Source organism: Letharia columbiana (assembly GCF_014066305.1).
Source record: "Letharia columbiana isolate WasteWater2 chromosome Unknown Sc0000000_s0, whole genome shotgun sequence".
Lineage (NCBI taxonomy): Eukaryota > Fungi > Ascomycota > Lecanoromycetes > Lecanorales > Parmeliaceae > Letharia > Letharia columbiana.
The window spans coordinates 682150-959440 of record NW_023501036.1 but is presented as its reverse complement, the minus strand read 5'-3'; the positions used below and the strand labels follow the sequence as shown (position 1 = coordinate 959440).

The following is a 277291-nucleotide window of genomic DNA, read 5'->3' as shown; positions in this document are numbered from 1 at the left end:
AATTTAAATAATAGAGAAAAGTTTAAAAATATTACGTTATAGCTTCGAATTAGCTACGCCGAGAAACTAAAGTAATTTATTATTAATAGATTTTCTATTTATATTATTATCGATATTATTAATAATATTATTAAAAAGAAATTTCTTCTTTATTATAGAACTTTTATAATTTTATTTAATTTTTAAAAGTTTTATATAATAAGATTATATATTAAAAATAGATTTAAATTTTAAAAGCTTAATTTTAACTCGAAAGAATAGTTAGTCTAAAACTTTATATCTTATAATATATTAATTATATAAAAAAATAAGAATAACGTTAAACGCTTTATTATATAAAATATATATTAATTATATAAAAATCTTAAAGAGCGTATAGAGCTTATATATAAGCTCTCTATTAGCGCTTAAAAGAGTATAAAAAATAGAATATACTCTAATAAACTAATAAAAGATATTAAAAAAAAATACAATACTATTATCTAGAAGACGTCTATTTAAATAATTATAAAATCTTAGAAAACTAAAATATTCTAGAGAATATTCTATTAAATAAATAATAGAGATTTAAGAAGTCGTAATCTCTCTTAACTCTATATCTTAATTAAATATTAATCTTAATATTAAGCTCTCTTAGATAAGCTCTATTAAAAACTTTATTAATTAATATCTTATTTTTAACTACGTAGTCGATTTTACTTTTAAGCTTTATCTCGATATTATTAATAATAGACTCTTCGAGAATTAGATATTTAAAGAATAAGATATCGATAGAGTTAAAAAGTGTAGAGGCTAGATTATCTAGATATGTCAGGACTAGCATAGGTGCGATACCAGTATGGGTGAGGTAGATCAAGGATAATAAGGCTACCGAACTATGTAGGTGGGAAGGAGGCATGATATAGTAGGGGATGCCTCCGCCAAGGCCCGCTAGCCATAGGGCTGAGGGGTGTGTCAAGGGTACGCTCGTAACACTACCCCCCCCTCTCAAATAGCCATGGCCCCCATGGCTGGTAGACCGGAGATGCACGCCCATTGCTTGCCCTGTGTCTCCAAACATCCATAGTCCGTGTAGGCCTCGACCGGAGACGATTTGCCGAGGTGTAGTGGTAGTAGTCGAAAACATCGGATCGCATGCTGGTCTTGACTGTGCCATCCATGCCTGCCATACCCACATTGTCCTGTAGAGATCCTGGAGATATTGGCCATATCTTGCCTGCGTGCCAGTAAGATTCTCCTAGTTCTACCTCACCCATACTGGTATCGCACCTATGCTGGTCCTTGGTAGCAGGCTTCACTATGTGTGTTGTCGACATGCTCAGTGAAGAGGTCGAATCGTAGCCGTTTCGGGGCTGTTCCCGTCGCCATTGTAGCAGGCTCACTATGAGTGTGTTGTCGATATGCTTAGTGAAGAGGTCGAACGTTTGCTGTAGGGAGGAAGGAAGGAAGGAAGGAAGGAAGGAAGAAGTATCTTGGTGTCGATGTAGGTGGGTTTAAGTCGGAATTCGTGATGTGTTGAATGTAGGTAAGAACGGAGCGGTGAGTTATGGCGATTTCAATGTGGGTGATGTGGAGCGGAGAAGGATTTCTTGTATTCGATGTAGGGGACTCGTTTTTTGATGGATTGGACTATCGTTGATAATGTAGGTTGTTTGATGTAGGTTCTTTCGAATGATGTAGGTATCTGATGATTTGGATGTGTGGTGGGGTTTCTGTATGGTAGAAATACCCAGCGTTTTCTTTATTAGGCTCGGTCGCTTGCTTCGAGCAGAAAGTGAAATATTTGGTAGCTGTTTAGACTCTGCTATCCTCGAGTATGTTCGTTTAAGTTTCTCTTCGCCGGGGGGGTACGAAGGAGTCTTATTATAATGTCAGGACCAGCATAGGTGCGATACCAGTATGGGTGAGGTAGATCAAGGATAATAAGGCTACCGAACTATGTAGGTGGGAAGGAGGCATGATATAGTAGGGGATGCCTCCGCCAAGGCCCGCTAGCCATAGGGCTGAGGGGTGTGTCAAGGGTACGCTCGTAACAAGATAAGTCGCTAAGCTATCTATTATTATTATCTTTACTAATTAAAAAATTTAAATCTTAATTATCTTTAATTTATATTAGAATAATATAATAGTAATTCTAGCGAATAAATTTTTAATATTAAAGATAGTAATAGCTATAATAGATAGAAAGTAGATTAAATAAGATATTAACGTTATTTTATAAAAAAGCGATAACGCTATAAAGACTCTCGCGGCGGAGTTTTTAAATATAGAATCTCTAGTCGCTTAATATAAGGATTAAGACTTTAGAATCTCCTTAGCACTCGGCAAATAAATAAACCTAAAAGATTATATTTAAATTGACGAAATTCTTAGCACTATTATCAAGCATCTATCTTAAACTTATTCTTTTTATTTACTTTAACGCTTAAAACGAGCTTTTTCTTAAGAGAGGAAGATATTATAGTTATAGCTATATCTATTAATATTATAGCTTAATATAACTTAGTACGACTTAGCGCTTAATATAGCTTAGCACTCGATATCTTAGCAGTAGCTTTCCTTAGAAGAATTATTATAACTTTTATTATTAAAATCTTATACTTGTGCTTGTAATATAATAAAGCTCATCTTCTATCTAAGCCTTCTTTATCTTTTTCTTTATTAATAATTAAGAAAAGCTAAGGATATTAACTCGCCTTTATTTAAAGATTAATATTTTAAACGACGAAAATAAAAGAATTATTTTTTCTATTAATCTATCGCAGTCTTATAATTAATAGTTCTACTTATAGAATTTATAGAGTTAAAAAAAGTCTTCTTCTCTTAACCTTAACTCCTCTACTATCCTCTATCTCTTCTCACGCTATCTATTCTTCTTAACTCTTCTTTATCTCTTTCTCTTCTACTTCTCTAGCGCGTATTAATTAATATTTATTTTATTAATAATTTACCCCTCTAAAGAGTCTAAATTAAAATATTTCTTATAATAAGAGAGAAAAAATTAATAAAATTTAATAGATATTAAGTCTACTTTACTATTAGATTATAGCTTATTTAAAAATAAACTACGCTCTAATAATATACTTTTTTTTTATATTACTTCATTATTTAGCTAATTCTTAATAAATTATTTATTAATAATTTTAAATTATTAATTTAGAGAAAACTTTTTATAATAATCTTAATAGAGTTAGATATTAATATTATAGCGTTATATTAATAATTAATATAATATATTAATTATTTATATTATATTTTAATTTAGATTTTTTAAAATATATTTTTTAATAAGACTCTTAACTCTTAAGTCTTAATCGTTACTTCTTTTAACTACTTCGTTTTAATAGAAAAGTTTTTTATATTACAATATATATACGCTTTAAAGAATAATATAATAATAATAAAATATTAAGTAAAGTAGCTTATTAGAGTAATAAAAAGACTTCGTCTATTATATAATTATTTTATTTTCTTTAAATATTTAATAGAAATATAAAGATACTTCGTTAGAAAATAATTAAGAGCCTATAATTAAATTCCTCAGGTACTAAGCCCTTAGAGTTATTACGTTAAGACACTATATATAAACTTAAGCACTATCAGTAAGACGCCGCTACCAGCGCCCCTAGAACGTATTACCGTTACCAGCGACACCCCTAAAAGAATAATTAGATAATTACTTTTCTATTAGATAATTACTTTTCTAAAAGCTTTAAATTAGCTAGAGCTATTAGTTAAGCCCTTTTAAAAACTTAAATAAAATTAAATAAATTATTAATTTTATCTTTAATGAAAGTTACTTATCTTTTTTAGCGATTTTCCTTTAAAATTATAAATAAAGAGAGAAGATAATCCTCGAGATAATTAATAATTTTAATAAGCCGGCGGTCGTTGCGGTAGACTATTGTTTTAATATTATCGTATATATTCTCTTCTAAAATAAAGAATATAGACTTAGAAGAGATATTATTAAATTACTTAATATTAAAAATAAAAATAATCTTATTATTATTTAAGAGTATATAATAGAAATAATCTTAATAGCTTATAAGTTATCCCTTAATTATATAGTTTTAATACTTCTTTTAATTAGTAACTTTAAATATAATCGAATAGAAATTTATTTACTTAATAATATATAGATAAGAAATATTAAGAAAAAAATTAATATAGATTTTAAAAGAAGTAATATCTCGCTTAATTATAAGTTAATAATTATATAAATAGTTTTTAATATAAATAAATTTAGTTTAATATTTTTACGATAGATTACTTTTTTTTAAATATTATATTAATTTTATACTAAATAATAGCGCTTAATTATTTAAATTTATTATTTATTTAAGAATTTTTCGATATAATATCTTTTTAGATAATTTCTCTAGATAAATAAAAGGCTTTTATTTTATAATTTTAATATTTTATATTATAATTAAAGCGAAAGCGAGTATAATAATAATTATTATATTTTATATTATTAAGGAATAACTTAAATATAATAAAAATAAACTTATTAGATTTATTTGATAGAAGATAGATATCGAAGCGTAGAGTGAAATTATTTAGAAAGATAATTATAAATATATAATCGTTATAAAAAATATTAAACGATTTCTAGAGATCGATATAAATTAAGTTATTCTTCTATCTCTTAAGAATAATATAGCGTTTATAAAGCTTTATTTTAAGGCTAATTATAAAATATAACTTATAAATATTATTAGAAGAAAGTTTAAAAAGATTTATTTTAGTATATATTTTAATTATCTTCTTAATATTCTAAATATCTAAATAATTTATATAGATATATTATATATATAATATATCCTTATTAATTTAAGATTTTTATTTATTAGAGAGCTTTATAGACTTAATAAGAGATTTATTATAAGTAGAAATTTTTTTATTAATAATAATTAAGGTTAGAAGAGTATTCTTTTAAATATTAAGTATATAGAGATGACTTTAAATACGTTTAAAAAAAAACTATTATTTTTTTATAAAAAGATTATTAAGAATAAAAAAAAGCGAGTATTATTACTTTTTTAATTATTTCTTAGAAATTAAATTAAAATTATATTCTAATATATATTAGATATTATTAAGAGTCTAAATACGCTTAATACTCTTTATTTTATATTTAAGATTAATATTATTAAAGTTAATAGTTATATAGCTATCGCCGATAAATTTATTAATAAAATAAAATTTTTAAAATTTAGAGAAAATCTTAAAGATTAAGAAATTATAAATAATATATTAAGTATATATATAATTACGAAGTTAGAGAGAGAATATTATTATTATAATAGAAAGTATAGTAGTAAAGACTCTATTTAAGAGTTTAATTTTAAAAGATTTATAGATTTTATTACTTAATATTTAGAAGTTAGCGATAAATATAATAGTAATATAAGCGATAAAATAGCGCGCTATTATAGATTAAATAGTTATAATAATTATCTTAATACTAGAAGATTAATTCTTCTCCTTCTTAAGCTTCTTGAATTTAGATTTAATATTAATATTATTATTATTTTAACTATCTTTTTTACCTTAAATAATTACTATAATCTCTATTTCTAGAAATTTAAGATTCTTTATAGACGCGTTTATATTTTAACTATTCGAGGTGCTTTTTAATAGAATAAAAGTTCTTATTATAAATAATATAGAATTTATAGATCTATATTCAAATATAAAATTTAATAAAATTAATATTATTTTAAATATAATATTTAATTAATATAGGCGTTATAGAAATAAAAGTATAAATATCTATTTCGATATAGATAGCTATTATATAAGTATTAAAGAACTTAATAAAGATAATAGAATTAGAGATAATATTAAATTATTATATTCTAATATAAATTAGCGTAAATTTAAAAAATTCGTCTTTATTATAAGAGTTATAATTTTAATTATAGATTTTATAATACTAAATATATTAACTATCTAAGCTTTTATAAAAATAATAAATCTTTTAATTCTTATTAATAATAAAGGGATTTTTTTAAGTAGACTATTAATCTTATATAATAGATTAATAGATTAATTAATATAGATCTATAGCTTATTTTTATAGATAATAAAATTAAGAGACTTTAGCCTTTAAATAATAAAGTTAAAAATATTTAATTTATAAAATTTATATTTTTCTAAATTCTTTTAAACGATTATAGTGTTAATATAGCTCTTAATAAAATCGCGCGGGTTATTTTTATAGCGAGTTTTTATTATAATATAGAGTTTATAATATACTTTAATCTATATTATAATATCTATATCGATAATAGCCTTAAGAGTATTTTTTATAAATTACTATTTAATTATAGCTTTTATAATAATTATTAAATAAGAAATTAATTAAATTATATCGATTTTAATATAATATTAGAGATCTAATAAAATAAAGAAATCTTATATATTTCGCTTTTATTTATAATAATTAGAAGTATTTTTAAATATAGAAATTTAATAAAGTTAACTTAAATTAGTTGAAAGCTTAATATCGATATATTTAGATATAATATTATTTATAAAGAATTAGTTTAATTTTTAAGGCTTAATAAGATAAAGTTTTAATAAGAGTTTAAATTTAAAAATAAGATTTATAATATAATAGGGTTTAATAGAATAAATAAGATAAGCGATATCGATAAAACTAGCTTTATTATAAATTCGAAAAGCTTTTTATCTAAGATTAGCTTTAGTAATAATTTAGAGATAAATTAATTTAATATAATAATAAAATTAATATAAGAAATTAAAGTATACTCGCTATTGATACTATTTATATTCGAAATATTTATAATTATTTAAAGTATATAAAGAAAGTTCTATAAAGCTCTAAGATTAGCTCGATATAATTTAAAGTATTATTTAAAAAGGAATTTTATATTATAATCTATAATATAATTAATAATATTTTAAAAAGATAGGCTTTAATTTATAAATACTAGAGGGAAATATAATATAAATATATAATAACTTAATAAAAGATCGTTTTTCTTTATATTTAAGGGGAAGTTTAATTAAATTTTATTTTTTATATTATTATCGCGATTATCTTAATTATTCTCTATTATATTTATAATATAATATTATCTATTAATTAGCTCTTCTATTAAAAAAATTAATTAAAATCAAATATAAGATTACTTATAATTTCGCTTTATTTACTTATTAGATTTAATTAAAACTTCTTCGCGAAATTATCTTATTTTTATAAATATAAAAAGTAATTATTCTTTAATCGCTACGTTAGAGAATAATTCTTCTTTACATATTAATATACTTAATATATAAGATATAGATTATTTTCTCTTTTAGCGTTACGCCGTTATCTTAGATTAGATTTTAACCTCTATTATAGAAATTATATAATAAGATATTAGAGTCTAATCGCTTATTATTAATTTTTAATATAATAAAATATAAGAATAAGAATATATCGTCTTTTATCTTTAGTATATTCTATTTAATATAAAGAAACTAGTAATATTCTAGTAATTATAGCGACTATATAATAAAAAGATATAGATATATAATATTCTATTACGGCGTATAATAGCTTTAATATTATATAATTAAATACGGTATACTTTAACTCGCCTAAAATTATCTTATATTAAAGACGATATAAGAGTTTATATATTAAATTATTAATATAATATATTAATATATTAATAATTTCGATATAGCCCCCCTTACTCGCGATCTTTATTCTTTCTATTAAAAATATATTTAACATATATTATCTAGCTAGAATAACTATCTTAAAGTAGAAAATACCTATATTATAAAGATTAATAAAAAAAATTCTCCGCGATTATAACTACTATTATTTAATAAATATTAATATAATAAATACGCTAAAAGTAGTTATAGTTATAATAGATAATAGATAGATTATAAAATAACTAAAATAGTTATTAGATAAAGCTCGGGTTTATAATCTATTAAAATATAAGATAGAATACTTAGTTATATTAACTAGAGAGTTCTATAGAAGAAAAGAGCGACTAAATATAAACACACTAAGGCGTATCACGTAATCATATCACGTGATCGCCAAGACGCCAAGAGTCACGTGATCCGAATTCCAACAATTATTAATATTATCTAGAGTTACCTTAATAATAATTTACTATTAAATCTAAAAAGCGAAATTAATATCTATCTTCTATAGAAGACTATTATTATTAATAATAAGCTTAAAGATTTTAATATTTTTAATATTTTTTATTATTAGCTACTTAAGCTAAACCTTAATTAATATAAAGATATATTAGATTTCGCGATTTATCTTAAAAATATCTATATTAATATTATTAATATATTATCTAAATTAAAGTTAGAAACCAAATTTTTTATTTTTCTCTTTTATATCGAGTTAAATAAGACCTATAATATCTATTTTATCTATTATATTTAAAACTATAAATCGATAAACGAGATAAATATAGAGTCTATCTTCTCGCTAAAGTATATTATTATTTAATTTATTTAGATAATTATTAATTTATCTTCTAAGCGTATTAAATTTAACTATATCTTTACTATTTAGTATCTTCATTATTTTATTCTAAATAATTTAAATTCTATTATTATTATTAAGTTATAAAAGAAAGCTATATTTAATCTTAATAGTTATATAATTTAAAAGTAAGTTAAATATTACACTTATTATAAGAAGTATTATTATATTAAAATGAAATATAACTAACTTAATAAAAAAAGTCGGAATAAAGATATTAACGATAATAATAATAGGGGGAATATTTAAAATAATAACTTTAAGTTTAATAATAAAAAGAATAAGAATAGAAATTATAAGTTTAGTAGAAAGTGTTATTATAATTCTATCGATATTAAAAGAGAAATATATATTATATATACCGCTAAATTCGATAGCTCTTCTATATAATAGACTCTAAATTATATTTACTTATAATACTTCACTCTCTATTAAAACGCTTTTATTAAATATTATTCTCTCGATTTTAAGATTAATAATATTTATTTAATTAAGGGTATTAAGAACTCTTTTATTTTTATTAATATTAGTAAAGTATATCTTAATATTATTATCGATAGTAAAAAGAAGAAGTTAATTCTTATTAATATTCTTTATCTTCTTAAATTATCTCTTAATCTAATTTCTTAAAAGCAATTAATATATAATAGTCTATCTATAAAATTCGTTTTAAATAATATTAAAATTAATTATCGTAATATTATCGCTTAACTATAGAAAAATAATCTATATATCTTTTATATATAAAAATTAAAATCTATATTAATATCGTTTAAAGTTAAATTAATATTTATATTAATACTTAAATAATATAATATAAAATTTATTATACTTTAGATTACTTCGAAATATAAAAAAAAAAAAAATTTAATAAATAAAGATATTTCTATTTCCGCTAAGTCTAATATCTCTAACTTTAATTTTAATTTCGATTTTAATAAAATATCTTATAAAATTAATAAAGAAATTTTTAATCTTTAGTATATTTATATAAGTTATTTAAAGTATTAAAATATTTAAAAGCTCGCTAAGTTATTTAAGGGTATAGATCTTATTAAAAAGATTATAGAAATAAAGTCTTACGCTTTATATACTATTAAAAAAATAAAGAATACGTTATATAAATCCTATATTCGCTTAAGAAAAAGATTAAATAATTTAATTTATATCGATATTTATAATTCTATTACCTCGCGCGGCTTCGATAAAAAAAAATATTTTATTATCTTTCTAAATAACTATAATAAATACTTTAAGATTAAGATTATCGAATAAAAGAGCGATATCTTTATCGCTTTTAAGCGTTTTTAGCTTTATAATAAATATAGTAATTATACTATTAGATATTTATAAAGTAATTATAAGAGCGAGTATAAGAATTATAATTTTAATATTTATTATATTAATTATAATATTACTTAAAAATTAATTTAATTAGAGAATCTTAAATAAAATAAGATCGTTAAATAACTTAGTTAAATCCTCTTTAGTATTATTAATATTATTATAAAGAATATTAATATTAATTAAAAGTTTTAGTTAAAGCTTATAATAGTAATAAATTATCTTTATAATTATAGTTTTATTATAAATTATAAATTTATTTTATATAAGATTTATATTAGATATAAGTCTTATCTAATATATATTAGATATATTAAAATTAAGAGCTTCGCTATAATAAAAAAATTAGTTATTAAATAAAAGAAAGAATAATATTAATTTAAGAAGATATTCTTATAGATTATAATAATAATTATATTTATTAAATATTACTATTAGATAATAATATTATATACTTATTAAAAATTATATAAAATAGAGAAAAGAATAAACTCTTACTTAATTTAATATCTTTTTAATTACTAAATAATCTAGCTATAAAGAAAAATACGTTTAAATCTATAACGTCTTTCTTAATTAGAAATTTTTTTTTCTATAAATATAATAAATATAAATAAACTTATTTAATTATTTAAATTTATTTTAAGATCTTTAAAGTTTATAATAACTCCTTTCGATTTTAATATAGATATTTCTATTATTATACTTTCGTCTATCTCTATAATATAAAATAATATATCTTTATATTCTAATTATCCTTACTTAATTCTACGAAATCTCTCTTCTAAATTCTTTTATATTTTATATTATAGTTATTTAAGTTATAAATATAAAGCTATATAAATCGAAGATCTATAAAGAGATTATAATAAATAATTCTTTTTATAAATAATAAAAAGGTAGTATAATTGAAGAATTTGTATCGCTAAAAGAGAATAATATTTAGACTCTTATTAATCTATTTTATAAGCGTATTATACTTTATAATAGATAGATTTATATTTTAAAATATAAATTTAATAATAAAGTTATTCGCTATAAAACTCGCTAAATAATATATAATTTTAAATAATACAAAGATTTAAATTATAATAAAATCTTTGTTTTAATAATTAAGTTTATATTCTATAAGACTATCTTTATCTTAATCACTATTAAAAATTAAAATCTAAAATAAATAAATATTAAAATTATTTTTCTCTATAAGAATATTAAAGAGAAGATCTATATAAAATAATTTATTGATTTTATCTTAAAAAAATATTCTTAATAAGTTTATAAGCTTAATAAGATACTCTATAATTTAAAGTAATCTTTAGTATATATAATATAATATCTTTATTAACTATATATAAGAAATTAATTTTATTTTTATTAATATTAATTATAATATATTTATTAATCTCGATATTAATATTATTATTATTCTTTATATAAATAATATTTTTATTATTAACTCTTTTTAATCTAATATTTAATAAATTAAAAATATATTTAATATTAAGTTTAAAATAAGTAATTTAGATTTTTATAATTATTATTTAAATATAATTATAATTTATAATTATATTAATTAAATATTATATTTAAATTAATTAATCTATATTAAATAATTTCTTAGATATTATAAAATATAAGAGTTTAAATTATAATTTACTTCTATAAAAACTAACGCGTAATTATTTTTTATTAAGAATAATTATATAATATTTATTAAGTTATTAAAAACTTATTAATTAATTATTAAATCTCTTATATATACTATATTAGATATAAAGATTAAATATTATATTTACTATATTAATAATTTTATAATATTCTTTAAACTTTATTAAAGTCTATTATATAATTATTAAGTATATCTTTTAATATCTTAAAATAACTATTTACTAATATCTTATTTATAAAGATTTATTTTAAGATTTAATTAATTATATTAATTTCGATTAAATTAATAATTATAATATTTATAAATTAATTTTAAATTATATTTATAATTTAGAGAGTAAAATAATTAATTAATCTTTTAAGCGATAAGTTATTATTATATTATTTATTTATAAAATTAAATATATTAATTAAATTTAGATTATAAAGAAAGTTATTTAACTTTAAAAATTACTTAATTAAATTTATCTTAATAAATTATTTTAAATAATTATTATCTTTTAGATAATAATTAAGATATAATTATCTTTAATAAAGAATTTTTAATATTATAATTATATTAAATATATTAATATTTAATATTATTAAATATATAATTAAATTATTAATAATAATATAAATTTTAAATATATTTTTATTAATAAATAGATAGTTAATAGACTTATTAAGGCCCTATATAGAAATAAATTTAAGCTCTTTTAAGAATTTATTAATCTAAAACCTCGCCTATAGAATAATTATTTCTTATATTCTTAGTGATATGCTTATTATTAAGAAAGAGTTAACTTTAATACCTTAAGAGGTAGATAGATTATTATTAAAAAGAGTTAACTATAGCACTTAAGAGGTGAATAAATAATTATATCTTAGCGATACGCTTATTATTAAGAAAGAGTTAACTTTAATATCTTAAGAGATAAATAAATTATTATTAAGAAAGAGTTAACTTTAATATCTTAAGGGGTAAATAAATTTCGAGTAAATTAAGTCTTTCGATATTATTACTTATATAAAAGCTTATTTCTAATTAATCTCTATATCTTAAATAATCTATTTAAGTCGTTTATCGAGTCGCTATATTAAGCTTAATACTCTATAAACTTATTATTTTATATCGAAATAGCTATTTCTTTAGCGCTATTATTACTATCGCTATTAAATCTTTAAAACTCTTTTAAAATATCTTTATCTATATCTTATTTTATTAACGTATACTTATATATAGAGCGTATATTACTATTATATCGCTAAGAACTAGATATCTAAAATATAATATAGTTATTTTTAGATTTTAACTTTTTATATTATCTACTCTATTATAAATGTTATAAACTTTCGATCTTCTAATTAATCGATCTTTAATATATACTAAGTAAACTAGAAATAAAATTTTCAAAAAACCGCTTTTTGATAAAAAAAAAAAAAAAAAAAAGGGATTTTTGTATGGGGTGGATGGAATTTTCCTATGCATATACCCTCTTCACCTTTACCACCCGGCGTTCGGATATAGTTATTTACTCGAATAGGGGGGTAGGAGAGTGAAGGTATTTTTTTGTTTTTTCTACTTATTTGATTTAAGCTATATTTCGAGTATATAGAAGTATCGAAATATATTACCTAACTGAATTAGAAGGTTAGCCGAGGCGAGAAAGGTTTGCCGAGGCTTGGCGATATATGTATTTGTAATACTCTCTGCAGTTAGATCTAATCAACCAAGTATTCCACCTACTACTATTAAAATTTTTTTTTTTTTTTTTTTTTTTTTTTTTTTTTTTTTTTATATTAATTTTATTTTTTTTTTTAAAAAAAAAAAAAAATTTTTAAAAAAAATTTTTTTAAAAAATTTTTTTTAAAAAATTTTTTTTTTTTTTTTTTTTTTTTTTTTTTTTAAAAAAAATTATATTTTTTTTTTTTTTTTAAAAAAAAATTTTAAAAAAAAAAAAAAAAAAAAAAATAATATATAAAAAAAAAAGGGTAAAAATTATTAAAATATTTTTAAATTCGCTTAGTCGAGTAACGAAAGCGTATAAAGAAATTTATTTAATAAATTATAATTATATTAAGTAGTAAAGTATCATAATAAATTACTTAATAATTTCATATTCTATTTAGATATTTCATTATATTATTATACTTTAAAACTACTATACGATATATTATCGAATATATAAATATTATAAAAAGCTATTTTAATCTCAATAAAGATTTACTTCAAAAAAAAAGTAGCGCTACAATTACTACTATAAATTAATTATTTTAAGCGTATATCTACTAAATATAGTACTATTTTTCCTTTAGACAGATTAGTTATATTTATTTATATTATATAATACTTATTTAATATATAGGCGAATATATAGTTAAAGCTTAAAGAAGAGGTAGTATTATATAATAATATTATAGATTAATAATATAGCGTAGCGTTTATCTTAGCTATTTAGATAATAAATATAATAACTATTAAGTAAATTAAGTAGATATTTATTATCTAGATATACTAGTATAAATATATAATTAAAGGAACTAAATATAGTTTATATAGAGTTACTAATAGTATATTAAGATATAATAAATTACTAATATAGAATTACTACTATATTATTCTACTATCGATTTTCTATTAACTATTTATTAACTCTCTATTAACTATTTATTAACTTCATATTAATACGCAAATTCAAATAAATAATAGATTTTATAAAACTTATTATAAGCAAGAACGGTAGGTATTTCGTATTAATATATTATAAAGAATGTAAATTGCTTAAAATAAGCCATTTTGTTTAATCCGGTATACAGTCTTTATTATACAGTTCACACCATTCGTTAAAATAGTCAATCTATATAAAGTAGACCTAAAATTCCCATCATTACTAGAGCCTATAAGATAGGCTCTCTAAGATAGAAAAAACCCTAATTATATCTAAATTCTTTATTAATACTTCTTCTATAAATAAATCTTTAGTAAAAAACTAAGATAATTTATCGATATTACTATAAGTTTATTTAATTTTATATATAATTTTTATTCTAAATTAAAAAGTTAATAAGTATAGAGTTTATTTATTTAATCGAGTAGATTAATAAATATTAATTTTATTTTAAAAAATAGATTATAAAATAATATAATTAATAATTATCGTAAAATCTCTATTATTAAAAAATTAAGAAAGTTTAATTAGAATTTAAATTAAGATATTAATTTTTAACTTTATAGCTTAATATTAAGTCTTAGCGTTATTAAAATGACGCGATAAAAATAAAAATAATTATTTAATTTTATTAATATTAATTTAATATAATACTACTTTATAATCTTTCTTCTTATTATTATTAATATATAATATAAATAAATAATTAAAAGTTTAAAAAAGCGAGAGTCGATACGTTATATAGTTTATTTTTTAAAAAATTTTAAATTTTATAATATTCTAAATTAGCTTATAGATCTAATATTTTAATAATAAATTCGTTTAATTTAGAAGTTTTAGCTATCTTTATAAAACCTAGATTAATATTAATTAAAAATTATTTCTTTTTTATATAATTTTATCGAGATCTCTTCTTATTAAAACTTCTTTTAAAATTTTTAATTTTTAATTTAATTAAAAGCCTAATAATAGTTATATAATATTCTATAAACTTATAATAATAATTAAAAAAATCTAATTCGATTTTTAATTATTTAAGATTTCTCGAAAGATTTACTTTTAAATCGCTTTAATCTTTTCTTTTATAATATTAAGATTAAATTTAGAAATATAATATTTAAACGTAATAATACTTAGATAAATAAAATAATATTTAAAGAATAAAAGAGTTATTTTATTTTTTTCTAGTAAATCTAATATCTAATTAAAATATTTAATATAATTATTAAGAGATATCGAAAAAATAATTATATTATTAATATAGATTAGAATAAATTACTAAAGATATAAAGCGAGAAATCGTTTTATTCGATATTAAAAAAATCTAAGATATTTATAAGACCTATAATAGAGATCTTTAATTATTATCTTATAATCTCTTCTATAACTTAATTACTCTTATATTATATTCTTTTATAATCTTATATATTATATATATTTATATAAGAACCTCTAAGAAGATAAATAAAGTATTTACTTATATAAAGTCTTATATAACTATTTATATAAGTATATTAGATTTATAAATATAATACTTTTTAAATATACTTTAATATATAAAAATCTTAATCTTTATTCTTAAGTTAGCTTTTATTAATATATTTATTATATATAAACCTTAATACTTTAATCTAGAAAGTCTAAATATTTATTATTTAATTTAATAAAAATAGATTAATAGTATTAATACTAAATTAAGTATATCTTTATTCTTACTCTATAATTACTTTAATTTATAAATAATTAGAAAAGCGTATTTTCTTTATCGATAGATATACGCGAAATACTATATTAATCGTCTTTTAATATTTATAATATTAAGATAGTTATTAATATTATAGATATAGCGGCGATTAATTCTATTAAAGACTTTATTAGCTATTTATAAATCGAGTATTTAAGAAATAAGATAGCGTTATCTACGAGTTAGTATAGGCTATTCTTTAATATTACTTTAGTAACTTTAGATTAAAATTTATTATCTAAATATTATAATCTTATTAATATATCGCTATTAGATATTAAATAAAGTTATATTATAAAGAAAGTCTTATTAAGTTTATTATAGTCGTTATCTTAAAATTTATTTAAAATAAACTTAATTAAAAAGAGCTTTTTAGTCTTATATTAATTATCTATAAGAATACTATAATAGTCTTTAATAATATTATTTATTCTCTACTATCGTTAATTAATAAAAAGCTTTTTATAAAAATTAAATATTATATATTTAGAAGAATTAAGATATTTATTAATTTCGAATATTTATAATTTTATATACCCGCTAATTCTAGTTATAGAGATTATTATATTATATCTTTAGCGAAAAGATAGATTATTAAGTTTAAAGGTATTATAATATTAATTATATTTTTAAAAATTCTAAAATAATAATTAGTTATAATAATTTAAGCTTTATAAAATATATTTATACTTTAATTCGTCTATTAGAATATTTAAGTTTATTATTATTATATATTTAATTATATTATTAATTAGATATAAGTTAGCGTATATATTAAAAAAGCTTAAAAAGCTTCTTAAACTTACTATTCTCTTTTTTTTTTTTTTTTTTTCCTTTAATTAATTTTTCTTTAGCTTTATATTCTAATAGTATCTAAAAAATAACTTTGAAGTTAGAGTAATTCTTATTTAATATTATCTTCTTTAATATTTTATTTAATAATTCTCTATTATAATTAGAATTTAAATTTAATTTATTAAAGTTTATTATAATAGAAGTTTTATAGATAATAAGATCTTAATAAATTTTATACGCTTTTAATATATATTAATAAAGAAGATTAAGTTTAATATAGCGCTAAGTATTAATTAATATATTAGAATAAGTAATTATATTAAATATCTTTATTATTATTTAAAGCGAAGAAGACTTAATAATTATAATATTTATTATTATCTATAAAAATAAAAGATAAAATTAATTTATTTTTATTTAACTTTGAAAGTATTAATAGCGCTAGAATTATAATTTTTTTTATTTTAAAAAGTAATTATAATTAGATATAGAATATTAAACTCTAAATTCGCTTTTACTCTAAAGAGAATTAAAAGTTTTAAAAGATTTTTAGATATATCGATATATCGCGCTTATTAAGAATTAAAGTTATAAAAAAATCTTATAAAATTTTATCTAAATCTCTTTATTTAGAGTAAGATATATTATAAAAATATAATTATATAAGATTAAGAGTTAAAGTAAATTTCGTAATTAATAAAATCTTTAATCGAATATCTATATCGCGAATAAATATCTTTAAATCTATATTATTTAAGCTATTCGCGTACTTTCTTTACTAAATAATCTTTTAATAATATCTTTTATTATCTATAATATTAAAGTTTAGATTTTCTCTCTCTTTTTTAAATAGAAATAGCTTTTAATAATTTATTCTTACGCTATATCTTATAAAGTCTATATTATTAATCTATTATAATATATCTTTTAGAAATATAATAGCGAATATTTAAATAGTAATTATCTCTTTATTAATATCTAATTATATCCCTTAATTTAATTTCTAAATAAACCTATTAAAGGCTTTTATTATATCTTCTATTTTTATATTATAAAAATCTAATAATAGTATAAATATATTTATAAGCTTTCTTCGCTTATTATATTCTAAATAAATAAAAATTAAATAAAAAGCTTTTAAGGCGCGATATATATTTTTATATATATCGAAATTATCGATAAATAAGAAATATAATAGAGATTTATATAGATTAATAATAAGTAATTTAAGTTTTAAATGATTAAAGTAAGCTATTTTAAGTTCGCTATAAGTTTAATAAAGCTAATAAAAAGATTATATGCTTAAAGATTTAAGATTAAAAACTCTTCTAATATATCTTTATTTATCAAAAAAAACTATTTCTTCTTTATTATCTTCGCTATATTCTTAATTAAGATATATAAATAGATATCTATTAATTATATTCGAAGATTATTTAATAAAAAGATCTTTTAATAAAAAAAGCTTATATATTTAATATCTAAATCTAATTTAAATATTTTTAAAATAGATTATTACTTTATAATTATTTATAATATAATTATAATCTTATTTAATATAATTATATTTATATAATAATCTTAATTTATAAAGATTATATAATTTATTTTATAAAGTAATATTATTTTAATATAAATAATATTATTAAAAATAATTAAGTTATTAATTTAAGTATAATAAATATTCTCTAATATTATTTATATAAAAGATTTCTAGATCTAAGATTTTTATAGCTCTATAGATTTATTTATATAATATATTATTTCGAAAAATATCTTCTTCTATAACGTTATAGCTAAAAGAATAATTTAAATTAAATTAAATAAATTATATTAATACTATTATATTATATACTTAATTATCTATTATTAAACTTTCTTTTAACGTTATAAAAGTAATAGTTATTTCTTAATTATAATTAATAAAGACTTTTATATTAATTATAATAGTAATATATATTAGTAAATTTATTATTTTAGTATATTGAGCTTAAATAAAAGTATTTATATAAGATTTAAATAATTATTCTTATTATTATTATCTATAAAAGATTATAATAATTAAAGAATTTCTCTTAATCTAATATACTTCGCTTTTATATCTTTTAATTTCTTAAATTATAATTTAAATATTAGATATAAAAAAGAAGAAAGTACTTCTTTATTTATTAATTAATAAATAATTTTATAGAAGAAAGTAAATAATAGCGGAGAGGTCTCGAATAAAGAGGTATAAGATAAAGAGTATCTTAATAAAGATAAAGATAAAGATAAAGATAGAGATAAAGATAAAGATAGACGTTACTTATTTTTAGCCTTACTCTTATTATTAGACTTAAGATCTTTAAGATATTAAAGAAGTATAAGAGATTATAAATCTTAAGATATATAAAATATCTTATTAGATAATTACTATATAATTAGAATTAATAATATATATAATAGAGATATATACTATAAATAAGTTCTTATTATCGTTATTATCGCTTTATTTATAACTCTTTATTATATTCTTTATTATTCTTATTTAAATTTATATTACTTTTCGCTTCTCTAGAATAATATAACTCGCCTTTCTTTATATTATTTATAAATATATTCTCACTAAAGTCTTTAATTAACTCTATATCTATCTTTAAAAATAAAAAATTAATAATAATATTCTTATTAATATTATTATTCTAAAATTATAAAGATTTTGAAATTAATTTAGATAAAGTAATATTTAAAGTAAAGATAAGATTTAATAGAGTAAGATCTAGATTAGAATCTTTATTATAATTAAGATTTTAGATAAAAATATATAATTTATCTATTCTTAATTAAAAAGTTATTATAAAAGAGAATAATTAATTATAGATATTAAACTAGTATTTATATAAGCTTAAAAAAACTACTTATTTTAATTAGAAGATATATTTTATAATAATATTGATAAAAGTTAGTAGATCGAAGAAGCTCTCTAAATTTATTATTAAATATTTAAAAAGTTAGAAATTTATAATTATATCTTATATTAAGAGTACTAATTATTATAAAGTATTATTAAATATTATTAAGTATTTATTAAAAAGTAGACTATAGTAATTTTAGAAATTTATATTTAATAATTAATAGACTAATAATTAATATATTTTATAGCTTTTAAAAGAGATTAATTATTATATAGATATTTTTATAATATATTATATATTAAGTAATAGTATTAAGAGAAGATTATAAGAGGCTATAAGAGGCTATAATTAATCTTATTTATAATAATATCTTAAAACGCTCTCTATAAAATAAGATAGTCTTTTTATTAAAGGCTATATATATAAAGTAGCTTCTTTATAAAAGTCTTTTTTAGCGCTATATATAGTAGTATTAGATTATATAATTATATTATTAAAGATATTATTAAAAATATTTATTTATAGAGGGCGAGAGTATTATAATATAATAAAAATAAGGCTATAAAAGGCAAAGAAGAGAGAAGACTATAAAGAAGATAGAAGACTATTATTTAGATTATTAATTAGATTAAAAGCTTTTTATAATAGAATATATATACTTATAGCTTAATCTTCTTTTTCTTTATTATTATTAGAATATAACGTAGTAATTTATATACTATTAGAGGTTTTATAATCTTATTATTCTTATTAATATTTATATTTAAATCTTTTAATCTTATTAATTCTCTATTCTTAATTACTTAATCTTCGATATCGAATTCTTCTTTACTATTATTATCTTTATAAAAGATTTAAAAATTAAAATAAGCTATAGCCTTCGAAATCGTATTTTTTAATATTCTTTTATACTATATAATTATTAAAAGTATTCTTTATAAAGTACTTATATAGATAAATAATATTAAAAGAATTTTTAAGTTGATAAGTATAATTAAGAGCTTATTATAAAATATTAAGATTATATATAAATTTAATTATATAAACTCGATAATAACGCTTTTATATATTTAGTTTAATAGATTTAATAATATAAGTTATAATATAGATTATAGTCTTCTTATTATAATTATTAAACGTATTAATAATATAATCTCTCTTATCTCTTTTTTAAAATATTATTAATATAATAACTTTAATTTAAAGTATTTTAAAAATAATATAGAGTAGAATAATTATTACAAGTAATTAATATTATATTAAAATCTTCTCTTAATTTTATATTATCTATATAATAAAAGTAATTAATATTTGCTTAAGATTATATATATAATTTACTTCTATAATAAACTTTTATAATAAATTATTTTATATAAAAGAAGTCTTTTATAGAAGATTATAGAGATATATAGAGATAAAGTAAATATTAATATTTACTTAACTACGGATATTTTATAATAAAGTTTTAATCTTTAATACTTTTTTTAATAGCTATTAAAGATAAAAAGCTAAATTTAATAGATTTATATTTATAATATTAAATTAATTTATAAAGAAAAATCTATTTTTAAGCGTTAATTTAAGATTTATAGCTTTTAGATTAACTTTATTATTTAAATCTAAAAGCTTTAGTTATATAATTAATATTATAAACTTATAATATATAATTAAAAATTATTAAGACTTTTTTTATTTCTTTAAATTAGATTTTATAATAATATTAATTTTAATAATCTTATTTTCTATTATCTTATAGCGCTTAATCTTATTATTATTATAGCTATAATTAATTATAATAACTTTAATTCTTAATAGATATTCTTTAATATAAAAGTCTTTTTTAAAAAAAATATAATTTAAATAAATTTATTAAAGAAGAATACGCTTTTAGATTTAAGTAAGATATCTATCTTTAATTATTAAATTTATATCTACTTATTAAATTTAATCTTTATAAACTTATTATATTAGATATAGTTTTATAGCTAAATAATTATTTAAAATATTAAATAAATTTAAATTTATAGTAAAATATATATTATATAGAGAATTCTCTTTTTATTAATTATTTATATTAGAATATTTAATAAATATTATATAGTCGATTTAGTCGATAATTTTATTTAATATTAATATTATTAATATTATAATATATATTTATACTTTTAATTATTATAGCGTAAGAGTATTTTAAATAATTAAAGACTTTAATAATTACGCTTTATTTATAATAATAGTCTTAAAATATTTCTTAAGATTATATATTTAATTAGATTATAATACTATATTAATCTTATTAATTTATCTTTTAATTATTTTAAGATTATTTTTTAATTAAATTCGCTATCTTCTTTAAGCTATATTTATCTAATTATATATTTAAAATAATTATTATAATAATATTAATATTAGCTTTTAAGTTTTAAAAGATTAAATATTACTTTCTAAGTTATTCTTTCGAAATTTATATTATATATAATAAGTATATAGCGATAATAGTCTTTATAATATTTATATATCTTAAAGAATTTAAATATAATAAGATAAAATATATATATTTATTAATTTAGAAGATATATAAATATTATAATTAGAAAAGACTTTACGCGCTAGCGATTATTTAAGTTTATATTTTTAAATATATATATAATCTAATATAATTAGTAAGAGGCTTTATAAAAGACTTTAATAGTAGAACTTTAAATAGTCTAATAAGGCGAATATAGAATAAAAAATATATATCTTTATTAAGTAATAGATTATTATTTAGATTTTATCTAGATCTATAATATTCACTAAAATATATTTTTAAATATATTTATCTAGATAAAAGTTAATTAGCGCTTTTATATTAATAAATTATTAGAATATAAATTTAGAGAATAAGAATATTTCTAATATATAAAGAATAGTATTATCTTTATTTTAAGGGATATTAAATATATTATAAAAGACTTTAAGATTCTCTCTCTAATAGTTAATCTTATTAAAGTATTATTACTTTAGATTAAAGGCTTTAATAATTTTATCTATAAAGAACTAATAAATAATTATATCTTTCTTAAAATTATTTATAATCTATATTATTTATATTTAAGATTTTATATTTATTTAATAATTAAGATTAATTATATAATTTATAATCTTTTATAATATTATAATATTACTATTATTTTTAATTAGCTAATTAATTAACTAGGTCTATTAAAAACGCTTACTTAAAATTAAATATTATTAAATTATTCTTTTTCGCTATATATTTAATATTAATAAATATCTTTGATTAAGTTAAAATAGAAGTTAATATCTTTATTTTTAAAATTAATTATAGATAATCTATTAGCTTCGTTATTTAAGTCTTTATTAAATTTAACTTTAATATTATAAGATCGAATTATCTCGCTCTTATTAGAGTTATTAAATAAGTTATTAAATAAATTATTAAATAAGTTATTAGATAAATTATTAAATAAATAATTCTTTAAATTAATAATATTATTAGATTAAGTAATTATCTAAATTATTAAAGTAGTTATTAATAAAATAATTATTAATAAAATAATTAATAATTAAATAATTATTAATATTTAATTAATCTATTTAGATTAAATACTCTATTTAGATTAAATACTTTATTTACTATTTAACTTATTTTTAATTAGCTTATTTTTAATTAGCTTAATTTAATTAATAATAATAAAAATCTTTTATAAGATAGATATTTATAAGAATTCTTCTTTTTAAAAGATATCTAATTATACTTGATATATCGTATTAAAGTCTTAAAGATAATTATATATCTAACTCTTATTTAAATCTTTATTATAGAAGATTCTCTAGATATTATTATAATTACTCTTTTAAAGATTATATATTATATACGCGTAGTAATTAATATTATTTTATTTAATCTTATTAGAAATTAAATAAAAGAACTTATTATTATTAAATTACTTTTTTTAAAGTAAATATTATTTAACTATCTATAGACTAAGAGCCTCTTATTTATAAATTATTACTTTTAAAAGCTCGAGCTTATTAGAAATAGATATATACTTCTATATACTAATTAAAGTAAGATTTAAAAAATTAATTATTAATAAAGTTTTTTAACTTCGCTATATTAACGAAGTTAAGATTATTTTATAATTTATTATTAACTTATAATTATATAATCTTAAAATTTATATCTATTATAGATATTATAATAAATAATTAATAATCTATATAAGATTTTAAGTATATAAGATAAAGTAGAGATATTATTGTAATAGCCTTTAATAGATAAATACTTTTAATTAATACTCTATATAAAAATTTAAATATATAAAATAAGATAATAATCTAATTATAAAAGTCTTTAATAGATAAATAATAATAAGATTTAATATATATAGATAATTAAGATAGCTAAAGTAAAAGTAAGATAAATAATATAATAAAGAAAGTAAAGTAAGTATTTTAAAAGAGAGTAAATAAAGCTATTGTCGAAATTTATTTATCTTCTTTATAATCTAAGAATTTTTTTATAGATAATTATAATATAGAAGATTTATATATTCTTATATAGATTAAAATAAATATTAAGATATCTTAATAGTCTTTAAGATAGCTTCTTTTTAAATGTAGTTAGCTAAAATAAAAAGACTAATATTATTTACTTTAATCTCTAAATTATATCTTTATAATTTCTATATTCTCTAATTTATATTAATATTAATTATTTAAACTTATATATAATAACTAAATAATCTTTATAGTAAATCTTTTAATAGACTTTGATAATTAATAATAAGTTTAAAGTTTAGAAAATTAGATAAATTATTTTAAATAGAAAGCTCTATATAGAATAAAGATAGTTTCTAAAATAAATTAATAAAAATTATATTATCTTATAATATATAACGATATAAGAGATCGCTAGATAAAGATTTTAAAAGTAAAAATAATTAGTCTATAGCTTTTAATAGTTTATATAAAATTAATATTTTTATATTTTTTTTAAATTTAATTTATTTAATATAGATTATAATTAAATCTAAGTTTTTAAAGAAGTTTATTATAAATAGTATAAAGATAATAACTTTATAACCTCTATCTCGTAAAGTCTTTCTTAAAGTCTATTATAAAGTAAATCTCGATATCTATCTTATAATTTATCTTATAATTTATCTTATAATCTATCTTATAGTCTATCTCGAGATCTATCTCTATAAACTATTTCTATAAAATATATTCTCGATATAACGCGTATATATTAAATCTTTTATCTATAAAAATTATAGCTTTTTATATATTAGAGAATATATTAAAGACTTTAATAGATAATATAAAAAATAGAAATAATAATAATAAGAAGGTTAATATAAAGAAGAGAAGTTATAATAATTTTATTATTACTCTAATATCGAGTAATAATAAAGCTAATTAATTTTATGATAAAAGCTAATTATAAATATTAAAGCTAAAGAAAGATTAGTTTTAATAAAAAAAGCTAAAAAAGATAAAAAAAGATAAAGAAGAATAAGAGTATAGTAATAATAGAATTAAATATACTCTATAGATGATACTTTCTAATCTATCTATTTAATATATATATAAATAAATCTATTTAAATAGTATTTTTAGATATAAAGATTAATTATTTAATATATAAGAATGTTAAATAATATATATAAAGTTTATATAAAATTTAAAAGAAATAGATTTTAATAGTAGCGCTTAAATAAATATAATAATAAATTAATTCGATAAGAGATATATAATTAATATATCTATCGAATTTATATATATTCGCGAATATTAAAAAAAGATTTATATTAACTTTAATAACTTATAATTTAAAACTATCTTTAAATTTAATATTAACGCTATAGATTTCGAGGATATTAATCTAATAAAACTACGTTTTTCTAAAATATAAGAGATAAATCTATTATTATTTATTAAAGGCTTTTATATATATTAATATAATTCTTATCTAAACGCTTTTCTTTAACTTACTATCTATTAATATTTAATTTATCTTTATTATTAAGATATATATAACTTTTAATTTATTTAAATATACGCGATAGTATCTTTTAAATATCTTTAATACTCTATATTAGCGTATAGAATTTAAAGATTAAAGTATAGATAGCTATTCTAAAAGACTTATATCTTATTTAATATAGAAAAAATAATTCTAAAAGATCGATATTAATAAAGACTTAAATATCTTTATATTAAAGATGAAATTAATAGAAGAGATAGGCGAAGTATTAAATAATATAGAGAATAAGATAACTAATAAGTAATAAGAGGCTTTAAAGAATATTTTTATATAGAGAGTAAGTATAATATAAGATTATATATACTATATTCTATAAGTAGATTTCTATCTATTTATATTTACTTTATAATACTTTATATTATAACTAATATTAAACTATATAACTATATATAAAAAACTTTAATAAATTATAAATATCGATATTTATAGCGATATATACTTTCGAGATATTCTTATATAGTATTAAAGATAGACTACTCTATTAATAACTTTCTTCTTCTCTTTAATTATATAAATACTTCTAGCTTATAATAAGAGAGTTAATATATAATAACGTATATAATTATAGTATAATTTAGATTAAATTAATATAGCTAGTATATAATCGTTATATATTTTTTTTTTTTTTTTTTTTTTTTTTTTTTTTTTTTTTTTTAAATTTTTTTTTTTTTTTTTTTTTTTTTTTTTTTTTTTTTTTTTTTTTTTATTTTTTTTTTTTTTTTTTTTTTTTTTTTTTTTTTTTTTTTTTTTTTTTTTTTTTTTTTTTTTTTTTTATTTTTTAAATTTTTTTTATTTTTTTTTTTTTTTTTTTTTTTTTTTTTTTTTTTATTTTTTTTAATTTTTTTTTTTTTTTTTTTTTTTTTTTTTTTTTTTTTTTTTTTTTTTTTTTTTTTTTATATTTTTAAAAATTTTTAATTTTAATTTATATTAAATATTAATAATTTAACTTTATAATAAAACTTATTTATATTATAAACGCGTTTCGTCGTTATCTTATTATTATAAATTTATTTATTAAAATTCTTAATTATATCTTTTTTTTATATAAATATAATAAGAGCTAAATTTATATCTAGCCCTTATTAGAGATATCTAATAATTATATTTTTATTAATAATCTTAATATTATATAAATAATTTTTTTTATTAAATATTAATTTAGCGTAATAAGAGAATCGTCGAATTAAAATTTTAACTTTTTTATCTTTTTTAGAAATTCGAAATAATTTAATCGATATTTTTAAAGAAGTTTATCTTTCTATATTATTAAATTATAATTTATCTTCTAGCGAACTCTTATAAAGAGATCGTTATACTATTTTAAGATATCTCTTTTTAAATATATTAAGAGTACTTAAAGAATAAAAGTATTATCTTTTAGCTTCGCGATATATTAAAAATAACGAATAAAAAAAATCGCGAAGTATTTTTAAGAATTAAATATTATAATATTTCTCGAATAAGGCTTTAGAGTTTTTTATTAATTCGAAGATTTTTAATAGTTAAAATACTTATATAATTAAAAATTATTTTAAGAATTTTTATATTTTTAAGAGGAATAATTATTTCGAGTATATAAGTAATTATATTCTCGAGATAGACGAATATTTTAATCTTAATAAAACTAATTTTAAATAATAATTTTCTCTAAAAATAAATTTAGATTTAGAATTAAGATTATAATTTTAATAAAGCTTTATATCTTATTAAATAACTCTTATTTATAAGTAAATTAACTTATTCTTAATTACTAAATAATTAGACTTTTTTAATTACTAATAAAATTCTTAAATAAATCTTTAAGACTTCGAATTTTAACGAATTTCTAAAAAAAGATTTAGATAAATTTCTAGATTTTTCGATTTTATATTCTAGCGAGATAAAAAGATAGTAATTTAGGAAATTAGTTAATATTAAAATAAAGAATTAATAATTAGAGAGTCTATTAAATTTATAAATCTTTTGAATATATATTTAATTAAATCTTTTTTAATTTCTTAATTATATAGATCTAAGTAATTTATTTCTTAATTTTAATAATTTTTAATAATTTCTATCTTTTAAGCGCGAAGTATTAGAGTATATATTTTATTAAGAAAAGCTAATATTTATAGAAATAGCCTTAAATATCGCTATAAAAAGTTTTAAAATTAAGAATAATTATTTAATATTAATAACGAATAGCGATTAGTAAATTTATTTATAAATTTAAAGAATAAATTAAGAGTACTTAATTCTCTTAATTCTTTTTTTATTATATTAAATTAAATTTAAAGATCTTTTTAGTCGCTTAATATATACTAAATTAATTCTTAATTAAAAAGCTATTAATCGACTTTAGATTAATAAAATTTCTTTTTAATTTTTAATAGAAATCGATAAATAATTTAAATAATATTTATATTTATATTAATTAGAGATTTATAAAGAAAAGATAGCTTATAGCCTAGCTTCTTTTTAAATTAATCTATTAATAATTATTAAAATAACTATATAATCTCATTAATAAGTACTTTTAAAATATTATAAGTTTCTTAAATTTTTATAATTTTCGATTAACTCTTTAATTTAATTAGTTATATATTTTATAATATCTAATTATATTATTAAACGTTTTTCTATAACTTTAAAAGATTTAATAAATATAAAATCGTTAAGATTTATATTAAAACGATTTCTATAATTAAAAGAATTATTTCTTTTAATTTTAATAGATTCTCTTATTTTTATTAAGAATAAAGTCGAGACTAATAAAACTTTTAAGATTACTCTTATAATAAGAGTAATCTTAAAAAACTTTAAATCTAATTAGTATCTTATTTAAAGAAATATAAAATTAGTTAAAAATCTTTTAAATTTTTTATCTAGAATATAAGCTAGCTAGAATATTAATAATCTATATATAATCGAGTAAGTCTAAAATTATTTATAATAAGATATCTAATAATATAAGTATTAGCGAGATTAATAAAGTTCGAGTTTTTTTAAAATAATTTTATACTTAGAAATTTATATAGCTAAAATAATAATTCTAGAATCTTATTAATTATCTATATATTTAAAATTAACTTACTTAAAAAGTTAATAAATTAATATATATTTTCTTAAGCTTCTTAATATAATATAATTATAATTAAAAGTTAATAAGTAATAATTTTAAAAGATAATAAAGTTTAAAGTAATAGAATAAATATAAGCGAAAGCGATTAATATACTTCGAAATTCCTTAAGATTTTTATTAGTTAATTTACTATTAAAATAATCTCGATTCTAGATAATAGCTAGATAAATTATCTTCGAATTAAATACTAATATTACTATTAGTTATTATATTATAAATATAAATATAAAATTCTAATAGTAAAAGTTATAATAATTCTTTTAAGGAAAGCTATTACTAAAATATCGAGTATTAAGCTATATTAAGCGCTAAGTTATACTAAGTCGTATTAAGTCGTAATATCGATAGATATAGCTATAGTTATAATATTCTTCTTTAGAAACTTTTATAAATCTAATATTTATTTAAATATTAGATTTTTTTTTAACTAACTCTATAAGAGCTTAAGTTTTTTAAATATTATTATAAATTATAATTTTATTAAATAGCTTTATTTTCTATTTAATAAAGATTAAAAATATTAATTTTAAATAATTAATAGATATTAAGATTAAAAATTTTAGCGAGCTAGAAATAATTAATTTTTTTTTAAATAAGTTATCGCGAAGTTAGATTTAATTATAATCTAAAAATAATTCTTATAATTTATTTTAAATACGCTTTTAAATCTTAATTTCTTTAAAATTTAAATAAAATTACTTATTTTATTTTTAGTAAAATTATTAATTATTAAATAATTTATTATATAAATAAAAAAAGTAAAATATATCTAGATAATAAGTTTAAATAAAAAATTATAATAAATAAATAGATTAATATTTTTATAAATAGTATTATTTTACTATATAGAGAAATTATTATTATTAACTTTATATAAATCTTTTTTTTTATAAATTCTTTTTATAGATAAATAGAATCTTTAATTATAATTTTATAACTTCTTATATAAATCATCTGCAAATCTGAAAAGTTCCTTTCCGTACGATTTCCGCCAGGTCCGCACCATAAGCACGATTTAGCACGATTTAGTCTATTAAGCAGACTTTACCTATGTCTAACTCTTTCTATTAATTCTACCAGTTTAGCAACTTTAAAAAATTTTTAGTAACTTTAAAAATTTTGCGTAATGCACTCTAATACACTCTAAGTACTATTCTATATATAGTATTAATATATATTATCATCAATATGCGTATCATTATGCGCTATATCAGAGTATTACCTATACGACTAATTTCATTAAATCATCTAATTCCGTAGTTAAATTTAAGTTGACGTTGATACTTATTATCGTAGAACCTTACCATCGTAACGTCAATTATTAGAACTTTTCTTTTTTATGCGTATTGCTACTAAACTAGTAGAACTGGCGGAAAAGATTAAGATAGTTGCTAAACCGACGGAATTTTGGCTGATTTTTAAGATAGTTGCTAAACCGACGGAATTCTTAATTTCAGCCCTATTCGCAAGATCAGCAATTTGAAATTTAGCAGGAACTTTTCAGATTTGCAGATGATACTTTTATTAATAATATTAATAATAATATCTTTAAAGTTAATAATATCGTTATTAGTTAATATTCTAATATAAAAGTTATTAATAATATCAACTTCTTTTCGAAGATAAATAAGAGCTTTTTTATTTTAAAAATTAATTTTTAAAAAATAAAGCTTTATAATTATATATTTTATTGAAATTCGAATTACATAACTCTTAGCGTCTTAGCGATCACGTGACTACGTCACGTGATACGCCTTAACGCGCTTATATTAAGTCGCTCTTTTCTTTTATAGAACTCTATAGTTAATATAACTAAGTATTCTATCTTTATATTTTAATAGATTATAAGTCTAGACTATACTTAATAACTATTTTAATAATAATATAATCTATTACTATAGCTACGATTATTTTTAAATATTTATATCTATTATAATAAAGATAACTATAATTATAGAAAGCTTTATTAATCTTCTTAATATAGGAAATTCTTATTTTAAAATAGTTATTCTAGATTTAAATAGCTATAATTTATCTATAATTTAAGGGCTAGAAGCTATCACTTAGACGCTTTTATTTTCTAACTAAAATAATATAAAGCGAGCTAAGATATATTATATTTAGTCGAGATTATCGAAATCGTTATACGATTAATTAAATTATATTATTATTAAGATCTCTAGAATATTACTAGCTTTTCTATATAGAATACGCTAAATAAAGAGATAATACGCTCTTATTTATATATTATAAATATTAAAGAATTAGATAGCGAGTATTTAAACTTCGTATTTATTTAATTATAAAATATTCGTAATAAAGACTAGAAATTAGTTATCTTAGCTACTACTAGAAGAAATATAATTTAAAAAAAAAAATTATAGCTTTAGCGCTAATTATATAATTTCTAATTATCGCTAATAAAGATATATTAATTAAAAAAATAAAAATTCTAACCTCGGAAGCGAAAGGAGAAAGAAATCTCTATTATTATAAAGAAGCCTCGATATAAGTATTTATTTTAGAGGTAAAATATTCTAATAGTAAGTAAATAATCTTATAATCGGTCTTAATCTCGATCTCGAACTTTAATTAAATTAATTTTAGAGAAGATAATTAAAGCTTTTAGCTATTAAGATAGCTAATATAATTCTAATAATATAGTATTATATCTATATATAAGAGATAAATCTATATTATTATAACGTTCTTAGACTACTCTAATATCTCTAAAATTTATTAATTACTTAATTTCTTAATAGAATACTATTCGCTATTTTAAGTATTAATAAATAATAAATCTTTATAAATAAAGATTTAAGCTATATCGAGCTAATTTTAAAACTTAGCGAGACTTTTTTTATATATTTAAATCTCTAATATACTATAAGAGATATTTTAATAGCGAGAATAAATATATATTAAGCTTTCTTATTAATTCTAACTTAATATTAAGATAATTAACCTCTAAATCTCTATTAGAGTTAATCTTTAACGAAAATCTCTTTAATCTCTAAGCGCGTTTAATTTTATCGATATTATTTACTTTAATTATTTCTTTAAGCCTTATTAATATATAAACTTTATTTTTAAGCTTAAACTTTAATAAAGTAAGCTTATTTAATTTATTTAGCTTATTTAGCTTATTCTCTAATAAAGAGAGCTTATTAAGCTTCTAAATATTATATCTTTCGAGAAGCTTAAAATCTTAACCTCTTTAAGTTATCTCGATAATATCGATAAGTTTAAAGATATCTTTAATTATTAAATCTAAAAATAATAATTTAAGAATAAATTAAAGCTATTTAGATTATAACGCTATATTAAAAAAGATTATATAAAGTTAATTATTAATACTATTATTATTAAAATTTAAATTAATAACTAGCTATAGATATAAGATTAAATCTATATTATACTAAAATCGCGCTATAAAAAAAACTTATATTCTAAGATTAAAAATAAGATTAACGTTAAAAAAGTTTAGAAAACTCTAAATAAATTTAAGTCTTAAGGCTTAAGTATTCTTAATTTTATATTTAAAAAGATAAATAATATTACTTTTATAAGATGTAATAATAACTCTTAATTCTACGCTAATAGATTTATAGAGATTTTAAATAAATTCGATAATTTATTCTTAAAGCTAAAGTTCGATAAGAATTAAAAGATTTATCGCTTTTATTTAGACTTAAATTTTTTATATAATTTATATTATAAATAATATAATTAAAATTACGATGTCTTTAAGAATAATAATATTATAAAATTCGATCTAAATTACGCGATTACTTAATTTATTAATATTATAATTAATCTTATTAACTTAATTAGCATTAAAACTTATATACTAATTATATTAATTAATAAATTCTTTATATATAACTCGTAGAGCGTTATTGCGTTAATTATCGCTAACGAAATTATCGAATATAAGATTTAATAAAAGGTCTATATTAGAAACTTTTATATTTATATTTAAATTTATAAATATTATAATTATTATAAAAAAGACTAATATAATAATATCGAATATATTACTCTATATCTCGAGTTTAAGAAATAAAATAATAATAATAATAGGAGAGATTATAGCGATCGCGAAGATCGCGATAATTATAATAATAAAGATAATAATAAGAGAAGTAATAATAATAATTTCTCTAGCTCGAGTAATAAAGATAAAAATAAAAATAATTAAATTAATAAGTTTATTATTAATTATTAGTTTAATAGTATTAAGGCTACTATAGCGTATATCTAGCTAATAATAATATATAGTTTTATAATATATATTAACTCTAATTTAGAGAATATTATATATCTTATTATTAATTCTTAATTCTTATAAAATTAAGTCTATTATTTTTTTATTAAAAAGAATTTAAAGATTATAGCTTAAACTTCTTCGGTATTTATAATTATTATATTATTATATCTATAATTTATTAATAATATCTATACTTAATATATTAATTATAACTTCTTAATCTTTTAAATCTTTATTCTATTTAAATTATATTATCTAATTAATAGAGTTAATAGCTTAACTATAGCTATAGATTTTAAATGTATTAAATTTAAATATAAAGATTTTAAAAGTAAATAAATTTTATATATAGAAGATATTTAATATATTTCTAATAGTAGCTTTAATCTAATTTCTTAAAGATAACTTAAAAATTAAAATTATTCGCTATAGTTTATACTCGAAGATATTAAAGTAGAAGAATATAATATTATTTTTAAACGTTAATATAATTATTTTTATATATTAGATATATAAATAGAGACTCTTATATATTTAATAATTATTAATAAAAATATCTCTATCTATAATAAATCTATTATATTTATATCTATATCTAAATTCTTATTCTTATTCTTATTCGCTAATACTCTAGATTCTTAAATTAATAAAAAAATCTTATATATATAATACGCTCGTTATAATTACTTAAGGGTCTAAAATCTTAAAAAATTAATTAAAATATATATTAAAATAAACTTATTTATTTTACTCTTTAAGAATATATACGAATTATATAGTATTATTAATATAAAAATTAAATTATATAAGCGTTATATAACGTTAAATTATTAAGAGAATAATCTAATCTATAATAATCTTTAAGAGTCTTTCTCTATTTTTTATAATAGTTATAAATAAATAGCAATCTTTCTAAACGATAAAATATTTCGTTTTACTATATTCTTATTTTCTAATAAAAATAATCTTATAATCTTTACGATATTTAAGTTTTTTCTAAATTAAATTAAATATAGAAATTATATTTATATTAGATTTCGTAATAACTATAATTTCGAGTATAATAATTATAATATATATATCTTTCGACTTATTAAAGGAATTATCTAAAAAAATATTATATCTAATAACCTCTAAATAAATAATAAATTCGAATATTTTAATTAAATGATATAAAGTAAGGCTAGCGCTATACTTAAAGAGAGTAAGCTATTATAAAAGTATTAATCGAAATTCGCGTAAGCTTCTAATTATCTACGCAATCTATAATCGATATTAAAAAGAAATATTATCTCTTATAAGGCCTTTATAAATTATTTATCTAATATTTCATATTTTCGAATTATTGAATAAATTAGTTTCTATTAAATATATCTATTAAATATCGATTAAATTAAATATAAAAATTATATCTATAAAAAGCGCTTAATTAATTATAAAGCTAATTAATTTTATTATATATTAATACTAAATAATAAAATTTAGATTTATTTAAATATAATTTAGATTAATAATATTTTTTTAAATCTATTTTATTTAAATTTAATCTCGCTAAAAAAGAGAGATTAATAATTAAAATCTATTTAAAAATAAAAATAAGCGTTATATAAATACGCTAGAAAAGATTATATATAAGCTATTAATTATCTCTTTAATATTAATTTTAGAGAAGAGAGTCTTAAAAAGAATAAGATAAGAAATATTTATCGAAGTGATAATTACTCTAACTAAAGCCGTTAGAAAAAAAATTATTATTATTATATAAATCTTCGTTAGAGAAGTATCTTTATAGATACCTCTATTATAGATATCGCTATAAATATCTTTATAGATATATCTAAAGGGAATAGAATTAGAATTATTTAAAATTTTAAGTGAAAATATGCTTATAAGATTTATCTTAATAGCTTTATAAGCCTTAATAAGGCCTATAATTAAGTCTATAATTAATTAATAATCTCTCTTAAAGTAATCTAAGCGATATAAAATTCTTAAAATTTATTATAATCTTTTATTAGATTTACTTACTTTTTTAGCTAAAGCTAATACTTTTAAACTATTTAAGTCTTAAATCTATTAAAAGATAATAATAAATAGATATTAAAAAATAAAATAGAAATTTATTATATAAAAAGAAGTTAACTTTCTTATAGTTAATAATATTTAAATTTTAATAGATTTATTTTTAAATATATATACTCTAGATAATAAATAGATTTATAAACTTAAGCGAGGTTTTATAGAGGAGATTATACGATATAAAGCTCGATAAATAATTCGTAATTTTAAATAACGCGAAGATATAAATTTTAATAAGACTTTCGTCTTTATAGTTAAGTCTAGAATTATAAAGCGATCTTTACTTTAATAATAGCTCTTAATTAAAAATTAAAATAAATAAATATTAAAATCGTTTTTCTCTATAATAATATAAAGGAAATTATTTATATAATATAATTTATAAACTTTAAAACGAGTAATAAGTATAAGATATATAAATTAAAGAAAACGCTATATAGTCTAAAGTAATCCTCGAGAATCTAATATAATATCCTCTCTATATATCTAAAAGAATTAGACTTTAAATCTATTATAGCTAATTTCTTAATCTTTACTAATAATATTATAATTATTATAATTTATATAAATAATATTTTTTTAGTTAACTTCGATAAAGTAGAAATTTAAGATATTAAAGATAAGCTTAATAATTACTTCGAAATAACTAATTTAAAATTATATACTTATTATCTAGATATAACTATTATTAAAAATTATATTAACTATATTATTTAACTTAATTAAATAAAATATATTAAAAAGTTTCTTACTAAATATAGTATATGAGAATTTAAAGATATATTTACTCTTATAAATATCGAAAGATATTAGATATTCGAAGAGGACTTTTAGATCTTCGAAGTCTCTTATATTAAGTATTAATTAGTAATAAGATTATTAATATATATAATACTTAATATAAGATTAAATATTATATTCGCGATCTCGATAATATTTCGATATAATTTAAATCCTAACGAAGTCTATTAAAAAGCGATTAAGCGGATTTTTCGCTATTTTAGATAAATCGTTAACTATTAACTCGTTTTTAGAGAAGACCTAAAACTTTTAAATAATTATACTAATATCGATTAGATTAGTAATTAAGATATTTATCGCTTAATATCTAAGTATATATTTAATATTAGTAATAAGATTATTAATTAATTATCGAAGCGATAACTTATTATAGCGCTTTCGATTTATAAAACTAAATATATCGATTAAATATAAGTTATTAAGAAAGTAGTTTAATTATATAATTTATTAAATTAGCTTAATTCTAATAATAAATAAGCGTAAGCGATAGTTATCTTTTATAATAATTAAGGCGTTATAATACTAGCTAAAAACCTCTAATTCTATACTTATATTAAATATATTAATATTTAATATTACTATATATGAAAATAAGTTATTACTAAAAACGTCACTCTAAAATATATTTTTATCGATCGATAGATAGTTAACGATCTTATTAAGACCCTCTATAAGAATAAATTTAAAAGTTTTTATTAATTTATCGAGTTAAAATATTATCTATAATTATAGCTTAATAGTTTTAATATAAGAAAATTACTTTCTTTAGAGGAGCTATTTTATTAATTCTCGTATTATAAATAATTAATTTAAATCGTTTATTAAGTCGCTATATTAAGCTTAATACTCTATAAACTCGCTATTTTATATCGAAATAGCTATTTCTTTAGCGCTATTACCGCTATTATTACTAAAACTTCTAAAATTCTTTTAAAGAACTTATATCTACTCGTTATTAATATCTCAAATATTATATCTTTAAATTACTACTATTATAACCACTATTACTAAGAATTAATTATCTAAAATAATCTCTATAGGAATTTTATAGCCGGCGATATATAGCTAGAAGAATTTCTTCTAATTATTTTATTTAGCTATTCTTATATATATTCTCCAGTCTTAAATTAATCGATTTTTGATATACACTAAATGGCTTAAAAATAAAATTTTCAAAAAACCGTTTTTTGATAAAAAAGTAAAATTTAAGTTATATTTAAATAGGGGCTATAGTTTAATATAGTCGTTTTCAGATTTCGACTTTTTACTTTACTTATTCTATTTTAAACGTCGCGAACTTTAAACCTTATACTTTTTAATTTAATTCGTAAGGGAGGGGTAGAGATATAAGGGGTGTGTTTTTACGCTAATTACCCGGTACTAACTCACCTTAATTATTCGATATTGATTTACTCTTACTATCCGGCGCTAGTCTTATCTTACCTACTCAGTTTTAATATTATTAATATTAAACTTCGTATTCACTAGGTTTCGCTTATAAAAGGATATGTGCGAAGGGGAGTGTTGAAATTCGGATTATGTGATTCTTAGCGTCTTGGCGGTCACGTGACTACGTCACATGACACGCCTTAGCGTATCCGTGTTAAGTCGCTCTTTTCTTTTATAGAACTCTATAGTTAATACAACTAAGTGTCCTACCTTCATATTTTAATATATTTATCGATTTTATACTTATTAATATCTACTTTATAAATTTTTAAAAATAAAACTATTTTAATAATCTTAATTTTGAATAAGAAGCTTTTAAACTATAATCTATATTTAAATATAAATTATTAATTTCTTTTTTTAATATTAGATAAAATTCTACGTAGATATAATTCTAATTATAAAATATAAATCTTAAATTAAGATTCTTACTCGAAATGTCGAATTTACCTATTTTTAAGATTTTCTTTAAAGAATCTTTTAGCGACGCTTTTAATAATAATATTTCATTATTATTAATTTAGATAATATTAAACTTCCTTAAATAATCTATATAAAGATATTTATAAAGCTTTATTTTAAATAAAAAGATATCTTTATAAAAATAATAATAAGTTTTAAATTCTATAAAACTCGCGAATTCTTTATTATAAAAATTTAGCGAGTAATTAATAGTACTATAATATATTTTATTTTATTATTAATCTTTATTCGCGAAGTATAATAACTTAATTTTAATATGTTCTTTTTAAATATTATTTTCTTTATACTAATAAAATTTTTTATTCTTATTAATAAAAGCTTAATAAGTGAATACTTTTAGATATTACTATTATTAAAATCTTTAAAAACCTTAATTTAAAAAAGCTTAATTATCGCGATTTTTCTTTTTTAGAAAACTTTTTTCTAATAAAGATTAAGAATTTAAAAACTTATTTAATAAAGTAATAATTTAAAAAGATTATCGAGTCTCAAATAAATAAAATTAATATTGTAAATTTAATTACTAATTATATTAATTAAAATTCTACTACTATTAATTTAAATAAATATTTATATTATTAAAATAATAAGAAAAAGATAAATAATAAGATTAATAAAATTAGCGATTATAAAAAAATTACTAATTAAATCTAGAATTTTATTATTATTAAGATTATAATTAATTATAATTATCTCTATTACTATTAATAAATTAAAATAATTTATTTATTTAAGATTTAGAAGTATTTTTAATATCTATACTTCTTTCTACTCTATATCTATTTGTATATATTTATTAATTATATTTAAAATTATTAAGTTTAATAAGAAATTTCTATAATTTTATACTTTTTTTAGAATATCTAATGTTTTATCTAAAATTGAAATTAAGATTATTATAAATAATATTAATTTAATTACTAATATTTATAAACTTAATATCTTTTACTACTTATAAAATTTATTAAATATATTTTTAAGATTCTCTATAATTGTCGAAATGTGTTACCTAACTGAATTAAAAGGTTAGCCGAGGCGAGGAAGGTTTGCCGAGGCTTGGCGACACATGTATTCGTGATGCTCTCTGCAGTTAGATCTAATCAATCAAGTGTTCCACCTACTACTTTCAACAATAATTACTAATATTACGAAGTATATAATATTTCTTAAAAATCGATTTAATAGCTATATTAATAAATATCTTAAATTATTTAATAAATAATTATTTTTATTTATAAAATTTATTATTAAGCTTAATAAAACGCTTATTATTATTAATAAGTTTATTAAATTATTATTTTAAGATAAAGTCTTTTAAATAAATTTAAAAATTTATATATATAAGATTATTATCTTTAATATTAGTTATATTATAGATATACTTAATAAAAAATTTTTTTTTTTAATATATATTTTATTAGCGAGATTTTAGACGCTATCGATTTTATTAAAATATGAAAATAGAATACTTAGTTATATTAACTATAGAGTTCTATAAAAGAAAAGAGCGACTTATTATAAGCGCGTTAAGATATATTATATAACGCAGTTATATAACTATTAAGACGTTAAGAGTTACTATTAAAAGTAGTAGATAAAATACTTAATTAATTAGATCTAACTGCAGAGAGTATTACGAATATATATGTCGCTAAGTCTTAGTAAACCTTTCTCGCCTCGACCAACCTTTTAATTTAATTAGATAATATATTTCGATACTCTTATATATTTAAAATATAGCTCGAATTAAATAAGTAGAAAAACGAAAAAATATTCTTACTCTTCTATCTCTTCTATTTAAGTAAATAACTATATCCGAACGCTAAGTAATAAAGGTGAAGAGAGCATATGTATGGGAAAATTCCTTCCACCCTATACAAAAAATTCCATTTTTTTTTTTTTTTTGTTAAAAAGCGGTTTTTTGAAAATTTTATTTCCAGTTTACTTAGTATATATTAAAGATCGATTAATTAAAGACTAAAAGTTTATAACGTCTATAATAGAGTAGATAATATAAAAAGTTGAAATCTAAAAACGACTATATCATATTTTGAATATCTAATTCTTAGCGATATAGTAGTAATATATATTTTATATATAGTATATTAATGGGATAAGGTATAGGTAAAGACGTTTTAAAAGAGTTTTAAAGATTTAATAGCGGTAGTAGTAATAGCGTTAAAGAAATAGCTATTTCGATATAAAATAATAAATTCGCAGAGTATTAAGTTTAATATAGCGGCTCGATGAATAATTTAAGTAGATTATTTGAGGTATAGAGATTAATTAGAAGTAGGCTTCTATATAAATAGTAATATCGAAAGACTTAATTCATCTAAAATTCATCCACCTCTTAAGGTATTAAAATTAACTCTTTCTTGATAATAATTTATTTACCCCTTAAGGTGTTGAAGTTAACTCTTTCTTAATAATAATTTATTTATCTCTTAAGATATTAAAGTTAACTTTTTCTTAATAATAAGTATATCGCTAAGATATAAGAAATAATTATTCTATAGACGAGGTTTTAGATTAATAAATTTTTAAAAGAGCTTAAATTTATCTCTATATAGGGCTTTAATAAGTCTATTAATTATTTATTTATTAGTGAAAATATATTTAAAATCTATATTATCGTTAGTAATTTAATTATATATTTAATAATATTAGATATTAATATACTTAATACGATTATAATATTAAAAATTCTTTATTAGAATAATTATATCTTAGTTATTATTAAAGATAATAATTATTTAGAGTAATTCGTTAAGACGAGTTTAACTAAGTAATTCTCGAAGTTAAATAACTTTTTTTATAATTTAAATTTAATTAATAAATTTAGTCTTATAGATAAATAATATAATAATATTTTATCGCTTAAAAGATTAATTAATTATCTTACTCTTTAGATTATAAATATAATTTAAAATTAATTTACGAGTATTATAATTATTAATTTAATTAAAATTAATATAATTAATTAGATCTTAAAGCGAATCTTTATAAATAAGATATTAATAAATAATTATTAAAAGATATTAAAAGATACGCTTAATAGCCGCGTAATAAGCTTCGATAAGATTTATAAAATATTATAAGATTACTAATATAGCGAATATAATATTTAGCTTTATATCTAGTATAGCGTATATAAGAGATTTAATAGTTAATTAATAAGTTTTTAGTAACTTAGTAAATATTATATAATTATTTTTAATAGAAAGTAATTACGCGCTAGTCTTTATAGAAGTAAATTATAACTTAAATTTTTATATTTTATAATATTTAAAGAATTATTCGATATAGACTAATTAATTTAAATATAATATTTAATTAATATAATTATAAATTATAATTATATCTAAATAGTAGTTATAGAGATCTAAATCGCTTATTTTAAACTTAATATTAAATATATTCTTAATTTATTAAATATTAGATTAGAAAGGATTAGTAATAAGAATATTATTTATATAAACGATGATAATAGTATTAATATTAAGATTAGTAAATATATTATAATTAATATTAATAAGAATAAAATCGATTTCTTATATATAGTTAATAAAGGTATTATATTATATATATAAGGACTACTTTAAATTATAGAGTATCTTATTAAGCTTATAAATTTATCGAAGATATTTCTCTAAGATAAAATCGATAGATTATTCTATATAGATCTTCTCTTCGATATCTTTATAGAGAAAAATAATTTTAATATTTATTTATTTTAGATTTTAATCTTTAATAGTAATTAAGATAAAGATAGTCTTATAGAATATAAACTTAATTATTAAGATAAAGATTTTATTATAATCTAAGTCTTCGCGTTATTTAAAATTATATATTATTTAGCGAGTTTTATAGCGAGTAATTTTATCGTTAGATTTTTATTTTAAAGTATAAACTTATCTATTATAAAGTGTAGTATATTTATAGAATAAGTTAATAAGAGTTTAGATATTATTCTCTTCCAGCGATACGAATTCTTCGATTATATTATCTTTTTATTATTTATAAAAAGAATTATTTATCGTAATCTTTTTATAGGTCTTCGATTTATATAGCTTTATATTTACGACTTAAATAACTATAGTATAAAGTATAAGAGAGTTTAAAAAGAGATTTCGCGGGATTAAGTAAGGATAATTAAAATATAAAGATATATTATCTTATATTATAGGGGTAGATAAAGATATAATAATAGAAATATTTATATCGAAATCGAAAGAAGTTATTATAGACTTCGAAGGTCTTAAAATAAGTCTAAATAACTAAATAAGTTTATTTATATTTATTATATTTATAGAAAAAAAAATTCTAGCTAAGGAAGATATTATAGATTTAGGTATATTTCTCTTTATAACTAGATTATTTAATAATTAGAGAGATTTTAAATCGAGTAAGAGTTTATTCTTTTCTTTACTCTATATAACTTTCGATAAATATATAATATTATCGTTTAATAGTAGTATTTGATAGATATAATCGCCGTTATAGTCTATAAGAATATCTTCTTAAGCGCGATATTATTCTTTCTTTTATTTAAGGAATATAATATACGTATATCTTCTTTTTATACATATACACCCCCTTTTAATACATGTATACCCCTTCAAATCCGATTAGCTTCCGCGCGGCCGCTAGTCGTATAAGATATAAACCCCGCACATAGCCGGAGTAGGGCCGAAAGAGGTGGGGCTATACGAGGCGAATAGCGAGGTAGTTGATAGCGAGGTAGTCGACAGCGAGGTAGTCGACAGCGAGGTAGTCGACAGCGAGGTGAATGTGGTACGCCAGCCTATATGCAGGGTAACGAGACCATATTTGGTACTTTTCAGCTACAGGAAGGCCAGGTGGCCAATAGATAGTGGATATTCGAGTACGATAGGCGTATTTCTAGTAGCAACGAGAGAGGGTAGCCAGCTAATCAGCTATCGCCATAGAAGGACAATCCAAAGACCTCATCATTCGACGATTTGAAATCGTCTGATCTTTTAGATTTTATCAGAAGAGATCTAAGAAAGCTTACCTTGCTACCATCAAGAGTCTCGGCAATATTCCCCAGAAAGCTATGTGCGAGGTTTATATCTTATGCGGCTAGCGGCCGCGCGGAAGCTAATCGGATTTGAAGGGGTATACATGTATTAAAAGAGGGTGTATATGTATAAAAAGGGGGTGTACGTATATTACTTCTCTTATTTAATAATTAATCTTCTTATTATAGCGAAGCTCTTAGTTTTAATACGTTTAATATATATTAGACGAAGCTTATACTTAATATAAGTCTTATATAGAGTAAGTTTACGATCTATAATAGAGCTATAATTACGAAGATAATTTACTACTATTATAAGCTTTAGCTAAAACTTCTAGTTAATGCTAGTATCCTCTATAATAATACTAATAATACTAAAGAGAGTTTAATTAAGTTATTCGACGACTCTATTTTATTCGAGATTCTCTAATTAAATTAACTTTTATTTAATATAGACTCTATATCTACTTAATTACCTTTAAATTTAATTATATCTAAAGAAAATTCTTTACTTAATTACATTAATTAAGATAATATTATATATTCTAGATATAATTATATATTAACGCTTTCTCTTAGTTAAGATAATATTAAACGCTTTAGATATAATTATCTATTGACGCTTCTATTAGTTTAAGATAAGTCTAAAAGCTATTATAGATTATATACATCTATTATACCTTTAGATATCTCTTAAAAATAATTCTATATATTATATAATAAAGTATACGCGAATAGACGTATTTTTAAATGCGACTTTTCTCGATATAATTAAGTATTAAATAAAGTCTAATATTAATTTAAAAGCGTTTAAAAAGTTAAGAATATAATTATATATCTATCTATCTCTTTAATAGCTCTATAATTTCTAATAATTTAATCTACGAGTTATCTCTTAAATTAATTAATAGCGAGAATCTTTTTAATATTATTATATAGTCTATTAAGTTTAATCCCTTTATAAACTCTTAATCTCTTTACGCTCTAAATAATATATCGAAATTAAAGTTATATTAGAAGAAACTAGCTTAGATATAAAGTCTAACGAGCTATCTCTTTATATCGTTAAACTTAAAGAATTTAAAGATCTTTAAATATAATAGCGAGATATACGTTAATATCTTATAACGTAACGCCTTATTAAGTTTACTAAAGTCGAATAAAAAAATTATTCTATCGTTTTTATTTTGGCTAAAAATACGTCTAAATTTAAGTTATAAGGCTTATTAATACCGCCGAAGATAAAGTCGCTAAATAAAAGTTAAGATATAAACTAGCTATTAATACTATCTAAAGTTATCTCGATAATAATTTATTATTAGATTTAAAAAGCGAAATTAATATCTATCTTTTATAAGAGACTATTATCATCGATAATAAGTCTAAAAATTTAATACTCTTAATAATCTCTATTATTAATTACTTAAGCTAAACCTTAGCTAATATAAAGATATATTAAATTTTATAGCTCGCCTTAAAGATATTTACATCGATATTATTAATATATTATTTAAATTAAAATTAAAAATTAACTTTTTTATTTTCCTCTTTTATATCGAGTTAGATAAAATCTATAATATCTATTTTACTTATTATATTTAAAATTATAAGTCGATAAATAAGATAAATATAAAGCCTACCTTCTCGCTAAAGTATATTATTATTTAATTTATTTAGATAATTATTAACTTATCTTCTAAGCGTATTAAATTCAACTATATCTTTACTAATTAGCGCTCTCACCGTCTTATTCTAAATAACTCGAGTTCTATTACTATTATCGAGTCGTAGAAGAAAGCTATATCTAATCTCGATAATTATATAATTTAAAAGCGAGTTAAGTACTACACCTACTATAAGAAGTACTATTATATTAAAACGAAGTTAATTTTAATACTTCTCTTCGCACGTATTCTTTTATAAGCGAAACTTAGTAAATATGAAGTTTAATACTAACGATATTAAAATCGAATAGATAAGATAAAATAACTTAGTCGTTTTTTATCGAGTTATCGAGATAAGACTAGCGTCGAATAATAAGAGTAAATTAGTATTAAGTAGTTAAGGTAAGTTATATTAAAAGTAGAATATTAAATATATTAGAAAGAATAATTGTAACTAAAAGACTAATTATTAATTTATGAAATATATGAATATTTATATTTATAAAATAGATGGCTAATAGTAACTAATAATTATTAGTTTTAATAATATGCGATATATTATATAATAGCTAAAGGGGTTAATATTATAATACTTCTCGATAGCTTTAGAAGCTAGATTCCCTAAATCTTAGTATATCATATTTTATATATATTAGTTTTTAAATCCACGCTTTATATTCGAGATTAATTATTTACTTAATCTCGTTAAATCTATAAAAAACCTCGATAAGGAAAATAGAAAGAGTGCCGGGGCTTTTGAATACCCGTTTCGGGACCTCGGAATGATATAAGGGTTTTTGATGGTTTACCTGTATTGCTTGCTTCGGGACCTCGGAATGATCTAAGTATTTTTGATGTTTTGCCCGTATTGTTTCGGGACCTCGAAATGATCTGAGGGTTTTTGATGTTTTGCCCATATTGTTTCGAGACCTCGAAATGATCTAAGGGTTTTGTTGGTTTGCCCGTATTGTTTCGAGACCTCGGAATAATGTGAGATTAATTCGAATCCTCGTATGATATAAGGATTTTTTATTTATATTGATTAAGGATTTTAGTTCGATATTTTTTATATAGAAATTAAATAGCGATAGCCCTCTCGTCGATAGATATAAGTTAAAAAAATGGGCTATCGCTATGAGGTATATCTATTTATAAACGATTATCGAAGACTTAGTTTAATATCTATATTAGAAAGTATAAGAATATTCGATACTATCTTACTCGCTTTTAGGCTTATAATCTATTAAAAGTAGAATATTAGATATATTAGAAAGAATAATTATAACTAAAAGACTAATTATTAATTTATGAAATATATAGATATTTATATATATAAAATAGATGACTAATAATAGCTAATAATTACTAGCTCTAGTAATACGCGATATGTTATACGATAGTCGAAGGGGCTAATATTATAATAAGTTAGTACTAAGTTATTAGCGTGAAAATATATTTCTTATATCTATATCTCTATATAAACGAAATTAATTCGCGACGTCTAAAATAGAATAGATAAAGTGAAAAGTCGAAATCTAAAAATAACGATATTAAACTATGGCCCCCATCTAAATATAACTTAAATTTCATCTTTTATCAAAAAGCGGTTTTTTAAAAGATTTATTTTTAGATTATCTAGTATATACTAAAAATCGATTAATTTAAGATTAAAGAATATATATAAGATTAGCTAAATAAAATAATTAAAAGAAATTCTTCTAGCTATATATCGCTAATTATAAGATCTTCGCGAAGGTTATTTTAGATATCTAATTTTTAATAATAAGGTAGTAGTTAATAGTAGTAATTTAAGAATATAATATTTAAGATATTAATAATAAATAATTTTTTTTTTAAAAGAGTTTTAAAAGATTAATAATAATAGTAATAATAGCGTTAAAGAAATAGTTATTTTAATATAGAATAGTAAGTTTATAGAGTATTTTAATATAGCGGCTTAATAAGCGGCTTAAGTCGATTACCTTACTTATAATATAAGAATTAATAAAATAGCTTCTCTAAAATAAATAGCTCTTTTATATTAAGATTATTAAATTATAATAAAATTATAAATAATAATCTAACTTAATAAGTTAATAAAAACTCTTAAATTTATTCTTATAGAGAGCTTTAATAAGATTATTAACTATCTATTAATCGATAAAAATATAATTTAAAATAATATTTTTAATAGTAATTTATTTTTATATATAGTAATATTAAATATTAATATATCTAATATAAATATAAAATTAAAAGTTTTTAACTAATATTATAGCGCCTTAATTATTATAAAAAATAATTATTACTTATATTTATTTATTATTAAAATTAATTTAATTTAATAGATTATATAGTTAAATTACTTTTTTAATAACTTATATTTAATTAATATATTTGATTTTATAGATTAAGAGCGTTATAGTAAATTATTATTTTAATAATTAATTAATAATTTTATTATTAATATTAAATATATACTTAGATATAAAGTAATAGATATCTTAATTATTAATTTAATCGATATTAATATAATCGTTTAAAGATTTTAAATCTTCTCTAAAAACAAGTTAATAATTAATAATTTATTTAAAATAGTAAAAAATTCGCTTAATCGCTTTTTAATAAGCTTCGTTAGAGTTTAAATTATATTAAAATATTATTAAAGTTATAAATATAATATCTAATCTCGTATTAAGTATTATATATATATTAATAATCTTATTATTAATTAATACTCGATATAAGAGACTTAAAAGATTTAAAAGTTCTCTTTAAATATCTAATATCTTTCGATATTTATAAAAATAAATATATCTTTAAATTCTTATATATTATATTTAATAAGAAACTTTTTAATATATTCTATTTAATTAAGTTAAATAATATAAATAATATAATTTTTAATAATAGTTATATCTAGATAATAAATATATAATTTTAAATTAATTATTTCGAAGTAATTATTAAATTTATTTTTAATATCTTAAATTTCTATTTTATCGAGATTAATTAAAAGAATATTATTTATATAGATTATAATAATTATAATATTATTAATAAAAATTAAGAAATTAATTATAATAGATTTAAAGCTTAATTCTTTTAGATATATAGAAAAAATATTATATTAGATTTTTAAAGATTATTTTAAATTATATAACGCCTTCTTTAGCTTATATATCTTATATTTATTATTTATCTTAAAATTTATAAACTATATTATATAGATAATTTTCTCTATATTATTATAGAGAAAAGCGATTTTAATATCTATTTACTCTAATTTTTAATTAAGAATTATTATTAAAATAAAAATCGCTTTATAGTTTATAGACTTAATTATAAAAATAAAATTTTTATTAAATTTTTTATCTTCGCGTTATTTAAAATTATAAATTATTTATTAAGCTTTATATTATATAATCTTCTCTATAAGATCTTACTTAAATTTATAAATCTATTTATTATTTAGAGTATATATATTTAAGAATAAATTTATTAAGATTTAAGTATTATTAGCTATAAAAGAATTAATTTCTTTTTAATTAATTTAAATTATATCTAAATAAATTTAAATTTTATTATTTAATATTAATATATAATAAAATTAATTAGCTTTATAATTAATTAAGCGTCTTATATAAATATAATTCTTATATTTAATCTAATTAATATTTAATAAATATATTTAATAGAAATTAGTTTATTTAATAATTTAGAAATATAAAATATTAGATAAATAGTTTATAAAGATTTTATAAAAGATAATTTTTTTAATATTAATTATAAATTATATAAGTAATTAGAAGTTCGCGTAAATTTTAACTAATACTTTTATAATAGTTTCCTCTCTTTAAATATAGCGATAATCTTATATTATATTATCTACTTAAAATATTTAAATTTATTATTTATTTAGAAATTATTAGATATAATAATATATTTATTTTAATCTCTTTAATAAGTCAAAAAGTATATATATTATAATTATTATATTTAATATTATAGTTATTATAAAATCTAATATAAATATATTTTTTATATTTAACTTAATTTAGAAAAGACTTAAATATTATCAGAATTATAAAATTATTTTTATTATAAAATAAGAATATAGCGAAATAAAGCGTTTTATTATCTAAAAAGATTATTATTTATTTATAATTATTATAAAAAATAAAGAAAGTTTTTTAAAGATTATTATAGATTAGATTTTTTTAGCGATTTAACGTTATATAATATTTATATAATTTAATTATTATACTAATAATATTATATAATTTATATATATCGCTAAAAAGTAAAATAAATAAGTTTATTTTAATATATATCTTAATAATTAATTTTTTAAGATTTTAAAATTTTAAGTTGTCGTAATAAGCGTATTATATATAGTTTTTTTTTTATTAATTTAAAAATCTAAGATATTAATAAATAAGAATAAAAACTTAGATTTAGATTTAGAATTTATATAATAAACTTATTATAGATAAAAATATTTTTATTAATAACTATTAAGTATATAGAGATTTTTATTAATATATTTAGCGTATAAAGATAATTACGCTAGCGTTTAAAAATATTATTATATTCTTTTACTTTAATATCTTTAAGTATAAATTAAAAAAAAATCAAGTTATTTTTAAGAAATTAAATTTAAATTACTATTAAAGATATATTAGATATCTTTTATATATAAAATTTATTTACTTTTAAAACTTTTATATTTAAATTTAATACGCTTAAAGTTTATAGCTATAATTAAATTATTAATTTTATTAATAAGATAATATAATTTATATAGAATAAAGATTTAAAAGATTAAGAAGTTATAGATAATATATTAAGTATAACTATTATTAATAAATTATTAATATAATAATATAATAGTTATAGATATCGAAGAAGTTTAAATTATTAATCTTTAAACTCTTTTTAATAAAGAAATAATAGATTTAATTTTATAAGAATTAAGAATTCACGATAAAATATAAAATATTTTTAAATTAGAATTAATATATATTATAAAACTATATATTCTCGCTAGCTAAATATATATTATAATAATTTTAATATTACTAAATTAGCGATTAATAATAAATTTATTATATAAAATATTTTTATTTTTATCTTTATCACTGAAGCTATAAATAACTTATTTTTTATTATTTTTATTATTATAATTATTATATTCTTTATAATTATTATAATTTTCTTCTATAATTATTATAATATTATTTTTTTTAAATTCGAAATATAAAGTAATATATTTAACGTTATTATATTAATTCTTTTTATATTAATTATAATATTTATAAATCTAAGTATAAATATAAAAGTTATTAATATAAGCTTTTATATAAATTCTATACTTAATAACTTTATTAATAATAATTAATATAATAATATTTTATAAATAATATATAAAAAATTATTAACTAGCGTAATTATCATATAGATTTTAATATTAATCAAATTAATAAAATTAATTATAATATTAATAAATCAAGTAATTATATAGTTTAGATTCAAATTTTATAATATTGTTATTTTTAGAAGATATTATAATTTTAATTATACTATTTATAGTATAAATTATATAAAGAATCTAAAGTTTAAATAAAAGCGATAGATCTTTTAATTTTTATCAAATTTTAATTTTAAAAATAAATTATTATAATTTATTTAGAATCTTTATAAATCTATTAACGTAAAATTAGAAGTTATTATTATATCTTATAAGAGTAATATTATTTATCTTTCTAAATATAAAATTAAGAATATCTAAGTCTTAGAGATTTAAACTTATTTAAAAAAATTTAAACTTCTTTAATATTAATTTTATTCTTAATTTTAAAATGTAAGTTTTTTTTATAGCGCAATTTTAATATAATATAGATTTAATTTTATATTTATAATTAGTTATCGATCTAAACTTTAATAATAATAATAATATTAATAATTAATTTTATATAATTTTTTTTTATAATATAGCGTTATAATCTAAATAGCTTTAATTTATTTTTAAATTATTACTTCTAAATTTAATAATTAAAAATACTCTTAAACTTATTAATATTATTAAGACGACTTAAAAAAATTAAAATTTTAAATTTCTAAAAGATATAATATTTAGAGACTCGATAAACTTTTTTTATTAGAGAATAAATTAAATAAGCTCGCTTTATTAAAGTTTAAGTTTAAGAATAGAGTTTATATATTAATAAGGCTTAAAGAAGTAATAAACTTAAAGAAGTAATTAAGATAGACGATATTAGCGAAATTAGATACACTTAAAAATTAAAGAGATCTTCGATTAGAAATTAGCTTTAATAGAGATTTAGAAATTAATTATCTTAACTATCGAGTTAAAATTAATAAAAGAACTTAATATATATTTACTCTCGCTATTAAAATATCTCTTTATAATATATTAAAGATTTAAGTGTATAAAAGAAATCTTATTAAATTTTAAAATTAACTCGATATAGCTTAAATCTTTATTTATAAAGATTTATTATTGATTAATACTAGAAATAGCAAATAGTATTTTATTAAAAAGTTAAATAATTAACAAATTTTAAAGATATTAAGATAGTTTAAAAACGTTATAATAGTAAAGATCTATCTTTTATATATAGATATAATATTATATTATTAAGATTATATTAATTATTTTAATAATTAAAAGCTTTAATTATCTTCTCTAAAATTAATTTAATTAAAGTTTAAGATCGAGATTAATTATAAGATTATTTATTTACTATTAAAGTATTTTATTTTTAAGATAAATATTCGCGTTAAGGTCTTCTTTATAACGATAAAAATTTCTTTTCTCTTTCGCTTTTAAGATTAAAGTTTTTATTTTTTTAATTAATATATCTTTATTAGTAATAGCTAAAAATTATATAATTAGCGTTGAAATTAAAGTTATTTTCTTTTAAATTATATTTCTTTTAGCGATAACTAAAGTAATTAATTTTTAATCTTTATTATAAATATTTTGTAATTAGATAAATATAAAGTCTAAATACTTATTATTTAATTTTTTAATATTTATAATATATAAATAAACGCGTATATTATTTATTTATTTAACGTATTTTATATAGAGAAGCTAGTAATATTTTAGAGATCTTAGTAATAATATAATTTAATTAATTATATAGCGGTTTTAATAGTTTTAATTAAATATAATATATTTTAACTCGCTTTATATTATTTTAATTAAAAAGTAAAAGCGCTTAAGTAATAACTTTTAGCTCTTAAATTATAGAGAGAATTATAATTATTTAGAATCTAGAATAATTATTTTAAAATAAGAATTTTTTATATTAAGAAGATTAATAAAGTCTTTTATAATTATAATTATCTTTATTATAATAGATATAAATATTTAAAGATAATCGTAATGCTATAGCGATAGATTATATTATTATTAAAATAATTATTAAGTATAACTTAAGCTTATAATCTATTAAAATATAAAGATAGAAATACTTAGTTATATTAACTATAGAGTTCTATAGAAGAAAAGAGCGATTTAATATAGATATACGTAAGATATATTATATAACGTAGTTACGTAATTATTAAGACGTTAAGAGTTACGTAATTCGAATTTTAATAGATTTATCTTTATATATAAAATAAATAAAATTAATATTACTTAGATTTTATCTCGATTATAGAAAATCTTTATTATTTTTTAAAGTATTAATAATATCTAGCGAGCTTAATAATTCTAATATTCTCTATTATAATAGATTATTATATATATATTAAATTATTATTATAAAAGTAGCTATCGCGATAATAACTTATACTTATAAATTATTAAAATTTATTTTATTTAATAAATTAATTAGATAAAAATAGATTACTTTATTAGCGAAAATTACTCTTATTATAATTTTTAAAATTATTAAAAAAAGTATAATAGTTTTTAAAGATAAGATTAAGCTTTTTGAAGAAAATATAATAATTCTTAAAGTTAAGAAACTTAATAAGTTTTATAAAGTAATTTTTATAAATAAAAAATTCTTAAATCTTCGTAGTAGCTTTACTTTTTTATCAAATATTCTAAATATTATATAAAAATATAATTTATTAATAACTTAATTAAGAGGCTAGTGTTGAAAGTAGAATATTAGACATATTAGAAATTAAATAATTGTGACTGAAAGACTAATTATTAATTTATGGAATATACGAATATTTATATATATAAAATAGATAGCTAATAGTAACTAGTAATTATTAGCTCTAGTAATATGCGATATATTATACGATAGTCGAAGGGGCTAATATTATAACACTCTCCGATAGCTCTAGAAGCTAGATTCTCTAAACCCTAGTATATCGTATTTTATATATATTAGTTTCTAAATTCACGCTTTATATTTAAGATTAATAAGTTATTTACCCGATCTTATTAAATTTATAAAAAACCCCGATAAGGAAAATAGAAAGAGTGCCGAGGCTTTTGAATACCCGTTTCGAAACCTCGAAATAATATGAGGGTTTTTTGATGTTTTGCCTATATTGCTTCAGAACCTCGAAATAATCTAAGGGTTTTTGATATTTTACCCGTATTATTTCGAAACCTCGAAATAATCTAAGAGTTTTATTGATTTGCCCGTATTATTTCGAAACCTCGAAATAATATAAGGGTTTTTAATTGGTTCGGGTCCTCGTATAATATAAGGGTTTTTTATTCGTATTGATTTCGAGACCTCGAATAATATTATCGAAATATATTACCTAACTGAATTGAAAGGTTAATTAAGGCGAGAAAGATTTATCGAGACTTAACGATATATATATTTATAATACTCTCTACAGTTAGATCTAATTAATTAAGTATTTTATCTACTACTTTTAATAGATTATAAATTTAAATCGTAGAATATTTATTTAGTATATTATTTATAAGCTAGCTAACTTATTAACTAAGTATTTGAAAAATAGAGAAAAGCTTTATTATAATATTATATCGCTTAATAATACTATCGTAATATTAAATACTTAATTAATTTACTTCGAGATAACTCGATAGTATTTTTTAAGCTTTATCGATCTCTAAATAATAAGTTATACTTATTACGTAATAATTATAACCCTTATAAAGACCTCGCTACTATTATTTTTAGTTACTATATTAAAAAATAAAGAATTAAAATAAAGAAGCTTAAGTATTAAGTTAATTAAAAATTTTATCGCGCTAATTAATTAACTAAGCGCTTTAAACGATATTAATTTCGTCTATAAAACGCTAAATCTATAAATAAAAATAATATAGTTATAAAAGAGATAATATATAAAAAAGTACTCTTATTTTTTAATCGAAATATAACTATATTAGTTAGATAGATTATAGCGAAGTATTATTATACTAATACTATTAATTACTTAATTAACGAGTTATTAGATTAATAATTAGATACTTAATTAATAAAGAATATAATTATCGCGTAAAATAAAGAGTATAAAAAGCTTTTAGATTTTCTATCTAATATAGACTCTATATCTACTTAATTACCTTTAAATTTAATTATATCTTAAAAAAATCCTTTATCTAATTATATTAATTAAGATAATACTATATACTCTAAATATAATTATATATTAACGCTTTCTCTTAGTTAAGATAATATTAAACGCTCTAAATATAATTATTTATTAATACTCTCCGCAGTTTAAAATAAATTTAAAAGTTACTATAGACTATACGCGCCTATTATATCTCTAAATATTTTTTAAAAATAATTTTATATATTATATAATAAAGTATACGCGGATAAATATATCTTTAAATGCGACTTTTCTTAATATAATTAAATATTAAATAAAGTCTAATATTAATTTAGAAAGCGTTTAAAAAGTTAAGAATACGATTATATATCTATTTATCTCTTTAATAACTTTATAACTCTTAATAATTTAACCCGCGAGTTATTTCTTAAACTAATCGATAGCGAGGATCTCTTTAATATTATTATATAGTCTATTAAATTTAATTCCCTTATAAGCTCTTAATCTCTTTACGCTTTAAATAATATACTAAAGCTAAAGCTATATTAAAAGAAATTAATTTAAATATAAAGTTTAATAAGCTACCTCTTTATATCGCTAAGCTTAAAAAATCTAAAGATCTTTAAATATAATAGTAAGATATACGTTAATGTCTTATAATATAACGCTTTATCAAATTCATTAAAGTTAAATAAAAAGATTATCTTATTATTTCTATTTTAGCTAAAAATACGTCTAACGCTAAAATTATAGAGTTTATTAATATTACTAAAAATAAAGTCGCTAAATAAAAGCTAAAGTATAAATTAGCTATTAATATTATTTAGAATCGCCTTAATAATAATCTACTATTAAATCTAGAAAGTGAAATTAATATCTATCTTCTATAAAAAGTAATTATAATTAATAATAAGCTTAAAGATTTTAATACTCTTAATAATCTTTATTATTAGTTACTTAAGCTAAATCTTAGCTAATATAAAGATATATCGAATTTTATAACCCGCCTTAAAGGTATTTATATCGATATTATTAATATATCGCTTAAATTAAAATTAAAAATTAATTTTCTTAATTTTCTCTTTTATATCGAGTTAAATAAGGCCTATAATATCTATTTTATCTATTATATTTAAAATTATAAGCCAATAAACGAGATAAATATAGAGTTTATCTTCTCGCTAAAGTACGTTATTACTTAATTTATTTAAATAATTATTAATCTATTTTTTAAGCGTATTAAATTTAGCTATATCTTTACTACTTAATATTCTTATTATCTTATTCTAAATAATTTAAATCTTATTATTACTATTAAGTTATAGAAGAAAGTTATATCTAATCTCGATAGTTATATAATTTAAAAGCGAGTTAAATACTATACTTATTATAAAAAATATTATTATATTAAAATAAAGTATAATTAATTTAATAAAAGAGTTAAAATAAAGATAATAATAATAATAATAATAGAGATAATATTTAAGATAATAACTTTAAATTTAATAATAAAAATAATAAAAATAAGAATTATAAGTTTAATAAAAAGCGTTATCGTAATTCCACTAATATCGAAAAAGAAATATATATTATATATATCGCTGAATTCGATAGCTCCCCTATATAATAAGCTCTAAATTATATTAGTATATATAAAAGAATAAGATAGGGCTGAGCTTAAAAACCTTGAATTTGTATGTGCAGTCAATTATAAATTCGGGTCCTGTACGCTTTTTGATTAGACCGGCTGAGTTAGCCCGATAGCCCTCCCGCGCCTCCCTCATTAAAAATTTATATATAGAAGTTTTACACTTTGAAGTACTGAGCTTGCGATATATATAGTTACTTCATAATTCCTCAAATTGTATAGCTCGCTTTACGCTTTCTAACGCTGTAAAAATTATGAAGTTTGGCCTACTATTCGTGGATTAAATGGACATTTAAATATGATAGTCATGGTATACTAGACGCGTCCGGGATCGGATAATAATCCTTTCACCTATTTGTTATTCTTTTATTATTCTATTAATTCTATTAATTCTATTAATTCTATTAATTTCACTAATATGAACATAATCGTCTTCGGTACCCCTCGCTTAATTAGAGCCCCTTACTGACGCCCTTAGACTACTTCTCGGCGAATTCGCTATTGCTGGCAATCGAGGTCGTAAGTGAGTCTAATAGCTATCTACTACTACTTATAAACGCGTTGAAAGGCTCTTAAAAAGAGCTCGAATGAATACGTCCTCTTCTATATACTTCTCTTAAGTTAGCGATAGATAGATTAAACTAATATTCAAATATTATAGTTATATCAAACGCGTCTAGAATCGAATAATAATTCTTTCACCTATTTATGTAATTATTCTTCTTTTACTATTCTATTAATTCTACTAATTCTATCAATTCTACTAATATAAATATATTTACCCTCGATACTCTCGCACTTAATTAAATAAGAGAAGAATCTATAATAGACGAATGCGAAGAATATTACGAAGAATATTATAAAGATAGTTATTAGCAGCAGTAACACAATAGATCTACTCTTTACGATCTTATATTAATCCACTTAGTTAGTATAAGAGAAGTTACTATAGTAGACGAATACGGAGAATATTACGAAGAAATTAAGCGATAATAAAACTCTTAGTATCAAGAATACATCTGCAAATCTAAAAAGTTCCTTTCCGTACGATTTCCGTCGAGTCCGTATTATAAGCACGATTTAGCACGATTTAGCCTATTAAGTAGACTTTATCTATATTTAATCTTTTCCGCCAGTTCTATTAGTTTAGTAACTTCAAAAAATTTTAGTAACTTTAAAAATTTTGCGTAATGCACTTTAATACACTCTAAGTACTATTCTATATATATATGATATCAATATATATTATCATTAATATGCGTATTATTATATATGCGTATTATTATACGCTATATTAGAGTATTATCTACGCGACTAATTTTATTAAATCGTTTAATTCTATAGTTAAATTTGAGTTGATATTAATACTCGTTATCGTAGAACCTTGCCGTTATAACGTCGATTATTAGAACTTTTCTTTTTTCATACGTATTGCTATTAAACTGATAGAACTGGCGGAAAAGATTAGAATAGTTGCTGAACCGGCGGAATTTAGGCGGATTCTAATCAGATTTACTAATCCGGCAGATTTTGTAATTTCCGCGACAAACGCGCGATCAGCAATTTCAAATTTTGTAGGAACTTTTCAGATTTGCAGATGTAGGCTTAGCTCTCCAAGATCCCACGTTATATACTCTCTACGATTTCATATCAAATCATTACTTAGTAAGCGGAGAATACTATTATAACTTGGTTTATTATCCCCACTACATTGAGGAGTAAGAGGAGGAACTATAATAGGCAAATGCGGAGAATACTGCGGAGAAACTAAGCGGTAATAAGGCCACCATCGTTAAGAACACGGCTCAGCTCTCCAAGATCCCACGTTATATGCTCTTCACGGTTTCATATCAAATCATCACTTAGTAAGCGGAGAACACCACTGCAACTTAGTCTATTATCCCTACTATATTAAGGAGTAAGAGGATAAACTATAATAGGCAAATGCGGAGAATACTACGGAGAAATTAAGCGGCAATAAGGCCCCCAGCATTAAGAACACGGCTCAGCTCTCCAAGATCTCATATCATATGCTCTCCACGGTTCCATATCAAATTATCACTTAGTAAGCGGAGAACACCACTGCAACTTAGCCTGTTATTCTTACTGCATTAAGGAGTAAGAGGAGGAACTACAATAGGCAAATGCGGAGAATACTGCGGAGAAACCAAGCGGCAATAAGGCCCTCAGCACCAAGAACACGGCTCAGCTCTCCAAGATCCCACATCATATGCTCTCCACGGTTTCATATTAAATCATCACTCAGTAAGCGGAGAATATCACTGTAACTTAGCCTGTCATTCCCACTGTATTAAGGAGTAAGAGGAGGAACTACAATAGGCAAATGCGGAGAATACTGCGGAGAAACCAAGCGGCAACAAGGTCATTATCGTCAAGAACACGGCTCAGCCCTCCAAGATCCCACGTTATATCAGTTATTCATTTAGTCAGCCACTCAGCTAGCCACTCAGTCTGATACTCTACAAGAGAAGGAGTAAGAGAAGGAACTATAACAGGCAAATGCGGAGAATACTGCGGAGAAATTAAGCGGTAACAAGGCCCTCAGCACCAAGAACACGGCTCAGCTCTCCAAGATCCCACGTCATATGCTCTCCAATGCATATTTGAACGAATTGAAACCATCCGATGTCTACAGCTATTTCATTATTCGAAAAATTTCACTGCGGCAGGAGATATTGTGAGATTCACACCACTAATTAGCACGTTGTCTCCATTTCTTTCCGGTATTTCGATACTTCTTGCCATAAGAACATGGCCTTTCTCTATTTTTTGTAGGCAATTATTACGGATCAATCTTCTTAATTAGGCCTTAGCGCGCCTCTCTCCGCATATATATACCTGTATATCATATAGATCAAATCAATTTTGTAGTGGTGGAAGTAGGTCAAAAACGCACAGCAAGCGATCAGAGTTCGATTTGACTTAGGGCTAGGGCTAAAATTTCATTTAACTTAGAAAAATCCAACTTCATTTGACTTAGAAAAATGAAAAATCCAACTCCATGAATTTAATTCATGGGCCTTTACTTGTTTACTTATAATACTTCACTCTCTATTAAAACGTCTTTATTAAATATTATTTTCTTAATTTTAAAATCGATAATATCTATTTAATTAAGAGTATTAAGAACTTTCTTATCTCTATCGATATTAGTAAAATATATCTTAGCACTATTATCGATAATAAGAAGAAAAAATTAATTCTTATTAATATTCTTTATCTTTTCGAGCTATCTCTTACTTTAATCTAATTTCTTAAAAATAATTAATATATAATAATCTATCTATAAAATTCATTTTAAATAATATTAAAATTAATTATCGTGATATTACCGCTTAGCTATAGAAAAATAATCTATATATCTTTTATATATAAGAGTTAAAATTTATATTAATATCGTTTAAAGTCGAATTAATATTTATATCGATATTTCAATAATATAATATAAAGTTCGCTATACTTTAAACTACTTCGAAATATAAGAAGAAGACTAATTCGATAAATAAAGGTATTTCTACTCTCGCTAAATCTAATACCTCTAACTCTAATTTCGATTTCGACTTCGATAAAATACCTCATAAAATTAACGAAAAAACTCTTAATCTTTAATATACTTATATAGATTATTTAAAGTATTAAAATATTTAAAAGCTTATTAAATTATCTAGAGATATAGATTTTATTAAAAAAATTATAAAAATAAAGTCTTACGCTTTATATACTATTAAAAAAAAGAGAATATATTATATAAATCCTATATTCGCCTCGAGAAAAGATTAAATAATTTAATTTATATCGATATCTATAGCTCTATCACCCCGCGCGGTTTCGATAGAGAAAAATACTTTATTATCTTTCTAGATAACTACAATAAACGCTTCGAGGTTAAGATTATCAAATAAAAAAGCGATATCTTTATCACTTTTAAGCGCTTTCAGCTTTATAATAAATATAGCGATTATACTATTAAATATCTACGAAGTAATTATAGAAGTAAATATAAGAATTATAGTTTTAATATCTATTATATTAATTATAATATTACTTAAAAGCTAGTTTAATTAGAGAATCTTAAATAAAATAAAGCTATTAAATAACTCGATTAAACTCTCTTTAGCACTATTAATACTATTATAAAGAATATTAATATTAATTAAAATTTTTAACTAAAGCTTATAATAGTAATAAATTATTTTTATAATCGCAGTTCTATTATAGACTATAAATTTATTCTATATAAGATTTATATTAAATATAAGTCTTATCTAGTATATATTAAGCGTATTAAAATTAAGAGCTTCGCTATAATAAGAAGATTAGCTATTAAATAAAAGAAAGAATAATATTACACTTAAAAAGATATTCTTATAGACTATAATAATGATTATATCTATCAAATACTACTATTAGACGATAATATTATATACTTATTAAAGGTTATATAAAGTAGAGAAAAGAACGAACTTTTACTTAATCTAATATTTCTTTAGTTACTAAATAATCTAGCTATAGAAGAGAATATATCTAGATTTATAACGCCTTCTTTAACTAGAAATTTTCTCTCTATAGATATAATAAATATAAATAAACTTATTTAGTTATTTAGATTTATTTTAAGACCTTCGAAGTCTATAGTAACTTCTTCCGACTTTAACGTAGATATTTCTATTATTACACCTTCGTCTACCTCTATAATATAAAGCGATATACTTTTATATTCTAATTATTCTTATTTAATCCCACGAAATCTCTCTTTAAACTTTTTTATACTCTATATTATAATTACTTAAGTTATAAATATAAAGTTATATAAATTAAAGATCTATAAAGAGACTATAGTAAATAATTCTTTTTATAAATAATAAAAAGATAATATAATCGAAGAATTCGTATCGCTAAAAGAGAATAATATTTAAACTCTTATTAATCTACTCTATAGATATATTACACTTTATAATAGATAAGTCTATATTTTAAAATATAGATTTAATAATAAAATTACTCGCTATAAGACTCGCTAAATAATATATAATTTCGAATAATACGAAGGCTTAGATTATAATAAAACCTTTATCTTAGTAATTAAATTTATATTCTATAAGACTATCTTTATTTTAACTACTATTAAAAATTAAGATTTAAAATAAATAAATATTAAAATCGCTTTTCTCTATAGAAATATTAAAAAGAAGATCTATATAGAATAGTCTATCGATTTTACCTCGAAAAAGTATTCTCGATAAATCTATAAGCTTAATAAGGTACTTTATAGTTTAAAGTAATTCTCGTATATATAATATAATATCTTTACTAATTATATATAAGAAATTAATTTTATTTCTATTAATATCGATTATAATATATTTATTAATCTCGATATTAATACTATTATCGCCTTCTATATAAATAATATTCTTATTATTAACCCTTCTTAATCTAATATTTAATAAATTAAAAATACGCTTAATATTAAATTTAAAATAATTAATTTAAGTCTTTATAGCTATTATTTAAATATAATTATAATTTATAATTATATTAATTAAATATTACGTTTAGATTAATTAATCTATATTAAATAACTTCTTAGATATTATAAAATATAAGAGTCTAAGCTATAATTTACTCTTATAAAAACTAGTATATAATTACTTCTCATCGAGAATAATTATACGATATTTATTAAGTTACTAAAAACTTATTAATTAGCTATCGAATCTCTTATATATACTATATTAGATATAAGATTAAATATTATATTCGCCGTATTAATAATCTTATAATATTCTTTAAATTCTATTAAAGTCTATTACGCGGCTATTAAGCGTATCTTTTAATATCTTAAAATAATTATTTATTAATATCTTATCTATAAAGGTTTACTCTAAGATCTAATTAATTATATCGATTTTAATTAAATTAATAATTATAATACTTATAGATTAATCTTAGATTATATTTATAATCTAAGAAATAAAATAATTAGCTAGTCTTTTAAGCGATAAGCTATTATCGTATTATCTATTTATAAAATTAAATATATTAATTAGATTTAGATTATAAAGAAAGCTATTTAACTTTAAAGATTACTTAATTAAATCTACTCTAATAAATCGCTTTAAATAGTTATTATTTTCGATAATAATTAAAATATAATCGCCTTAGCAAAAAACCCTTAGCATTATAATTATATTAAGTATATCGATATTTAATACTATTAGATATACGACTAAATTACTAATAATAATATAGATCTTAAATATATTTCTATTAATAAATAGATAGTTAATAGATTTATTAAGGCCCTATATAGAGATAAATTTAAGCTCTTTTAAGAACTTATTAGTCTAGAACCTCGTCTATAGAATAATTATTCTTCGTATTCTAGCGATACGCTTATTATTAAGAAAGAGTTAATTTCAGCACCTTAAGAGATAAATGAATTGTTATTAAGAATAAGTTAATATTAGCATCTTAAGAGGTAAATAGATTTTAGATAAATTAAGTCTTTTAATATTACTACTTATATAGGAGTCTACTTTTAATTAATTCTTATATCTCGAGTAATTTACTCGGGCTACTCGCCGAGTCGCTATATCTAATACTCTATAAACTTATTATTTCATATCGAAACAGCTATTTCTTTAGTGCTACTACTACTATCGCTATTAAATCTTTAAAGCTCTTTTAAAACGCCCTTATCTATATCTTATCCTATTAACGCATTATATATAGAACGTATATTACTATTATATCGCTAAAAACCAGATATCTAAAACGTGATATAGTCGTTTTTAGATTTCAACTTTTCACATTATCTACTCTATTATAAACGTTATAAACTTTCGACCTTCAATTAATCGATCTTTAATATATATTAAGTGAACTGAAAATAAAATTTTCAAAAAACCGCTTTTTAACAAAAAATGGACTTTTTTATATGAGGTGAATGGAATTTTTCCTATGCATATGCCCTCTTTACCTTTACTACTCGATATTCGAATATGACTATTTACTTAAATAGGGGGGTAGAGGAGTAGAGATATTTCGTTTTTCTACTTATTTGATTCGAGCTGTATTTCGAGCATATTTGATTGATTAATTAATTACATTATACTACTCTAAAGTCTTATTCTAGTAGCCGACTATACGAGTTACGTAATCTATCTAATTCTTTTAACTAATTATATAATCTCAAATAAATAAGACTATATAAGTTATCGTTATGATTCTACGTCTTATTATACTTAATTCTTAAGAAGAGATATATTCTATATCGCTAAAGCCCTTTCGTCTTAACTGTATTCTTCTTTTTAATCGTCTATTCTAGTAAATTCTTATTATTAATTTTTATTAAGGGCTTAATATTATCTAATAAGCTCTATACTTCTTATAAAGTTCGCCGCTATAGAGGCGTAATATAGCTTTATTAGTATATTCTTATAAGTAATAACCCCCTCTTTTACCTTCCTTCTCTCTTCGATTTATTATATTTCTCGCTTCTTACTAAATAGCCTATATTCGTAAAGAATATATCGAGCTATCTACTTCGCTCTACACTCGTATTCTTTATTCTCTATATTCGATACTTATCGATTATAAAGAAAGGCCTTAAAACCTATTTTCTCGATTCTTATTTATATTATTAATAACGTCTTAACGCGCTTAACTCTCGAATATAGAAGTTATATTTATTTTGACGATATTAATTAAATTCTTCTAAGAATACTACCTCGCTTCTTATTAGCTTATTTAATAATTTATTATTCTATTATATAATCTCTAATAGCTATCTTAATCATCGATATTATTCTTATCTATATAATTAATAATTAAGCTATTTCGTTAATATTTATCTTTACTCTTTTATTATAGATTACTTACTCTCGCTAACTAGTAATCTTCTTCGCCTTTCTATTCGCTTATTTATTATTATTAATATTAATATATATCGAAATTTAATATAATTCTATTACTACCTCGAGATATCTTAGCGAATTAATAATTTATACTATTTATATTATATAAATCTATCTTAAATATTTATCTAAGTCTTCGATAGTCTAAATTAATACTTAATTATTTATATTTATTATAACTCTATTAAGTTATAATTTTATTTAATATATAGCTATTATAGTTAGAGCTTAAAGAATACTATATAATTTTATTAAGTATATTATATATTAATCGCTTAAGCTTAAATAAATATTAAAAATAGAATTAATATTTAATAATATAGTTAAAGCTCTTATCTTTTTATTAATCCCGCTATCGTCTATATATATTATTATATAACTCTTATTAATTAATCTTTTAATCAGTTCTTTAGCGACTTTCTTAATCTTATAAATTATTATTTTAAAAGACTTTTAGTCGAAAGCGGCGCTGAAAAGACGTAGTTTCTTAATCTTATTAATATCGTCGTATTGTTCTTTAAATCTATTAATATATCGCTCTAGTAAATTTAGTTTTCTATTCTTTTTAGATTTTCTTTTAGATTTTAATTACTCGAATTATAGCTTAATAATCTCGCTATATATTAGACTAATAGCGATTTATAAGATAGCTTTCGAGATAATCTTATCTAGCTATTATTTAATTAATAGAAGATATACTTTTATATTAAGTATTAGAATAAATATAGCCTTAAATATTTTAATTATCTTTTTTTTTATCTAAGATTAAATTCTTTATAGCGATAAGAGATAAGTTTTATTATAACTAATAGTATTTTTAAGCTAATATTATATTAAGTAGTAATATATTATTTATAAAATAATTACTATCTAATAAAGCTATCTTATACTCTTATAATTATTATCTTATATTAATTTAATAATTCTTATTAATATATCGATACTTTTAATAGCCTTAGATCGAATCTTCTTATTATAATAACTTTATAGAAGTTTAAAGTCGATTTTAATCTCTAAATAGCGAATAAAGCGTTTCGCCTTAATATATTATCTCTTATTAAGTTATAGAAGATAATCTAAGCTAAATCTCTATTTTCTACTAAGATATAATAGTTAATATTTACTGGAATTAAACTTCGATTCATATTATAACATCTATTTTATATAAACTTTATCGTAGATTTTATAAAGAATATTATAGTTTTTCTCGATAGAGTCTTCTACTATTAGAAGGCCTATATCGTCTATAAAGTCGATAGCTACTATTTCTAAATTAACGCGATTATTATATTTATTAATAAGATCTAAGTTATAAAAGAGATAAAGTATAGATAATAGTAGTAATTCTTAAGGAATTTCGATTACTATAAGAGTCTTTAATATAGAATATTCGCTTATTTTTAATACTATTATTCTATTAAATAAGAATAATTCTATTTAATTAACTACTTTTATATTAATTTTTTACTTTTAAAAATTATAAAGTAGTTGAGAATAAGAGACTTTATTATATATACTTAAAACGTCTAATAGTAATATTATAACTACTTTATTAGAGTTTTAGATTTAATATATTCTTTTTAGAAGATAGTAAATATCGTATTTATATAATTATAATCTACGATCTCTTATATATATAACTAATAGAAGTCTATATATCTTTATAAAATACGCTATTCTTCTAGTAAGAATAAATTTTATTATTTTTTCTATAGTATTAAGTAGAGCTATTAGTCGATATCCTTTAGAAATTAAATAGTTTTTACTTAACTTTAAAAGAATAATTATTATCGATATTCTAAAGTGCTTTAGATAATAGTTATTTATTAAGTATATATTAAATATTCTATATAGATAAGAAAGTAACGGCTTTAAGATCTTCTTAAGAATTAGATTAAAGATCGTATTTCTTCTTAAGACTCTCTTTAACGATACTTACATTATAGTCTTTCTTATTTTATTTATAATAATCGTATTTATTAGATAAATTTATAAGTACGCTATATTAATATTAATATTATCTAACTCTATCTATATAATAATAGAAAGAATATTCTTATAAAAAGATCTACCTTTAGATTTAATTCGTTATATTCTTATTTATCTTTATTAAATAATAGAGAGAAATACGCTTATATTATAAGTTATTTTCTAGTCTATTTAGTCTTTTTCTACATTATTTATAGCGACTTATATATCTCTATTATAAACTCTCTAAACGCCTTTTTAATAATTCTCTTAATTAGATTATTTTTAAAGTTCTTAGCGACTTTATATTTATTCTATATTTTCTTTAAAAGCGTTATTCTCTAACTTCTTTTTAGCGATTTATAATATCTTTATACTTTCTTATATTCTAATATAAATCTTAATCTAGATTATAGTAATAATCTAATAATTAAAGTAGACTTCTTTATAGCTATTTAGATAGAGTTAATAATAGCTATTACTTAATAATCGATATCGTTATTAATAAGATTTCTATTATTTCCTAAGAAATTAGCTAGATACTCTTTCGATATTATAACTTTAACGAGTATCTCTCTTAAAACCTCGATATTTAATTTATTAAAGTTTTAATATATTATTAATACTAACTCTATTATAATTAGCTTAAACTTTATAAGAATTAAAAGATAATTAGATTCGCTTTCGAAATCGTTTTTAATATTATAATTAATAATATTTGCTATTAATACTAGAGTAGCGAATAATAAATCTATTATTATTTAATAGTTTTCTTTATATATTATCATTTCTACTAGTAATACTTATTTTATAGCGAATTCTTTCGCTATAAATATTAATTCTTCTACTCTCTTATTAATACGAGTATTCGATCTCTCTTATATTATATAATAAAGATTAAAGTCGCCTAATATAATCTATTTATTCTTTTTAAACTTTATAAGTATCTTATATAGTTCGTTAAATTCGTCTATTTATTAATCGCCGAGATTATAGATATTATATATATATATAATTCTATTATTTTCGAATTTAATATTAAGAGTATAGAGATTTAATAAATAATATAATAGATACTATTACTTTAATAATATTCTCTTATTAATATAAAAATATATTTATATATTATTATAATAGGAGTAGATTAAATTAAATCTATTCTTTAGAAAATAATATAATATATTTATATTAATATTTCTTTAGAGCTTCTAAATTACTACTATATTAATATTATAAATCTTTTTATTATCGAAGAGTTCTATTATAACTATTTTAGATTTTTTTATATTATATTATAGTATTAATAGCTAACTAAGATATACTACTATTTCTTAATATTATTATTAATATTACTTACTCGCTTCGCTTAATTTATAAAATCTATATTTTCTTTCTAAATATTCTTCTTTTCTTAATCGTTAATAGACTAGATATATCTCTTTTTATTCTTATTAATAAAGATCGTAATTTTCTTATTATTACTCTTTTAACTTAGAAATTATCTATTATCCTCGAGATTATTAATTTTCTTTATCGCTATATTATTCTTATATTATTTAGCTTTATCTATTACTTTAGAGAGCGATTTATTTCTAAATAAAGTCTTTATTAATAATATAGAAGTATATCTTCTTCTACTTAACTAAAGATTTAATATAATAGTTTTTTCGAGATTTAGCGCTCTAATTTCTTCTCTACTAACTATTCTATCTTTACTTATTAGCTTATTACGCGTAGATACTAATCTTAAAAAAAATTTCTTATTTTATCTATAATTAAATATATTCTAAAAGTAGTTATTTAATTAATTACTTATTTAATAGCTAGTCGATATCTTCTTTATTATTATAAATCGTAAAGAAATTTATTATCTCGCTATTCTTATTCTCGCTATCTCTCTCTTCTTTACTATATATATCTTATTTTAAGTCTTATATAATCCCTCATAAATCGAATATTTACGAGTATCGGTCGTATATTCTTTATAATAATACTTCTCTAAGCATTTTTCGTATACTAAGTAATTCTTTTTAGAGTATATAATTAATAGATAATTATATTTCTAGTATATAAAGTATTACTTCGATTTATACTACTTATTATAAATATAATAATTATATAATTTTAAACCGATAATTAAATCTTCTTCTAGTACTCTATTTTCTTTCTCTAGAGATACTAATTTAATAATTAATAAACTCTTATTATAATATTTTTTATTCGCGCCGAATTAGCTTAGCTATACTATATCGAGACTTAGCGTATTAATATTCTTCATCTGCAAATCTGAAAAGTTTCTATAAAATTTGAAATTGCTAATCGCGCGTTTATCGCGGAAATTACAAAATTCGTCGGATTAGTAAATCTGATTAGAATTTACTTAAATTCCGCCGATTCAATAACTATTCTAATCTTTTCTATTAGTTCTATCAATTTAGCAGTAATATATATAAAAAAAGAAAAGTTTTAATAATCGACGTTACGATGATAAGATTCTATAACGATAAGTATTAACGTTAACTTAAATTTAGCTACAAAATTAGATAATTTAATAAAATTAATCGTATAGATAATACTCTAATATAGCGTATAATAATACGTATATTAATAATAATATATATTAATATTATATATATATAGAATAGTACTTAGAGTATATTAGAGTGCATTACATAAAATTTTTAAAGTTACTAAATTTTTTTTAAAGTTACTAAACTAGTAGAATTAATGAAAAGAGTTAAATATAGATAAAGTTTACTTAATAGACTAAATCGTACTAAATCGTACTTATAGTACGAACCCGACGGAAATCGTACGGAAATTTACTTTTCAGATTTGTAGATGTTATTTTAAATTCTTTTAATTATCGCGATTATATCTTTAATATTAAATATATTAATTCTTACTCTATAGAGTAGAAGGCTATACGTTTTAATAATTACTCTTATACTATCACTTATCTTAAAAATTTAATTCTTACTTTCTCTTAATTTATTCGCCTTCTTCTTATTTATAACTATAATATATATATTATTACTCGCTAGCCTTCTAGCCGTTTTAATAGATTTTCTTATAATATTTATACTCTTTATATATTTATTAATTATTATAATTATCTCGCTCGATATCTTTTTCTTTAATATCTTATTTACTATTTTATCTTATAACTTTATAATAATCTTATTTAGCTTATTATATAATACTTAATTTTATTTTAATATTACTAGTAATATAATAGAGATTTCTTTAATAATAGAGAAGAATATCGAGGATTAGCTTAATACGCTAATATAGCTAGTTATTAATATATTACTTTTTAGACTAGCTATCTAATATTTAATATATATAATCTTTTTCTTTATATTACTATCTCGATTACTTAAGTTAATAGCTAGTTTATATACTTTATCTAAGATTATCTAGATTTTAAATTTATTATTCGCTCTTTTTATAAATATTATTATTATCTTAAGAGTAGTAACTACTTCGTTTATTAATTATTTCTAGTCTTTATCTATTATTTTTAATATAATATTTATCGATAACTTTAATATAAATGCGTACTTCTTAAAATCGTAATTATTATAATTCTATTAAGATTAGCTAGTCTTATTCGATATAGTTATAAAGATATAAATGTTCTCTAAAGCTAATTAAAGAGATACTAGCCTTATTAAGTACTTTAAATACGTATATCTACTTTCTATAGCTTAATAATATAGTATAAGCGTTATATGAAAGTTCTTATATAATAGTTATATAATTCTATTTCGAGTATATAAGAGTATCGAAATGTATTATCTAACTGAATTGGAAGGTTAGTCGAGGCGAGGAAGGTTTGTCGAGGCTTGGCGACATATGTATTTGTGATGCTCTCTGCAGTTAATCGTAGTTCGACTATTCGCTTCGCTTATAGTAGTTCTCAACTCAAAGACGTATTAGTTTCAAAGACGCGAAAATTTATTATTCCTTTCTAATTCTATATAGATCTCGTTCTATAACTCGAATTCTAATAAATATATTCTAATATATATATACTAGCTTTTATAAACTATAATTCAGCTTTCGAATATAAGCCTTAATGATCTTATCGGCTTTTTTTTACTAAATTTTCTTAGCTCGAGTAGCTCGCTTTAGAGCCTTCTCCGCCTTTTCTATAGCTGTTTCTTTTATTATAGTTAGAGATTTACGTATTTAATCTATTAATATTTATTCTCTCTTCTAGATAATCGTTCTAGAAAGTATCTTACGTGCTCGCTTAACTACGGCCTCTTTATAAATAGTCTTAATATCTCGCTCGATAATTTATCTCGAGTAGCTATTAGTAATAGATCCTTTTATAAATTAAGCTAATAACTATTATATATTCTTTAAAATAATAAAAGCCTAAGTAGTAAGTAATTCTTTAAACTATTAATCGTATTTAATAACGTCTTCGGCTTTATAAGAGATTCTAATAAGTATAAGAGATATAGACTCGTCTAGAGTTATAACGCGAGGTATTAGATTTCTAATTTTTTTGTACATTACGCGTATACTCTTAATATTATATATATTCTTACGCTCAGCACTAAGAGGTTTTTACTTTTATTTATAGTATTTAGAATATCGTTTTATAAATTATATAGCTTAATCTTTATCGAGTAATTTAAGAGAATAATACGAATTTAAAGCGATTTTTAGAATATACTTAGTAGTACTCTAAATATAATTTAGTCGAAGTAAATACTTAATATTATTTAGAGGATTAATATAGTTATATAGCGACTATTTTTAAGTTATAGTTAGATATATATAGGTGAATATTCGAGTACTTCTAAAAGCTTATCTCTAAAGTCGTCTTTATATTCATCGCGGTTTAAGACTATAATACTCTACGACCGCTATAGCGCTGCGAAAATAATCGTCCTTATACTTATTAATAGCCTTCTAAACGAGTTTCTCTTACTTAGAATAAGATATAGATATAATGTAATAAAATAATAATAGATTATAATATAGAGTGTTAAATCGCGAAAAAAGGCGTCTTTAAGACTAGTACGTCTTTGAGTTACGAACTACTATAAGCGAAGCGAATAGTTAAACTACGATTAGATCTAATTAATTAAGTATTTTATCTACTACTTTTAATAGAAATAAGAATTTTAATTCGATATTTTTTATATAGAAATTAAATGACGACAGCTCTCTCGTCGATAGATACGAGTTAAAAAAATGAGCTATCGCTATAAGATATATCTATTTATAAATAATTATCGAAGACTTAGTTTAATATCCATATTAGAAAGTATAAGAATATTCGATATTATTCTACTCGCTTCCAGACTCATAACCTATTAAAAGTAGAATATTAGATATATTAGAAATTGAATAATTATAACTGAAAGACTAATTATTAATTTATAAAATATACGAATATTTATATATATAAAATAGATGACTAATAGTAGCTAGTAATTACTAGCTCTAATAATACGCGATATATTATACGATAGTCGAAGGGGCTAGTATTATAATAGCTAGAATAATATTTTAATTAAATTAAATCTAATACGCGAATAATCGTTTCTTATTAAGAGTTTTTAAATTATCGAGAATAAATAGAAATTACTTTTAACGATATTCTTAATAAATTAATAATTCTTTTTATTAAATAGATTTATAAATATATAATTATTTTTAAAAAACTCTTATAATTAAAATATAAAAATAACGATATTATAAGCGATTAGATTAAATATTAAATAATTTAAGAAAGTTAGCTTAGCTATTAATTAATAATATTAATAATTCTTAAAAGAAAGTAGAGAAAGATTAAGAAATCTTATAAGAAATTAAAATTTCTAAAAAAAAGATTTTTATCTCTTATAAATTCTTAGCTAAAATTATAATAGATATAAGAAATTCGCTATTAAAAATAATTTTAGATAGTAATAATATACTCGAAGAATTTACGTAGTAAAAGTTTAAGATAAAATTTAAAGAATAAGCTTTTTTTAAGAATAAGCTTTTTTAAAAAATAAGCTTTTTTAAAGAATAAGCTTTTTTTAAGAATAAGCTTTCTTTAATTAGTCTAATAGAAAAACTTTTAAAATTTCTTAATAATTAATTAATATTAAGAAATAATATTATTACTATATTATAATAATAATAAAAATCTATAATTATAATATATAATAAGCTTAATTATTTCTATTTAGAAATCTACTATTTATAATAGTAAGCTAGTAAACTTAGCGAGATATCTACTTAATAGATCTATTTACTTAATAAAGTAAGTATCTTATTAAGACTATTTATATTTTCGAGGCTATCTATATTTCCGTAATATTCTTAAATAATAAAAGAATAATTTCTTATTCTATAAGATCTAGTTATTTAAATATATTCGATATATTAAGCTATTAAATATATATTATATTAAGCTATTAATTATTAGCTTCTATCTACTAAGTATAATTTATAATAGAAAATTTATTAATTAGATTTATTAGAATTTAGATATTATATTTATTATTATAAATTATAATATCGCTTAATAATTTAATCTTTTTAATAAGATTTAATTAAGATATAATAGCGTTATAAATAAGTTATAAAAGACTATTAATTATACTTATTAATACTATTATAATAAAAATAATTATTTTCTTAATTTAATTACTTATAATAGATTTATCTATAAAAGACTTCGACGAAAACTCTATAAAGAAGATATTTTTATAATTAATTTTATTAATATATATAAAAGAATAAGATAGAGTTAATTTTAAAAATCTTAAATTTATATATATAGCTAATTATAAATTTAGAGTTACTACGCTCTTTAATTAAATTAATTAAATTATCGCGAGTAAATAAATTAGCGTCTATAATTATTAAAATCTCTTATTCTACTTTTAATCATCTAATAACTTTATTATTTTCTATTAAAATTTTAAGATTTTTTTTTAAATTATAGAACGTAGATTGCGCTTTTAAATGCTTTAATTTTTTTAAAATTTAGTCTTATAATTATTAAAAGACAAGATACTCAAATATCGCTTATTAAAGATCGCTTATTAAAAACTATTATAATAGATTAGAATAGTAGATTATTAATTTAGTAATAGTAATAGCTATAATAGTAATAGCTATCTATATCGAATTTATCGGATTTAAGATGGCGCAAATAAGGGTAGATACGATTATGAAAAATGGTATGAAAAATAAAGGGTCCGAATTTCTCATACTCACCAAGACACCTTTGGAAAGTTCATCAGATTGCATGGGAAACATTGCAATTAGATGGCTTCAGCGTTATGATGCTGTAAACCAGTCTTTGACTATTTTCCTAGCACTGCCTGTCGCCTTATATTTAGCCATGGATAGCGCTACTTCTCAGCAAACTGCAGAGGCTCTACGCTACTTGCAAGTCAAGGTACCCCCCCCTCTTACATCAGCCTGTCATTGGTATAATATGTGGATCTGGTCTGAAGGGTCTGGCCGATGTTGTGTTGCCGGAGCCACGATTTGAAATCCCATATGCGGATATTCCCCACTTTCCACAAAGTACTGGTATGCGCTGAACTTAGAAGGAAATACGATTTTGCACAACGTGCTGATTGGGATAGTCCATGGCCATGCTAGCAAGCTCTTGTTCGGGATACTCGAGCCTGGTGCTTTACCGGTTGTTTTGATGGTTGGCAGGGTTCAGTTCGTCATTACCTGTTCCGACCCTCGCTCTGTAAAGTCCGCTCATTTTGATGTTTGCGTAGTTTCTATGAAGGGCACTCAATTCAGAGTATTACATTTCCTATCCGGCTCATGAAACGTCTGGGCGTAGACACGATCATTGGTAAAGCAGCTCATCAAAGTGTGTTTGTCATTATTGATAGGTTGTCCAAGTCACGAACGCCGCTGGTGGTTTGAATGAAGACTATGCAGTAGGAGACCTCGTGGTCTTGAACGACGTGAGGCTCAAGCATCTTCTTTACACCGCCATCTAACCCATGTAAGCATATCAACCTTGCTGGCCTTGCTGGCATACACCCGCTGCGTGGGCCAAACGCGGACGACTTTGGAGTTCGTTTTCCGGCTTTATCGGATGCTTATGACCTTGATCTGAGAAGACGCGCACACCATTTGTGGAAGGAACTGAATCGCGACGCAGGGAGCACTAGGCGCCTACAGGAGGGTACCTATGCTTTCGTCGGAGGTCCCAGGTAAGATTGACTTCCCACTAATGATACCACTCCATGGTTAATTGGCACCAGTTATGAGACAAGATCTGAATGCCGCATGTTGCGTAGCTTGGGCGCCGATGTAGTCGGGATGTCGACCGTTCCAGAGGTCATTGTTGCACGGCACTGCGATATGAGAGTACTAGCAATCAGTCTTGTAACCAACAAGGCATTGCTCGAAGCCGGACCACGAGGGGATAATGTTCACATCCAGGGCTCTAGTCGTCAATACTTGAGAGAAGCCATAGAGAAGGGTAAAGCAAATCATGATGAGGTGCTAGATGCCGGTGAGAAAGCAGCAAGAGAAGTTCAGGTGAGGAGAAGATCTTTCAACCAAGGCGTCATAAGCTAAGGATGGTGCACCACAGCAACTGGTGAGCCTGCTGGTGCGAGACATACTACACGCATACCATGCGCACTGAACACAGAACCCCAGCGCTTTGACTTGAAGGTCTTTGCCTTGATCAGGGTGCTAGATCGCCCAGAAGCACCCGTTCACCCATCAGCTGAAATTTTCTCAATGTGATCTTTGAGTCCCTGAGTACAGTCACCCTCAGAGTTTGCGTATGCCCCCAGATCTCTTCTCCTTCAACTTCTTGTAGTACGCTCTTTTCCCACTCGTCTTCGATGCTTGAATCTCATTGTACTTTTTCTTGAAGCGACCCGTGTATTTCTCATTGGCCAGTATCTCCCCAACAAGTGTCCTCTTACGCTCCTTGTTGGGTAGCCGCGAGCTGTAGTATTCGGTTGGACCTTCGATGATTTGACCTATTTGGGAGAATTCTGGCGCCAAAGCCCTGATATTGTCAGAACGATAGTGCCGATGTGGATCTAGCACATTGCGTAGCTTGAGGAGTTTCATATCGGATTTCAATTCTGAGCTTAATCTTGTCCGCGGCATGTCGAACCAGCCTGGTCCCGCGGTTGGCAGCTCCTGGAAAATGCGTTAACCATGCTTTCCACCCCGAGTGTACATAACGAGATTTTTGAGTAGAAGGCCATCCGAGTAACTATGAAAAGACTCTCAGGAGTGCAGAGCAGGTACCCAAGACGGGACTGATGATTCTGCGTCAAGAAAATTTGGAAATATACTTTTTCGTCATAGGCGGAAAAAGGGAAGACACGCATGGCTGCCCACCTTCTTGGTTCTCTCTTTCACCTTGACGAGATCTTCAACTTGGCGGGCGGTAATCTGCCTGTCTTTGTCATTAACGAGTCGGGTCCGGTCTGCTCGAGCAATGCCATCGTTCGAGGTTGTGTATGGTTGCGCTATGGGGCCTGGAATCAACTTGGGTAATCTAGGCGGAAGATTAGATTTGTAGCATGGGAAGATGAGCCGCAGTAGCATACCTGTACGAGTTTGTAGCTTTCATAGTATGCTTGCCGGCTGGATCTAGCTTTCTCATGCGTCGTTCCGCTCGCTGAAGCAAACCCTTCATTTCGGAGAGCTCGTCTTGATCCCAGCCATCGCTTTCGAGTACACCTTCAGCTGCGAGAGCAGCCATGACGTGTTGGATCAGACCACGTTGCTCCGCCTTGGGTAGAGTCAGTCAATCAAGTAGGTACCTGGTCACTTTCTGAAATATTTGCGCACTGTTTTGCTTGGCACGCTACTTAACGAGCTAGAATACGCGCGTGGCTTCGCGATTAAAGTACCTCGAGTACGTGGCTACGTGCCTACTCTCTCTCGAAAATTTGACTCCGTTGGTGCCACAGAGACATCCTATTCATACGCCAGAATGAAATCACTAGGAGTAGAATTAATGATTTACTTTAGTATCTGTGGGTCAACAACACGTCGCCACGTCGCTTGCTCCTCGGAAGCGGATGAACCGGCGCCATCAGGATAGGGGACTCGAAACAAGAGACGTTGAGTAATATGTGCTGGGGCGCGGGGCTACCCAGTAGTGGAAAACTTGCCGAGGAGGTGAGAAGACTGAGAAGACTGAGAAGATTACTACTGCATAATACCAATTCTATTAAGGGGAGACCCCCTAAACCCCCCTACTCTCCGGGGGCTCTCCGAGGGCCCTCCGGGGGCTCCTGCCGGAGGGGCCGTCCTCGCAAGCTCGAAATTATTTACATAAAGCCCATTTTGAGATCGATATAAGGTCGTCCGCTTCGTCAAGATCATAACTATAATCCCCCTGAAGAAATTCCTTACAACGATCATCAATTATAAATCCGAAGTTGCTTATAAATAGCCTTAAGATCTCTATATCGAATCGCCGTACATAACAAAGTCTCGAAGTGTTAGGAGCGACGTCCCTACGGGGGCCCTACGGGGCCCTATTTAGGTCCAAATAGAGGTGTCTAACTGTCAAGCGCAGACACCCCCGGAACCAGCTTTTTTAGCTGAGTTGCTAATACGAAGTTAAGTTGATCCTTAATTTGAGGCTAACCGACCGCCATACACTAATCTTCCACAACGTGAAATACGTAATCTAAGACGTCTTATAATTCGATACTAATAGGCCCTTATAAGAATCGCTCTTCTTGAAGACGTATTTAATATACGAGATCACCATATAAATCCTCGGCAACCTCTCGTTAAAGATGAAAATAACTTATTTCGGCTTTTCTGTAAGCGCGTTTTAGAGCGTCGAGACCTTAATTTTTCCGTAGATATATATTGTAAACATCGAATGTAGGGTGTTTGATATCGGGGTCTGGAGTACCGGGCTTGAAGATATCCATTTACGTCTCGATAATATGTAGAGAATTAATACCTTCGAGAGTAGTTTAAGAAAGATTTTAAGGTGTCGTAGGCTAAGATTGAGATTATAATGCGATATCGCACGAAGGTAATTGACGTTGCTATCGACTTTAGGCTTTTCTCTAAGATCGTAGTTAATTTTGAGAGTGTAACTGTGAGAGAGCGCGCTCGGTATTTTGTTTTTGATGATTCTTTTAATGTCGATTTGCAGTACGTCGAGCTGCAGAGGATGCGAGGCCAAAGTTAAGAATTAATTAAGACATGTTAGGGATAGAGACAGAGAGAAATGGAGAAAATCAGAGAAAAATTTGATGTTCTTGATCATTCTTAGTTACTTCCTAATAAGGTAAGAGTTTCCCAGAATGGTCTCACAGCGAGGCTTGGCACAGAAGTGATTTTATTCTCGAGCCAGGGAGAAAGCAAGCTTTCCAATTACGAAGTCGAAGTCTCATTGGATTCGATAGACTAGGGAAGAATAAGAAGGCTTCTCATCATGCCCAAAAGAATCGAGTGTCAGTGATGATAAAGTAGAGTCCGGATAAGTGACAATAGTACCGTAGGTAGGTAGTATCAATGGTTGGGTACACTCACATGCGCTTCTAGAATAATCAACGAATGACTTCAACGTGCAGCGGGGGGTTACCTTAAATATATTACCTACCTACTTTACCTTATTGTCATTGTCTGCCCCCTAAAGGCTGAAACCTTAAAAACCTTACCCCGCCTGTCTCTTCTAGCCGCCAACAGGGATACGTACATCTACGGTTCAACCTTTTAGTCGTTGAGAAGCTACAGCATAGGTAAGCACCTTACTAAGTAGGTAGAGTAAGGTAGAGCCTAGAAATTAGAAAGCTTAGAGTATACTTACGCTTGATCGGTTGATCCTCGAGCGTCTATTTGCTGTCTCCGACTGACTTGTTTAAAAGACAAAACGCCTCATCCACTCCAAAAGATTCGCTCACACAGATCCTAATAAACAACACTCATACCTCCGGCCGCTCGTTGTCCGCCTCGACAGCGCAAGCGCGACTTTGTGCCCGCTGCTCAGTGCTCACGTCGTGCTCGCTTGCTCTCCGAGTCTCTACCTATCTAAAAACACGTTCCAATTACTCGTGAAAGATAACCCCCAGCATTCGGCCTTCTACCAATCAGGCTTGCGCAGCGATTGCGCGCCCATCACAGCTCCTCTCACAATTTCTTCACTACTTCCCGACAATCGGAGTCAACCATGGATCAGAACCCACCGGGCTCCGGGCAGCAACAGCAGCACCAGCCACCACTTCCACGGTATGATCCCGCCAATGGGGGACATTACGGTATGTGACCTACCTCTCGTGCTGTCCACAGGCACACATCATTCTCTGTGTGCAAGTAGGAACGGAAAATCCATTCACTAGACTCGAATCTCCAAGCTAATCCTGTCATTTTACAATAGGCGCGAGTGCTTCGGTACGTACAACGAAATCTGCCAGATGAGCTCTCGTCACATGGCTCATCGTTGCTACAGGTGGCAGCGCAAACAGGCTTCACATCCCCAGAATTCTATACGGGGACGTGGGCGAATGTGAACGATCTGGGAGAGTAAAATGGCTAGCAAATCAAAAGCTGACAAGCTTCTAGGTCAGCCAAGGCCTCAGTGGCAACTACCGCGATATTTTGACAACCTACTGGCAGCAAACCATCAACAGCCTCGAGAATGAGAGCCATGACTACAAGCTCCATCAGCTTCCATTAGCCAGAATCAAGAAGGTCATGAAGGCTGATCCGGACGTAAAAATGATTTCAGCTGAAGCGCCGATATTGTTCGCTAAAGGATGCGACATCTTCATTACCGAGCTCACGATGCGCGCATGGATTCACGCTGAAGAAAACAAGCGTAGAACGCTGCAGCGTTCAGATATTGCTTCAGCACTGGCAAAATCCGACATGTTTGACTTTCTTATCGATATCGTTCCCCGAGAAGAAGCCGCAAGTCACGCCAAAAGATCTGGAGGTCAGGGAGGCGCAGGGGGAAGCGCGGCCTCTGCTGCAGCGCAAGCCTCTTCAGGCGGCCAAATCATTCCCCCCCCGAACAACGTTCAACAGCAACCTCCACCCGGCCACCCTCAGCAAGCGTCACAGCAAATGGGCCATGCGGACTATTCTTCGCTAGGGAACGCCCAGATGGCACAGGAGCAGGAGTATAGGCCACAGCCCGGAATATACGCTCCTCAAGTACCACCTGATCCTACCAACGCTTATGGCCACCCACCACAACAGATGTTCGAGGGTTTGTACAGTTACTCTCTTCCTACACAGCCAGTAAGTCAACTGCTGCCTAGCCCTTGATCTAGATAATTGCTGACCGTCTGAAAGATGTATCCAGTTAATCAGAGGGGCCAGGACCCTTCAGGTGGACAGAATACGAGCCATCAATATCAAAGACACGAGGGAGGCGAAGGGGATGCAGATGCAGAAGGTGAACGAGATTACGAAGTCGGTTAATCGCCTTTTCGGGGCAGGCCATGTATCTCCGTGTCTTTGGCAAACTGATTTCACTGGGAATGAAAAGAGAGTCAAATCACTGTAGCGACGGTGTGGAAGGGCGTAGCGATCATATTGTGCCAGCATGAAATACTAAATGTGAGCATCTAAAGACGGTCAGGTCTCAAAGTCTGCCTAGATGTACCATGTAATGAAAACATCACTGAAGCAAGGCCTGCGCTCCTGAATCTTATGGACTATGGTGCGGCTATGTGCATGGAGTTCTATTTTGAGTCGGGGTGAGTCCAAACTTGTTTTTGGTACAGCTATTGTAGCCTCTTGGAAACTCGTTTAGGCTTTTCCGGATGCAGCTTGATGAATCCGGGGGGTTCGAAAACAGTCACAAGAGCCCTGTGAAATCGATTGTAGTTGGCGTGGATCCTTCACCTCGTATGTGGCAAAAGCTGGCTAGCATTAGACTTTGAAGTCTTCAGCCTGGCCTTACTCGCTATCAAGACTTCATGCCAAAGCGCGAGGACAGGGCCTGGAATTTGTCTGTTTTCAGAAGAGCTGGACTCTGCACCGTGTGGGTGAGTCTATCGAATATTAGCATATTGCGCGACCATCGGCCCATTGTCGTAGCTCTGCCGACACTTACTTCTCGAGTAGAATGGGGCCGTTCATTGCATCGACTCTTCCATATTTCTTATTTCTCGTGGCAATGTCGTAAAATTCATCGGAGTTCTCGGCTTGCATCAACATGATAGTTTGCTGAAGCTCGTCCAGATTCTCTCGCAATATTGGATTTCCAAGCGTATCCACGAATTCAGTAAGATACTGAACGTCTTTCGCGAGCGCAGCCACGCCGTTAGGATTGATCCGCCTTACTTCCGTTGACAGAGGAAGAGACAGTATCATAGTTGCTGCGTGGCTCAGTGCATCGAAGTAGATCAATTCTTTGATCTCTGTAGGTAGTCCTAAGAGCACGGAGTTCATGATGTTCGACAAATATCTCGTCAATGTTTGCATGTAATTGCTGGGCTCCTTCTCGAGCGTGGGTGCCATCCAGTCATATTCTGCCGTACCGATAAGATCATCGATCTTTGAATTGACGAGCTCGAATATTCGTTTTTCTGCGGTTTTCTTGTTGCCACGGAACTCTTCTGTAGCACTAAGGCTAACGCTTCCCTCAACAGAAGCGTTAGACCTAGCAGCAGCAAGCAATGGCTCGAGTTCACGGCAAGCAATCTCGAAATGCTCTAAGTTGATCAGGATTTGGACGATTTGTCCAAGATACTGCGAATTGAGCCTTTCCACCAGTAGTCGACAGACGCTTTCCGAGAGAAGCTCATCTAGAGAAGTCTTGAGAGTCTCGTCGATAACCCTTGGATGCTGAAAGTGATCGTCGGAGAAGAAGTAGAATTGATTTAGAAAATTTCGGATGTCGATGCAGCACAGGGGATACATCTGAGAGAAGGGAAGAACGCACGGGAAGCGTATGTCTTCGCGTGGCTTGTCCGGTGTGTACCAGCTTACGTTGACAACCTTGTCATACTCATCTAGTTTGCTTATTGGCATTGGCATGTAGTCATCCGTCGAGACAATCTCTTGAAAGTCATCACTGAAACGTCTTTTCAGGAGTTCGGCATACTTCTCGAAGAGCTTTAGAAGAAAAGCATCAAGAGCGGCCACAGGGTAACTCCAAGACTATGCCTCATCAGCAACGTGACAAGAAAAAGAATTGCGGCCCAAGTTTTCACGTACTTCCATAGTCTGGATGAAGAGCGCGATGACGCCTTTAATCTTAAGTAGCACCTCAGCATTGGTGACCTCGTGCAATGCCTTGGAGATAAGCGTGATGGCTGTTTGGCACATCGAGTCCCAAAGTTCGTCAACATCAACAGCAGAGCGCAATTCCGGCGTCTTTTTCATCGTCGCCTTCTCGACGATCGCGAAGCCGGCAATGCCTTCCAACAGCTCGCTCAGGCTTGCGCTTTCTGCGTCGATCAAGGTCACGGAAGAAGGCATTAGCAGCTCTTTCTGCTGCTTTCGAGTGGCAGCGTATTCGGCGCGGAACCTGTCAATCTGGCCAAGGGCATTGTGAATATGAAGGCACTCAAACAAAGGCGTGAAGTCAACTTGGACATCTTCATTGTCTAGGATGTCAAACTCCTCGGTCTCATCAGAAACTAGCTCGATGGCAAAGTTCAGCTTGAAATTGCTGAGGTCGGGTAGTGCCTCCGCTCGGTCCTTCTGCCGGGTCCTTCTCTGTTCAGTATGGTAAAAGGCCACCTCACCCAGGAATTGCGAGGTCTCTCTGATCCGGAAGAGCCATGTGTTCAAATCCGTCATCACAGCCTCCGCGATGAGCTTCTTGGTGGCAGGAACTGATTTCTGGATCATCTCCGCAATTTTGTACTGCGTTATCTCCTTGAGATGGACACTCTGAAGCTCATCAAGAGCTCTCAATGCCGAATAACGACTTTTTCTACTCAGAAGATCGTGAACCTGATTGGCTAATCGAAGGACATCCAAGCAATCACGCAGAGCTTGGGTAGCTTCGTCTATATTTTGTCGCACCCCGCGCGAGTCAACAAGAGCCTTCTTCTGCTCAGCCAGCTTCTCGGTGCTTGATTGAATGGAATGGTTAAGAGCGAGGATCTCGGAGGTTAGGCCGATGGTCCCCTCGCGTACGTGGAGCAACTGATTGACTGAGCTGACGAAGCCTTGGTGGTTCGTGTTGCATATTCGTTCAATTTCCGACTCGCGGTTTGCGGAGTATTGTGTCAAGGATCGCAGAAGCTGATGACTTTGGCCGCCTTTGCTTGCGTCCTTGATTGCGGGAAGAAGCTGGTTGAAGTATTCGTTGTCGGAGGGTGCTTGCACAATCTGTAAGGCGTAGGTGTTAGTCAGGCTACAACATTCATCAATGATATAGCATGTCTACTTACCTGCTGCACAGCATAATCCAGCTCCATTCGAGGATCAATTACAGACGGCATTTTAATGAACGTTGGATGCATTACATCGGCTTGCTTTCAGCCACCAAGGGGTGCTAGGTTGACACTGGCAGGGATAGGAAATGGGGCATATCGTTGTCAATGTGATCATGAATTCTCATCACCAATATTTTTGAAGGACTCCGCGAATGGAGTCCTTCACTGTCTAAGAAGCGCAGGCGGCCCTCGGTCTCAACTAACTATCAAGCTGGTGAAGTAGGTAAGTAAAGTACAGTAGCCTAACAATGTAGGTACCTAAGGTACAGAGTACGCGGACATCGATTCGGCACGAATTGCCCGGGCTGCCCTAAGGTACTTACTTTACTTTAGCGATCCCGATGATGGCGGGCGCAGCGCTTAGAAAAAGCTAGTATCCTAGCCGAAGTTCCCTGCGTCCTTTAGTACTTTCCTCCGTCCGTACATATACGCAACCAAGCCTGCCTCTCTCTTCTCAATCTCCGATTGATGTCACTACTCGTAGTCTTTAACCAACGCATCTGATACTCATCCGAAACCAAGCTATGCGTTCACTTCAACGCTTTGCTTTTGACTTGATTCCGGCATTCTAAAACTCCAACTGCAGGTAAACACTACACATGCCTTCTCCTGTGTCACCTGAGAGCAGGCTTCCGTCGGTGCAGTGAATGCAATACTGAACGCGACGCTTGCCCTCATGGTCGGTGGAAAATGGGCTTCCGACTGAATTGAGGCTGCTAAAGCATCAAAGCGTTCCAGTGATGCGGATCTTTCCTGAATCTTGTAGACTGTCCTGGGGCAATGAGAGAGCCCAGACGCAGCAGGGTCTTGCTTGTGCACCTCAACCAGAACCCCTCTTCAGTGATGGCCCGAGACTCGGATTTGTTCGATGACAAGTAAGACGACAAGGTATCTTAGCTACCTTATTTGTCATGCTTTAACTCGATGGCTCTCCGAATGGAGATTGTCACCATCCCGTATCAGCCTTCTTTAGTACCGTATCGTATCGATGAACAACCTTCCTTCCCCCTTGGCCCCTCTTCTGCCATACATCTTTGTGTCCCCTAATGCACATTCTTGCACACTCTTCGTCTGCCAACTGAATGCTTGCAACTATTGTTGCCTTCTCCCTTGGACATATCCAAAAACGACTCCAGCTGTGAGAAGCTTCTCTTAGCACACCTTTGTCTCTGTCATCGTTCAAACGACCACGACGGTTTATACCTCCTTCTTTCCTGTCCTGGCGTTGCTGCCATTTGCCAGACAGATACTGTTCCTGCCCTCAAACAGGCCCACTTTACAATCATGGCATGCACTCATGACCGTAATGCCCCCTCTGCTAGCCCAAATTCGTCCGAAGAGGTCGAGTCACACCACGGTACCCCAGCAACGAAGCTTTCTCCTTTCTCCCCAGATCAGGTCCTTGAGGATCTCAAGCACGTTAACCAGGGTATCGTGAGAGCGAGGGTACCACCACCCTTTGTTCTTGCTCGTGAACAGTCCAATTTCGGCCCGAATGGCAAAGCTGGCAACTCCACGTTGCCTGGATCGCAAGATCCCTTCCTCTCGGTTCCAAGTTTGAGCTCAAACACTCAAAGCTCTGGCGATGGGTCCAAGCTATCGCCCAATGCTTCCACGTTCACTCCTACGAGCTTGATCGAGAGTGTCTCTAGCAATGGCACCTCAAGCTCTAGCACATTCCAGTATCCCCTCTCGGCTCCAATCTGCGGTATCGGTATACAAGGTCTGGATTTCCTTTCGCCCATGTCTCGCTCAAACAACCTCCAATACGGTCCGATTGGCAAGAAGAGTTTCTTATCTGGTTCAAATAACACTACCATTTCCCCCACAACTCAGCCGGCAGGCTCTGCTTTCGGCACTCTGGTCACCAATGTGGGATCCATCAGGCTGGGGCAATTCTCTACCGATGTCCCAAAATCGAGGTCGTTGATGGCGGGCCCAGTGAGTAAGGCTACTTCCGCGAAGGAGATCGAAAAGCTTTTGGGTGTAAGTTTTTGTCGAAATCCCATTCCTGTGAGACGACTGACAGGGGCATAGCACAATGTCACCTCACCCCCGAATGATGTCGTGTTTGCTGAGTTGGCTGTCACTGGCCTATTCTACGTCAAATTTGCGGATATTCGTGACAGTGACAAAGCGTTTTCAACCATCAAAACATACCGCCGTGAATGGGACGTTCAGTACATCTTACCAAAGCATTTTGCCCTGAAATTTCATCCAGAGAAGTTCCGGCTCTCTCCTGTTTCAGAGTACGAGGGACAAGTCCTGGTGAAGGCCGAGTACGCAGGACTGCCTCAAAACTTTGATGTCGTGGCGATTGGACATCGCATCAAAGAGGCGCTTGAAAAGTATGGCTCTATAATAGCCTTCGAACTAGGCATAGTAAAGGCCTCGGTAGCGGCTTATCGAGCAGAGTACTCTAACGTCAACACAATCGACAACGCTTTGTTGCGTATGAATGGTTCGAATTTCGCCGTGAGATTTGCCCCCAAAACCGGGTACTTGCAGATGGCTGACTCACGCAGATGTGTACCTTGAGCATAGCTCCCTACCAGCCTGACCTGGAAGAACTAACACAAAGCCTGTCAAAGTCACCTGGTCCTCTTATTATAGGACAGGAGACGAGCTTGGAGAGTGATTTTGCTAGCATGAGCCCGTTTGATCGCCTGGACACCTATGGTCCAGAGACCTCAAGCTCTTCATCGAATTCTCAGCATCCTCACTCGGCCCCCGCTAGTCGGCCTCTTGCATATCGCAAAGACTTCAATGAGCAGCATACACCATCGTCTCACCACAGTCACGGCCAAGGCTACGTGGGCGGAACCTCTAATCAGAGTCCTATTTGGAGTCCAAATCCAAACTACAGCCCTTTCTTGAACTCAGGGTTTCAATCGCCGATCTGGTCCCCGTTCAACCCCGGTGCTATTGGACAAGAGCGTGGAACACCCACACTTCTACGAGTACATCAGCGTCAAGGATACTATCCCCCACAAAATAGGGGCCAAAGCAAGATTGGTGGGCGTCAATCCCACGACTATGGGTCAGGGCACCATAACATCGTAGATATTGATCGTATTCGCCGGGGAATCGATGTTCGCACAACCGTATAATACTTACTCCTTCCTTACTCGATCTCCAAGACAAGCTGACCATCAATGGCAGATCATGCTGAGAAATATCCCCAACAAGATTGATCAAGTACATCGTGGAACAGCTCTATACTCGCGCTTGAACTTACATTACTTAGGCTCTGCTCAAGGACATCGTGGATGAAAGCAGCTTCGGCAAGTACGACTTCATGTATCTACGGATTGGTATGCTCTCTTGCTCGTCCTTCGACGCTTGCCGCTAATCAAATTAACGTAGATTTTGCAAACAACTGCAAGTAAGTTTTCTATAATCTGCTGGGGCAGTCAATGTTATTAAATGGTCTAATCTTTGGCCTTTGCAGTGTTGGCTATGCTTTCATCAATTTTGAGGACGTAAGTAGAAATTTTAGGAAATCAACTTCCAGAACGCTAATTGTTGAACAGCCTTACTCCATCATCGATGTTAGTAGTTGTTACAACCACATGAAAGATAGAAGGCTCACCCAAATACAGTTCGTGAATGCTAGAGCCGGCCACCGTTGGTGAGAGAACGATCTATCAACATCTTTTTAACCGGCACAATCACTGATATGGGCTTAGGAATTGCTACAATAGTGACAAGGTCGCCGAGGTCTCCTATGCCAGTACGCTCGCTCTACAAGTATGCTTTCCTAGGTTTCATTCTGACATGTAGCAGCTATCCAAGGCAGAGACTGCCTAGTTCAGAAATTCCGCAATAGCTCCGTCATGCTCGAGCTTCCGTCTTTTCGCCCAAAGGTACACTCACCCTGTTGCGATCGAGAGACCAGTTTGACTAAGTCTTGAAAGATCTACCACACTGGCACTGGTCCCAAGGCTGGCACCGAAGACAAATTTCCAGGCCCAGACAATCCATCAAAGATGCGTCGGAGTGTTGAAAATGCAGAGCATGTTGGTCAGTTGCATGAAACCTGTTCAGCCTCTTCTGCAAACTGACTGCTCGATTGCAGGGCTTTTCGCGCCCAGAGCCGGTCAAAACTTTCGCGACGAGCAACGACGACGTCGGTCCCAGTATGATCGCGGCACTCGGCTTGCCGAGATGGAGGATTCATACGAAACCCATCATCACGACTATAGAACCGAGCCAAATGCTTTTTATGCCGTTGGTCCCTATGGGAGCTCCAGAGGTCCGTGCTACCCAGACTATGGAGGGACTCCATTGTAGCTGGGAGAGGAGAAGCGTCTGGCGCAGATCCGCTTAGCTCGAGAATATCGCCCGATGCCAAGGATCATGTTATCGGACTTGCATCATCCGTAGCTTCCTTGAACGCCGTCAGAGACAGTCACAGCTAGCGTTGCCGTCATCACCAGTCGCTTCATTTTGCCCTAGAATAATGGCCTGTTGGTGTCGTCGAACAAGAAAGAAAGAAATCTCAATTGTATAAGGGATCGAATTGGAGGCCTTGATGTGTTTGAGAGGGGCTGTATACACGAGTGTGCAGCTATCGGTGATGTGGTATTAAATTTCGCTTCTTTCGCTGGTTCTATTTTGTTCTAGGGGGATTTTTTCGTGATGTTCGATGGCTTGTGGCTGGAGGGGAGAGACATAGAGGCATCTCGTCGCTTGAGTAGCTTCGTCACTATATTTTACTCGTAGCTGTTCAACACCTCAGAGCAGCCAGTCACATTATGACTCCTGACGGAGTTCCTGAATTGCCTGTTCCATCAAAGCGTAGGTAGCTCGCCATAGTCGGATTGGAAGCACGTGACCTAACCAGAATAATCAGAATTTTTAAAGGACAGGCGAGACAGTTTTCTCGACCTGCTGTCCATCATCTCTGTCAGCGCCATAATTAGAATAATGAGGGAATCGGGCATCGGCTTACGCAAATGATATCATTGTGACGGCCATCTCTGAAAAAATGGACTTGGAAATTACCCAAATGCAGGTAGCGACTCATACCTTCCATCTGCTACATCATCGAAACAAGAACCAGCATCGGCACTCCAAGTGGTGGAAATGGTTTTCCATGCTGAAGCACTGCTTGAGCAAGTTGATACACGAAATTCAAGCGAGAGACATTTTGCGTGCTCAAGCCCGCGTGAAACACATGTATCAAGTCTTGCTGCCGAGGTGCTACGCGTAAGTTAGAAGGGGTTAATGTGGTTGCCTCTTTGACTCCGGTCTAATCTCTCCTCAGGTGTTTCACTCAACTAATCCAAGATAGTCAATTTTCATCGCTTGGCCTGACACTTGTTGCAGAGCTTTCTAGAATTCGGAGACTTGTGGCCCCTTATACTGACCAAGCCGAAGACCGAATGGATCCTGCAATGGAGCTTGTGGACAGCAAAGACAATTTTCCTTTGAATCTGTCTGAGGATTTTGGTGAAGCTGTGCGGAGAACTACTTCGAGCCACGCGACTGATGTGGGGGTATATTCCGCCCTTGCGTTCGACATTCTCACCGGACCAGAACGCGGTAGGGGTGCGGAAAAGCGCCTTCGTGAAAGGGAAGGAGCTGGCCCAGGAGTTAAAAAAACAGCAAACGGTGAGATTGAATCACCGCAACCAGAACCCGGCAACGCCATTGCTGGCTTCAAGCCGTGTGCATCGTCAGCGCCTACTAAGAGGCAGAGGCAGAGGAAGCCAGTCAATGCTATTGATGACCTTTTCCAAGGTTTGAACTGAACTTTGAGAGCCCATCTCTGAATTCTGAGCTATCCAAGACTTGCAATGATTGATTATACATGTGGTCTATTATTGAGCTCCAATCTGCCAGGAGCTTATCCAGAAAAGCAGGCTACCATAGCCAATATTAATACAGAGATGTTGCCCCATGCTCCACGCTATGCTGTAGAGATACTTGGGCGAAAAGACCGTCCAGATGAACAAATGCGCTCGCAAAGCTGTACATGCAAGCATTACAAACAGAAGGCTACTCGAGACAAAAGTAGAGAGCAAGGACAGATGCCGAATCCATTTCTGATGCTGCTTATCTCGCCTGGACAAAAGCAGCGCTGTTGCGGACGTCCACCACAAGGGACCCGCCCAATTACCGCAGAAAGTCAACACACCCACAGCCACTACGTTGTATCCATCGATACCGTTGTAAGCGTTGGAAAGATCAATCGAGGAGATGGCGTTCGAGCCGCCAAAGGCAAAGAATGATACGTGTTGAAAAAGCAGAGATGTCAATGTCAAATCGATACCCGAGAGTCGAAGGGAATCCAGCGCTTGGTATTGAACTTCGAACAAAAGAAAAAGGGGGACGTTGGTGGCTCGGGATTGGGTGAGGAAAAAAAGTGTGAAGAGGTCGTGGACAGGCCGCGAGATATCTGGAGTGATTTCAGTGAGCGGACTTCCCAATGGGCTTGAGTTGACCTCTACCTTTGCTTTCTCGCCCTCCCCGTACCCTTTGGTATACCGCAGGAAAGCTGGTCAGCACCGTCATGATAGCAATACCTGTGAATATGGCTCTTGCCTGAGCTACTAACGATGCCTGTTCGAAAGGTCTTACACAAAGATATCCGAGGCCTTCGAGGAGTTCTGGAGCATCAGCTTTCGTAAACGCAACTTTGAATCCCAGTGCTGCAATGCCTAAAGCTAGGGAAGCTGCTGTAGCGAGGTGGCGAGAGGCCCATGGTAAGGCCCTCCTCGAGAGGCGTTGGATAACATCAAGATATGTTACGAGCACAAGAAGCCACAGTAATATGTTGTGTGCTGGGAGGAAAGTTCTTGCGATGTCTGGCTCCCCGGCATGCTTTTGACCTGTCTGATTCCAGGCGCGAACGATTCGCAATAGTACCAGCAGCGAAGCTGCAAACCAGAGCTCCCACGAGCCTGGCAGCGTCGCAGCATTGCGCCTGTACGACATTAACAAGTCACACTTTACGATCGAATGCAAGTCCTACCGTTTCAAAAGCAGCCATCCAAGCCAGCTGGAAGAAGCCCAGTACCAGAAGTGCTGTTCTTCTTCAACGTAGCTGGTTGCAAACATCATGATTCCATATGCAGTGAAAACGAGTGAGATCCACAGTCCGGTCGCTTGGGTTTCGAGCAAGGCTGTAGAGACAGTCGCTGTCCCTGCAACCGTTGCCAGTGCGGCTAGACCAATACCAATACCGAGTCTCGACAGATTGTAGTTACTCGCAGTGCTGCTCATGACATCTTGAGCGTGTTTGGAGAACTGCGATCATTCAGCAGTCGAATAGATGAAGGCCCACCCTGTTACTGACCCTTGTCAACGCATGCAGCGCTGCAGCCGTGTCGATGTGACTGGGAACATCTACTAGGCTTGCTGCGTCGAACCAAAGACAGCTCAGCGTCTCTCCAGCGGACATTGCCAAAGTACAGTCATCCAGCGTTTCGGCTTCGCTGAATGATAGTCTGGGGAAAGCGCCGCGGACAATATTTAAGATTTGTCGAGCGTTCTGCAAGAGAAGGCCTACTCTTACGTCTACAAGGGTCATCAGCCGAAGTCCCCTTGCGGACATTGCTCTTTAGATCTCACCAACCTTTTTCCCAAAAGCCCAGGAGATCTGGTATGAACACGCCCAAGTTATTGAGCGGTATTGGAAAGCCCAGTAAGCCAGCAAGAGTGGGGGCGATATCGGACTGTTCTACCGTGTTGTAGTAGCTGAACGTGGCTTCGGGCAAGGCGACCGGGGATTCGGAGCCTTGGGAAATGGTTTGAAGCTTCGGGGACATGAATACCAGTGCTGGAGAGGTCTCGCCTTCTGCCGAGCCCCCATGGTTCCCAGCGTCGTTCATGCCATGATCGCCGCACAGGACAAAGAGCGTGGAGTGGAGATGTTCCTCCGTCTCAATTGCTCTGTATATCTGTTCGACAATGCCATCCATTTCTGACTGCTTCGGAACCATGTGAGGACTGGGTGAATTAGTGCTCCTGGTCAAACATGATCTCGTATGAGGGCTACCTTCGTGGTCCGGATTTATGCCCAATGTGATCAAGGCCTAGATAATGCATGATCATGCCATTCCAGTCGCTCCGCTTCAACTCTGACGGAATGTTCCTCGTCACATTATGATCTACTTCGGTAAAATCCTGGCAATTGACTCTTAGTACTGCTATTTCTACTGTACATTTCCTTAAAAGAACAACCACTGACCGATACGAAAAAGCTTGAAGTACCATCGACACGAAGAAAGGTATCGGGAAACAACTTCAGCCAGGTATCGTCCCCATACATGACCAGCTTTCCTCCTTGCTTGTCCTTCAATTGAGCGAGCCAAGTATCCTGACTTGCAAGATTGGAAGTCGTGTCCGACTCGGCAAAGTTGAGAATTACATCAAGGAAGGAGGGGATGGATCCGGTGGTGATTGCTTTGACTCTGGGCATGGTAATGGTAGGCGAAGTTGCATGGGCGGTGAAAGGCATGGCAGCGCCGGATCTTATGAGGCTGGGAAAGTAAATTAGCGTCTAGAGACACTAGATGCACCACACTGATAGCTCACGCTTGAGTAAATTTGAAGCCCGACTCGGGAGAGTAGACGAAGTCACTAGGAGAATTAGTGTGATTGATTGACGCTGATGTAGAATGGGAGGCAACCTTCTGAGCGCATCGACCACCATGAATATGACCTTGTCGAACGGTGCTGATGCAAGTTGGCCGCCATTGTTCGGGTCCTGGAAGGTGGCCCTGCCTGGTATAAAAGGTTTGTAAGGAAAGAAACCGGTTGCAAAGATAAAGATAGATATGGGTATCAGTAGATTTGCGAGGGTCAAGAGCAGTAAGGAAAGGCTTCGCGACATGACAGAAGCATGCTTGATGACCTTGATCATTTTGTGGCTGCTGACCAAAGAAGGCATATACTTCTTACGGGCATTGCCAGTAGACAAGGTTAAGTAATGCTGACCACTTTTAGTGATTTCCCAAGCATAAGTTTGTATCTTCTCAATGTTTCGAGTCTGCTATTATGCGGTCCGGGAAGCCTCATGGCGCTCATGCACCTCTACGCCGGCGAAGATCTCCCGTCAGCCTTAGCCAGAGCCCCAGTTACTCTACTTGTATCGCTTTAAAGCTTTTCGCTTTATCGCTTGATCGCTTGGTCGTGCTTGATCGTGCTTGGTCGTGCTTGGTCGTATCTCGCTCGGTCTGGCTCTACAGTCTGGGTGAAAGACGAAATACTCCGACAGGGCACGCTTCCAGAACATTGAGACAGAACAGCAACCTTCATAGTTTGTGCTACTCATCTGTGCTACTCATCTATGGGGCGCCGGTGCACAAGTCATAGCATACAGTCCAACTGGGGCAAACCCACACAATTCAAGGTCTTAGACTTTTCTTTCTGTCCCTCGCGCTCAAGCGTGGTCCAACCCTCTTTCCTTTTTTGTAGATAGGAAAAACCATCGAAGCTCTTGCTTTGCCTCGTCCTCGTTTCTGTACCCGGCTAGTGCTTCTGGATACCAACTCCGTTGTAGAGCTGGGTTGTTTTGCTTGATCGTTATCCATCTCTGTAGATGTAATGAGATGCGTTAGCACGTCGAGCTACAAGTGAAGGCTCCGGAAAGGGAAGCCTACCCTCTTCGCTTGCAGGGACGTGTGCCTCTGGTTCCTTAGCGATCTCCTGCTCTGTCACTAGGCGTCCACAAAGTCAGAGAACTCTTGGGTCCGTAGCGACTGTTCATGGAGACGCCAACCTTTTTCTCTATCCACCATCTTCAGGTCCTCCTCAGGATTTGACTGGATCTTTGAGGCGAGCTCAATCAGTTTGGCTGACAACCGCTCCTTCCTTGCACTTTCCGCGGGTCCAAAGACATTGGATCGCAGCTTTGATTTGTTTGCCTTGTTTCGGCTTGATCTTAGACCCTTAGCCATGCCCGTGGAAAGTGTAGATCTCGGTATTCAAAGTGGCGTTGTATGCTCTGTGTGGGACGACTCTGTTCTGCTGCAGCAGTGAAGGAGTGGAGTGGGCGATGCTGTAATGCCTGGGTGGAAAGATTGTTTTCTTCCGTGTGCAGTTGGCGAAGAATCTAAACCATTATTTGGAATATTAGGGAAGTCCGAGCTATCTGCGCGTTGACGGTTCTGGCATGAAGTAGACGTTTGAAAGGAAGGCTGTTTTGGGGGGTTGTGGAGTAAGTGAAGTGTTTTTTTATGCGCGGAATTTCCACCGCACTTTCACATCACTCTCTCAACCTCTACACTACAGAACCGTCTCAGCGTCATTGTCTCAGCACTTAGCCCAAACCTGCAGCAATTGGAGTTCAAGAAGATTTGGTATTCCCTCTTAAATCCTCTCTCTTCCTACATGTCAAAATTGGGTTACAACACCCCACGTCTTCGCCTTCTCAGGCCGAGAAGCCCTTCTTACTGATCATTTCCAAAACGCTCACGTCGCTCCAAGATGGCTTCCGCAGGCGCCCTCAACCCCGATATTGTGTCTGCCAAGGTGAAGACACTGATGAACAATCAACTGAAGACAATATTGAAAAAGGAAAGCCTTCCAGTCTCAGGCGCCAAAGCTGCTATGCAAACGCGGATCATCAATAGTGAGTCTCATACAGCACGGCTTCACAATCAAATTGGTCTATCCAAAAAAGCACTGTGGATATGAGACTTCTGTGGCCAGTACTTTAAACAACGTTATAGGCCATCCGATAAGCTGACCGTGCCTACTCCATTTCCAGAACTCTACAGCTACGGAAACAATAACGACATAGAAGGCTTCAGTCGTCTCCGGAGCCTCGTTAACAACCCGGATCTAGATCCAATCCGCCTATCCCCCTCGCCGTCTGCTGCTCGCACGTATCCGAATAATTCGGTACCAACACCAAACCATTACCAGCACTCTTTCAGCAGCTCTATCAGACCTGGATCGCACAATATGGCACCAAGCATAAATGGAACAGGGCCGAGTATGTACGGCCTTGATGCGTTTTTACAGTCACAGTGCTCACATAAGTTTAGGACCTCCCCAATTCAAAGCCAGTCCTTTCTACTCGATACTGGAACCTCTGTCGCCAGTATTAGATTGTAAAGGTGCGTTAGGTTAGGTTCCCGATGCTCATATTCAGTGGTCCGTGTTTTTTTGACGTCTGTGATTAATCACAAAGTTCCAGCCCGAGAGCAGACAAGAGATACAGTCAATTTGATAATCAATCTTCGTGCCGACATTGCGGAGAGACTCAGTGAGGATGGTTCTACAAGAGCCATGATATACTCTGCTTCAGAACCCATGTCGCCATTCTCAAAAGTCGACATTGAGTTCCCCTATCAGCTTGAGATTAAGATCAATCAAGATGAAGTAAAAGCCAATTTCAGGGGCCTCAAAAACAAGCCGGGGACAACGAGACCTGTGGATGTCACCACAATGCTGCGGCCCAAACCAGGTTACGATAACCACATGATAGTTACATACGCACTCACCAAGAAGGTGAGTCTTTTTGGACGACGATGAGATGCAGTCCCGTAATGAAATCCTAAGAGTCAAGAGTACTAGCTAATGGTCACTTACAGAGATTTCTGATAGTGGTCAATCTTGTTAAGCGTCATCCCGTGGAAGAACTGGTTGCGAAGCTCAAGTCTGGTAAAACAATAGCGAAAGAGCAAGTCGTACGTGAGAGTAGGTAGTCTCAACTCCAGGAATCAACCTTGACAATATTGACCATCGATTTTCAGTGATAAGCAGATCGGAAGACACGGAAATCGTAGCAACATCCTCAATAATGTCATTGAAATGTCCATTGTCGACGCTGAGGATCGATGTGCCCTGCCGTTCATCGGTCTGCAGTCACAATCAGTGTTTCGATGCCTCGTCTTTCCTTCAACTCCAAGAGCAAGCCCCCACTTGGACCTGCCCTGTCTGTAATAAAGCCGCTGCTTACGAACATCTACAAGTCGACCAGTCAGTGACCCTTTCTGGACTTGTCGATGGATTGTGGCTAACACGAATATGCAGGTATGTAGCCGATATCTTGAAATCGACACCGAAGTCGGTCGACCAAGTTACCATTGAGCCCAATGGTACATGGTCCCCAAACTGCAGGGGGCGCCCCGTCACCGAGAACCAGCAACGGACGCACCAGTAGCGATGGTGAAGAGGACCTCGTAGAAATTCGAGATCTGCCGCGACTTGCTTCCGTGAAAACGGAGGTCTCTCGGGAGCCAGGACTCATGCGAACGCCTCCGATCTCATCGAGAGAACATTCGACTTCTTCAGCACCACTACCGCCGCCCAGTAATAAGCGATCTGCAGGTCAGGTAGTCGACCTGACTCTGAGCAGTGATGAGGACGACGATCCACCAAGAGGCCCCAAAAGGCAGCAACTGGTCCATAAATCCTCGAGTGGCTTCGGCAAACTCCCTGGACTGGAAAACGTGCCTTTAAGGACAAATGGAGAGAATGGAGGTGTTCCAAGACAACCATCTTCGAACCCTTTCACCACCCCAAATCATACGCCGAAAGAGTACACGCAGCCACGATGAGTCTGATGTGTCCAGGTCTTGGGGCCAGGAACCCCCTGGGTCTCTTTCCTTTAAATTCGGCACAAGCTCGTTTCTTTCTCGCGACGGGTATGTGCACCATTATTGTCAGGGTGATGTAGGGCGCATGAGATAGGAGCGGCATTTGCAAGGGGTTCTGGAGTCTTCCAAACAGCGGAGGAGCTGCTCAAATTACTGGTTTCGAGGCTTGGAAGGAAATGCACGGACAGCTTTTTCGCATACATACCCCAACTGCGTTGGCTTGAGCGTCTTAGATAGTATTGACGAACAATCCTTTACATGATATCCAAGCTCAATGAGGCTCTTTGGAGACGAAATTTTTCGTTCGACTCGTTTCATTTTCTTGGCATTTGAAACGTATTCAACCTCCCACCTAAACGGTACGCACATAACGTATCTCTGCCGCAATTCCTTCACGCCGAAAATGATCATTGACGTATCGAGGTCTCACAATCCCATATGACGCGGAAAAGTCCTTCTTCTCCCAGCCCGCCGTCCCGATGTCCTTCGAGACACCACTTCCCCCATACAATGCCTCGGATCCTTACGCAACCTTTCTCAACGCATCTTGCATGGATCTGCTTCTAATCGAAATGGTCCCGATGGCTTACAGACTAGCCAGCGAGCTTGCAAACCCGGAACAAGATGGCTTGAAGGCCTTGGACGAAGATGGACAGAAGGAGGCTGCTTGTCGGAGGTTGGAGACGCTAGGTTATAGAGTTGGGCAAGGGCTTGTTGAGAGGTGAGGCGGCGTCTTTGCTGTGTGTGCTGAGCGAGCAAGATGGGAGAGGCTTACAGGAAACCACGATCAAGAAATCTTGCTTGCTCATGATTGGGTGTTGCGGACAGGTTCTCGAGAGATCGGCCACGATTCACAGATACATTGGACGTGATTAAGTTCTTGTGCAAGGACATGTGGACGCTGGTATTCAGGAAGCAGATCGACAACCTGAAGACGAACCACCGAGTATGGATTGTCTACACTTTACTTTCAGGAACCGAACATGTAGGGTTTGCTGATCAACGGGTATGCAGGGTGTCTACGTTCTCACCGACAACAGCTTCAAACCATTCTCACGCATGAGCATGGTGTCGTCGTCGGAAGCAGTACACCGCGCGCAACCGGTACAGCCCAGATTGCTATGGAGCCCAGATTGCTAGCATGCTAACGCTCCTTGAAGTTTCTCTGGTTTCCATGTGGTATTATTCGAGGGACATTGGCAAGCATGGGGATCAACGCGATGGTGCAAGCGGAGACTTCAGAACTTCCAGCTGCAACATTTCAGATCAAGACTATCACTGCTAAATCTTGATACCCATCATCTGCATTGCTTTTCACTGATGCTTAGCGGCATGGTTGGTGTTCGATTTGCTAGCGATGACGACCAAAAGCATTTGATAGACATGTGGAAAAGATGTCCGTGAATTCATGTCTAAAAGCCTTGCTTATAGTCTCTATCGTGAGCTTGCAGACTTCTAGAAGCTAAGAAATATAACCCTGCTGCCCGCTGATGCCTGCGCAATTGTTTGAGCGGGATCTCATAGCCTACTTGGAAATGCTTCGATCAGTGAGATGATCTTAGCCAAACTTTGCTACCTATAATGCTTTTGGGGTAGACACTTGAGGGATCGTGAATGTGGGAGACATGAAATAAAGTATCAAAGAAGTGGGGAAGCCGAGACAAACGAGAAGCCGACATATGGGTGAATCACTTTGGCGGTGGGTTGTGCACGAATTCGACACCTTTCTCGATGCTGCCCTTCAACCCGGTTTTGCAAGCCTCGAGAAGATTCTTCTCGTCATCATTTACTTGTGGGAGGATATTGTTGGCCTTCTCCGCTCCAGAGGGCTAAAGCACAATTAATACACATCAGTTTGGGAGGAAGGTCGTTGCAGACGTACCCCGAGCTCGACAGGTACAGAGAAATAATCAACACCAGTTTCTTTGGCGATTGCATCGCCGCCAGTGACACCTGGTAGGTAGATGAACGTCGGCTCAACGATTCCTTTCTCGCCTTTAGCAGCCTTGATCACCTTCTCCGCAAAGCTAGGTGCAGAAAGTTTAGCAAGTCATGCGCCTGACGAGGGACCATGAACGTCCTTACCGGAAACCGGCGTATGCCATGGAGAGAGTTGCGGATCCTGCGCCCCCTTTAGCCTCGACGACCTCATCTCCGCCGAATTGGACACCTAACCTCTGGTTAGTAAGATGACTACCTTCAGGAAGCTAGTGACGAACGCTTGATTAGAGGCGCGAGCTTCTCTGCCGGAATTTTAACTGCAGGCTTTGCGAGACTGAAAAGAGGTACGATGGTTTCGCCAGAGTGACCACCAATGACAGGGATGACGGTCTTGGAAGGGTCCTTCTCGCCAGTGATGTCCTGAACAAAAGTCTCGGCGCGGACGACATCCAGAGTGGTGACACCGAACAGACGCTTTGGGTCAAATTTGCCGGCCTGCTTCATGACTTCGGCAGCAATGGGAACAGTAGAGTTTACTGGGTTAGAGATGACCAAGATGAAGGCTTCTGGGCTGTACTCTCCAATGCCTTTGACGAGGTCGCGAACGATGCCAGCATTAATCTTGAAGAGATCATCACGGGTCATGCCAGGCTTTCCTGTTTCTCCGTCAGCTCTTGAATGCGTGGCTTGAAGCTCGAATTACGGACTAGGAATGCCAGCAGGGATGAGTACGACGTCTGCTCCAGTCAAGGCCTTCTTCAAGCCATCATCAGCAGGTAGATATCCCGTGATTTTCTGTTGTCTCTTAGTTACCAGACCTTAAATGACTCTCTTTAGGGGCACATACGGCTATTGAGGAGATGTGAGAGAGATCGGCTGTGACGCCAGGAGTATTGACAACATCGTAGAGTGAGAGCTCATCGACCAATGGGCTGGCTTTCAGGAGAAGGGAGAGGGGCTGGGCGAAGCAACGTCAGCACTGATCTAGTTGCTTGACATGTTTCAGCAAAGAGCTCCCTACCTGGCCAATGCCACCAGAGGCCCCAAGAACGACTGGACAGCTGTCAGAAAAGGGAACGCCAACGTTGTGCTAACGGCAATGCCTACCTGCTTTGACCATCTTGACTGAGTGAGATGAGGTACGAGATGTTCTGCAATTGCCCGTCAGTAATTTGAGGACTTGAAGAAAACGTATTTGACTTCGCTACCAGCAACGGGTAGATTGGATTAAGAGGAAAGAGGTTTTGTCGGACAGTCGGTGAGGTTGATCGAATGCGTTGGTTGGAGGTTGGCCGGAGAAACCCCCCCTAAAGCCCCTAAAACCCCACCAAAGTAAGAAAGCTGAATGTTTTTGGCGGGGCTCGCGGGGTCATGAACGGCCGACTGGCACTAAGGCGCTTTGAGTTTGACCGTTGACAGACTTCAGAATCTGCTTTTTGGGTTATCGACTTATGGAGCTACTACCTACCTGTCTACGATGCCTACCTTAACTTTCACATTTCTAACGTTATGCCAATACGTCGTCCATCTGAGCAAAGACTCTCATATCATGTTGGTATTTTGTGCGGCTTTACAAGGTCTCTAGCACAACACCATCTCCCCAACGCTCAGCATACCTCTCATACAAAGCAGAGCGGTCGCAAGAAATGCATCGACTCCATATTGTATTGCGTGTGGGCTAAGATCGAGCTGGGTACTGCCTCGCAATGTGGCAGCATGGTAGAGCCCTGTCACATCTCCCTTCAAGACTCATCACGTAGACTTCTCTTCCGCCTTCTTTGCTTTTGAGCCGCGAATTTTCGGTTCAGGATCTTCCTTCTTTGGTCTCTGTGATTCGCGGATAGCACTGGCGCGAGCAACGGCCTCTTGACGAAGATCTGCTCGGTAGCCTTGCTTCGCTGTGTAATTGACGATACCTTTGTAAATTCTGCCAGCTGGTCAGCAGATTTGAACTCCAAACTTCGGGATCGTACAGCGGTGACTGACTTTGGTCCCGACTTCTGCCCGCTCCACGAGACCTCGTTCTTGTTGACTGCGGGTCGATTGAGATGCTTTGTCTTTTTGGTAGCCAACGTCACGCCGCCTTTCTCTGCAGGATGAATGCCAACGGCCTACTCCAAGGAGAGCAATCAGCTTCCATTCTCGAGCGATCTAGGCATTCATTTTTTGGTGCGAGAGCACTAGTATTGCGTACCTTGTTATTGACGAAGCCGGCATACTAGGGTTATCGTCAGTCGTTGAATAAGTGAGCTTGGGAGTTGCAGCCTACCTTCCTAGAGTGCTTGTTCATCAAGTTGAGAGGATCTCTCGAGAATTGGGAACCCCCTCCGCTTTTGCGCTTCACCAAGAATGCGTTGTTCGGACCTGGCATTGATTCATTAGGACTGAGGTCCATACGAAGTGATGGCATACCGAAACATACGGCATATCTCCCAGACGAGGTCCTGAGACACGTTCGATTGCAGGTGTTCGGTCATCTTGGAATGTAGTTCTGCAATGGATATCAAATCAAATCTTAGTACGACTTTTGTGGGAGAAGGCTCGGTTGAGAATAGGAGCGCGCCAACCGCGCTTACTGTAGGCTCAAGTAGCCATTGCACCGTAAAGTCGTAGAGCGTCAAGAAATAATCTAGCTGGTCATGCATTGGCGGTACATTTTGGCAGGCAAAGAGCCAGCTTTAGTCATTCATTTTTCTTCAATAACTGTGAGACACATTTTTTAATCGCCCGAAAATTGCTTTTTATAAGGCCAGGAGTCGATAGGGCAGGGTTTCGCAACGATACGATTACTGGGATACTAATCCATTGGACAATTCACCTATTCCTGGTATCTAACGAAGACCGCCTCCATTGAAATTTGCTGAGAAAACGATCGTCTGAATTCTGCGAGTACAGTCCACCCAGTCCCTCTAACACCGGCCCTCTTCTTGACTAATGTCTAAGTGCCCCGGTAAGCTCCATATCTGTAGTGGTTCGGAATTAGTACGCTGGTGCCATGCAAGGACGAGATGCAGAGGCAACTTACTTCCAAATCCTAGCACGCATATCTCCACTACCTGTTGCAAACAACTCACCCTGAGGACTTGGAGCAACGGAGATGACTGGGTAGTGGACAGCTGTTAGCAAAAGTCTTAGTCCGCTAAGGACAAACATCGTACCTGAATTCTTGTGGCCCTGAAGCATCAATTGTGTGTCGCCAGTGCGTGGGTTCCAAAATTGGACCCCACGGTCCTTCGAACCACTCAGTACCCACTCGCCATCTGGAGTAAGTGCCACACTGAGAACGAAGTCCTGCGGGGTTTGTATTAGGATCCGCCTTCGATCGTTCGCGCGAGCGGAGGGCCTCGCTTACCTTATGACCTTCGAAGGTCCTCACCAACCTCCCACCTCTTATCATTCCACCTCCCATCATGCCTCCTCTATTGTCAGGAGAGAGTTGCCACATCTTGATGGTCTTGTCCAGACTGCCACTAACTAAGGTTTCGCCATCCGGTCCAAAGGCCACAGAGTAAACACTATCTTTGTGGCCATCCATACCATCCAGTCTGGCAATGAGGTGGCCATTGCGTACGTCCCAGACCCTAACGCTCTTGTCAAGGGAGCCCGCTGCGACATAGTCGCCTGAAGGGGAGATCGCTACGGTTGTGACGCCATCTTCGATCATAAGATTGAGAGACTCGCGGTTGTACTCCATGTCCCAAACGCGGACTGAATGGTCGCCACTTCCAGAAGCGATGTGTCTGCCGTTGCTAGCGAAGTCTAGAGAGTAGATATCCTGCTCATGGCCCGCAAAGGTGGTCTTGATAGTACGACTTTGAATATCCCAAACCTTATAGTAGAGGATTAGTCAGACCTTTGACATCAACACAAGGCATTGAGAGACCTACTCTAATCTGCTTGTCCTCTGCACCAGTCGCGAGGTACAATCCGTCAGGACTGAAGCATACGCTTCGAATGTACAGGTCGCCGTCCTTGTCGACTGAATCGTCCTGTAGTTTAGTAACCTGGTTGCCAGTCGAGACTTCGAAGATCTGCGCCGAGCGATTGCAGCCAGTGGCCACATATCTTCCGTCGCGGCTGAAACGTACGCAGCAAACAACACTCTCGTGGAGAAGATTATGAACGAGGTCAACATCCAACACCCGTCGCACATTGGGGTTGAAGATTGCGAACCAATCGTTCCCATCACGTTTCTGTTCTGGCCTCATTTGATCAGGATCCAGGTCTGCAAGCATGTTGCCAACGTTGTGGAACGGCGGAGGAGGGCTTGGTCTTCCCATTTGAGGGGAAGCTCCCGAATAAGACATAGGTTGAGACTGCTGCGGGGTATTCGTATGGCCCAAAGGCCCGCGGTTGTTGCGTGGCTTGCCAGGACCTGGGGAAGCAATCTGCGCTTGCGATCCGTAACCTGTATACATACGTCAGCATTGGACGGGCTACCAACGACGATCCTAATCCCATAAACGTTTGCGTCTTACCGTTCACTACTGGCGGCTGAGGATAGTTTCCCTGATAAGGACCGGACTGCAATCCTTGCTGAGGTTGAGGCATCTGGTGGGGAGGTGGACCTTGCTGCTGCTGCTGATCCTGCGAGGGTGGCACCAAGCCAGGGTTACCCTGCCCCGGAGGGTTTGCCATGATGCCACCAAACAAGTTGCTTGGACCGTGACCAATTGCTGGAGGCGCAGGCTGTGCCACTCCACCGTGGGGCGGTAAACCACTGACGCCTACATGCGAAGGGGGCCCCCACGAGCTTCAATCTCGTGGCGTAGACGGGCAATGTCTTCATCGTATCTGGTTCAAATCATTAGCGATTACGGTGTCATGCCGCTAGCGCGACGGCGTACCTTTGCTTGATCTGCATCTGATTACGCTCTAATTCGTACACCTTCTGTCTAACCAGCTCCATCTCTTGCATCTGAGCCGCCACTATATTTTCCGCTTGTGTCAGCGTTCTCTTCGAAAGTGCTCGCTCTCTTTGTGCTCTCATGCTTCTTCCTGATCATGTGGGCTTGTGAGGAGCTAGCATTCAGGAAGAACAACAACGTTTGAGGATCTCTTGCAACTTTGATAGTAACGAAGCAGCGACCAACTGCAGCTTTAGGCAGTGGCTACGCCTTCGCGAATCACTCAGGAAACGTAACCAACGTACTATTTTGATCATGTTCACCAGCTCTGTCCTGTGCATGGACATCGAACTCCCTTCGGATCTGATCAAACAACTCTGACAAACGATTGTTGCTGTTGTTGGCGGATGTCGGCCCCATCCCACCACGATGCGCGTTGTACATGTTGATTGAGATTCGCTCCAAGCGTGGTCTTGGCGACGGCAGCTGGCAGATCTTCCAACAATTCAGACGTGGGATTGCGATTTGAGGAGGAAGGTAGTGCTGCTCCAGCGATCGGAAGTTATGGTATATTTGCGAGGGTATGAAAAAGCCGCACGTGGAACGCACGGACAGTGGACGATCTCGGCCTCTCGATGCCTGTAGAGAGCGCGTAGGTGCTTGAATGGTGTTGGCAATCGAATATTTGCCCAAATACGCTGTTGGAGCACGTCGATGGGAGCCAGGCACGAAGGAGGTAGGGAAAGAGAGCTAGACCGTATGACGAAAGCCAAATTCCACGGGTCAAACTGCAGTATGGCTGTTGAGGATTGGTGACGTATGGGAGGTGTTGGTGGCAAGTAAAGCAATGAGAAATGGATCAGAAGCAAAAGAGTTGAGGCGTCTGCTCCTGAGGTAATGTTAAGGAGGAGTAAAGATGATGAGAATTGGAAGAAAGGTGGTGGAGCGAGCGACACAGAAGGAGGAACTACTCGGCGCACCAGGGCGGAGACACCTCTAATTTTTAGCCTTCTGGGCCGCTGGAGGTGCCATGCAGCAGCTCGGGACCTAAAGTAAAAATGAACGGGCCCTAATTTAGCGCTTGATGAACGAGGGTCTCGGTCTCGATCCAAGCATGCATAATCGATTCCACTCAGACAGGTCACAGGCGATGATTATTATCCCATCATAATAATAACAATAATAATAATAATAATAATAAATAATAATAATAATAATAATAGTAATGATAGTAATAATAATAATAATAATAATAATAATAATAATAATAATAATAATAATAAAAAATAACACCTTGTCACCTTACTTACCTACCTTACCCTCACCAGTGTACCAATCTGGCATCTGCATCGAAGAGCAGTGACTGGCAAGCACATGCCATGTGCAGAGATAATCTGCATACCCTTCTGGTGTGCAGACATCAAGGAGAGTCTTTGTCTCGTTTTATGCAACATTGAATCAGAGCTTTCGTGCAACGTATCATATTTGACTTCTCTGATCCAGCATCCGCGGAAGCAGCACTTTGGTTTTCTCGTACACCAGGAAGGTCACCCAAGTACTAGGCATCACCCTGAGCAGGTTCGGCCCCAGCCCTTTGTAGAACCCTGCCAACCCCTCCTTCCTCCACACCTGGGCAACGACATCCCTCGCACTTTTGTATGTGCGGTCTGCATCGTACATTTGCAGCCGTGCACGTACAACCTGATACGGATATGTTGCGCTTCCCGCAAACATCTTTGCGAGCCCACTGAGCACTAAAAAATCTGCCGCTCCCAGATCCTTCTGCCCCCCGTCCAAGCTGTGACCTCTGTAGATCTTGAGCTGTTCGTACGCCATAAACTGTAGAGCCCCGTGCGAGACGCCGACGAGTGAGGGGACCAAGCCACGGTAGAATCCTAGCAGACCTTCTGATCGGTAGATTTGTCGCGTGCCGTCAGATATGGACTTGTATGCTCCCGGATGGCTGCTAGATGTAGACAACATCCGTGTCTTGATAACCCAGATTGGGTTCGTCGCAACGGCAGTCAGGACACCTAGATCAGATGTCAGTATGGCGATAGGTACGTATCAAGGTGATGGCGTACCTGCAGTACCAGACGCGATAAAAAAATCGTAGTACGATAGTCCACCGTTCTCGAATCCTCGATATGATCGAATCCCTTCTTTGGTTCTGTCATACCACACAAAGTACAAGGCCCAGCTTAACGAATTGCCTACGAGGTTAGGCGTAAGGCCCCGGTAGAGGGCGCTGATGGTCCCCTCATTGCGGACAATTCTTTTTACCAGTCGCAGCGAGCCCCCAAACTGTGAAGGAGAGTCTCGGTCAACTGGCCAGGATATTCACCTTTCAGTATCGGTACGTGGCAGAAAAGTACTCTTAGATTTTACCTTGTAGCCGTGTCTTGATCACATCTAGCGGGTGGGCAACTAAAGTCTGACATGTTAGGACAGGCATTGAATTCTATGACAACATCGTACCGACGCAATCCCAGCCGCAAAGCCCGCGAATGCTTCTATGAGCCCTCGAGGGAGCTGTCGGTATTCTTTACTCATGGCGTGGTGGATAGGGAAACCCAACTTGCAGGAATGAGGTGAAATATGATCTATTTACAAAAGCTCGACACGGAGAAGAAACCTTAAGGTCACTTGCCCATAATTTGGCTTTTATTTCCACTCCGCCATTATTGCTTGATCGCGGGACCCAATGCCCACAGCCATAGGGCATTCTGTCGATTGATGCCTTCCCTTCACTAGCCCATTCCCTAGATTTTTGTGCATCGTGAGCTATGGTCCCTGCGCTCCGCATCCATTTTCCCCGAAACCAGCTACTCCGCCAAGGGCGATATAAGTCTGCTCTCATGTTAGATACGTCCCAGACACTTCCCCGATACATCTGCGCTTGCGATGCCTACCTTATGAGGGTTGGCTTAGGATTACTCATGGTGTAGCCTGCCAAAAATGAGCGTTTGCCTCCATGCTTCGTGCCTAAATTAGGTCGCACCAAGATACAAGATCAACGGAAGATATCCACTGAGCCTTGTTAGCTTAGGAAGCCTTCAAGGGAAGTAAGAGGTTGTACTAATGAATGGCAACTCTGGAGATATCGATCATCTTGGTGATCCTCTCCTATGTTCAATAATGAGCAATCTGCATTACCTGCCGTATGTGATAGAATGCGGGCATACCTTTGTCTCTTCAGAAGGCTGCCACATCATTGCGGAAGCGCACTGTTTGTTTGTGCGAGCAGGTGTTGCTTGATGCTGGGTTGTCACTGTGACGAGCGTTTGAGATCGAAAAGATTGGCAACTTGTCCGAAAACACGCTAGAAATGAAATACATAGACTAGAGAGTTTAAAATACGGGGAATACTTTCGACCGCTCAGGCTCAATCTCATCCAGATTAAAGCATCAGCTTGCTAGGCTTCGAAGAACTTAGAACTGGCCAGCATGTCTGGCGCTAGGCACTGGTACGTTATGACTCTCGTGGTGATTGGCGCGACTGACACTCGGCTCAGGGAACAAGATAAGGAAGCTACAGTATACATTGGGAATCTAGATGAACGAGTATCGGATAGCCTGGTGTGGGAATTGATGCTACAAGCTGGGCGGATAGTCAACGTGCATCTACCAAAGGATCGGGTCACCCAGACTCATCAGGGATATGGCTTCGTGGAGTTCATCAGCGAGGAAGATGCAGAGTATGCAGCAAGAATCATGAACCAAGTCAGACTTTACGGCAAGCCTATAAGAGTCAATAAGGCTTCAGCGGACAAACAGAAGACTGTAGAGGTTGGAGCAGAGTTATTCGTTGGCAATTTAGATCCCATGGTTACCGAACAAACGTTGTATGACACATTTGGCCGGTTTGGCAGTCTGATCTCTGCCCCAAAGGTACGACATTCCATTACCAGGCCCCTCGCTAGAACAAGCTAATCGTTGACAGGTCGCTCGAGATGACGCCAATCTTTCCAAAGGCTACGGATTTATATCTTTCTCAAACTTCGAAGCTTCGGACGAAGCCATTGCCAACATGAACGGCCAGTACCTGATGAACAAAGAGATATCCGTCCAATATGCATACAAGAAAGATGGAAAGGGCGAACGTCACGGTGACCAAGCTGAGAGAATGCTGGCAGCCCAGGCAAGGAAACACAACGTTCAACCAACAGCTCAGCCGTTGCCAGCAGGCCTCTTTTCGGGAGGGGCACCCAATGCTCCTGCTGCAATGATTGACGGTGATGGGGGACGTCCAGGCAGTGTCGCAGGATTCATGAATGGGCGCGCAGTCATGTCCAATGGGAATTATCAAAACGTACCTCCACCGCAGCAGCAGCGCCCCGCACCTCCTTCGCAGCCTCTACCTGCACCTCCATCTGGCTTGCCCGCGCGGCCACCACCTTCTCAGGCTGGATATGGCGGTCCCCAAGGCTTTCTGCCTCCAGGTTTCAACCCTTCTCAGCAGCAAGGCTTCCCCCAATCGGGTGCTCCGCCACCTCCAGGTTTTGGTCCTCCACCTGGATTTGGACCGCCTCCTGGCCAAGGCCCTCCACCCGGGATGCCCCCGGGATTTCAACAGCCAGGATTTGGAAGGGCTAGATAGTAGAGAACGTTCGGGGAGCACCGTAGCAGGCAAAGAACGAGAAACGAAGGGACCCGAGAGAAAGGATTAGCTGCCGTCACGACATATAAGATTATAGGAGGCCTGTCTTCCCAATGAATGAGGTGAGTGGATACATGCCGCTTAGCCGGCACGTTCAGTGACAAGCAAACCAGCGATGTTTATCAGTTGAGGGGAAGATATTCAAGCCTTTCGCAAGTCTCCGAACAGACTCTCACCAGCCTCGGACATGATATTACACCGAGGCTGTAGGCACGATCATATCGACAATAATAGTATGTAAAGTAATGGCAAACAGACTGATTTTGCATCTGAATGATTCCAATCAACATGACCTGCCCTGAAAGCTAGTTGTATTCCATTGATTATTCTCATACTCCTCATCGAACTCCTGGCAATCCCGAGCCCAGTGACTGACGAGCGTTCATTGCCCACGCAAACCAGCGCTAAATCGCTAAAGGAAGCTCAAGCCATACATAATGATATTACACGAGAAGGCTGGCATATCATCCCCATAGCGTGTTTTGAAGGTTTTACTCCCGAGGGACGCTTGTGAATCCCCAAAGCGCTCAAATTATCGACGCCAAACCGCTAGATATATTCCCAGTCAAATTCGACGAAATTAGTAGTCACAGCCCAAGTGATCTGCTTTGACAAGTCCACGGCCACCCAGTGCTACCATAGCCCTAAAACACTCATGAAAATGACACGAACTTTGGGTCTCTCGGCAACCCATCTGGCCCGATATTGTTCTTCGCGAATCTTGACTCAGTGTACATCCTCCTTGCCTCGTCGAATCCTATCCTCCTGCTCTTCATAATCTTTTGGACTTCCCGCTTTGCCTGCCGGTCAAGTCCGGCGCGAGAGTCGCCAGCGGCGACATTGGTCGAAAGGTCAAAATCAGTAGAAGTGAAGCCGGACTCGATATCACTTGCGAAGGAGGAAGGAAGGCGAGTGTAGATGTAGTCGGGAAGAGGTACGAGGTGGTTCCACCGGTTTCGAGTGAGGTAGAGAGCTGGGAGGTGGTTAGCTGACAGTTTGATATTGTAGGGCTTGATGGTGTTTACCAGTTGCAAGGACAAAGGAAGAAAAGGTGAGAGAGTAGAGGATGTAGCCCATATCTACAGGTCTTCCAGGAGGGCTATCATTCGAAGTTTGGGATGCCGATGATGATTCGTGTGCAGCTCATAGGCGCGCGGTGATTCAGCTTGACAGCTTCCCCCGACTTTCCTCGGAGCCTCCACCGCTCCCTTGGCCCACGCCAAGGCGCTAGTGAAGGCTTAGTGCTTTGGTAAGAGGAACAGCCAGTCAACGGAACAGGACTTTACAGGGGAACTATGTCTCGGGAGTATTTACTTTGCCCGAGTGTAGTCAAGTAAGCACCGAGACTCGAGAGTCGGATGAACTCATGAACAATGGCGATGATGTATTATTTTTGGTTGGAACTCGGTTAGAGTATTCCTATCTGCTCAGGTCCTGAAAAAGAACAAGGATGACCAGGCTCGTGTGGGTAGAAGAGGATGTAGAATCTATGAAGGAAGGATCCGAAGGATTCCCTAAGGATCTAGCCAAGCAAACTATACTATATAAAGCTAGAAAGAACAACTCCGCAGGAAGCACCTTCCGACTACTACGGAACAAACAAGACAGAGCCCCAGCGATTATAAAGCTATACACAAATATAAGTAAAAGAAACAAAGCCGTAGCATAGTATAGTATCTGAAGCAAGAATAAAACCAAACCACTATTCCTGTAACCATTTCCATGTAATGCTACAGAAAGCAAGGACGCTGAAGCCTTCCGCAAGTGCATGAATCTCTAAGGAAGCATGAACTTCGGGAAAGCATAAACTTCGGGAAAGCTTCTAGCGGGGATATCTGGTAGTTTACTGTTGTGGTAATGAGGGGGTAATAGAATCCAGGAGATAGCCTGTACGAGTAACGAAGTTCTTAAGATGATCTCCATAAAATACGTATCTAATCTTTCGGCCATTGAGTTATATAAGTGTGAAGGATCTTCCATAAGATCCACTATATCCACTTATTCAAAATAAACCTCTCTAGCGGGTCTTTAGCTTTTTTATATTCTTCTAATATAATATAACTAGATCGCCAATATAATATATGATTTACTTGATTTCCTTATTATATCGAGAAGCTATATCCTTCTTCTACTAATTCGAACGCTATCTAATCATATTATAAAGATTCGCTCGATAAATAAGATATTATTATATAATCTGAGTATAGCTAATAGAATCCTCTAACTCAGCTATTTAAGTAGAAATATTATATTTAAGAAGTATATATAAGATAGATATACTAGTAGAAGCTTTTGGCAGCGATTTAAAAAGAATATTAATAGAAGAGATTTTCAAGTATTCAATAACTCGTATATTAATCGAACTTTTAGTCTTTAGTAGACATTAATCTCATTTTAATTTAATATAAAAAGAATTCTTATAAAGCACCGCTTTTAATAGTTTATTATAAATCTTAACTATTCTTATACTTTTAAAAGTATTAGAAGGGCTATATAATACGATAATATCTTTAGATCTTAAGAATTCTTTCAACTTATTATTAAAGAAATATTAATTATAATCGAGGTAGTAGATATAAGACTTTCTATATATAATAAAGAATAACTTAAAATACTAGATAATATTCTTTATATTAGTAGATATAGTAGTAAAGAGAATTATAAATCTACTTATATAGTAGACTTTTACGAGTATAAAAGTAGATTCTACTTTAATAATTTTAAGTAGGCCTATAAAATCCATTTTTATAAGCTAAAAAGAGTATATGACTTTAATAGAATATAAAGGCTAAGATCTGATAGTAAATCTATACTTAGTACACTTAAGACACCTAGCAATATACTTCTCGATATCTTATACTTTTCTAAGCTAATAGTAATTATATAATCTTATTAGAGTATTAATCTTAGCCTAGTATTCGCTTTCATTATAAACTTCTCAGAGTATTATAAATATCTTTTCTTCCGACACATAAGGTAAATATACATCTTCTCGAAAGATCTATAGGATATATTATATTACTTAATACTTAAAAGCTTTTTAAAGTAGCGTAATAGTAAGAGTCGAAGATTCTATAATAAGAAATTCGTAGATTTTGTTAAATCAAATATTACTGCGATAAGCTTTAATCTAAATCTTAATATTCTTATTAATCTTATCGAAAACTTTTACAAATAATTTTATAGTTTTCATAGTAGAAATAGCTTTTAATAAGAAAGAAGAAATATTATATAGCGTACCTCTATTAACGACTTTAAGTTACTTCGATTTAATAAGTATTACTAAGAATAAATCGAATTTATTCTTATTATCTTTTTAGATTTATTTTAGACTATAATTCTTTAATTTCTATCGTACTCATATAACTATAATATTCTCTAAGTATTTAATATCGAATAAAGTTCTCGATAAGTTATTAATAGCTTTATTTCGAGGCCTCGATATATATTAAATAGTAAGATTTAAGCGATAAAGTTCATTAGCCTAATACTCGTAGATTCTTTTATAAAGATCTAAGTTAAGAAAGTATATAAGAGGCTTATAATTAGTGTATATTATAGTAAACTAGTATAAGTGCTTATATAAGTAGTTATACTTTTTATAGAACGTAATAATAATATAGAGTTCTCGCTTATAAGTAGGATACTTCTTTTAAGTGAAATTAAAGATAAACGAATCGTATAAGATAAATATTTTCTTATTCTTTTCTATTATAGTAGGCTTTTAAGATTATAAAGCTTCTAATAGAGTAGCTTCTTATAATATAAGAATATAATACTATATAATAGCATACTCAGCTATAAAATCGAAAGTATTAGTATATATATAAACAATTTAATTTAAGTTAATATCATATATGCTTATTCTCGTAATATATTTAATATATAAGATCTCGAAGAATAGCTATTCTACTTGAGTTTATCGCTATTTCATCTTTTCTATAAGTCTAGAAAAGATCTTATAATTTCCGCGAAGTTCTTTACCTATCGACGCGTAATATTAACAGTTCTTAAAAAAACCTTAAACTTTCGACTAATCTAAAGAAATAAATTACTTAACTACTTTAATAACTCGTTCTTTAAAAATATAAATATATTCTTTAATAATATAAGTTACGCTAAAGGCCTTAATTAATAATATAAATAATTGTAGTTTCTTAAAGAATAAGAGTAACTTAGTTTACTTAATTTTAGAAAAGAAGTAATACTATAGAAAGGAAAATAGATTCTTAAAGTCGTGAAAGTTATTAAAGAAGTCGTTTATATAGAATATGAGAGATAATGAAATCTTAGAATTCGGCGAATATAGTAAAAAAGGTTTCGAAGAAATAGAATTAAATACTTTATAAGCTAGCTCTATTATAGTAAAGTCTATAAATTATAATTTCTACTATATTCTTATAGACTATATCTAATCGATATCTAAAATAGTAAAAGTAAAGTAGTATCTATTATTAGGATATAGAGGTATCGTAAGATATATATACTTTAAATTAGCTAAGAATAAGCATTTATAATATAAATTAAATAGATAATTATAAACTTTCGAGCTTAGCTCGAGATAAGCTTCTAGAAGAAGCTTCATAATATAAGAATAATTAAAAGTTATTCGAGGCTCGTTAGTAGATTTTAGATTCTCAACTTTATCTATTATAATAGTCTGTATATTTTATAGAGATAAGTATTCATTCGCAGGTTTAGTGAGTTTATAGATATTATCTTCGAGGCCGTCTTAAATAAGCTTTTTTAGTTATTACTTCGTGTAAGTAGGTTAGTATTTTTAAGATTTCGAGAAAATAGACTTTATACTAGATATAATACGTACTTAATATATAATAAGATTCGTATAAGATAAGTCTCTTAAATCTTCTCTATTAAGATACTTATATTAATATAGTAGTTATAATACTTATAGTCTCTACTCTACTATAGTAATAAGCGATCTAAGAATTAATTCCAATTCTAGCTTACTAGCCTATTCTTTAAGTTTTAATAATAAGGAATATTATAAAAGGCTTTGGCGAATTATTCTTCTAGTAGAAATACTTGCTTAAGAGACACCTATAGAAATAATGGTACTAGCGTTCTTAAAACACTAAAGACTTCGATAGATTAATTTGAAAAGCTTATAATAATTACTTACTTTGATAAGGAAAAAGAATTAAAGACTTTGAAGATAACGATAGAAGTACTTAAGAGGCTTAAATCCTTAAGATAGACTTCTATAAACTCTAATAATTTAACGTCTTACTTAAGATAGACTTAATTTACTAAAAAATCCTAACGCTTAATTTCTTTAATATCTAATAAGTTATTTCTAGAATTAGAAGAATTATTAGATTCTAAAAAATTAATTTCCTTAATAAAAGCCTTTAATATGTTTTACTTAATAGCTTTCGGAGTTTTTATAGCGAACTTAAAATATATTAACAAATTGTGATCTTTATAGAAAATCATTTCCAAATCTATAATTCTTTAAACTTTCTTATCTTTCAATCTATCTCCTAGGAAAATAATAGAAAAACGAATTAAAATGAAAGCATTCATAGTCTAAAGCCACGAAATCTCGAGGATTAAACTAAGATATTTAGATCTCTTTAATTTTATAATGAATATAACTTCCGAAGCTATAAAGTATCGAATGTTTCTTTAGATTTCTTTTATATTAATTATAAGCTACATCTAATATTCTAGCACGATATTACGATAATCCGCCATATATATAAAAAAACCTTTAAATTTAATCTTCGAAAGTAGATAGAAATATAAGTCTAGAAGGCGTGTTAGTTTAGAAAATATTACATTTATATCGGAATCTTAATTTATCTAAGTATAAGATTTCTCGAGACTAATATTGAATCTATCCTATTTCCTTATAATAATGGAAATATAAAACGCCTTATTTACACCTATAAGAGAGCTTAAAAAGCGTATATACTTCTTAGCTTTTATAGTAGAAATATTAATTTGGAATATGGATATTAACGTAGTAGGATTTCTTAAAGTCTATTGAGAAGACTAAGATATAGATACTTGAGATATAGATATAGAAGGAAATACTAGTATAGGTTAATAGGCTTACGAATACTCTAAAGGTAGTATAGATATCTATAAAATTTGTTAAATAAAAAGTAGGCTAGAAGCTAATTGAAGGAGCTTGCGTAGCATTTATAATAGACTTCGAAGTTTGTTTCTTAAAAACTTAGATATAAAGGCGCTTTAATTTTTTATATATAGTAGATGATTATGCTATAAAATCTATTATATTTATATTAATTTTAATATTCTTAAGTATATATTAAATCGATATGAAAGAATTATATTTAAATCTATTAAATAGGTCTATTAAAGGCTAAGATTCTACTTTCTTATTAACTCGCTTCTTATCTTTATATTTAAGACGCTCTTCTTTCGAAGTAGCTTGAAATAGATATGGCTGATTTTAAAAGAAGATTCTTAATCTATAACTATCGAAGGCTGCTACGAACCTACTTAGATAGAAACTTACGATGGATAGAAAGAAGTATTAGAATTTAGATTAATATTAGACTGCTTTTGCTAATATTAAGGTATCTGAAACTGCTATAATATAAATTACTGTAATTAAATAAGTATTGATTAAGGTCTCTTAAATTGCTTTTCTTATTATCGCTGAGATATTGATATTAATGTTAATGCTTCTTCTACGTAAGCTCGTTTATTAAGCCTTAATCCTTTATCGAGAAAAGCTTTAGCGATTTTTATATTAGCGAAATGAGATCGATTTAGCCTTACTACTTTAAACTATATTAAATTAGAATAAAGAGAAATATAAGAATCTATAAAACTTAAAGGTGTTACTTAATCTAATTTAATAGAAGAAGAAGAAGAAGAAGAAGTTGTAAAAGGCTTCGGCGAAGGGGTAATTTTATAGGGTCTAGAAGATTCATTAAACTCTCTGAACTTAATGAAAGTAAAGTTTAACTATAGATTATTCTCGAAAATAAGCATTTTTAAGTATAACTATTCTTAAGTAAATAGTAAAGTATTCTTATAATAAGAAGAGATATAATTCTTAATATTATACTTAATATATAGCTAATTATCTTTTCTATAAGACTAATAAATTATATTATTAATATAAGGGTTTTTCGAAGTGCTACGCTCGAGTATATCTTTTAGAATAGATTAATAGTTACGAAAGCGACTATCAGCTATAGAATTCGAGAGTTTACTTCTATTAGCATTTTCTTTATTAGAATTCTAAGCTAAGATTAAGATCGGAGTTAAAGTAGAAGTAGAAGCTGAAACTTTATATAAAGAACGACGATACTCTAGAGATTGGAATTATATGAAATATTGAGGTCTCGCGAAAGCCTTTAATAGTTACTTTAGTGAATCTATATGAAAGGACTAAGACTGATAATATAAAGGCCTTAGAGCTTTAGTAACTTAATAAGAAGTAAGTAAGAAAGCTATCTGCTATTTCGGTAAGTTTTATTCCACGAGAAATTTATAGAACTACAGCTAATTAGATCTCGATTCTTTATTTAAGAGCTTCTGAATTTCGGTATTAATATACTATACTTCTTCTACGAGATTATAGATTATATATAGAGATCTATTAGAAGATACTATATCTCTTATTACTTCCTTTTAAATCTCTTAATTATTTAATTCTCTAATAAAGATATAAAGAATAATATTAAGTATAGTAGATTTAAGAAGACTAAAGGTAGTATTAGAGATAGTAGTAGGTTTATTCTTAATTTTAACTCTTTATATTAAGTTAATAACACGCTTAAAGTAGAAAATAAGAAATTCTTTAAGACGTTAATATAGGTCTGTAATCTCGATATCAAATGGGATCGCACTTACTTCCACAGCTTTTGAGAAAAACTTCTTATAGAATATAGCCTGAAACTGCTGGATTGTTTATTAGAAACCGAAGTACTCTACTTCGATAAGAAGTCGAATAACTTCTAAATGACTTTCTAATTACTCGGAAGTATTATTAATAAGAAGTATATTAAGATATTCTAGATACTTAACTAAGAAGAAACGATCTTCTTTATCTTAATAATCCTTTATATCGAAGTTAAACTTTCGAAACCACTTTAATACTAATATACTAATAATTTTCGAGAAATTATTATATATAGTAAACGTAGAGCGAGGCATAATTACTTTTATAGTATTACTAGACTATATAAAAGCTTTAGACTAATCTAAAGAAGGCGTGCTCTAATGAAATTCTGACGACAAGACTGTGAAATTTATAAAACTATTATTAAGAGGAATTCTTAAGAAGTCTAAAGCGTTAAGATAATAGTGATAAATCAATTCTTCGAGGAGATTTCTAATACTCGCTAGAATGATAATATTATAACTTACTTACTTTCGTAGTAATAAGAGAGTCTAATAAATAATAGCGACGGCTAAGAAATTAAGTTAAATAATAGTAACTTCTTAAAGTACTTATTAAAGACTTTTTAAGTCTTAAGAAAAAGTTTAAAAAAAAAAAGAGGCTTTCTAAACTAAATAACTTAAGAAAATACTTTTATAGTAAGGTTTTTAGTAAGAAATTTAGTGAAAAAACGAATAACGATAGATTATAGCTAAATAGGTCAAATAACGATTCTAAAGATACATAAGAATAATAATAAAGGAGATTTTACTTTAAGGCCACAAAAAGATTTAGATAAAACCTCCAAAGAATAAGAATAATCAGGCTCGTATGGGTAGAAGAGGATGTAGAATCTATGGAGGAAGAATTCGAAGGATTCCCTAAGGATCTAGCCAAGCAAACTATACTATATAAAGCTAGAAAGAACGACCCCGCAGGAAGCACCTTCCGACTCTGAAGCGAAGCGCCTCCGGGCCTCCGCCTTTTGAAGGTTTCATGCACCTCCAGCCCAGGGCACCATGCATGATGATGATGATGCGTCCGAAGAGCTTCTCCTCCCTTTCTCCCTTCTCTTTTCTTGGCGCCTGGCCCCACTGAACCTCTGACGCAATACTTGTGAGATCCCCCCCCCCCCCCAAGCTGATCTGAGGTGGTTTTGAGTTTACGCAAGAGCAACATGAAAATACTGATAGATAAGGGAAAAAACCTCCCATTTCCCATTATCCATTATCCATTGTCCATTATCCATTATTTCCATTATCCATTATCCATTATCCCATGGAAACCCCGCCCCGGCACTACTGGTGCAACAGATCCCATCTGCCGGAAAAACTTTGTCTTCTTCCCCCACTCTACAACTTCACCATGTGCATCAAAATCCTCCAAAATAAAAGCCAATTCTTATGTTGCTACCAGAAATTGACCGGAGGTAAAGCCGAGGATCTCCGTTGGTCTTTCACAATCTCCATGGAGCTACCAGCAGTGGCGAGCGCTATTGTGACTTTTGACTCTTGACTCTCGCTCCCTCCCGCACCAGACGGAAACTTTCTTCGTCTGATCCTGCTCATCTTCTATTCAAAAATGACCCCGTCTCTGTGATAGCTTCCGGAATATTGTTCCTGACACGTCTTGCTCGACCTTCTCCATACCCTCTAAGGGTCTAGCGAGTCGACTATGTTCCGCATCCTGATGCCAAACATATGGCTGCATAACGTATCTATAACGGCCTAAGCCTTTGGCGAAATGACATGTTATCTTGTCCACGCTGTCCCTTCACTTTCAACCCATTGTTCATTGCTTGACCCTGTGCAGTCTTGCCCGTACTGCCAACTCAGATCAGTCCTCATTGACCAAGGCATTGATGTTCTCACCATACCCTCAAGACATTGCAGCGAGTGACTCTATACAACTGATTGTTTGATAAACATCCTGTCCCGCCGGATCAACTCCATCCTCTCCTCAAAGTAGTGAACGTCCAGGCTTGACGTGGAAACCCCTTGGACCCTATCTTAAACAGACCCAGGATCAATGGCAATACCAAATCCTCGGCGACTGACGCATACGCCTCTAGGCACCATGTCCTTGCCTCAGTTGGATTTGAGCCTATCGTTGTTCTCGAACCCATCCTGTCATCAGCCAACGTTCTTTGATTCCATGAACCTGTCTTATGGTTTGGGTTTTGACACTAGTGGGTGCAGGAGTGAAGCGTTTGGCACAAATGCGTCTCCACAGGAAATCTTTGGCCACCAAGATCTTGCTTACATGGAGAATGGACTTCACGGTGTAGAAGCGCAACCAATGTCACTTGGCAGAGACACTCCAAACAGCCCACCGATCAAGATCGAGAGCGTGTCTCAAATGCTGGATGATGACGATCGTTACCGTGAGCAGGTGCGAGGAGGACAGCTTCCGGTCTCTCAAAAGGAGAAGGACATTGGCACGGATGTCGATACTCTCATGCGAGCTATACAGACGAAGGCAACATTGCCAGTGCATAAAATACAACCACCAAGGGTCTATGATCACAACATTCGAGATTCCAGTGACGATTCGGTCTCGTCCGCTGTGAACCACGGCATTCCCAACGAATCCAAGTCGAAAAGAAGGTACCCCTGCAGGATTTCATCGTGTGCTAAAGTCTTTACCCAAAAGACCCATCTTGAGATCCATATGCGAGCACATACTGGGCACAAGCCATATGTAAGGCCATCGAGAGTGACTTGAAATCTTGGCATACTAACAAGGAGTCTGAACTAGATCTGCAAAGAAACGACGTGTAGACAACGCTTTTCGCAACTAGGCAACCTCAAGGTCTTTCGCTATGCCAACGTCATTGCTGGGGCATGAGCTGATTTATTGCAGACTCATGAACGCCGTCACACTGGGGAGCGCCCGTACTCTTGTGATCTCTGCGGCAGAAGATTTGCCCAGCGTGGCAATGTCCAGGCGCATAGGATAGTGCATGAAAGAGTCAAGCCCTACAGCTGTAGGCTTGAAGGCTGCGCGAAGAGGTTTACGCAGTTGGGAAATCTGAAGGTATGCCCCACCAGCCACATGGATCATGCTTCATGACTAACGGGTGAATAGTCTCATCAGAACAAATTTCATGCCGACACGCTACGCATCCTTACGTTAAGGTTTGCATCGATTGATATGGAAGACGAAGTCTCCGAGTCGGATAGAGAGCTGTGGGACTACTTCTCTACCCTCTACAAGAACAGTAACAAGGGTATCAAGGGCCGTGGTAAGGACCGTCGGATCAAACCTCTATCTGGTGACAGCAAAGGCTTGAAGGTTGAAAGAGTGAAGCGCAATGGAGAACGATGAGAGGTATGGAGGCAAGATTGTGAGGATGAACGCGATACGAGGAGCGCATGAGAGAGGCTGCAACGGCCAGGGGAGCAATCGTGTGACAGAAGGAAGGGAGTGATAGCACTTGCGACGCGGGCATGCATTCGATGGTGGGCACTCAACCGGGTAAGGGCTCTCTCATGCGAGGAAGGATAACGATCTGAAGCGGGTAGCAGGCCTTTTGGGTTTTGATTCATTGAAAATAATCAAGTGCGGTTGCAAGCAAAATGATGTGGTTCCGAACTACCTAGGTACTTGTTATGTATACACGAGCTTGCTCTCGGACAATTTGCTCTTGGATGTATATACGCTGTGCAAAGAAAGAATGACAATTTTGTTTGTACTGTAGGAAGATAGATTTTGATATATGAATTGGCCATCAAGTACTTACTACAGATTCCGGTGGAGGAAGAAGAAAAGAGGATCAATCTGAGTAAAAATGGTCAGACAGGTGACCGGGAATTCAACTATCCGGACGATTTGCTGACAAAGCGGAAGACCCTGAATGCGAGCCCTCGAAGCATTTTTGGTTGAAAAATGTTCAAGTAGGAGTGAGTACCTCAGGACTTCGGTAGTCTTTCAATCATTGTGACCGTTCTCTTTTTTCTTCTCTTTCTCCTCCTTCTCTCCTCATCATTATCATCCATCCATCAATCAATCAATCCTTCCTTTTCCCTTTCTCCTTTTCCCTTTTTCCTTTTATCTTCTGATCTGCAATCATCATTTGCCCGAGCTTTTTCTTTCCAATTGGCATCCATCCTATTTGGTCACCAAAGCCTTGTGGTCTTTTCTAATCGACAATGGATATCGTCCTCGAAATCGCTGATACCTTTCTCTTTGACCGTTTCTGGTCCACCGTCTACCCAGCATCTACCTTGAATTATCCAAAATATGCCGTCCAAGATGCTACTACAACCTTCTCCAGTATGCGTGAGCTGCCCACCGCCATACATTCATCCACCCAATTCTTCCAGCTCGCCCCATCTCAATACGCATATATGAGTGAGTGGCCGCGGGACAACATATGGAGACAATTCTTTAGCCTCTACTTGATCACATGGTACCAACACCTCTCCGTCCGTGTCGAGTCATAACCTGCAAACTTTTCTGACATCTTCTCTAGGCTTTTCGGTCTCGTACTCTACCTCGTCTTTGCCTCTCTCTCATACCTCTTCATCTTCGACCACGCCACCTTCACTCATCCGAAGTACCTCAAGCATCAAGTCAAGCTTGAGATTCGCCAAACCATGATCTCAATGCCGCTAATGGCAATTTTCACCGCGCCCTTCTTCCTGCTTGAAGTCCGTGGATATGGAAAACTCTACGATGCTCCGTCAGATGCTCCATTTGCTCTCTACAACTTTCTTCAGTTCCCATTGTTCATCGCCTTCACAGATCTATGCATCTACTGGATCCACAGGGGTTTGCATCATCCCAAGATCTACAAGACGTTGCATAAACCGCATCACAAATGGATTATGCCTACACCTTACGCAAGCCACGCCTTCCACCCCATGGATGGCTTCGCGCAGAGTATACCATACCACGTCTTTCCGTTTATCTTCCCGCTCCAGAAGTTCGCATATATCGCCCTTTTCGCCTTTATCAACTTCTGGACTATCTTCATTCGTAAGCGCTTCTGTCTTTCCGTTAGGCATCGCATGTCGCTAATCGATTGTTTACAGATGACGGCGAATACGTAGCCAACTCCTACATCCTTAATGGCGCTGCATGCCACACAATGCACCACCTGTATTTCAACTACAATTATGGGCAATTCACCACGCTGTGGGACAGACTGGGTGGTAGCTATCGACAACCGAACGATGAATTGTTCAGCCGAGAGTCGAAGATGAGCAAGGCAGAATGGGAGCGGCAAACGAAGGAGATGGAAAAGCTTCAGAAAGAGGTCGAGGGAGACGATGACAGGGATTATGGGCAAGAGTCTAGGAGACTGCAGAAAAAGGTTATGTGAAAGTAATGTTGCTTTCAACGTCACCATGAATATGAAAGCAATAGCAGAAGTTGAGGAACCCTTCTTTGGACATCTGAATGGGAGAAAGTGATAGGATTGCCAAAAGAAGCCCCAATGCCGCGGCCCAATTGACAAGCTTCGGGCTGTCATGAACATCACCAAAGGTGCATCACGGGTCTCGAGGACTCGCTCCACAAACTGGGACACCAAGGGGCGTGTGGAAATTTGGGTCTATAGGAGGTTAGAGGGTATCTAATCCGTAATAGATTCGACTCCTATTGGCGCTGGTACAATGGTGTAGTGGTTTTTGATTTTGTATAGGCATATATATGGATGGGAGTTGACGTCTAGTCTCGACTGTTCCGAAGTCAACTCCTCACTCTATCGATTCGTGAATCATGTTCAATCTATTCGTGCGGTGGCAACATTTGTACGCCTGATTTCACGTTTGGATGGAGCAGCAATCATGCGTGCCTGTTTCAACTTCCCTGTGGCAAGAGATCCTCGATGCTATACCATGTCAATGCGAGCCTACTTTCACACCCCAATTTTGGCTGCCTCCCTATGCTTGGGAATCCAGCCCAGGCAGCTTCCCGAACCAACAATAGAGTAACACCCAAGAAAGGAGCCTCACAGAATCCCAGCGAGCGCCTCGTCTTCAGACATCTCCTCTCCAGCTCCATCGCCAACTGCCTCCCCGTTGCCGTTCTGCTCCACAGCAATCTCCAACCCAGAAGCATCGACGACTTGCACAACAAAACTCATCGTCTCCTGCACCCATGCTTCTTCGACAGCCATCTTCCTCCTGAACACCCTTAACCACCGTCCTCCCCAACCTCTTAACATCGCCTCCCCTTTCAAATCTTGATCCGCGCTCTCAGCCATGTCATCCACGCTGCCACCAGCAACACCAACCAAGCCATCTTCGATGACAGCGAAGAGCTTTCCCATCTCGTCCCTCTCTTTGCTTAAAGTCTCATCGAGGATCGCAACCTGGTCGCCAGGAAGGCCAGGCTGATTGCGGGCGACCACGATTTGACGTACTCGGTTGGTAACTTTTGTCACCGTGCTGCTAACCATCTCGAAAACATGGCTCAGAACAAGCCCTTCCCCTTTCCCTAGCTGATCACTTAAGGCCCACAAGACTACACTGATCGGCGTTAGTATGGTATAATTTAGAAGCTTGTCCACCACATTGACGCCTATCCCTGGCTTTTCGTGCCAATAGTCCATAACAGATGTAATAATCTGCCTTCGGGCGAGTTCGCTTTTAGCTCCAATTGACAAGAGGCGGTCTTTACAGCGCTCAATCTGCGAGAGTACGTGGGACAGAGACTTGCTGCCAAGGAAGCAAATTGCCGTTACGTAGGCGTCTGTGGATGGGACGAGTGGATCTGTCACGCCAAGAGACTCTGCGGTCTCTTCAATGGTGCTGAGTGGACTTTGTAAATCCGTGTCGGGAGCTTTGGCACGGAGAAGGCGAAGGATCTCTTTGGCGGGTTCGGAGTAGGGCATTTCTTTGGAAATTAGCTTCGTGGGTTCCAAGCCAACGAGGATTGAATGCTTACGATCAGAACTGTACTTGAAATCGGGGGTGTCTTTTTCCTTGGCTTCCGATATGAGTGGTTGATATGGCTCTGGAAGGGTCCCTCTGATCCGCGCAGCGAAGCTGAGACGGATTTCCTTCTCCAGTGCTCCCATCATGAAAGCCTTTTTGGGATGTATCAATGGCAGTTGTACATCGTCAACCCTGAGCATCTATTAGCGATGAGCCCATGAAATGCGAATTACTTACCATTCAGTCCATTTCCAGGTGAAGCCAAAATTGCTCAGGTGATGGGAGAACCAGTCCATGAAACGATACACCAACTCAAGGTCCATCCCATCCACATTCTTATACAACCATCGAATGGCACGGCCCAGACTAGGTGCAATTGCCGCCGGCGCAATTTTGCAGGCCTCAGTCAGGACAGAATGATAGTAGACAAGCTTGTGCTCCGCCATAGGTAGCTGCAGGAGTTGGGAAAACACAGCGTCAACAGCGACATCCTCCGGCTTCCAAGTCGAGCGACCCTCTTCTACGTTCCGTAGCTTGTCGAACTGTGTCGCTCTTTTGACAAAAGTCTCAGCGGAGAAGTAACAATCGAGATCGATTAGAAATTTGGCAGTTGCATTGCGGTTGCAGTCGAGGATGTTGATGGTATCAACTAGGGAATCTCGGAGGATTGATGATGCTACATCAGACGTTGATGGGACTGTCTCAATGTCTTGATCCGCATAGACTGAGAAGTATATCTCGGGAAGCATTGGCCGTGGACCTGGTGCCACGGGCGATGGGATGTTGATTTCAGGCAAAGCATGCTTCTTTGATGCAACGGCTGTATCCGTTGTATCTTCTTCCTTTCTGACGTTCCAAGGACGGGGAATGCACGCCAGCTTCCAAGATTGCCCAGCCTCTCCCTGCAGTTGCTTTTGCAGCAAATTGATGATGCTTTGTGGTTCCTGAGCATCTCCTTCATCGTTCCCTGGATAAGGATTTACGAGAGCTTCTAAGGCGTGAGGCGTAGATGCAATGATATCCGTCTTATCCAACAGTGCCAATGCACGCTCTTCAAAGCCAGTTGCGGAGGAGGCCATAGCATACGGTATCGTAAGCAAGATAATCTTGACGAGTTCCAGGCCCAGGCTCTGCAGCTCTTCTGATTAGCTTCGACTGAAGCACTAGCACTACTAGCATGGTACTCACATCTTCGGAAGATGCAGTCTGCAAGTCGACGGCTCTCGAAAAGAGCTCCTCCAATAATGGAAATACGCCATCCTCTTCAAGCAGACCCTGCAAGCAGGCCAAGAACCGCAAGACCAGCTTGACTTCACGCCAGTGTCCAGCCTCGAGGTATTCCTGTATTGCCTTTGCTGCCCTCGTCAATATCTCTTGCGCTACTTCTGGTTTCTGTGGATTGATGACGATAAGTATTGCAGCAACAAAAGGGATCTTGAAGGGTTGTTCGACAACACTAGGGTCAACATCAGTCATGTGCCGATGACTATGTTCGCGATATCTCACATCTGTAGTGACAAATCAAAGAACTGTCTTCGGATACCCTCATCGTCATAGTTGTCCACGACGAGTTTCGCGATACTGCTGATCTCTTCGTCGGTTCTCTTCAGCGGCTACGATGCCATTAGCTCAAAGGGCCAGGGCTGGGCCATCGGTGACATAATGGACATACGGATTCTGCGACCCCAAGAAGCTGCTTCCGCACTTTGAGATGCAAGGGTTCCTCATATCTTCTGCGCTGCGGTCGGCGGTCGTGTTCATCATCGTCTGCATGCAAAGGTCAGCTCGAGGCAGGTTCAACGGGGTCGGGGGTTGTGCCTCGATAACGCCGCTTGCGGTTATTGTTGTAGCCCCCTCGTGGTCCACCGTTTCTCCTATCGTAGTCTGCCATGCTTGCTGGGAGAGTTTTGTTGGAGCAAAGTTGTCTTGAATGGGGCTATGCTTCTAGGTTGGCGCTGGCAGACGCTCGGCGCGCCAAATCCAATTGGCCATGGCCTTAGTCCCTGTCGCTTCAATATAGGGCTGAGACGCTCCACTTGCATGAAATCCGGGTGAGGTGAGCCTGGCGAATTGAGGTCCTACATCGTCTATCCGCTTGATGCTGTTATAAATGTCTAGGAATATCACGGAGAGGAGTGACAGATTTATGACTAAGAGTGTGTGGCGAAAGGAGGTGGAAAAAGGACGCACTGCGGCTATTCAGGAGCATTCGTAAACACCACAACTAGCGTGTAGACCTCAGATTTTTGGTGGTAATGGGATGGGACTCCACCATCCACCGTCTCTTCAATTGCACAGCAGGAGAAATTCGAGAATATTTGGTCAATTGTTTGAATAGTTGATGGTGCTAGCAATCATGAAACTTATGTAGGTGCGTCATCTAAGGTGTGATCATCTTAGAAAGTGCCCATGCAGCCTTCACCAAACCCTTGCTTCTTCCTGCGCCTGGCCTCATTCCCAGCTGATCATTCACCACATGAAAAATTCCGCCTATCGCACAAATTGGAACCCTCATCCATGCATGCCGCGCTTTTGCCAGGGAATTGTGAATTGATAAAATATTCGAGGCATTGCCGTTTTGAATTAAGCCATGCCATGCTTTTGGTCCACACAATCTGTCAGTGATCTTGCTATCACTGACCTGGCGAGAACATACGGGAACGACTGTTTGGCCAACGCCACGCTAGGTAAGTGCTGACACGCTGATACCGTGACTTCGTTACGCATGATTCGTAGCCAGTATCTATCTCACTCAAGCTGAGCCTTCATATCGTCCTGAGACATTGGATCGAGGGTTTCAAGGTCAATGCCGCGTGAGAGAAGCTCCTTACGCGCGTGGGTCGGGACGAGACGCGCGTTTTGCTCCGGAGCAATTGAGAGCTCTGAGTACGAGTCAGCGAGGAAAACAATATCGACATGGCAAGCAAGACCTACCGTGACGCGAGAAGTCGAACAGTTTTGGCATCTCTTTAGTACCACCAGCGGCATGCCGAGAGTCGGGGAATCGACAATCCGAAGCACGAAGCTCGTCGAAGAATGGGTGAACCATGGCCTCGATGGCCGAGAGACGCTTAGTAGGGGTATACTCGAGAAGAGCCGAGATCAACTCAATCGCATCTGGGGTCGCTTTGCGGAATACCTAGACACAGAATTAGTATCTGGGCTTTCGTTCGAAAAGGAAAAACTCATTAGGTTAGTACGTAAAAGAAAATTCCAGGTTCACTGACTTTGTTGAATGGGTGAGGCTTAATCTGAGGGAACTTGTGTTCCATATAGTTTGGATTCATGGTGCGGATCTGCTCGCGGGTTGGAGTCCCCAGCACCTTAATGATCTCAACAAGCTGATCAATGCCAGACTCTCCGGGGAACAGAGGTTGACCAAGCATCAACTCAGCCATCACGCAGCCGGTGGACCAGACATCTATCAAACAAGCGTGAGCGAGCGATACTGCCACTGACAGAGTGGAAGATTACCGATTTTGGTGGTGTAGTTGGTAGCACCAAAGATGAGCTCAGGGGCACGGTAGTAGCGAGAGCAGATGTATGAGACGTTGGGCTCATTTGCGACCAGGATTTTGGCGCTACCGAAATCACAGAGCTTGAGTACGCCGGTATTCGGATCAAGCAGAAGATTCTGCGGTTTGATATCCCGATGACAGATGCCCTGGGAGTGGATATACGCAAGGGAGCGGAAAAGCTGGTAGATGTATATCTTGATCTCGAGAATGGGCATGGTAGTTTTCATCTTGTTGAAAAAACGTGAGGCACGGTATACAGTCTCCGGCACGAATTCAAGGACAAGGTTGAGGTAGACTTCTTCTTTCTGAGGCGGGCGTCAGCTACTTTCTTCATGGTACCATGAGCAATTCCTCGATTCAATAAAATACTTTCTTGCTTACACGCTCTCCATTCGAGTAGTAGAACGCTTTTAGTTCTACGATGTTGGGGTGACGGACGATACGCATGATCTGCAATTCACGATTCTGCTTCCATCAGTACTTCGAACGTAATGTTATGGCATATTTTCCACGCTTGCCTTAAAGCGCTTGTCCTGAAGAACACGCTTGATAGCTGCATCCTCTCCGTTTGGAGCCAGCTTGGTCTGGAAAACCACTCCAAAAGAGCCGTTTCCCACGATCTTGCACTGGGTGTACTGCATTTCTCTGGTCTCGCCAGTCACACCGTCTTGCACTTTCTCACGGATGACTTCTACATTGTATCAACCATCAGTCTCTGCCAGAGTGTAGAAGTAAGCATGGCTCATCCCTACCTCCCATGCGCAAGCTGGTGAAACCTGCTGGACGGTTTTGCGTAGACATCTTAGCAGGGCAAGATGGCGCTGTTTCTCTCTGGTTATCGAGAGTACGGTGGACTCGAAGTATCGAGCCGATGATGGAGCAACGGAAGGGTTGTAGATGAGTCCGTGTTGGGCGGACCTGAGGAGGTGGAGGGTGGAGGGTGGAGGTACTGTAGGTAGGAAGAAGGAGAATGAGGAGAGTGAGGTGAGGCGACTGAAATTACACAGGATATCAATCACACCAATTTGGTGCTTTGGGTCAACGCGCAAGGATACCCTCGATGGCGTTTTGTGTGGGTAGCGAGGATGCCTCTTCTCCGTCGCTAGAATGTGGTAAGGTGGCTGCGCAACAAACGGTGCTCTATCTGCAATTGCTCAAGGTGAGGGGACCATGTCGCAGAATGAGGAGTGGATTATCTCTGTTGAAGTTGATGCAATCTCAGGCTTCACTTTTTAGGACAAGATTGCCTTGGTGTTGTGAACGAGTGTTGTAGAGAGCGAAGCAAAAGCCGAGTGTCGCCTGACACATGAGTTGAATAGAGTTCCCTTTCCCGCGGCTGTTTGTTCCGTTGTCGCTACAAGGAGGATTGCATAGGAGAGGGGAGGAGGTAGATAATGAAGCTGGCTATGTTCAAGAAGGGAAGGATATTGCGGTGTTAATGTTAGGATTGATGATTGAGATCTCGCTCGGAGGCTTAGCCGTCCCAGCGCGGGAACCGTGCGATTATTTCCCAGAAAGCTGGTAACTAACTAAGCGATCTCTACAAGAGTGCGAGAACAAGAGGGGAAGGCTACGCGGACAGGAGCGGCAGTCACAGCGAAGCAGGTCGCCTTATTTCGATTGATTGATTGATTGGTTGATTGACTGACTGATGGATTTTGATTGATTGATTAATGGTTCTTCTAATGGACCGAAGCTGTGGCTCAAACCCTGGGGGAAAGTGTTCGTTTTTCCTCAGGGGGAAAGAGGATGATGATAGTGGGCAATTCTTGCGGAAAGGGGACTGCTTACTTCTACGGAGTACTGCTCTCAGGCTCAGGGGAAGTCCCAGAGCAATGTCCAATAATGATATGGGCAGTGAAGAAGGTTTGAGGGGAAGTGAGCGTTCTCGGTTGGGTGGTCACATGGACATACTTGGACTCGATGTTACTTGGCCACCATTGGACTAGAGGCATTCTAGCTGGCGCAGGAACAGGCGAGGGCAACGTGGGACTGATCTACTAGAACGAGGACAGACCTACCTATCTATCTACCTACCTTACATTCGACTGCCTTCAAGGGAGAAGGATGGAAGCTACGAAAGGCATGATCGAGTTAGATCGTTTGGATACTTTGGATAGCCTACTTATGCGCCCAAGGTACGGCAATCGACCCAGCCTTTGCGACCTTTGATTGTTTTGAACAATGTCCCATATTTCGAACGTCATGGGGAATGAGGACTCTAGAGTCTGTGAAGGAAGGAATGAGGATTCCTCGGATGCCTTAATATCTAAGCGTACGGAGCATAGGTAGAGTGCTGCAGAAGGTCCAATGATCGTTTGGCTACCGGACGACGGAGAGAAGGGAGGTGGGAGAGAGAGAGAGGGAGAGAGAGGGAGAGATACTTTCTATATGTCATGCATCCGCCGCCCGAGGGCCCTGTCCAAGTGTACAAAGTTAAAAGCAGCCGTACAGCTTTGCCTCTACCGTACGCCGGCCGTGGACCAGATGGGTACTTATTTCTGAAACAAAGCATCTGGAAAAGTCAGAGTGAAAAATAATGCCTGGTTTTGCTGAAGTGGGCAGACCATCCGACATTATTGACGTGTTCGCCTGCAGATTGATCGCCATCTTGCATGATGGAGTGACGCATGATTGCCCACTGGATTATGCAAGCCTAACTCATCTTGGTCCAATCGTACCCACGTTAAAAGGCCGAAGAATCGTTGGGTCCACGCCTGGCTTGGCATCGAGCAGTATAGTACTGTAAAAGATCCTTACTCGTGGACCTATGTAATATGTAGATATCCTTCTGCCTGCTTTAGCATCCATTATTGACCTCTAGCATGAGGCAAGGGCAAAATTTCCATGCTGGACGATGCAGGCGTTGAAGAAGCTACAATTTTGCAAGCAGCACATGACGATGGGAACCATGGTAAGCACAGGCGCCCAGAGAAGTGAAAAGTATGAAATCAAAAGGCAGGTACCATCCAATTGGCTATTCTGAAGCACCGGCACCACCGGTATCCACCTCCTCCTCCGCACCCGCAGCGAGCGGCAAAAGATCTACCGCTCACGAGACCTCTCCATATTTTATTTTCTCGCCGTACAACACTCTGACCTCGGAAATCGAAATGTTCTTTAGCTGGTGATTGGAGTACTCGAGTAGAACATTCATAAGCATGGCGATGATTAGTTTAGCCGACCATGATGGAGCGAGGGAGTAATTAAGTACTAGTACCTTCCCAAAAATCATGTGCACAGTGTCAACGGGCAATGTCCCCCAAAACAAATTCTTTGGTAAATATATACGGACGAATCCATTTGGGTGAGGATTGCTTTCACGACATTCATTTGTACGGGAGAGAGTATTAGGAATTCAACTGCGTCTAATGACCATCTGCTGCATTCTCGGCAATGCGTAACCTATGCAGCTTACTTCACTCCATCACCAGACTTGTGTGCCCCGACTGAAATGCATCGAGAAACTTAGCCAGGGCTCGAATCCTACTGAATGTCTTGAAGATTGAATGGCATAATTTCCTTGTGCTTGAAGCTTACTTTGTTTGAGGAGCAAATTGAGAGGAGGGAGCTAGCATGTATTGGGGGTCATGAGAGCGTGTAGTTTGAGGAAGCTGCTGTTGGCGGTAAACGTTCCTCGTTCATTGAAGATACTGCCACTCAAAGGCAGCAATTCTCGCCTATGAAATCACTATTCCTGAACTTTCTTCGAATATCAGCTCCCCCCATTCAGTCGTGTCGATACCGGCTGCAGACGTGCGAAAAGGTTTAGCCTCTCATTAAATGCACGTTCGTCGCGTCCGTGACCCAGATTTCGAGTTTCTCACTTTCCCCTTTTTAGATTGCTTGAACGTAAGCTGTTCCATGGAGCATGATGAAGAGTCTGGAACGTCTTCAGCATCGTCTCTCAATTAAGCTTTTGTACATGAGGTGACAACTGTTTGCTAATCAGAATGCCTGCCTATCGCTTGCTTGGCCGTATATGTGCAACGGGGCCGCAATACTAAATTTACATTCCTACACCGTTCGATGATACGGTAAACAACGCTCAGACAATACAACGAGTCGGGCCTAGAAGACTCTCACCAAATAGAGAGCCTCACCAGATACAGTCAGTTGTTGAGACACAATGAGAAGGTCGAGAGGAGTGAGACGGAGTAATCTGCGAATAGGCGGGGGGAGCTGTTGGGAGCCCCAGGACAAGGCGGAAGGCGTCTAGAACGGTACGGATGGTGCGGAGGCTGATGTGGATTGAGCAGCATTCATAAGTTCTTCAGGAGCAGTCTCGATGGATACAGCTAATCCGACCTTGGCTTGTTGCTGAACGGATTTCACATTAGCAACGGCCCACACAATTGCATCGGTCAACTCGATATAGCAAATTCAAACACCGCTCGCAAGTCTTTGCGTACCTTGAAATGGTCCATTTCTCCAGCAAAGGTGATTTGCACCGGCGGAAGCACTCTTTTCTCCACGAGACAGCTGAGGCGGCCCGAGCTGTCAAGTTGGGCCTTGAACGTTGATGTCCTGAAATCGTATTTCGCACCAGCGGTCGCAGTACCCTCTTTGCGCGATCCATTGCCCATCAATCCGCCCCCACCTAGACCTGGCGCAAATTGTAGATTCAGATCCACACCTGCTTCCACCTTTTCCGTCAACCTTCGCCAGTAAGATGCGCTGACTGCGCCTTGGGCTTGTATCTGCGCACTGGCAATCCAATTGGAACCCTTGTATTTCGCACAGTAAGATAGCATAGACTCTGGACCGGCGTTGAGTGCTGCCCTCTGCCACATGGCCTCGAGTCCAAGGGCAAGGCTTGGCGTTATGGACTGAAGATAGCTGCCAATGAAGATACCGGTCAAGCCGCCCTCTAACATGGATGGGTTGATGGATTTCAGAGAAGCGGTGAAGTCTTTGCCGGTGAAATCGTTGTTTACTTGGATCATGGCTTGGCCAGGTCCTGGAGCCATTTGCACGTTGAATTTTGTAATGAAAGCATTAGTCCATCGGTAATTCCCCTGAGCTGATAGCTGACCGTCGTTTTCGAGGTTGGCCTGCATAAAGACCTGTGTACAGCGTTAGCTAGAAAACATAGTCACTCGCTCCAAAGTCAGGGATGGTGTACCTTTGGCGTTCCGAAAATGGTTGAGAAGCCGTATGGAGGCAAGCCTGGAGAGCCCATGGCGAAGGAATGAGTATATTGGAATAAAGGCGACACACTGAGTGGTCTAGTCCAATCCGCACGAAGTCCAGTGAACATATAGTTGGTAAGGAAGACATCCTTTTGCACCTCTCGAGCAATGTTCTCCACCGTCCCTGGATTAGAAAGACCTAACGCTTCGCGCCGCTCGGAGAACGAACTCCATGTATCACCAATCGCCCTGACCACCGCATTGCCCTCTATGTAGGGAGGCAGGAAATCCTCCATCTTCGCGTCCCCCATAATGTCAGGGGATGCAGCCTTTGCCCCCAAGATCAGCAGAAATTCAGAAATGGGGAAAGGTTGTCACCAGCAGGGCAGAGTGCTTGGAGGGACCAGAGATGGGCGGATAAATGCCGGAAGGTGGATAGGTATGTGTTTGGGAGCTGGGAGAATAGGTGCTTGATTATTGTTGCAGCTTGGCTACTCTCCGTAACGCAGTAAGACGAACCGTAATTTTTGTCAAATAAGCTTTTCACTCTAGCTTCTTTGACCCTAGCGCTATGGAGCTGGGAGGTCGGCTATCGATAAGATGCGATATGCTGTATTTTTGTTCCTCGGGCTTTTTCCTTTTCCTTACCATTTCTTATTCTCACATCCGAGATGTATGGGAATGCTTTCATTCATGAATTCTATTTGATTATTGTTTTTTGGGGTCTAATACCGTGATACGCAGCTCAATCGGACTCATGGATACGCTACTGTAAGTGACACTGTTCCTGAAGGCTCAGCTCTTGTTCAGTACCTGTCTATAGAACTGCCGATGTCGCGACAAACTCTCGGAGATTCAGGCGAAAGTCTAGCACTTTTGTCGATGCCATTCACGAAATGCCAGAGACTGGAGAGTTGGCGCCAGCCCAACTGTATAGCACCGAGTCAGGGCGTCTCTTCCATTCAGGCCGAATAATTATAGCCACAGTAGGCTTGCCAGCAAGGGGCAAGACCCATCTTTCTGTTGCTCTAGCAAGGTATCTGCGCTGGCTTGGAGTCAAGACGCGGGTCTTTCACCTAGGAGACTATAGAAGAGAGCATGTTGGTGATGGAAAGGATGTGCCGGAAGATTACTTTTTTGTGAATGCTTCGGCAAGCACAGTCCTCCTTCGCCAAAAGATCCTCAAGAAATGTCGAGATGAGATCTACCGTATGTATAGTTCTGACTAATTCCTCCCAAGTTTGTACCAGTGCGTATCAACCTATTTTGCACTGACAAAATGCTACTTTACCCCCCAGACCAGTTTTTGACTCGGGTTCGTGCCGTGAAGTAACCATTCTAAATACGTGCGTAGAATTCTTGAACCACGAGAACGGGCAGATTGCAATTTACGACGCAGTTAATCCGCTCTCCGAGGGCCGGAGATCCCTGGCGAAAGAATTTTCCAAGCACGAAGTGGAGACTCTGTTTATTGAAAGTGCTTGCGATGATGAGAAAATTATAGAGGAAAATGTGCGAAGTGTGAAGATTTCTTCGCCCGACTATATTGGTTGGTCATCAGACGCTGCCGTCAAGCACTACCTTGCAAGAATGAGCGCCAAAATACCACATTTCGAGACAATGGAGGAACCTGACCTAAACTATATCAAAATGATCAATGCTGGCGAGAGGATCAATGTTAACAACTGTAGCTTTGGCTACCTTTCTCACAGGTACGTAAGGTATTTCTCAGGCTGTTTGATCTTCCATAAATGCCCATCTCGGGAACAAGCAAGTCCAGTGGGAGGATGCCGGTGAATGGCTTCTGTTCAGTGTGTCTTCTGCTTCACCGATACTTATCTCAGGAGCAAGCCAGGGGTAATGTGAGCCAATCAAACAGGAGAACGCCGTTTGACTGGCTTGTTTGTCAGCGTGTCTTATACTTCATAGATATCGATCTTGGGAGCAAAGCAAGAGCCATTGCAGCGACTCAAACAGGAAATTGTTGTTGGATTTGTTTCTGCATGCCGTTGGCACAGTTTATGTCAAATATTGTCTGAAGAAGGGGAGCTTACCTCTCAATACATGCAGGATCGTCTTTTTCCTACTAAATTTGCACATCAAATCAAGACATACATACTTTGCGAGAGCCGGCACATCCCGAGAAGAAGATTCCTACAAGACAGACGCCTCTCTTTCGGGACAAGGAATGGAGTATGCAAAGAAGATGTCAGAAACTCTCATTCATCACCGAGAGGGAGAAAGGCGTGAGTAATATCGCAGTGTCTTTCCCTTGTTAGCACAGTTGGAGTCGCAAGACGTTTTGGGGAACGAAATGATCCTGTCCTACCCTGGAGATTTTCGTCTAGCCCATGTCTCTTACCTTGAAGAGCAGTGCTAATTGTGAATATAGAAGCTATGATCGATCGCGGTGGACCAGACATTCCATTGAAAATGCTGACGATATGGACTTCGACCAGGAAAAGAACGATAGAGACGGGTCACTTTCTTGAGGAAAAAGGCTACAGAGTACGTCAGAGGTCTCAGCTGAGTCAACTCAATCCAGGGGTTTGTGAGAAAAAGTCCGAGAGGCGGATCAGGCTTGAGTATCCCGATGAGATAGCGAAACATGAAGCGGACCCATATCATCATCGATATCCGCGGGCTGAGGTTAGTGACCCACCACATCGATGCTTGCTCTGTGCTGATTCTTCCAGTCGTACCACGATCTTGCAGTCAGGCTCGAGCCCGTCATACTCGAACTCGAAAGGGAGCAGAACGATCTGCTCATCATTGCACATGAGAGCGTCCTAAGGGTGCTCTACGGGTATATAATGGCATGCAATGCTATAGATATCCCAAACCTTCAATTCCCTAGGAACGAAATCATCGAAATCATCCCCGCTAGTTACAACAATGAAGCTACGAGAATCAAGATACCTGGACTCCCTGAAAATTTCGTCCCAAGCTCTCCCGAAGACATCAGAATTCCCGTTCCTCCTAGCGGCTCTGTGACGCCGATGGGCTTAGACACTCCAAGGACTGGCACAAGCTCCCCACGTATGGCAACTGGCTCGCCACGTAATGGCCTCTCGACACCCTCTGAACCCGGCGAGGGAAAGCAATTGCTAGTCGAGAGAGCACTTCGAGATTGATGTTGGAGTCAGGATTGAGGCGACGTTGCAACCTGGAACTCCTACCTTTCCCCAGGCATAAAGGGCTTAGGACGGTCGGTACTGCATGTCTACCAGCGCTTCGGGTGTGCCGGATCAGCGAGCAAAGATCACTGCACTCCTTGAGACGTCCATCCCAGCTGCCAGCCGCCACGTTTCCGTGCCTAACAACGTTCAGGTAGACGAGCTGCATAAATCATAGAAGCTGCATTTTGTTTACGCGAGAAGGAGACCATTGAGGGTTGTGCGTCGCTTATCAGCGACCATTGTTCCTCGGGTACAATGTTTTCCTGTCAATCTTTGGCCTCACTGAAGCACGGTGACCTTTGCCCTTTAGGTGATTGATCCATTGACTATGGAACATGAGCGTTTTGTCACAAGCCTCGCAGTATCTTGCAGATTTAGCCTCCTCTTCAGGTGATACAAGCAATTTCATCGCAGCATCTGATAGCGAGTCAGGCCTAGGGAGCGCAAAATTGTTGATAAATGCTGCCGTAATGTCTTGAGCTTTTGCATCTACAGCTTCCGACCACCGCAAAGAGTCAGTTGCATCGAGCAAGAACATGTTATGCGTGAGATCCGCGGCATTGACAGCGCGCTGCAGCCGAAGCCTGATCCACCGAACTTGGCGTTTGGCGTATTGTCTTGTTGCGATTTTTGTACGCTCAATGCCTTCCTGCCTCAGCTTCTCCGGGCGGTTTCCGTCCAGGATATACGGCAGGAATTCTTTGAAACCAATGGCAACCCATATACCACGACTCTGATCGATACTATCACCTTTCCGTTCCTGATCCTGATGGAAGTTTTGCATGGAAGTGACCTCTTCAAACAAGCCATGCGAGACCATGCTATCCACACGGTGCTCCAGCCTCAAGTTGAGCGAATCTGAGGGCGCATGAACCCAAAAGATAAGCGTGTCGTATCGGACATGAGATTGTGCTGAGGCATCAGACCCGATTGGCACAGCACTCCTATCCCACCCACCAGACTCGATATCAAGACTTTGGGTCTTCTGCTGCTCGTATATTTCAGAGGCTCTCTTACCGGTTTTCAACCATATCTCAAGACTGCGCCTAATTTTCCTTCGGTCACTAGGGTGCCATCGCATGGCCATTTCTGGGTCCAGCTTCCGGAGTTCCTTCAGCATCTCCTCTGTGCTTGCATCGAGCAATTGCCATTTCTGGGCCTGATTCTCAAGTGTAGCATCGCCTGTCTCCTCCTCTTCGACTAATGCATCGCTAAATAGAAGAGATTGTGTGTAGTAATGCGTTCCGCCAACCAGAATAGGGAGCCGTCCCCTTGATCGAATCTCTTTAATGACACCAGTAGCTAGCTCTACAAATTGTTTGACCGTCCACGGTTCTTCCCCTAGTTTGATACAACCCAGTAGATGGTGTGGTACGCCTTTCCTCTCTTCTAATGGCAGCTTATTCGTAGTGATTGGCAAACCCTCATACATCTGCAGAGCATCTCCGTTGATAATCTCTCCATTGAATCGTTGAGCTAATGATACAGCAAGCTGAGAAATGACTCATTATCAAAGATGAGAACACAGCGGGGAGGACTGACTTGAGATTTGCCTGTGCCTGTAGCTCCCACTACAGCGACCAGACGAGGTCGTGGTAGAGCTGACGACATTGTGATCCACCGTTGCGTCGCTCGTAGCATGGAGTTGGTGAAGATCCTGGTAGTAATAGCATGGCTTGGTCAAGTGCTCAAGGGCAATTCAGTGGTGGAAAACAGAATGAGTATCGAGGCATCGAGGCATCGAAAGGGATTTGGCTCCTTATCTCAGCGTCCTAGCGATGAGGGCAAACCCTTAGGCTGGTGGTCAAAATAAGTGGCAGTCCTGGCGCTTCGAACTGTCAACGAGAACCTGACAACAAGACGTTTTGAGAAGATTATTCTGGCTACGAAGTTGCTTATTTCAATATTAACTACATTTGATTGCGCAGAAGGAAGTTTTCAAATCCTCGCGTTGTTGACTTAGCCCTTGATGTTCTCGTAGCCCACCTTGGCGGGACTGCCATTTATTTTGACTCATCCTCACTCCAAAACTTACCACCACGCCCCCCCCCAAACATTGCTCTCTCTCTTGATTTCAGCGGATACCACATTCTTGACTCATCATTCAGAGTGTCTGTGTCTTGAGATCTTCTCCATTGACTCTCTATCTCATTCAATGGGAACCTACAATGGTATACCGAAAGAGCAAGCGCCTTCCATAGAAGTCAAGTCGCTCTCCTATGCATTCCAAGATGGTTCCTCTGGCCTCCGGGACGTAGTTCTTAGCCTTCCGCCCGGCAGTCGAACATTACTAATCGGCGGTATACGGTCCTTCTCTTGTCTCCTCATCCTGTCTCTTACCTGATCTTTGACCTCTTCTAGCGAATGGCGCTGGTAAGACAACACTACTCCGCCTGCTCTCTGGCAAACGGATGGCCCCAACCGGCACAGTCAGCATCGCTGGAATCGATCCATTTACCTCTGGCCTCGAAGGCGTCACCTATCTCGGTCTCGAGTGGGTGCTCAACCCCATTGTACGCACCGATATTGACGTACCCACTCTCCTCGCCTCCGTAGGCGGCGATTACTACACCGAGCGAAGGGACGAGTTGGTGGAAATTCTTGACATTGACCTGGCATGGCGGATGCACGCTGTCAGTGATGGGGAAAGGAGAAGGGTGCAGCTCGCCATGGGACTTCTGAGGCCGTGGCGGGTGCTGTTGCTGGACGAGATCACAGTTGACTTGGATCTGTTGAGTAGGAGTAATTTCCTGGGATTTTTGAAGAGGGAGACGGTGAGCAGGCCTTGCACGATCGTGTATGCAACGCATATCCTGGACAATTTGGCCGACTGGCCAACGCACCTAGTGCACATGCACATTGGAAGAGTCAAGGAATGGGGTGGCGTCGGGAAATTCAACGTTGGTGGAATAAAAAAGAGTGGGAACAGTCAATTGGGAGAACTGGTGCTGGAGTGGTTGAAAGATGATTTGAGAGAAAGAGGCCCACGGGGAGGACGACCGAGTGAGGGGAAGACTTACGAGAGTCTGGAAGGTAAAGGTGGTTATGGGAATGAGAAGAGGACCTGAGCTGCTATACCCTTGGGAGGCAATTTCAACATGCCTAAACATCCAATTCCGGCGCAAAATGCATTTTTGATTGAAGTTTTCCAGATTTGATCTACGCAAATCCAGACATCGAGAAGAGCCTCAACGAGCTGTCATCGCTTGCTACTGCCAATTGCCGTTTGTCCTGATTTGTCTCGTCCGCAGAAATATTCTTGAGGGTGGGTCGCCATGCAAGATGAGTAACCGATCTCGAGGGTTGTAGACTGTCCAATTTGTTATTCAAAATGTCGAAACAGCCGCAGCAAATGCCACAAGTTGCTTACGAGTTATCAAGCTCGAACTTTTGCTTCACCGTCCAATTAGGAAGCTTCAATATGTGGAGAGTGATGTTACCCGTCTCGGTCCCAATTGCTATCACCATGTTGTTTTGCGAAAACCGAGAAGATATGTCGACCGCCGTTACAGAAGAAGCTGCTGTTATCGTTGTCGTGCATTCTGTACCCGTTACGCTTATACTCCATATCTTGACCGTTCTGTCTCTACCAGCCGTAGCGAACACCCTCCCAGCTTCTAGAGGAGCCCAACAAGCATCAAGTATCATCCTTGAATGGCCTTTGGGATTTGAATGCTTCAACAAGTACTCTTCAGGTCGGACACAATCTCTCTCGAATACCGCCCACTGCCTGTCTCGGCCAACGCTGATGAGATACCGGTCGTCGCTTGAGAAGCACAAAGCAGTAACCGTTAGCGAATGAGCAGTCAATGATGGCCTTACCTCACGCCAGTCTTTGGTCGTGTAAAGGCGTATTACTGCATGTTCTAATGAGCTTGCTCGACAAGACGTAGCAACCACCGTGCCATCATGACTGGATGCGACAGCAGAAATCTCATAGCCGTGTCCATAAAGCTTCTCTTTCTCTGGCCAGAGCGTATGTCTTGCCAGCTGATCCTCCAGAGGTGGATGATCTTCGTTGAGCGTCTGGCCATGTGCTGTAGATGTTAGATTCTCTGCGTCGGCATGCCCATTGGTATTAGGCACTTCATCTGCGGCACTTTCAATTGCCTTGTTCGACAGTCCCAGGACCGGAATGTTTGCAGCATCTGGCAAAGTTTGCTCAACGTTGGTGTGGATACCGCACAGAACGTCAAGTAGATCGGCTGTCGCTCTAGGTTCTTCGAATACGCGAAGGAGCTTTTCATCAGCTCCAGAGATGAACTCGATTTGACCGTTTGAATCTATGCAGTTCAAGCAGTAGCCGTGAATTTGTGGCCTTGCCATCTCATGCCAAGAACATTTCCTTCCACGCTTCCACGCCGCATGCAGTCGTGTAGTCTGATCCGATCCAGTGGAAAAGAGATAGGAGCCATCCTTCGACCAGGCCACGTCCGCTACCGCTTTTGTGTGTCCACTAATGCCAATTCCTTGCAGCCAGCGATCCTGGTCCAAAACGTAGTTCCACAGCCTCCAACTCCCCGTCCGTCCAAGGCTTATTAGCTTATCTCCTTTCGGTGACCAGAGGCCGATGTAGAAGCCACCCGTACTTCCAGTTGCTGTGGTAGATCCTTTCTGCGCACTTATCTCACCCAGTCGAGTAGTACACACCCACACTCCTGAACTCTGTTCGGATTCCCAGATTGCTAGAGAGTTATCCGCAGACGCAGAAAGCAGCTGAAGACGCTCTTCACCAAGACGCCAGGAGATAGTGTATATCCAGTCTTCGTGACCCAAGAGTAAAGCCTCAAATGAGACTGAGTATGAATTCTGTGAAGTTTTGAGTTTGTGTGCCTTGTTAGACAGGAATTTTTCGAGATTCCCGGAAGCTGATACGCTTTCAAAATTGTCTTTCGGTCTCTCTTGTATTATACGCCACAGCCTGATATACTTGTCTTGACTTGCGGACGCCAGAAGGAGATCGCTGTCCGCCACGTCGCTCTCCTGTGTGATACTCAAAGATCGTATCCAGCCTTCATGGCCGGGCAGGGTGACTTGATGGAAAAATTGGCTATCGGTCGACGCCACGTAGATCTGCACAATGCTCTTGGTACCGGCGGCAGCAAGTACGAGGTCTTCTGCCGCACCTAACGAGTGCAGTGCCAGTGCAAGTGGAAAAAATCGGGGCTTTGTTTGGATTGTCTGCAGTTTTTTCACACTCATTCCATACCCTAGGCTTTCAATACGCCAGATTCTGATTGTTGCATCAGCAGATCCTGAAGCGAAGATATCTGTTCCTTTGAAGACTGCAAGGCAGTTTATAGAGCTCTCATGGCCCTCTAAAGTAGCTGCTAGATCAAATCCGGTAGGAGATGCTGTTTTAGCTTGCCACACCCGGATAGTCTTGTCTACAGAACCACTAAGTATTGTTTGAGAAAATGCTTCCTGGGCTGGGAAGAATCTGACTACGTTCACGATATCGGTGTGACCATGCAACAATGCCTTGACGCCTTGGTAGCCATCATCCTGTCTGCATAGTGAGCAATTTTGATTTGCCGATTAGAGATCAACCATACCAACGGTGACCAAACTGCTACATTCCTATCTGCGCCGAAGGCAAGTAGTCCACTTGCCAGATCCCAATCAGCAGCCGACGGATGGCGATTACCGCCAGCAGCAAGGTAGTCAGTGGTCCAGTCCACCATTAGGTTTCGAAAGGAAAAAAAGGGGAAGTGTATACTTATCGAAAAGACACAGAATGACTGGCTCTTCTCTTTGATACATCTCCAGACGCTCGCTTGCCGCGCTTAGCAATAGAAGGCAAAAAAGGCCGCTGCGACCTTTGTAAAATATAAATGTTTCCCATCAGTGTCGAACGGTCAACACGTCGTGCTATTTGTACTCCGCCTACGGCGATGGATACTAAGTCGTGTGATGGAGCAAAGGTCCCGGTCATCGTAGAGTTTACGTCAGTCACATTAGATCTCTAAAGCTTGCCCTCAAATTAACCATTTTTAATCAACCGTAGAGGTGGCCTTGAATCACTTTTCTCGGATCAGCGAAAGCACCTGGTGTCCCTACCAAGCACCGATGAGAATGGCCAATCAGCAAATCTGGCCTTCCTTGTACGATATCTGTGCGAGAATCTGATGGCGGATAAAAGAAAAGAGATGTTTGTCATGGACGGCACAGTGTCAGTGGATTCGTGTCTTGCAGTGATGCGGGTGAGAGTTAGTTGAGCTGACGAGTGAAGACGGCCTGGAATCCTCGTTTTGATCAACGACGCCGACTGGGAACTAGAAGGCGAGGATCAGTACGAATTGAAGAGGAATGACAACATCCTCTTCGTTTCTACGCTTCACGGTGGCTGAGAGATACCTCTTGTGGACAGAACTAATCGGCTAAATGTCTACTGAATACGACAGCTTCTGATTGCAAGATTCGAGGCCAGGTCACTCATATACATTTCCACCGATCAGTGACATGGAGCAAGATCGGAAAATTCGACTCTTATGCCGCCCAAGGAAAAGCAGAATAGCCCTTTCAAAAAGTAAAAGAGCTGAAAGGGCTATTTTGCAATGGGATCTTGCACTGACGTTTGACTGCATCAAGGGGATTTTTAAGGATGGGTTGGGTTACAGTTTGACATAATTGTGATTTAACTGAGACCGTCGAAGTACCGTCTCTTACGATGGGAACGATCTCTCGGAGTGTGTATCCAACCTTCTTGACACTCCGTGACTGCTCGACACTCCTGGATCGAGCGGTGATACGGCCATCCGGAAAACCTGTCATTGTCAGTATCTTGTAGTACAGAATACCTAGCAATGGCTATAATTGACAGGTCTCTTGGTTGATTGACTCTATCAGCCTGGTTTTTGCTGCTTCTACGTCTGCCTCATTCGCTTCCCTACTGTTTCGCCATTCAATGAATTCTGGGGAGAGAATATCGCCACAACCGGATTCCTCATTCCTGAATATCTCAATCACTGGGGACCTCTCCCTTCGCCTTATTCGCCAAACACCATCAGTTGTGATTGTTTGTTTTAGCCCTGAGCAAGCATTAGTTGGTACCAAATCGCAGGCCGTAAAGCTCTCACAGTCGAGAAATGCGGCTGTGAAGTTGATGCAAAGATTACCATCCCATATTCCTTTGCCTCGTTTGACCATTCCCGGAATGTTCTTGGTTTCTAGCTCTTCAAATCTTTGCAAGATCCCATTTTGACTGCGGAAACCCACAATAATCTTGGGAACTCCAAGTAAGAACGACTGTATCCAAAATTTTAGTAGTTTGCGTTCGTATTTGAGCGTATCCTTGTCGTTTGCGATCTCTGCCGAGGTCTTCAATTCTACCCAGTTGATGGGATCATCCCTGTTGTCCGGCTTGCAGTCCCATACTGAGCAGCTGTAAGCAAGTGGTTACGATGGCTGTAGGCCTGGGAAATAACGCAACGTACAGGCATCAACCTCGCCTCCGATGAGCATCCTTGCTTTGCCAATGCCGGTTTTCACCACAGAGCAGTATTGGGCGTAATTATTTACTACCATGTTTTCGCGGGTTTCAATGACTTCTCGCGAAGTCGAATCCCACTGATCAGGAATCAATGACAAAGTTTCAAACTTATAGCCTTCAAGGACAGAAGATCAGCAAGCTAAGATCTTCGGGAAAGCGGCCAACATACCCCAAAAACTCATGAGATCCTGTGAAGGAGCACCACGTCGCGAGGGCTGAGCGTGCTGCTGCTTCCTCGATTCGAGCTTGTGCTCGTGGTTCTCCTCGATGAAGCTGCAATGGTTGGTACTAGAGCATTGCTAGCGCCTGGCTCTGGGCAACTTACATGCTGTCCTTCATTAGCCAAAAAGTCAGCCAGTACAGTTCAAGCTACAGCTGCCTAGGCTTGCCCACTTGGAATCTGGTCGCGTTCATCTCGAAACTTTAGGTAGTCAGACCAGGCCCTTCATATTGGACCACGACAAGTGTCTCACCCGCTCATGTTGTCAAAGGGCGCCGCCATGATCTGTCAATGTTTAATGCGTTCTGGATTACCGAGCCAACACATTCGAACCTTGGTCATCATTCCTCTTCAGCATGGTAGGAGTCAGCGTAATGTTTTGGGCAGAGACATGAACTAAAAGACAGTTCTAGGCTTTGCGGCCCAAATTATGGTACCGACTAAAAGAAAGATTGTTCTAGAGTAAACATACCTCCATGTCACAACTTCAGCAGTGCATTTGGTGCCAGTCCGTTGTTCAAGATCTATTATGGTCTTAAGGAGACCGTCTAAATGATCGTCTGCCGTATCATCGAGCTGTTGAAAGGTATCAAACCCTTTCGAAAGGTCCACTCCGAGGTTTGGGGGATAATAGTATCTCAGCGACCGCTCATCCAAATGGAAGACGTGGTCGTCATCGTAGGAAAAATAGGCAATTTCCTTAGATGCTTTCAGCCATGTACATTAATTGTAAGACATTCAACGCACTTTGGGCCTCCGAATTGCTGCGCTGGAACCCGCGAACCTGCTCACGGGCTGAATAGCAAAGTTGCTCATGGTTGTTGGTGGTCAAGCGATTTGTCAGATTGACAGGCAATTTCGTTGGGTGATAAGTTTCCTTCATCCACAGTCGAGGGGTTCGAGTCGAGATATATGATAAGTGTTCAGCAAAAGGCCCAGAAAATTGTTCGAGCCCCCAGAATCTCTTATTAATTATAGTTGCTCTAGGTGTTCAGTAGTCAAAATGGTTGGACTGCTGCAGGTACTCTACCACTTATTTTGAAAGCCCACCTTTCATAAGGTGACTCTGGTAGAAACTTGAGAAGGGAATAACATCAGTACTCAGTAGCACAACTAAGCACTTCTGCGCGTCTCAGGCGTCTACTAGCTCAGCCCTATTTGAGGCTCGTTTGATAGTTCCTCAATACCTAAGTACCACGTCGGACAATCAAGTAAGATGGCTTCGAAGTCGACAGCATCACGCTCAGCAGCGACTGGCACTTCAAGTGTTTGTCGAAGTCTATTCCATCACACTCTCAGCAGGCGGCCAACAAGCGCTTCAACGTCTACATCCGCGACAACGCTGCAAGAAGGCTCTCAAGACGAGAGCTCAGACATTGTAGTCAAAGATCGCAATGGCAATTACCAAGTCCAGGTTCCGCTTCTACCGCCTCTAGATGAAGACCAAGCACAAGAGGAGGACTCCGGCAATGAGAAAGAGAGTACGGTCGGTCCCCTTTGGTATCAGGGAAGCGATGGCTAACGCCCGCACAGAACTCGATGCCAGACTACTAGAGATGTATAGGGATAGGAGTCTACAGCCTCACGATCCCGCAGGTCAGTCCCCAATCATCAGTCTACATTTGAAGCAAGATTTATCTGAACGGGTAACAGAGCTCTTGAACGCGGTGCATGCAAGCCTGAGGCGCAAGGTAGCTTCACTAGACGAGGACAACTGGATCTTCGAAGCTGAACAGGAATCAACAGGCGGCTGAAGAGATGTAACAAGATACTTTGCGTACATCACGGCGTTCTGGCATATCATTCTGCAAGTCATATACAAAATCGCTCTTTCAAAAGCCCACAATACGCTCTATTTACATCAGTCCACGGCTGGTGGCACTGGAGCATCCACCTTCCTAGGCTTTGGTTTCGGGCTTCCCCCGAATCCCATCAAGCTCCCCATTACGTCCATTAAAGGATTCCCCGGCCTCGGTATCCGTATCCCAAAATACATCTCGCCTATCTGCGCCAATGCATCATCCCAAGTGCCAACCTCCTTCACATACGGCGCATAGTGCTTAGCCAACTGCTTATACAGATCTGAGCTACCCCTCTGAACCGCCAGCAAGAGAAGACCAAGGAAATTGAGGAGAGGCAATGAGGGATAGACGCGCATGTCGGAAGAGGTGCTGCTGACTTCCTGTACGCTGAGTGATCTGTTGGAGGAGCTGAGGCGGGAGGTGAATATGAGATACGCCTTATTGGCGGAGCGGAGGTTGCTAGTCAGGAGATAGGGGAAGACGGCTCTTGCAGCGTAGAGAGCGGCGGTGTGGGATTCGTCCTGGGTGTACCATTCATACTCAACTTTGGCAAGCTGCTCAGCGGAGTCTTTGGTACCGAGGGCGAGATGGCGCTCTGCGTCGTATGGCTCGCCTTCTGCAGACACGTATGAGTTACTATAGACCCAAAAAGTACGTAGAGATCATGCAGGCACTCTATACCTTCTGCAAACAAAGTCCCAGCTACATGGTGCAGTTCTGGATCTCCATTTGGGTAGTCTCCAGCCTTTCCACTCCATGCAACCATCTCCGACACGAATCTCTTCTTCGTAGGTTCATTGGGTGGGAACGCTCTCAACAGCGTTAACAGCTTCCCTGTATCACGCCCGTAAATCAGCACTCCATAGTCCTTGTAAGAGGTTCTCTAATCTTCCAACCGCCGGACTCCCCGTCTTTCTTGCTTCGTTGCCTCTAGAACATCAAACTCGCACGCACCTTTCTCGCCAGTGCCGCATCCCTTCTCTGCCTTCCCTAGCACCTCAACGAGGAAACATCCCAGGTCCCCGCCGCTGCCACCTTGTCCCGCCTTCAGCAAAGCCAATGCGCCACCATAGAGGATATCGGTAGCTGAGTCCCAGTCGGAAGACTTGACGTAACGGGAAGCAACTACTCGCAGTTGCTGATGTGCTTCATAGTAATTGCCTTCTGAGATCCTGTGATAGCAAGAACGTCAGCATGGAAATGAGAGGCCTGACGTAGGACAACGGCATCGGTGCTTTAGGAGATTGGTGGATTACTTCTCCTCTTGTCTAGCAATCGTTTTTTGAATTTTTGATGAGCGCGACATGGTCAGCAGGCAGGAGTTTGACAACTTTCTTGTCTGAATGGAGAGGACTTGGGTTGGTGGGATTCCTTGGCAATACAAGACATGACAGAACCTAGCAAGTGAGATAGGGCGGCGGTTACTCTAGACCTGCTAGGGGGTGATTTCGGGGTCTCGTACGGTCGTACCTTTTCCCACGTCTTGGCAGAATGCGCAATGAGGACAGAAAGTCCGCTAAGACCGGGGACTTTTGGTAATCTTAATGGTTGGAGTTTGTGTTCTTGTTCGCATGATTTCATTCTATGTACATCTCCTAATGGCTTAAACGATGTGCCCAAGTCCCGTGTAAATGCTGGAGTCCGACGCCTTCTTGATGTCACTGTGAACTAAACTGGTCATGCTCCGTCACATGGACGACTTGACGCAATAAAGGAAAGATCATGTACAGGCAAGAGCTGCCCAAAGGCCAGCAGCCCCACCAAGAATCTTGTACGGTACATGCGAAGAAACAGCGCCACTCCTCCCAGTCGGTATCGACCCTCCCGTCACTGTGCCAGACACACCCGCGATTCTGGCACCTCCAGATTGCGAAACGGACGCTTCGATAGCGCTGGTTACTGGCGTGGCGTCTGGTACGCTGGCGGTACCTGTACCAATCTCCAAAACGTGGCTAGTCGTCGAGTTGAAATCAGTCTGCGCAAGGGATATCTCATTATTCGCAAGATCATAAACTACGTAAGCCGAGCGGAGGAAAGTGTCGCCTAGAACGGATGTTGACCCTTGGGATGGAGCAACACCGAAGAGGCCTATATTATAGTTTCCGAGTCAGCATTGCCTATCCGAGAGGGTACGTTGAGCCTTGGAAAATGTCTACAGAGTAGACATTCTCAAGACCTGTCTCAAGGCTCAAGATCTGGTCTAGAAGAGGAAATATGAACTCCGAAAACACGTACAGATGTTTTCGTCGCTGCCACTGAAACCATACGAGCCCTCACCATTGTCGCCAGAGTTTGGGGTTTCCCGGCTCTCTTCGGCACTGGAAACGCTCAGGGACCAGCTCCCTGACGGGAATTGAGATTATTGGGGACGTGAATGTAAAGTCCAGGGTGACATTCTCGCTGGCAAGGTCGCAGCTCACAAATGCAGCCCCGTCTTGTTGACTATATTGGACATCCAAAGCAGTGTAGATTGCACTCGTAAGGTCATTTGGTAGGTATGTCAAACTGCTCCCACTGTCCAGAATGACGGCAGTGGGAAGGTCGGTGTTCAAGTTCTGGGTTCTACCTCCATTGATAATGCTCACGCCGCTCAAAGTGATGATGATTTCCGCATACTCGTCGAATTCTTTCTGTATGGGCAGTGTCTGGAGTTGACCTGTGTACTTGTCTGTGTCCACACCACCAAAAATGATTGACCCGGTATTGGCTTCGAGATCATCTAGGTACAAAGAATATGCGTTCGATTTGATCAGACCAGCGTTAGCCATGGCTTGAGGGAGGTTTGGGTAGGACTTCAGGTTGGCCGCATTGACTTGTGCTTCGTCTGCGGTATATCCAACTCCCAGAATACCATCCGTTGATGTTGACTGATAGCCAATGCCAAATTGTAGGCTAGTCAAAGTCTGTCCTCCAATGCTAATTGTATCGGTAGCGTAATCGCCTGCGGCTCCAGAGCCATCGACATAAGAGACATTAAAGTCGCTGTTCACGAATTTGTAGGTACTTGACGAGTTGGCATCATAAGTTCCTCCTGCGGAACAAGGACTCCCTCGGTCTGTGCAAATCTCAGACGATTTTACATTCGCCCACAAGTCGCTGCTCCCAGTGTCGATATGTAGCCTTAAACTCTGGGCTGGCGTCCCTAGGCTGACGTTGGCGTAGTAAAGTGTTTCCTAATTCAACGAAGTCAGCCAACAAACATCTGAAATACGAGCAGGCAAGCGGTGAGAAGAAGTGGAAGCTGTAGCGGTATGCGCCCCTAAGATACTGAATTACCAGCGTGGAAGAGAAGTCATCCAGCGCCTGGCTTGGGCTTCCAACCCGACTATGCCACAGGACGGGCGATACCAGCGCTGAAGACTGCCACTCTCCCTGACAGCATGCATGCGAGAATGCGAGCTTACCCCATTGTCAAGTGTCTCGGTAAGCGTCTGTCTTCGGCGTAGCCCATCTCTTTTAACAGGATCCTGTACTGCCTTCCTGTATGTACCCAGTCTTACAACCGCCGGTGACGCATCCCGTTGGAAGAGATGAATGGCTGCTGAGCTGCTAGCTAAGAATCCTACCGCCAGAGCAGTAAAGAAACAGCTTCTCATGGTCTGACTGTGGGATGGTAATGTAATTTAGGACTGTGTGTCAAAGAAAGAAGAGCAATCAATCATTTTCAAAGGAAGGATTAGTGGGCAAGGAGGGAGAAGAAAAGTGTTTTGGTTTATTGAAATGAAGACATAGCCTTAGACATGCCCACGCTGACGCGGCAAATATTGTGAAATGTGAGAAATCAAGTACCTACTTTACTCAGCGGGGACTGCGGGACTGCATGCAAGAGAGTGACCGAGCAGATGGGAATATCGTTCATTGGTTCATTGCGGCGTCACTGTGGCGAAGGGCAGCATCCATCGACCATCATCTCGAAGTGCCTTACGTATTAGATGACGACGCGCTTTCTTCCTTTCTTCCCTACTTTCCTTTCTTCCCTCCGAGACCGAAACCAAGAAGATGTCAAATCATTTGGAGAGGCAAGACTAATAGACCAAGCAGGGGAAATCCCCGATAATCTTGACCAGCAGCCGAAACATTGTACACGTTCTACTTGTACTTCTGAGCTCTCGAGAAGCCAAACCGACCGGCGACACGCAACTGAAGCCACTTGATTGAACGAGCGGCAAAATGCTTGTTCTTCGGGAGTGGCTGAAAATTCCCGCCTTGGCAACCGAGAGATCTAACTACTTACGTCCCCTATTCTAGATTCCTTTCAAGCGCGTTCAAAGCGCGTCCTCACAAAGCCGCAATGGCAAAGGCAGAGTCATCAGCTGCTGCTGCGAAGAATGGCATCAAAGCCAATGTTAACGGTGTCGGTGGTGCATCATATGATCTGCCATGGTATTCTCCATCGCCATTTCTTCCGCCCGTGCTAATTCCGAGTCAGGGTTGAGAAATACAGACCGGTATACTTAGACGACATAGTGGGCAACACGGAAACTATTGAGCGTCTCAAGATCATTGCCAAGGATGGAAACATGCCGCACGTTATCATTTCTGGCATGCCCGGTATTGGCAAAACCACCTCGATCCTCTGTCTTGCCCGGCAATTGCTCGGAGACTCGTACAAAGAAGCAGTCCTAGAGTTGAATGCCAGTGACGAGCGCGGTATGCGGCCAAGGTCTATCTAAACTAAATTATCCCTCAAGCTGACACTGACATCGACATCAAGGTATCGACGTCGTCCGTAATCGCATTAAAGGCTTCGCTCAGAAGAAAGTGACTCTACCGCTAGGCCGACAAAAACTGGTCATCCTCGATGAAGCCGACAGCATGACATCTGGCGCCCAGCAAGCTCTTCGCCGTACGATGGAAATCTACTCCTCGACCACCCGCTTCGCGTTCGCGTGCAATGCCTCCAACAAGATCATCGAGCCCCTTCAATCCCGCTGTGCCATCCTCCGCTACGCCCGCTTGACAGATGCACAAGTCGTCTCTCGCCTGGTGCAGATTTGTGAAGCTGAAAAGGTAGAATATTCTGACGATGGAATCGCTGCGCTCATTTTTTCGGCCGAGGGTGACATGCGACAAGCTATCAACAACCTCCAGTCTACTTTTGCAGGCTTCGGATTTGTGTCGGGCGAGAACGTCTTCCGTGTTGTCGACGCTCCACATCCAGTCAAAGTGCAAGCGGTTATCAAAGCGTGTTGGGAGACGCGCATCGAATCAGCGGTGGAAGGTTTAAAAGAGCTGTGGGACCTGGGATATTCCAGTCATGACATTGTGAGCAGTATGTTTAGAGTTACGAAGACGATGCCTGGCTTGAGTGAGCATGCTAGGTTGGAGTTTATACGGGAAATTGGATTCTGTCATATGAGGGTGCTGGAGGGCATGCAAACGTTGGTACAGCTGTGGGGTTGTGTCGCGAAGCTATGTAAGATTAACATGAAGCCGGGCTTGTTTGTGCCACCGTAAAGGGCGCCGGGCCAAAGTCGGCGAGAGATGCATAGGGCCGAGGTTGCCGGACTTCATGCGGAAGATACTGAAGCAGAGCGGGCGTCTGGCGCGAAATATTTGCTGAAGGCAATATCTACCAACTATGATGTGTTACAGCACAACTTGTTCCAGGCCGCAATCAGGGTTGATCACCCAATCTTCATCAGCTCTCGCTCCGACTCCGACAGAACCCATAGAGCCTTCCACCATGCCACCACTCCTGCAACTAAGATGATGTAATACGCCGCTGTCCACGCAGGTCCCAGCTTCTGCGCACCCTCATCTCTTCGATCCTCATCCTCCTTTCCTCGGACCGGGCCTCCTACAACCCCACCGTCGATGACTACACCGCCTACCCTTCCCCACACCCGTGGCAGACCCACCCAATTGCAAAAGCCGTGCACGACCACGACACCCCATAGGTTGCCGGTTCTCAGCAACAAAAACGCGGCATACCACCCAAACACAGTCGTATACCCAAACTGCACAATGCTTCTCAACAGCGCCGGTGGCAGCGGAGTGAAAGGGTGTGTGAGGGTGTACTCATAGAAATGGTGGATGTGCGCTATGCCAAAGTATAGTGGGGTCACGAATATGAGAATGGTTTGGGAAGAAGGGGGCCGAATCAGTAGGTGCAGAGACAGTAAAAGAGAGCGAAACAGCACTTCCTCTGTGAACGGACCGGCGATGTAATTGCGCCATCCGATCCAACTGCTCAAGGTTTCGTGTAAGTCTCGTCCTTTGGCCCAATGTCGCCACCCGGATTCGATGACGCCCTTTTCGAAGAGGGGCCCAGCGAAGAGAAGTGCGGTGAGAGATAAGACTTTGGGGATATCGAGGGGAGAGAAAGGATACCAGCCGAGTAGGTGAATTATTTCCGAGTATGACACCTCTGCTCGCGTAGAGATGACGTAAATTGTGAGGGCGGAGCAGATGAAGACGGATCCTGTGACAAAGCGGATGCGCGCTCGAATGACGGAAGGAGCATCGCGAGAGAGGGTAGGTGACGGGCGGGTGGTTGAAGAGAGATAGAAAGGCAAGACGTAGAGGACGGTGTAGGCTACCTATCCGAAGGAACACAAATCATTAGATTGAATTAATGTCCCCAGGGAAGTAACGCCTTCTAAATACATGAGACAATATACAAATCGCAGCGAAAAGTGCTCAGACGGCAACGCAACCTACAGAAAGCGCAGCAGCAGCACTGGCGGAGAGCATTGGCGGCTCAACTTTGTCTAGTCTCTAAGGTCAGTTCTAATACAGTCAAGTACGAGTAGCCGACATTGAAACCAAGTCCCAGATTTGCATGACTGTAACACTGATCTACGTACCTGATTCTCTAACGTAGTTTGAGAGCCTTTGGTAGAAAGATGTAGGCGCCATGTCAGCGTCTAACAGAGTGGAAAAAGCATCACCGTTTCGTCTGGAGACCTTGACTATGGTCTGAGAGGATGGTGCTTTGCGTCGTCAGAATGGCCTGCGTAATTTTTCTTCGGAATTTCTAGATACACTTATCATGAGACGACTTTCCAAGCCAAGGCTCGTAAGCCGCGTGACGGAGAGGGAGATGCAATTATCAATTATCCCACACAGAAAGAGAAAGAATTTTGCCGAAATTTAGCCGGTTGGCAGGCATACTCGGCATATGGGGGGCGTCAGTGGCAGGAGATTTTAAAATTGAAACAAGCTAAGAATAGAAAGGGGAAGAAAAGCACTTAACGCGTCGCACCTTTTAGACGTGACAGATTTATCTTACTTTTACCTTTTACGTGTAGAGTACTTTACTTTATTTTAATCCATAAGATTGAGCCTGAGCCAACCGAGGGAAGGTGGGAAATTGATCATCAAGCATGTTCAGCTTCGCTGTCGCTTAAAAATGCTAACCTGACGGAATAATATAGACCCAGTTGCTTCCCTTTTCTCTTCCAACGTTGCTAATCTGCCTATTCATTTCATATTCTCCTGTCCTTTTTTTTCTTCCTTTTTTTCTGCCTTTTTCCCTCTGTATTCGGAGAGCAAAAGCATCGATTTCTGGCTTCAAAGTGGGCCAAACGAACGGTTCCATAGGTACCCAAGTACTATTCCTGAAATCCTACGTCGTACCTGACGCCGGACGCTAAGGAGCATCCCACCGAGGCTCGACCCCTGAAGCAACAAGACATAACGACCTCCCCCAGCATCATCTTCATTTTCATCTTCCTCTTCATCTTTTACACCAACTTCACCCTTGTCCTTTTCCTTCCTTTCATTCATTATGTATATCATTTGATTTTTACACCACATTCATTTTCGTCGTCTTCTTTTCTCTCTTGCCCAGTCACTCCTTTTCCTCCATTTCGATCCGCTACTATTCATCTACTTTCCTCGGACTTACCAACCCATCATTTCCCACCATCTGTAACGAGTCGAATTCACCAGCGATCAGTCTATAAAAGGCGAATCCGTCATCAAAGTACCGACGTTATGCAATCTGTCATCCAGCATGAATCTCCCTCTACGCCCTTCCAAGGGCTCTCCGCCCCGACGGGCAGCACTCCACGAGCGATCCGATTCCCATACCAATGAAAGAGCATCACCCACACTTCGCATCATTGGGGACCCTCAGGCGCAAATATATGCAAGCAGTCCCTTTCCGACCAAGCCTTCCCACATCCTCTCGCCTAAAGTGTACGACGGACCGGGATCGACGTTTGCACCTGGAGTCTATGTTCCGAATGACCGGAAACCTCAAAGAGAAACAAAAGATAATGTTGAGGACCCATTGGACACGACAACATCATATTTACAGCGTCGAAGCGGAAGCGCTGATACCAAAGATCCCTTCTATACTGCCGCGCAGGGGACTACACCAGGGCCCGATACAAGTACAAGCTTCCTTGCAATGGATGAGGGTATGGACAGTAGTACTGGTCGAGTGTCCGACGACATTGTGCAGCTCCCTAGCATTTCTCCCGCACTCGAGAGCTCCGAATTGTATGGGACGGCGAACCTAATGGATGCTCCCCACCAACCTGTTTCAAAGGACTCTGATGCGTCCCTCTCGTCTTCGAATTCCACCGGGACTGTCATTGTGAAAAGGACCCGAGATGGACGTGGACGTGCCTCTTATTCCGCGTTCCCGAACACGGCTCGACCAGGTTCCTCGAAATCTAATCTATCTATATCAACCCCACAGAAGCCAGTCACCAGGGACACGGGTGGTAGTAGTTCACCAGTTTCTCCGATATCACCGAGCTCGCCAGTCTCACCCAATTACGCAATGCCTCATGAACGGCGGATTTCTTCTGTCCCCTTGTACGCAAATCTGCATGCATCTGGCCAAAACTCGTTGAATCTCCAATATCCTGTCATAAGGCCACCATCGGCTTCTGCGTCGTGGTATGTACATTTGTGAATTATCTCTTTTTGGTTGATTGTCGTGATTTGGGTTGCGAAAATGGTTCTTAGGAGCATCTTGCTCCATAGATATCTGTCACAAACCAGGTTTCTGTCTGATCGAATCCATGTTTTGGGGGGATTTTAGGCTTCCAGCATAGAGTCTGATAGACTCCGGGGCGTTCCAACCATGGTTTTTTGACATTTTAGGCTTGCGTAGCATGAGAATTGGCACATACCTCAAAGTTAAGGCAAAAGTTTATGGCATTGTAGGCTCGAGCAGCTTAAAAGTGTAGCGGCTTGTTGATCAAAGAGACACGCTGACTTCGATGTTTTATAGGGTCGAGCCGCCAAATTCTACAGCTCGACGACCATCGCGGACATTGGAGCGCAACCAAGACCGTTGGAACCCGCATCTCTCTACTGTCCCATCCGAAGGGACTGGCTCACAGTCAGAGGGAAGGAGCAGTCATACACCATGGATTTCAGAATCCTCTCGCGTGAGCAAGTCTTCCTTCACGACTATGAATCCTCGAGGAGGCTCAGACATGCCTCCATTGCCGAGTCAGCCGTCAACGCGAGAGAGCTCCAATCTGCCTTCTTTAGCAAACCCACCTGCTGTTCTCCAAAGAGACGTTACCGGCTCGACTATTCGCGTGGTGAAGGATTTAGAGGACGACCTGCCGACCCCGCTACCGCCAATACCAGGGTCAAGGGGCTCGGAGTACTTGGGCGTTGCGTCGGGAGACAATCGATACAGCGTAGTTACCAAGCGTGGATCTAAAGCCAGTTTCTTTCGAGATAGCATCCCAGCTTGGGCCAAGTAAGACTTTGCACAAAGGTCTGAGTCTGCGCCTGAACATCTGCTAACTTTGACGGACAGAGCTTACTATGCCCGGCCCTTATCTGCTACTTCGACATCGAAGGATCGCTCCGACAGACGTCCTTCGACATCGACAGAGAATATTTCGCTAAACATGTTCCGGCCTCGGACCCGCGCTAAGGATGCGGATGATCAACGACGACGAAGTTCCTTAATGATTGGACGGGTACGACACGGAGGACTCGATCTGGCCGAGGTCAGAGGTCCTTCGCGGCAAAGACCATCATCAAACTGGTCTCCGCATCTGTGGCATAACAGAGCTTCTCTTAGCACACGGCGAACCATATTCCAGGCCCCAAGTTTGGATGAACAAGCTGAGGGAAATGCGCCGAGTAAAAGGACGGCCCAAATATTACTCTTTGCCGTTGGCTTTATCTTTCCGCCAGGTAAGTCGGACCGTTCCCGTGAACAAATATATAGATTGCTGACCCTTCCAAAAGCATGGTTCATAGCAGCCTTCCTACCGCTGCCTCCAAGGCCGGCGGTTATCAGCGCAAAAGGAAAAGATGTAAATCGCCAACCCCAGATGCTTCAAGATCTTGAGAAGCAGCTGGGAGCTGTTGATGAGGCGCGGTACGAGAATGCGAGATGGTGGCGGAACATTAATCGTGTCATGTCCGGATTCGGAGTGCTAATCATCGTTGCTATTATCGCTCTCGTAGCGGTTGCTGCCAATTAAGCGGACGGAGATGACGCGCCAACGACCTATTTACGACTTTCAAAAACTTACGAACGGATAATTTGACGCCAGCTTAGCTTGTATGGTTGCACACATAGAGCTTTCCTCATGCTAATATTCATCATGAGATCTGTATAGGTGCCGTTGCATCTAGCACGGAGTATACGCAGCGATGAGCGAGCGTGTGGATATGAATTGCACTCTTCACTTCAGGGTGATCACTTTCTAGCGTTTCAGCGACACGTGCCATGTAGCTAATAGATTATTAATGTCTTCCACCTACGTTCCAGCTTACCTAGTGCCTGTGCTTGCGCGGACTCTGTGCCAAGAATGGGTGCTCTGTCGACTGCAAGTGGCAATGTCCCCATTCCCTTCGCTAGATGTATATCTCGCCAGCAAAGCAGCCAGTGAGTATCTCTCATCTACCAGACGTGGTAGCTACCGTGACCGATACCTGGGAATTCGCGAGACAGTGACTTCCAGTGCAAGTTCAACGATCAATCGTTTCTAGCCAGAAGTTTGGCCTTCAACCTGTATGCTACCCTGATGTCAACAATGTTCACAGTCTAGGTTCATGTGATCTACGCATGTCCTCTAACACGTGGACAGGCCGGATCGGGTTGTCAGGGGTGCACGATCTAGAGGGAGCAAGAGGGTTCAGGATTCTCAAATCCTAGTGTTTTCATAAACGTAGAAATACCATGATAGTATCGGCTGGGGTGTAAGGCTATTGAGGGGCTGAAAATTCCATCACACAACTGTATGAAGACAAGAGGCGATACGTGGGCCACCTTCATTGTAGCCCAATCGCACAAGCATCGGGACAGTATCTCAAGACGCATCTACCCAGACGCTGAGATTGGATTCTGCCAGGCCCGGCGAAGACACCTTCGGATCAACCCCATATATCCAAACCTTGAGCTGCTCGTTCTCCCCCACCAACCCTCTTCCTCCCAAATGCGGCGGTTTCACAACGCACTCAACCGCAATGTCGAACGCCCTCTTGAAGATAGCCGCGAAAGTTGACTTCTCCTTGTCGGCCTCTCGCAAAACGTCGATTTCCACGGCGCAACTGCCGTAATCCCAAGTGTGTGGTACTGTGAAGCCTGTTCCAGGGTCTCTGCCGAATGAAACTGGTGCGAGGGCTTTTTCGCCCATCGGTATGCCACGGATAGCCTGTTTGCATTCTACGTATGTAATCGGCGTCATCTGGGGTTCGTGGGGTGGACTTTGCTCCCAACACCCAAGCGTGACGGAGAGGGAGGCATTGCTGGCGAGAGAGGGAATTGATACGGAGTTGGCCATGGTTGAGAAGTGAAAGGACGACAAGAAGTGAGGGATGGGTGTCAAAATGAACGCAGACTCGAAAGCTGAACAGATGATCTTAATGTAAGTTTTGCATGCGCAGGCGCATAGTCTCTGCGCGGCGACGTCGCGGGTATAGCATAGTTCTCCTCGCTAATTTTATTGGCGTGGCGACTTCAACGAAGACGCAGCGAGATTGTGTGAGCTCGTGGTCCCTGCATGTCTCCGCTCGCCAAGAACCAAGAAGAACCAAAGAGGGACAGCGCGGCATTGAATTATAGACATTGATTCTATATCTTCTGTCCAAGCCTATCCTCTACAGCAACTTTCATGTCTCCGCCAGTAGGCATGCTGATGCTTTGCCCTCTTCTTCTCCTCGCTTCAACTTCTTCTTTGATTTCACTAACAGCCTCGTCGATGTCTCCTGCTGGATCACTTGGCAAGCCCATTAGTGGATGCTCGATCTTTTCTTTCGGTTGCAGCGCGTTTTGATTCCTCATCCTCAGCTTTTTGATAAGCCACGGCTTAGTGGGGGAGGCAAAGAAGGCCATCGACACAGCCGCTCCGAGGACGGTATATAAATAGACGCGGATCCAGACGAGGAGGGAGTCCGGAAGGGTGAGGAGAACGAACGGCACCGTGGTAAAGCAAAAGGCCGTTTGAGTAGCAAGATAGGAGAGGACATCGTAATATATCTTGTATGGCGTCGGACGTTGCCCGTCAGGAGTGAGAAAGAATGGCCGAATGTGGCGCCGAAAATCTAGGTACAGGGTTAGCAGACCGTGAAAGCTCATGGTTGACGAAAGGACAGATCAAGCAGGTATCCATGGCGGCCAGAAGCATGAAACTTGAGAAATAGATGATAACCATGGATAGAATGTGCATGGCGCTGGCTCCGAAACTTACTTTTAGCAATCGTCTGCAGAAACGCCGCCAGAATGAATGTTAGGTAGTATCCTGGGTAGAAGCCGTGCCAGAAAGCGCTGGTTACGAATGTGGCCAGACTGGCTCGAAAACCCGGCTTTTTCCCTTTGGGAGTCACCCTCAGATACATATAATTTCGTAGCCAGTGATTGGTGTTCATGTTCCAGTTTTCGAGGTAGGCGCGCGAGTTTTGTGCTGACTCGATCCCCCAAGGGTTCACATTTTGTAAACGATTCCAGTCTACTTTGTTCGTTTTTGGGTTCACGCCGTTGTAGCCCAAACCCGAGAGAATGCATGCGCCTTCGGTAAGATACCACACACCGTAGTATTTCATGCGAGTGGAGAAGCCTAGCATCTCCAAAATCCAGACCCGTCTCAAGAAGCCATACTCCATGTACTGGTCTCCAAGGACAAGATTGCTATTGTACCAAACAGCAAACTTGAGGAACAAGAGGATCCACACGAGCCCAATCACGGCTTTGATGGTAGCTGGAGTACTACTGCTAGGGATCTTTCGCTTCTTGTGTGTTTTCGGTGCTGCTGATGGATCTGTCCCTGCTGGTATCTCAAACATGGTAGTTTCAATCCATCGTCGATAGTCGACAAAATCGAACGAAGGACCGGCGAATAGGGAGGGAAAGAAGAGCTTGATTTGATTAGAGATATACCCATATTCCCTTGCACAGAAGTTGTGAACGTACGACATAGCCAGCGAAGTCGAGGAGATTTGGAAGCTGAGGTAGGGCTCTTTCGAGCTGAAAGTCTGCAAGATCGTTCTGCGGCAGCCGGCCATCTTGTACATTCCAGCAAAAGGCCGTGAGCTATTCGTGGTAAGTATTTGGCATACTAAGCATTTTGTAAGGCACTCCAGGGCCCACCTTCATGGCCAACACCATTTGCGCCCCTAATTCTGCGGTGAGCAGGATTCAGTCCTAGGTGTCATCCTCGCAAACGTACCAGTGATGTCAACTTTGTCAGGCGCATTGGCAAATTGACGAGAAATATGGTTGACCGACATATGGCCCATGACGAATACAAATCCTATCCATGGCATGAAAGGACCATCCACGTACGAAGCAATAAGGTATGCCCCAGCTGAACTTATGAATAGCGTGCGGATTCCAGACCAGAGATCGAATAGCCCGACTAGGTAGAACAGCGAGACCCTAGGCACTTGTCAGAGACAGTGAGGATAACTGGACACTCTGGCGTACGCAATGATAAAGGAGTTCTTCTGGTAGGGTTTTGCATCTGGTATACGCTTGAGGACTCCAGCAAGTGGATAGGAGAGGAGGAAGGAGGTGATGAGCTTCACTGCAATCATTTAGCCAACAGGAACTGTGAACTTAAGAAGGCAGCATATGGCAATATTCTCACGTTCATCGACTGAAGCACCCGTTGCAGAGCTAGCATACTGGAACGCTGTTCTGCCATTAGCCTACTACCTCTATCTATAGAAGACTTGGACAGCAACTCACGAAGGTTGATATACGGCAACATTTTGGGCAGCGCAGAGGAAAAAGATAAAAGGCGGAGGAGTTGTTTGCCTCATCTGAGGAGGTGCACATAAGATTATGGTCTGTTCAAGGAGTCACACAAATGATTGTATCAAAATTGGCAGAGTCCCATCGTGCAGTAACAAGCTACCCCAGTGACCCCACGAGCGGCCCTCGGAAAAAAGAGGTCGACGCGCCGAGCCTTAGCGGCGCAGCGGGATGCAGGGGTTTCAAGTGCCGTAGCGCGGACAGGTGTACCGCGAGCCGGCAACTGCAAGGCATCCCAATTCCCCAGGCACCCAAGCTGGAAAGCTCGATGGCGCAAATTCCTCCTCACGCTCTCTCAGCGACGATTTCATCACTGCACTCAGCATCTACTTGCAGGCTATAGCGGACACATAGCTTAAGCCAAGTAGCCCAATGACTTTGAACCCACCGCTCCCTTCTTCCACCATCCACTGCGACCATGGACGTAGTCTCAGCAGTCTCAGGCTATATTTCAAAGATGGTGTCAGCTGGGGACATGGCTTTGGCATCTTCGTCCGCCAAGATGAAGATTCTCTTGCTCGACAGTGAGACAGTGCGAGTCGAGGGCTATAGATGTTTGACGGATTTGAGCTGACATCCTTACAGATCTCCTTTGTCTCCACCGCCATAACCCAATCTGCCCTACTCAACCACCAAGTATATCTTGTCGAGTAGGTTCTCTAAGTAGTGGTTAAGAGCTCTGGCTAACAAATCTCCAAAGTCGCCTTGATAATGCTTCTCGAGAGAAGATGCGCCATCTGCGCTGCATATGCTTCGTTCGGCCGTCGCCGGACTCAATACAACACTTGATTGACGAATTTCGGAATCCAAAGTACGGCGAATACGCAATATGTAAGGACATCAAGATTCAGAGCAACTCTCCCTAGAATCTGACGTTGTTCTGCAGACTTTAGCAACGTTATCCGCAAATCTTCTTTGGAGAGACTAGCCGAAGCAGACAACAACGAAGTAGTCAAGGCTGTTCAAGAATACTTTGCGGACTACATCGTTGTGAATCCCGACCTACTCAATCTTGATCTCGGTTTTCCAAAGCAGCGCATCTGGGGCAATAGTCCCGACATTTGGAACCCCGATTCACTCCAAAGATGTACCGAGGGAGTGATAGCCCTCCTGTTATCATTAAAGAAGAAGCCATTGATACGGTACGAGAAGAACAGCTTGATGGCAAAGAAGCTAGCCACGGAAGTGAGATATCAGATGACGCAGGAAGAGCAACTCTTCGACTTCAGGAAAACAGACACCCCTCCAATATTGCTCATACTGGACCGGAGAGACGACCCTATTACCCCTCTCTTGACCCAGTGGACATATCAAGCTATGGTACACGAACTACTCGGAATATACAATGGCAAAATTGACTTGAGTGACGTGCCGGACGTCCGACCAGAACTCAAAGAAATAGTACTGTCGCAAGACCAGGATCCCTTCTTCAAGAAAAACATGTACCTCAACTTTGGGGACCTTGGTGGAAACATCAAAGAGTATGTGGAACAGTACCAGTCGAAGACGAAAAGCAATGCTGCAATTGAGTCTATTGCGGACATGAAGAGATTCGTTGAGGATTTTCCCGAGTTCAGGAAATTGTCTGGTAACGTCAGTAAACATGTGACATTGGTTGGAGAGCTTAGCAGGCGTGTTGGAGCGGACGGCTTGCTGGATGTAAGCGAGCTGGAGCAAAGTCTTGCTTGCAATGATAGTCATGCGAACGACGTCAAGGTGGCCCATTAACTCTTTCCCACCAAGTGTCACCCTTGACTGACAATCTTTCAGAGCGTACAACGGCTTATCTCATCACCACAAATCCCCACGGACAGCAAGCTTCGCCTTGTAGCGTTATACTCCCTTCGCTACGAGAAGCATCCGTCAAATGCCCTACCGATGCTATTAGATCTCCTCACTGCTGCTGGCAATGTTCCCGTACGCCGAGTGGATTTGGTATCGAGATTGCTTGCATACCATCAATCTCTTCAACCGGCTCCCACCGCTGGAGGTTTCTCGGATCTGTTTGAATCTTCCTCGATCTTTTCTGGAGCTCGCGATAGATTCAAAGGGCTCAAAGGAGTTGAAAATGTCTACACCCAACATTCCCCCCGCTTAGAAGCAACATTACAGAACATGATCAAAGCCCGGCTGAAAGAGCAGCAATACCCCTTCGTAGAGGGTGGAGGAACAACGAGAGACAAGCCACAAGATATTATAGTCTTCATCGTTGGAGGAGCAACGTACGAAGAGGCCAAGATGGTGGCACAGGTCAATGCTAGTTCACCCGGCGTGAGGGTTGTCCTCGGTGCTACGAGCATCCATAATAGTACAACATTTCTTGAAGAAGTTGAGGATGCTGTCTCCAGCTGGCCAGATGCTGGGCTTTCATCGGCAGCGGCGAGACTAAAGAGGGAAGCGGGTCGAAGGTAGCATTGAATTGATATCTGACGCAATAAGAATTTCCAAACAATGGAACATGTGCAGCTTGACGAGATTTCATGCACACTTGGTCTCTGATGCGGCTCTTCTTCATTCATTAAGCTCCATTCCCTTGATCCTGTCGCCATACTCATCTCCATACAGCGCCATCCAATCGTCTTTAGACAGATAAGCCAAGATGTCATAATCACTCGCGGCGGTCATTGATTCGTCCCTCTCCGTATGGTTTCTTCCCCTTGTGACTTGCCGAACACCAGCCTTCTCCAAGTCGCTATAGAGGCGCTGCTTACTGCTGACATGAATTTCTTTGGCGTAAAAAGATGTTTGAATACGAGACGCTGAGCTCACAGGGAATCGAGAGCGAGGGCATCAATTTCCCGAGAGCTTCCTAGGACGAAGATTCCCAGCAGCAGTTGCCACAAGGAACCTAGAGGTGTACTGAAGTTCGAAAAAATTGGGTTCTGGGGCGAGAGGGTCTGAGAATGCGGTTCGGGGAACTTGTGTGGGCGAAGGTGAAGAGGGATTTTCGGTCGATGTGAGTTCCAGAGATGAAGAACATGTATTGGTAGTTTGGTAGTGAGACAGGTTGCTTGAAGCACTGGTGCTGGGGGTGTCGCATGTACGAGATTTTGTCAAAGATGATTCTTAATACTTCTGAACTAACTTATAACAGAAAGCAATGGACAGTAGACTAGACCTGTTTTATATCCGTAGTGGTTAATACTAATTTTGGCCAATGTTGATATTTTGTACGGCAAGGTCATCTGGAGTATGGCCTATGATTAGAATGCAAAGGAGAGTCTGTTTGCTTCAGCTACAAAAATTGCTGGGAGCAAGCAGATTGTTGAGGAAGAAGCGAGTTGAGAGTTGTGTACGCGGAGGCCCAGTTGAGTGTAGCGGCACCAACGGTACCTCGAAAAGTTTAAAGGTTAAAATATTGGTTTGTCATTTGTCGCCCTTTTCATTCTTCTGTCGCTTCAACGAATTGTCGCCTTCTATGATGAGCGCTCCATTTCGACCCATGGCGCTCCTGCGCTGGGGTCACAGTCCCCGTGTGCGGTCAATGCTCATGTCGTCCACACGGGACTTTGCCACCATCAGCGAACGTACCAGGTACGCCGTATGATCTGGCTGCACTTCACACCCGCTTCGCAACGTGATACTGATCTCCTCTAGTACATACGATGTAGTAGTCATAGGAGGTGGTCATGCTGGTACGGAAGCATCCGCCGCCGCAGCTCGATCAGGCGCACGAACGGCCCTGGTGACTCCGTCCTTGTCAAACTTGGGTGTCTGCTCCTGCAATCCTTCATTTGGTGGTATTGGAAAGGGTACGATGATACGCGAGATCGACGCATTGGATGGACTATGCGGCCGTATTGTCGACAAGGCAGGGGTTCACTTCAGAGTCCTCAACAGAAAAAAGGGCCCGGCTGTCTGGGGACCGAGGGCACAAATTGATCGAGAGATCTACAAGAGAGAGATGAAGGCGGAGATACTGGCCACGCCGGGCTTGGGTGTCTTGGAGGGAAAGGTGGCGGACATCGTGACTGCGCCATCTGCGGATGGCGCTAACCAGAGGATCGTGGGCGTCAGGCTCGAATCTGGTGACGTGCTCGATTGCCAGAAAGTTGTCATCACGACAGGCACTTTTCTTGGAGGAGAGATTCATATCGGTTTGGAAGTGTTCCCCAGTGGACGGATGGGCGAGGCAGCTACGTTTGGGCTCAGCAAATCTTTGCGAGACGCAGGGTTCCAATTGGGCAGACTGAAAACAGGCACACCCCCTCGACTCGACAAAAAAACCATAGACTTCTCCCGACTGGATGTTCAGCCTGGCGAGGATCCCCCTGTACCATTCTCATACCTCAATGATGCAGTCACCGTTCAAGATCAACTCCATTGTTACGGAACACAGACTAACACGGCGACTCACAAGATCATTCAAGACAACCTGGACCAGAGTATCCATATACGAGAAACTGTCAAGGGACCCCGATATTGCCCATCTCTTGAGTCAAAAGTCATCCGGTTTGGGAACAGAGATAGTCACAAGATATGGCTCGAGCCCGAAGGATTTGATACTGATGTTATATATCCCAATGGTATCTCTATGACTGTACCTGCGGCTGCACAGGATGCAATGCTCCACACCATAATTGGCCTCGAAGACGTCAAGATGCTACAACCAGGCTACGGGGTCGAGTACGACTATGTTGATCCTCGTAACCTTCGATCAACCCTTGAGACAAAGTTGATCTCCGGTCTTTACTTGGCCGGTCAAATTAACGGTACTACCGGCTACGAAGAGGCGGCTTCTCAAGGCATCATTGCGGGCATCAACGCTGGCCTTGCATCACAGGGCAAGGCTCAAATGACCATGGGCCGAGGCGATGGCTACATTGGAATCATGATCGATGACCTCATTACTAAAGGCGTTAGTGAGCCTTACCGCATGTTTACATCTCGGAGCGAGTATCGAATGAGTGCTCGCGCTGATAATGCTGATTTGCGGCTTACTGCTAAAGGACGGATTGCCGGAGTCGTTGGCGATGAACGATGGGATCATTTCTCTACTCTCGCCGCGGAAATGCAAGAAATGCAGACAGTGCTTCAAAATGTTCGTATGAGCTCATCTGCGTGGGCCGCGAAAGGGTTCCAAATCCATCAAAACGCAACAGCACGCTCAGCCTCTGAGCTCTTACGCGTCAATGGGGTTACCGTCGATTCTCTAGTACCGCACGTGCCTCAGATTGCGTCTTATTCTCCAAGTGTTCGGGCTCGTGTGGGTATTGAGAGTGTGTATGCGCCTTACGTCGAGCAGCAGAAGGCAGCAATCAGGGTTCTGGAGAGAGATGAGCAGCTAAAGTTGCCAATTGACTTGGAATACTCGAAAATACATGGTCTTAGCACGGAAGAGCTACGCGCGCTCGAGATTGCGAGGCCTGAGAGTGTGGGTTTGGCCAGAAGATGTGAGGGAGTTACGCCTGCAGGCGCCTTGAGGCTGCTAGCTTTCGTCAGAGGAGTTAAAAAACAAGACCGACAAAGAGTAGTCTATGAAGAGGTGCAATTAAGGAAGCAACAACATGCTGGCCTGTGAGAAGAATGATTTGCGGCAACTCTCCCGGACAAACTGCATGAACCACAGGTCCACGCCGCTTAATTTGGCCTACAGCCGGGTCTACCTCTTTCAATGTTCCGTTGAGCATTGATAGCTACGTACAGGCTGTTCTCCAATTGGATATCGAAAGAGGTTGAGCGGGTTCCCGGAGAATAGTGATCTCTTCGCTCTGGCTTGGGCGGATGGCGCGGTGGTGGAGCACGGATACTAAGAAATCAATGTGACTGTCTTTTCAATATTTGCTAATACTTCGTGTCATGACTCCAGTCTAGGGTCCATTAGCCCAGGGATGTGTGGACGAGTAGGATCTCTCTACCTAGGCACACCTAGACATGTTTCGAAGGATGTACGGGAAGTACCCTATGCATCAATCTTGGAGGAAGGGGGAATATGTATATACCCGTGCGGCCGAGAAGTCTATATTTGATTCTTCCAAACTTTTAAGCGGTCCGGCACGGATATAGCTACCAATCAAAGTATTCATGCGTGATTGATGGTTGCATGACCGACGTTGATTGGATCGTTGGTGGGTAGTCTACTTCCGTACCAAGAGGATGCCTATAGAGTATCATGATTAAAGAAAGTACTCTACCTCTGTACCTCCGTATGTACTTGTACGGAGTACATACAGTACGGCCGTACGAGTAAATAGCTTCATCATTTCATGCACCCCGCAGCGCTTGTCGCAAGCATCCGATGGGGCGCTATTGCCTTCGGGCCGCTTTCAATTTTGCCGCTCCTCTTAAATGCATTTGCCATTCAGCGTCTCCATTATTACTGTCATTTAAATTTTAAAGTAAAGTAAATTAATTGATCACGAATGATACTTTTAAGCCTAGGTACTTTATTTGATATTCATTATGTAAGGAGCCACAGCTTCTGCACTCTCCCGCCGATATGGTCCGACTTAGTCTCGTAAAGTACTTTAGACTCAGGTGCTCCGTTGGAAGGTCAAATATTGGGGAAGACATGGTTTTTCTATTAATCATACTTAATCGCCTCCGATTGGTCAGTCGACATGTTGTTGGACTTTGGATTCTTTAGTGACCTTTTTTCAATCTGGTGGTGGAGCTCCGAAACTTACATAGGCATAGTGGCTGAGATGGTGGTGGGAAATCGAACGGAAGAATTGAATCTACGCCATGCCTTTGCCCGCGCCCCGTGAGCAAGATAGAAAAGACTTGCGCTTTCATTTTTGCTGATGAAATGATATTATCATTGAACTCAACTACTCGTCTCTGTCACCACCCGCTCCACATATATTGGGCATATCCTTCAGCGTGCATCTCACTTTCACAATTACCCATTATTCATTACCCATTCTCCCTCTTGCATTTCCCATACACGCGCTCCACTCTTTCACTTGGGTCCATGCTTTGACCTTCTGCAGGGGAGATTCTCCCCAGATTTCCTTACGATGGAGGCAAGAAAGCCCAAGTATTCCCTCTTTCCAGCCCCTCCCCTCTCCAAACCCCTCTCTTCAACTCCAGACCTTCCTCCTGCACCGCAAGAATCGTTGACCTTGAATCCCGAAGACCCCACAACGCGTCAAGAGCGCTCCCCTCCACCACCGGCCGAACCACTGCCTTCAAAAACCCATGACCCGCCGAATTCTCCAGAGCCGTCGCATCCAAACCACCAAGTTGCTCCACGTTCTCAAGAACAGCCACCTCCCGAGCCAGACTCCCCAATATCTCCAAGCGAAATGACGACATCTTCATTTTCCACCACTTCAGTATCCTCCCTGAAACCCGCACCCCTATCCCTACCTGCGCCCCCCAGCAACCGAGGAACCGCCATAGAAGAGCTTTCGTTCGTCATGGTCTCGGTGGTGCAGGGAATTATCACAAACGACCAGACTCATCACCCAACTCCGACTATTCTGGATTTCTTTCTTCCCTGTTGGGGACTTTCAGTAATAAGAAGAGAAAGACGCGACAGTATCCCGAGAGTGACTCAACAGGGTGCTCGCAGTATAGCGACCAGGCTCTGCCACTTGGGGCGGCGGAGGTCTTGAAGCGGAAGATATTGGGGCAGGCTTCCGCTGGGAAAAGCAGTACGAGCAGGGATCGGAATTGAAGTCTTGCACTATTTCCGGCAAGGATCTAAGTGGTACACATGTGAGAAGTCATCGGAGCTGAAAACTTGTACTTTCTTCAGAGGGTGATCCATTGGCATTGTACAAAAAGACGTGGAGTCGTTATACAAAAGTGGTTGTAATGACCCCCGGAACATAGTCCGGTCGGGGAAAAGCGATCCGTTTGCTTTTATGCGTGGGATGTTGATTCCGGCAGTCTCGTCTGCGGTCTGCATTCTCATGGCCAATTCATTTGTTATTCCATGGTCTGTGGTATTTAGGATCGGGGTTTGTCTTGAAGCACGATCTTTTTCACGTTTCGAGGTACAATCCCCGGGGAGGTATTCGTTCCCTCCGCACTTCACGCCGGCAATTGCCCATCCGGCCTCAAGCCTCTTCTCTCCTTCCACTTCTGTTCTATTCTCCAATAATATACTCGCATCCCTCGTCACTCATCCAAACCTCGTGTACCCTGCCGGCCTCAACATCTACTCTAGAGCCCACGCCAAACGTCTCTTTGGTCGGCGTCTCATCTTTGGGATACGTAATTGTAAGTGTACCTCGGCGGATCAGATGGGTCGTAAGGCAGTGATGGGAGTGGGGAGGGTAATGTGCGTTTCTGCGCCAGTGCTTATCAGCTATGATTTCAGGGAGGGGGGAAAGATGAGAGTTGATGAGAAAAGGAATAGAGAAGCATACGGGCCATCAGCCCATGAAAAGACGTGAGAGAAGCCCCAGGATCGTACCTGAGCTTCGGATTCTTTGCGAGAGGGAGGCGCCATCGTGGGGGTGGGAGGTGTGATCGATAATTATCCACCAAAAAGGTGAAATTAGCGGGGGCAACTTTCGGTCCAAGTTGTACGCCCTCTGACCCTCTGAAAGTGATCTTTCTCAACAACAGGGATAGGAAATACTTCGAACGGCGAGAAGAAAATCTAAGAAGGAAAAAGGTGAAAAAATACAAAAATATGGCCAGTATGAATAAATATGTTTTTTACAAGATGATTTATTGCAATGACGGGGACTCGAACCCCGACCTCGAGCATGGGAAGCTCGAATTCTACCCTTGAACTATCATTGCATATTGAAAATGATCTTTATTTGTTTATATATTTTCTTCTTACCCTGGGTTTGATCTCGCACATCCTTCGAAGTCCTGAAGGCGCAGCGGAGCCACTTATCCCCAATATCACTTGTTTGAGATATTGTGGATGTTGGAATTTATAGCTTCATGAAAGTATCCCATTCTAAGACGCCATATCACATGCAAAACCTCCTGAACTCGCTCAGATCACAAATGCACTTTCCCAATTTCCCGTAATCAGAACGCCCTGGCTATGCCACTTCACAGTCCTTGCACCTTCCTATAGCTCGGCGGCTTCAGCGTCCTCCTCAGTACTTTTATACAGTACGGCGGTATGAGACTGATGGCAGATATCGCCGCCACCCTCCATGCAAATCCCCAACTCCAAACATAACCTAAATCAAAGTATCCACCCAAGAAGGGCACGCTTCCCACATATATAGCGGCAGTGCCCACTATACTCACGGCCATGATCCAGTGCCACGTGACTATTTCGAAGGCCACCATGATCAATTCATTGATGACTAGTACCGTAAAGCTTACGCTGACCATCCGGTGCGAGTCCAAATTGACGAGGATTTGGCTGAGCCCCTGGATTATGCCACCTTGATAGATGCTGACCGCCACCCAGACGAAGAAGGTACGGTAGCTCAGACTGCTGCCCGTGGTGAGCTCTTTGTACAATTCCGGATAGAGATTGGCTAGCCCTTCGTCAACGTCTTTGTCGAGCACTAAACTGAACACAGGAGCCATCGTATACACAGTTGCGTAGCCAACAAGCAGCCAGTCGCGATACAGAGCGTGCGGTTGGAGCTGGGTTGCAATACTGTAGAACGTCTGGCAGACTGAGATGATCAGACCGCGGTGGATGACGAATTGTGCGAGCTTGGCCGATCGTTTATAGGAATTGCGGCCATGCCAAACGAGAAGCTTAGTGAGGTGGTGAAAGGTGGTTATAGAAAAGTCCGCTGCGAGAGAAGCTTGTCTCCCTTCTTTGCCCACGATACCAACACCAACATCAGCAGCTTGAATCATTGAGACATCGTTACCTCCGTCGCCGATACAAAGAACTCTCTTTCGAGTGAATTGTCGAATGAGACTGGCAATGTCAGCTTTTTGGGTCGGAGAGCAACGACAAGCGATAACGGCCGGCAGGAGAACGGCGACGGAGATGAAGTCATGACGATGGTAAGTCAGGAAATAAGACAATGACTCGCCGTCGATAAGAAGGGCCGTGGTTTCAGGTTTGGAGCGAAGAAGGGATAGGGAATCAAGTGCAGCAGTGGAGCCAGAAGCAGTTGAAAGGTGAGTGATGGTATGAATAAATTGAGTTCGTGAAACGAGCTTTGCAGAAACGGCGACACATCGGGCAGTCTCTACTTTGTCGCCCGTCAACATCCAGATCTTGATACCAGCGTTTCTGAGGAGCTCGAGGGAGGACTTGACGTCCTTCTGGAGCTTGTCTTCAACACCGGTGACGCCAAGGAGCTCCAGGTTATGCTCGAGATAGTCTTTCACAATTTTTGCCATGCTCGAATCCCGGTTTTGTAGAGACACTGAAGCCTGCTTGTATCGCATTGAAAACTCGTTGTACTGCTGCATTGACAGCTTCCTCCTTCCAACGACCAAAGTACGAAGGCCTTCTCGAGCCATATTTGCCGTCTCTTCGTCTAGCCAGTCATTTGCAGCGACGATCGAGGTCATAACCGTATCAGCGCCTTTCTGGTAGAACCAGACTTCTGCCGGACTTTCTACTGAGGAAACGGCAGACTCCGCCCCTTGAGAGAATTGCAGAATTATGCCCATGCGCTTTCCGGCTGATGTGAACGGAAAGACCTCGAGAATCTTGACTCGAACCACAACTCGAGAGGTATCAACAGACTGAAGAGTGATAGTGTGTCGGTCCCGATGCATGAGTCGAAGCCCTACATTCTCCGCCCATCGGACGATTGCGATCTCGTCTGGCGACGAAGCTTGGTAAGTGGTAACACTCTGGCCTTCATGGTCTTCCGTAGATGGTGTAACATTGTGACAAAGTGCAAGCGCCAAGACAAGATCTCGAACCCGGGAGCCAATTTCTCGTCGTGTCCTTGTCGTCGAAGCCCCTGCGGAAGTAGAAGCGTATGTAGACGAAGGTGTGACCAAAGACGCTGCTTGTGTAGCATCGTTTGTTACACCTGTTGAGAATCCCTGGCGAATATAGGTCCGGACTTCATCCATGGCTTCGTTAGCGTATGAGACCGTGCCAACATGAATCTTCTTGAGATCCATCTCGTTCTGTGTGAGAGTACCTGTTTTGTCGCTCAGAAGATACTCGATTCGTCCAAGTTCCTCAGGAATCGTGCTTGTCCTGACTACTGTTCCAGGCATGTCTTGGTCCCGTTCAATGAAACGGGCGTATACTGATTTGCCCATGTCCAGGTTGACTCGAAGACTGATGGGAACAATAGTCGAGAAGAGAATGAGAAACCTTGTTACAGCTACATACCATTGCTGGCCTGGACGGCCTTCGATGCCTCTGATTGCAACGAGAGCGATGGAAAGTGTCAGAGTCAGGGCGCACAGTATCTTGGTGAGATTGTTGATCTCATATTCTAGGAGACCTGCTTTTGATCGTGACGGAGACGTTGACAGAGCTTGCCGCGTTTGTGCACCCGTGTATACCACTACTGCTAGAACAGTGGCATTAGATGCAAGTACCGTATTAGCCCAAGCCGTATTATCTATCGTCAATGGTGCCGTCTTGACAGTGATTTCGGAGTCGTTCACACTTCTTTTGGCTACCCATTGTGCCTTTTGTGGGCGGTACTGAACTGTACCAACGAAATCGTTGACTTCTTTAGAGGGCTTCCCAGCCACAATCTTCAGTCGCGTAAAGTCGCGTGGATCCAGAGACTGTGTCAGAGGTGAAGCAAGACGTAGCTTCCAATCAGTCTCACCGTCAAGCTGATCTGTCCGGATGAAAGTCTCGCCAACTCCACCGGCATCGGCAGAGGGTGTGGAGGCGTCAAGAGAGGTTGACTGGTTTGAATGCTTCCCTGCATTCAAAGTCCTGGCAATGGGAGGCTCTTCGAGAGGTTCTACAAGGGGGCCGGTTTCCTCGGACGACACCAGTGAAGCAGCTGGGATCGAAGGGACGGTGATCGACGATTCAGTGGTATAGCTTTTGAGTATGACAAGGTCCGCGGGTACTCTTTGGTCCTTTCCAAGCTTCAAAATGTCTCCAACTTTAAGGTCTCGGGATTTGATGTCAATCTCATCGACCTCACTATTCGATATGACATTCTGGCTCTCTTCTCCAAGGTTCTCTTCTTCCTCCTCGATGGCGTCAAGACGAGAACCTTTGGAAACACCGCGGGCCCAATTCTTGTTAGACGGAAGCCTCGAGCGGCGCTTGCGTTTTCCTTTGAACCCTGCTGTTTCTGAACTATCTCGTAGTCTAAGCACGGTGTATTCTTCCTTGTTCGCTTCAGCGTCCCTTCTTCTGCGCGCGATATCATCCAACGCCTCTTTACCCAGTGTAACTGCAAGAACAAACGCCAATGGTGCAACATATGTTGAAAGATATCCAATTCGCAAAGGGGGTATAGCTTGAGACAGAGCGACCATGAGGAAATACATATTAAAGAAGAAAGAGAATTCGTTATACAACGTTCGGGGCAGGAAACTCCAGGCCGTGTATTTAGCGTTTGATACAGCATTTGGCGGAAATTTTGGTGGGGGATATTGCCCTATGCTGATATTGCGTGACGTTCCGCCAGCTTGCGTTGCGCCTATCTGTTCAGTAGGAGTGCTCTCGAGATCGGGCTGACCAGATGCAAAGCTGGGCAACCGTAAGTGAGAGGACAAGAACCCTCGGCGCCCTTCAGTCGTATAAGCTTTCGACACCGGTCGACCATTTGGTTGGAGAAGAGGAGCATCGTCGTCGACAACACCTAGGCTTCCAGTGGAGTCTCCGTGATCGTTACTATCGTGTAGTAAACCCTGAAGATCTTCTTCATCACCAGACACATCAATGCCATGCTTTTGGCGACCAAATCCGCGCGCTCGCCCAACCCGCAGATTTCTTAGAGGTATCTGACTCTCCGCCCGCTGATGCACCTTATATGGATCAGTGTAGATACCGGATCCATGTTCGGCAGTGGCGTGGTCTAGCTCCTGCAAATCAATTTCAATATCTGAGTCTGATTCATCGCTGAGTGGGTCTGGAGCATTGGGCTGATGGTACTGATGGGGTCTCGACATGGTTTCATGTATGCCGTTAACTTGGCCTGAATGGCAGTTGTCACTTGGGTCGAGACCGGGACTCAGATTATCAAAAGAAAGTGGTTTCTAGAACTTGGCATAAGACGGATCATTCTCGGCATCATGTCAGTACCAATACCACAGAGTAGCGGAGTTCGATTAGATAGATCACACACAGAGCTCTCGAAACCACTCCTCTGGTGCTCTAGGCCACTTCTTCTCCGAAAAGCCGAGGTTAATCCGGCACGCTAGCATCTGTCTTCATGGACCATTGGACTTGAGCTTGGATTGGATTTCCAAGATAATCTCATCTTTGCTGCTTGTGCATGGCTGACGTGTTTCCGGGAAGGTTAATATGTACGTTGCATCTCTCCCACGTCAAGGAGAGTCTTTCCTGCTTTGTTGACTCGCCGATGACCCAGAACCTGACAACTGACGGATCCCAGTGTCCTATGTCTACATGCACTCTAGAGAATGATGGATGTGGCGCCGTCGGCCCAAAACCACGAAAATGCACCTGGTTCCTGGCATCCTGCGATGAGGCCCAATTCACATCAACTGGACGAGGCAAATGGGGAGCAGACGGATCAAAGTCCTCCAACGCCATTGCCTTCTGCGGACAACAAGTATGAAGGGGAACCGTTGGATAAGCCACCTGGCGGTTTGAAAGATACCGGACAACCAGAGGATGAAGTGCTTCTACCTGTCGAAGAGGATGACCAGAATACCACAAGCGTGGACAGGACGGCTCAATCAGACATTCGGGTTGACCGTGATCCAAATGACCTGCCAGATGATGTGGATGGGCAAACAGAGTACGCTGAGAAGCAAAAAGCTGGCCTTTCTGAGGGAGCGCTGGGCAACCTCTGGGAAGGTGCAGGAGCTGGCACCAGCTTGTCAGACTCTCACTCTCAATTTGGACCATCCGGAGACAGTCTATCGCACGACTTGTGGCAAGAAGGCAATGGTGCTCAAACAGAATTGGCAACACTCACAGGATTTGCCACGGAGCCAACTGATATTGGGAATGCTCTAGGAGGCAAAGAAGAGATGGCCAAGGCTTGGGACTCGGAGCCTAGCTATGCAGAAGACCTCAGACCAGGCGAAATCAGTCGGACCAATTCATTTCCGCGAGTGCCACCCTTACGGCAGACCGAAATCATCCCATCGCATTCTCTGTCGCATTCGCAAGCAGAGGATATTATGGAAGCCGATAACAGTGCGGAGTCAATCGATCGTCAATCTTCGTTGGACACCTTAACTGCCTCGACTCCGAATGCTGGCACCCTGCTGCGGCCTTTCGATTCAACTGGAGACGAGGATGAGAGCTTTTTCGCCAATCCAAACGCTGTCCACGCGGTCGATCCAATTGTGCAGGCCGACGAACAGTCCAGATTCGAAGAGGGTCTACCGCTGATGCCATCACATTCACCCAAGCATTCTGCTATGAAAGGTTCAACTCGTAGTCCGGATGCACGAAGATACAGTAATGCTGAAGGCGACGACGATAACGACTTCTTCGACAAAACGTCTCTATCACCGTCAGACGAGACATCATCATTCAGGCCGCAAGCCTTGGATCGCAAGTCTACAATACAAGTTCTTGACTCATTACATTACGCGCCCCACAGCGCCACTCATGGAGAACCCCAGAGCACTGAAGAAAGGCTATCGTTGGCTAATTTGACAGGTGGAGGGATTGCGGTCTCTGCGACCACGGTCAAGTCTCAAATTTTTGCCGAACAGCAGATGGATACTACCGAGGCACAGCCAAAGGACGAAGATCTTGCAGAATTGTGGAAGGCTGCTTTGGGTGATGATGACCTCCTTGAAGACAATGAGGAACCCCTGGATCCATCCTCGTTCTTTGAAGATGATGGGGAGGGTTTCCTCGAAGGCAGTGAAAACCAGACAGAAACCCGGATGCAAGCAATACCATCACCCCCAACTCTTGAGCCGGTTCATGGTTCAGATGGTAGGCTGCAGGGGTTTGGCCAGATCAGTACTAGACACTCTTCATCACGTGACAAGTATCTGCCAGTCTCAACTTCTCAATCTTTCACGGTCTCCCCCACGTATGGTTCCGGTCTTAGCAACGGTGCACCGGCCCATCAACCGTCGCGCATAACATCCGACCTTAATCACTCGGTCTCTGCACCGAACGGATTTGCAGACACAAATAGGGAGCATACTTATGCTGCTCAGACGTCTTCTTCAAGACCTCAAATGCCGCCTTCAACGCAGAGCTTTGCAGATAAGTCCAAGGGCGGTTATACATCGCCATACGACCTCCCCATGGATGTAAATCGCCCAAAGAAGCGCACTCCTTACCAGCAGTTGCGTCCGAACTCTGATGCTCAAGTCGCAGCGGCTCGACCTCCGCCGCCAAGAAGTAGCAGCATGTTCACCGGCGCACTGCCACCCCTTCATGCTGAACCCCCAGTCCCGCGTCTCCCCAGCGTAGTGTCATCTGTACCCACAGGTAACGGTTTGCCTCCGCTCAAAGCTTCGCCTAGCATGGGTACCTTTTTCGAAGAATTGCCCTCCAGTAAACCTCGTCCATCAAGTAGCATGGGCCGAGTAGCACATCCGAGTTCTCAGCCAAGTCCACCTCCAACGATGTCACTTCAACGTGATCCCCCGCGGCAAGTCTCAATGACAAAACAGCCATCTTCAGGGATTTCCAGCTCCTCCCAACAATATCAGCTTCTGCCACCTGAAAGGATGAGCCCTTATGCAAACGTCTCGCAGTCAGAGCCTGTAAGCCAAATTCTGCCAGTAGTCAACGCGAGATACTCTCCTGCTCCGTTACAGCAATCGAACGTTCCGCCGCCTCGGAATCGATATGCTGCATCACCATCACTTGTTGGTCGTCCAGTCCCTTCACAAAACTTGTCTTTCCAACCTCGTACTTCAAGCCCACTTGCACAGAATAGCGCGTTGCCGCAAGGCAACCATCGAACATCCGTTTCTGACCCTTCGTTGCACCGGCCAATGTCGAGCGGAAGACAAGCCGTATTAGCCCAAGACTCAGTGTCTCTAAGCTCTGACCCGAGCCACCAGAATGCCAGCATCAAGGAACCGAACGCAAAGCAGAATGAGAGCACTGGCAGGCTCGAGAACAACTCACAACTCAGAGACCTGCCTCCGCCTTTGGCCCCTACCCACTATGCACCTCTCAGCAATTTTCCTTCGGACTCATCCTATGTTATGAACACACCAGACGCCGATCGTACGTCGTCGGATGGGTCTGCATCCTTTCAACAGCCTCAAGAATCGCCAACGAATGCCTCTGGAACTTCTGCTCGTGGGCCATCACCTCGAAGATCCCAATCGCAGTCACCAGGCACTGGCAAGTACAACCCAGAGCTGCCTCAAAGCATGCAAAATCAATATCAGCGGCCAGCCTCTGTCAACAACCACGTGTCATTACCATCTGCAGAGAGTAGACCGATACCGAATCAAATGCGACCACGCGAAAGGACCTTTTCCAAGGATCTTACTTACATCAAACCGTCTGATGGTCGGGAAACGGACCATCTCGAGCGCTGGAAAGGATGCCCAATCATTTCTTTTGGTTTTGGTGGTACAATTGTAACAAGCTTTCCGAAGCAGGTTCCTCGCTACGCGGCAGGCCAAAACACACCGATGATCAAGTGTAGCCCTGGGGAGGTTAAAATCTTAGATGGCAAGATTCTTCCTCTCGATGAAGATGTTGCGACCTTTCCCGGGCCTCTGAGGTCCAAAAGCAAAAAAAAGGACGTCCTGGACTGGCTGCAAAGACGAATTGCTCACCTAGAAAGCAGCGGGGCCGGCCAAATCAGAAGCGCAACTCTCCCAGATCCAAGAAAGCGTCATGAGGAAAAGATGTTGTTGTGGAAAATTGTGCGAGTTGTGGTTGAGCATGATGGTGCGGTCGATGGCAACGCTTCCGCCGAAAATGCCATCAGACCAATACTTTCTCCAGAACTGACGGTGGGAGACACTGCGTCCCTTCCTCCCCGATATATCAATTCACCACTTCTGGGCATCTCACGGAACAGTGGCTCTCGTATTATTCCGGATCCCGTGAAGCCAGAGACGATGGAAGGTCTGCGCAAGCTCCTATTGCACGGCGAGCGAGAGAAAGCCGTCTGGCATGCTGTTGACAATCGATTATGGGCTCATGCAATGTTACTAGCCTCTACGCTGGAAAAAAATGTGTGGAAACAAGTATCCCAAGAGTTTGTGCGCCAGGAAGTCAAGACCTCTGGAGACAACACCGAGTCACTAGCTGCGCTCTATCAAATCTTCGCTGGGAATTGGGATGAGAGTATGGACGAGCTTGTGCCACCATCTGCTCGCGCTGGTCTTCAGATGGTAAGTAAGACTGCCACCACTGGACCTACGAAGAATGCACTCGATGGCTTGGACCGGTGGCGAGAAACCTTGACATTGATTCTGAGCAATCGCAGCGTTGATGATGGAAGAGCTTTGGTGTCACTGGGACAGTTACTTGCCGGCTATGGGAGAACTGAAGCAGCGCACATCTGTTATATCTTCGCCAAGTCGCCTGGACTCTTCGGCGGACCTGATGATTCCCAAGTGAGCATTGCTCTTCTCGGGGCCGACCATTTGCAGCGGCCCTTCGACTATGGCAGAGATTTGGACAGCATACTCCTTACAGAAGTCTACGACTTTGCCCGTACAGTGCTTGCACCGTCTTCTGCTGCGACGGTATCACCGCACCTACAGTCATATAAGCTATATCATGCGATGATCTTAGCTGAGAATGGGTACAAATCAGAAGCACAACAATATTGTGAGGTTATCACGAGCGCACTGAATTCGACCACCAAGCGATCACCGTACTACCATAGTCTCTTGTTTGGAGCCTTAGAATGCCTAGTGGATAGGCTTCGTCAAGCACCACGAGATAGTTCTGGATCATGGATATCGAAACCCAGCATCGATAAAGTTTCAGGTTCTATATGGGCGAAGTTCAATCAATACGTGGCTGGGGACGAAAGCGATGCTGCATCCACAGGATCTGGCAAAGCACTCGAACAAGATGTAGGGCCATTCGCGAGAGTTGCTGGCGACTCGCCCAACCTTAGTCGGACTCCATCTTCAAGCGACATGTACACCACTTATGCTCCAGGGATTGGAGTCAGCCCACCAGCCCATATAGGCAATCTTTCGAATTCTCGATATGCGCCAGCTGGTCCTTATATCCCCCGGCCTTCTCTAGAACAATCGGGTAATTCTTCACAGGATCATCAAAGATCAACACAGGCACAGAACGACTCTCTTCGACCAGGGTTTGCCCCACAGCAATACCAATCTAGACCTGTGTCATCTACTGGCTCTTACCCTGAGTCGTATAAACCATCATCTCAGCCATCGAGCTATCCTCCACGTACTGAAAGCTATCTACCAACACCGCCTTCACAGCCGGAGCACATGCGTATCGCTCCGCCCGAAGATCCGTTATTGTCTCTCTACCAACAAGATTCTTATCGGCCGACTCCGCCTTTGAAGCCGGAGCCATCTCGCGAACAGTTTCAGTCCCTACTCCAATCTGAATCGGCTGGGGATTATCAGCCGTCTTCGACGACTTATGAACCTCCATCATACACATACGAGCCCCCTTCGACGAGCGGCTATGAGCCACCGCCTATAGACAGCTACAATCCGCCCGTGTACGACCCTTATGTTCCACAGGCTGGAGATTCCCCAGTTGAAGAAAACCCAAAGAAAAAATCTTCCATGGACGATAACGATGGCGATGACTTCAATGCGCGGGCAGCTGCTCTTCGGAAAGAAGAGAAGGCGCGAAAGGATGGAGAGGCTGACGAGGCCTTCAGAAGAGCCGCCGAAGCGGATGGTATGTATCAACATACCTTCGTCTTCTAGTTCATCTAGCTAACCCTGACACAGCGCAGAAGGACAAGGCGCCCAAGCTTAAGAGCAAAAAGTCTGGATGGTTCGGTGGCTGGCTCGGCAGCAAGAAAGAGGGCGATGCTACTGAAGCCCACGGCACGCCCAATGCACCTATCAAAGCTAAGCTCGGCGAACAAAACTCCTTTTACTACGATTCCGAAAAGAAGAGATGGATCAACAAGAAGGACCCTGATGGAACCGCTGCAGCCGCCCCTGCACCACCACCACCCAAAGGTCCGCCTTCCAGAGTGGTCAGCGCAGCTGGACCTCCTCGGCCGAGTAGTACCGCACCTCCAGCAGTGCCTCCACTTCCCACGGCGATGGCTACTCCGCCTATCAATGTCACTAGGCCGATGACTTCGAATCCGCTATTATCTAACCCTGCATCTCAGTATCCGTCACGAAGTCCGTCGCCGGCCGTGAACGCCCCAACCACTACTGAGGAGGCATCAACCGACCCAGGCGCGGCATCAATGCTCTCGGCTACAGGTCCATCGTCCGGACCGCCTTCGGCTCCCCCATCAAGACCAGCGACGGGAATGAGCGGTGCGAGTAGTATTGATGATTTGATTGGAGTACCGCAGGCCAGGAAGGGCGGAACGGTCAGGAAGGGGAAGAAAGGCAGGGGGTATGTCGATGTAATGGCGAAATAGAGGGCGGAAGACGTTCTGAGCTTGGCTCCACCAAGTGGCAGGAGTAAATGGGCGACGCGTCGTCATTGATGGCTGCTATCCGCTGGAGTATATTATTCGTGGGCAACGGAGTTATGTGGAGTAAGTACCATGTTCTTCAATGTACTTTGCGGGCATCTAAACCCACGGCATTAGGATGCCGTTTGACTTGTGCCTAAACTTCTTATCTGTTCCGTTAAAGTAGATGTGTAAGTGATTATGCTACAGGGTGGCGCAAAGCCAAAATTATGTGACATTGGTGATTATGTTCTGCCATGAAGAAAGAAGTCGTAAGAGCGAATATGCAACGGGTATCTTAGAACATGGATCAATATGAAACGACTTCCGCGCCATGAGTCTAAGCGTATTGAAGAGTATTGGCGCTGTACGTTCACAGTACAGTACCGTTCAGAACATTCTGACTCGGAGGACGCTGGAAGTGACTATCAGCCTAGTCGTCCGTGAGGTCGATGGTCTCGATTGGACGGGAGTTTCGAGAACGTTTTCTGGAGCCTGCGTTTTCTGTGTCTTCCAACTCGCGCTTTACTGTTGCCCGTGAGACTGAGCCTTCAGCTTTGACGTTCCCGGCGCCTTCCAGAAGGGCAAGTTGAGCCTGTTTTAGTATCAGCCTGACTGGTGGTAGCCTCGCTCGATAGGAATGACTGACTCGCAGCTCTCGCACTTTCTGTTCTCGACTAGCGACATCGCTGATGGTTGCGGCAGTCTCGTGCTCAGGGGATGGGGTTCGAGGAATACATCCTAGCATTTGGAGATTGTCTGGACAGGCAATTGATTAGCGCACAGCATAGCAATAGTACGAGTTCCACGGCTCACGCTTCGAACGGTATAGAATGTTAAACGTCAAGGGCGCACCCTCCACTCCATTCATAGATCTGATGTCATAGGTCGTGGGAGGCGGTCCACTTGAAGGCAAATGGTTGGCTGTGCTGCAGAGACGTCAGGTTAGAATGTAGACGGATAACACGGTAGACACGTAATACAGGACTGTGTTGACAATAGCTCTGCCCTTCAGTATCTTCTCGGATACCTCAACAATCGGCTTCCCTATCTTATCCTTCGGGGTATGCAGAGGTAGTGCTCGTTTGGTCCTGTGCACGCGGCGGATTGACACTTGTATCTTGCCGAGATCTTTCACTTCGGCCACTGAAGGACCTGAATCAACAGTGTCTCCTGATACGCGATCAGATATCAATCGCCAAATGTAGGGAGCCAAGAGAACCCACTTGTGCTCAAGGCGCCGAAAGTGGTCTCGCCTATGGTCCATTGCTGAGAGTGATTGCAGTAACGTGAGAGGTGTGAGAAGACGTGCTCTGCTGGCTGTCCCTTGCTCCATCGTTGTGAGAGTTCCCAGGTGGAGAAGTCTTTGTACCACTCGAGCTGTTGACCGTCGTAAATGATGGAAAGACGTACACCGTCATCAGGCTGGAGCCGGTACAACGAGAACTTGTCACTCAAGGTAATTCTGACCTTGAAGATGGCATCAGTGACAGCCTCGATGTATCGTTGTGGTGTCCTTGGACTGGGATCCCCATCCGGATCATCGTAGAGCTTGAGAGGTTTTCCCTGGGAGATGACCTCGACAGTGACGCCTTTGAAGAGATGATGCATTCCGTGGTACTTTGAAGTTAGGGATAAGTTATGGTGACGATGGACGGAAGCCTACCTCAAGGAAAGTGGCTTTTGCCCTGGCCCTCCAAAACTGACTTTCTTCGCGCGACTTCCTTGGCTCGCCTGCGCACGTGACTCCTGTACAAAATGGACCTCCACTAACTCCCTACCAGACATTTCTTACATTTCAAAGGCAGGGCACCATTTCAAGGACATTATAAGGACGTTTGAAAGTATCCTTTTGTCACTGTCTTTGTCACCTTCAAGCACTTGAGCATCTGGTTCTGTTATTACACTTTGGAATCCAACAGAGTAAAGGAGAACACCCATCAATTTCTGCGTCTTCAATACCGACTGCCAATTTCGGACCACCATCGGCATACTCACAACCATCCTCGTATGCACATCATTCCCTAGTTCCTCCCTATATGCTGCTGATTGAATTGGACTCGTCTCCCCTCCCAAGGACTCCGCCAATGTATACCTCCATTTGATACCCCTTGATGAATGGAAAAAGAGATAAAGCAAAACCTTTGGCGTGGCATCCTGTTATCTATCATGAACACATTCGTCTCTCCCCATCAACCCTAAGGATTTTCCACGGCTATCCTTGTCTACCACCACTATGCTAACCAACGCCTTCCAATCAACTCCATATGTACTCATGTCCACCTCGTAAAGTCCAGACTCATATGAAAATAATTTGGCTCTGCAATGCCGCCCACTGAAACAACGCCCGTATAGCTGTCACCGTCGTATATAGGAGGCGGACCTGGACCCAGTGGGTATGCCACGTTGGCAGATACATTAGTGTTCGCGTACTCCTTCCTGAGTCTGATAATTTCCTTTAGCCGTACCCGCCAGCTCGAGTAGTATTCGCCATGGCCAAGTACGACAGACCAAATTTGGCAGAACAGAGAGGCGCTCAAGGCCAAGTTGCGGACAAAAGTGGGTAGAGCCTCAGCCGAAACGACTTTTAGGCTGGCCGCTGGAGAGAGCTGTGGAAATTTCAAGGAGCATAGTGTCTGCACTTTGTAGTAACCATAGACCTCCGTGGCTGATGACTCCGGCTCGTCTTCTCCCGTCGCTCTTCTCCGCAGCTTTCTCGCTGTTATCAAACGTCCACCACCGGTATGCGCCTCTGGGGTAACTACGATGTTCACAAAGTTCATCTCCGAAGGGAAGGTATTAAAATTGAATGTTCGACCCGAATTGTTGTATACAATCTTCACACGATCGTTTCCAACATGCGCCTTCTTCTTCACACCTTGAGGGTCGTTCTCGGGATCTGTCGGCATCATCGTGGGGACATGAAAGACGATTTCAGTGACTCTATCGCGCCAAGCATAGGTATCTGTGCCGTCAATGTTAGATACACGGTCAAGCCCTTGAGTGTTGAATTTGGCATCCTGAAGCTTGACTTTCGTTCCCAGTCCCGAAAGGAAAGCCTCGTAAGCATCCGTTCCTCGTGAGTTTGCCAGGATTTCTGCTTCGGAAGATTGACCTTCGCCAATGTAGATTACGCCCGCTTTATGGCCATCCACCGTATCAGTCCGATCAAAGTTCCGCAGCGCACGCTGTATAACATCATTGTCCGGTAGAACGATTGGCTGTAAGGGAATAGGTAGCGGTGCAATTGTAGAAGATATTTGAAGGAACATGTGATTTGGATAGACATCGGGAAGCCCTTGGGAATGGGAACTTGAATCGCTCCTGTGTCCTTTGACGTGATGCTCAGGCATCTTGGCGGTATTGTGATAGTAAGACGCGTGCGTTGTGCCCGATGCTTGCCTCTTCGTGAATTGACCACTGTTACTGCTTGGCAAGATCTCCAATGTGAGGATACTCATGCCATCCAACCAGGTCTTTCTTATTGCTGTTTCGTCTGGGTCAACGAAGCGTTCGTCTGGCTGTGTTTCCCCCAGGTCTGAGAATACAGTGCGATGCATCATGTCAAGTATTACTTGGCTTTGCTCTTCCACCATTGGATTTCCTGAATTGTCTTTGCAGGCAAGGCCCTTTGTTATCCATCCAACGTGCCGCGCTCGCCGACTTACTTCAATCGTCAAGAACCAAGAGGTGATGACATGATATGCTAAAGCGGAGACGTATTCCGAGAGACTCGTCTGCGCATCAGAGGCTTGGCTCGCCTCAGCACTTTGGGCAACTTCGCTTGCACTTCCACTTTGACGGCTTGTCTGGAGGCTGGATCGTGTTCCAGCGTTGCCAGTCTGTCCCTGACGCTGGTCCCTCGCGTAGTCTAAGTAACGTATACAGATCCCGAAAACCGTCATGTAAAAGCCTCCATCCTCCGCAACGGCGCCTGAGTGGGCGTCGGGTACCTTTGCGGTAGCGGTAGAGCAGGCATCCGGCAGCCCAGAGAGGCCGCTTAAAAATTCGAGTATATCGATCGCCAAATCGGATTGAGTGATCTTCTGTTGCATTTTCTGGATAATGTTGAACATCCATTTGTCAATGACAGAGGGGATCTCGTGACAGCACAAAGCCAGGGCATGTATACAACACTTTCCAGCGCCGTCCCACCTGTCAAGGCCGTTTGCAAAAGCTCGCACAGTGCTCTCCAATTCGCGTCTACCAAAGTGGTCGTTAAAAGGCAAGAGCATTGTCAGGGTATGATGCAAGCAAAGAACAATGTCACGCGGCTTTATACCTGTCTCTTGTGGTGGCGTAGTGAAAGGCTTATTACCTGTCCTCTCAACCTGGGCGACCACAAGGTTGAGCATTGTCTGAAGTTGCTTGACGTGGCGTGCAAACAGCGAGCGATTACTCAATTGAGAAGGCAAATGTACCAGAATGTAGCTATAGACCTCCCAGTCGCTACCCTCTTCTAGGATGCCAATCACGACGTCGAGCCAAGAACTCAGGTCCAAAACGTTGGGATTTTCTTTACTTGAAAGTTTTGAGTAAACGACCTGACTTGGCCCATGTTGTGGGTCTTCTGGAAGGCCCCTGAACGGCCCATCGTACATCCACAAAGGCTGATTGGGCTGCAGGAAACGCTCCCTAAAGCTGGCAGACCTTGTGGTTGATCTCGACCGTACAGTCTTGAAGCTGTCCACAACGCTGGACCGACCAGTGCGCATCACATGAGGTTGTTCGTATGTCGACGTTCGATTCGACGGGGTGGGCACGGAGTCCTGTGATATGGCCGTGGCCTCTGTCCTGCAAAGGATTGATGCTAATCCTAGACTATCAGGGAATGATACAACCTCGATTGCCTCCTTTGCATCGCATCTCAACCGCGTAAGTAATTTGATGACACTCAGCCTCACGGTAGTCAAATTTGTAGGTGCTGCAAGTGATAGAACAAGGTTGTATAACCTCTTTGTCTTCAGAGAGGATTGCGGTAAAGATCTGAGAAACATCTTAATGAGGCAGTCTACGGTACGGTCAAGCGCTTCAACAGGCGCCGCATGGTCTGACAAGGAACTTTGCAACGCCTTTTCAATCACATGCAGTAAAGGTTGGAAGGTGTCGTTCTCGATGTCGGGACCGCACTGCGCTGCAACCTCGGCCAGGCACGCGACTACTGAGATTGGAAGGTTCGTGTTCCCGCTCAGCATGTGGCAGGCATTGCGGAGACAATGCTCATACATCGTTTTTTTCTTAGCGTCCAGCTTCAATGTTGGAAATAGTTGTTCGAATAACCGAAGGACCAGACAACTTGCGTCTTCGGATTGAGAGGCATCCATAAAAACCTTACTGAACACCATTCGAAAGTGGGGCATCCAATTTTCGTTGCTTAGATCCAGTAGGCCCTGGATTCGCATGGCATTTATGGCGTCCTTCCAGACGGAGGGCACACGTAACGCCATGAGGACAAGAATATTCGTAACAGCCGCCAGCTTTCGCTGATCCAAGGACTCCCAGTCTGTTTGTAGAAGGAACATGATGCGCTTTGCCATATCTTGTAGCTCTGTGGATATCTCGCTTGTGATCTCGCGTTTCAATGTTTGATCGCTTAGCATCAACTTGAAGAGCGGTGAGGAGGAGCCGACGTCCTCACGTGTCGTAAGCGTTGATGGCACTCGGACGCTCTCCTCAAGCTTCTCCCCCAGAATACTCCAGTCTTCTCCGCCAAGGGCATCGGCAACATGCTCATTGAAAATGAGTGAGTTGATGGTTCTCAGGGCATCAATATCCAGCTGTGCATCCAGTGTATGTGCATTCTTGAGTCCTTGTGCGAGCGACTGGATTTCGTCGATGAGTAGGCCCCCAAGACTACTGTCCCCAGCGACGCGCCTTATTGTAAGCAATGCTCCACGAACAACTGCGATCGTCCTCTCGATACTACTATCCTTTGGCGGATCGATCAACACTTTCAACAGTATGCTTTTCGTAGCGGCTTGATGACTCGAATTTAGAAGATGGGAGAGACAGCCCCACACTCCTTTCTCAAATTTGGTCTCTTCAATACCATATACGTTGCAGAGCACGTGGATACAGGGCTCTAACGCTGATGCTGGAAGCTGCCCATTTGCTATGATGGCTAAGAATATCTTGAGAGTACCCCGAATGTCTTTACGCGATCTGGCTGCGAGGGCAATTGACGTAAGTCGCTCGATCAAAAAATTCAATTGATCGTCGTAGAAGACTTCTGGGTGGTGTACAAGGATGTCGGCAATTAGGTAAAACGCGCGTAATAGACCTGTCTCCTCACCGCGTGTTGACTGCTTCAGGCTATCTTTGCTGGAAAGCTCTCTGCCAGAATCATCATCACCACTCCGACCCGTGCCTCTTGCTAGACTTGGGATTTTTCTGTTCGGCTCAGCTTTTATTGGCCCATTTCCGGCACGAGACTCCCTTGCACGTTCCGCAGCCAGAAACCACCCTTCTAGCGACTGATTGAGAAAAATAACAAGCTTAGCTTCAAAAGGATGGAGCTCTTGACCGTCTTTTGTCAATCGTTGCAAGGCTGATATCTGTAGACTCGCCTGGGATGGATCCACCGGTGTAATTATCATAGAATAGAATCTCTCCCTCTCCTTCAAAATCCCTGAATGAGATACGGAAGCTTTCAAAAGGGCAAACCCAGCTTTGCGGGCTTCCAGAGGAGCTTTCTCCGTGGTCAAGTCTTCTGCGACGGTCCATATGTCCAAGAGAGCATCGGCGGAATACAGCTTGATCTTTTTGGAAATCTCATAAGCTGCCGCGTTCCTCTTCTCGGCTGGCAGCGTCGGGCCGAGTTCATGTAAGCACCTCGCTTTGAAAGCATCCTCGGCATTGACATATCTACTCTGCTTATTGCTTGATGGGCTTCCTTGGGTTGTGTCAGGACTACCACTGTGCGCCCTTCCCACTGGGCTTGGACTTCCGGGCCCAATGGTTAAAGATTTGATTCTCTCATTCAGCGAAGGAGAAGAGCCATTGTTCTGGCCTCCATCAACGCTTTCTGGGTTCATGGACACAACTGGTCTTGGTTGTAAATGTTCGTCCGAGAACAGTAGTGGCAGTACCAGGCCCGAACAGCTCCCCTAAAGCTTTCTTCAGTGTTAGCTGGTATACGATATGACAGGCATGGTATCTAAAACACGAATAGAATGTTGGCAGTATGGGGTGAACGAGGAAGCTCGAGAGAGCATTGGGGCATTTTTGTAGATGGAGGGCTGCTAAGGGGGTAGATATGAGATACGCAGCGCGAACCGTCCTTTTTGAACAGAGTGACCTACCACAAAATCATCTGGCTCAACACCAAACAAAGAGAATGTTCAAGTAAAACGGCTTGAGACACTGTGTATTCAATACATTATCATTCAGCATTGGCCAGTCTTGTTACATATTCCACAATATATGTCCATCTCCAAAAAACTCTCAATCTCTTATTCACGGTTGTTCGTACCAACCAGTCGAGACTCCGATCACTTGTCAGAACAATGAAGTTTATTGCCCTTTTTCATGAATGACTACTGATCGAAGATACTTTAAAATTAGTTTTAGGTACCCTCGGTACTGTACTCTCAAGTATAGTAAGTAGCACAGAGGTACATTGAGTAAAGTAGCTATTGGCGCGTATCGCGCCTATATACGGTGACCATAAGCTACATCAGACGCAGCTTTCAATAAGTTTGTTTGTTACAGCTGAACTGAGCTTCTTGAAAACCAGGTCCAACACACTGAAGCCGTTGGACCATGGCTGTGGACCTTCCGGGCCTTGCCCAAATTCTCGAAGCAAGCTTAGATCCCACGCAAAACAAACAAGGTCCGGTACTGTCCCTTCAGCAGTTGTATTGCCAGGCTAACTCGCTTGTGTAGCGGAGCTTGCTATCCTGCACGAAGAGAAGAAGCTGAACTTCTCCCTGTCTTTGCTGCAAATCGTAGCCACACAAACCTACGGACCTACTGCTCGCCTAGCCGGTGCTTTATACTTCAAGAATTATATCAAGAGAAGTTGGACGGTGAGCACCTAGTTTAGTGCTACGGATCTGAGATTTCGTTCGGCTTATGCGGTGACTAGGACGAAGATGGCAATCATAAGCTGCCTCAGAATGAGGTTACAGCCATCAAGCGCGAGCTCATTGGGCTCATGATCTCAGTGCCCCCAAATATCCAGTATCAATTGGGAGACGCGATTGGTGTCATAGCGGACAGTGACTTTTGGGAGAGATGGGACTCACTGGTGGATGTACGTTGTTGAGCTACTTAAGTCTAGACCCGCGTAATGCTGAAGCTCGCCCAGGACCTTGTATCCCGTCTGACGCCTAATAATACTGCGGCCAATAATGGAGTGCTGCAAGTCGCCCATTCAATTTTCAAGAGATGGCGGCCTCTGTACCGGTCAGACCCCTTATTCACTGAAATTAATCATGTATTGGGCAAGTTCGGGAATCCGTTTCTAAGTCTGGTTCAGGTGAGTCAATCTACGTTCACCAAAGGTACACCGTGTAGGAGATTGGACTAATATTGAGGTTTTAGAGCACAGACGCACTCATCGATCAAAATCAGTCAAACAAAGCGATGCTCTTGCAGCTATTCGCAACCCTAAATCTCATTGTTAAGCTGTTCTACGACCTCTCAGTCCAGGATCTACCACCAGTCTTCGAAGATAGCCTCCCCGCAGTGACCTCACTGCTTCACAAGTATCTCACATACGAGAACAATCTGCTACAAACAGACGACGATGGTGAAGCAGGTCCTCTGGAGCACGTCAAGTCGGGTATCTTCGAGGTCTTGGAGCTGTGGATCAAGAAGTACGAGGACGCCGTTGGCGTACATGTTGGACAATTCATATCAAGCTCCTGGAATCTGCTCACCACCGTGGGTCGGCAAACTAAAAACGACATTCTGGTCAGCAAAGCGCTACAATTTCTGACTGCTGTAACAAGCAGTACCGAGCATGCGCAGGCTTTCAATGACGATTCCACTTTGTCCCAAGTCGTTGAGCGAGTGATTCTACCTAACCTGACATTGCGAGACTCGGATATGGAACTCTTCGAAGATGAACCAATCGAGTTCATCAGAAGAGACCTTGAAGGTTCTGATAGCGACACTCGGCGACGGGCAGCGACGGATTTCCTCCGACAGTTGATGGCAAAGTTTGAGGGTATGGTCTCGACGGTTGTCCTTCGATACATTGACCACTACTTGTCCGACTATGCTCAAAACCCTGCTAGTAATTGGAAGTCGAAAGACACTGCCGTGTATCTGTACTCATCAATAGCTGCCAGAGGCACTATCACGGCCAGCCAAGGGGTCACAAGCGTCAACTCCTTTGCGAACGTCATTGAATTCTTTCAAAACAACATCGCTGGGGATCTGGTCTCGGACACTGGCGTTGAGCCTATTCTCCAAGTTGACGCCATCAAGTACCTTTACATGTTCAGGAGTCAGATCACGGCAGCACAATGGCAAGATGCCTTTCCTCTTGTCGTTAAGCACTTAGGTTCCTCGGATTATGTTGTGTACACTTATGCTGCGATCGCTCTAGAACGCACCATGGCCCTCACCAACGCTTCCAAACAACCAATAGTCAGCAGGGTAAGCGTCGAAGCTCTTTCAGCGCAACTCTTGCGGCATTTGTTCGGCTTGATCGAGAAAGATCCTGAGCCTGCGAAGCTGCAAGAGAACGAGTTCTTGATGCGGTGTGTTATGCGAGTCCTTATTGTCATCAGAGAAGCTGTCGTGCCTATAGTGGACGAAATCTTGACACATTTTGTGAAGATTACGCAGGTCAGTAGTCAAAACCCGAGCAACCCCAGGTTTTGTTACTACCTTTTTGAGGCTCTCGGAGCTTTCATTCGGTAAGACCTCGGCAGAATGCCCGAATTCAATGCAGTGCTAATGACTTGTATAGATTTAGCGCTCCTTCGCAACCCGACAAACTCGAAAATGGTCTATATGTATCATTCATTGCTGTGATACAGGATGATGTGCAAGGTGAGCTTCGTTACATCCTTGACCAACATCGATGTGCTGATTCAGACCAGAGTTCATACCATACATCTTCCAACTCTTCGCTGCTCTTCTCGAAGCCAACCCATCTGGATCGTTATCAGACTACTACAAGAATCTGATACCTCCACTACTCACACCCGCATTATGGGCACCAAAAGGCAATGTGCCAGCCCTCGTCCGTCTCTTAACCTCTATCATCTCGCGAGGTTCGTCCGTCATTGCGCAAGACAATCAGATAGAAACTGTACTGGGTATATTTCAAAGCCTAGCATCTACCAAAATCAATGAAACCTACGGGTTCGAGCTTCTAGAGAGCACAATTGCCAATTTTCCTCCGTAAGATGTTTTACGCGCGGCGAGACTTTCGTGCACCTACTGACCAGTTTCCTAGGTCAACGTTGGAGCAATACTATCCTTCCATACTGAATGTTCTCCTCAACAGATTACAGAATACGAAGACGGAACCTTTCGCATCGAGATTCGTTCGACTATACCATTTCATCTCCGCAAAGGACGACAAAGGCCTTGGTGCAGACTTTTTCATAAGCAAGCTAGATCAAGTCCAGGATGGGTATGTATTTATCGAACATTATTCATTGACTGATTTTTTCTTCGACGCTGACTTGAACGATTTAGTCTTTTTGCTCCCCTGTACCTCAACATCATCCTTCCAGACACACAGAAACTGTTACGACCCCTTGATCGAAAGACTGCAGTCATCTCTTTCACAAAGACTTTGACCGATTCTGTCGCCTTTGCAGAGAAATACAAGAAAGGCTGGGCGTACACTTGTGAGGCTTTGCTCAAGCTCCTTGAAAATCCCCCAATACCCGCGGCTACGGAAGAGACAATTGTGGAGCAAGATCCTGACGACATGAGCTTTGGTGTGGGTTTCACGCAGCTTACGACCATCAAGCGACCAATCCGAGACCAGTGGCCTAAAGTTACAGACGTGAAGAGATGGGTGAGCGAGTATGTTCGAGCAGCGGATGCAAGGCAGAATGGAACGATAGCTTCGTTTGCACATGAGCGACTATCAGCTGAGGTGGCTCCTCTATTTGCAGCTTATATGCAAAGATGAGCAGGGTCGCGAGAGTTTGTTGTGCATGCTGGCAGCAGGACGAAGGATATGATGTATCTCATTCATTGTGTGAAACGTGAATCTTGCATAGAAAGATCAAACGCGATCAAAAGCGCTGGCCTTTACGAGGCCCCTTTAGATAGATTACATACCCCTGCTTGCGTGAAAGTGATCAAGTCAATGATAGCCAAGTGAGCGAGTTGAGATTCCAAAGCGATCCCCCTGGTCCTTCAATCACTTTGAAGTTTGAGGGATCTGGCGGTTAGGATGTCTCAATTCCGGGAGCCGTTGTGTATCTCCTGGTCCTTCAATCACTTTGAAATTTGAGGGATCTAGCCGTTGTGTATAATACGTATGACTTTGAAATTTTCGATTTGATTGACATGTTTGATCACCTACTTGTCGTCAAATTGGTGTAGAGCGCGTGTGCTGATAAGCGCCTGGATAAAGTCTTTCAGGGCCAGACACGTTTCATTTAATTAACAAGTTGATCTTCCCGTCCCACACCAATGGGCCAATAGCTATACTCACCATGTTACCGCATGATATTGGTCTGGGACACCCTTTGTCGACTCCCACGTATTGGAGGGCATTAGGGATGGATTCTGACTTCTGACATTTGTGCCGTGACCTCTGAACATTCTCGACCAACCATATACCGCGTGTGCTCGGAAACCCTGGCCAAGCTACTGAGTCCCGAGATTCCCCAAGGTTCATACGCCTTATCGGCGGCTGTACTCGTAAAGGCTGCAGACTGTGCTCCCGTAGGAAACCCCTGCTCATGTTGAAAGGAGTCTCATTCTCTTAGCGCGCGGTATGGACTTTGGACCGGCATAGGGAGATTGAAAGGAGCCTCCACTATGGGAATTGGCATAAAGCCTGCATTTCCTGAGAGCTTTCTTCACAATCTCGGCATCCCATTATCATGTGCAGCAGGCTCTACGTATAATCAGGGTACGTTGGAGCTAGTCCATGAGGAAAACCCAGTGCGTGCTGAGTAGCTGATCACTTCCAGATATATATTCTGTGAGAGTCGACTAGTCTCTCACCCCACGTTCATTAACCACATTCGTTCAATATCAGTCATTTCGAAAATGTATCGTCTACCCAGTCTGGTTATTGTGCTTTCCCTCGTTCTATTTTCTTGGAGCTGCTGGTCAGCTCCATTGAGCGCTGCTGTTGTTGAAAGAAGCGGTGTTCTTCCCATTCTGGCAGGTAGTCCAGTAATCTTTGGTCAAGGCACATATCCTCGGGCAAACGATCTTTCTGGTCCGTCCTTGCCCGCTGGTAGTATCATTGGCGCCTACACTGCCTTCAATGATGGTGATAACGTACTCAAGATTGTCATGAGCACCGACAACGGCACTTCATGGCAAGGTATTGGAGAAGTCACGAGAGGGTCATCGACCGCAAACGACATCGACAATCCATACGTCCTCCAACTTCCATCAGGCCGCGTTCTCTGCACGTTCAGGAACCACTCCAAAGACCCCAATACTGGAGTCTATTTATTCTTTCGCATTACCGTGGCCTACTCAGACGACTTGGGCAAGACGTGGACATTTCTAAGTACCCCATCCTCGGATCCTGGACCTGTCAACGGAAACTGGGAGCCTTTTCTCCGTAATGCTCAAGACGGCTCGCTACAGCTTTACTACTCTCGTGAGAATTCCGCTGCAGATCAAGACACACTGGAGAAATTCTCCACTGATGGCGGTCAAACATGGACAGAGGCCCAAACTATTTCCGGGGCTGGCATAACTTCACGTGACGGTACGTACATTTCGCGGAACATCCTCGATTGGCACCAATCTCTGAGCCGCGTGCCATGTTTGGGAAGCAAAAGATTTTTGTTGTACCTCTCCAGATTGTTTTGTGACCTAACCTCATCGCATGGATCAGGAACGTGCTGACCTCCAATTCTGTGCAGGTATGACAGGGGTGACAACTGTTAGCGGGACGGACTTGAGGGCAGTCTTTGAGAGCGAGGTAGAAGGAACCTTCAGTGTCCAATCCATCACTTCTTCCGATGACGGCAAGACCTGGGGCAACCGCAGTACTATCTATACACCAGACAGCCCCAACACCTCCGCCGGCGCACCACAAATCGTCAACACGGGCGGTACACTCTGTGTTAGCTTCATGACGAATGAAGATTCCACTCTAGCTGCTCCTTCAGATGGCTATACCACGAACACGGCAGCAAAATTAATTACAAGCGGAGACGGGGGGCTGACTTGGGGTAATAAGATTACTGTCGGTCAGGTTTTGAGTGTGTGGCCAGGTCTGTATGCTCTGGAAGGAGCAAGCTTCCTGATGTTGTTCGACAACGGAGGGGCAAAAGCCCAAACTATTGCTCTGAATTAAGCGCAGGTCTCCTCGAGGGACGGGCGTAGTCTGATCGCAATTCCACGTTATATAGCCCATTAATGCCATGCAGAACATCGATTCGATCACGAAGCTGGCTTTCCTGAAACCGTCCTTGCCTCTCGTTCCAGATCTGTGCATCACAATGGAGCATGACATCGGTTCCAAACCATTAGAATGCTGACCAATTCGACCTCTCCAGAGCTCTTCGATTCGTCATAAAGCTTCCTCTTTGACCTATATGTCTTATATCTCGCAGCAATGCCACCCGTGACTTGAGAATCACGTCGGTCTCGAGCTCCGAATTCCGGAAGACCGAAAGAAAGACTTTGTACAGTTCATGAAGGTTTCGTAAGCCGAAAATTCCCATTGTCGCAATCGCAGCACCTCAAATCTCGTGGAGTTTTCAAGACGGTAGCGAAAATACTGGGGGTTGCTTTGTGTTGGTATCCAATCAGAAAATCCGAATAGAAGCTTCGCATGCCCAGAAGCGCGAAAATTTGCTCTCAATATGAGTAATTTTTTAAAACATGATTATCCCATTCTCTCTCAACTATGCATCGGCATACTCTCGGATTGTACTTCTTTCTGCGAGAGAACAAGAACCATTCTCCGACTCTACTGATCGAAAAACCGTCTCTAGAGCTGCCACATTTCCTGCCAACATGTTCATATCAAACTTGCCCTTCTACGTCCTCAAGCTCCGTTGCAAAGGGCGCCGAATCTTCTCGAAGAAGGTGCCACGATGCCCGAAGTATGCTACGTACTGAACCGACTCTCCTCTGGAAATCCGCCTCATCATTTACGAAGGCTTCTATCCTTGACATCATGCTCGCTCATCGGTCTCTCGGAACAGAACATTCATACCACACAGCCACGGTGATTCCGATACTGTCAACCGCAAGTCCCACGTTCTTGGCCCCACCTGTCCGGCTCCACCAAATCACGCCACGAAGCTTTGCACCTCTACCCGGGACGCAACACCTTCGTCCTTACCCCTGGCCGGCTGACTTACAACCGGGACTTTGTCAAGTCACTGACTTTGGAGCAACTCGCCTTGATCCGAAATGTCGATATAGGCAGCTCTTAGCCCACGCTACGTGGTAGACTCGTGTTACCCTCCACAGGCGAGCCAGGATTGGTCGCGGATCCGGAACACCGCGCCAATCGAAAGTAAGTAGGCACCAAGATTGAAGTGTGGGAAGAGGCGTACAGAACGATTGCCAACATCGTACCACGTCCATCACACATCAACCACACTTCAACTTCAACTTCATAGACGCCCAGTGCACTTGTGGCCGTACCCAGGGGATGGTTCGGTATATGGGCAGATGCGGTCCCATTTTGCCAGATGATTGGACCGCGAAGGCAGCACCCCGCGAGAAAGTTCTTGAGTATGTCATTCCTGGTGACGCAATGAAGTTGAGGTCGTGGCAACATCGCCAAAGGTTTGGGTCAGGTTGGGAGGAGGTCATTGTACATGTCCATGCTGCTGGGCAGGATATATGTATGTAGTCGGTGAATTCGCAAGGCTCCGATCATCGCTGTTGCATAGAAATAGAACCTTTTTTGCCTACCCACTATGTATGCTCAAGGGGATGTTAAATGGTAGCTGAGCAGATCACGCATCGACGAAAGCGTCAACGACTACGTTCATCTGGCTACAATACTACCATTTCCTGCTAAAGTTTCCAAGAGCGAGGTTCTAGAATAGTAAAGACTGAGTACAGCCCATAAATTGTCCCATATTTGACGGAATCTTGTAGGTGATTGTCGTAAGATCAGACGTGAAATTCATTCGTACCAAACTGGTAGCAGAAAAAAAGACTACCCTGGAAATGACGGCCTCTGGCCTCAATCGTGACTCTGACGGGCTTCAATCAGTCACAAAAGCCTGCTATCGTGCCAACAGCAATACCGGCTTGTTCGCTCGTGCTGAGGCTAGAGGGTGCTGTTGACGGAGCCGCTGGCAGCTGAGAAGCGGATGTGGACGTCACGGGGGCGGAAGAGGACGTAGAGGCAGACGCTTGAGTGGTATTGCTTCCTGAAGCGCTACTTGTCGAAATTGGTATCGTATAAGTATTAGCACTGTGATAGCTGCGTAGAAGGGCGGCCACGGTTTGTGGAGGTCCGTTGTTTCGATATTTTACCTCCTCAACTCCTTGTCCATTGAAACAACAGGTCTGATTGTCCGGATTCGGGCAGATCGAGGCAATTGGTAGTGCTGAGTGTGAAGTTGAAGAAACCACCGTGGTCTGAAGTTGCACCATTAGACCGAGACTTGTGCGAGGGCATGGCGCGCCGGCACGCAAGATGAACCTAGTGGGAGGGGACAAGCTGGATCTTGCCATCTCTTGTCTGTACAGCTTCCTACACCCCAACTGCCAACCCTGATGATACAGTAAAAGTCTTCTGCACAATAGTAACTGCCCCCACAACAGATGCTAACATTTGCTGCTGGATCGCAAGGAAAATCGTTGGCTGGGCTACCGACATCGTAGTAGCAGCTCTTTAACTGGCCAAAGCAGAGTGGAGTCAACAGGGCCAACAGAGCGAGGAGACAATAGAGCGTTGGCCTCTTCACTGTGCAAAGGACCTGGAAGAACGGCCTCGGTTCGACGGACTGTAGAGTAAGAAGGGGGAAGTGCCCAAAAGTGGACAAAAAAAAGCCATTGCCTGCGTCTTACCAGTAGCCATTCTTGAAACATTGCCCGTAAAGAGCTAGCTCAAGATCTTCTTTTGGGCTATGTCTCGGAACGGTCAACAGCTGTCACGCGTCTTGCCTTCGACTTTCATAGAAATTTGCCAGTGTAGCAAACAGACTGTCGTGTCAATAGCTGCAGGCTCAGGTAAAATCCCAAACAGTGTACCGTCTTCATTTGGTAACCGTTCCGAGAGCAAGGTACAACCGACAAGATTCCTGTCATACTTGCTTTGTTTCTGAACCCTATGGCGAGTAGCTGATGTGCCGCTGTTGAGCTGTGTAATCATTATTCGCTCTTCTGCGTTTCTCGGACGCTCTCTTCCAAGACACTGCTCCCTCCAGATTTTAATGTCCCTCCGAATCCTCTCTTTCACGGTCCTCCCAATATTTGACCTCCTCGTCCTCTTCGTAACCAATTGCTCATCCCCAAGCTCAAGACTAGCAACACTGGTCTAGACACTTCCTGTTTGCGAACCCAAGCTCGGCCAGTGTGACACAGCATTCTCTCTATCCATCCCTTGGCTAATTCGTTGCATGTTGTAGCGGTTCGTAGACACCGAATACTCCACTTGACTCGACGAGCTGCCAAACAGGTTCGCGGATCTGTGCGTTGGCATGATTGGATCTAAGCACAATGACCGTTAAAAACCCCCGTCGAGTTGGCTGCGAGTGGGACGCGTGGACTTTAGCAATTCATGCGACACATCAGAAGCACCCTCTTCGTTAGATCAAGTCCCGATCTCAAATTTTTCGAGCGACAAGGGCTGCAGCTTTCCCCGGCTGGTCGCCCCTAGCTGCACATCTTGCTTTGATGCGGATCCCAAGGCATGTCCACCCAATTCGTTTTTGGTCTTGCAAAGTTGGGCTACTGTGAACCTGAAAATACAAGCGTGCAGTGAGAGGTATCGAAAGCCGGTAGAGTTTGGCTGTTCTCTGAAGTCTTCAATGAACGGAAGCTTATAACCAGCCCTTCTCACACACGTTCCTCCTTTACCTTTTCCTCTACAGGTTCATCGCTGTCATCTTCAACTTCCTCTTCCTCATCCTCTCTCCCCTCCTGCGAAGTCTTGTATTTTCGCTTCGACTTCTTTCTCGCGCTAGCCTTCTTCTTTCGCTTGATATTCGCCTTCAACGCCGTCCTGCTTTCAGGGCCCTTCTCTGCAGCCTCAATCTTGTCTGCGAGTAAACGCCTGGCAATCTTTCGGTTCTGTGACCGTGATCTAGTGGCTTGTGATTTTATGGTCATGCCAGTGGGGACGTGCTTTAGTTGGACGGCGGACGCAGTCTTGTTCTAATGCGACGGAGAATCATCAGTCATTACAGTGTAAGAAGGGCGTTCCGTAGAAAAGCCAACACACAATTTTCTGGCCTCCAGGCCCGCTGCCTTTTAGGAAAGCTTCCTCAATGTCTTCCTCCTTGAGGACGAGCCGAGGGGGCATCTGCGCTGCGGCCGCAACATTCTGCAAGCTAAAGTGTCTTGTCACAAGACGGAATGGTGCCTTGATTGATACCAAGGTCGATCTGGAGGGTTTGAAGAGGAGCATGACGACAGAACCATGTCTGACCGACTGTTAACAAAGTGTGGGACTGGAGCCTATAGATTATATTGCTAGATCTGAATGAGGATTGAAGGCAATGTGTAGAACTTGCTTGGTCCTCACATGTGAAGGAACCAGGAGCGAACGTCATACACTATGTGTAATGATAAAAACGTAACGAGTAGACAATGGGGGAACACAGCGCGGACCGGTGCCAAGAAAGCGGAGCGGAGATTGGTCCTCCCCTCCATCTCTATTGTCCATTATTTCCCACACCGGAGCTACATTCCTACACCTCAAGGGCAGTCACCATCAAGCACCCCCTCCCTCTATGTTCTTTCCGAGTCTACACCCACTCACTAACTCCCTTGATTCGTTGCATAGTTGCTGATTATTGGCAACACAAGGAGACCCGAGAGTCGCGGAATATACACAATTCTTCTTCCGCGATGTTATATGCCTCGAATTTGATTCGATGGCTGCAGCGCAAACGCTACCAATATGAGGTCACTTTCTCGCTTTACATGCTCACGCCCACCGAGAAGTTCATCTTCAGTACGTTTTCCCTTGCCGGTCATAGAGCACAATTTCGAGAGCAGGCCAAAGCCTGAGGTTCCCATCAAGTTCCCCGTTGCTTTCTCTACTGCCGAATTTGCGGCCCTGCTCTACTATCTTCCACCTTGTTTTCATTGCCATTCAAGCAAGCGTTGACCTTTCTCTGCAGACACATTCCTCCTTCTCTTCATTTCAATGATCATCGTCGCCGCGTCGCTATATCTCCCTGAACACGTTATGAAAATGGCTAGCAGAGCATGGTTCTATTATGCTGGGGACGAGACTGCGGCAGGGGTGGGGACAAGAGCTGGGTCTGGCGCTGGCGCCGGTGCCGCAGGAGCGAGACAGGGTGACTCAGGAAAAGCTGGGGGGAGAACGGACGGGCAGGATGTGCTCAACATGCTGGGTTCGCTATAGTGATGTGCTGGCTGGGTCACCAGACTGTTTTGGCATCATCTTTCGGCGTTTGATGGTGAGAAAGAGGGTCCACTATCGAAGCATTCGAGCTGCAATTGCGGATGCAGTTTCTCGAGGTAGCACGGAGTCTTGGCGTGCAGAACATATGTACAATAGCTACTCAAACCGGTCCATTCCGTATGAACCTTCTCAAAGCACCCCCTTTGTACTCCCCACCTCCCCTTCCCTCCCCTCGATCCTCGCACAAGCCATCCTACACGCCCCGGCCAGTGCCTTAAACGCACTCTCGGCCCTATGGTGATCATTACTACCCCGAATCACGTCCACATGGAGCGTCACGCCGGCCGCCATTGCCCAGCTGCTCAACCCATGATGTATCATCTGGCTATTCAGCTGCCCAATCATTGGTCCCTCGAAGTCGAAGTTGCCGACGAAGAAGGGGCGCGAGGAGATGTCGAGGACGGCGCGGGAGAGGGCTTCGTCGAGGGGCGCGTAGCAGTGGCCGAAGCGGGCGAGACCGGTGCGGGGGCCTAGTGCGGTGGTGAAGGCGGTGCCGAGGGCGAGGAGTGTGTCTTCGGTCGTGTGGTGGTCGTCGACTATAGAAAGTATTAGCTACAAGACTCAATTGGAAGATTGAAGACTTGGAGCTGTACTAGCTAAATCCCCTCTACACCGCACCCGTAAACTCCAACCGGCATGCTTCGACCATGCATGTAGCATATGATCTAAAAAGCCTATGCCGGTCCATATCCAGATTTGCTGAGACCCCTTCAACTGGGAGGCGTGGTGAATCGTCGTCTGGGATGGGATGGGCGCGTTGGGTGCAACGCTCTCGGCGGAGAAGTCTGCATTGTCGGGTAGAGGGTCGAGGGGTCCGCCGTCAAGGGATAGGTAGACTTGGATCTTGGTTTCGTTGGTATTGCGATTTATGAGAGCAGTGCGGCAGAGAGGTGGTTTGGACATTACGGTGAAAATAAATTGCAAGATATAACTAATCGTTGTCTCGGGTAGGGCACAATTCAAGCGTGGTGCTGCCAGGAGAAGTGGCAGTCTTGGGTACTGGTATCTTCCAAACTTGATGCACTCATACGAAACAAATCAGGAAAAGCTGGCAATTGATATCTAGGAAGCCCGAGTAGAGTGGTCTATGGACCATAAACCCCATACTTCACGATTATTGTCAACATTCAGGGGTGTTCTACCCCTGCAAATGCGATTTTTTTGGCACCGCGCCTGGTCAATAACATCCTGCAAATGGACTTTTGCTTGAACTGCTCGCTATCTAAAAGCCTCTCATCTAGACTGCAAAATGTTGATTTAGCAGGAAGTCGAAAAGTTGAAAGGGCCAGGACTTGACGTGGACGCTAAAACCGAATATTTCCCACTTCATTCTGATCGTGCATCAGATCGATCACCCCTCTCCGTTGCCTTCTGGGTATCATCGCAAAACAAGCCCAAATCACGCCCCAGTGACCCGTAGAAGAACACCTTCGGATCCAATGAACCTGCATCCCCCAAATCCTTTTAGAAATCTCTCCGTCTTGACGACGGGCCCTTTGTGCTTGCCTCCATTTGCGTGTACCGAGATTTGTACATCTTCGAACAACTCCTTGATGCCAATGAGATGGTCTATTCCCCGGTAAGGGGAGCTCCAACTCCGAGTCTCAGTGACTTCATGCTTCACATAGTCTGTGTTTCCCCCCTTGTCCGTGATCCCTTCCTCCCAAATGAAGCTACCTGGCAAGCAGACTAAATCCCAACCCTGGTCCATAATCTGTCGAGGTCCCTCGTCGGTCGCCAGATACCCACCCTCTTCGACCACCACGGTCTTCTTGATCCAGTCCAAAGCCCCTATCTTCTGCAGTCGAAGAGGTGAATCAGGCTCCATATCGTGGTCTTCATCGTACCCGCCAAAGTCCCCTTCATCGCCATTGCGGAAGCCATCCGGGATGACGAAGTTGATTTCTTTCAAGGCTCTGTCTTGCGTCAGGAGAGCACAGACTCTCTGGATAGCAATTCTGTCTAGGTCTTCAAGTCTTCGAAATCAGCATTTTCTCTGTGAGCTGCGATGTGAGATGTAAAACATGTCTCAAGAGTAATCGACGTGTCTTGCAACTCAGTTGCTGGTCAAGGTTTAGAAAAGAATTAATCAGAAAGGGAAACTTACGTCCCTCTGAGTCGACCTTGACCATGTGCATGTGTGGGAAATTCTTGGATCTGCCGTTGAGATCTTTGTTGTCGGCATCCTTGACAGGCCAACGCATGTAGATAGGTGCATGAACGCTGACGCGTTGTATCCGTGCTCGAGCTTGAGGGCCGATGGTCAAATAGAAGCGGAGCATGCCCTGCCAGCCACTTCTGCCCGAGAACTTGAAGTGATTGTCGCTCCAAAAGAATGTGGCTGCTTCGTTGTAGACTTGACGGCATGTGCCCAGAAGACCCGTGGCCATCTCTTTGCGAACGTACTCCAAACTCTCTTGATGACGCGTCTTGAGACCTCCAACTGATGGCTCTTCCTCTTCATCGAGCGTTGTCCACTTGTGAGGCCATAAGTCAAGGGGTTCATCTCTGACTAAAGCGTAGCGATAGATCTTGGTCCGAATCTCACCGGGGAGCCTAAGGAGCGGCGACTGGAGTTGCCCTTTAATACGACAGCGGGGCGTAGACCGGGCCATGGTTGCCATTGTAGTAATATGTGACAGTATGTAGAAACTAGTGGTGGTAAGCTAGCTGTTACGGGACCAGATGGCAGGTGTCGTCGGCCTTACCACGATAGTCCAGGACTTCTATCTGCTTGGGCAGCAACTTCGTAACCTTTCCTCTTTGGCGGGTTACTACCATCAATAACCTTGTTTTCAACACACTGATTGTCAAGAAGACCGCAGTAGACGAAGCGGCAAGGCTAGGAAATGTTGAGAAAGATTGTCAAGTGATCGACTTTTGGGCGGATGAATAGCTCCAGGAAGCTGCCTCAGACTAGCTTGGGTGGCATTGTATGCATCAATGCATAGGGATGTAATTGAATAATCCCAATCGACAGTGCAGAAAAGGAGCTTTTTTCGTGAGAATTTTGAGCAGATTGTTTCAACGATTTACCCAGCTTCACCGCTTAGCTGCGGACATCACATTGCAGGAGCATGTTGAGGACTGGAGACCTAGCGTGGCTGTACTTTCTTTGAAGCTTCACATTTTAAGATAGATCTAGCGCAGTCATATACAAGTGTAAATCAAAAGCATGTTGCCTGGAGTTTTCTAGTATTTCTAGCCTTGTCCATGCAGAAGGCAGCACGAGGGGCAAGATGTCAGAAGCGCTTTAAGCGCCGGGTATTTCCATGAGCTAACCGAGTTGGTAGAGTAGATTCATCATTCAGGATCTCCTCTATTACCGTATCCTCCGTCTCATTCGACTCTTCTATCCTCCATCATGATGAGGCATTGACTTTGATAATGCCGCGCAGGACAGAAGAGGAGGTCAGTGCTGCTGGTGCTGAAGCCTACAGAGGTGCACTTGTCGGCGCTGCTAAGGTAGAAGCCCCTTCAAGTCCCATCCGCAACTCCCCGCTGCTCATATAGTCTACAAATTGCTCGCCAACCTTGGGTTTACTGACACCATTGCATTTTCAGTGGGGTCTCATTGCTGGTGGTCTCGGTGCTGTAGGCTATTTTGTTTCTCCTATCTATCGAGGCTTGACTCTACAATTCAAAGTGTATGTTCCCGTGCCGTGTAACGTACCTCCGCATTCTAAACCGACCTGGTATGACCTGACACCTGTTTGCACACAGGTACATCCAGCTATCCGGCATGACGTTCGGGGGTTGGATTGAGGCAGATCGACGGCTGCGTGCGTACGAGTTCCGAACTAGACGTGAAAAGAAGAGGCAGAACGATGAAGCAGTATGGAAACGATGGGAGGGCATGATTGAACAGCAGGAGCGGAGAGAGCAAGAACAGAAACAAGAGAAAAGCTGAGGCTGATCGGGACGCGAGAAAATGAAAACCAAAAGAGGTGCACAAGCAGGACATGGCCACTAACGGAACCCAAGCGCAGAGGCTTTCAAATCGTGTCGACGCCATTGGCCATCATGTTCGGAAATGCAAGTGCTATGCAATACCGCGAACAAGTGTGTGAACATGATGCATTGACAGCCTCGTTGAGCTCTCCATCACGTTGTGGTGATGAAGCCTGGGCGCGAAAAGGAGGTCGCAAGAAGGCGAAAGGAGCACGGACGCACCGAATCGACCCTTCGAAGCTCCGAGTCTCGCCCAATATTACCAACTTCGAACCCCAGTATCTTACGGAGAGCTACAACAAAAAGACTTGAAAATGGGCCAATGGCAGAAGAATCCACCAAAAGAACCCCCGCTCTCGGGAGAGCTGGAGGTGATGACTTGCAGAGAACCTCGGAGATTTTGTTTTCCGCCGTTGGGGAGGACGGCGACCTCAGCTTTGATCTAGTGCTCTCGGTGTGTGTGCCTCGCTGAGATGGTCAATCATCGATTGAGCTAATCCACCTACCTGTGAAGGAAAGGCGCCTGAAGCGGAAGATAAATAGCAAAATCGTGATAGACAGGAATGAATGCCACCAACCAGGCTTATCGCCGTGCTCGATCTAGTCCAACCAAGGGACTGCAAATGACCCGGTTTCCTATGATCTGATAAATCTCCTTCATCGATAATGGCTACGTTCACTCATCTCTTCCTCGCTTGATCAAGAGTCACAAACAACAGATTAGCAATAGCATACAGGAGTCGAATCAAAACCTCTCTCAAACCGCGATCCCACCGCCCCGGCTCACAACATGCCCCCCCCTTTCCTCAAGCCGCGCGCCTTTTCTACCGTCACCGATGCGAATGCCAATCCTCCAAAGTAACACAAAAATCAGTGCAGGTCCGGCGAGACGGACGTCCCCGCAAGGCTTTCTGCCACATCCCAGGTGATCGGATCCACGGGCTTTCAACCTGGGAATGCCGTTCCGATCATCGGTGAGGCGGTCGATGCTAATAGGACGGTGTCCCGTCGGGGCTATGGAAACGGTCCCCTGCATCTTTCGTCTCCCGTTCGCGCATGCCATTTCCGTACCTTAATTCCGATGCCTCTTGGGTTTTGCCGGTGGTGGTGTATAGTACCACGAACGCGGTTGGATTCGACGTGCTCGTCGACTTTCCGCCCCGAGATCTTTTGACGACTGTATCCGATTGCACTGGAGCGAGGGGTCTTGAGGGTCCAAGATTGGTTCGGATGAGATGGCACTCGTTGTATATACAACCTAGGTCAAATGGTATGTGCGAAGTAAATTACACACAAGAATCGAAGTGCCTTGCTCCTTTGCAGCATGCGAGCCGCGGAGACTCGTTGACGAGAAAAACTCCGTGGGCGCCCATACAGATTTGACGCCAACGCCGTTGCGCCTAACATGGTATCTCTCGTTTTCCCCATCCTATCCCGTCCCCACTCCACCAGCCCTTGGCGAAGCAGTATTTATACCTCATGCCTGTCGGTCAGTTCATATGCCGTAGCGCTCGCGGTCTTCCAAAGCGGGATCCTCTGCGCCCAGGCACTCGGTGCACCTTTGCCCCCTTTTCTTCTCCTTTCTCCCAGCAGCAGCACTCGGCCATATATCCACCACAAGCCCAGGCCTACGAAGCCGGCGACCAGGAAGCCGGAAGCCGTTAGCATCATCCAGTGTTTCCCCATCCAAAAGATAAGTCGCGCATCTTTCCCGTGCCAACTGCTCCCTCCGTGCCACCGAAAGAAAGCCCATGGCTGTTTATTATATTCGTCCCCCATCAGTATCCTTACTCTCCCCACTGCACTGCCATCCCAGCCGCGTGCACTTCCTCCCGCCAAGGACCGAGGAGCCGGCTATCGTAGAGGAAGGGCGGCCGCGTTTATATTCTTGCCAGATGACGCTGAGGAAGAGAGGGCCGGTGCTGTACATGACTGTTATGTAAGGGAGCTTCCAGTTGCGGTTGTAAGGAATTAAAGATTCGATTACGAGGGTGAAGAAGGGGTGGTGGGGGACGGAGCCCATGGCATCGTTGGAGATGCCGGTGGGGTTGGTGCGGCGGACCCAGGCTGGGTAGGAGAGAAGAGGATCGAGGCGGCGGTTACAACCCTGTGAGGAAAAGCAATGTTAGCTCGAGAGAATTTGAGGGCCTCCTACGCAGGGCCCGCGGGAAAGGAGGACGTACATCGTCGAGGTCAATGTATATGCCGCCGTAATGAGAGAGGACAAAGTATCGGATAGCGTCTGCCCGCTGTATAGGCTGGGAGTAATTGTCGAAGGTACTCAAGAACCAAGGGTACTCGGTTGCGATGAGCTCGCGTGACTTGGCATCGGTCCAAAGCTGTAGTTTTCACAGCCAATCAGCTCCCGTCCCCCATACGTAAATCCAGCTCTACGCATATGCAAACCCACTTTGTATTCATAGTCCTCATGCAGATCCACACAGCTCTTCTGCGCCTCCCTCCAACGCTCGGGCACAGTGTCGTTGACATATGTTTGGTGAATGATCTTAGGTATGAGTTGTGGCCGGTCGTCGATTCGTGGAGAATTAGGTGGAGGGATCTCGGCACTGTGAATGGCGTCGGCGGAGCCGTCCTCAACGAGGAGAGTGAGGAGAGTGAAGACGGAGCGGACAAGGAAGACGATTATTAGGGCATTGATGATTAGGAAGATGACGAGGCCGCGTCGCATCGTTGTTTTTGTTGCTGCCGCTCTCCCGAGGGTCTTTGTTGCAGATCAGGGTATTGAGAAGGTCGGAGGATCTGATGGAGACAGCTGTATAGAGTGGAGGAGAGGTTTGTAGGAATTGTCGCTTTGCAAGCGTTGACCCCGAAGGGTTAGGGGGCTGTCCGCGTGGGATGAGGAGCAGCCTTCATGAGGGGGAAGTTGAATGAAATGAACGAGGGCAGATGCAATGTTAGTCGGGAAAGAAAGAGGCCAAGGAGAGTAATATTATGATTAAAGACTTAAAAGGTTGAACGAGTCAAGTGAAGATGAAATGGAAAGGACAGTAGTAGTAGTGGTGGTAGTAGTAGTAGTAGTAGAATGAAAGCGAGTACTCTATGGTGGTGGTGGAGCGAGTGGTGCGTGTAGCCAGCCAGGATGCAGAAAAGCAGAAAAGCAGAAAAGCAGAGATCTTTGCGAGCGAGAGATTAAAAACAAAACCCTTCTCCCATGCAGCTGATCGTGCCCTGCATCTATCCCCTTTTTGGTAAAGTTCGAATCTACTACACTAGTTTCCGGAATTTAGATGATTTAGGTTATGTTTAGTACGCTAAAGCATGCTCAAATACGCTAAAGCCCCCAAGACGCGACGCCTCGGAACGACTCAGCCACGCTCCTTTTTCCTCCCTTTTATCCTTGTGGGGTTGAAAAGCATTGAGGGGTTTGATTTGGATTTTCAGGGTCCTGTTTGATTTTCAGGGTTTTCTTGATCGACACGACATGACATGGCCATCAAAATTCGAAAGCACACATTCGCTGAAAACTTAACGCTATTATTTTACTGTATTACCTTACCTATTGTATCTCTACCATATCTTCTACTGTATTTTTGTCTACGGTATACTCATAATATTGATGCAATGATAAGTAGTAGTTGTTTGTCCGATGAGTAAAATGCTCGCGAACCATCAAGAGCGCAACCCGCTCAAGATACAGCGATCCACGCACAGCGTGCCGGCTGCGCCCAGATGCACACGAATCATTCATTCCACTGATGCAACCATCAACATGCGCCAATCCATGAGCCATCCTATCCAAAACGCCCTCTTCCGTCATTACTAGTCATGCATGCCATGGAAATCAAGTCATCCCCCCTTCAACCCTATCGTCACACATGCGAATGTTCCCTCATCTCCAATGCCCCCTCCTCCCCTTCCTCTCCCTCATCGGCCAAGTCCTCAACCCCACTGTCGTCTGGTATCAGCTGTCGATCCATTTCTGCGATGGGCGTCGTATCATCAAACCCGATGCCGCGGAGCGCATACGCAAGACTGTCCCCAGCCCCGGCCCGGTCGACCGTCAACAGTGGCGGCCCATCCAGAGGCAACCCTTGTGCAATACTGTAGTTCCTCGCCAGATACTGCTGCAAGTGTGCTGTCTCTCGGTCCCAATTCTGCGATAGACTGCCCATGGCCGCCTTGATATCGCTTTCCGTATACCCTTGCATCGGAGATGTGGATTTCTCTAGGTTGCGCGCGGAGAAAGACCGTTGACCTGCTATCGTCTTGCCCAAAGTACGGCCCAGGGTTCGGTGCACCGTCGCTTTCGTGGACGGCGACATTCCCGCCTTCGACATGATTGACGAGTCGTCACGAATGCTGTCGATCTCCCGGTCCACCTTTTTCTGCGTCCATGCTCGGTCCCTGTCCATGAATGGCAGGAAAAGAAGGGTGGTGTTGTGCTCGAGACTATTCACGAGCACGGTGAACGCCTGGAGATTGATTTCATTATTTTCACAATGAATCTCCGCAAGACTCTGGTTCTCCTGCAGTACAGTGGCCAGTGTGCTTGCTCCTTGCAGGCCCAGTCTTTGATGCTCCACGTGCAGCACCTTGAGCGATTGATTGTATTTTAGGCCTGCCAGCGCGTGATTCAGCCCACTGCCAAAGTTCGCGGCCTCTAGATGCGAATGCTCGCCTGAGATGTCCAATACTTCAAGGGTGTCGTTCTCGGCAAGCAATCGGTGTAGCGCATCGCAGGTGTCATCGCTTGCATCAGCTGGGAGGGAAGCTTTGGAGATGTCTAAGTAATGGGTCGACTTGTTCAGAGCAAATGCCTCAAGCAGTCGCTGAAAGTCTCGCTCACTCTTGTACTCTAACATTTGCATCGTGACTTGGTTGGGAGTGCGCGAATTACTGATAACTTTCACGAGCTGTTCGTGATCCTGCTCAAGGTGGTTCTCGTTTAGTTGAATGTGTAGATCCCTAGGCTGTCTAGGGCCTCTGTCCATTGCAGTCAGCAGACTAGCAGCTGCACTGCCGGTCAGTTTGCATTGGTCGAGCTGTAGAATCCGAAGATAGTTAGACTGGTTACTTCGGAGATAAGTTGCTAGAGCCTCCACAGTCTGCTCGTTCAGTGATGTTCTTGCCAGTCGAATCTCCACCAGCTTCCAAGCGAGCAATGTTTCAGCAGCGAATAGCGGTTCCGGACCAGAAGTTCTCGAAATGTTGGACAGATTGATCTTGCGAATGAATTCTAGTCCACCTAGATGTCTCCCGAGAGCCCAGGGCTCAAGCCGAGCTAGGTTGCCCGAGAGATCAATAGACTCCATCGTAGCAGCTTGATGCTCGATTGCTTCAAGAATTGTATCCATGTTTCGGTCATTCAGGCCGCAATAAGCAAGATCCAGAGCGCGAAAGTGGCACGATCGATCGAGTGCAGCACCATACAGATAGTCGATATCAACCTTGCATAGTATTATGCCGTTAAGTACAATCCAATCGACATTCGTCTGCTGTCTGGCGCACAGTGGAAAAAGTGCCTGACAGAGGCCGCAGCCTGCGTCATGAGCATCCTCGTCGTCATTGAGCTCCTTCCTGTGCAAAGAGAATGCAAAATCCAGCCGCCGTAAGCGCTTGCACTTCACAGCTAGAGCCTGTACTTCTTGAATGAGGAGAGACAAATGTGCATGGTTCTCGATCTGCAAAGGCTCGCCAGACCTAGTAGTCAAGGGTACGTGATCATCACCAAAGCGGTCATGCAGACTGTGTAAAACCTCGAGATTGATGTTTCGGAAAGAAACGGTGCTGAAAGACTCATTGTAGCGTAATGATCGCATTATTGCCAACAACTCAAGCGCTGTGTATCTGGTCCGTCCTTTTCCAGCTGGAGGATGGAGCTCGAAAGCTGGCGCGTCTTCGCACGAACAATTCACGAAGTACCGAATTCTTGAAGTGTCAATGTTATAAGCAGCACTGTAAGCAGTGAGTGTACGGTCAAAGCCTTGGTAATCGTCGTTAGATAGCGGAATCGGCCATATCTCGTCATCAACGCTTTGCGGCACATTCCACGTAAAGGGTGCCTCTAACCATTCGGGTCTCAAATAGTCGGCAGCGTGCCGCACATATAAAGCTATATCACTGACATGGGAGGCAGCTAGTAAGAGTGTTGAAGCTTGTTGAAGAGGCAACCGGAACGTTAATTGAAAAGCGTCATCGTAGTCGTGAACAGCCAGCGAGGTCAGAGCCATGATTCCATTGCTGACACCAGTCATGTCAGACAACGACGTGCTTGACGCCGTCCTTGAAGATCTAGGAAGAGGTACCAGGTGCACCTTGTACGCACCAATTGCTAGGATGCAGATAGTCGATGAAATCTTTGTCAAGTCCTCAGATGATGACCGCGCACCTGCTCTCCCAGATCGTTCCCTTTGGACCACTTTGAACATACGAAATTGCTCTGGATCATAATCATGCTCCTGTTCTAGTGCCCGGGCGGTGTAATCCACAAAACCTTGTGTGAACGACTTGGGATTGGTTAGGCGCTGCTTCATGACTGCCCCTCGGAGAGATGACAGCCAAAGATCGCAATCTCTCGGGTCATGTAACTGAAGTGTCGTGTCGGATGCGTGATAAGTCTCCTCGTCGAAGTGAGATATCTGTATGCTGAAATACGGCTTTCCGTCTTCCAACCTCCACACAGCAACGACATGGCTGAGGGGTATTCCTTGGTGAGACTCCGAGGACGTAGAGGCGTGAAGCTCATGCAGGGAGCTGTTCGAACTCATCCGAGAGTGCCGGATGCCACTTGCTCTTCCAGTTGACGACGGTATACTTGGGAATATGTCTGATGCTCGAGCTTGGCATTTAAACCGTATCAAATGTGAATCCGTGAGGACAAAGTACTGGCTCTTCTTCCTAAACATGCCACCTGCTGTTTGTATCTCGCCATGGTGTAAGACCGTACCGCCGTATACATCAATAGGAAAGGAGGCTGAATGTATGGATGTTGGTGTGGAAGATACACGCGCGAGGTCATCGTCATCTGGAAGGGAGTGTAGGGAGCGAAGGGAGCCGAAAAGACTGGAAGGTCGGCCTTGTTTCTGGAGACTTCGTGGTCGCGATCTCGTCATCAGCCTATCTATGCTGCTCTTGGAATCTGCTCTTTTGATTGGCGTCAGAGGGCTGGATGGAGCCATGTCAGATGTTGGAGAGCTCGAGGGGTTGGAGGAGAAGGTGGTCGCAGGGCGTTTTTTCTTGAGCAGGCCACCAACTGGAGCATTGTCTGGAGGTTCATCGATGGGGGTCAATGCGGAAACTGGAGGAGGTCGAAAAATGCTCAAAGATTTCCTGCGGTGCCTACGCCATAATAATCAGTGTCATAAGCATGGCTCGGGCAGGAGAAGTGCTTCCGGAGGTAACACTTGCCTATCCGACATTGTGATGAACATTGGCTCCTGCTCATTGTTTTTTACGAGTGGCTCCAGGGTCAATCAACGTCGCTACAACATAATTGCATGAGAAGGATAGGAAAGCGAGGTAGCAAAGTATGGGCATTTGAGTTTGTATAAGAAAAATTGCGAGCAAAATCGCATGAATTTAGATGTATAGTGTCAAAACCAAATACGTGGTGACTTTGACATACGGTACGGTAGTTATTATTGCTCTTGAGTTCTGAGCCATGGGAAGCCTCGAATCCACCGAACTTGAACCTACGCAATCCAACCAACGACCGGAGACGTGACCGAATTTCCAATAACGAATTAAGCTTTCCAATAGCTTCCGACTGCCGCCCGGTGGCCTGGTCAATCAATCACAGTGATGGCTCCATGCTAAAGTACCTACTTTAGGTGCTAGGTAGTCATCCTTTTCCTACAAAGTATTTTCACATTTTTACATCTTCACATTTTTATATATGATAACAAGTCAAGGCATTTTCACATTTCGTATCACTTTATACTTGTTAGAGAGTCCCGGGGAATAGTAGCCAACGCCCCATTGTTGGCAGAAAACCTGGGTGTCTATACATGTAAATGCGAAATGGCCACCACGTTTGATCCCATGCATCTAGATGTTTCAGCACACATCCGCCCCCTTTTCCCTCTACCACACTTCCAACCTTGTACACCGTCTCTCCTGCCTTCCTGAGCTCTTCCGTGGTCTCCGTCACATGCTCTTGACCGGCGACCATCACCGTGCCCAGCCCTGTATTGAATGTTTTGGCGAATTCTTCATGCTCAATCTGGCCTTCAAGCTTCAACCAAGACAGCACCTTCGGCACTGGCCACGCCGCTGCATCCATTTCTGCTGCGAGATGCCGTGGCAACATTCGCGGAACATTTGAACGCTTCGTTGCCTAAGTTGTACGGACCCCCTTGGTGATTTCGTAGCGAGATTGGTGCAAGTCTTGCATTTCAAGTCTGTTATCATTATCTTGTGGTCTGTCAATATAGTAAGGTCCATGTGCGGGAGACGCAGGTTTGAGAGTGCTCTAGTGTTGTGGCATCGTGGTGATCAGCAATCGCTCGGTTCAATATAACAAGCCTCTGCCGGTGAGTGAGAAGCAGGCGGTGAGGTTTGGGTAGCTTAACCTGAACCTGTCTTTCAGTTGCCGATGATCAATTGGTCTGGCAATCTCCCTTCCCTGTGGGTATATCAGGCGGTTTACACCCAGGAGATTTCAGCGCTTTTGAAAGACTCTTTGGGGGTTCTGTAATCTGTATATATGCGCCTAATTATAAATATTCTGCCAGTAACAGAATTTGTATATGCGGATGCAGACCTGCCCAGAAAGCTCCAGAACGGAAAAACAAGTGGCCTGAACGCGATTCCTCGAGGCTCGTGGTAGATTTGGCTGTTGGTGAGGAGCAGCTGCAAACCAAGACTGGCTCGCGCCATTACCAAATTGTCCCCGGATTCCGGCGCAGGACACTCGTTCAAAGATTGCTTGTATACCCGGTTGCGCAGCTTCGCCAAAAGCTCCGTCAGTGGTCCATGACCACGGGAAAGTGCAACGTCTCACAAATGAGATGAGAAGGTGTCGGAATAATGCGACTGAATAATCTCGATCCAACAACACACGTCGAGCTCCTGATTACCTACATCACCCTCTCCATTCTTTCTCACAGCACCTGCAGCGGCCGCTTCCCATCCTTCTTATCCTGCTCCTTCCTCCACGCCCTTCCCTTCGCACTCATCTCCCTTAACCTTTGAACGTAATTGCTGATGACCTCCGCATCCGATGGCACCAACACCGCTTCGTGCTTCTTGCTCCTGCGCCTTTTGCATGCCTCATAGAGCAGCCTCGCTCTACGCTGTTCTGATACTTCAAGCAAGGAATATTCGATGGACCACTCGTCTGCCGCGGTCATCTTTTCGGGTCGTAGGACATATTTGCCGTTCACTTTGTTACGGAGGGTGAGAGTCATGGCGAGGATGTCTTCCAAAGAGGATGATTTCGCATTAGTGTCTGCTCGGCCAAATTGTTGGTCGACGGAGTCCAGGAAGCCGTGGTCAGCCTGGGTTTGATACTCCTGCTGGCTTTCTTCGTCCGCAATACTGCTGGGCTTCGTGTCAGGCGAAAGACTGGTATCATCCTTGCCGTTCGTTAACGCTGTCGCTTCGTCAGCGCTTTCTTGCCTGGACGTAGCGCCTGCCGTATCATATTCATGGCGCCCCTTTGTCTGCAAAGTGGCGTCATTTTGAACCTCGACTGGATGATTCTCGCTTGACGCAATATCATTGTGTTCTGCGCAATCTACGCCGACCTCGCGCTTCGCTTCAAGTGCATCGTTGGCTTTGATATCCGCTTTGTCTTCTAGAAACTCTTCAAGCCCTTCCTGCTGTCTATTGTCCTCAACTTCCCTGTCTTCATCGGTGTCCCCATCTCCGTCCTCCTTTTCCTCTTCCTGTTCCTCTTCCTCTTCCTGTTCCTCTTCCTCTTCCTGTTCCTCTTCCTCTTCCTCTTCCTCTTCCTCTTCCTGTTCCTGTTCCTCTTCCTCTTCCTCTTGCTCTTGCTCTTCGCGCTCTTCTTCACCGTCAACGTCGTCGTCATCTCCATTATCGCCATCGTTTTCTTCGCTTCCAGCTGGTGCTGCAGTCGCATCATCATCTGCGCCGAGGCGACTCTTACTATCGTACAAGGGACCTTGTTCGAACACCTCCGGTCGGTTAGGGGTTGATTCAATTCCCTCTGCATCCTTGTCGATTGCTTCGTGATCTTGGCCGGGTTCATCAATAGACAGCTCATCCTTGTCCATAGCTTCCTGCACATCGGCCTGTATATTCTCCCATTTAGAATCATCTTCTTGGGTGTCATCCGTTTCGGAATCGCTTCCGTGAATCAAGCCGAGAATGTTGCGCTCAAATTCTTGAATTTTCGCGTTGTTTTGAGACTGTATCTCTGACACTTGCTCCTCGGTCACTGGTTCCGCAAAAATATACATAAAGGGAGTTTGTGCGTCTCTGGTTTCGAAATGGATTCGGAGAGACTGAGAAAGGTGAGCAAGCCAGATGAAAACAGAAGAGCTTCTACTCACTGTTTCAGGGTACTTCTTCGTAGCCCGATCCAAAACCTTGTTCATGAGGTCCAAGCTTAACCTGAACTCTTGATCTCCAATAGATGTATCCCACTGCCCGTGTAGTGTCGAATCCATCTCTGGTAGACTGACATATTGAAAGCCAAAGATCCTCTCGATATTGTGGAACGCAACAAAGATGCCATCCATCCTACCCATCCTAACTTGCAAAGAATACTTGAGGAAGGCAGCGCGGATCATGTCGTGGTATTCGCGTTCATATGACTCCCACTCTCCCTGACGGCTCTTGATCTCGTAACCGACCCCATGTTGGTAATTTGACACGTCCATCCGGATGGACACCACTGATCTTGTCTTCAAATCAAACATGCCTGTTCCAGGCAGGCGAGAATCATGGGCGTCCAGCTGCGAACGCATCAAAAAGTCACCCAAGGTCGAATAATGGTAGGCCTCAGGGGCAAATTGCTCGTCTTTAGTCACTTGACCCGGATTAGACTTGCGATAGCGCTCAAAATCATCGGTACTTAATGTAAGAAACTTCTCCATCGATTTGCCTAGCATACTTAATACATTTGCATTTGCAAACTGTTTGTCGGCATCAATGGCATAGGAGCCATCCTTCCACCTTAAGAAGATGGCTGAAGGAGTGCGCTGAAATTCTGTAAAGCTCGTCAGGTTTGCTGGGAAAGCTTTGGAAAGCATGGAGGGATTGATAGGACGCCACTGGGAGAGAAGGAAGTGGAAGTGTGCTAGGACCTCAGTCATGCTAGATGTGGACCCCATATAGCGTTTCCCATGTTCTTTTGCGATTTTCATGAGCGATTCGTCTCTAGAAGAGGTGATGTATTCCTTCAGTGCATTGAAATCGAATTCTGATACTGGCATGATTTTTTGAAGATAAGGATCAAAATTGTATACTCGAGACCTCGGGTCCTGGAGATGGTATACACCCGGACTGGAAACAATGTTAGCAGAGTAGTGGAATGGACTGCAACCCAACCCTACTTGAAAAGAACCCGTTCAAGTCCATAAGCTAGGCTTGGCACAGGGGGCTGATCCACCTTGATAGCTAAACAGTATTAGCATTGATACTGGGCCATGGGGGTTAAACTTACGCAAGAGCTCTAAGTCTGAAGCAGTGGCCTTCTCAATAGGCGATTTTGGGAGGGGCTTGGGTTTTTGGGACTTTCCGAGGGCTGATTTAGGGGGAGCTCTAGCTTTTTTGACCCTTTCACTCGGTATATTTTGGAAAGAATCGAGGTCCACGCCCTTGACTTTTCTGGAATTTTTTCCCATTGCAGCTCGTAGAGAAGTGAAGCTTGGAACATCAGACTTTTTGGCAAAGAGCTTTGAGTCAGATGTCGGTACGCTCTCCTTAGCAAACGACAGGTGTTTTGTGGATTCCGGCCGGCGGACGTGATTTATCAAAGAGGGTTCGATGGGTTGTTCGATAGAGGGTTCGATAGGGGCTTCCATAGACGAATTTAGGGGACTATTGCCGGCAACTTTTCTCTCGAGTGAGTCCTGGGAACACTTCAGTGATGGACTCGGTCAGAAGGGCGCTATTCCATACACCGTCTTTTAACAAAACATTCCCTCTTAATAACTTTTTGTGTAACATCTGTGCTTGCGAAAGATGGTTAGTCTTTAAGGCATCGGCTAAAATTTGAAGAATTACCCTTAATTGGTATAATGATCCCAAGGTTTCTTCAGGATTTGCCTTGAGATGTGCCAGAAGCTGGTCACTGTAAGACGAGATCATAGCTGCTGCCTTGTCGGGATCTACATCTGGTCTTTGTCCGCTCTTTTGACGCTTGTTTAGTGTCGTTACGACTGCTGCCTTTCGTTTGGTGTCTGTCGACGAGGGTTTGACCTTACGTGCCACTTTGACTTGCTTTTCTGGTTTTTTTGGGCCCTTGGAGGATTCTAAAATGTCCAGTATGTCGTCTAGTTTCTGCGCAGTCGCCGTCTGCTCGCTTGGAACGCTGCCTTTGCTATCGTTGTCACTGGCTTCCTTGCCTTCCGCTCCTAGTGTCTTTTGGCCTTTTCTAGCAGATGCTTCGATAAGTGTCGACAGTTCTTCGGCTGTTTGAGGTTCCGTGAACGTTGTGATTTCCGCGACTTCAATCGGCGGTACTTCTTTTGGCTTGGCCTGTGATTGCTTCGTTTGCTTCGTTTGCTTCGTTTGCTTCGTTTGCTTCGATCGCTTCACAGCCTTCTTGCCAGGCGCCGCCTTCTTTGAGTTCCGCCTCCGCTCAGATCTCTCCGCTCGATTGGAGGACTTCTTCGGGCTTTGCCTGGTAGGTTCGGGCACCTCTTTATTCTCTGCTGTTGCATTCGAAGCTTGGCTGGCCTGCATTACAAGCATGTCTTTACGCCGCTGCGTTGCAAACTTTTGCTGAAGACTCCGCTGCAATACATCTGCACTGTCCTTCGGCTGGGGTGCTGTGGATGGTATATCCTCAGGAATATGGGGCGATTGCTATATATCAATCAGCCACAGTCACCATCAACAGACCGAACGGATGGCTTGAGAAATGACTAATCTGCAACATGTACCTTGCTCTTCCCCAGAGGCTCAATTCTCGAGTCGCCCTTGTTTTCCTTGTCATTTGGATCTGACTTGAACATAAAACTCCGTATTATGTCTCCGATCCGCGATCCTGATGCGGCCTCGTCATACTTCCTTACATCTTTTGGATTAGGATCTTGGGTTTTATCGGCGCCATCGTTCTCTGTAGGCCCCGTGTGTTGATATCTTGTTGTTCGTCCTCCAGCAAGTGATAAGTTCTGAAGGCGGCAGGATAGGCAGACATATTTTTGGTTCAGCGAAATAACACCTCTAGCAAGCTTAGCAGGCATTCAGAGGCTGGATTCGTTGCCGTGAGAAAGAGTGATGTTGCAGAAATGAACTACTACTTTACAATTGCAGAATTGCAGAGCAAAGCGCGTCTAAATATTCTTGACAGGGATCTCGATGCCGCAGCCATTGTATCGAGGTATCTAGTCCAAATAGGGTTAAACCTGGGATGACAGCCTTACGCCAACCTCTCATTCTCCGGCCAGCTGCAACTCCATAGACTATTGTTCGTCATCCGCAACCATATCGTGAAGCGCATACGCATCGCATAAGTATTGAATTACGACTGTGTTATTCTGCAAGCACCACGCCATGACAAGCTCCAGGCTTTTCCGCTTCCCAAAGCCCGAGTGGGTCAACAGCCCCAACACGCGGACGGCAGGTGTCTACCTGGCCGGCGCTTTGGTCAGTCTTCCTCTGTATACCATTTCTTCTTCAAGACGCCCTCTAACTTCACTCTTCTAGTTTTCCCTCGGATTCTTCTTCTTTATCGATGCTTCTACTTACTCCCACTCCTCCAAAAATGGTTCCAATGTCCATATAAAATTTGTCGATTGGATACCGGGCATCTGCTCAGCGCTCGGGATGCTCGTTATCAATTCGATAGAGAAGACCCGCTTGAGCGCAGATAGCTATAGCTACTCTGGCACAGGAGTGGCATGGAAGGCAAGATTGGTCCTATTCTTGGGCTTTGCCTTGATGGCTGGTGGGTTGGCCGGCTCCGTGGTAAGTGGTTGTCGTGTACGGAAGCGGTGTCTACCGTAAAGATGCTGATGCAGCTGTGCACAGGCTGTATTGGTTCTGAAGTATATCGTCCCCGATTACCCTTTCCCAACGCTGTACTTTGGTGTTGCCAATGTCGTTGCAAACGGGTTGATCATGCTGAGGTATATATACTATGAGCTTCCGCCTGGTGGCATTACTGACACCTCCCTAGCTCTGTGGTGCTTTGGGTTTCGCAAAACATGGAGGACGACTATACATACAATTTGGCCCTCTGATCGAGGAGTTTGGACTTGAATTTCTGTACAATAGTGGTTGGATCATTGGGCATTTGCGCACTCTGCCTCTACTGAGATGATGAAGCGGTTCAAAAACTAAGTATGGATCACATACGGCATTTGAGCGCTTCTGGAGACTGGATTTTCAAGCCTTTCACGGTTACTAATCATTAGAGCTATAGAACGAGATTCCTCACGCGTCACTACACACCGCTTCTAGATCAGCCTCCGAGAGGGAGACTCTGCGAGAAGCATTGAAGATGACCCGAAGCCGATCAAGGTGTAATTAAAGTCGACTCTCCCATCCCAGCATTCTTCTCCGCAGCAGTGAAAGCCTTATCCCAGTCCTCTAATCCAAACTTACCAACGATCCTGGATCCAGAGCTTTCACCAAGCTTCAGCACACCATTTTCAACCATCTTGATCATGCCTTTGATGTCTTCCCGCTCAAACATCCACTTGCCCTTTAACGTCAAATTCCTGTGCATAACCACTGAGTGCGGAATCGACACATCCTTGATGCCGCCCATCAAACTAACCCTGCCGCTATCTACACGTTCTCAGTGGTTAGCATCTCTTCCCCCCAAGTCAAAAGCTGGGAGATGCGACAAAAGTGTGTAATCAAGAGCGAACTTCCAACTAAAGGCTTGGTTCGAGGTTGCAAGTGGCGAATAAGGGATGTTGACTTACGTTTCAATGCCAGAATCCCACTCTTAATATGCGTTGACTTTCCAGCCTCAGGCGGACTGATATCGAAAAATGCATCGACCGCCCCAAAGCTCTTCAGAGCCTCCGAATCTTTGAGTACGTCACCCGTAATCGGCACGATCTCAACCCTCTCGCACCTCTTCTTGATCTTCTTAAGCGCCTCCACATTCCTCCCCATCGCAATCACCCTCGCTCCCATGGCCAGCGCCACCAATACCGCCGCTCCGCCAAAAGCACCAGTCGCAGGGCTCACGATGACAGTCTCACCAGCTTTCAGATCGATGTCCCTTAAGCCGCCATATGGTACCAACAGTGCAGAGATATACGCCAGATCGGCGATCTCGTACCCCATTCTGCCACATAACTTTCCCTCGTCAAGGACCTCGCATGTCTCCAGTGGCACCTTGGCGTATTCCGCATAGGTACTATCCTTCCACTCTCCTCTCATCAACGTTTTACTCCCCTCCGAGTACCCTTCGTGGATTCCGCTCAAGAACACAGCAGTCGCATCATCTCGCCCACGAATAGTGCAGTCCACGAGGACCAACATTCCCGGCTTCAGCAGTGTCGCATCTGGCCCTACGGCCGCGACGCGTCCAATGGCGCTGGCGCCGGGGACGAGAGGCGTGGGGAAAGGGTACTGACGCTCGCCATTGTAGATCTGGCGCATGTAGGATATCACGTTCGCGGCGAGGATGCGGACGACAGCGCTACCAGGGCCGGGTTGCGGCGTTGGTATCGTTTGGACGGCGGGCGGGGAGGACGTGGAGTTTACGATGAGAGCGCGATGGGCTTGGGGAAGGGTTTGAGTGGTCATCGTTGCTTGGATTGATTATTTGGTGGGTGGGATGGGTGTTTTTCTGCTTGGGGCTGTGGAGATTGGGCTTTCGAGTTGGGATTGAAAACAAGGGGCGATGATTCATATGAGCTTTCGTCGTGGTAATGGTCATGGTATGAGACGGTCTTATAACTATCTTCGACGGGACTCAATGGCTTGGTTGTATATGTAAGCAGGGAGGAGATAACGGGAGGAGTTAACGGGAGGAGTTTTTAAATCCGAGCAATGTTTTCAGCTCCTTCGGCACCGTAAGGTCTCAGCAGAGTTATTAATCTTTTCGCATGATTTCTATCTCACAGTCGGAATTGCGTGTAGGACGTGTAGCTAGGGAGGGTAATCTTCGTTCTATGACCTATTGTAAAGTAGACAAGTATGCCAAAGGTAGTGCAATCTCTGCCGAGCAATGTGCTTCCTTGGAATATCGAGAATATTAGCAGTGGAACCGCTCGGCCGCCAATTTTGTTCGGTATCCTGGAATTGGATTTATCCTCAACTGGTGCTTGCAATCTCGGTCTGCCGTTTCACTTCAAGATAATGTCCTTCTCCACTACCGCCAGCAATCCTCTGCCTTCTCCCCAAGCCAAGTCATCCGGTAGCTTGTTCGACAAAATGACCTGACTATAGAATGAGGTGGTATTCGATGTCTTCAGCCGTGTTTTCAATGATTTCAACGACGTCCTTGCCGGAAGTGTTCAGATATTCCAAAGCCGGGTCCAGAAATTCACCAAAGCCAGGGCCTGCTTTCTCCAGCATTTCACCCACAGTGCGGAAGCGCCACAATTGCCGCAGCGGCTGAGTGCATAGAACGATATTTCCATCCTCAATACGTTGTTGGCGGTAACGAACAATCCAACGTCGCTCCACTTCGACGCTTTGGACGTCAAGGAGCTGTTTGAGTGGACTGAGCATATGTCTTCTGGGGTCCAAGAGAAGCGCTCTCCAGGGATTGTTCATGATGCGAGGATGCGGGCTCTGGTTGTGCACTTCGTACTTGGCACGCTGTAAAAAACAAGGGTCGTGTGCGACGCTGCCTGGTGTCAAACTCGGCAGTGACGCATTGCGCTGGTACGTAGGTGTTGCGCGGCTCTCGCACCCAAGCTTGATCCTGACATAGAAGGTGATGCCGCAACGATCCAACGGGTTGTTGGGTGCGTCTGGAATCAGTTTCTTTGCATGCAAGCTCACTTCCAATGCTATTGATCTCAAATCTGGAAAAACACAAGCCCGGTTCGCCACAAGACCATTGAATGCTGCCCTGAACAGCTCGCATTGTGCCGTCTCGTCCAGCTTATGAAAAGCAATGACGCTAGGATGCTGGGAAAGCTCGAAGAGATGGATTGCGACTGCGTCGTCCAACGCGACACTATCGGGAACAGTGAAGTCGCAGTAAGCCAGAGGAGATAGAGAAATTCGCATGTTGACGTGCTTGAAGTGCTTCATTGCCTTGGTTTGACGTATTCGGTCAAATAGCCTTTGCGTGTCCTGGACCGTGGCAGACGAGTGGGCTGGTGGAGTCTCTCTCAACCTTGCCCGGTGCAAGCTCCAAGAGTTGACCTCGTAGAAAACCTGTTTTCCTTCGTCACGGATCTGGTGGCATGTCCTGAGAAGGTTACGAGCTTTATAAATCTGCGACTGCCAGGTGGGTTCATTCGCCGTTCTCGTCAAGCTGGGACAGGACATGCATTTGAACTTGAGTTTGTGGTCTGAAATGGGGGTGTCCAGTTTCAGAACAAATCCGTAAATCTAGATACGTAAGCATATCGTCAGTGCATGGGCACGTACACAGTTGGTTGCACTGAGTGTACACACCTTATCTCGGAGCTCTCTCGGCAGTAGCACTAGAAACTTGCAGGGATCTATGGGTGGCATCTCCATCAAGCCCTTATTTTCCTCGGGTTCTTCCCTACCAAGCTCACTTGTGGCCTCAGTCGGTGCATACAAAGATCCCTCATCCTTCTCGCTCTCCTCGTCATAGTCTTCCATGTCTTCATCAGAGTCTTGTACGTCATCGACCACATCTTCATCATCCTCCTGAGGCTTGTACTTGAGGGTCTTGCTGTTGGGTGGTATACTGCCATCATGGCGGGGTGTACCGCCGCTGGTCTTGACGTTGGGTCTATATTAGCTTTAGTCTGAATGTAGTGGGATGAAGTGGTGAGTGTACCATGGCCTTTCGCGGACGCAATATCATGTTCAGTGTTGTCTTCGTCTTGGATCGTATATTTCTGTGTCTGGTGAGCTTTGCCCAAACCAACTTCAGCTTGGCATGTATGCTGTCAGGTCCATGCATCTGTCACAAGATCACTAGAAAGACTCCAGGATGTGCGGACACAACATATAGTTGAAAATTATGTTGTGACAATGGATACGAGGAACGGGGGTAATTCGCTGTGATTGTACACGAATTTGAGTGAAAAGGTACGAGGTGATGTGCTGATTCACTGTGCGCACCCGATTTAATCTTAGAGATTTTTGACAGTATTCTCATTGCTTGTAGTGGTAATGTGTGTCAAGCAATTCCGGCAACCTTTCCCTTGGTACGCACCGTTGATCGATTGGTGTTCCAAGGTAGATGCCCTCACCTCAGCCGGTAGGGAATCAGAGGTAAGCCCGCCCGCGCTCGGGCGTCATCGGCATCGCAGCGATTGGTTCAGCATTGTGCGAACAGGTGACAAGAAGCCGCCCGTGCACTTGTGAAAGACTTCACACAACACCCATGAGGAATTGCCCTTCCCACGGTCAATGTGAGTATTCGAGTTGCTACACGCAAATCTGCGCAAGCGGATCGAAATGCAGTGGGTGGGGACGAAGAAAATCGCCAGAACACGCCACAAATAAGCTTCAAATGTTTGTTTCTTTGACTCGAAACTTGACAAACGTCCTGGAACTCTGAATGACAAAACACATGTCGTCGTGAAGCAGAGAAGCACTCTTGGAAACTCTGACGCTGGAGGAGGACCACACAAGATGATCCACCATACCACTGCAATGCCATCACCCGGACAAAGCCGAGCAGCATTTGTTTAGAGCAATACCGACGTCGGACACCAGTGCAGATACGCTGCTTGCAGCGGGTAGCGACTGCAAATAGAACTCGACGTCTGGGGAATGCCAGCAGAGCACACATTCCTCGCGGTGTCGCGGATATTTGGTCGTGGCTTAACGAAAGCAGCCGCCCAGGAAGAATTTCCACACAATCTGGAAACGACAGATATTTATTGCCTCTTAAGAACTCGAATCGAGGTGGCTAGGTGATTAGCCGAGTCCTTGCAGGCGGAGAAATTCGTATCGAGCTTGAATCCTTGTGGTTGAGATATGAATCCCTGCACCGCAATCGCCCGCTTGGGTCTTAGGTGAGCTGGTAGCTTGCCCTTGTATACAAATATGGAAGGTGATAAAGTACCGCTCGTCCAAGGATTCCCACGGGAAACATTATGGATTGGCATTTGCTCCCACGCTACTTTAGCCTATTCAAAACCCTTTTCGTCTCTTGGCATGGGGTCCTGTCGCGCAACGCATCTGAGTATCTAAATTACTAACTCCATGAACGTAAGTCGGATTGTAAAGATTTCTATATATACAAATCAATTCCCTTACCGCTGTCTTACCAACCCCGCTGAAATGTCAAGAATCTATAAGAGAATGATTGACTTAAAGAGCCTTCACGCAGCTCGAGGTTGAATTCCTTTATTTTGTCAACTTCTACAATCTGCTAGAATATCAGTTCAAGGCCAAAGGTTTTGTATACAAATATTCTACTAGATGCTTTTGCGACACCAACGCAGTTTTTTTTTCTTTCACAATCTGACTTAGATTAACATCTGTAAAGCTGATTGGTATCTGGATCTGATACGTCCCAGCCAAGAAACGAAAAGGGTTTTGAATACGCTTAACTCGATTAGTGGCAGATAAGAACCTTAAGGCACTTACCATTTAAGCGCTAGCTACCCGGCCTATTTCTCTTCGTACATAATCCCACGAGCTATGCTGTAAGGTACAGATACAGCACGAAGGCGAGGTCAGCAAATGCTTGAGAGCCAGCCTATCGGTGGTGTCCGTCCGGAAAAGTCTCGCCGGCATGAATAAAACCTAGAGCTCTCCCCCAGTCCTGGGTGGAGCTCTTCCTACTCAATCCACTTTTGTAGGCCTCATCCGTAGCTATCCCTCGGTATGCGTTCTATTTCCTGCGCTAGCCAGCTTCTGGCTGCATTCGCAAGCCTAAGTCTGGCAGCGGCGAAGCCATTGTCTGTCCTCGAAGCTCGGGGTCACAGGCATATCAAGCCCAAGGTCTTCTTGATTGACATGTTTCCTCCCGAAGGCGCAGCATGGTACGGTATCCCAGAGTTCAATCTCCTTGCGAAGAACATTTCTGTGCCCGGCCTCTCGCCGCTCTACCCTGATGTGCACTGCACTGAAGAAGGGGATGTATGCCAGATCGTTACAGGGGAAGCTGGTATGTGATGAAGCTTTTCCCTTCGCCAAACCAAGGCTTACATGTTTGCAGAGATCAATGCCGCCAATAGCATGAACGCCCTGACTTTCTCCGGTCTGTTCGACTTCACCAAGACATATTTCATGATTGCAGGCATTGCTGGTGTCAGTCCCAAAGTAGCCACTTTGGGATCAGTCACCTTTGCCAAATATGCCGTCTCCGTGGAATTGCAATACGAATTCGATGCTAGAGAAATTCCAGCCAACTTCACAACAGGGTAGGTACACACTTGTTGTTGATCTCGGGGCGAAGGACTAAGTACGGCAGATACGTCCCGCAAGGCAGTACGGATCCAATCGAGTATCCTCAAAGCATCTACGGCACTGAGGTCTTCGAAGTCAATGATAATCTACGCCAACTTGCCATTGGCTTCGCCAAAACTGCAGTTTTGAACGACTCTACCGCCGCAATGGCGTACCGGGCCAACTATGCATCAACGAGCGCTTACGAAGCTGGCAGTCGAGGGCCCAGCGTCGTGGGTTGCGATGCTGCTACATCAGACGTCTACTTCAGCGGTACGCTGCTGAGTGAAGCCTTCGAGAACACTACAAAGCTCTTCACAAATGGGAGTGGCGTGTACTGTACAACGGCACAAGAAGATACTGCTACACTCGAAGCTCTTCTGCGTGGAGCCATCGCCAATCTTACCGACTTCAGCCGTATCATTGTCATGCGCACGGCTTCAGACTTCGATCGTCCGTATGCTGGAGAGGTATGCACAATGTTTATTGCCTCGAAGAAGTAATGCTGACTCTGAATCTCCATAGTCTGATACCTTCAACCTCTTCTACGCTAATCAAGGTGGATTTGAGCCGGCAATAGACAATATCTATCTGGCGGGTATCAAAGTGGTGGAGGGGATCTTGAATGAGTGGGAAAGTACTTTTGCGAAGGGGATCCCTGCTACCAATTATATTGGTGACATATTCGGCAGTTTGGGAGGTATGCCTGATTTTGGTCCTGGATCTATGTTTAATGATAACCCGGTCAAAAAGAGGAGTGTAAAGGGAAGGAACGCGGCGAGAGGATACGCATAAACCCGGACTGAGTTTTGCCGAAAACCCGAAGTTGTCTGCGAGCATAAGGAATGGAGATTTCAATGATTGGGTAGCTGCATACATGTAGACATATGTAGTCACTATACTATTTGACATTCATGGATCCAAATGCGTTTCATCTGCGTCAGCCCAAGCCGGCCCCGGATGATTTCTAACACATTGGATGCTCTAGAGACTTTTAGATGCCTGCACCGGGACCAGCCCCTCAATCTTCACGATCTCATAGGTGCTTGAAGCGCCAATGACCATACCGACCGGACTGAACTCACAAGTCTTCCGCCTTTAAGATAGGAGTAGACCTGTCGTGGGTTCCCTCAGAGGTACCTGTAGCTTACCAGTCATCGCTATTCAGTACATCCGGAAAACCGTGTCCTCTGGGACATGAATGAAATGTTGGTCAATCGCGTATCGCCATGGAGACGCTAGCTCACAGCTGCGACTAGCGCGCTTTTGTATCTTATCTTAGCTCCATCTCTCAGAATTTCGCATCTTCGAACTGCGTAGGACGGATCTACGGTAGTACACATCGAGTGATAAATCATGGCGCCTACCAGGACAGTCAAGTCCAAGTCTTTTCCTAAGGATGGTAAAAGTCCCAAGGGTTCAGGAAAGCCCCGTGCCCTTGGTGCAAATACGAAGAGCAAAGTCTCGAAGAAACCCAAGGCTCCACCACCCAAGCAGCAAAAGACCAAGTCAGCTGCACCGGTCAAGAAGAAGAAACGTGTGTATACGGAGAAGGAACTGGGACTACCAAAGTTGAATATGGTCACCCCGGTTGGTGTAGAGTTGCCAAAAGGGAAAAGGAAGGGCAAGGTGTTCGTTGATGACCAGGTAGGGCTACAATACTTTGCGCTGTCTCAATATATCGATAGTTGACTCACTTGGCTCCCCAGGAGAGCATGATGACTATACTCGCGATTGTCACCGCGGACAAGGAGGGCCAGATCGAGAGCAAAATGATGAAGTCTCGCCAAATGGAGGATATTCGTGAAGCAAGGCGCAAGGAGGCGGAGGCGAGACATGAGCAGAGAAAATCGAAAATGGTATGGTTTTCATCGAAGTAGTAAACAAAAAGCAGGGATTTACGATGTTGTAGGAGGAGACCAAGGACTCGATGCGCAAGAAGAGGAAAAGGAAGCCAAACGTTGGCGTCGACACGGACCCTTTAGAGAGCAGCTCGAAATCCTCGAAGGGCGCCAAAGCCAGTGGAAAGAGGGTTTCATTTGCTTGAAGGTCATCTCTTGAGATTCCACATTACTTTATGGCTCTACATCTATCTGGAGCTTTCGACGCATTGGATTGAACGAAGCAAGAGCTTTACCACCTAGACCGATACCGTTCCCGGCCTTCTCTCCAGGCTTCTTCTCAAGCTTGTCCAGATCGATGTTTTCGAAAAATTGTATGAGAAATTGGCTCGCCTGGTACCGAAGTCAACGGCAACTCCCCTGGCGCCAAAGGAGTCAGCTTACAGGCTTAGCGAACCATCTCCCACCACCATTTTCGAACCAGCTAAGATGCCCACCAAGCGAAGTAGTGCACAACACTCCGAAAGGACTCTGCTGGAATTCGCGGAACGGGATTGCTTCCTTTACGGCTATCTGTGGCTTATTAGTGTGGCCCCGGGAGCATTTGTGCTGCAAGGCATACTGGGTCATCCTCTGCGTGGATTGCGAAAAGAGGTATCCTCACGGCCATCAGCGAGTCACAGGAGGATGCATCACGATAGTATGCTCCTTCGGTAGGATAGCCCCAAGTCGGGCCTTGAAGTTCTCTGTGATAGGCTTAGCCCCGCAATATTCGTTCAGACAGAAATCCGTACCTGTCAAACTCGTACAGGTACGTTATATTCCGGACCTTCTCGATGTCAACGCGGGGATTCTTTGATATGGCATCGACGTGACTATTTCGTTCATTAGCCAATAGGGGTAAAAACAAAAATCCTGACAGGTCTAACTCTTCAAAAAGCTTTTTCATGCTGGTTCCCATCGTCTTCGAATAGACTTCGGAACCAAGCCATGTCCGTTGGAGCGCGAGATTCCCAGCCTCTAGATTCCATGGATTTGAGCATATTACAGCAGCGTTGAGCATACAGCTCTCGCCTTCCTCACCCAGGTACTACGCAATACAATCTCCATCAGAACCGGCACCATCAATTGGACCCTATCTACCATACGTACATTGACCAAGATATTTGCACCCAAAGAATACCCAATCCCAAACAATGGCCTGTTTGGAAAAGTCCTCCTCAACCATTTGACGACTTGCCGCACGTCCCACGTCGCTCTAGCATTATAGAGTACTCCAGTAGTAATCTTGCTCTTCGCACAGCCCCTTGAATTTACCACGCAAGCTTCCCATCCCGCATCAACAATAGGTCTCAGCACATGCCTCAAGTATATTTCGTGAGAACCGCCGCTCAGGCCATGCAAAGTAACCAGCATTGGCTTGGTATCCATCGATCCGATCTCTTCAAACTCTCCATCGTTGTAGTATGTGGTCCGAGGCGGCAGGCTTTCATCAGTACCCTCATACGGGTTTACGGCGAAATCGACAGCAAAGGTCCCTGCGAATTGGGGCTCTTCGGCGGAAAACAGGCGCCGTTTGTAGTATATAGGGATATCCTGGCTTTTAACTGCTGTCCAGAAAGTCTGGAGGTGGCCGTTAAAGAGCAGCGGATTGAGGCGACAGATTGGAGTCACATGTTTGCAGAGATCGAGGAGGTTCGTAGGTTGCTCCCCTGTCTTTGTATTCTTCGTAGGGAGGGAAAGTGGGGAGTCGTGGTGGTAGAAGGAGGTTTTGGCATAGCCAAACAGACGCCAGAAGTCCATTGTTGCTAGAAATTGGGTTAGCTGCCTGGTACCTGGCTTGGAAAATGTATATCGAAGTCACTTCGGATCTCAATTACCTAGAATATCGCGGAGCCTCGGCAGATCAGGCGCGTTTAGCGCCGGTTGCCGCAAGAATACACCAGATGTCACAGTAAAGTCAGAAGATCAATGCAATCAAACAGTGTGAATGAGCACGGGGGCGCATTGGGATGTATAGGATACGGTGGAGGAGTGTGGGAAATCGCCGTCACTTGAACAGGAAGATACAGCAAAAATCATGGCATATCAGCCCCAGGATCCATATAACAGACAAGCAGCTATACGGCAATTACTCTCCAACCCACAGTATGAAGCCCAGTACCCTCTTCAACAGTCCTCCAGGCCGACATCGGATACGTACGGTCTTTACCACGCGAACGCATGCCAAGCGAATAGCACCATCGCGCCCTCTGGCGGCGCACTTCAGCACAGGCAACCGATCCCTCAATTGCAGACACAGCAGCGAGCTTATGCCGTAGCGATCCCGGCACCTTCAGACTCGACCCATCAGCTTGCAGTCTATGCCAGCAATGGGTATACCGGCAGTCAAACTATGCCGCCGCCGCCTCCATATCACACTCCGCTCGATTATCAGCTGCTCTTGCTTTCTCTAGCTGAGGAGTACTTCGCTGCAGCGCATGGCTATGGCTCGATGGCAGACATAGTCCGCAGAGAAACTGAAACGCATTCCTACTACAAGATGATGGCAACCGGGTTAGGATGTCTCGAGGTTGTCTTGAAGCATTTCAAAATGCAGCCCGAGAGAGAAGCCATAGTGAGACTGCGGTATGCCACCATCCTTTTCGAGGAGACGGAGAACACCATAGAAGCGGATGAAGCTCTAGGCAAAGGAATTGTACTTTGCGATCGCCATCGTTTCTTTGATCTCAAATACAACATGCAGCATCTGCTTGCTCGGATCCTGTTCTCAAAGACCCCTCGGGCTGCTTTCAAATTTCTCGACGGAATCTTGAAAGATGCCGAGGCTTATCAACATATCGCATGGGTCTACGCCTTCCGGTTTCTCAAGGTCTCGATGCATCTTGAGCTTTCATCTCATCAGGATCTGATCGCAGCCCTCAACCTGCTGAAAAGTATCATATCTATTTCCAGTGACTATGGGGACAAGGTCATCCTCGCTGTCGCCACCACTCTCGAGGCCTTGACCTGCCTAAAGATATCTAGTAATGCTGAGTATATCGAGGAAGCGCAGCGAGCGTTGGCTGGCGTAAGAAGTCTACAGCTGGATCCTGCAACAGGAGAGCTACATCAGTTGACAGTCTTAATATCTTTTGTAGATCTATGCTGCCAACTGCAACAATTCGAACCTCATCAAGCAGTATCAAAAATGCAGATCATGCAGAATGCACTAAAGACCGTGGATTCAAGTCGATTGTGGACTGATGACGGATCATTTGCTATCCCCATACCAGCCACGAGAATGCCGTCGTGTAAGAGCCAATCTGGTGTTGTTCGGAGAAGAAACAACGATTCGATCGTCTTGATGTTCAATTGGATGCCAAAAGAAGATATTTACAATGTTGGGTACCTCCTCGGCGGTGCCTCCATGGCCAACCGCAATACAGTGGATGGTCAGAAGTCGGAGCATATGCTCGAGGAGGGTATCAAAAGACTAGAGTGTGAGTCAATGATGACAAGTCGATCTTTCAATCCTCCTGATATCTGTGAAGGGACGCAACGAGAACATAGCAAAGTACCCAAGTCTATCGCGCTCGCGTCCTCTCAGCAAACTTGGCGGGAACACATGACTTGCTACATGCGACTCTATCTCGCATTCACGCTATGTGCTAGGACGTCGTGGTCGGCGGCCAAAGAGCAGCAGGCTAAGATCGAGGCCAGCGTCGGATCGATGGTCAATACTCCAGAGCCCCTACTTCTACTCACAGTATATCTTGAAGCGGTCATCTACCAAGGAATTGGCAACCTTGCGGAAGCCCTCTCGCTGTACCAAAGCTCCATTCTATCTCTTCCAGCACCTCCTGAGCAACGGTCACGCTCCCAAATATCCTTGGACATCTCCATCCTCTCTACTCTCAACACGATATTAATCATCCGCTCGCCTTCTCACTCCCAAAACCATCTTGTCCCTTCGCTCGTATCAAACCTCGAACTCCTCTGTCTGCAGAACCGAAACCACCAGATTTGTTCTGCCTACCATCTCGTCGCCGCTACCACCTCATCGGACACCATTCTCCTCACAAAGCAGTATCTCCAATCCGCCCTTCAAGCCTCTAAGCAAACTGACAATAAACATCTTATGTGCATGGTCCTCAATTTTATGTCCTGGAAATTCTTCCGTGGCGTTGTGGGCGAGCAGGCGGAGAGGAGCGCTCGAGCCAGCCAGAATCTAGCTCAGCAATGTATGAATGTCCTGTGGATGAGTGTTAGCGCGGGCCTGTTGGGTGATACGCTTGAGGTGGCGGGGAGAAACGAGGAGGCGGAGAGGGCGAAGCAGAGTGGGTTAAAAACTTCGGCTAATCTGCCACAGGCATTGCAGGAAGCGATGAATGGACGTTTTGACGGGCATGATGTTCCCATGCAGGAAGAGGGAGAGAATTATGAAGTTACTATGAAAGTGAAGGGGTGAACGTTTGCTTGTCATGGTTGAAACAGACCTTGTTGTGATTGAAGCAGCGAGCATGTGGGTGGCTACGTGTGCTGTGTGGTGTTCGCTGGGTAGAAATTTCGGCCCTAGATATGGGAGCTGGACATGCGTTCTCCGAGAATACTATGGAGAAATTTGCATGGGTGGCTCTTTGACCCAGCGACATATCTGGCTCTAGGGGCTTTTTCTTTCGGTCTCGATGGGCTACATAGATGTACTCCTCATATGTGCAATCCGAACATCAACAGCTCCTGGGTGAGTCAACTCTTGAGCTATTGCATTACATTCCTCCCTGAACCTGATAAGTACTAGCAGCTGCCTGGTATACATGACCCTTGAAAGCTTGAAAGCAACCCACGGTTGCTTTAGCAGCAGAGATAGGCTACACATCCTCCAGCGACAGAAAGCAGTATCCCTATTTTGTCGGAAACTAGAACAGCAATCAACGCCTTTTCGCTTCCCTCCTCTCCACGTACAAATAGTACGGGAAAAAAGCCACCCCTCCTAGGTTCAGGCATCCCTTTCCTCGATACCTTAAACCCACCACTTTTTCCGCACCCAACTATCCGAGACCACCCCACGCGCCCCTAATCCGTCTAGCCAGCTGGACATCCTTCTGCATTATCGTGACCCGTTTGGCATGGATGGCGCACAGGTTGGTGTCTTCGAATAGGTGTACCATGAATGCTTCAGCGGCTTCTTGGAGCGCTTGTATGGCTTGGCTTTGCCAGCGCAGGGAGTCGCCGTCGACGGGTAGGAGGGAGAGACCGATTTCGCGAACCTAGATCTGCGTTACTGGGAAGGTTACGTTGGGCAATGGTGACTGAAACTTACGAGGCGGGAGAAAGGAAGTTTCAGAAGCAGTAGGTCGGTTGAGCGCTGGTAGCGACGGATTTCTCGGAGAGCGACCGTGCCGGGTTTGTAGCGGCGAGCCTTACGGGTGGCATCTTCGTCTATAAAAGGACATGTCAGCGCATTTGTGAGGAGATCCAGCCTGCTGCAGAAGGATGGTGGATTTCCGTTTTAATTTTGGGTGGGAGGCACCAACCTTGCGCTGCTCCGCTCTTTCGCCTGGAGGCTTTTGGAGTCCCTGTCGTCTTTCGCGAAGTCTTCCCGCCTATGGAGGGGCGCCCTCCTTTCTTCTTGAGGCCGAGGGGAACGGCGCCCGTGGTGCGTTTGGCAGTCTGTTGCTTTTGGCCGGCCATTGCGCCTGAAGTCTTTCGAGGTATGAGATCTGATCAAGCTTTTATGAGCCTAGCAGGTTATAGGTAGCCGGCTGATGAAGTCGCGATGCGCCGGTGCTCGAGTAAAGTTGAAGCTCGCGCGCTCGATGCCGTCCCTGTTCGTGGCACAAGTACTTGCGAGATGCTGTCGCTTTACGCGCTGATGTTACTCGAGAGGCTTTTGGTCAGCAATGCAGTTGACTCATAGCGAGATGGCAGCGGAAAGTTCGAGTAAGAGATGGGAGGAGGGAGTAAGTGCTGTGGGATTCAGTTACCAGCCTCACCAGCCATCGTGTTTATCGCGAGATCCTGGCGTTGGCGTTGGCGTTGTTGACACTAAAATTGATCTGCATACCACGCTAGCTGTTATGGAGATAGCGCGGCTGTCTTCGGCTGAATCCCGGGTTCAGGCCTTTATGTTCCGAGGCTCGAAAGCCAACAACGGCAAGCTGATACACTTGATGCCACCTTGCTGTTGTACAATAATTCTTTGTCCAGACTTGACTAGTATCTTTCTTACGTACTGCAGTAATCATAATGAGATTCTTTTGACTCGCAGATTCATCACTTTCTAGATAAATCCCTCTCCGTCTATAGCCATACCTCCAGCCTCTTTACAAGGCCACAATCATGGACATGGATAACATGCTCGGTGGGGGCGGGGGAGGAGGAGCGATAGGACAATTCCCGTTGGAGCAATGGTTCTATGAGATGCCGGCCTGTACGCGGTACTGGACTACAGCTACAATAATCACATCAGTGCTCGTTCAGTGTCATGTCATTACGCCATTCCAACTCTTTTACAGCTTCAGGGCTGTATTTGTGAAGAACCAGGTAGGACCCTTGGTGGCATATGCTAGGCACAGGAAGCTGACTATATCCAAAGTACTGGCGACTAATAACGACCTTCCTCTACTTCGGCCCCCTCTCGCTCGACCTCCTCTTCCACGTCTTCTTCCTTCAGCGCTACTCCCGCCTCCTCGAAGAGTCATCAGGTCGCTCTCCCGCTCAATTTTCATGGCTGCTCGTCTACGCCACCACGCTCCTGCTAGCCCTTTCTCCTATGCTTAGCATACCTTTCCTAGGATCCGCCTTATCGAGTTCTTTGGTGTACATATGGAGTAGAAGGAATCCGGAGACGAGATTGAGCTTTCTAGGGTTGCTGGTGTTCACGGCGCCGTATCTGCCATGGGTCTTAATGGCATTCAGCTTGGTATTGCATGGGACTGTGCCGAAGGATGAGATCTGTGGGGTTATTGTTGGGCACAGTGAGTACCCGCTGCGTGAAGTGGGCACGAGAAACAAATTTACTGACTCTCCCTTCCTAGTTTGGTACTTCTTCAGTGACGTCTATCCGTCCTTACATGGCGGCCAACGGCCCCTCGATGCGCCGCGATTCTGGAGGAACTTGTTCGAGAGACCGCCAGCTGACACGGGAGCCGCGCCGATCAATAATGAGATTGCCGCAGCTGCAGCGCCGGAAGTACGGTGAATATACTAATGGAGAAATGTCTGTTACGATATGGGTTGCGAGAAATGACATGGAGAATTTTGAGGCGTTTCGCATGGGGACTGGATCCCAGCATCGCGCATAGGTACCATATGTCTTCTGGCAAGCGAAGTGAATTTGCACCTATGTATATACGCGGACACGGGTGGTCAGCAATCGAAGTGCATCTTGGTACGATTTGAGTTCTAGGTGCACATTGAAAACAGCCTTCTCAGTTGAAAGTGTCATTTGTCTATTGGTATAATGTCGTCTCCCCCATCCCATCTCGATAAATGCCGTCCTTACTTCAAGCAGCCTTCCGCGCCGAATCCTCCCTCAGCTGCCCAATGACTCGATCCACAGCCTCCATATCCCCAGCATCGATCGCACCTTCAGGCGCGATCCCCTTGGGCAACGTCTTCAACGCTGCATCAAGACCTGGCTGGAAGTTTCTTATCTCGCTCGACAACGCATAGATGGTCTTTCTTCTCACAGGCTCATTGGAGTCTTCGATCGAGAGATGGGTAAGGACTGGTATGGCATCCACGGCCAAGAGTCTCTCCTGAGCTTTGACATTGTTTTGCACGGCGGTGCCCACACACCATGCCGCGTATTTCCTCAAATCTGCTTCGTCGCTCTTCAACAGCTGTACCAGTGGCGCCCACAGACCCAGAACTTCCATATTGTTCGCATTATCGAGGTTTTCGATCAGTTGCTCGAAGTTGTCGAAGGCGATTAACTTATTTTCGAGCGTGATCTGTGGTGATAGTATAGTGGCAATGGACTCTTTCATTAAGTCGGCATCGGATGGGCCTCCGAAGAGGGAATTGAGGGCTTCGGCGTTGATGGGGCGGCCGGAGGGGCGCTCGGCTTTGGGGTCGGTGGTGGAGGTTGGGTCGGCGGAAGGGTTTTCGGAGTTTTCGATACTCCATTTTAAGAGCTGGTTCATGCCTGGATCCATGATCGAGTGTAAAAGGAGCAAGAATGAAGGCAGGTGCTAATGTCTTATGTTGCGTGAAATGTAGCAATGTACAATTTTAAGGCTCTGGTTGTGACTTTAGACAATAGAAAAGACGGCGAGACGAGTGTAAGAGGATTAAGTTATGCGTATCAGATGTCAATCTCGAGCTTCTCTCGTTTTTATTATCGGTCGCTGTTGTTCTTGTTGTGGTCACCTTAGCCCGATGACGTTCCGCTGGTGGACTTTTGACGATGGTTCGCGCATGCACTGGAAACTTCTTTCAACTTCGAGCATTTTCCACGGCCAACGTTCAACCTCTCGTATCCCCGCAAGATCTCATCAAACCCGTTGGAAATTGTTCTCGAAGAATCATGTCATGTTATTATCACATCACTGGAGATTCATTATCGTCGCTTCCCCGCCCCTGCGGCTGAAGATTAGCGACATTCCACCCCGCCATCTATTTTTGTTGGCGGAAGAGGCAGCGGACGACATTTCAAGCTCGGCTGAAAGAGTCTGAATTTGGGGTGTGCTCGCCCTTGCATCAGGTACCTAGCTCTTTGACAGAAAGCAGCTGCCTTCCACACTCAAATCGTGAATTGTTCAAGGCAGCCATAATAGAAGTCATTCCTCCCAGATTGTACGCGCGTAATAGTACCATCGTGCAGTGAGGACAGTACAGACGGTATTGTGCTGCCTTGTAAACATATCTCGAGCTTGCGTAGACAGATTACGCTGCCCACAGCCCGAGTGATGAACGTAGGATTGAGTGCGACGAATCCCAAGGACCTCCCAAGCGCAGCCCATAAATTTAGAGAAAAAAGGCAACGAGCGGCAAAACATCGACTAAAATTTTTAGTAGCGTCGCTTGGCACTCCGTCCCACAGAAGGCCCAACATCAACGGTTGCTCCTTCCTGCCTCCGCTGTCAACACTTATTACGACCGACAGCTTCCTCTTTAAGCTTCTCTCAAGACCACCTCTCCTAACTTCCTTGCAACACACACTGCAAGCTTCTGACAAATCGCATTCCGCTCTTTAAAGCTATCATATTTCACTCCAGTCCGCCGTCATGGAAGGTAAGCTGACCTTTGATCTTGTCGCTACACTCTTGGTCCCAAGCATAAAGTGCCTTCAGTACCAGAGGCGACCCTAGAAAATCAAGAACCGCTGCTAACAGGCTCTTTTCGATCAATATAGAAGAAGTTGCAGCCCTCGTCATTGACAATGGGTATGTGTTCTCTCCATGTCTACGTACCCAAGGGCACAACCCTCGTCTCCAAAGCCGCATCAGAGAGCAGTTGTCAAGCTGTCATCATTGGGGAATTAAGCTTGGCGGTCATGGCTGATCGTTGATAGCTCAGGAATGTGCAAGGCTGGTTTTGCTGGTGATGATGCTCCCAGAGCTGTATTTCGTGAGTCGCATCCAGGCATCTTGACCGCGGTTAAGCTGCTATTCTTGAGTCTACAGCTTGTTGATGCTATTTGTAGCCTCCATTGTCGGTAGACCTCGTCATCATGGGTATGGCCTCAACTCGCCGCCTTAGATCTTCGGACCTAGCGCCCGCTTGGGATACCAAAGCTGACCTGCTCTCAGTATCATGATTGGTATGGGTCAGAAAGACTCCTACGTCGGAGATGAGGCACAATCAAAGCGTGGTATCCTGACTCTGAGGTACCCTATCGAGCATGGTGTTGTCACCAACTGGGATGACATGGAGAAGATCTGGCATCACACCTTCTACAACGAGCTGCGTGTTGCGCCCGAGGAGCACCCAGTGCTGCTCACCGAAGCGCCAATCAATCCCAAATCCAACCGTGAGAAGATGACACAGATTGTCTTCGAAACCTTCAATGCCCCCGCTTTTTACGTCTCCATCCAGGCCGTGCTCTCATTGTACGCTTCTGGACGTACCACTGGTATCGTTCTCGACTCCGGAGATGGTGTCACTCACGTTGTCCCCATCTACGAGGGTTTCGCTCTTCCCCACGCTATCTCGCGTATCGATATGGCTGGTCGTGATCTTACCGATTACCTGATGAAGATCTTGGCCGAGCGTGGATACCCGTTCTCGACCACTGCCGAGCGTGAAATTGTTCGTGACATGAAGGAGAAGCTTTGTTACGTTGCCCTGGACTTCGAGCAGGAAATCCAGACCGCCAGCCAGAGCTCCAGCTTGGAGAAGTCCTATGAGCTTCCCGATGGCCAGGTTATCACCATTGGTAACGAGCGTTTCCGAGCTCCTGAGGCTCTCTTCCAGCCAAGTGTTCTGGGTCTTGAGAGCGGAGGTATCCACGTCACCACCTTCAACTCCATCATGAAGTGCGATGTCGATGTCCGAAAGGACCTTTACGGCAACATCGTCATGGTAAGTTTACTACGGTGCCACTCAATTTGAAAACATTGGCTGATACAGGCTAGTCTGGTGGAACTACCATGTACCCTGGTATCTCGGATCGTATGCAGAAGGAAATCACCGCTCTTGCCCCATCATCGATGAAGGTCAAGATCATTGCACCTCCTGAGCGTAAATACTCTGTCTGGATCGGTGGTTCCATCTTGGCTTCTCTATCCACCTTCCAACAAATGTGGATCTCCAAGCAAGAGTATGACGAGAGCGGACCATCCATCGTCCACCGCAAGTGCTTCTAAGGTACGCTAGTGTTTGCCATCTTTCGTACAAATGACAGCAATGCTTACGATAATTAGCAATTGCAAGATTGAAATGAATGTATTGAGAGCGTGTTACTGTCCTGCAAGCCAGAGATAAGATTATGTTACCACGAGCATTAGATGCTATCACGAGCAGATCGTGGATAAGGGGCATGGAGGAAGTGGTGGCAATTTTCTTAGACTTCGAGGGCGAACGTTGTAGCAACTAGGCCAATATGCTTGCACGTTTTCATTAGATTGCTTGGCGAAAAGGAGAAGACAAAAATTGTTCAATTCATGCCACTCCTGCTTTCGCTCTAGCTACCGCATCCTGCCCACCTTTCATGCCGGGCATAGTCGCTGCCCCAAAGTCTGCAATTCCACTGACCCCAACACCCTCCAACCATCTCAGCACGAGTACTCTGTACTCCTTCCACCCCATCTTCACACCGCCTTCCCTTCCCAACTGCGCCAGACTTTTCGTCGTGATCGGTCCAGCATGTCTCACAGCTACACTCCCCGGCTGCTTGTCCTCAGCAGAATCCTCTACCTCGCGAAAAGCGGTAATACTCAAGGCCGACACATTTGGGTTGTGGCTCAGTGAAAAGAGACTCGTGAGCGGTTGCGGCGGATCCAATCCGCTCGTATAGGTCGAGAGACTAGTCACCACAGGCGGTGGGATGAGGCAACCCAACGCATGTCCATCCGCGGCATTGAAAGCCCGAGAGCGGAAGAGCAGGTTGCACGTGTCCATCAATGCTGCATTTAGCGATTCGATTTGCCCTTGATCCCGGGCTGTACTGGCGTTGCTCTCGAAAGCCACTTTCCAGCTGGTGAGCAGCGAGCAGAGCCGTGATAGGGTTGAGAGTGATGGTGCTGTGAAGATGATCAGATACGTTGTTAATGGCGGTGGTGGTGGCAGGGGGATCGACAGGGGTGGTGCGACCAGAAGCGGGAGGGACGACAGGTGCGTTAGTATTAGGGAGATGGTGGATGCGGTGGGTGATGTTGTGAGGAGGGTTTGCGTTAGCAAATTCGTGTGCTTGGCTAGCCCGAGGAGGATGGCTACTTGGCTGGGTGTTGGTGCGGATGGCGAGGAGAGAAGAGGGGCGGTCCACTTCGTGAGGAGCGTGGTGTAGAAGGTCAGCAGGGTGGGGAGGGGGTTGGTGATGGTTGGGGCGCTGAGGAGAGCGGTTTCCAGGGGGTTGAGGAGGGTGGTTTGGAGGGCTTGGCTTGATGAGTAAATATGTGGTGTCAAGGGAGAGGGGCGTACCGGAGAATGTTTTGAGGGGGATGTGGGATAAGAGATCTAAGATTATTCCTTGGTGTTGCGGTGGTAGCCATTCTGGTAGGTACTTTTCTAGGAAGGTCATCACGGGTTTGGGTAACGTCTAGAATCTCAGTGTCAGTCTCCAACCCCTGCTCACTTTAAGCTCCCGGGAATTTTGATACCTACTTTGGTGTATTGTGTGTATGCTAAAGCCTCGTCCAGGACCTCCACTAGCGGCTTCTTCGCATCTCGACCACTCGTTAAGCTCTCGTGTTGCTGCATGAAGGCTTTGGAGAGGCATTCATTGACGTCCTCTGTGTGACTATCCTCAGAGCCAAGCGTCACGTAGATTTGCAGTACTGGGTCGTCTAGGTCTGAGGTTGCTAGCCCTGTGATCCTGACTTTCTCCACGTTGTTGACCAGATCTTCTGCATTGTCGATTCGGTCGAGACTGTAGGATCCCTCTACTGAGGCTGATAATCGTAGTCTCTTGGGTCCTCGGCGAAAAGATGGGGTCGCCTCTCGTTGATGAAGGGGATCCGCAGACAGGTGATCTGCTTTCTCCAGGATCCTTTGGAGCTGATTGGCCCATTCGGGATCGGGATGTGAGAACTCTGGAACTCGACCGGTTGATTTCTTGACATCTAACATACCTGGAGCATAGGTATCATAGATCTGCATGATCTTCGAAAGAGCAGGCTCTCGACCAACCTTCTGGCTGAGATCTTGCAGCATCTGGACTCGAAATGGTCTGACATGTTTCCTCCTGGTAATTTGAGCAAGGAGAGGGCATAGATCCGCGCGTAGACTATTCATGTCCAGGAGATTGAAGAAAACGCTGTAGAGGCTAGACAATATCGAATTGTCTTCTAGAACATCGTGAATCACATTCATCCATTTCAGCAGCAGTTGCTGGTTGGACACCGAAGCTTTTCGACTGCCATAGCCCAAAGCATTCACAACCATACATATTAAATGAGAAGGAACCTGGCCAGCAGGATACAAGATCTTGAATAATGCCTTTTGAGTCGTATGGTCGAGGGCATTGGGGGATGTCAGCACTTCAAGAAGTCGCTTTAGGGTTGCGGTCGTTAAGCCATGTTGCTGGGCATGAGACTGAATCTCTTCTAGATGAGTCTTCAACACGGGATACTTCTTCTTCGTTTGGATTTCCGACGCTGTCTGCACTGTCAGGATAACGTTTTGTGGGGTGTTGGTAGAAGTAAACATGCCTAATATCACGTGGTCGAGTGCTTCTTCAAAGTTGGGGCCTATGACCGTTAGCACCACTCATTGAGGAACAAGAGAGGCTCTCGACCATTGACTGCTGAAGGCATTTCAAATGTTCATTGACTATGAGGTCTACTCATAGCATTACACAATCTCACAATGGCTGCTGCGTTCGTGTTTAATATTAGTGTGAGGACTTAGCGGGAGGACACGGATTCTCAAAAAGGCCCCACCCACTGTGATGGCTTCCTTCCCCCAACAATTCTCAAAGTCAACCATAGCATCAGACCTCTTAGAATCATCAAATCGTTGAGTTACATACGATCTGACCTGCAGCACATCGGAAAGGTTTGACGCTCCAAGTTCGGACCGTGATGTGAAGCTGAATGGTATGTTCTCGCCGTCAAACGAGCTCAGCGATGGGAAGATGCCGAGTAGAGGCTGAAGGCTCGCAAGCTGATATGAGTGCTGTGAGACGGATCCTGATCAGGAGGCAGAGAAGGTAGTTTGCTTGACGCCGACCTGCTAAGAGCTTTTGAGTCTGCTGTAGAGGGCAAGATCTGTTCGGATTGGCATCGTGCATCTCGCTTGGAATGTCAAATCCACCTGCTGGAGTTGGAGACGGTGGTGAAGAAAATGAAGCCTGTTTGAGGACCAATCAACCTCTCAAGCTTGATGACTTGTCCTTCCTCCTCACTATGAGAATTAAGATCTATGATATGGTATGGGTCTTGACTCGAAGGAACCGAGAGTTGGAACGTGCCATGCGAAGAACGCTTGCCATCCGCATTGAGACAGTGCAAGCGCCGAGAGCCCTGGTAGAGTCAGTTGGTAATCCTCGTGCGCTTTGTCCCACTTTTGTCAAATGGAAAGGCTTTTCATGTGGCCCTACTTTGCATGCCATTTGTATTCGCGCTTACGGAAAAAGGGATGTTTTCGGTGATTCATCGTTCTCCATAAGAAATATCTCATATTTGTGGAACGTGGCAATGGAAAGGATGGGTCGCAAAGTCGGATTCTTTACGTGGGGCTCTCAACCGAAGCGCGGGTGAACGCGGAGGCACACGACTGTTATTTGGCAGGTATTAACGTTTCAGATCCATCTCTTATACTGAAATCCTGCTTGTTTGGGATGGTTAGGATTTTCGAGGGAAAGTCATGATTCCGGCCGTACACAATGCTCGATATCCTTCTTTCGTGCTTCGTCTTCACCTTTTTTGCATTGCCATGCGTAGCAAGCCCTTCTGACCTAGGTGCTCTTGAGGGTTTCAATTCAACAAAGAACCTGAATACTACCTTTCCCGACAGATCCACCATCGGCATGACCAACGCTCTTGGGGACCTAATAGGCTGCTTCCACCAAGCCCCACCACAAGAGCCTCATAAACTCTCCCGCACAAATTTTATCGATTGCTTCAACGCGGAAAAGAAGATAGCTGCTCATGATCCCCACAGGCCCATAAATTTCCGTCGAAACGATGACACTACTTTCGTATTGCCAAATAGCTTCACATACAGAACTTGCGTCATTTTCCTCGATATGGTCAGTGCAGATGCCGAGGATGTTTTCTACGTTGGAGAGATTAGAGATGCGGCGATTGATACTGCAAGGAGGTGTACTGCGCTCAATCAGGCACTGGGAGGGAAGGCTGTGGTGGGGCCAAAGAAGTTGATGGAGGTGTTGGTGTTGGGGAGGTTGTAAGTGCACATTTCGGAGTATACTCTCCCTCATCGAACCCTTGGCTTTGAACCGCACAACCTGTCTCGCGAGCAGTAGGCCAGTTTCAACTCCCAGGCCAGTCTCATACCTGGGTGTTTTGCCCCAAAGAAGCCACGCTGACTCCGGTGCGTGCAGGTGGCCTTGGAAAAACAGAGCTGTTGATACAGTTGTGCTTGAAGGTGATAATGCTATTGATTGAAGGACTTGTGGGTAATAGAGTGACTCCTTCTGAGGGGCTGCCGCCAGTGCGCGTGTCACTTCTTGAATTTCTTTCGGCTGCGTACAAAGTGCTGCTTGCCTGAAAGTGTTGAGATTTTACATCACAGGGTTGTTTGGCAGTACAATGTCACTGTCTTTTGGCCGCATCTCCCCGTTGTGCTTCATCAAGGCGCAAGATTGTTTTAGCGAGCGAATAGTACTTCAATTGAGTTGTTGCGCACGTTTGCCGACTCGCGCGAATCTTGGGATTTGTTGCTACTGATCCGGTCTTCCATTCATCGAGAGTGGGATCTCACGCTATTACACGGTCATCAGGACTGCTTTATTCTCTTCTGAAGTTCTGTTGTCCAAATAGAGGTCTTCGACGACGTGCCTGATCTACGGTATAGAACCCAAACCATTCATCTTTTGGGGAGATATGCAGCAAGATCCAGACTCATCTTTCCCGTATTCTTTTGAAATAGAGAATTTAGATACTTTTTTTTGTGCTAGGTTTTTATTGTTATAGGGGAGAGGATTAACTTTTCCGTATTCATGACTCATAGTCGTTTATTTTAATCCTTATATTTTTATTCTATTTTGCTTAATTTATCCTATTTTTTTTAGTTGTTTTTTATTTGAGTATCCAGATATCTCACAAGTACCGGTCTCATTATCGAATAGTTGAGATGGATGAAGTCATCTTCTTAATGTTATGCATTGCAAGTTCCCGCACATTTCTAGGCAACAACCGTCGATTCTGCCCCTTTTGGGTGTGCGCAACTGCACGACCATGTGCTCACGCAGGAGCTCCATCGCCTCCGACGTACCATTATCCACCGACCGAGCGAGTCAGCGCTTGATTCATGGGCTCCAACTACCATGCATTTCCTCAGTGGTTCACGCCAGGAAGACACCCCAAATCTTGCTGACGTGAAAGAAATCTTGGCGACCAAGATCTCACCTCTGGAGGATCTGACAGGCCCAGAAAGGCGGATCAACAATTGCTCAGTCTATCCCCAAACTACCTTTCGACAAGCACTATTTAAAAGCAATGACCTATGAAACGGCGGTGAAAATGAAATGGCTCAGGCGGACGTGGGAAAGCGAAGGCTGGTCTTCACGAGCGTACGAATTGGATCTCGAGAAGAACATCGAGCTGGGTACACCGCAATGTTAGCCTCCAGAGATCCGAGAGCTGATCGGGAAAGACGTGGTCAATTTCGACGACTTTAGTGAAAACAACCTAGCTATCAAGAATGACGTCTACAACCACGGCGACTCTATATCAGCAGTTCATCATCGAGTCTCTTATAAGCATGGCAGATTGCCCACATTACGGGCAGCCCGCCAGCTACAACGGGCGTCGGGGAGCTCTAGGTTCGAATTCGATCGGGTCTTCGAGGCTTTTGAGCGTGCACGTTTCTCAAAGTTCAGCTTCAATTTTGAACATCACACCGACTTCAAAACATTCTCGGATGTCGTTGGTGCTGCGGAGGCGAAGCAATCCTTCCGCTTTCAAGTTCATCCCTTTGAGCCGACATGGAGCATCGTTCAGCACAAGACGCGGCCCCAATGTCGAAGGAAATGGATCGGTGCTTTTGCCTGGCTTCCCCTTATGCATAAATTTCGCTCGATCCTCCTACATAATTCGCCAGTCACTCATCAACACAGTCTTCACAACCTGCAGACGGCGCCCAAGGCAAGTCAGCCTCTTGCTGTGACAGATCCTCCCCAGTACTTCCATTTCAATAACCAGAGCCCATAAAGACCGTTCTAGCATGAGCTAAAACCCTTTGTACTGACTGTGTCAATATGACAGTCTCCAAACAACACTTACAACCAACGCATACGTGACCTACATTTCTCGATACATAGACCACCTGTCGACACACTGACTACCTTCTAATAATGGACTCCTAACCGTCCACCATCAACCTCCCACCTGTCACACCCCCTCCACAATCCTCTCAGGATCGCCCTCGCAGCCATGGCAAGCTTCACAGATCTTTCAAACGAGCTCATCATCGCCATCGGCTCTCACATCCACAAACCCGCTCACAGCCTAAAACTCGTCCTTCTCGACCGTCAGACTCAATCGCTTGATCAAAGCGCTTCTGTACGAGCACATCGTCCTCCACCCCAACGACTACCCGGTTCAAACTCCTTTTGAAAATGGTCATGAGGTTCGACGCTCGAACATCGCGCGACTCTCTGCCACATTGGCCGCCAAATCCGATCTTCGCTCCGTGATCCGCACCTTCGAGATGGGCCTAGATTTTGTCGGCATAGTCGGAATGCGCGACTTCGCTACTCTACTTACCCGGGTGACATCTCTGAGGCGGTTCCGTCCTTTCGGGGTATCGTCTACCAGACCAGGTTCAGCGTTGCCGTACGCGGTAGTATGGCCACTCGATCGTGTGAGCGAAACACTGGAAAGCCTCGATCTCAGCAGTAGCGACTGACCGTTCTCTTGTCGCCGCAATAGTGAACTGTCTCGGCCATTTCACCACACTCAAACACCTGTGCATGCAAAGCCGCTGCTGGGTCAGTGATTTTTGGAATGGACCCTCACTGAAAATGACGAGAGGATCGCTGCCGGTATGCTTGCAGCAGCTGGACGTGTGTTGTCATGATGGATTCGAATATCTGAATTCGGACGGTTTTCCATGGTCACAGCGACTCATCACACGATGCGAACATGTTGCCCAACTACTCGTGGAACTGATGGAAGAGGAACTGAGCACCCCGCGGCACTTACGAAGTGTCACACTGTGGCTGTACTCCAAGCGGACAACTGAGCTTAGCGGCGAGGAACGGGTGCAGAAGATGGTGGATCGATTCGACTGTTCTACTGCAGGATTATATCAGCGGCGCATTGAGATGGACGCGAAGGTTTCGGATCGCCGGATTGGATATACAAGCTTCACATGCGCGGTGTGATGATGCCTCGCGTGAAATGCTGGGACGTTGAGACGGCATGCAGGGGAGTGAATCGGCGCACCATATTCCTCTGGAGTGCTCTTTTGGTTGGGGTCCAATTTCTGCGGTCCCAGTGAGTACGTAAAGCAGTGGATGGAATCATGCGACTGAGGACATTATCTATACGAGCTAGCTCAAGGTCCTAAGAGTTATGGTCAGGCAAAAACAGTGATAACAAGTAGAACCCGTTGTTAGTAGGAAAGGTGTTACGGATTCGAAAACGGCGCATACGTTGTCGTACCCGAGGGACACCCCAACGTAGCATTGATAGTGGGTAAAACAGCCCTCTTGCTTGCTGTCTTCCCTTGATTAAACACTTGCGCCATGGTCTACAATTACCTCTCGACATCCCCCAAAACCCTGTCAAACGTGCACTGCTCTTCTAATGCGATGGCCTGATCTGGACAACGCCAACAATCGCAGGTCCTGGACACTGATGTTATTGCGTCAGAAGCATATCTCACAATCTGTTTGTTTAGAATATCGAAGACTTAAATTTCTCTGTCCATTTGAGTAACTTGTACGTTCTGGCTTGTCGTCTTCCCAATGATACACCAAGGCTATATTATATTATACGCCATGCCACGAAACCCTTGGTCCCTGGCTGGATGATCCACTGTGATGTGATGCCGCTCCGGCAAAGTGCAAAGACCAGCTTGCATTAGCTTCTCGAGCAGGAGAGCAATCAAGGACCCCCACTGTGGCTCCCATTCTTCCTGTCCATCTGTCCAACAGCTCATCTGAAGTTGCTGCACCCCCATGGGCAGGAATTCGGTCAATAGCATCATGTCAAGTCCAACGTCGTCGCCATCATCTTGGGTGATGAACAGAGGGTCACCACGGTCGCCAAACAAGATATGGCTCTGAACATTGAAGCGCTTCAAAGCGATAAAGGGACGTAAGGTTTGAACACCGCTGCCGTCACGACGGTCTCTGCTTTGATCGGTGTCGATGACGAGGCTCTCGAGTGTTACGCTCACACACCCTGCGGTCTTCGTCCTGTCTCGGAAGGTGACAGAAAAGAGAGTGTGTTTGCCCCGGTTCGCGTCCAGCAGGTCTCTTGCTGCTGAGACAAAGCCTCTTCAAGCTAGGGAGGTGCAGCATCAGGGCTGAGCATCCCAAAGGATTCGTGCAAGGTGTTTGATGTTTGGACCGTGACCAGAACAAGTCTGTGGTGGTTTGTAACTAGGATTCAATTGATAAAGAGGCCTATGCTATGATGGACAGTGGTATGGGTATATTACCGTAGACTCTGCCAAGAGGCGCTAGGCCCGAATAGGCATGTGTGTTGACATAGACCGTAACATTTGAATAGCCCGAGATCGAGAGCCACAACCACCGGCTTGTGAGACCAAGGCGTGGTCTTCGGCATACTGGAAAAGCGAAGAAGGCGGACTGTGTCCCAGCATGGATCTTCATGTATCCATTTAGAGCCGCCTCTGTTTGAGGGGTCTCCACTCTGACCCAGCCCGATGTGTTTGTACAGTTCCTGGGCGATCATATGGTGCATTTTGCGATCGACGAGTACGACGTGTGGTTTGTCGGATGATCTGGGAATGTAGGAGGTTATGGCGACTATGAGCTCGGTTGCTAGGTGTAGGATTTTTGCCATGACTGTGATGATCTGCCGGACGAAGAGTATTCAATTTGCGGTGGGGCGATGGGCTGTGTGCCAGATCGAAATTTCCCAAGTCACATGAGCTGCGGCTCAGTGGTGGCTGCGTCCTCCAATTATCATCTCCTACTCCGGAATTTGGTTCTTATCGAGATACCTCCGGGGAATAGGTAGCCCGCCGGTCGGAGCGGGATTGGTTTCTCGCTTCCAACACAGGATCGCTTTGCAAGGAGATCTTGGGAATGTGTTGATAGGAAGTTGAATGCTTGCTATGTTGAGAACCTCGATTGGATATCAGCGCCTGAGGAGATCGATGGAAAATGTGTTGAAGAAAACTGAAGGTTTGCGGGATCACAATTTGTCTTAGCTTTGATTTCCCCTTGATTACCTTCCAGGGAAGATGTATTGAAGAAGCATTCGAGGTTTACGGTAGATCTGAAATGAAGCTCCGAGCCAAATGTGTTGTATGAAAACACGATTTTCAAATTGGCGATGTTGAAGACTTGCAACCTGTCTCAACACGCGAAGGGAGATGTATTGAGGGGAGGCACGATGCTAAAGGCTTCTTTTGATTTAATGTATAGAGGGAAGATGGGATGAAATACAGATACGGATTTCAAGAGTGGCACTGTTCAAAACTGATCGTGTTGAAAATTTCGATATTCTCGACGGCTATCTGACATGCCCGTTTCATTTGGCGTTGCGCTCCTGAACTTTCTCGGTCTTCATCGTAGGTCACAGCTGGAACGACTAGACGAACCGACCTTCTTCGCTTCTAACTTCTACGACGATATAGAAGAGGTACTCGAAAACTTCCGCAGGAACCCTGTTCCCACTGGCGTGCCGTCCACTTCCAACACAAAGGTGACTGCTTCAAACCTATGTTGTTCAAACATATACTTAGGAACGAATCCCAGAGCACGCGCGGCCACATGATAAACGAAGAACGGTGGAGATGTCCGTGGTGCACCATAATGTTCGAATACAAGTTCCGTTTTGGTAATCAAATCTTGGACCTTCAAATCGTGCACAAGGTGCGTTGTTCCGAACGATGCTATCTCTAATAACGTAAGGAACAGCGTCATGAAGACCTCTGAGACGGACAAAGTTGGCCCTTGAAATTCGAGGAACACTGAGAGTTTTCCAGCATTAGCGGATGTTGCGAGGCCGGACTCATTGCTACAAATGGAGGTGAGGTTGGCCAGACCAAGCGACGTGGGCGGGGGTTCTGCTCGTTGACCGATTCCCATAAGACGTTGGATTTCGTTGCTTTCAGCATTGCCTGGCAGAGGATCTGGAAAGATCTCTATGACTCCTACCAAGGCCGGTGCACCGCCTCCAGACCAGAACAGATTCACGATAACGCATGCAAAGATGTTGTTCTCAGTCAGGTATTGGGCCGCCTTGAATAATCCCCATATGGCATATCGGTATTGCAAGGCTGAGCTGGAGGAAGTAACGCGCGTGATCCGGATTTTGACATTTGTATAGAGGTCGAACGAAAACGTTTCCCCAGCATATGCATGTGTGCCTTCGCTGTAGGACAACTTTATCATAGCCTTCAAGATATTCATGTACGTCGACTTGCCGGAGACTCCGACCTCTGGATACACTTGGATTATGGTCTTAAAGTGTGTGTCAATGGGATTCCCTAGCGAACTTGCATGATTTGTGGGACCCAGCTCAGCTCCAATCACAGTTGAGTTTTTCTGAGAAAGATCAAGAAGCACTGTCCCGTTTCGCAGATGACCTGGCAGAGTAATGACAGTTGAGTTGACCACGCTAAAGCCAAAAAGGCATGACAAGAAGAAAGAAAGCATAACGCCTAAAAAGGGCTTGAGAAGAACCAGCCGTGTGTTGAAGGTGGCTAGATGGTAAGGAAAACACGCGGTACAGTGAAGGGAAAAGCATTCCATGCTTGGGGCTTAGCATGCTTTGGTCTAATGGTATTTGCGACATGCGATAGTCTGGGTTAGGAGAAAAGCGAACGGGGAAAGTGCCTCGCAACAACCGGACAGGCGCCAATATTGACACGACAGGGTCAATAGATTTAGCATCGCTGCTGAAAATGACGTCCTTCCAACAGACCTAAGGCATCTTGCACGCTCTCGGTTGATAGAAAGCTGGTTCATAAGACTGAGACTGCTCGAGAAAGAACTCCACCATTCCCATCTGCTACACCGCCAAGAAGCATACAGGCACGGCAATATGAAGGTACGGAGCGCATTCATTGCAGTCCACTCCATGGTAAGATGAAAAGCTCAAGAAATTACTCGAGGGATCTTGAAGCTGAGGGTTTAAACCCTGTAGTTTAGACGCAACAAGCGCCGCTATTGGCGCGAACATGATGGCATACTGACGTATCCAGATTCCCAATGAATTGAACAGACAAATGCACAGAATATTGCGGCCAGCAGCGACCTCGGCAAAGTTCCTACGCCCATCCATTGATTCAGCAAGCAACCGCCCGATTTTCAACTAGCTCAGCATTTGCAATGCCCATTTACAAGGGGGGCTGCTACTGCGGTGAGGTCAAGTACACCATTGACGTGTCACCGGACGATGCTCGCACTTCTCTCTGCCACTGCAAGAACTGCAAGGTATGTAGCCGCTTGCACGAAGTGTCTGGGGTGCTCCAATGCTAACATCTCGCCAGAAATTCTTTGGAACAGCATTCGGATTGACAACAAAAGTCCCAGTCTCCTCCTTTTCTTATACTTCCGAGTCTAAAAAGCCTACAATACACGAAGCAGATAATGGGAGTGGCACAACTCTGCACCGAGAGTTCTGCCCGACATGCGGAAGCGGTATCTTGGAGGTCGGTGCAGCGGCAATGAAGGACTTTCGATATATCATGACAGGGACGCTGGATCACCCTGGCGATTTGCCGCCAAAAGGCGAATTCTGGTGCAAGAGGCGCGAGAAGTGGATGCCAGAAGTACCGGGTATATTTCACAAGCAGGAGATCAAAGATTGAGGGAGTCGTTGCTGCAGTGAACAGAATGCAAGTAATTGAAGTGCAACGAACCTTCTAATGATTCTCGTCCAATGCCTTCGAGTAATTTTTCGGAGCACGACAAGTAAGGAATTGAAGATGGTCCGGCCAACACGCCCCCACATGTCTGACTTCAACGCAGCACAATTGCAAAATTGTTCCTTGACTTTCCGGATCTGATCTCCTCCTTCTTGAATACTTTCGATCTCTCAGCCTTTCCTGCCTCATACTTCCAGAGGTAGTAGACCAATTTCGCACTCAACTTTCGCTTTGCTCTTTTGTAACCCAAGCTTTCCATGATTGCATTTAGCCTCTCCTCATCCAGGTATCTAGAGTTGGCCACACAGGGCGCAGGCAGCACCAGGAAGAGCCCCGGGAAAAGCCCCACTTTGCGACCTGAGTAGGGTCTGAGAAAGCTCGCAACCCGCCTTAGCATTTCTCCTCTTTCCACCGGATCGCCGACAAAATTGACTACCAAGCTTAAGCTCACAATATCGAAGCCTTCTTGATCTAAGTCTCCAGCTGCGCAGGTAGGCCTCTCTATGAAGTCCTGCTGTTTGATATCAGGATGCTGAGAATGTAGATCGATCCTCTCCATATCAAAGAGCCCACTCCGCGAGCAAGCATTATCTGGTCTTAGCGCGCCAACCTCAAGCATTCTTAACCGCTTCCCGCTTTCCACTGATATTTTGTCCTCTCCCTCTCCCATTGTCAGCCATTCCGTCAGGATCTTGCTCGTATCACCGCCCCTCTGCGCCGACTGCCCTTGTTTACTGGCTTCCTGGTACTTGGGCAGGCCGCCGGATGCATCGATCTTCGCTTGAATAGCTTGAGCCTCGCTAGTGTCGCCTTTGGCAAGAGCGGCAGAAAACTGTTTGCGCAGAGTATGATGAGAGCGAATTAGAGAGCGTGTCGTGCGAGAGGAGAGGGAGAGCGTTGGCTTGATATTGCGGGGACGGGTAGAGGAGAGGAGTTGCGGACGGCGCTGTTTCTTGGCTGCCATTCAGTAAATACTGTTGAAGGAGGTCGTAGCCAGCTAAGCCGACTTCCGCTTGTTGTTCATGCCATGATAATGGAAGGGCACACAAATTGTGGACCAGGATTAAAGAAAGCTTGGCGGGTAAAGAAGACAGAGATCTGCCCCCCGGCTAGTGGAGAGCTCTCCTAGGCTAGAGCTGCCGCTTTTAGCGAGCGGGCTCGATGTCGGGTGATCTGGTTCGGCCGGCATGAAAAAAGGTTGGTACTTTAGGGATCAAAACTCTTAGCGTGAACACAGTCCATCTCGCTACATCTTTTCCCCGGGCATAGATACTAATAAAAGCATATGCTTCTAGATGCCTACAAGATTAGGGAGTGGAAGTCGGCCCCATAGCTTCACTAGCTTCGATAACAACTTGCCAATGAAAACCGCGAATCAAGGAGTGTTCTTTCTGGAGCCATTTGCCGATGCTCCACAGAGCCCATATGCCCCACGTGCATCATATTCCAGCTGTGCAGTTTACCTCACAACAACACGTATGCGACTGCCCGACAGGCCTCTTTCGTCATTAATTGTAAGGGCCGCGATCTCATTTTTGGGGTGAGGTTACAAAGTATGGCCCCCTGAAATTCGGGAGTTCTTCGGAGAGAACATTGGTGCTGGAGCAAATGAAAAAATGAAAGCAAATGCTGACGGCGGTGATCGTGTCCATTGTTGATTTCCTATGTGATGCTGTTCAGAACTTTAGCTACGCAACAAGACGCTTCAGGGACACCACTCATCCTCTCCATCCCCGTTTTCTCTCTCTACATACACCCCCCGCCCCCCACCAAAAACCCCTTCGTATCCACATCACCGTGAAAAGAATATTGAAACTAAAACCAAAGTCCAAATATCGCGACTACTGCGCCATGTTTTGAATTATCGAAACACAAAAGGTGGAAGTACCACCTCGTGCGCACACGTCCCATGCGCAGGCAAGCAAGCAAGACCCTCTAAAGCGTATGCCACAAGGCTAGCACAACATCACCTACAGGAGGTAAGCAGCGAGACCGAGCAGAGCGACAAAGCTGACGCTGGAAGCGCCCACTTTGTTAGCGGCACCCTTGAAGGTCGTCGTCGTCGGCGTCGCCGCTGTAGAGGATACAGATCGAGAGGTGGTGCCGGCTGAAGCAGTACTGGCACGCAGGGTGGTGCTGTTAGAGGCTGGGAATGGTGCTGAGGCGGTGGTGAGTCTGACGGCCGGGGTCGAAGAGATTGCCACGACGACAGGGACCGAGGAGACAACCTTGGTCGAGGAGACGACGGCTGGGACCGAGGAGACAACCTTGGTCGAGGAAACGACGGCTGGGACCGAGGAGACAACCTTCGCCGAGGAAAGGGGTGGAGCTGGGACTTGGTGAGGAACGACGATAGGGACCGAGGAAACCTTGGTCGAGGAGACAGCGACTGGGGTGGGGCTGGTTGTAACGAGTTGTTGCGTCAGGGTGCAAGGGCAGCTGGATTACAATCTCGCAGTCAGTATTGCCTACCTGAGGGTGTAGATGGAGCTCGGAAACATGTTTCGAGAGTAAAGCGATATGAAAAGGGAAAATACGTACTCGGTGATTGTCAAAGTTGTGGCCTGCAGGGGGAACTTGTCAGCCAATGTCCACACAGATGCACCGGTTACTGCAATGCTGCGAAGCGTGCGTAGCTTACCCCGGTGACAGTGATGATCTTGCCATTGATAGACAGGGAGGTCGCCGATGAACAATACGTGGTCAAAGTGCTGACAACCTGGGTGATATAGGAGGTGGCATATTGTCCAGCAGACACACTAGTGGCGGTGGTGACACTACTGGCAGCAGACACACTGGCGGCTAGGGCAATGGGAGCGGCGAGAATTGAATAACGCATTTTTGATGGTTGATGTTGGTAAAATATGGAATTCGGTGTGGTAGTAGTAGTTTCGATGGGATAGAAGGTATAGTTGTTATTAGAATGGGGAAGGGTATTATTTGTAGTAAGTAAACGAGTGTTAATCGGAGAAGACCGGGGTGTTTGTGATCAAGAAGATGGATGGAGCAGAGAAAGAGGTGCTGATGGAGGGAAGGGAGTTCTTATGGGCTTGAGAAGCTGGCGCCGTCGTGATCAGGTACGCGATCACGCAAGTTCCCTTCACACCCTTCTGTGATTTTTGGCTTCATGTTTGGCTGTCTAGACTCTAAGGTGTCTAGACTGTAGAGGCAATGATATCAGGTTGGCGTGGTGTTGGTCACTGGTGGTCGGAGGTGGTTGTGGTTAGAGGGTGGTGGTGGGCTTTCAACTTTCACGCTGTTTAAAGCTTGAAGGGTGCCTAAGGGAAGGATGTTTAACCCAAGTCAGGATGTTTTCGGCCCCGTGGTTGATATGGTTGATCTGATTGATCTGCGAACATCATCTATCAACCAATCGTGCCGCGGAAGGGTTGAATAGGGTTGCCAATGTTGGCATCGGTACCTTGCAGAAGCGTCAAAACTGACCCTACGTGGTAACGTGTACCTGAAGACCTTGGACTAACTTAAAGAAGCGTGGAATGACAAGCCACATCATGGTGACATCTCCTAGCCTCCTGTCAAAAAGCAGCAATTTTGCTTTTGTTTCTTTTGATGGCTGCAGGCTGCAGCAGTGGAAATTAGATGATCCGCACACGTGACACACACACACACCTCCATTGGATTTGAATGGCGACATTTGTTCCACTCCAAACCCTTCCATTGGGGGCACAAGACGGTGGGCCATTTTTAGGAGCGTAGCAAAATCAGCAGGGTGTTGGCTGGAACCATGTAGCTATTCCATATAAGTTATCTTCTTGTCATAAAATCCTTCACACGCTTAAAACATAGGATTTCTACAGAGTAGTCAGGTTTAAAGACCCCCAAAATGTCCAATCTCGCTCCCTTCAAAAGCGCCTTGATTCTCAGGAAATGTATCAGCGTCCCCTGACATCATGCACGATATTAGTTGCAAAGCTCGTATTCTCTTTTGTCGTTTTAGTCGAACAAGTACTGCTTCGTCTCCTTGGATATTGTCAATCAAAAACAATGCGGCAATGTAAGTTCTATCTTAAGACTTTTTTCTCGATAAAAAGAAGCATCCGTATGCCCAAATGTACGTCGTTGCTTGTTGGCTAAATCGTCCAGGGCCCAGATAGTACATATTCTTGCGAGGTGGATGAAAAAGAGTAGAATTCGATTATCTGAATAGTCTCACAGGCAACTACTTTGTTCCACCCAATCTGTCCAAATCCTCACCCGCGACTTCCCTGCCCCGAAGCCTCAATGTCCTGAGAGTGCCTGTCAAGAAGCCTAGCACCCGTTCTCCTTGGAAAAGATCGTCAGCTCGTGGGATACAAGTCAGATACTGCCTGAAGAACTTACTGGTGGAATCCCGCCCCTCCCAATCTGCCATACAAGCAGACACATCAGCTATAATGGAAAAAAGGAAACCGCGGAGGGAGCAGCTCACGGGACATCGCACAAGGGTGTAGCACTCATAGCCGCTAGCGCAGTCGGCCTTGCTGCATGTTTGTGCGTACCCGGCGGTCGGAGTGTAGCCTGCTAAATCGCAGACGCCTGTACATGGTTGAAAAGTCTGTCTCAGAACGGAAGTGGTCAAACCGGGGAGACGAAAACTGGAGAAGACCAACACTGATCGGGCGCGCCAGGGCAGAAATATGGGACAGGAGCTGCGGCGGGACTCGCCGCGACGGCGAGTATGCCTGCGAGGAAGGTGAAGATGGTGGCTTGGAATTTCATTATGTCTTTTCGGAGAAGATTGAGCGAGAGCTGGGATGTCGGCCTTTGACTCGAGGATTCAAACCTGGACACAAAAGGTGGAAAGGGGGGGTCCATTTTATAACTTCAATTGGTAGCAATAGTACGGCAGGGGATGTGGAGCATGGAGCCGGATAAAAGGCACGCATCCTGAAAAGATGCCATGGCACTGGAGCGCCAATAGATATGCAGCATATATGCATCTCGTGATCGAATCCCTTCAGCTGAAACGGCAAGATTTTCATATGTTCAATGCCTACCTGCCATATCAAGCCAAGCCTTATAGGCGTCTCGCTAGACCCAGCCAATTGAAAGCAATAAGAAGCGAGTCAGAGTACGCTAAGACCGACACCGTCGTTGACGGTCAATTGATCCCCTAATTAGCACTGACCGCCAGCAGCCGAGTATTACAGCTTTCCAAGGCGAGCGAAAGCGAAGAATTCTAGTAGTGAATTCTCCGACAACGTCTGAATGTCCTCGGTGTTCTTCTTTGCCAGCCTATGGATCTGACTTCGATCATTCGGAGGGAACCTCAAGGAAAATGCCAATTTTTGTTGTGCCTCATCAACGGGGCTGGTACGAGGAAGAGCCACTGATAACTTAGCAGTGGTGAGTAAAAGATCGTTTGTAGATATCAAGGGAAGAGGGTTTTCTTCCTCAGATTGAATGCGATCTTTGTACCATCCGGCGGATTTCCACATATGTATCAATGGTTTCGAAGAAACGTTGACCGCGGCTTCTGAAAAAGCCTTGGCCCGACCACTCGAAGAGCAAGACTGGCATCCTGGACACCATCTTCTACAGTTGCCCTTCACATAGGTGTAGTCTCCCTCCATCCTGGATTATTCTTACCGTTCCTTCCAACCCAGGAAAGAATATAGTGGCCCATAGCAACAACCAAAGGGCACGGCCGTCATTTCCATTCATCCGAGCTTTGGTCCCAAGACTCCCTTGGTTTCCAGGGCTCAAGGTGCCTATCAAGGTTGCCAAAGAAGAATCTCGTATTGTGGATTGCCGAGAACTCCACATCTCTTCAAATTCTGATTCATCCCAGTACCGCTCTAAGGGATCGCTGATTGCTGATAGAGCAGTGTAGCATGACGAAGTATAACGTTTGCGTAGCGTCAAAAAACCCATCGTCTTCGAGGCGTAACAGTTCTTTTTCTGCCACAAGAGCCCTATCATCAGACATTTATAATAACTCTTCACGAAAAGCATTCTGTACTCCACCCGTAACAGCGGTAGATTTTAGCGACGAAACCTCGGCTCTAGCGCTTCGCTAGCGCAACCCACAAAGAAGGCTTGGCTTTGAATTTCTTGAACTCACACTTGTATTGAACACGGGACGCCGACACATCACAACAGCAGTAATGGCGCCAAAAGCAGCCAGCAAGAAGGGTCAGTACATCCCTCCGTTCCTGTATCACACAGATACCCAGAAGCTGCACACTGTCACCGCTTTTCGTCGGGAGCAAGTGGGAACATGCCAGCAGCACGAAGCTCCTGCGACCTTTCGACTCTGGACGGCGTTCGGGGCCATGCGTGCATGTGCTGACTCGATCATCTACAGCGCCCATCGGCGGCAAGCACAATGCCAAAGCCAGCCTGGCCGCGAAATCTGCCCTGAAAGGCGTACGTCCCCCCCCAACCTCCTCTACACTCCTCTAATCCCTACATTTCCAGGCCCACTCGAAGAAAGCCCGCAAAGTCCGCCTCACAACCTCCTTCCACCGACCCAAGACGCTCCAACTCTCCCGCTCGCCCAAATACCCGCGCAAATCCGTCCCGCATGAGGCTCGCTTGGATCACCACAAAGTCATCATCAACCCTCTGAATACCGAAAGCGCGATGAAGAAAATCGAGGAGAACAATACGCTGGTGTTTATTTGCGATGTCAAGGCGAACAAGAGGCAGATCAAGGAGGCTTTGAAGAAGCTGTATGATGTGGATTGCGTGAAGATTAATACGTTGGTCAGGTATGTCTACAAGAACAGAAGGTTGTGGCAGAGAGAAGAGATTAGCTAATAACATACTACAGGCCTGATGGATCGAAGAAGGCATATGCGAGGTTGACACCGGATGTGGACGCACTGGATATTGCGGCGACGAAGCTCAACATTGTCTAGACCCGGGAAGTGATGTGGCAAAGACAACGGAGTTAGCTAGGCTCATGCAGTCGAAACATCCCACAGCTTTTCACGATTCGCCCGGTCTCGACTTCTCCAGATCCACCATGATTGATACCAGCCCATTTTGATACTTCACGAAGAAGAGGAGACTCTCCTATGCTCCCCAACGCCCCGTACAGATCGAATATTGCAACGCCCATCGTACAAAAAATCCATCCATACCACCACTATCCCCACTCATCCTTCCGTATAATCCCGCCCCGATCACCGATCCCCAACTCGTAGAAATCCACAGAGGTCCAACCAACTGCCCACCGTCAACCCCCCCTCCTCCTCCTCCATTTCCTCCCCAACAACCCTCCTCACACCCCCCCTGCCCTCGCATAACGCTCAAATGCTTCAGCACAGCCTCATTCGCGTCCAAGAACCTCTCCACGCAATTCCGCACGCAGGGCTCCTCCTTCCGGTCCAGCCCGCTCGACGAGATGGCCCCCGTGACGCACTTCGTCCAGCAGATGTCGGTGAGTTCGTGCACGGCTGGACGGGTCGTTCGTCAGCGCTTTTGGGCAGAGGGGGGGGGGGGTGGCAGAAGGTCAAAGACGCGCGAGTGAGCAAGGGGAGAAGGAGGGGGAGACTGGCGGGCCGCACATTCTTGGATCTTGGCTTTTTGCATCTCGTTGTTGATGGATTGCTGCAGGTCGCGCTTGTCGCGGTCGGAGAGTCTGTCGATGTCGACTTGCGCTTGGCGTTGGTCCATTGTCGGTTTTTCCTGGTAAGTCAATCCGGTTGGGGATGTTTTACGCCCCGTTCGCGGTCTTGTCGCGGTGGCGATGACTGGGAGGAATCGGTGTCGGTTGTTGGGGGATCTTGGTAATTGGCTTGGAGGTCGGCTACGGTACTTATGTTCAGGGCTTTGGCTTCTGAAGACGACGGAGTTGTGCCCCTAAGGGGACTCACCCGAGGCTGCCGCTTTTAGTGCCCAGTCTACAGAGGTCTGCACCGAAAGTCCTGCACCCGCCAAGACTCTTGCGCTCAGACTTCGGATAACGCCCCACCTAAAGGGCTACCTGGACAATGCGTCTGGAGTTCTTCGGAATCGCACCTAGCCTCTAGCCAGGTTTCGGGGCTTAATACCCCTATCAAGCCAAAAGAAGTACCTAAAGTCCCATCCATGCGCTGTGAGAAGATATTTCTAGGCTTCCCCTCTACAGGGCCCTTTACGAAAGAATAATAGGGTTAGGGCTGCACTAGTGCGGGTGCAGGACTTTCGGTGCAGACCTCTGTACTCTACCCTCATCCATCTTGCCCACTAACCTCCCAGATCCGATACCTAGAAGCGCGGTCTCTCGCACAGCATCATTAGTCTACGTGAGCTTCCATGTAGCTGCCACCTCGGGGTATAAAAGAGAGCGCTATGCCGCGATCTTCCGCCATTTCAAGAAGATTCGTAGGAATGATCATCCTCTCTCCCCTATTTGTTTACTAGTGCTGTCCAAAAGTGAGTTCTTTGATAGAGCGAGGACACCAATAGATTAACCGATATTCGGCTAAATGGAAGGATTTATTGGTGTCCTCGCTCTATCAAAGAACTCACTTCTGGACAGCAACGATAAAAGCGTAAGCAAATAATCTAGACCTCATAAGCGCCACCGGGTATAAAAGAGAGCGCTATGCCACGAATTCCGCCTTTTAAGAAGATTGTAGGAATGATCATCCTCTCCCCTATTTGTTTACAATCAACATCCACCGTAAGTATTCGCGCTATCACGATATCTGTGGAATCGATCATCAACCCATGTACTGTACATGTAAATAAGAGTCTTTACGTCCATCACGATATTGTTAGCGCCGTCGCCGATTTTGCGGTGTATCATTACTAGTAGGTATGTTGCTATTTTCAACCTCAATTTCTCTTTCTTTGATTTCCAGGGTAGGTGGTAGCAAATATCTGATTTTAGGTGGCGGGAATTTTACCTTCGGCCCTCGGAGTGGAATGTATTTCTTCCAGGTCTTTGACGCTTTTGACGCGAGATATTTTCCGGCTCTTGACGGAGATGTATATACATTCTTTATGCGTATACTTCGCTGAGCACATTTCCTTTCCGAATGGGAAATGGTCTAAGACATCTATGACACATGGTATCTATTTTGGCAAGGCCAGTTCGACCACCGGGCCTGTATACGTCTTCCTTCCCCACACAACATAATATACCCCGCTGACGATGGCCACGAAAAGCGTGATGAAAATGCTATAATTCATAGTCGAGGCGGTTGTGGGGGTTGTCTTGGGCCAACTGCTGAAGAACAGTATTATCACCATCCAGATGCATGCATAAGCATTGTTGACGACTCCCAGAAACCCCGGAACCCTCCATGGCCCCCACGCCAGCTCCGGGGAACCCTCGGTGCTCGGCAGTGGATTCTGGGCAGCGCCATGAGCTTTCACATGCCCACTGCAACGGCGCCAAAGGAGTAGCGCCGCCGATATAAGGTAAGAGGCGTAGAAACTGTTGATAGCAAGAGAAATGAGGATGTTCAAGACGGTAGCAGATCCAAGTTCGATCAGGTCCAAAAGGACGGAGATGAATGTTGTCACAAGGATTGCAACGACTGGTATGGAAGTTTTGGAATTGATCAAAATCGAAAGTCAGCTCTTTGAGATCTGAGACTGTTTGGAGACATCTCGTCCACCAGCTTACCTTGCTAAGATATCTCCACCCAGGAAGGCCGCGGTCTCGCGCAAAGGACCACGTCATTCGCGATGAGGTTGCTACGAGTCCAATGGTCGAGAGGAAAGTCAATGCGAGAATAACTGCCGTCATGGCCGTAGTTCCGCCGGACGAGTTATTGCTCTGGAGGAAAATTTGAATGAAGGGATAGATATAATCCGTTCCAAGGACAGCCTTCACATCTCCGAGGGTAAACAGCACAGCTAGGAGCATACCGAAGCCAAGGGCGCCATTGATAGCGATACTTCCAATGATCGCCCGTGGCACGTTGACAGATGCGCCTTGGATTTCTTCGGACATCTATGGCTTCGATCAATAGAGTCGATACCAAAAAGGGTTACAAAACCTACGTGGACAACACTATCCGCACCTGGGCCATGATTAGCCTCGATGATAGGTGACTTAGGAGGACTTACCAAGGAACGCAAAAACTGTGCTACTGACTCCAAGCCAGAACGACAGCCCCTGAGTACCCCAGCCGCCTTCATTCAGAAAGGTGGTGAAAACCTCAGAAGCCGGTCCATGCCCCGGAGCAAGGTAAACCAAGGGAATCAAGATTGCAAAGAATCCAACCACATGAAATATGAGAATGGCGCCTTCAATCTTGGGCAAGAAGTTGCTGACAAGCGTGTTCAGGAGGACGGCAACCAGAAGACAAGCCCACATCAGAAGCATTGCTTGCCATGGCTTCGGGTCATAATCCGCATAGTTCAGAATGAGAAGCCCCTGGATCATTGTTCCAGTAAGGTATGAAGCCGAGATGACACTAGCCTGCCAACCGAAAACAGTCAACCAGCCTGTCATTCATCAGTATTGTAACGCTTCCCTTCCATTAAGACTTAGCGAAGACTAGAAGACAGACAACATCGAGAAATTTGAGAGAATGGAAACGCTGACGCACCGGTGATATAGCTGAGAACCTTGCCGTATTGAGGAGGTCCGAGCATTGCACACCAATAGTATTGACCTAGGTTGAGTCAGGACCCCACTTTGCACATTTCTCCGATTCCTTGGTCTGGCTCTTCGTTTGCTTGATGATTTTTGAGACGAAGACGAACACCTTTGTCAAGATATGGGATGGGTGATTAGTCACATACCTCCACTTGTTGGCGCCCTAAGATTCGAGGCAGTCAGCCACCGATACTGCCGTCACACATTGCTATTTGGAACTCACATAGATGCCAGCTCTGACAAAGTGATGAATATTGAAAGCGTGCCGATCCATGTGAGAAGATATCCGTATACTAGCCCTGCTGGGCCTCCGCTAAGGAAGTATTCAGCGTCCACTCCGTCTCCTGTTGCTTGATTTCGCTTCTTACTTGGTAAATCCCACAACGAACAAGCTATGGTCTTTCAGCTTGGGCTGTCGAGTTCGACCAGGGGTTTGGCTCACGCTAATACGCCTTCCCAAGTACTCAGTACTATGCAGCCGAAGCCAAGCATGGACATTAGGCCAAACTGCCTCTACAGCGGTTCAGCATTGAATGTATATGCGTCACTCTCAGACACTTGGGACGCACTTTCAACACCTGTTTTTTGCCCATGCGGGCTAGATCCTCGCGATCTTGTTCGACGGACTTTTGCTGCCGAGTTTGCCGATCGTCTCGGATCTCCACCATCTTGAATTGGTCGGACGTTTCCAGCGAGTCTTTCGCCATGGTGTCTTTCCGCAAACCAGACCGAATCGCACAATCGCATGGAAAACGAACGAAAAGTTCCAAGCAGAGGGAGAACACGGCTGGAAAGAAAGAATAAAAAAAGATCGGGGAAAAGGGGTGTAGTATAATGTCGCGGCGGGACAGGTGCAACGATCGTGGGCTCCCGAATCCGTCAAGAACCCTACGAGCCCTGTAAGGGTTCGAAAGCGAGGTTGCGCCATCGCGATTCGACCGGGAAAGGCAAACATCGCCGAAGGAGCGCCGCCATGTGGGTGAGCGACGCAATCGCGCACCGTGGATCGATCCGAGAAGGAGGAGCCAATCCCTTTCGAGCCCCAAGACGGTCCGCAACGTCTGACATCCCCCCCTCCCCCACACTAGCGGCCACACCACATGATCCTACCACCTTCAGCTCCGTGCCATTCCTGGCTGCATGCATGCATGATCGTGGTCACAGCCTCGGTCGGTGGAGCAAAGATGAGGAAAAAGGAAAAAGGAAAAAGGGGAAAAGGGGCATGGGATGACGGACCCGGCGCATTTCCCAACAGACAAGCCCCCGTGTCGTGTCGTGTAGTGTCGCGTGCAGCATTTGAAGTATGCAATGTAACCCCGGATGCCGTCCCAGTCCACCTCGTCCACTTTTTTCCCCCAGCACAGCATGCAGCACGGGACACCTTGAAGCGAAACTGTATTCAGGACGATCGGCACAAGAACGGTGCAGTAGTGCGCGTTTCTTGTTCGCTTGGATAATTCCACCAGAGTTTTTTCGCATCGGGTCCCGTGTGCTGGACGAGGTGGACTGGGACGGTCTGCTCTGGTTGGAGGACGCCGAAACCTTACCTACGTTACTTTACATTTTCGTCAAGGGGTTTGTGTACGCTAGGGGTTTCTGCGATACGGTCGCTCCTTCCTTCTTCAATCGTTGACTGGACGAGTGCCCGCATGCGCATGATGGTACTGGTACAGGCAACTATCGCCGACATGGCTGATCTACATACATACAGCACTCGCGTCTCGAACTCAAATCCTTTTTATAGTTTTAGATAAGTATTTAAAAAAGTACAGGAAATCTTATCTACATAATCCCCAAGGACGACTTGCCGGGTCAACGATGACAGTCGCACAGCCTGGTTGATACACTTTTGGCGGGGTAGGACCACTGATGACCAGGGCCCCCCCCTTCTAATCTTTGCCCCGTAAGGTGGGCCCCCAGTGTGAAAAGCCTTACGACGCTCGATACGAAGATTTCCCCCAGGTCCCTTGCGTCCAGGCTGGCACAGGTAAACCTTCGGGGTTGGAGTCTTGGCTCTCGAAATCGACACCCCACGTTCTGGTCTGCTTGATGATCCTAGACTGACTGGTCTGGCTTTCTTGGTCCCAATCCGCGGCCTTGACACCACTGCTGGCTTCGACGGCTACCAGGTTATTCGGGTTGAGCTGAGCGCTTCTGGCCGCGGTCTCGACATCTAAACTGCGGAGTTCGTGGGAAGTCGTACTCTTTGCCGAACCCACAGTGTTCGGGGGACCGCGTCTGCTGGAGACTTTTGCCGATTCGTCATCTCCATATCCGTAGGTTCCGATCAGACCGTGCCTTCGAAGGTCATCAGTCCGAATCATACCTGATTCAAGTCCGAGGTAGAAAGGCTTGAGGTACGGAACGCAGGCCGTCATGATGCTCAGATTCTGGACGAACTGAGTACATAGAGCTGGAGGCCACAGATCGAGTGTTAGGTCCGTTGAGCCGTGCGCTCGCCCACTGAAGCCCAGCTGTAGTCCTGTGGCTACGATCACCCTATGAAGAGGTTAGGCGGCACAAGCTTGTCTTGCAAATCCGGCAGGCTTACAGAATCCGAGAAGCAAAGCAACCGCATACAGTCGCCTTTCTCCTTCGGTCGATCTGGACGTTCCAAAAGATGGCGATAGGTATTACGATCAGAACAGTATCACCGACGATGCTGGAAATACCAAGGTAAATCCAGAATGCATACTTTGTCCATGTCAGCACGGATAAAGCTCTACCCATGCGGATGGGTCTCACACGATCGAAGCATTGATTGTCAAGAAATTGCCACACGTGCGGTGTGTGACATTGCACAGCCGCTGCGAGAATTGCAACTGCTGCCCACAGGGCCAGTCCACAACCCACGTAAAGTGTAATCCTTTTGTGCAATGCGACTGGAGTAATCTGCCTCACCAGCAAGAGTACAGACGTTTTCGCCGACCATAAGACAACGATGTACAATAAATCAGCAGCGTAGACTGACTGCTAGGATCAGCTGCAACACACAGCATTCTCTTTTGAAATGACATACCTGCTGGAAATTTCTGACTTGCGACGGGCTGAGTGTGCCAAGATGCTCTCCAAGCCCATTCGCAATCGCTTCTGACAATGCAACTGTTTGTCCGATACTGAATGTCTAGAGGGCTGGCTTAGTACAATGACCGATTTCCTCCCAACCGCAGAGGGCTCACGAAAGCAATGAGGGCGAGAACGTCATCTCCTTCGAGCCGACGGATCAAGGTCCACTTCGTCGCAGCTCGAGTTCCCACCGTAAGAACCATTACACACAAGAGTATCCATGAGATCACATTGACGATTCGGCCGTAGCTGTCGTCGCTGTCTGACGGGATGGCAGCAGACATGATTTTACGTTCTGCGAGCGTTCTCTGCAACAACGTTGGTGGAAATCAGAAGCCAGCAGGACGAAAGTGAAATGACACATTTAGGTAGATACACGAGCCAAGCGTATGGGGTCCAAACGAAAAGCCAAAATCCAGGTAGATTCACAAGACAATCATGAGCCAAGCCTTCCTTAAGATAGAGTGTGCGGAGCTCCAAGGCGATCTCTGCGTTTTTCTGGGCAACGCAGCTCAGCCACCCAGCAGTGGGCAAAGACCCTCTACCCATTGGCCAGATAAAGCTACACCCCATTCTCGATCAGCAGATCCACTCCTCAACGAAGTCGAGGCTATCCCGCGTCATCAGAACCAGTCCTGTGTCCCGACGGCACAAAACGTTGACACGCATGCACCACGCCCCGAAGCAGCAGAAGGAATCCGAGCGTCTGACATACCTACCTAGGTACGAAGGAGTCATCTTCTCTTCTTCGCCCCGTTCAGCCGATGTGACTCTCGGGCCTCGGATGATAAGGAATCGTCACGATTGGATCGGGTCAAAGAAGATAGCCTCGCTCGGTGTAACGAACGAACGAAGCCTATCTTTAAATACACGCATTACGGTAAGGAATTCCGATGGGGGTTTTTCCACCCCCCGGCCTGTGCCGAAGGCCAATCGGCGCGTTTTCAATGCTGGCTGTCCAGAGTGCATGCATATGCATATGCGGGCGTGCGGCGCCAAGTCCGGAACGGGTACGGCTTGCGGGTAAGAATGAGAGTGCTCCTGTTGCAGTAGCGGTGCTCGAAGCAAATCGCAACCCCCAACTGATAGAGTATTGTACCTATTGAATATTACAGATATACAACAATTAAATATATGGACGTTGATCTTCTCGTTACCGCGGTTGTATTGCTATATATGGTTTTATGGATTCGATGATATTTCCTCCAGATACAGTAGAAGAGATTCAAGAATCGTAGTTCAACGGCTAAAAGCCGCTCCTGGTGGCTCTCAACAATCTTCAATCATTTGTATTCTATGTATCTCGACAATTCTATAATACATTTTTATACTTTTAGCACCGTTAGAATCGCGATAATAAGGGATTTGACTTTCGTCTATTTAACGTTTAATCATCTGTGATATCTAGTCCTCTATCAGGTGGGGATGCGACCTCAGAATGCCAAGGAATTGCAGTCCCTTTGACCACGCTAACGCTAGGGGGCCGGCTCATGAGGCAGCTCCGAACGGTCAGCAGCACACGAAAGAAACTCTACTTACTCCCACCACAGCGACACCTTAGCCAGAACCCCACCCCACTCCCGCCTACCTTAGCCCTCGCCTTGATCCTCTCGGCCGACCCCCTCCCCAAAAGCCGTGCCACGGTGCCAAAAAAACCCCCATCCGAGAAAGCAGGGGGTTCCACTCCACCATCACGGGTGACGATCTTCGACGGGGATGATGAACATTCTCTGAACCAATCAAACGGCCACCGCCTGCATAATTGTGTGGGTTCCGGCATCTCGGTCGGGGGATCGCCGGGGCACACGGGTGTATATAAAGTCATCTGGACGGTCTGAGATCGTGGATTTTACAAAGGCCCAAACGCAGTCCCACCTCACCTCACCTCACCTTTACCTCCTCCTCCTCCACCCGCCGAACACCCCGTCACATTCCCCACAGCAAATCTAACAAACCGGTATCGCGATCCTCGAACCACCCCTTTCCAACCCTCTAGAGCGAAACCGACCAGCATCAAAGACATCCTCCGTCCGAGATGCACCTCGCCATCTGCGTCCTCGGAGCCGCCCTCGCCCTCGGTCTCGGCGGAGCCCCGCCGCACGGTCCGGACCGGCGAACGGAGCCCCTGTCGCGCGGCGGTCGTCCCCTCGAGGCGGCGCGGGTGGTCGAACGGGGCCCGGACGCGACGCGGGAGGATGTGTCGGTGGGGATCGAAAGGGCGGCGGGCGCACCCGGGGGGGAAGGGTTGGGGTGGTTCGGCAGACGGGACTCCGACACCGACGGGGTCCCGGCTGACCCCGGGGTCTTGATCTGAAATCGCTCCGGACCGTCGCGGGATGGTGTCGCCTGAGGATGCGGTGGGTGGAGGGCCGTGTCATGGGGCGGATCGCGAACGGGTTTGGGGTCAAGGGTCGCGAGGTGGAGGATGTGGGTGTCTTTTCGCTCCTTACGCTTGTACGTTAGGTTGGAATCGTGCGGGGTTTCACTGTTTACGCCTTGGGCAAGGATGACAGTCACGAAGGTGGTGGATCTTGAACGAGCTCCATTCATTGGGGCGAAATCTTCGCTAGAGACCGTGTTACGTTTGTTGTGCAATCGTGCTCGAATACACGTAAATCGCTAAACGCGTGCTTGGAGACACTACAAGCGTCATTGCCTTTACCACGGAAGGTTCGTCTTCCCTTTTTCGTAATTCCCTTTGACAGGTCTCCACATGCAGTACCTATGGAAGAAGGTCAGTGCTCGTCCATTATCCCTTTCAGGCTCGAAAACCAACCCACCATGGATTTGCCTTGAACCGCCTCTCCATGTCTTTCCAGTCTTCACTTGGATCCGGGATGTTCGTGTCCACGGTGTCGATACTGACCAAGACGAATCCGTACTTCCCGTACAACTCTTTTCCTACCTCGGTTGCTTCGATGAAGGACTGCACCCCTAGGTCGTCCGCTTTGCTGACGCCCCAATTCATGATCAAACTGCCGGCTCCACGACGTCGGTGATCGGGATGAGTGAAACATACTTGGAGATCTTTGATTCCTGGTCAGCCACTGTTCGCAGGCGGAAGGTTGTGCATTTACTGAGGTGGGGCCTCCTGTATCTCTTCATCCGAGGAAGTATGACCTGCCCTATGTTCATGGTTGCAAATTTTCGACGGTCTCCGTCCGGCCATGAGGTGACGACAAATGGTTTCTCGGGCGCGCCTGAATACGGATCGACTTCGTGGACATGCCAGCGTGCTCCGGCAATTATTGTGTCACTGTCGGTATCCGTCACTTTAAACCAATGGCTACTTGGGTCGGCATGATGCATGTGTATCATTATTTCCTTTGTGCGTTGAACAGCTTTTTCACGCGCCTCGGCGCTTTCGTCCTCAACTGGAAAAAGGAGAGGGAGGAATGGAATGCGAGGGCTCTCGTAGGAGAGCCACAGAAGGGGGATTATGATATCGAAATCAGAGTCAGATGTGACTTCTGCGAGCTGGAGCGGCATCGTGTGGTGTAACAGTCGAGATAGACCTGAATTGGAGGGAGTGAATATAGAGAGCAGCTTTGCTAGGCAGGCCAAAGGAGGGAAAATAGAGCTGATTGGTGCTGCAGGCGATATTTCTCATCCCCCCGTCAAGGAAGTGAGTTGCCAGGTTTGAAGACTTAGAGCGTGCTCTGGCGTCATAGGACCGAAGCGCAAATCGATGAAACGAATTGTAATTTACGTGTATTGATGAGGTTGCATCCCAAATGCACGGCATGCATAAGCGTTTCGTTTGAAAAAGTGGGCCTCGTGGGACGGACGAAGGCATGCGGACCCCACAGTTCACCGGTCGCCTTGATCTGATGCATATGCTCCTGTGCCAATCATATGCCAATGTAAACAAAAGGCATCCCCGATGAAATTTCCGCGCAAATCAAATCAAATCAAATCAAATCCAGTAGCAAAGCAAGAACCAATGCTTGTCAGCTGCGCACCGAGCATGCAAGGGGAACACAGCCTTCCACATCTGACTTCCAATAAATTTCGATTGATAGGGGCAAAAGAAGCGAACTGTTCGCCTTGCGAATCGACCGACGATCCCAAACAGAAATAGACTCGTCCATCTCCGATCACCTTGTATGACTGTTACAGTGGAGTGGTTGCGATTTTCTCTCATCGACGAAGGGCCTCCTTTCATTCAGATTTACAAAACAATGCCGTAGATCTCGTCTTCTTCAATCATCTTACTCTCCGTTGTCTTCCCTTGATGGCTTGCAAAGAAGATCATTGTCGTCTGTTGGGAGACGAAGACGAGTTTTCCGGATCAGACCACGGTCTGGCACAGAAAGCTCAACATCAACCACTATGTTACAAGCGATACGCATTCATTTCTTCTGCTCTTTTGGCTCTGTCTGTGCTTTTGAACGCCATCCTGTTCTTTCCTCGCCATACACCATTTATGGCTGTGTCCTATCATGATCGATCAAGATATGGTCCGTTGCTCAATTCCGTCCGTTCACATTTCGTCGTTCTGACTCTCCTCGTCAGCAAACCTAGAAGTCGATACTACTCTTACGTGGCAAGAAGTGACCGAGTATTCGAGCGACAACATGACTCTTACAGACGAGCGTTGGAAAGCCCTTAGCGCAGACGACGGCATAGTTGCCGTGGACCAAGAGTGGGCGGCAAGGGAAGGTCTGCCACCAAGTGAGAATGTTTTTCCGTGGGACAGCAGTAAACGAATTTATCTGTTGAATGGATACCACGGGATTCACTGCCTTGTAGGCTCAATCCACGCGTGCATAGCTCAGTACTAACAGTTCACCAAAAGGCGCAATTACATCTCACCCTTAGGGAATATCGTGACGGCCTTCCGCAGAGTCATTCTTTCGAGCACTCCAATCATTGTTTAGACTGGCTTCGTGGCGATATCATGTGTCGTGCTGACGATACGCCGCTCTACACGACGCGATCCATGGTTTCCCGCGAACGGTATCGGCCAGAGTCGCCAGTGCAGAGACTGGGGCAAATTGGAATCGTGGGCAAGAACCCACCATTCATGCTACCGATACGGCGATTTTGTGGTCGAAGATAAACTTCCATCGCAGATGGGCAGGTTCAAGTACTGTCCGAACGATTCTCCATACCTCCCAGCCGTGAGAAAGTACTTCGGAAAGGGGGATGACTGGCTCCCGGTCGATCCCTGAAAATTTTGTCGCGCCCTATGACGGGTCAAGCCAGGTCCGAAGGATTGATGAGCTCAGTGTTGCTGTTCGGATTATGTCAAGTGACAGTAGTCCGGGAGGTTGTTTAGCCAGGAAACGATAGTCGTACGCTTTCTAGCGAGAATGACAGTGGCGAAGTCCCGATACATGTTCATTATGTTCATAAATTGTCCCATCCTGGAATAAAACACATGTCACACACACGTAGAGCACACATAGTATGTTGAGTGGTCGGGCCGTCTTGCACCAGGGATAGCAAGCCTAAATGGGAGTGAAGCATACTATGACACGAGTTTCTGGGAGTCAACTAAGGATTTAATTGATTTTCTTACTTTCACTTTCGACCTGGGTTTTTGGGAGCTTGCGCTAAGCTCTAGGGGCGTCTCCTCCCCCTTTGTAGTTTCGTACAACTTGCGAAGACCCATCGTCAAGGCGCCTTCTTTCGGTAGTTGACCGAAGACCTATGGCAGGTACTCGATCAGGACTTCACGGACAGATTTGCGCCTTGCTATCTCATTTTCAGAGAGCTCTGACCGGTCGAGTCGCGGGTCTCAGACACCACACTTTGGATGGCATCCTTTGGTGTACCACTATTCGAGAGATTGATAAAGGAGACTGCGAAAGAGTCGCAGATTGGGCGTGGAGGTAATATCGTCGGCGGCATCTAGTGTGCCCGAAGGGCCGAAGGGGCACGAGAAGGATGTAGGGTCTTCGTGACTTCTTCCCAATTAGAGAAGGCAGGAAGAGCATTGAAGAATTCCATCTCCATCCGTTATACCACTTCTATAACAGTATTGCTGGTGGCAGAGGCGGTGATCAGACTGACATGTCCTGTGAAATAATCCTGCCACAATTGGCAGATATTATCTTGAATCCGATCCTGATCCTCGAGCATGCAATAGACCGCATATATCACGTCTTCATTCGAGGTTTCAACTTCATAGACGGTTTTACCGGATTCTTGAGCTAGAGCTGGCGCGTTATTGAGGGTTTTGGCTTTCTTGTCCAAGGCGTTTGTTGATTCTTGTATTCCAAGGTCTTCCATCTCGCGGTTGGCGAACCTGTTGCTGTGGACCCAGGTAGGCTTTGCGCTCTTGTTTTTGTCAGGGTCGTTGGGTCCGGCCTGGCCTGTCTTCGCTGGTGAGATGTGTGGTATAAGTATTTCTAGAGTTCCGGCAAGCACACTGACGAAGTGAGAATGGGTTTGGACACCTTGCCACATCATGGTGTTTTCTTTTGCTTGCGCCTCAAACCAGACAGCACACTCTTTTCTAATGGCAATATTTTTCTAAAGAGTCCCCGGCGCTGAGCGAGGGACCTGCGCCGCACCTTATCATTGTCAGCCAGCCCATGTGTAAGCGGCACAATGTGTGTTCACATTCTCAACTGGTCCTTGGCCGCTCGCCTTGCCTTTCCCTCCAGACGCAGCTCATCAGGTTGTGTTTCTAGGGTTGGCTGCCCAGCAAGATGAGCTGGTTGAAAAGTATTCTCCACTAGCCATGTCAGGAACTTGGTTGTACCAGCTTTATGATACTTATGACTATCGTAGAGAAATTCGGGTATCAATTGTGAGGCGCCCCAACAATGGGCACAAGATTGGGACGACAAATTGTACACAATTCAGATTCAGCTACTAGCCAGCAAAATATCTGCAAAGGTTGTGCACCACCGTCTTGCTTATATGACCTTCTGAATCAGGTGTAATACCGCTTGGGGTATTTGCACATTTGCTTTGTCCTTAGACACAAGCTTCTTTGCAAGCGGCAGGATTTCATAGGTCACCAAAGCATACCTCTCGAGGGTAGGCCCGGCTGCCATCTTCTGCATGTTTCTGGCATTTCCCTTGAGGCGAGGGGCCTTTGCCCGCTGTGATATCACTGTGATATTGCTTTGGATGCTAAATGGTGGCCAGAAGCTTCAGCTCTGTCCACAAGCCAAGTCAAAAATTTCTGTTGTGCCGGCTTTGGATTGTATGTATGTGTTGTATTGATTGTCCGGTAACGTAATCTCCGCGGCACTGACAACAGTGGGCATCTTGTAGGTAAAGCGACTAATAACCCCTGAAGAGATGTACAGTTTGTGACTACTGGTCTGGTTTGCTCAGCCAGAAAGAGCTTTGCAATGAATCAATTGCAGTGCAATGCCGAACAAACAGTGTTGTGGCCAGCACCAAAATGACACAGACTGACGGCCATAGCGAGGTTCATCCCTTTGTGTTGAGGTTGTTCACACAAAGTTGGCACCCATGTTTTGGCCACATTCCCTTTCCCAACACACAAATAGCCGGTTTTGGCACTGGCCAATCCCCATACTGATATAACACAATCAGGCAGTATGGCCAATTTAATGACTGGATCTTCCACTGTCAGAAGCCTTGTTTGAAGACCCTGTTCAGGCGCCTGGTCCAGACCAAGAACATGTGGCCCCTCTTCTTCACAATCCAAACATCCTAGCCCACATCGATAGTCCCCGAATCATTGGCAGCGTGATGCTCGTTGAGCTTGTCATAAGCCATCGTTACAGCCTCAGGTCTGGCATTTCTTGAACCCACATGGGACTGCATCATCTGTATTCTCCGCACTGCTCTGGCCTCATCAACGCTGCCCCTGGCCAGTCGCCCATACTGCTGGTGTCTCCAAACGAAGTCATCCTCTTGCAAGTCATGGTATCCTCTCCTTGCAATTCCTTGCAGCATTCGCCATTCATTGTCCTGAACGATAAAGGTTCCTCGGAGAATAACCACCAAGCAGCACACTGCAGGTTGAACGTGACCCCCTGCAACATCACAGGCCAATATCCTTTTCTCCTGACTCTTGACCGCAGATCCTAAGAAACAAGACCCCTATATCTGTCACTCTATCCTCAGGTTTGCCTCCCAACCAAGCAATGACGATGCACCCAGAGCTTCATTTTGACTTCTTGCCAGGGGCTACCACCTTGGGCTGAGAATTGTTGTACCATTGTATCAAGAACCGTAGCATTATGATTCCAAGAATGAAGGCGGCTTGGTACCAAAGGTTAGACATTGTGCGTTGGTTGGGAAAGAATGAAGAGTGCCTTAGGTGACGGGTGACGTCGTGTTTCGAAGTGTTTTACAAGTACGGAGAGCGGCAAAAATTAGCGTGTGCACAAGATCTTGGAATACTTGACGCTAAGAAAATCGCATATACGTCTATTAAACCGCTCTTAAGCCATCATAGAGATTTAGCCACGTATTTTAATAATATAGTCTCTATAGTCAAAAGACTTATATTTATCTATACTATAAATTATTTCAGATAGAAATTCTTAAACAGCGTTTAATCTCAGCTATTTTTAGATTCTTTACTAAGCTCTAAGTTGATTGAAAGAGATCTAAGACTTAGAGGTCTAATTTTGAAAATAATCATCAGGGTAGATAAAACTGCGAACCTTTGATGTAGAAAATCTATCCTTAAATTATATAGTAATAATTCTATAAGAACTGAAAGGTAGATTAATTAATAGATGTGTGTGCGATTTCCTCAGCGCCAAGAATCCCAATGTTTTGTGCACACGCTAAAACCCGGGGAGACATCGGTCGATAGGTACTCGGACTTCACCAAAGCCGTACGAATTAAGAACAAAGTTGTGCCTATATAGTTGCATGTCATTCCTCCATGGTCCTCATGAACTAAACATGGGTAGTAAACGATTAACCTACTTCATCGACTTCTCTGTTACCCACTTTGCTACCTCCCGTGCTACCACCCTTGCTCCCCTCATCAACCAAATCACTGCCCTTGCCGTCGGCCTATCATCCTTCAACATCACGTTGCTGTCGCTTGGTATCCTCATCCACTTGGATATATATTCTATAATTCCATTGAGTCCTTATGACCGTTGATGAGATGTTTGGACCGTTGTAACCCCCAGTTGAAAGGCCTGACCTCGGTTACAAGTAGAGGCCGAGAAATCATTCGGTTATTGGAATAATTCCGCCAGGATCTGCAGTCTCAACTTGATAAGGATACAGTCTGAAAGAGGTCATTCGGTCACTGAAATAAGCTCGGCCACAGTACAGCCCGAGGACTAATACTTTAGCTCGGTTACACATAGAGGCCGAAAGAGGCTGAACTAGGTAGGTCACAGACACAGAGGAAAGAGATCAAGTAGATATAGCCTCAAGTAGTGCTGGACTGATATGGTGACAGCATGGGATCCATAGGCGACGGTGAAGTCCATGGAAAGGTATATGCGATTGATGGATATTTGCACATGAGATGGGCGATACGACCCCCGTTGGGACGTATACTCCCCATGGATAACCGTACAATCCATGGGGGTCAGGTATCCATGAATGAGATGCAACATATATTAGGAGCGAAGCTTCCATTGAATGCGAGGCTATGTTGAAAGACGTGATTTCAGGTCCTTGAATCCTTACTTTACGGCGCTCTTCCCCGCCAGAGCCCACTAACGGGCTTCAGATCGTCCTTCAGTCTCTCACCGCGCTGATCTGTCGACCCAACATCCAAGCCATTTATTTTCTTCCGTAGTGGTATCCAATTCCTCCAACGCCATACGAACGAGATCTGGATCCTCCAGTTCCTTCCTTCCTCCGACTTCTACCAAAAAGATGTAGTGCCAAGGCCGGATCCTACTCGGTCTGCTATTGATGCTTGTAACATTAAGCCCATGATTCCTGAAGACCAGCAAAGCATTTGCCAAAGCTCCCTGCGTCTCATGATTGATGCTGGATGCAATGAGCGCTTTACGCTTGGTCTCTGTGCCGGTCTCTGCAAAAAGCTTTGGGGGAAGTAGTCCTTGGTATTCGAGGTTGACCGGACCTTTCTGTATGATGAGGAATCTGGTGGAGTTATCTTCGGCGTCTTGGATGCCCGTGGCCATGACATTCAGGCCGTGGACATTGGCAGCGAGGGCACTTGAGATGGCTGCTGCGCCGCCAGACGGTAAATCCTCCTCGGAGCCCTTTGCGACTATTGAAGCAGCATGAGAAGTGGAGGATACCTCACGGCGCTCCACACCTTTGAGATAGGTAGATAAGAACGCCTCACACTGGCCAAATGCTTGCGGATGACTATAGACACGTTCAATGTGTTTAAGACTAGTCATAGGCTTCGAACGGGGCTCCCGAGGGTTCGGCTTGGTTCTCGTAGGCGTTGCGCAGCCTGACGAGTGAGGGGACAGTGTATCTCTATTCTCATGTGCGCGATTCGTCGGGACGCTGCCAAGAAGGCAATGCTGAACATCCATGTAGGCCTCGCCGCAGACATGGATTTCAGGGAATTCTTCTGCGCGGTCAATGAGGAGATCCAATGTAAATACGACGGGGCCATTGGACGAGTTCTCGAATGGGACAACGCCGAAAGTAGCAGACGAATCTTGAACGGCGTGGAAGACATCTGACAGCTTATGAGTTAAGGAAAGACCATCTGTATTGGGTATATTACCTGCTATAGATCCTTGAGCTTCAAGCTCGTAGTAATCCTTTCCGAAAGAATCAACAGCTGCCTGTTGGCTGTAAGCTTATTTTGGTAGAGCTGCTGGACAGGTAGCAGGTTGTACCTGATGAGTGTAGGAAGAGGGCGGCCCCAGATACGCGATCACCGTCTTGGATGCATTGATGTCCGTCATTCTCAGTAAAGGCTAGCTTATACTTTTTGGCAAGCCTTGTCTCGTTGTTTCACGTTTGCTTACTAGAAGGCACAGAACTACTCAATGTCTGATGAGGTGGTTGAGGCCTGGACTCGGTGCTCCTTGACCCATGCAGCCAGCCACATACACTATGGTGACACCAGCAGCAGTGCATGGTTTCAACAGGGAAGATTAAGCAGCAGAGATTGGTTAATCCATGACGTGCCATTCAATCCTCGGTGAAGAAGGCACCGAGGGAGGGCATCATGGGGACAGTCCCACCAGCTTCGAGATGGAGCTAAGATAAGATAAGATAAGTGTGGGCAACGCCTGATCGAGGATGTCATTGGCTACTCTCATCCTCATCTGTGGGTAATGCTTATACTTTTGTACTTCGATCTTAGCTATCAATAATGCTATGTAATGCCATCCATACGCTCCCTCATCTGCTTCGGCAGAAACACCCATACAGTCCCAATGACAGCCATAACCGAGCAAACAACAATCAAGAACCAATTCAGTACTTTCTCCTTCTTCCCCAAGTCCTTCCCAAACAACTTGAGATGAAATGCTAATGGTAGAATAATGCATATACTAAACGCCATCGCTGAACCCATGAGAGCCATGATCGTGTCGAACGATGGTACAAGAATAGCAATTAGTATAATGACGGCGATAGTAAAGACTCGGATCGCAAATTTGAGGAAACCGCGGGTGTAGCCTGAGAGTCCAAGAAGGCCGGACGCCCGTGGCATTTCTTGAGGGTCGAGGCCGACTAATTTTTCGATTATGTTGTAGATGGGACGAGCACTAGGATCATTTTTAGCACAAGTACCGAGACAGAGCTTTTCCCGTGGGCATTCGCTCACTTGAGAGGTATCTTGGTAAGGGGGATGATAGCTATGAAAACAACGATGCAAACGGAGATTGCGTGCGGATACCCTTTGCTCATAAGTACATTTGACGTTACCTCATCATGGACCTTTTGACCAAACATCAAAAATCCTGCAACTGCAATGAGGGCGTCGAGAAGATACTGTCTAGTGGTCAATAATTTCCACCACAGTATGAACGACTTACCTACTGTAAAAAAGTAGGTGTAATTTATAGCTCTTGTATACTTTAGTGGATGCCGCATATCTCTGTAGATGTTGGGAAAGACGCTGTGTCCACCCCACGGAGCTTGAGCACGTCAGCCGGGATTGCAAGACCCGTGACGCGGAGGCAACTTACACATCAGCAGGCCAAAACTCAATGGCAATGTTGACCATCGTTGTGGAAACAAGGATGTCAGAGCAGGGTCTCGCAGCGAGCCCGGTGAATGAGCTTTCAAAGCACCATCAACGAAAATCAGGATGACAACTACAACATGTTCAGCTTTTTCTCATAAGCTTTTTCCGAGCCATTGACTTACTTCCAATACAGCTAATGATCCCAAGAACACTTGTGACGCTAAGGTAGCGAAGTGGAACAAAACATAGTGGTATGAGGATAAGCCCACAGAGAAGCTTCCACTCGATTAGACCCCAACCAGGAACCAAGGCATCCAAACTATCAGCAAAGAGCACTGCGAGAGCTACGCATGCTGCGAGAAGTTCGATTGTAAAAAGGAATGCTGTAGCTACCCGAGCTCTTTCACCGAAAGCCTGGTAGGCGATATCGGCAAATCCTTTTAGCGAGGTGTTCACATCCAGACATTTCGCAAGGACTCCAGCGGTATATCTGGTGATGATTGCAGCGAGCAATAAGAATATCATGCCTACCAGCCAACCAGAATATTTGAGCCCGAGGGGTAGACTGAGAAGGCCAACACCTATCAAGACATTGACAGAGTTAAACACAGTTTGAGGAAGGGTCGACCGGCCAACAACGACCTGGATTCTTTTGCCGTCTTTCTGTTCGATTACTTGAACTAATAGTGGCTCTTGTTCCATGTCCGGCTCTTGACGACCCTTAACCTGCTGCTCGTGGTACAATTCCCCAGCATGGCGCAATGATGAAGCATTGGCTCGTGAAGACAGCGATCCATATACACCACCGTAGCTGGAGGCAAAGGGTGAGGCCAGATGTGGCGCCCGGTCGAGGATGTCGCCAGCCCCATCTGGCGTCGACTTAGCCACTTCTAGCTGCGGTGGTGCTTCTTCATCCTCCCGATGTGGAGTGGGTGCTTCGTCGAGGACTGCCTCGGAAGAAGTTCCCTCCCGTTCCAACTGCTGTCTCAGCAATGACCTTGCCTCTCCAGACGAGGGCTGTACATCCGATCTTCGAGACCTTTCCAAATCATCATCTCTTCGCTCTTCTATGACAAAGGAAGGCCTCCGAGGGGGTATCTCAACGAAGCCTGCAGCCCGAGACCACGAGCGGGCAAAGTTTTCCAAGCTGTTGACGCCTCCAACCTGAGCCAAAGTATTGATTCGCATGGAAAGGGAAGATCTGCAAATAAAATAGAATAGGGTCAGCGATCCCGTCGTACCTAAATACTTGGAGAGAAAACACAACGAGCGTACCTTCGACGCCGCACATAGTCACCATCGGATTCGCGGTCGCCACCATTCCTTTGAGAGATGTTGAGTCGTCCAGATGTAGGTGTAGGTGAGGGAGCGTCGAATTGCACATGGCTACCCAGGGAGCCCTCGGAGCCAACGCTCGACGATCTCCCACGTTCGTAGTCTTCCCAATTGAAGGGGTTCTTCGCCTTTGGACCTGGCATTACATTACCACCTTAGAAATGATAGACCCTTCATGGCAGACGCTCGCGAGTCTAAAAGATGAGAGCACTTGACGAATCTCGAGCCAGGAAAGTCAAGAGACCAGGAGACAGCTTCTAGAGATCTGTGGCAGTCCTTTTTGTTGCGGGGCTCGTCTTGGCGCAGGTGTATTGAGACAGTGCGAGGTCACGCAACGCTGGATTTCACCCAAAATTATGTAAAGAAGGCAGGATCAAAACGAGAGGCAAGAACAGAGAGGAACTTTCATAGGAGAGTAGTGGCAAGGAGAAAGGTATCATGGTACCATAAAAAAGCAAAAAAAGGTGAGTGTATGGAAAGTATCTGCAGACCAGGGTGAGGGCAGATGCTCTAAGAAAGTCGATTGAGGGGTCCAGAAAAGACCGATAAGCTCCTGGCCAATCAAGCGCCGTTTGGCTGTGCGCGGGGAATGGCTCAAGTCGATCTGACTCTACCTGACTCGAATATCAAGTACAATGTCACATGTTGGATGATGTTGTGTATGAACATAAGAATTGTGATGAATTTAAACCAGTTTGCCAAAGCAATGGGGAGAAAAGTGAGCAATGATGACTCGGAAAATGATTAATGAATGAATTCAGCCCTGCCAAGCCTGACCGCCAATCCGTCAAAAATTCCAGAAAAAATCCCCCTCCAAGATTTAGCTACAACAACAAATACGAAATCCCTTCACGAAGACTCAGGAGACTCTAGAAAGGACACCATAACCGGATCAACACCTGCTACTTGAGTGACGATACTCTCCACCCTCGCTCACAATGAGCGCCCCACAGGCCAACGAGGCCGAGAAGAACATTGAAATTTGGAAAGTGAAGAAACTCATCAAACGCCTGGAACAAGCACGCGGCAACGGAACCTCTATGATATCGCTCATTATCCGTGAGTCTACTTCCCCGATGTTGGGACGTATAAGAGTCTGCGCTGATAGCCTTCGTGGTACAGCGCCGAAGGACCAGGTCTCACGAGCAGCGAGGATGTTGGCTGAAGAATTCGTACGTTCCGAAAATGTCTCTGCAGACACATTCCTCATAAATCTAGGGCACTGCATCCAACATCAAATCCCGAGTCAACCGATTGTCGGTCCTGTCAGCCATCACATCCACTCAGCAGCGTCTCAAGCTCTACAACAAAGTACCTCCCAACGGTCTTGTCGTCTACTGCGGTGAAATCATAACCTCGGAAGGGAAAGAACGAAAAATCAACATCGACTTTGAGCCCTTCAAACCGATCAATACCTCCCTATATCTGTGTGACAACAAGTTCCACACCGAAGCGCTAAGCGAGCTACTTGAATCCGACCAGAAATTCGGCTTCATCATCATGGACGGAAACGGCGCTCTTTTCGGTACGCTCAGCGGTAACACCAGAGACGTGATCCACAAATTCTCCGTCGACCTTCCCAAGAAGCACGGCCGAGGTGGTCAATCCGCCCTTCGGTTCGCCCGTTTGAGAGAAGAGAAACGCCACAACTACGTGCGGAAGGTGGCCGAACTTGCTGTGCAAAACTTCATTACCCAGGACAAAGTGAACGTCGCCGGCCTGATCCTCGCAGGATCTGCTGACTTCAAAAACGATTTAAACCAATCCGACATGTTCGACAACCGCCTGCAATCCAAGGTGATCAAAGTAGTCGACGTCTCCTACGGCGGCGAGAATGGCTTCAATCAAGCCATTGAGCTCGCGGCTGAAACCCTCAGCAATGTCAAATTTATACAGGAGAAGTCAGAAAAAGCCTTCTACTGCTTCTTTAGGTGTAAACTGACCGGCTCTCAGGAAGCTCATCGGGAAATACTTCGACGAGATTAGCCTTGACAGTGGGAAGGTATGTTACGGCGTGGAAGACACGCTCAAAGCTATGGAGGCTAGTGCCTGCGAGACCCTGATCGTTTTTGAGAATTTGGAGATCACCCGCTGGGTATTGAAGTCCTCAACCGGCTCCGAAGTCATTCTTCACACCAACAAAGGTCAAGAAGCCAACCGCGAGATGTTTATGGACAAAGAGACGGGGCAGGAAATGGAACTCGTCGACCAAGGCTCTTTCCTCGAATGGCTCGCCGAGAGCTACAAAGACTTCGGCGCGACCCTCGAATTCGTCTCGGATCGTTCGAGCGAGGGCAACCAGTTCGTCAAAGGCTTTGGTGGCATTGGTGCCATGTTGAGATATAAGCTCAACTTTGAGCAATTGGCTGAGGTCGATTCCGAGGATGAATTCTACGATGATTGACGCTTTAGATACCTCGCAGAAAGCGAGGATGCTGGTCCAGATGTCTCATCGGAGGAACATTTGACGGGTCTTCGCGGCGGCCCTACAGAGGCCGTGGATGGGGGAAGCGTGCAGGCGAATGAGCTCACGGGTGTTCGAGCCCGATTGTGAAGCAAGAAAGAGCCGTTCGAGGGTCAGAAGGTACGTGAATGGTCACTGCTGTTCAAAAATGTCGTCATGGAGCTAACCGTTGGGGCAGAGAGGGACGAGAAATGAGACAATGAACCCTAGGTCTAGATCGACTGGACACTAAAGAGAACACTCGCTATGCTAGCTGACGGACGATTGGTGTCACAAAGGGGTGACGCACAGACGATCATGGGTGGAATGGTCGATAAGGGGAGATTAGATACAAAAGTTACAGTCATTACAGAAAAAAAATGCCGAAAGAACTAAGGCAAGCTGGCAAAAGAAAAGTGACACTCTGCGGTGCCGAACCCCATCATTCTGAGGTCGATTTTGGGCATCAACCCGGACTGAGTCCCAATTCACGATCGAACCTGCTCCAGGAACAGTATCAAACAATTCAGAGATTTGCTCGGTGATACTGACGTTCTTGAGGATTTGTACCCGTTTCAAGTGCGATTCTATGCCGTCAGTGTCTCGGGACTGTCTGAGACTATCTTCTTCAAAGCCGAAACCTGCGATGACGAGTGAGACTTGCTCACATGTTTATTTTTCCAGACCAAGCTCTTCTTCACGGTGGTTACAGGATATAGAGGATGTTTATAAACGGTTTGCACTGACTGTGATTGATACTTCTAATACCTTTCTTGTCGCACCCTTCCAAAAATTTGCCGTCTATGCAAAACTCTCCTCTAGCTCTAGCTCTAGAAATTAAACGAAGCAACTAATGTAATCGCCTTTCACATCTATCATCGAAAAGGAAACCACCCGGTGAAACCGCTCGATGGAGCCCATCCCTCCAAACCTCACTGTTCAGAAGAACCTGTATCTCCTCGCAGCACCCAGGCTCACCACCACGATCGCAGCAATGACTCCAATTATACCAAAGAACCAGCCCAACCCCTCGCTGCTTTTCCCTGGCACTGGCACGTTCATACCAAACAGACCACAAATAAGGTTCAGCGGCACCAAAATCGTCGCCACCAGTGTGATCTTCGACAAAACTTCGTTGGCCCGATTGCCCTGTGCGATAGCACCGACGCTGAGCTGTGCTAGATAGTTGGAATGGCTGCGCGAGAGCATCTTCTCGAAGTGTCCCAGATTACTCATCATAGTGACGACGTGGTCCTGTATGTCGCCAAGGTAGAGGCCAATTTCGCCACGAGGCGTAACGCTGTATTGTTCGTTGCAACGTTTAGCGAAGCCTTTGATGACGTCCGCTTTTCCACCTAGCAGGCGCATGAGGGACATGACTTTCTTGCGGCATTCGCCAATCTGGCGCAACAAGGGAGTGAAGTCTTCGACGCGGGCGACGAAGACCTGGTCTTCGATCGTATCGGCTTCATGCTCAATAGTGTGGATCGGCGGACCAAAAGTGTCGACGATATTGTCGATCATGGCGTAGCAGATCCAGTCTGCCGTGAGGGCCATATAGTCGCGGAGCTTGCCAATACGCTTGCGGACGTTGGCAGCATGGGGAGATGGTGTGTAGGTAATTGTGATGATACCTTCGCGGAAGACGACCATGTAGACGTTTACAGGCTCCATGTATTGTTCACTGTTGGTGTCCATTTGGAAGAAGGAGCGGAAGCAGACAAAGTAGTACTGTTTAAACAGTTCAACTTTTTCACGGGCTTCTTGGGTGTTGATGTCTTCAGTGGTCAGGCGATGGATACCAAAAGCGCGTTGGAAAACGTGAAGCTCTTCTTCGGTTGGATTGAGAATGTCGAGCCACCAAACACCGCTGTCATCTGGAAGCTCGAAGAGATCGCGGCATGTTTCACCTGGGGAAAGCAAGTCTGCAAAATCTGCGGCGTGGACGGTTGACTCAATCTCCGAAGAGAAGAAGCTATATCGACTCGGTCCTGCTAGGCTGTGTCGACGCTCTCTAGGCCCATTTACACCCAACGGATCCCCAGCTTTCTCATCGGCGCCATCCTTGTCATTGATCGCAGTATCGCTATCGTCAATGACACTTTCTGACCCAATCTTGAGCGAATTGGATGATTGGGTCATGATCTCGGGAACAGCCGTATAGCGGAGGTCGTTGAAGATCTGGGGCTTATTCCCCTGAGAGCTAAAGCTAAGTTTCTGCCTTAGACCATGCCCATTATGTGCTTTCGATTTCAAAGTTTCTGCAACGAATTCGTCCAGCTCCTCGAAGTCAATGTTGTAGGTCTTTGCAGATTCATCAATTGTAGGAAAGCAGACATCGTCTTCTGCTGGGTTATGGACGGAGGCGCGCTCATCCTTAAGGCTCAAGTTCCGGACGCTGCCATTATTGAATGTAGGTCGACGACTGCGACAATGGGTACCACCTGAGACGGTGCGCTGAAGACCAAGGTCAAGGTCAGAAGGCGCTCTGCTGCCAATTGTGTTTGCTCTTTCGCGTCGACGTGGGTCAGCAAAAGCATCAACAGAGTTTGCAGGCGATGTAGACCGAAAGGAGGTCGAAGAGTCTCTGGACCGATTGGGATGGTTTTGGCTTCTCCGAACAGTTCCACGCCTAGAGGTGGCAGGATTGAAAGACCCTCTTCGCTCTATGATATTCTCTCCTATTCCGCTCTTGTCATCGTCAATGATAGCTTGCTCGAAATCCCTAGATATGGACCCCGCGTTGAGGAGTTCGTCGTTAACCTGAAGGAGCTCTGGGCGGCCTCCGCTGCCAACGTTTTGAAATAAATGTCGCCCTTCAAGTGGGCTGCGAGGGCTTTGCGGACTGCCAACGGTATCGCCGCGTGGACGTGTAGAGGGTTGGTGGCGATGATCGTCGAGATCAGAAACGGGAGTGCTGAACCTCGTCTGGGATCTCTCTGATCTTGGAGAATCCATTGTAGCTATTGCTCGATATACTGGTCGACGAACTTGAAGATCTTGGGGTGATGCTTGTTGTAGTGATATGTAGGTACGAAGCCACTCAATTTTTGATTGTGTGAAAGGGCAAGCGAGTCCCCGGAGCGTAGAGGACCGGGCCCTCAGCTCTGCCCTCTTCTTGAGCCAGCTTTAGGTCTGTTCAGGGCATGAATATTCGATGTGGTTTCGTCTTCTCCTAACTTGTTTGCACTTTTGTGTTGTCGTGTTGGCTCCCCAGAGCCCAATTATGGAGGCTTAAGGTCGCCTCCCAGGAAGACTCGAACTCTTGGTCCTAGGAGAGGTCGGATGAAGGAAAAGTGGGTGAAGCGAGGCCCCGCCAACTTGATGGTATTGATGTGATAGGAAGCCAGACTGGAGATTCGAATCTGTTCACGAAAGACTATGGTAGCCTTTCGTTCTCTCTATGAGGGATTTTGCTTTGCAGCGTTGACCGAACAGAAGCTGCGTCGGAGATAGGAAGGTGGGTAAGCCAAAGCGAAAGCGAGAAGAAGGATGATGGCAGGACGGGTTCTATGAGAGGGGATAAATAGTGTTCTGAATTTGGTGTTGTGATAGGTTTTGATGCAAAGTTGGAAGTTTCGTAGGTGGAAGTGGGCAGGTGATGGGATGAGCCTTTTTTTTCTTTCACGTTTTCTTTATGACGCTAAGCTACATAACGCTAAGCCCAATACAGCAGATTGTACCGGCTGAGGCATTTCTTCGCCCGAGGTTTGTTTTAGCGGTGATATGATTGTGAGTGGGATTCCACATGCACGGCGACACCTATCCTTCCAGCGATCCATACTCAGACGATGGCCACAACTACAACAACTTCATACTCCACGTTGAACTCCGTCTTTGCAGAAGCCCCACCCGTCCTCTCCGGCAGCAATACACAGACAAGCGCTTAGCGCTCCAATAACGTC

The 277291-nt window shown here is 41.0% G+C and overlaps 87 protein-coding genes and 1 non-coding gene across 88 annotated transcripts; 35 read left to right on the top strand and 53 right to left on the bottom strand.

Annotated features, from left to right (window-relative positions):
* Positions 1 to 974: 974 nt before the first annotated feature.
* Positions 975 to 1316, bottom strand: HO173_000289 (uncharacterized protein; the record flags this gene model as incomplete). Its single annotated transcript, XM_037302239.1, has 1 exon — positions 975 to 1316. The coding sequence occupies one exon, from the start codon at positions 1314 to 1316 to the stop codon at positions 975 to 977; it is 342 nt and encodes a 113-aa protein (XP_037170818.1).
* Positions 1317 to 72886: 71570 nt separating this feature from the next.
* On the top strand, positions 72887 to 74445 carry HO173_000288 (uncharacterized protein; the record flags this gene model as incomplete). Its single annotated transcript, XM_037302238.1, has 6 exons — positions 72887 to 72896; positions 73585 to 73649; positions 73696 to 73901; positions 73953 to 74232; positions 74288 to 74293; positions 74356 to 74445. 6 exons carry the CDS (start codon positions 72887 to 72889, stop codon positions 74443 to 74445), a joined length of 657 nt encoding a protein of 218 aa, XP_037170817.1.
* Positions 74446 to 74472: 27 nt separating this feature from the next.
* Positions 74473 to 75424, bottom strand: HO173_000287 (uncharacterized protein; the record flags this gene model as incomplete). The annotated part of the gene is made up of 3 exons (XM_037302237.1): positions 74473 to 74853; positions 75058 to 75217; positions 75270 to 75424. 3 exons carry the CDS (start codon positions 75422 to 75424, stop codon positions 74473 to 74475), a joined length of 696 nt encoding a protein of 231 aa, XP_037170816.1.
* A 2439-nt stretch (positions 75425 to 77863) lies between these two features.
* On the top strand, positions 77864 to 79119 carry HO173_000286 (uncharacterized protein; the record flags this gene model as incomplete). Its single annotated transcript, XM_037302236.1, has 5 exons — positions 77864 to 77951; positions 78071 to 78084; positions 78143 to 78199; positions 78256 to 78936; positions 78991 to 79119. The coding sequence occupies 5 exons, from the start codon at positions 77864 to 77866 to the stop codon at positions 79117 to 79119; spliced, it is 969 nt and encodes a 322-aa protein (XP_037170815.1).
* A 490-nt stretch (positions 79120 to 79609) lies between these two features.
* On the bottom strand, positions 79610 to 82100 carry HO173_000285 (uncharacterized protein; the record flags this gene model as incomplete). Its single annotated transcript, XM_037302235.1, has 4 exons — positions 79610 to 79694; positions 79757 to 80805; positions 80863 to 81987; positions 82050 to 82100. The coding sequence occupies 4 exons, from the start codon at positions 82098 to 82100 to the stop codon at positions 79610 to 79612; spliced, it is 2310 nt and encodes a 769-aa protein (XP_037170814.1).
* Positions 82101 to 83378: 1278 nt separating this feature from the next.
* Positions 83379 to 86387, top strand: HO173_000284 (uncharacterized protein; the record flags this gene model as incomplete). Its single annotated transcript, XM_037302234.1, has 13 exons — positions 83379 to 84080; positions 84132 to 84569; positions 84620 to 85198; positions 85257 to 85292; positions 85342 to 85408; positions 85461 to 85479; positions 85546 to 85576; positions 85628 to 85645; positions 85697 to 85725; positions 85784 to 85827; positions 85881 to 85960; positions 86012 to 86117; positions 86173 to 86387. 13 exons carry the CDS (start codon positions 83379 to 83381, stop codon positions 86385 to 86387), a joined length of 2364 nt encoding a protein of 787 aa, XP_037170813.1.
* Positions 86388 to 87084: 697 nt separating this feature from the next.
* Positions 87085 to 87850, top strand: HO173_000283 (uncharacterized protein; the record flags this gene model as incomplete). The annotated part of the gene is made up of 2 exons (XM_037302233.1): positions 87085 to 87305; positions 87364 to 87850. The coding sequence occupies 2 exons, from the start codon at positions 87085 to 87087 to the stop codon at positions 87848 to 87850; spliced, it is 708 nt and encodes a 235-aa protein (XP_037170812.1).
* Positions 87851 to 87919: 69 nt separating this feature from the next.
* HO173_000282 (uncharacterized protein) lies at positions 87920 to 89655 on the bottom strand (the record flags this gene model as incomplete). The annotated part of the gene is made up of 4 exons (XM_037302232.1): positions 87920 to 88497; positions 88550 to 89025; positions 89074 to 89348; positions 89398 to 89655. 4 exons carry the CDS (start codon positions 89653 to 89655, stop codon positions 87920 to 87922), a joined length of 1587 nt encoding a protein of 528 aa, XP_037170811.1.
* Positions 89656 to 89668: 13 nt separating this feature from the next.
* HO173_000281 (uncharacterized protein) lies at positions 89669 to 90966 on the bottom strand (the record flags this gene model as incomplete). Its single annotated transcript, XM_037302231.1, has 5 exons — positions 89669 to 90050; positions 90100 to 90227; positions 90292 to 90583; positions 90639 to 90683; positions 90734 to 90966. 5 exons carry the CDS (start codon positions 90964 to 90966, stop codon positions 89669 to 89671), a joined length of 1080 nt encoding a protein of 359 aa, XP_037170810.1.
* A 484-nt stretch (positions 90967 to 91450) lies between these two features.
* On the bottom strand, positions 91451 to 92002 carry HO173_000280 (uncharacterized protein; the record flags this gene model as incomplete). Its single annotated transcript, XM_037302230.1, has 3 exons — positions 91451 to 91638; positions 91706 to 91762; positions 91825 to 92002. The coding sequence occupies 3 exons, from the start codon at positions 92000 to 92002 to the stop codon at positions 91451 to 91453; spliced, it is 423 nt and encodes a 140-aa protein (XP_037170809.1).
* Positions 92003 to 92531: 529 nt separating this feature from the next.
* Positions 92532 to 94215, top strand: HO173_000279 (uncharacterized protein; the record flags this gene model as incomplete). Its single annotated transcript, XM_037302229.1, has 7 exons — positions 92532 to 92676; positions 92815 to 93042; positions 93095 to 93166; positions 93241 to 93560; positions 93644 to 93749; positions 93806 to 94031; positions 94086 to 94215. The coding sequence occupies 7 exons, from the start codon at positions 92532 to 92534 to the stop codon at positions 94213 to 94215; spliced, it is 1227 nt and encodes a 408-aa protein (XP_037170808.1).
* Positions 94216 to 94300: 85 nt separating this feature from the next.
* On the top strand, positions 94301 to 94612 carry HO173_000278 (uncharacterized protein; the record flags this gene model as incomplete). The annotated part of the gene is made up of 1 exon (XM_037302228.1): positions 94301 to 94612. The coding sequence occupies one exon, from the start codon at positions 94301 to 94303 to the stop codon at positions 94610 to 94612; it is 312 nt and encodes a 103-aa protein (XP_037170807.1).
* A 518-nt stretch (positions 94613 to 95130) lies between these two features.
* On the top strand, positions 95131 to 95943 carry HO173_000277 (uncharacterized protein; the record flags this gene model as incomplete). Its single annotated transcript, XM_037302227.1, has 4 exons — positions 95131 to 95372; positions 95480 to 95597; positions 95666 to 95755; positions 95812 to 95943. 4 exons carry the CDS (start codon positions 95131 to 95133, stop codon positions 95941 to 95943), a joined length of 582 nt encoding a protein of 193 aa, XP_037170806.1.
* A 396-nt stretch (positions 95944 to 96339) lies between these two features.
* Positions 96340 to 97712, bottom strand: HO173_000276 (uncharacterized protein; the record flags this gene model as incomplete). The annotated part of the gene is made up of 8 exons (XM_037302226.1): positions 96340 to 96480; positions 96534 to 96678; positions 96737 to 96821; positions 96871 to 97248; positions 97300 to 97387; positions 97440 to 97550; positions 97614 to 97645; positions 97700 to 97712. The coding sequence occupies 8 exons, from the start codon at positions 97710 to 97712 to the stop codon at positions 96340 to 96342; spliced, it is 993 nt and encodes a 330-aa protein (XP_037170805.1).
* Positions 97713 to 98344: 632 nt separating this feature from the next.
* On the bottom strand, positions 98345 to 99237 carry HO173_000275 (uncharacterized protein; the record flags this gene model as incomplete). The annotated part of the gene is made up of 5 exons (XM_037302225.1): positions 98345 to 98519; positions 98579 to 98703; positions 98787 to 98810; positions 98862 to 98956; positions 99015 to 99237. The coding sequence occupies 5 exons, from the start codon at positions 99235 to 99237 to the stop codon at positions 98345 to 98347; spliced, it is 642 nt and encodes a 213-aa protein (XP_037170804.1).
* Positions 99238 to 99530: 293 nt separating this feature from the next.
* HO173_000274 (uncharacterized protein) lies at positions 99531 to 101230 on the bottom strand (the record flags this gene model as incomplete). Its single annotated transcript, XM_037302224.1, has 6 exons — positions 99531 to 99555; positions 99618 to 99693; positions 99751 to 99883; positions 99945 to 100421; positions 100480 to 101000; positions 101071 to 101230. 6 exons carry the CDS (start codon positions 101228 to 101230, stop codon positions 99531 to 99533), a joined length of 1392 nt encoding a protein of 463 aa, XP_037170803.1.
* Positions 101231 to 101319: 89 nt separating this feature from the next.
* HO173_000273 (uncharacterized protein) lies at positions 101320 to 101883 on the bottom strand (the record flags this gene model as incomplete). Its single annotated transcript, XM_037302223.1, has 3 exons — positions 101320 to 101386; positions 101440 to 101521; positions 101745 to 101883. 3 exons carry the CDS (start codon positions 101881 to 101883, stop codon positions 101320 to 101322), a joined length of 288 nt encoding a protein of 95 aa, XP_037170802.1.
* A 1035-nt stretch (positions 101884 to 102918) lies between these two features.
* Positions 102919 to 103992, bottom strand: HO173_000272 (uncharacterized protein; the record flags this gene model as incomplete). The annotated part of the gene is made up of 4 exons (XM_037302222.1): positions 102919 to 103472; positions 103524 to 103766; positions 103828 to 103873; positions 103918 to 103992. The coding sequence occupies 4 exons, from the start codon at positions 103990 to 103992 to the stop codon at positions 102919 to 102921; spliced, it is 918 nt and encodes a 305-aa protein (XP_037170801.1).
* An 894-nt stretch (positions 103993 to 104886) lies between these two features.
* HO173_000271 (uncharacterized protein) lies at positions 104887 to 106039 on the top strand (the record flags this gene model as incomplete). The annotated part of the gene is made up of 3 exons (XM_037302221.1): positions 104887 to 104906; positions 104955 to 105330; positions 105383 to 106039. The coding sequence occupies 3 exons, from the start codon at positions 104887 to 104889 to the stop codon at positions 106037 to 106039; spliced, it is 1053 nt and encodes a 350-aa protein (XP_037170800.1).
* A 713-nt stretch (positions 106040 to 106752) lies between these two features.
* HO173_000270 (uncharacterized protein) lies at positions 106753 to 107176 on the bottom strand (the record flags this gene model as incomplete). Its single annotated transcript, XM_037302220.1, has 2 exons — positions 106753 to 107072; positions 107125 to 107176. 2 exons carry the CDS (start codon positions 107174 to 107176, stop codon positions 106753 to 106755), a joined length of 372 nt encoding a protein of 123 aa, XP_037170799.1.
* Positions 107177 to 116060: 8884 nt separating this feature from the next.
* Positions 116061 to 117311, top strand: HO173_000269 (uncharacterized protein; the record flags this gene model as incomplete). The annotated part of the gene is made up of 4 exons (XM_037302219.1): positions 116061 to 116684; positions 116742 to 116795; positions 116847 to 117020; positions 117072 to 117311. 4 exons carry the CDS (start codon positions 116061 to 116063, stop codon positions 117309 to 117311), a joined length of 1092 nt encoding a protein of 363 aa, XP_037170798.1.
* An 824-nt stretch (positions 117312 to 118135) lies between these two features.
* Positions 118136 to 119310, top strand: HO173_000268 (uncharacterized protein; the record flags this gene model as incomplete). The annotated part of the gene is made up of 3 exons (XM_037302218.1): positions 118136 to 118395; positions 118459 to 118964; positions 119021 to 119310. The coding sequence occupies 3 exons, from the start codon at positions 118136 to 118138 to the stop codon at positions 119308 to 119310; spliced, it is 1056 nt and encodes a 351-aa protein (XP_037170797.1).
* A 630-nt stretch (positions 119311 to 119940) lies between these two features.
* Positions 119941 to 122759, bottom strand: HO173_000267 (uncharacterized protein; the record flags this gene model as incomplete). Its single annotated transcript, XM_037302217.1, has 6 exons — positions 119941 to 121060; positions 121106 to 121998; positions 122057 to 122324; positions 122375 to 122481; positions 122541 to 122635; positions 122696 to 122759. 6 exons carry the CDS (start codon positions 122757 to 122759, stop codon positions 119941 to 119943), a joined length of 2547 nt encoding a protein of 848 aa, XP_037170796.1.
* An 857-nt stretch (positions 122760 to 123616) lies between these two features.
* On the bottom strand, positions 123617 to 125187 carry HO173_000266 (uncharacterized protein; the record flags this gene model as incomplete). The annotated part of the gene is made up of 7 exons (XM_037302216.1): positions 123617 to 123750; positions 123803 to 124007; positions 124096 to 124289; positions 124343 to 124691; positions 124768 to 124851; positions 124905 to 125077; positions 125139 to 125187. 7 exons carry the CDS (start codon positions 125185 to 125187, stop codon positions 123617 to 123619), a joined length of 1188 nt encoding a protein of 395 aa, XP_037170795.1.
* A 3414-nt stretch (positions 125188 to 128601) lies between these two features.
* Positions 128602 to 129829, bottom strand: HO173_000265 (uncharacterized protein; the record flags this gene model as incomplete). Its single annotated transcript, XM_037302215.1, has 3 exons — positions 128602 to 128706; positions 128799 to 129452; positions 129512 to 129829. 3 exons carry the CDS (start codon positions 129827 to 129829, stop codon positions 128602 to 128604), a joined length of 1077 nt encoding a protein of 358 aa, XP_037170794.1.
* Positions 129830 to 130275: 446 nt separating this feature from the next.
* HO173_000264 (uncharacterized protein) lies at positions 130276 to 132652 on the top strand (the record flags this gene model as incomplete). Its single annotated transcript, XM_037302214.1, has 6 exons — positions 130276 to 130289; positions 130342 to 130727; positions 130873 to 131230; positions 131589 to 131764; positions 131911 to 132167; positions 132215 to 132652. 6 exons carry the CDS (start codon positions 130276 to 130278, stop codon positions 132650 to 132652), a joined length of 1629 nt encoding a protein of 542 aa, XP_037170793.1.
* A 274-nt stretch (positions 132653 to 132926) lies between these two features.
* HO173_000263 (uncharacterized protein) lies at positions 132927 to 134308 on the bottom strand (the record flags this gene model as incomplete). The annotated part of the gene is made up of 2 exons (XM_037302213.1): positions 132927 to 134189; positions 134240 to 134308. 2 exons carry the CDS (start codon positions 134306 to 134308, stop codon positions 132927 to 132929), a joined length of 1332 nt encoding a protein of 443 aa, XP_037170792.1.
* A 544-nt stretch (positions 134309 to 134852) lies between these two features.
* HO173_000262 (uncharacterized protein) lies at positions 134853 to 135765 on the top strand (the record flags this gene model as incomplete). The annotated part of the gene is made up of 2 exons (XM_037302212.1): positions 134853 to 134997; positions 135059 to 135765. 2 exons carry the CDS (start codon positions 134853 to 134855, stop codon positions 135763 to 135765), a joined length of 852 nt encoding a protein of 283 aa, XP_037170791.1.
* A 91-nt stretch (positions 135766 to 135856) lies between these two features.
* Positions 135857 to 138381, bottom strand: HO173_000261 (uncharacterized protein; the record flags this gene model as incomplete). Its single annotated transcript, XM_037302211.1, has 3 exons — positions 135857 to 136007; positions 136068 to 138202; positions 138253 to 138381. The coding sequence occupies 3 exons, from the start codon at positions 138379 to 138381 to the stop codon at positions 135857 to 135859; spliced, it is 2415 nt and encodes an 804-aa protein (XP_037170790.1).
* A 210-nt stretch (positions 138382 to 138591) lies between these two features.
* On the top strand, positions 138592 to 139047 carry HO173_000260 (uncharacterized protein; the record flags this gene model as incomplete). The annotated part of the gene is made up of 3 exons (XM_037302210.1): positions 138592 to 138644; positions 138705 to 138869; positions 138930 to 139047. 3 exons carry the CDS (start codon positions 138592 to 138594, stop codon positions 139045 to 139047), a joined length of 336 nt encoding a protein of 111 aa, XP_037170789.1.
* A 460-nt stretch (positions 139048 to 139507) lies between these two features.
* On the bottom strand, positions 139508 to 141225 carry HO173_000259 (uncharacterized protein; the record flags this gene model as incomplete). The annotated part of the gene is made up of 10 exons (XM_037302209.1): positions 139508 to 139728; positions 139777 to 140073; positions 140134 to 140304; positions 140359 to 140462; positions 140515 to 140522; positions 140583 to 140610; positions 140663 to 140694; positions 140743 to 140758; positions 140882 to 141108; positions 141157 to 141225. The coding sequence occupies 10 exons, from the start codon at positions 141223 to 141225 to the stop codon at positions 139508 to 139510; spliced, it is 1173 nt and encodes a 390-aa protein (XP_037170788.1).
* Positions 141226 to 141625: 400 nt separating this feature from the next.
* Positions 141626 to 142163, top strand: HO173_000258 (uncharacterized protein; the record flags this gene model as incomplete). Its single annotated transcript, XM_037302208.1, has 3 exons — positions 141626 to 141890; positions 141943 to 142005; positions 142063 to 142163. The coding sequence occupies 3 exons, from the start codon at positions 141626 to 141628 to the stop codon at positions 142161 to 142163; spliced, it is 429 nt and encodes a 142-aa protein (XP_037170787.1).
* A 107-nt stretch (positions 142164 to 142270) lies between these two features.
* On the bottom strand, positions 142271 to 145807 carry HO173_000257 (uncharacterized protein; the record flags this gene model as incomplete). Its single annotated transcript, XM_037302207.1, has 8 exons — positions 142271 to 142827; positions 142893 to 143045; positions 143166 to 143383; positions 143674 to 143872; positions 143940 to 144299; positions 144447 to 144529; positions 144582 to 145384; positions 145616 to 145807. The coding sequence occupies 8 exons, from the start codon at positions 145805 to 145807 to the stop codon at positions 142271 to 142273; spliced, it is 2565 nt and encodes an 854-aa protein (XP_037170786.1).
* A 695-nt stretch (positions 145808 to 146502) lies between these two features.
* On the top strand, positions 146503 to 147668 carry HO173_000256 (uncharacterized protein; the record flags this gene model as incomplete). The annotated part of the gene is made up of 3 exons (XM_037302206.1): positions 146503 to 146594; positions 146641 to 146861; positions 146926 to 147668. The coding sequence occupies 3 exons, from the start codon at positions 146503 to 146505 to the stop codon at positions 147666 to 147668; spliced, it is 1056 nt and encodes a 351-aa protein (XP_037170785.1).
* A 170-nt stretch (positions 147669 to 147838) lies between these two features.
* HO173_000255 (uncharacterized protein) lies at positions 147839 to 149072 on the bottom strand (the record flags this gene model as incomplete). Its single annotated transcript, XM_037302205.1, has 3 exons — positions 147839 to 148753; positions 148875 to 148924; positions 149021 to 149072. The coding sequence occupies 3 exons, from the start codon at positions 149070 to 149072 to the stop codon at positions 147839 to 147841; spliced, it is 1017 nt and encodes a 338-aa protein (XP_037170784.1).
* Positions 149073 to 150171: 1099 nt separating this feature from the next.
* Positions 150172 to 152626, top strand: HO173_000254 (uncharacterized protein; the record flags this gene model as incomplete). The annotated part of the gene is made up of 4 exons (XM_037302204.1): positions 150172 to 151067; positions 151405 to 151887; positions 151948 to 152333; positions 152388 to 152626. The coding sequence occupies 4 exons, from the start codon at positions 150172 to 150174 to the stop codon at positions 152624 to 152626; spliced, it is 2004 nt and encodes a 667-aa protein (XP_037170783.1).
* Positions 152627 to 153457: 831 nt separating this feature from the next.
* On the bottom strand, positions 153458 to 153931 carry HO173_000253 (uncharacterized protein; the record flags this gene model as incomplete). Its single annotated transcript, XM_037302203.1, has 1 exon — positions 153458 to 153931. The coding sequence occupies one exon, from the start codon at positions 153929 to 153931 to the stop codon at positions 153458 to 153460; it is 474 nt and encodes a 157-aa protein (XP_037170782.1).
* A 290-nt stretch (positions 153932 to 154221) lies between these two features.
* HO173_000252 (uncharacterized protein) lies at positions 154222 to 156355 on the bottom strand (the record flags this gene model as incomplete). The annotated part of the gene is made up of 8 exons (XM_037302202.1): positions 154222 to 154691; positions 154838 to 155501; positions 155557 to 155676; positions 155734 to 155759; positions 155813 to 156021; positions 156070 to 156169; positions 156233 to 156277; positions 156334 to 156355. 8 exons carry the CDS (start codon positions 156353 to 156355, stop codon positions 154222 to 154224), a joined length of 1656 nt encoding a protein of 551 aa, XP_037170781.1.
* Positions 156356 to 156817: 462 nt separating this feature from the next.
* Positions 156818 to 158811, top strand: HO173_000251 (uncharacterized protein; the record flags this gene model as incomplete). Its single annotated transcript, XM_037302201.1, has 5 exons — positions 156818 to 156931; positions 156985 to 157049; positions 157100 to 157230; positions 157286 to 158115; positions 158170 to 158811. The coding sequence occupies 5 exons, from the start codon at positions 156818 to 156820 to the stop codon at positions 158809 to 158811; spliced, it is 1782 nt and encodes a 593-aa protein (XP_037170780.1).
* Positions 158812 to 159817: 1006 nt separating this feature from the next.
* Positions 159818 to 161920, top strand: HO173_000250 (uncharacterized protein; the record flags this gene model as incomplete). The annotated part of the gene is made up of 2 exons (XM_037302200.1): positions 159818 to 159933; positions 159997 to 161920. The coding sequence occupies 2 exons, from the start codon at positions 159818 to 159820 to the stop codon at positions 161918 to 161920; spliced, it is 2040 nt and encodes a 679-aa protein (XP_037170779.1).
* A 2515-nt stretch (positions 161921 to 164435) lies between these two features.
* HO173_000249 (uncharacterized protein) lies at positions 164436 to 164800 on the bottom strand (the record flags this gene model as incomplete). The annotated part of the gene is made up of 2 exons (XM_037302199.1): positions 164436 to 164637; positions 164718 to 164800. 2 exons carry the CDS (start codon positions 164798 to 164800, stop codon positions 164436 to 164438), a joined length of 285 nt encoding a protein of 94 aa, XP_037170778.1.
* A 228-nt stretch (positions 164801 to 165028) lies between these two features.
* Positions 165029 to 165099, bottom strand: HO173_000248. The gene has a single exon. It is a non-coding gene; the product is annotated as a tRNA-Gly (tRNA).
* Positions 165100 to 165363: 264 nt separating this feature from the next.
* HO173_000247 (uncharacterized protein) lies at positions 165364 to 169347 on the bottom strand (the record flags this gene model as incomplete). The annotated part of the gene is made up of 1 exon (XM_037302198.1): positions 165364 to 169347. One exon carries the CDS (start codon positions 169345 to 169347, stop codon positions 165364 to 165366), a length of 3984 nt encoding a protein of 1327 aa, XP_037170777.1.
* Positions 169348 to 169821: 474 nt separating this feature from the next.
* Positions 169822 to 175922, top strand: HO173_000246 (uncharacterized protein; the record flags this gene model as incomplete). The annotated part of the gene is made up of 2 exons (XM_037302197.1): positions 169822 to 175213; positions 175267 to 175922. The coding sequence occupies 2 exons, from the start codon at positions 169822 to 169824 to the stop codon at positions 175920 to 175922; spliced, it is 6048 nt and encodes a 2015-aa protein (XP_037170776.1).
* A 469-nt stretch (positions 175923 to 176391) lies between these two features.
* HO173_000245 (uncharacterized protein) lies at positions 176392 to 177569 on the bottom strand (the record flags this gene model as incomplete). The annotated part of the gene is made up of 5 exons (XM_037302196.1): positions 176392 to 176553; positions 176608 to 176717; positions 176775 to 176887; positions 176942 to 177131; positions 177185 to 177569. 5 exons carry the CDS (start codon positions 177567 to 177569, stop codon positions 176392 to 176394), a joined length of 960 nt encoding a protein of 319 aa, XP_037170775.1.
* A 662-nt stretch (positions 177570 to 178231) lies between these two features.
* HO173_000244 (uncharacterized protein) lies at positions 178232 to 182992 on the bottom strand (the record flags this gene model as incomplete). The annotated part of the gene is made up of 1 exon (XM_037302195.1): positions 178232 to 182992. One exon carries the CDS (start codon positions 182990 to 182992, stop codon positions 178232 to 178234), a length of 4761 nt encoding a protein of 1586 aa, XP_037170774.1.
* Positions 182993 to 183719: 727 nt separating this feature from the next.
* On the top strand, positions 183720 to 187062 carry HO173_000243 (uncharacterized protein; the record flags this gene model as incomplete). Its single annotated transcript, XM_037302194.1, has 9 exons — positions 183720 to 183789; positions 183843 to 183985; positions 184045 to 184212; positions 184267 to 184437; positions 184503 to 185827; positions 185881 to 185963; positions 186014 to 186317; positions 186373 to 186552; positions 186618 to 187062. The coding sequence occupies 9 exons, from the start codon at positions 183720 to 183722 to the stop codon at positions 187060 to 187062; spliced, it is 2889 nt and encodes a 962-aa protein (XP_037170773.1).
* An 860-nt stretch (positions 187063 to 187922) lies between these two features.
* Positions 187923 to 189429, top strand: HO173_000242 (uncharacterized protein; the record flags this gene model as incomplete). The annotated part of the gene is made up of 3 exons (XM_037302193.1): positions 187923 to 188016; positions 188146 to 188835; positions 188993 to 189429. The coding sequence occupies 3 exons, from the start codon at positions 187923 to 187925 to the stop codon at positions 189427 to 189429; spliced, it is 1221 nt and encodes a 406-aa protein (XP_037170772.1).
* A 3677-nt stretch (positions 189430 to 193106) lies between these two features.
* HO173_000241 (uncharacterized protein) lies at positions 193107 to 193677 on the bottom strand (the record flags this gene model as incomplete). Its single annotated transcript, XM_037302192.1, has 2 exons — positions 193107 to 193424; positions 193492 to 193677. The coding sequence occupies 2 exons, from the start codon at positions 193675 to 193677 to the stop codon at positions 193107 to 193109; spliced, it is 504 nt and encodes a 167-aa protein (XP_037170771.1).
* Positions 193678 to 194120: 443 nt separating this feature from the next.
* Positions 194121 to 194643, top strand: HO173_000240 (uncharacterized protein; the record flags this gene model as incomplete). Its single annotated transcript, XM_037302191.1, has 2 exons — positions 194121 to 194226; positions 194396 to 194643. 2 exons carry the CDS (start codon positions 194121 to 194123, stop codon positions 194641 to 194643), a joined length of 354 nt encoding a protein of 117 aa, XP_037170770.1.
* Positions 194644 to 194832: 189 nt separating this feature from the next.
* Positions 194833 to 195606, bottom strand: HO173_000239 (uncharacterized protein; the record flags this gene model as incomplete). Its single annotated transcript, XM_037302190.1, has 2 exons — positions 194833 to 195239; positions 195297 to 195606. The coding sequence occupies 2 exons, from the start codon at positions 195604 to 195606 to the stop codon at positions 194833 to 194835; spliced, it is 717 nt and encodes a 238-aa protein (XP_037170769.1).
* A 496-nt stretch (positions 195607 to 196102) lies between these two features.
* HO173_000238 (uncharacterized protein) lies at positions 196103 to 197327 on the bottom strand (the record flags this gene model as incomplete). Its single annotated transcript, XM_037302189.1, has 2 exons — positions 196103 to 196671; positions 196811 to 197327. 2 exons carry the CDS (start codon positions 197325 to 197327, stop codon positions 196103 to 196105), a joined length of 1086 nt encoding a protein of 361 aa, XP_037170768.1.
* A 763-nt stretch (positions 197328 to 198090) lies between these two features.
* On the top strand, positions 198091 to 198613 carry HO173_000237 (uncharacterized protein; the record flags this gene model as incomplete). The annotated part of the gene is made up of 3 exons (XM_037302188.1): positions 198091 to 198168; positions 198268 to 198350; positions 198427 to 198613. 3 exons carry the CDS (start codon positions 198091 to 198093, stop codon positions 198611 to 198613), a joined length of 348 nt encoding a protein of 115 aa, XP_037170767.1.
* A 113-nt stretch (positions 198614 to 198726) lies between these two features.
* HO173_000236 (uncharacterized protein) lies at positions 198727 to 198966 on the top strand (the record flags this gene model as incomplete). The annotated part of the gene is made up of 1 exon (XM_037302187.1): positions 198727 to 198966. The coding sequence occupies one exon, from the start codon at positions 198727 to 198729 to the stop codon at positions 198964 to 198966; it is 240 nt and encodes a 79-aa protein (XP_037170766.1).
* A 1183-nt stretch (positions 198967 to 200149) lies between these two features.
* HO173_000235 (uncharacterized protein) lies at positions 200150 to 200407 on the bottom strand (the record flags this gene model as incomplete). Its single annotated transcript, XM_037302186.1, has 1 exon — positions 200150 to 200407. The coding sequence occupies one exon, from the start codon at positions 200405 to 200407 to the stop codon at positions 200150 to 200152; it is 258 nt and encodes an 85-aa protein (XP_037170765.1).
* Positions 200408 to 200416: 9 nt separating this feature from the next.
* HO173_000234 (uncharacterized protein) lies at positions 200417 to 201343 on the bottom strand (the record flags this gene model as incomplete). The annotated part of the gene is made up of 3 exons (XM_037302185.1): positions 200417 to 200761; positions 200838 to 200993; positions 201065 to 201343. The coding sequence occupies 3 exons, from the start codon at positions 201341 to 201343 to the stop codon at positions 200417 to 200419; spliced, it is 780 nt and encodes a 259-aa protein (XP_037170764.1).
* A 1141-nt stretch (positions 201344 to 202484) lies between these two features.
* On the bottom strand, positions 202485 to 206033 carry HO173_000233 (uncharacterized protein; the record flags this gene model as incomplete). The annotated part of the gene is made up of 2 exons (XM_037302184.1): positions 202485 to 205953; positions 206023 to 206033. 2 exons carry the CDS (start codon positions 206031 to 206033, stop codon positions 202485 to 202487), a joined length of 3480 nt encoding a protein of 1159 aa, XP_037170763.1.
* A 524-nt stretch (positions 206034 to 206557) lies between these two features.
* On the bottom strand, positions 206558 to 206896 carry HO173_000232 (uncharacterized protein; the record flags this gene model as incomplete). The annotated part of the gene is made up of 1 exon (XM_037302183.1): positions 206558 to 206896. The coding sequence occupies one exon, from the start codon at positions 206894 to 206896 to the stop codon at positions 206558 to 206560; it is 339 nt and encodes a 112-aa protein (XP_037170762.1).
* Positions 206897 to 207716: 820 nt separating this feature from the next.
* On the bottom strand, positions 207717 to 211994 carry HO173_000231 (uncharacterized protein; the record flags this gene model as incomplete). The annotated part of the gene is made up of 6 exons (XM_037302182.1): positions 207717 to 209084; positions 209133 to 210087; positions 210138 to 210201; positions 210248 to 210656; positions 210811 to 211614; positions 211692 to 211994. The coding sequence occupies 6 exons, from the start codon at positions 211992 to 211994 to the stop codon at positions 207717 to 207719; spliced, it is 3903 nt and encodes a 1300-aa protein (XP_037170761.1).
* A 310-nt stretch (positions 211995 to 212304) lies between these two features.
* Positions 212305 to 212993, top strand: HO173_000230 (uncharacterized protein; the record flags this gene model as incomplete). Its single annotated transcript, XM_037302181.1, has 4 exons — positions 212305 to 212397; positions 212458 to 212718; positions 212782 to 212879; positions 212930 to 212993. The coding sequence occupies 4 exons, from the start codon at positions 212305 to 212307 to the stop codon at positions 212991 to 212993; spliced, it is 516 nt and encodes a 171-aa protein (XP_037170760.1).
* A 275-nt stretch (positions 212994 to 213268) lies between these two features.
* Positions 213269 to 214518, bottom strand: HO173_000229 (uncharacterized protein; the record flags this gene model as incomplete). Its single annotated transcript, XM_037302180.1, has 2 exons — positions 213269 to 213543; positions 213684 to 214518. The coding sequence occupies 2 exons, from the start codon at positions 214516 to 214518 to the stop codon at positions 213269 to 213271; spliced, it is 1110 nt and encodes a 369-aa protein (XP_037170759.1).
* Positions 214519 to 215157: 639 nt separating this feature from the next.
* On the bottom strand, positions 215158 to 216829 carry HO173_000228 (uncharacterized protein; the record flags this gene model as incomplete). The annotated part of the gene is made up of 3 exons (XM_037302179.1): positions 215158 to 216282; positions 216349 to 216642; positions 216704 to 216829. The coding sequence occupies 3 exons, from the start codon at positions 216827 to 216829 to the stop codon at positions 215158 to 215160; spliced, it is 1545 nt and encodes a 514-aa protein (XP_037170758.1).
* Positions 216830 to 218709: 1880 nt separating this feature from the next.
* On the top strand, positions 218710 to 220068 carry HO173_000227 (uncharacterized protein; the record flags this gene model as incomplete). The annotated part of the gene is made up of 4 exons (XM_037302178.1): positions 218710 to 218992; positions 219044 to 219248; positions 219299 to 219743; positions 219799 to 220068. The coding sequence occupies 4 exons, from the start codon at positions 218710 to 218712 to the stop codon at positions 220066 to 220068; spliced, it is 1203 nt and encodes a 400-aa protein (XP_037170757.1).
* A 561-nt stretch (positions 220069 to 220629) lies between these two features.
* On the top strand, positions 220630 to 221320 carry HO173_000226 (uncharacterized protein; the record flags this gene model as incomplete). The annotated part of the gene is made up of 3 exons (XM_037302177.1): positions 220630 to 220920; positions 220983 to 221132; positions 221186 to 221320. The coding sequence occupies 3 exons, from the start codon at positions 220630 to 220632 to the stop codon at positions 221318 to 221320; spliced, it is 576 nt and encodes a 191-aa protein (XP_037170756.1).
* A 28-nt stretch (positions 221321 to 221348) lies between these two features.
* HO173_000225 (uncharacterized protein) lies at positions 221349 to 222917 on the bottom strand (the record flags this gene model as incomplete). Its single annotated transcript, XM_037302176.1, has 6 exons — positions 221349 to 221507; positions 221559 to 221687; positions 221737 to 221860; positions 221909 to 221989; positions 222044 to 222204; positions 222267 to 222917. 6 exons carry the CDS (start codon positions 222915 to 222917, stop codon positions 221349 to 221351), a joined length of 1305 nt encoding a protein of 434 aa, XP_037170755.1.
* A 277-nt stretch (positions 222918 to 223194) lies between these two features.
* Positions 223195 to 225564, top strand: HO173_000224 (uncharacterized protein; the record flags this gene model as incomplete). The annotated part of the gene is made up of 2 exons (XM_037302175.1): positions 223195 to 224596; positions 224648 to 225564. 2 exons carry the CDS (start codon positions 223195 to 223197, stop codon positions 225562 to 225564), a joined length of 2319 nt encoding a protein of 772 aa, XP_037170754.1.
* Positions 225565 to 226144: 580 nt separating this feature from the next.
* Positions 226145 to 226787, bottom strand: HO173_000223 (uncharacterized protein; the record flags this gene model as incomplete). Its single annotated transcript, XM_037302174.1, has 3 exons — positions 226145 to 226363; positions 226417 to 226535; positions 226631 to 226787. The coding sequence occupies 3 exons, from the start codon at positions 226785 to 226787 to the stop codon at positions 226145 to 226147; spliced, it is 495 nt and encodes a 164-aa protein (XP_037170753.1).
* A 648-nt stretch (positions 226788 to 227435) lies between these two features.
* HO173_000222 (uncharacterized protein) lies at positions 227436 to 228297 on the top strand (the record flags this gene model as incomplete). The annotated part of the gene is made up of 3 exons (XM_037302173.1): positions 227436 to 227639; positions 227692 to 228073; positions 228134 to 228297. 3 exons carry the CDS (start codon positions 227436 to 227438, stop codon positions 228295 to 228297), a joined length of 750 nt encoding a protein of 249 aa, XP_037170752.1.
* Positions 228298 to 228601: 304 nt separating this feature from the next.
* HO173_000221 (uncharacterized protein) lies at positions 228602 to 229255 on the bottom strand (the record flags this gene model as incomplete). The annotated part of the gene is made up of 1 exon (XM_037302172.1): positions 228602 to 229255. The coding sequence occupies one exon, from the start codon at positions 229253 to 229255 to the stop codon at positions 228602 to 228604; it is 654 nt and encodes a 217-aa protein (XP_037170751.1).
* A 1071-nt stretch (positions 229256 to 230326) lies between these two features.
* Positions 230327 to 231907, top strand: HO173_000220 (uncharacterized protein; the record flags this gene model as incomplete). Its single annotated transcript, XM_037302171.1, has 6 exons — positions 230327 to 230333; positions 230455 to 230485; positions 230614 to 230669; positions 230746 to 230776; positions 230852 to 231623; positions 231677 to 231907. 6 exons carry the CDS (start codon positions 230327 to 230329, stop codon positions 231905 to 231907), a joined length of 1128 nt encoding a protein of 375 aa, XP_037170750.1.
* Positions 231908 to 232202: 295 nt separating this feature from the next.
* Positions 232203 to 234514, bottom strand: HO173_000219 (uncharacterized protein; the record flags this gene model as incomplete). The annotated part of the gene is made up of 4 exons (XM_037302170.1): positions 232203 to 233134; positions 233181 to 233298; positions 233364 to 234448; positions 234496 to 234514. The coding sequence occupies 4 exons, from the start codon at positions 234512 to 234514 to the stop codon at positions 232203 to 232205; spliced, it is 2154 nt and encodes a 717-aa protein (XP_037170749.1).
* Positions 234515 to 235584: 1070 nt separating this feature from the next.
* Positions 235585 to 236326, top strand: HO173_000218 (uncharacterized protein; the record flags this gene model as incomplete). The annotated part of the gene is made up of 2 exons (XM_037302169.1): positions 235585 to 236105; positions 236263 to 236326. The coding sequence occupies 2 exons, from the start codon at positions 235585 to 235587 to the stop codon at positions 236324 to 236326; spliced, it is 585 nt and encodes a 194-aa protein (XP_037170748.1).
* A 1077-nt stretch (positions 236327 to 237403) lies between these two features.
* Positions 237404 to 238790, top strand: HO173_000217 (uncharacterized protein; the record flags this gene model as incomplete). The annotated part of the gene is made up of 3 exons (XM_037302168.1): positions 237404 to 237488; positions 237537 to 238062; positions 238418 to 238790. 3 exons carry the CDS (start codon positions 237404 to 237406, stop codon positions 238788 to 238790), a joined length of 984 nt encoding a protein of 327 aa, XP_037170747.1.
* Positions 238791 to 239867: 1077 nt separating this feature from the next.
* Positions 239868 to 243370, bottom strand: HO173_000216 (uncharacterized protein; the record flags this gene model as incomplete). Its single annotated transcript, XM_037302167.1, has 4 exons — positions 239868 to 240387; positions 240552 to 240931; positions 241759 to 242547; positions 243119 to 243370. The coding sequence occupies 4 exons, from the start codon at positions 243368 to 243370 to the stop codon at positions 239868 to 239870; spliced, it is 1941 nt and encodes a 646-aa protein (XP_037170746.1).
* Positions 243371 to 243417: 47 nt separating this feature from the next.
* On the top strand, positions 243418 to 243899 carry HO173_000215 (uncharacterized protein; the record flags this gene model as incomplete). Its single annotated transcript, XM_037302166.1, has 2 exons — positions 243418 to 243522; positions 243579 to 243899. 2 exons carry the CDS (start codon positions 243418 to 243420, stop codon positions 243897 to 243899), a joined length of 426 nt encoding a protein of 141 aa, XP_037170745.1.
* Positions 243900 to 244050: 151 nt separating this feature from the next.
* On the bottom strand, positions 244051 to 244920 carry HO173_000214 (uncharacterized protein; the record flags this gene model as incomplete). Its single annotated transcript, XM_037302165.1, has 1 exon — positions 244051 to 244920. The coding sequence occupies one exon, from the start codon at positions 244918 to 244920 to the stop codon at positions 244051 to 244053; it is 870 nt and encodes a 289-aa protein (XP_037170744.1).
* Positions 244921 to 245926: 1006 nt separating this feature from the next.
* HO173_000213 (uncharacterized protein) lies at positions 245927 to 246795 on the bottom strand (the record flags this gene model as incomplete). The annotated part of the gene is made up of 3 exons (XM_037302164.1): positions 245927 to 246395; positions 246498 to 246520; positions 246598 to 246795. 3 exons carry the CDS (start codon positions 246793 to 246795, stop codon positions 245927 to 245929), a joined length of 690 nt encoding a protein of 229 aa, XP_037170743.1.
* A 3268-nt stretch (positions 246796 to 250063) lies between these two features.
* HO173_000212 (uncharacterized protein) lies at positions 250064 to 250819 on the top strand (the record flags this gene model as incomplete). The annotated part of the gene is made up of 4 exons (XM_037302163.1): positions 250064 to 250091; positions 250264 to 250325; positions 250377 to 250669; positions 250732 to 250819. The coding sequence occupies 4 exons, from the start codon at positions 250064 to 250066 to the stop codon at positions 250817 to 250819; spliced, it is 471 nt and encodes a 156-aa protein (XP_037170742.1).
* A 157-nt stretch (positions 250820 to 250976) lies between these two features.
* HO173_000211 (uncharacterized protein) lies at positions 250977 to 251579 on the bottom strand (the record flags this gene model as incomplete). Its single annotated transcript, XM_037302162.1, has 2 exons — positions 250977 to 251359; positions 251471 to 251579. 2 exons carry the CDS (start codon positions 251577 to 251579, stop codon positions 250977 to 250979), a joined length of 492 nt encoding a protein of 163 aa, XP_037170741.1.
* Positions 251580 to 253071: 1492 nt separating this feature from the next.
* Positions 253072 to 255209, bottom strand: HO173_000210 (uncharacterized protein; the record flags this gene model as incomplete). The annotated part of the gene is made up of 9 exons (XM_037302161.1): positions 253072 to 253851; positions 253902 to 253921; positions 253968 to 254348; positions 254453 to 254518; positions 254649 to 254665; positions 254726 to 254815; positions 254871 to 254894; positions 254945 to 255015; positions 255072 to 255209. The coding sequence occupies 9 exons, from the start codon at positions 255207 to 255209 to the stop codon at positions 253072 to 253074; spliced, it is 1587 nt and encodes a 528-aa protein (XP_037170740.1).
* A 1224-nt stretch (positions 255210 to 256433) lies between these two features.
* On the bottom strand, positions 256434 to 257852 carry HO173_000209 (uncharacterized protein; the record flags this gene model as incomplete). The annotated part of the gene is made up of 5 exons (XM_037302160.1): positions 256434 to 257001; positions 257054 to 257196; positions 257248 to 257472; positions 257522 to 257626; positions 257682 to 257852. The coding sequence occupies 5 exons, from the start codon at positions 257850 to 257852 to the stop codon at positions 256434 to 256436; spliced, it is 1212 nt and encodes a 403-aa protein (XP_037170739.1).
* A 1729-nt stretch (positions 257853 to 259581) lies between these two features.
* HO173_000208 (uncharacterized protein) lies at positions 259582 to 260118 on the bottom strand (the record flags this gene model as incomplete). Its single annotated transcript, XM_037302159.1, has 1 exon — positions 259582 to 260118. The coding sequence occupies one exon, from the start codon at positions 260116 to 260118 to the stop codon at positions 259582 to 259584; it is 537 nt and encodes a 178-aa protein (XP_037170738.1).
* Positions 260119 to 260226: 108 nt separating this feature from the next.
* HO173_000207 (uncharacterized protein) lies at positions 260227 to 261057 on the bottom strand (the record flags this gene model as incomplete). Its single annotated transcript, XM_037302158.1, has 3 exons — positions 260227 to 260290; positions 260349 to 260595; positions 260646 to 261057. The coding sequence occupies 3 exons, from the start codon at positions 261055 to 261057 to the stop codon at positions 260227 to 260229; spliced, it is 723 nt and encodes a 240-aa protein (XP_037170737.1).
* Positions 261058 to 263532: 2475 nt separating this feature from the next.
* Positions 263533 to 263985, bottom strand: HO173_000206 (uncharacterized protein; the record flags this gene model as incomplete). The annotated part of the gene is made up of 1 exon (XM_037302157.1): positions 263533 to 263985. The coding sequence occupies one exon, from the start codon at positions 263983 to 263985 to the stop codon at positions 263533 to 263535; it is 453 nt and encodes a 150-aa protein (XP_037170736.1).
* A 3239-nt stretch (positions 263986 to 267224) lies between these two features.
* On the bottom strand, positions 267225 to 268376 carry HO173_000205 (uncharacterized protein; the record flags this gene model as incomplete). The annotated part of the gene is made up of 3 exons (XM_037302156.1): positions 267225 to 268144; positions 268193 to 268253; positions 268308 to 268376. 3 exons carry the CDS (start codon positions 268374 to 268376, stop codon positions 267225 to 267227), a joined length of 1050 nt encoding a protein of 349 aa, XP_037170735.1.
* Positions 268377 to 268792: 416 nt separating this feature from the next.
* HO173_000204 (uncharacterized protein) lies at positions 268793 to 271086 on the bottom strand (the record flags this gene model as incomplete). Its single annotated transcript, XM_037302155.1, has 6 exons — positions 268793 to 269186; positions 269246 to 269412; positions 269461 to 269558; positions 269610 to 269738; positions 269791 to 270809; positions 270884 to 271086. The coding sequence occupies 6 exons, from the start codon at positions 271084 to 271086 to the stop codon at positions 268793 to 268795; spliced, it is 2010 nt and encodes a 669-aa protein (XP_037170734.1).
* Positions 271087 to 271881: 795 nt separating this feature from the next.
* Positions 271882 to 273347, top strand: HO173_000203 (uncharacterized protein; the record flags this gene model as incomplete). Its single annotated transcript, XM_037302154.1, has 4 exons — positions 271882 to 272002; positions 272066 to 272115; positions 272162 to 272844; positions 272897 to 273347. 4 exons carry the CDS (start codon positions 271882 to 271884, stop codon positions 273345 to 273347), a joined length of 1305 nt encoding a protein of 434 aa, XP_037170733.1.
* A 978-nt stretch (positions 273348 to 274325) lies between these two features.
* On the bottom strand, positions 274326 to 276344 carry HO173_000202 (uncharacterized protein; the record flags this gene model as incomplete). The annotated part of the gene is made up of 1 exon (XM_037302153.1): positions 274326 to 276344. The coding sequence occupies one exon, from the start codon at positions 276342 to 276344 to the stop codon at positions 274326 to 274328; it is 2019 nt and encodes a 672-aa protein (XP_037170732.1).
* Between the last annotated feature and the right edge of the window lie 947 nt (positions 276345 to 277291).